This window comes from Sus scrofa, chromosome 15, assembly GCF_054392235.1.
Source record: "Sus scrofa isolate SSC_HxYL_T2T_F1_AM1 chromosome 15, Sscrofa_HxYL_maternal_Yorkshire_Landrace_v2.0, whole genome shotgun sequence".
In the NCBI taxonomy this organism is placed as follows: Eukaryota; Metazoa; Chordata; class Mammalia; order Artiodactyla; family Suidae; genus Sus; species Sus scrofa.
Window position 1 is genome coordinate 146,250,776 of NC_139397.1, and position 276,901 is coordinate 146,527,676.

The 276,901-nt window shown below is 49.1% G+C and overlaps 4 protein-coding genes, 2 long non-coding RNA genes, 3 other non-coding genes and 1 pseudogene across 38 annotated transcripts; 2 read left to right on the top strand and 8 right to left on the bottom strand.

The window, feature by feature from the left end:
- Nucleotides 1-11,119: 11,119 nt before the first annotated feature.
- On the bottom strand, nucleotides 11,120-18,465 carry LOC146396192 (uncharacterized). Its single transcript, XM_085000675.1, has 3 exons — nucleotides 17,051-18,465; nucleotides 13,431-16,779; nucleotides 11,120-11,357 (listed from the first exon to the last, which is right to left on the bottom strand). Exons 2-3 carry the CDS (start codon nucleotides 14,022-14,024, stop codon nucleotides 11,343-11,345), a joined length of 609 nt encoding a protein of 202 aa, XP_084856801.1. The 5' UTR covers nucleotides 14,025-16,779; nucleotides 17,051-18,465; the 3' UTR covers nucleotides 11,120-11,342.
- Nucleotides 13,636-184,194, top strand: ARMC9 (armadillo repeat containing 9). 27 transcript variants are annotated; one of them, XR_014830205.1, is made up of 27 exons: nucleotides 13,636-13,692; nucleotides 22,657-22,760; nucleotides 28,260-28,347; nucleotides 30,096-30,221; nucleotides 33,456-33,626; nucleotides 36,584-36,739; nucleotides 38,566-38,658; nucleotides 42,799-42,823; nucleotides 51,609-51,766; nucleotides 57,603-57,701; nucleotides 69,190-69,224; nucleotides 72,921-73,032; nucleotides 74,572-74,664; nucleotides 78,377-78,467; nucleotides 79,610-79,733; nucleotides 82,988-83,127; nucleotides 83,748-83,824; nucleotides 86,662-86,736; nucleotides 98,775-98,865; nucleotides 104,231-104,286; nucleotides 130,409-130,577; nucleotides 150,896-151,000; nucleotides 163,477-163,592; nucleotides 169,636-169,772; nucleotides 174,414-174,543; nucleotides 181,800-181,969; nucleotides 183,375-184,194. XR_014830205.1 is itself a non-coding variant. In XM_085000635.1 (26 exons), the coding sequence occupies exons 3-26, from the start codon at nucleotides 28,297-28,299 to the stop codon at nucleotides 183,095-183,097; spliced, it is 2,559 nt and encodes an 852-aa protein (XP_084856761.1). In that variant the 5' UTR covers nucleotides 13,636-13,692; nucleotides 22,657-22,760; nucleotides 28,260-28,296; the 3' UTR covers nucleotides 183,098-184,194. The 27 variants fall into 27 exon arrangements, 20 of the variants coding, with proteins under 20 accessions (XP_084856761.1, XP_084856762.1, XP_084856765.1 ...); XR_014830204.1 differs by lacking the exon at nucleotides 22,657-22,760 and having other exon boundaries at nucleotides 182,970-184,194; XR_014830203.1 differs by lacking the exon at nucleotides 22,657-22,760.
- Nucleotides 52,377-58,789, bottom strand: LOC146396193 (uncharacterized). The gene is made up of 4 exons (XR_014830227.1): nucleotides 56,703-58,789; nucleotides 54,309-54,427; nucleotides 54,140-54,215; nucleotides 52,377-53,614 (listed from the first exon to the last, which is right to left on the bottom strand). It is a non-coding gene; the product is annotated as an uncharacterized LOC146396193 (long non-coding RNA).
- Nucleotides 184,195-187,269: 3,075 nt separating the features above from the next.
- On the bottom strand, nucleotides 187,270-203,704 carry LOC106506393 (uncharacterized). Of its 3 annotated transcripts, none has more exons than XR_001301660.3 (3): nucleotides 202,916-203,704; nucleotides 188,229-188,573; nucleotides 187,270-187,588 (listed from the first exon to the last, which is right to left on the bottom strand). It is a non-coding gene; the product is annotated as an uncharacterized LOC106506393 (long non-coding RNA). The 3 variants fall into 3 exon arrangements; XR_014830230.1 differs by having other exon boundaries at nucleotides 188,229-188,537; nucleotides 202,916-203,703; XR_002339187.2 differs by lacking the exon at nucleotides 202,916-203,704 and adding an exon at nucleotides 191,750-195,189 and having other exon boundaries at nucleotides 188,229-188,537.
- A 6,852-nt stretch (nucleotides 203,705-210,556) lies between these two features.
- Nucleotides 210,557-215,074, top strand: B3GNT7 (UDP-GlcNAc:betaGal beta-1,3-N-acetylglucosaminyltransferase 7). The gene is made up of 2 exons (XM_003483754.5): nucleotides 210,557-210,618; nucleotides 212,713-215,074. Exons 1-2 carry the CDS (start codon nucleotides 210,608-210,610, stop codon nucleotides 213,905-213,907), a joined length of 1,206 nt encoding a protein of 401 aa, XP_003483802.2. The 5' UTR covers nucleotides 210,557-210,607; the 3' UTR covers nucleotides 213,908-215,074.
- A 24,725-nt stretch (nucleotides 215,075-239,799) lies between these two features.
- LOC110256923 (DNA-directed RNA polymerase III subunit RPC10 pseudogene) lies at nucleotides 239,800-240,083 on the bottom strand (annotated as a pseudogene).
- Nucleotides 240,084-247,027: 6,944 nt separating this feature from the next.
- On the bottom strand, nucleotides 247,028-257,729 carry NCL (nucleolin). Of its 2 annotated transcripts, XM_021074959.2 has the most exons (14): nucleotides 257,581-257,729; nucleotides 256,211-256,327; nucleotides 254,499-254,985; nucleotides 253,911-254,138; nucleotides 253,715-253,801; nucleotides 253,384-253,525; nucleotides 252,268-252,392; nucleotides 250,806-250,929; nucleotides 249,900-250,057; nucleotides 249,271-249,394; nucleotides 248,955-249,088; nucleotides 248,278-248,404; nucleotides 247,686-247,909; nucleotides 247,028-247,509 (listed from the first exon to the last, which is right to left on the bottom strand). In XM_021074959.2, exons 1-14 carry the CDS (start codon nucleotides 257,596-257,598, stop codon nucleotides 247,430-247,432), a joined length of 2,175 nt encoding a protein of 724 aa, XP_020930618.1. In that variant the 5' UTR covers nucleotides 257,599-257,729; the 3' UTR covers nucleotides 247,028-247,429. The 2 variants fall into 2 exon arrangements, 1 of the variants encoding a protein (XP_020930618.1); XR_014830231.1 differs by lacking the exons at nucleotides 247,028-247,509; nucleotides 247,686-247,909; nucleotides 248,278-248,404; ... (2 more) ...; nucleotides 249,900-250,057; nucleotides 250,806-250,929 and adding an exon at nucleotides 251,035-251,617 and having other exon boundaries at nucleotides 252,049-252,392.
- LOC146396194 (small nucleolar RNA SNORA75) lies at nucleotides 248,098-248,230 on the bottom strand. The gene has a single exon (XR_014830627.1). It is a non-coding gene; the product is annotated as a small nucleolar RNA SNORA75 (small nucleolar RNA).
- On the bottom strand, nucleotides 248,762-248,841 carry LOC146396195 (small nucleolar RNA SNORD20). The gene has a single exon (XR_014830632.1). It is a non-coding gene; the product is annotated as a small nucleolar RNA SNORD20 (small nucleolar RNA).
- LOC146396196 (small nucleolar RNA SNORD82) lies at nucleotides 253,603-253,672 on the bottom strand. The gene has a single exon (XR_014830628.1). It is a non-coding gene; the product is annotated as a small nucleolar RNA SNORD82 (small nucleolar RNA).
- Nucleotides 257,730-276,901: the final 19,172 nt, after the last annotated feature.

Genomic DNA, 276,901 nt, shown 5'->3' on the forward strand with positions numbered 1-276,901 from the left:
CCTCCAAGCATCCTTACCACCCATATTATTTATTGCCTCGTTGGCTTGCCTCTCTCCCCCCACATTTGCCTTGCTCGGCATTGCAGCCCTAATACACGGTGTCTGATTACATATCCTCTGACTTGTGTATTGTGAGAATGGTGAGTGGCACAACTGAGCATTAACAGAACAATTGGGACACTCCAGGAGCACATGGGATTAATTCATCTGTCTTGGAGCTGCCCTGCTCAGGGCCCTAAATGGCTTCTGAATTATCTCCTGCCATTACTAAACGGTCCTGAGAACAATTTTTCAATTAGTTGTACCCTTGGAGAATGAACCTGGGCTTTTCCTTGTGTGCAGGTGCAAGATGGGGTGTCTGAAACCTGTAACTGGACTGTGATGATGGGAAGAAATGAGCTTGGGAGAGAAGCTTTTGTGGCTTTGTCTCTGTCCTCTCCCCAACTTTATCTCCATCCTGAATGACTCAACACTTCGGCTTTCCACAGAAAATCCCTCAGATGGCACTTAGCTTGATTGTTTCCAGAGCTCAAGCTGCTTTTTCCACCCTCTCACTTTTCACAGGAATTGGAAAGGAGGACCCTTCCAAACCCAACTGCATAGTGGGAAGATCGGGGACTCTGCCCTCAGACTTTGTTTCAGATCCTGAGCTTGTGCCTTAGTGGCTTCCTCATTTGTACAAAGGAAATAATGTTTACCTTGAGGTTGTCATGGGAATTAAATGGTAATGGCTAATTATTACATGTTTACTACGTGCCAGACACTAAGAGTCGCATGTACGGGCTTACTCCTCACCCCGTGAGATAGGCACTATTATCTTGAGATAATCTGGCTAGGTTAACCTAGCACTTAAGCAGCCAGTCACCACATTTTGAGTCAGAATGGAATGGCCGAAGCCCTCATTTCACACATGAGGACACGCATAAGAGTGAAGCGACTTGTTCAACATCGAGAACCATTTTTACAGTTGTGTTTCCAGCTCAGCTTTCCATGAAACTAGTCTCTGGCTTGTTAGTTCTCTGGGCTTCTTCGATCCGAAGGGCAACAGGCCTCCAAATAGCCCTTTCTCTGCGTATTATGCATCCTTAATCTGCTCCAAGTTTGTGTCTTCCTCCACACTCCTAAGCCTGAGCGGCTTTTCAGAAAGGGATTGCCAACCAAAGCATTATTTCCAGATAACCATAACCTCTGCAACACAGCCCTCTGCTGATGGGCATTTTCCGTCCGTTTGCTGGGATCCAGGCCGTTCCTTTGGTGCATGCACTCAGTGATTTCCAAGGCAGTGAGCTATTTATTTACAATAAAATTGCATCCGGGAGATAATTACCTTCAAAGATCTTGGGCATTTCACAGAGCTGGGGCTTGGCAATAGCTAGACAGAGAGAATTTCCCATCAAGTCCTATTCCCACGACCTGCTGTGAGCAGCCTCTGACTCGTGCCATGATCTCTCAGAAGCCCTGATTCATGTTGCAAAGATTAAGAGGTTTGCAAGCATCCAAGGCTTTTTCCTTATGCTGGGTATGAACATAGCGTGTTCCTTCCTTGGTTCCTGGCAGGGGTGTTCACTTACAGCTCACCGCCAGCCCCAGTAATCAATCCCTCCTCCCAGCAGCTCCCACCATGTAGAACACAGGGCTGGCAGGCGATTTGTTGTTCTCCGGTGGTTTCCTGTGATTACAGGATTTTTATTTCCCAGCCAGTTTATAAATAAGCTCCTTAACGGCAAGTCCCGAAGTATCCTCCAAAGTCCCTGTCACAGTGTTTGAGACATAATGCCTACTGGATTTCAATTAAATAATTGGGCAGTCTGGTCATACATTTGATCCTGATTTATTTTTCTCCATGGCACTTACGAATACCTTGCATATCATAAGTTTCCTTTTTGTCTGTTTCCCCTGCTTAGCATGTAAACTTTATGAGGACAAGGAGTTTGGTTTTGATGACCGCTGTGTTGCTAGTCCCTAGAGCAGCTCCTGGCTCATCGGAGGCACCCAGTAAGTATTAGATGGACAGATGGATGGGCGGACAGATGGCTGGACTGATGACAGAGCAAGCATTTATTTAGCTCCTGTGTGCCAGGCATTCGTTCAGTATTTTATTCCCATTACTCTTTTTAATCCTCAATTCTATTGTGAGCTAAATATATTATCTCCGTTTTACGGAAAATGAGACTGAGAGGGAACGAGGGTGCATAGTTATGAAACTGGAATTCAAACCCTGGGTGTCTCCAACTACAAAACTATTTATTTTGCTTTTGCTTTTGCTTATTTTAGCCACGGTGACTCCCATCTGGAGTCCAGCTCAGAAATCAGCCAGTTTAGCCGGCACTCGGGTGGTCCCGTTAAAGGTGATCCTGAGACCACACGAAGAAACCCTGTCCTACCCAAAGCTGCCTCCAGACCTGAATCCCCTTGCAGTTTAGACCAGGTTTAGAAACGACGATAGTGAGGAGCCCAGAACCCTTCCGACAGCACAGCCATCAGCAAGAGCTCTCCTTAGAAGACAGAAGTCTCCGGGGTGAGGCAGGACCTCACTGCTGATGCGTGTGAACATACCTGGAGGCAGAGGTTTCCCCACAGGAAAGGTCCTCAGAAACCAAATCAGTGGACAAGTGGCAGAAAGGGGGAGTGCTGTCCTGGGGGGGCCCGTGTCGGGTCTGGCTTTGTGGTACATGGATGCATGGCACCAGGCCTGCTGGCTTCCTTATCTCCAGGCTCCCCTCACTCACCTTGGAGACTGATGTTTACCGTCAAAAAGGACTTTGCTCTTGTCTAGCTCTGGGCAGCAGCCCATTTGCTCTCTTTCCCAGGGCCCTGCAGCGGACATACCAAGGAGCCCAGAGGCCAAGAGAGCCAGCGGGGGCAGCCACGATGCACCACTTAACCCTGAGAGCACCCCACCGTGGCCCCTGTCCTGAGACGCTCTGGGGCTTGCAGTGACCCAGGGGGATCCACACACATGGCTTTGCCTGAACAGACAGTGCCCGTGAGTGGATGTCATCCAGAGTCCCCACCCTGCAAACTCCAGACCTCAAGGCAGCCCCGCGGTGGCCTGGACCCAGGCGCCCCAGCATCAGTGTTCTAAAGAGACCTGTGTTCAGACAGTCCAGCAACCCCTCAGCCAGCGGCGGGGGTGGGGGTGGGGGAGTGGGGGGTAGGGACCACACTCCAGGGTTGGAAGGATGGCAGGCAAGGCCGAATTTCCCATGGGCAGGCAAAAGAGCACTCAGGAGCCAGCAGAACAGGGCCCAGGAAAAAATAATTCTATTTTTCTTAAAATAATTTGATCAACATATATTTGTAATTGAAATAGGCTTTATGGGGAAAATGAACAGGTGGCTAGACTTCCTTACATTTATTCAGTGGCTTAGAAATGTTCTCATTTGTAATGGGAGCAACAGGCGCGGGTAGCAGAGGCACCGTAATCTTTTTAGTGATTCGAGTCTTTAAAGTCCTAATCCATCCCAGACAGGGCCCCCTGATCTGTGCTTAGTCCCTCGACATCCTCAAGCCACTGGCTCAGGACAAAGTCACCCTCTGGCAGTGGAGCTGATTCTAGGAAGGAGAATGGAAAAGCATCGAATCCAGAGGGAAAGTCGGTGTGACCGGCCAGCTTGGTTTAAACTGTGGATATTCAGGGAGTTCCCGTTGTGGCGCAGCAGAAACGTGTCCAACTAGGAACCAAGGGGTTGTAGATTTGATCTCTGGCCTCACTCAGTAGGTTAAGGATCCGGCATTGCCGTGAGCTGTGGTGTAGGTTGCAGATGTGGCTCGGATCTGGCCTTGCTGTGGCGGTGGTGTAGGCCAGCGGCAACAGCTCCAATTAGCCCCCTAGCCTGGGAACTTCCATATGCCACGTGTGTGGCCCTAAAAAGCAAAAAATAAATAAATAAATAAAATAAACTGTGAACATTCAGGAGTTCCCATTGCGCCTCACTAGTAAGAACCCAACTAGTATCCATGAGAATGGGGGTTCAATCCCTGGCCTCGCTCAGTGGGTTAACGATCCACTGTTGTCGTGAGCTGTGTTGTGGTTTGCAGATGCAGCTCCAATTTGACCCCTTTCCCGGGAATTTCCATATGCCATAGATGGGGCCTTAAAAGGAAAAAAAATAAACTATGGACGTTCAATCCTCAGACAACTGGATTTAGCTCATATTTCTCCACCACATCAGAGAAGGTCTGAGGCGCTCATTCACTCACATGGTACTCACCCATTCTCCAGGGAGCTTCTAGAGCGTTTGCAGACTGGCCACCATTCGCATTCCTTCTGGTAACGTCTGTACCTTCATTTTTCCTGTGGGAACTGGTGACCTCCTGGCTCAGCCCAGACGTCGCCAGCCCACCCCATCCACGGGCCATGGTGACTGCTTCAGGGAAGGGCATGCGGCCCATCAGGCCAACCCCAGCCAGCGAGACCAATTCCAGGACATCTGTTCCAATGGGAACCACTCTTCCACTTCTGATGAGGCCTGAGGCTGAGTATGGAGCCTGAATATGATGCCAAACTAGAGGGACCTGAGCTCAGAGGCGGATCCAAACGGCCTTACGCAAGCTCCGAGTCCAGCTGTACCTCCAGACCATAAAGTTCCATCAGTAGCACGTTCTTGTCTCTGCTTAAGCAAAACGAGCCACTCGGAGATGAATTTCTGGCATTCGACACCAAAAGACCACTTCAAGAGGAGCCACTGAAGAGGGGTGCTATGGGCTAAACTGGGTCCCCTCAAAGTTCATATGCTGATGTCCTAACCTCCGGGACCAGAGAATCTGACTGTATGTGGAGATTGGGCCTGTCAAAATGCAGTCCTTTGGGTGGGCCCTAATCCGACATGCCTGGTATCCTTATAAGAGGAGATGAGGACGCAGACAGCACACAGCCAAGGGGCGACCACGTGAAGACAGAGCAAGAGGGCGGCCATCTGCAAGCTGAGAGAGGCTTCAGAAGAAACCAAACCTGCCAACACCTTGACCTTGGACTTTTAGCCTCTAGAACTGTGATAACATAAATGTCTTTATTTTCTTTTTTCTTTTCTTTTTTTTTTTTTTTGTCATTTTAGGGCCGCACCTGCAGCATATGGAGGTTCCCAGGCTAGGGGTCCAACTGGAGCTGTAGCTGCCTGCCTACACCACAATCATAGCAATGCAGGATCTGAGCCTCATCTGTGACCTATACCACAGCTCATGAGAACGCCGGATCCTTAACCCACTGAGCGAGGCCAGGGATCGAACCTGCAACCTCATGGTTCCTAGTCAGGTTTATTTCCGCTGAGCCACAACAGGAACTCCTCTGATAGTTGTTTTATTTTATTTTATTTTATTTTGTCTTTTTTGCTATTTCTTGGGCCGCTCCCTCAGCATATGGAGGTTCCCAGGCTAGGGGTCGAATCGGAGCTGTAGCCACCAGCCTACGCCAGAGCCACAGCAACGTGGGATCTGAGCCGCGTCTGCAACCTATACCACAGCTCACGGCAACGCCGGATCATTAACCCACTGAGCAAGGGCAGGGACCGAACCCGCCACCTCATGGTTCCTAGTCGGATTCGTTAACCACTGCGCCACGACGGGAACTCCTAATAGTTATTTTAAAATCAAGTGGGTGAGTAGGTTATATGAGCTGGGAATTTCATCTTAGGATAGGAAAGTGGATATTATGAAGCACGCATGGAAGGGGGAGTCTGAGAAGGTGGAGACACCACGCAGGCTGGGGTGGGGGTGGGTGGGGTGGCGGCGGCCTCGATGGAGAGCTGCTCTGAGGGCCGCCTGCCAGCTCTTTCCAGCAGGCCAGACCTCCGAGCAGCCTCTCCCCTATAAGGCCACGTGAGGGCTGAGCAGGCAGAGAAAATAAACGGGCTTCCCTTGCTGGCGCCTGCAGCTCTCACAGCTCCCTGGTGGGGAGGAGGTGGGGGCTGTGGCGGGTTCAGGGTGAGCAGCGTCCCAGGAGAGCCCTCTCACCACCCCCAGAGGGCCTGGGCTGGGCTGTGCCCCTGAGAGCCCCTGATTAGAGGATCCGGAGTGAGACAGGCTTTCAAGGGCAAGTACAGAATGTTACCTGCCTACAACACAGGTGTGCACACATTTCCATTGGATGGATGGTTCTAGAAAATGTGAGTCAGAGCAGACTAGAGTCCTGAGGGCTCTGGGGGCCAGGATGCCTGGGAGGAGAAAACTCCCTTGTCTTGGCTGCTTCCCCAGACCCGTGTTCTAGATTTGGCACCACTGGTGGAAGTGGCAAAAGGCCTGCCTGGACGGTTGTGTGCCCACGGTTGGCCTGGCCTGACCCTGGCCTTCCAAAGCTCTGGACAGCTGAGATGCAAGGGGCTTTGGGGTCCAGATCAAGGCCAGGACACTGTGGGGAGCGGGGCTGCCATGGCGACCCCTGGAGGCAGGCGTGGGTCAGCCAGACTCCTGACACTCCCAGGACCCCTCCCCAGGCTCCGCCTCTTGGACCCACCACTGGATAGTTAATCTCCACAGCCAGTCTTCCCAGAGTGCTCCCCACAGCACGTGCTGCTCACCAGAGGCATGTGGCTGATGCAGGCAGGTGTCGGCCGCTCCCCCTCCCCGGGCCCCACAACCAGGCACTCTCAGTTTTCTGCCTCGTACCCAACTACACAGAAATCAGTTCCCCATCAAGTACCCTGGCCCAAGAATCCCCCACAGAACAATGTGGGCTCTAAAGGGCTCTCTTGGTATGGACTGTATTTGGCCACAGGTCTCTGAAAAACCAAAGTGAGAGCAGCTTAAATAAGGCAGACATTGGTCTCCTCTGTTCATCGAGTCTGCAGGGAGTTGGTGCAGGGCTGGCCTGATGCACTCAAGGTCGGGGATCTATGCTCCCTCTACCCAGTTGTACTATGCACTGGGCTGCAAAGTGTCCCTCCCAAGTCCATGTCCACCCAGAACCTCAGAATGTGACCTTATTTGGAAACAGGGTCCTTGCAGATGTAATTAGTTAAGATGAGGTCACACTGGAGCTGAGGAAAGGCCTTAAAACCACTAAAGAGGCGAGAACACACAGGGACACAGACCGGGAGAGAAGGCCACGTGACAACAGAGGCAGCGATGGAGCGAGTGATGCAGCCCCAAGCCGAGGAGTACCGAGGATTGCCGGACACCACCAGAAGTTAGGAGAGAGGCATGATCAGAGTCTCGCGGGGAGCCTCCAGGAGGAACCAACTCTGCCAATACCTTGATGTTGGACTTCTGCCTCCTGCACGGTGATAGAATACAGTTCTGTTGTTTTAAGCCACTTAGTCTGTGATGGTTGGCAAACGAATACAGCTACTGTGCATGGCTTCCTTTCCCAAGGTCACCTGACGGCCCCATGTGCCGCCTAGGTTTGGTGTATCTGCGTTCCAGCTTCAGGAAGAAGGAAGAAAGCAGAGAGGGCACGACCCTCCCCTGATGGACACGTCCCAGACGTGGGACGCATCATTTCTGCTCTCATCCCCAGGACCAGAGTTAAATCACCTAGCAGTATGTGCCCAGCCAGCAATGGTTGGTTTTATTATCGGTCTCCTCTGAAGGAGCCGGCACAGCCTTCCTCTCCCCAGGTAGCACCCCGCCTTGCCCGCTCCCTTCCTCCCCAGCTCCAAATTCCCTCTGATCCAGGGCACGTCACATCGGCCCCAGCTCCCACCTTGAACCTTTCAACCCACACCCCCTCTAGTTCTCAGAAGCAAAAGGCCCTCTGGGCTAGTGCCCAGCCCTGTTCCCCCCGACCTGTCTCCCACCCGCCACAAGCTGTAGTGCTGAGATCTTGGGCTTTTATCTGCTCCTCATTCACCCTTTCCCCAAGGATGTATCCAATTATTTCTTCCAAACGAATCCAGTGCTCAGCCTCTGAGAAAACCTAGAGAAATAAATTTCCTGGAGTTCTCACTGTGGTGCAATGGGTTAAGAACCTGACTGCAGCGACTCAGGTTGCTGTGGAGGCGAGGGATCAATCCCCAGCCCAGCACAGTGGGTTAAAGCTGGCATTGCTGCAGGTGTGGCTCAGATTCAGTCCCTGGCCCGGGAACTTCCATATGCCCTGGGTGCAGCCATAAAATCAAAAGAAAAAGAAAAAAAAAAAAAAAAGGAATTTCCTTCCTCTCCATACAAACGGGGAATGTCTTCCTCCTGGCCTGGCCTTGGCTGTTGGGCCTCACCATTCACAGCCCCGCTGGGAAACCTTCAAACTCAGCATCCCTCCTCTGCCCCCACCAGCCAGGAGGCCCAGAGTCTGACTGGCATTGCTGCATCCAGGCGGCTCTGCTCCCCAGCTCCTGGGCACAGAGGTGGCATGGAGGCTCCCTCCACAGCAGGAGGTCCCCCTCCCACGGCCTCTCCCACTCCTCCGAGTTTTCTCATGTGGTCCTGTTGACTCCGGAGCCTATGGTCACTGCAATCCCAAAGACCCATGACTCTTGAGATGGGACCCTGCTGCCAGGAGCCCCTCCTTGGACCCTGGAGCTGGTGAAACCAGAAGGGGCTGCCCACTGTCCAAGCCTCAGATGGTGGCAGCATTTGATGATACTGCCCCTTCCTGCAGGCCGACCCCTGTCAGGACCATCCCAGGCCCTCGGCTGGGTCACATCCACCTGAACCCGAGGGATGAACAAGCATCATTTTTCCTGGACAGCTTCTCAGCCCCTCCTCAAAGCAGGGGCTGTGAATACTCTGGGGAAGGGGGTGTCTTAACTCCATTTACTGGAAACTTCGGAGCCTGGACAAGATGCTGCAGCACTATAGCCACTCCAGTGTCTCTGCCTACTTCAGCAGCTCCCCTGGATTTTGGCAGCCCCTCCTGGGACTCAGTACAGAGAAGGACAAGGCCACACCCCTGTCGTGGTGGGAGGGAGGAGGTCACAGAGCTGGACGCTGGGGCAGTGTCCTTGTCCCTCCTCCTGGCCCCCTTGCTAGGGAGCTCAGCCTCCAGGGCGGGCAGGGTGGCTGGGAGGGAGCCTGTGAGAGTCCAGACTCTCCCAGGAGGCGAGTAATCACCTTGAACGTGCTGGGCAAAGAAGGCACCTTTGCCCTATACACACACAGGTATTTTAGAGTCAAGGGCAGGGGGTAGCGAGGCCTCAGGAGGGAGGGGACCAGAACATCCACCTCCAGACTCCAGGGAGAGCGCTCCCACAGGGCTTGGCGTCGCCCCTGGCTCTCCGTCCAGGCCACCCATGCCCCTGGGCTCACATCTCAGGTCTGGTCATCCGCAGAACTGGCTTCCAGTCCCAGCCCTGCACAGAGCCCCAGACAGAGCCGGGAGGAGAGAGAGACAGACAGAGGGAGCCGGAAGGCAGGGCTGGAGTCCTACTTCCCGCTCCACCTGACACCCAGTGGGTGAGCCAAGATTGGCTTAAGCAGTTTTGAGACAGGTTTCTGTCCCTGGACCCGAAGAGGGGCTCTGCTTTCCCTGGAGCGACTTTGTGAGGAGCTGAGGCCAGGACGAAGGGGGCCAGCGCAGGAAGGGGGGAAGGCGGCGGTCGGCCTGGGCGGCTCTGTCCCTCCCAGGCAGCGCCAACGTCTTTGCCCCGACTTCCTTCCCAGGGTCAGGGCTCGGCGCGGGGACGGGGTGTTGGCGGGGTGGGGGACAGTGATGCCCAGGCCGGGGTGGGTGGGGGTACTGTCTCTTCTGAGCGCACGTGATTTCTGGGAACCTCTCTGCTCTCTGACCCCCGTGCTGGCACAGCCAGAGTCGGGGTTCCTGGAAGTGACAGCGGCGGGTGGCGGGGCTGCGCCTGGGGCCAGGCAGGGGCCGAGTTTCCGCGGGGGCGGCACCCAGGTCAGGGCCGATGGGCTGTGGTCTTAATTGTCACCCAAGACCCCCGCTGAACCCCATCCTTCCCAGACCCGAGGTCCCTGAAGTGACAGCTCCACCCCCACCCCAAGATTCGGGTCAGCGGGAAGAAAACACCGTGGCCTTGCTCCCCTTGCTCGCTTCTTCTCGGGGTGCGGGCCGCGCGGCTGCGGAGACGACCAGCGGGGCGGAGGGGCCTGGGTGCGGCCACGGCTCCACGGGGTCCCCGCGCCCTCCTGGCGCCGTCTGCGCGGCTTCCTCCGCCAGGAAGGCGGCGGGTGCAGATCCTGCCTCTCAGAGCCCCCTGGCGGCGCCAGGGTCACGGGGATGCTAGGACCCTGGGGGATGCTCGCTCTTGCACCTGCCCAGAGCCTGCTCAATCCAAGACCCTTCAGTCCAGGGCCTCCCACAGTTGGTGCACCCATCCACCCAATCGCTCCACCCCAGAGCTTCTGATTTGCAGGACTGGATGGGGCCTGAAGATGTGCATCACAGCTCACAGCTGCTGCTTTTTTTTTTCTTAAATGAGCGAGGCCAGGGATCCAACCCACATCCTCAGGGATACTAGTCGGGTTCTTAAGCCCACTGAGCCACAATGGAAACCCCTTAGAAGTGCAATTCTAACAAGCTCGCAGATGCCCCTGCTGCTGCTCTGGGGACCCACACCTGCAAAGCCGGTGGCCCATTCTCCCCAATTCCTTTCTCACTGGCCACAGTTTCACTTTTGGTTTCAAATGTCTGTTAGCAGTAAACGGCTTCATCTAGGGGCAGAAAGGAGGTTTATGTCTTACCCTGGACCTCAGGTTCAGTTGAGCTCAGGGGACTTTCATTGTAGGTAGGGAGAAGGGTAAAAAGCCAGATTTAATGGTATACTATGTGCACCTTCCAGCATCATGAATTATTTATTGTTACTATTAATCAACTTTAAACTTTGCTTATCGCCACACCCAGGTCATATGGAAGTTCTGAATCAGATTTTTTTTTTTTTTTTTTAAGGGCCACACCAGCAGCATATGGAAGTTCCCAGGCAAGGGGTTGAATCTGAGGTGCAGCTGCCGGCCTACACCACAGCTATAGCAACACCAGATCTGAGCCACATCTGCAACCTACACCACAGCTCACGGAAACACCAGATCCTTAACCCAGTGAGTAAGGACAGGGATTGAACCCACATCCTCTTAGATAATAGCTGAGTTCTTAAACCACTGAGCCACAACGGGAACTCCTGAATCGGATCCTTTAACCCACTGTACCCCGCCTGGGGATTGAACTCGCACCTCCAAAAACAACGAGCCACCGCAGTCAGATTCTTAATCCACTGCACCACAGCAGGAATACCCTAATCAACTTTATTCAGTAGCCCAGCTGTCACTTCATCTCACATACACCTTCTCATGGCCATAGGTCTCACCTTGGAAGCAGTAATCATAGTGAAAAGTTGGTGTGGGGGCAAGTGGGACAGTGTTTAGGCTGAGACAACAATGAGGCCAGGAAATGCTTAGTAACAGGGTGAGCCGCAGAACTAGAGATGTTCCTGGTGCGCATGTCTTGCGGGTCTTCAAGATCCGTGGACCTGCCAGGAAACCACCTAAATAGCATCACTGTAGCATCTACTCTTCCGGTTCAAACCAACTTACCACCCTTTGTGCTCGCATCAGAGCTTAGAGTGTGGTTTTTTTTGTTTGTTTGTTTTTTTGTCTTTTTGCCATTTCTTGGGCCGATCCCGCGGCATATGGAGGTTCCCAGGCTAGGGGTTGAATCGGAGCTGTAGCCACCGGCCTACGCCAGAGCCACAGCAACGCTGGATCCGAGCCGCGTCTGCAACCTACACCACAGCTCACGGCAACGCCGGATCGTTAACCCACTGAGCAAGGGCAGGGACCGAACCCGCAACCTCATGGTTCCTAGTCGGATTCGTTAACCACTGCGCCACGACGGGAACTCCATCGATAGTTCTGTGTCTTGCACGAGGTTGGTAAAAGACCCAGGCCTTAAAATGGACTTCCCAAAGGGCAGGCCTGGACTCAAGATCTTTTTTTTTTTTTTTCTTTTTAGGGCCGCACCCAGGGCTTATGGAAGTTCCTGGGCTAGGGGTCAAATCAGAGCTGTAGTTGCAGGCCAGTGCTGGTAAGTGCAGCCTACACCAAAGCTTGAGGCAGTGCCTGATCCTGAGTGAGGCCAGGGATCAAACTGCATCCTCATGGACACTAGTCAGGTTTTTAACTTGCTGAGACACAACCGGAGCTCCCCAAGATCATTTCAAAGCAAGTCAGGTCCTGCAAGAAGTCAGCTGGGGCCTCATCAGTAGTGATATTCCTAGGTACACACGTGCTTTTTAGTGAGCAATATCACTAATTTCTAAGCACGTTTAAAAACACACACTCTGGAGTTCCCGTCGTGGCGCAGTGGTTAACGAATCCGACTAGGAACCATGAGGTTGCGGGTTCGGTCCCTGCCCTTGCTCAGTGGGTTAACGATCCGGCGTTGCCGTGAGCTGTGGTGTAGGTTGCAGACGCGGCTCGGATCCCGAGTTGCTGTGGCTCTGGCCTGGGAACCTCCATATGCCGCGGGAGTGGCCCAAGAAATAGCAACAACAACAAAAGAAAAAAAAAAAAATAAGAACTATCGATGGCTGTGATATGACTCAGGTCCCTGGGTCAAGACAAGATAGGACAGGACCCAAGGCCAAGGTGGATACTCTCATCTCCCTCATTTGCAGGCCTCCCCTGCCTTCCTGCTCACTGACACCTCTCTTGTGGGCTGCACATTCCCGACCCCTGTGTTCTTTTTCCAAGAACTCAATCAGCCCTTGAGAGATACAAAGACACAGTTCTTCAAAGTTCTTCAATCTCTACATGGACTCTGAGCCAAGAAGATAGATGGCACTGAAGCCCCCACACATCCTGAGTTTTGGGCAGTGATCAAACTCAGCTTTTCCGGGAGTTCCTGTGGTGGTGCAGCACAAATAAATCCAACTGGGAACCACAATGTTGCGGGTTCTATCCCTGGCCTTGCTCAGTGGGTTAAGGATCAGGCGTTGCTATGAGCTGTGGTGTAGGTGGAAGATGTGCCTCGGGTCTGGCATTGCTGTGGCTGTGGCGTAAGCCAGCACCTGTAGCTCCAATTGGACCCCTAGCCTGGGAATCTCAAAAAGCCGTGGTGTGCCCCTAAAAAGCAAAAACAAAAACAAAACCCCACCAAAAAAACTCAGCTTTTCTGGGAGGAAATCTCTCTTAATCACTCGCTCTCTCTTTTTTGCTTTTTACAGCCACAGCTGCTGGCATATGAAAGTTCCTGGGCTAGGTGGTCCAACCTGGAGCTGCAGCTATAGGCCTACACCACAGCAACACCAGATCCCAGAGGCATCTGCAACCTAAGCCACAGCTTGGGACAAAGCTGGATCCTTAACACACTGAGCGAGGCCAAGGACCAAATCCTTGTCCTCACGCACACTATGTAGGGTTCCTAACCTGCTGAGCCACAACGGGAACTCCCGCCTTATCTTTTAAAGCAGACACTTCACTATAATCTCTTGCCAGTTTTGTTTTTTACCCGAGCTCCTAGAAGTTACAGATTGACAGCGGTCGAGCCAGGCACATCCCCAGAGCCAGGCACAACACCACGCGCAATATTTGTGGAAACGAACCAATAGGAAGTTGTGGCGAGGAGAACGGGTGACGCGGTCCAGCAACTTACACCCACAACCGGAAGCGAAAGCCCACACTTTCTTGCTGAGGCCTGGAACCTGCGGGACGCCTTTTGTCCCAGGATGCTCCGCGCAGGTCGAGTCCTGTGATTGGCTGCCCGGATCCACGTGATGCCAGGCTGGCGGCGGCGGTTGCCGGGGTGACGATTGGAGAGGTGGTGGCCGAGCTGACTCGGCGCGTGTTCCCGCGGCGGCGAAGCAGGTAAGCGCGTCCCCGGACGCTGCCGGGCCGCTCTCGAGCCCGACGTCCCCGGGCGGGAGGAGCGGTGATGGATCCGAGGGCCGAGGCTCTAATGAGCCTTCTCCCCAGAGGAAAACCCCCATGCGCCAACTCAGCAGCCGCTGCCGGGTGCCCTCACTTCTCGCCTGCTGCCCTGGGCTCTTAACTCTGGCGTGGGCCTGAGGCGGCCGCCGGGACATCCCGAGGACAGTCCCGGCTGCTTCCCACAAGTATTCCCTGATCTTTGAAGGGGTCCGGGTCGTCCAGCTGGGTAGTGACAGCTCGAGAATGTGGCCTGGGGCCTTTAGATCCATCCCTTTCGTTATCTATCAGCTAACCCTTCTCCCCAGGCACCCCGATGAAGTCCAGACTTCATCCGTCTCAGCTAAACCGGGATGCTTGCTATGCAAATTCGTCTTTCAGACAAATCCCACAGTTCCCTTTTTCATCCAGCTCGTAGGCCCGAAATCCCTCCGTCAGGAGTGTCTGAAGAAGTTTTCTCTAGTTTTTGCATAAAGTAGAGCCATGCTTCTCAAACTTGAATGTGCGTTAAAAGTCATCAGGAGAGATTGTTTAAAACAATTTCTGGGCATTGTGTAGTAGGAGCAGAGTGAGGCTAGGAATTTTCCTTTCCTTCTGGTATTTTGTTTTGTTTTGTTTTGGCCATACCCGCTGCATATGGAGGTTCCCAGGCTAGGGATTGAATGAGCTGCAGCTGCTGGCCTGCACCACAGCCACAGCAACTGCCAGATGGAGTCTTTGACTTACTTACACCAGATCTCACTGGCAAAGCCTGATCCTTAACCCACTGAGCCACAACAGGAACTCCACTTGCTAGGAATTTTCATTTGCACAGCATCCCAGGTGATTCTGATTCATATGGTCCAGACTTTGGAGTAATACTGTGTAGAGGTTGATATCAGTCTGGATTTAAATTTCCACTGTCACTTGCTTCCTAGTTGAGTTATTGGGAGCATCTCAACCCCCTCTGAACCTCAGTTGCCTAATCTGTCAAAGGAGAATATAAATGATATACATCAGTCAGGTTTATTGTGAAAATTAAATGTGAAGCATTTTGGGAGTTCCCATCGTGGCTCAGCAGTTAAATCCAACTAGCATCCATGAGGACATGGGTTCGATGCCTGGCCTCGCTCAGTGGGTTAAGGATCTGGCATTGCTGTGAGCTGTGGTGAAGGTCGCAGATGCGGCTTGGATCCCGAGTTGCCGTGGCTGTGGCGTAGGCCGGCGGCTACAGCTCTGATTGGACCCCTAGCCTGGGAACCTCCATATGCCACAGGTGCGGCCCTAAAAAGACAAAAAAAAAAAAAGTGAAGCATTTTGCACGTTGCCTGTCATACAATAAGCCCTCAGTAAATGACCTGTTATGATATAAAGGTCTACGGAAAGTCCTGTAATTTCTAAGATTGTCGGAGCAGTAAAATGACAGCTCACATTCACTGACATGATCATAACAGAATCTTATTCAAGTGATGGTCACCAGGAACTTCTCTGAGGGAGTGATGCTTGCTTGTTAAGCACAGGAGTTAGCCAGGTGAAGAAAGAGAGGGGAAAAGTGTTACAGGCAGTGAGAACAGTATGTGCAAAGGCCCTGAGGTGGGAAGGAGTTTGAGTTCTCAGAACAACCGCGTTTTCTCCAGGGCCTTCAAAAATGCTTTTCCTTCTGCTTGGGCTTCATTTATTTGTCAAATGTCTTGGGTGCCTGTCAATCCTCCAGGCCCCCTGCTAGGTTCTGGAGATGGAAAATTTAAGTGTAGCACCCTGCCTTTATAAACAGGGTAATAGGTATAACAGCAGAAGTAAATGTAGTGTATAGAGGTTCCTCAGAGAAGAGAGACTCGCCTTGATGGGGAGGGAAGGGGTGGGCTCCTGGAGGGCTTCCTGAAGGAGGTCGAGCCCTGACTAAGTATGATGAGTTCAATCTGCCTGCAAGGGGAAGGAGAGGACACCAGGGGGCTTAGAATCACCAAAGAGCCTTTTGTAAGGGGGAGTTGGGGGCAGTTCACTTCTGGGGGTGCCTAACATGGGGAAGTGGTAGAAGGGAGCCAGGAGAGGGACAGTGGCTGGTGGCTGGTGGCTGGTCCAGAGAAAGGCTGGAGAGGCGGGTGGTCCTCAGACTGTAGCAGTTCTTCTCCTCGCTCCTTGTGTCTCTGGCGGGCTGAGAGGTGGCAGGCGGGGTGGGTGTCCTGCCTGGGCCTCATCGGGCCACTGTACCCTTTCCTTGGCTTTTTTAAATTTATTTTTTATTTATTTTTTATTTTTTTAAATTACTCAAATGAATTGATCACATCTGTAGTTGTATAATGATCATCACAATCTGATTTCACAGGATTTCCATCCCACAGCCCAAGCACATCCCCCCACTCCCCAAACTGTCTCCTCCGGAGACCATAAGTTTTTCAATGTCTGTGAGTCAGCATCTGTTCTGCAAAGAAGTTTAGTCTGTCCTTTTTTCAGATTCCACATGTCAGTGAAAGCATTTGATGTTGGTGTCTCATTGTATGGCTGAGATCACTTAGCATCATAGTTTCTAGGTCCATCCATGTTGCTAAAAATGCTGGTATTTCATTCTTTTTAATGGCTGAGTAATATTCCATTGTGTATATGGACCACACCTTCTTGATCCACTCCTCTGTCGATGGATATTTAGGTTGTTTCCATGTTTTGGCTATTGTAAATAGTGCTGCAATAAACATTGGAGTACATGTGTCTTTGCGAGTTGTGGTTTTCTCTGGATAGATGCCCAGGAGTGGGATTGCTGGATCAAATGGTAGTTCTATGTTTAGTTTTCTGAGGAATCTCCATACTGCTTTCCACAGTGGTTGCACCAATTTACAATCCCACCAACAGTGTACTAGGGTTCCTTTTTCTCCGCACCATCCCCAGCACTTATTGTTTGTAGACTTTTGGATGATGGCCATTCTGGCTGGTGTAAGGTGATACCTCATAGAGGTTTTGGTTTGCATTTCTCGAATGATGAGTGACGTTGAACATCTTTTCATGTGTTTCTCGGCCATCTGTATGTCTTCTTTGGAAAACTGTTTAGATCTTCTGCCCATTTTTTTTTTTTTTTTGTCTTTTTTTGCTATTTCTTGGGCCACTCCCGCGGCATATGGAGGTTCCCAGGCTAGGGGTCCAATCGGAGCTGTAGCCACTGGCCTGCGCCAGAGCCACAGCAACGCAGGATCCGAGCTGCGTCTGCAACCTACACCACAGCTCACGGCAATGCCGGATCATTAACCCACTGAGCAAGGGCAGGGACCGAACCCGCCACCTCATGGTTCCTGGTCGGATTCGTTAACCACTGCGCCACGATGGGAACTCCCTGCTCATTTTTTGATAGGGTTGATTGTTTTTTGGTATGGAGCTGTAGGAGGTGTTTATAAATTTTGGAGATTAATCCCTTGTCAGTCGATTCACTTGCAAAGATTTTCTCCCATTCTATGAGTTGTCTTTTCATTTTGTTTAGGGTTTCCTTTGCTGTGCAGAAACTTTGAAGTTTGATTAGGTCCCATTTTTTTATTTTTGTTTTTACTGTTATTACACTAAGAGGTGGATCTGAGAAGATGTTGCTGTGTTTATGTCAGAGAGTATTTGGCCTATGTTTTCCTCTAAGAGTTTGATAGTGTCTGGTCTTATATCTAGGTCTTTAATCCATTTGGAGTTTATTTTTGTGTATGGTGTTAGGGAGTGTTCTAGTTTCATTCTTTTCCATGTGGCTGTCCAGTTTTCCCAGCACCATTTTTTGAACAAGCTGTCTTTTCTCCATTGTATCTTCTTGCCTCCTTTGTCATAGATTAGTTGGCTGTAAGTGCGTGAGTTTAATTCCGGGCTTTCTATCCTGTTCCACTCATCTGTATTTCTGTCTTTGTGCCAGTACCATGTAGTTTTGATGATTGTTGCTTTGTAGTATAGTCTGAAGTCCGGGAGCCTGATGCCTCTAGCTCCATTTTTCTTTTTCAGGGTGTCTTTGGCTATTCTGGGTCTTTTGTGCTTCCAAACAAACTTTAAAATATTTTGTTCGAGTTCTGTGAAAAATGTTCTTGGTAATTTGACGGGAGTTGCATTGAATCTGTAGATTGGCTTAGGTAGTATAGTCATTTTGATAATATTGACTCCTGCAATCCAAGAGCATGGTATATCTTTCCATCTATTTGTGTCATCTCTGATTTCTTTTATCAGTGTCTTGTAGTTTTCAGAGTACAGGTCTTTTGTCTCTTTAGGTAGGTTTACTCCAAGGTATTTTATTCTTTTGGATGCGATGGTAAGCGGGATTGATTCCCTAATTTCTCTTTCTGATCTTTCATTGTTAGTATATAAAAATGCCATTGATTTCTGTGTATTAATTTTGTATCTTGCGACTTTGCCAAATTTGTGGATGAGCTCTAACAGTTTTCTGGTAGAGTCTTTAGGATTCTCTAGGTGTAGTATCATGTCATCTGCAAATAGTGATAGTTGGGAGTTCCTGTCGTGGCACAGTGGTTAACGAATCCGACTAGGAACCATGAGGTTGCGGGTTCGGTTCCTGGCCTTGCTCAGTGGGTTAACAATCCGGCGTTGCTGTGAGCTGTGGTGTAGGTTGCAGACGCAACTCGGATCCTGCGTTGCTGTGGCTCTGGCGTAGGCCGGTGGCTACAGCTCCCATTCGACCCCTAGCCTGGGAACCTCCACATGCCGCAGGAGCGGCCCAAGAAATGGCAAAAAGACAAAAAAAAAAAAATTAAAAAAAAAAATAGTGATAGTTTTACTTCTTCCTTTCCAATTTGAATTCTTTTATTTCTTTTACTTCTCTGATTGCTGTGGCTAGGGCTTCCAGAACTATGTTGAAGGATAGTGGTGAGAGTGGACATCCTTGTCTTGTTCCTGATCTCAGTGGGAATTCTTTCAGCTTTTCACCATTGAGAATGATGTTCGCTGTGGGTTTGTCTTATATGGCCTTTATCATGCTGAGGTAGGTTCCCATTATGCCCACTTTCTGAAGGGTTTTTATCAGAAATGGGTATTGGATTTTGTCAAAGGCTTTTTCTGCGTCTATTGAGAGGATGGTATGGTTTTTATTCTTCAGTTTGTTAATGTGGTGTATCACACTGATGGATTTGTGGATATTGAAGAACTCTTGCATCCCTGGGATAAATCTCACTTGATCATGATGTATAATCCTTTTAATGTATTGCTGGATTTGGTTTGCTAGTATTTTGTTGAGGATTTTTGCATTGATGTTCATCAGTGAAATTGGCCTGTAGTTTTCTTTTTTTGTGGTGTCTTTGTCTGGTTTTGGTATCAGGGTGATGGTGGCCTCATAGAATGAGTTTGGGAGTATCTCTTCCTCTGAAATTTTTGAAATAGTTTCAGAAGGAGAGGTGTTAGCTCTTCTCTAAATGTTTGATGGGATTCGCCTGTGAAGCCATCTGGTCCTGGACTTTTGTTTGTTGGAAGTTTTTTAATCACAGTTTCAATATCTGTTCTTGTGATGGGTCCATTCGTCTTTTCTATTTCATCTTGCTTTAGTCTTGGAAGATTGCACTTTTCTAAGAATTTGTCCATTTCTTCTAGGTTTTCCATTTTATTGGCATATAGTTGCATATAGTAGTCTCTTATGATCCTTTGTATTTCTGTGATGTCCGTTTTTACTTCTTTTTCATTTCTAATTCTATTGATTTGAGTCCTCTCTCTTTTTTGCTTGATAAGTCTTTTTTGCTTGATCTTTTCAAAGAACCAGCTTTTTGTTTCATTGATCTTTTCTATAGTTTCCTTTGTTTTTATTTCATTGATTTCGGCTCTGATCTTTATGATTTCTTTCCTTCTACTAACTTTAGGTCTTGTCTGTTCTCTCTCCAGATGCTTTAGATGTAAAGTTAGTTTGTTTATTTGAGCTTTTTCTTGTTTCCTGAGGTGGGCTTGTATTGCTATAAACTTTCCTCTTAGAATGGCTTTTGCTCCATCCCATAGGTTTTGGAGTGTCATGTCTCTGTTGTCATTTGCTGCTAGGTATTTTTTAATTTCCTCTCTGATTTCTTCAGTGATCCATTGGTTGTTTAGTAGCATGTTGTTTAGTCTCCACGTATTTGTGTTTTTTGCAGTTTTTTTCTTGTTGTTGATTTCCAGTCATATAGCGTTGTGGTCGGAAAAGATGCTTGATATGATTTCAATTTTCTTAAAGTTGCTGAGGCTTGATTTGTAGCCCAGGATATGATCAATCTTAGAGAATGTTCCATGTGCACTTGAGAAGAATGTGTATTCTGTTGCTTTTGGATGAAATGTCCTATAAATATCTATTAAATCCATCTGGTTTAATACATCATTCAGGGCTTGTGTTTCCTTATTGATTTTCTGTCTGGTTGATCTGTCCATTGCTGCAAGTGGGACGGTAAAGTCCCCCACTATTATTGTGTTATTGTCAATTTTTCCTTTTAAGGTTGTTAGCAGTTGCCTTATATATTGTGGTGAACCTGTGTTAGGTGCGTAGATATTTAAAATTGTTATATCATCTTCTTGGATTGATCCTTTGATCATTATGTAGTGTCTTTCCTTGTATCTTAAAATATTCTTCATTTTAAAGTCTATTTTGCCTGATATGAGTATTGCTACTCCAGTTTTCTTTTGATTCCCATTTGCATGGAATATTTTCTTCCATCCTCTCACTTTCAATTTGTATGTGTCCCTAGAAGTGAAGTGGGTCTATTGAAGACACCATATATATGGGTCTTGTCTTCTTGTATCCATTCAGCCAGTCTATGTCTTTTGGTTGGCGTGTTTAGTCCATTGACATTTAACGTAATTATTGATATGTATGTGTTCTTATTGACATTTTATTAATTGCTTTGGATTTGTTTTTGTTGCTCTTTTTTCTTCCCTTTTTGTTCTCTTGTGGTTTGATGACTATCTTTATTGTTGTATTTGAGTTGATTTTTCTTATTTGTTTGTGTATCAATTGTAGATTTTTTGTTTGCAGTTAATCTGAAGTTTTGATATAGGAGTCTATATACATACAAGATTGTTTTAAGTTGTTGGTCTCTTAATTGCAAGTGCATCTCCAGTGTCCTGCATTTGTACCCTCCTCTTCTCATGATTTCTGATTTTGGTGGCATAATTGTGCATGGATGATTTCATATCTTTACTGTATATATACCTTTACTGGTGAGCCTTGTCATTTGTGGGATTTTTGTTTCTGGTTGCAGCCTTTTCTTTTCTGCCTAGAGAAGTTCCTTTAGTATTTGTTGTAAAGCTGGTTTAGTGTTGCTGAATTCTCTTAGCTTTTGCTTATCTGTGAAGCTTTTGATTTCTCCTTCAAATCTGAATGAGAGGAGTTCCCGTCGTGGCGCAGTGGTTAACGAATCTGACTAGGAACCATGAAGTTGCGGGTTCGATCCCTGCCCTTGCTCAGTGGGTTAATGATCCGGCGTTGCCGTGAGCTGTGGTGTAGGTTGCAGATGCGGCTCGGATCCAGCATTGCTGTGGCTCTGGCGTAGGCCGGTGGCTACAGCTCCGATTAAACCCCTAGCCTGGTTACCTCCATATGCCGCGGGAGCGGCCCAAAGAAATAGCAAAAAGACAAAAAAAAAAAAAAAAAAAAAAAAATCTGAATGAGAGCCTTGCTGGGTAAAGTCATCTTGGTTGGAGGTTTTTTCCTTTCATCACATTATGTATATCATGCCACTCCCTTCTGGCCTGCAGAGTTTCTGCTGAAAAATCTGCCAATAACCTTGTATGTTATTTGTTTCCCTAGCTGCCTTCAATATTTTCTCTGTCTTTAATTTTCATCAGTTTGATTAATATATGTCTCAGGGTATTCCTCCTTGGGTTTATTTTATATGGTACTCGTTGTGCTTCCTGGATTTGAGTGAGTGGTTCTTTCCCCTGTTAGGGAATTCTTCAGCTATTATCTCTTTGAACATTTTTTCTGTCCCTTTCTCTCTCTCTTCTTCTGGCACCCCTATGATATGGATGTTGGTGCATTTAACATTGTCCCAGAGTTCTCTGAGACTCTCTTCATTTGTTTTCAATCTTTTTTCTCTTTTCTGTTCCACATCAGTGATTTCCACTCATCTGTCCTCCACCTCGCATATTCGCTCTTCTGCCTCCTTTATCCTGCCTCCTTTATTCTGCTGTTGGTTGCTTCTAATGAATTTTTTTATTTCAGTCACTGTATTTTGCATCTCTTCTTGCATAAGCTTTGTATCTTGTATTTCTGTGGTCAGTGTTTCCTGTGAATTATCCATCTTTGCCTCCAGTTTATTTCCAGTGTCTTGCATTATCTTCAGCATCAACAGTCTAAAGTCTTTTTCCTGGAGGCTAAGAATCTCCTGATCACTTAACTATTTTTCTGGGGTTTTTTTCTTTCTCCCTCATCTGAGTTATAGTTCTCTGTCTTTTCTTGTGTATAGGTTTTTGGTGTGGTGACCTTTTTGCAGACAATAGCGTTGTAGCCTCTCTTACTTCTGGTGTCTGCGCCCCTGGTGGTTGAGGTTGGTATGAGATCTTGCTGTAGGCTTCTTGATGGGAGGGACTGCTGCCTGCCCACTGGTAGGTGGGACTGATTCCTATCCTTCTGGTTGGTGGAGTTTTGTCTCTGGGTGAGATTAGAGGTGGCTGTGTGCCTGGGGGTTCTTTCGGCAGCCTGTTTACTGATGGGTGGGGCTGTGATCCCACCTGGATTGTTGTTTGGTCTGGGGCTTCTCAGGGCTGATGGGTGGGGCCGGATTTTCCCAAAATGGCCACCTCCAGAGAAGGGCACACTGCTGAATATTCCCAAGAGCTTTGCCTCCAATGCCCTTCCCCTACAACAAGCCACATTCACCCCCTGTTTTCCCAGGAGTTCCTCCAAGAATTGCAGTCAGGTCCGACCTGGATTCCTATGTAGACTTTGCTTTGCCTTGGATGTGAAAATCTGTGTGTGCCTTTTAAGAATGGCGTTTCTGTTTCCCCCAGACCTGTGGAGCTCCTGCACACAAGCCCCACTGGACTTCAATGCCAGATACTCTGGGGGCACTCATGGGAGTTTGATGTGGGGCTCAGAACTCTCACTCCTGTAGGTGAGTCTCTTTAATGCAGTTACTTTCCGGTCTGTGGGGCTTCCCACCCAGGAGGTATGGGGTTGCTTATATCACGTAGTCTCCCCTCCTATCTCTTGATGTGGATGTGGCCTCCTCTTTGTCTTCTGGAGTAGGATATCTTTTTGAAAGTTTCCAGTCCATTTGGTTGAAGATTGCTCAGCATTTGGTTGTAATTTTATTGTTTTTCGGAGGCAAGTTGAGCTCCAGTCCTTCTATTCCACCATCTTAATCCTGTCTCCTTGTTTTACTTCTTATCACTAAACCTGTCCATTTCTTTGGTCACTACCCAGATCCTCTGCCATCCCTCCGTGTCAGGGGGTGTCCTGTCCCCACCCCTGGCTCTCATGGGACACTGGCTGCATCAAGGGCGTTGCCTCCTTGACATCTCTCTTCTGCCTCATCCATTTTTTTCTTCTCTACCTGGGTCATTCTGTCAACTCACAGACCCGCTGCTCATAATATCTTCCTCCTTAGAAAACCTTCCGTCCCTTGCCAGCCGTCTCTCCTCTCCTTTGTGTCCCTCCTTCCTACATTCCCTGTCTCTCTTTAACCCTTTCCAGTACGGCACATGTCCTCACTGCTCTTATCAGGGTCATCATCCAACTCCGTTTTGTCACATCCAGGGATTAATTCTTCTGCCCTCATCTTCCTTGACCACGCAGGCGTGGTCGACCTGGAACGCATGGCCCCTGGGCTCCCAGATTGTTGCAGTGTCCTGGTCGTGGCTCCCACAGGTCCCTGTTCTTGCTTTGTCTGCTGCCCTCTCGCTGACCCTGCGGCACCAAGCACCCAGGGCTCAGCCTGGGTCTGTCCTCCCCACCGGCTGCGCTTTCCCCCCGCGGTCACATCTGTGTAGGATGCTCATCTTCTGAGTCGCCATCTTTGTGGTGAAGACTTCGAGATGCTTTTCTCCAGCTCCTGCTTCTCCCTTTACCTAACCACCCCTGCTTGAATGTCTAATATGCCTCTCAGATTTGTGGCCCAAACCGAACTCTCTTTTAAAAAATTATTATTTTTATTGAAGCATAGTTGCTGTACAATATTATAGAGATTAGAGGTGTGCAATGTAGTGATTCACAATTTTTAAAAATCATATTCCATTTACAGTTATTATTAAATATTGTTGATATTGCCCACATTGCATAATATATCCTTGTAGCGTATTTAACTTCATTAATTTTTTATTAAAGAGTAGTTGATTTGCAATGCTGTGCTGACTTGTGTTGTATGGGAAGTTTCTACACAGGCACACCTTTTCTCCTATTCCTTCCCATTCTGGTTTCTCCCAGGAGACTGGCTTATAGCCCCCTGTGCTGTACCCTCGGCCCCTGTTGCCCATCCATCCATTCTCAATGGAATAGTCGGCATCTACCTCCCCCAAGCTCCCAGTCCATCCCTTGGCCATCACACGTCTGTTCTTGTCCGTGGGTCTCAAAGCAGAACTTTTTTTTTTTTTTCTTTTTTTTTTTTTTTTGCCATTTTGATTTGGTTTCTTTCTCTTCCTAGAGTTGGGGTAGTACAGTTTACTTAGCCTGCAGAGAGCGTGAGCTGACAGAACATGTTTCTGTTGGTGCTCTTATCTTTTCAGTCAGTGTTTTTTTATACATGGGCTGCTGACAAAGCAGAAATTACTTTTTTTTTTTTTTTTTTTTTGTCTTTTTGCCTTTTCCAGGGCCGCTCCCCAGCATAGGGAGGTTCCCAGGCTAGGGGTCCAATCAGAGCTGTAGCCGCCGGCCTACACCACAGCTCACGACAACGCCAGATCCCCAACCCACTGAGCAAGGCCAGGGATGGAACCCGCAACTTCGTGGTTTTTAGTTGGATCCATTAACCACTGAGAGAACTCTGGATTTATCCCACAGACGGTCCCTCCCCAGTTGCCCCCAGGTCAGCAAGTGGCTTACATCCTGGGACTGCTCAGGCCCCAGGCGTCCTCCTCCACGCCGTCCCCTCAGATTCCCCATGCGGTCCATCCGCGGTGGCCCCTCTGCCTCTCCTTCTGGAATCAGAGCTCTTCACACGTCTCCACTGGTCTCCCCACTGCCACTCAGGGTGCCCGCAGTCTCTTCTCCACACGGCAGACCCGGGGTTCACACCAAGACGTGGGAGGTCAGGCTGGATCAGTCCCCTCCTCGGCACGTTGCCCTCAGACTAAGGTCCAGGCCACTCACCTCCCTGACTTGGTCCTGGCACCTCGGCGCGTCCGCAGCCTGCCCGCCCTCCTCCCGAAGCCAGGGCACCTGCAGATCCCTCTTCCCCAGATCCCAGACATGCTGGCTTCTCACGTGTCTGCTCCAATGCCCTCTTTCCCGGGAGGCCTTCTCTGCCTGCCCGGCCGAAAATGACCCCGCATCCCTTGCCTCCACGCTCAGGCTCCTTCCTTGCCTGATTTTCTTCATCTCTGAAATCATTTCCATTCGTTCAGTAGGTATTTTTGAGCACCTGCAGTGTGCCAGGCGCTGGACGTGGCATTGGAGCTGCCAAGAGAAGGCATCTTCTCCGGGAATCCGTACCCCGGGGTGGGGGTGGCGGGGGGGCAGACACGTTAATGGAGGGAGGTGCTTAGTGCTGTTGAAAAGAATAAAGCAGGACAAAGGGGTCGGAAGTGCTGGACGGGGCTGCTCCTTAGGAAGGGCAGCCAGGGCAAGTCTCTCTGCGGACGTGACTTTGAAGCAGAGACCCCGGTGCCATGCGGTTGTCTGCAGGAAGGGCGATGAGGCCGAGGGAGTGGGGACTGCAGAGTCCCTGCAGGCGTGTGCGGGTGTCCAGTGCGTGTGCCCTGGAAACATGGGGGCCCGTGTGGCTTAAGCCATAGAAGAAAGGAAAGCGGGTAGGAGGCCAAGTTGTGTAGGCTCTGAGGTGAAGATTGAGCCAAAGGAGCCTGGCCCTCATCTGGAGGGTGGTGGAACCACAGGGAGGCCTAAGCGGGCGGGGGTGGGGTGGGGTGCTGGGGGTGAACAAAATCATATTGCTTTTGTTGTTGTTGCTTTTTAGGGCCACACCTGCAACATATGGAAGTTCCCAGGCTAGGGGTTGAATCCGAGCTGCAGCTGCCGGCCTATCCCGTAGCTACAGCAACACAGGATCTGAGCTGCATCTGTGACCTACACTGCAGCTCATGGCAATGCCGGATCCTTAACCCACTGAGCGAGGCCAGGGATCGAACTCCTATCCTCGTGGATACAAGTTGGGTTCTTAACCTGTTGAACCACAGCAGGAACTCCCAAGATCACTTGTTATAGCTTAGAAATTGGATTGAAGCAGGGAGAGAGGTGACAGGTAATGGTGTGGAAGTACTTTGAGGGAGATGAAGCCATGAGACAGTGATGGTGACAGAGCGTGCAAAGGGGGATATTACCTAATTTCCTCCTGACTTAGGTTCTAATGTTTCAAATCAAATGCACTGTTATGGGCAGAAAAATGTAAGGTTACAGAATTATGCATTTTTAGAAGTAGATCTAATAAATTCTCCATTTTATTTTACAGATGAAAAAAGGTGCCAGTAGATGGCAGAGTCAGTTTTAGAGGCCAGACTTTGCAATTCCTCTGGGGTAATGGGCCACCAATCTCGGGGGGAGCCTGAGAGGGGCACAGGGAATGGCTGTTTTGGGTGCACCTTCGGGAGGGGAGGCAGGAGAGAAGAAAGAATTATGTTTAAAAAGTTTGCAATGTTTTACTTATTTAAGTGTTTTGAAAATATAAAAGATATTGGGCAATCTTACATGTCATTAAAAAAACCCACTGTCCTGGAGTTCCCATTGTGGTGCAGTGGAAATGAATCTGACTAGTATCCATGAGGATGTGGGTTCGATTCCTGGCCTTGCTCAGTGGTTGGGGATCCAGTGTTGCCATGAGCTGTGGTGTAGGTCGCAGACGCAGCTCAGATCCTGTACTGCTGTGGCTGTGGTATAGGCCGGCAGCTGTAGCTCCAATTTGACCCCTAGCCTGGGAACTTCCATGTGCCACAGGTCCTAAAAAAAAAAAAACAAACAACAACAACCAAAAAGCTGTCCTGTTAAATTCTCTGGTCTGTGAACCTTGTGTTAACACTTGTGTAAATGCGTATCACCTCCTTTTCCGTTGCCGCAAGGCTGAATGATTAGGGTCTCTTGGTGACACTGAAGATTCTTTTAACTAAGTAGCACCTGCTCTCTTGTTGTGAATGGTTAATATTTTTTACTTGGAAGCAGAGAGAGGGATTAGTGACTCTGTGTTCATCCACATCAGATTAATTCTAGGGCATATCCTCCCTTAAGGTAAATGAATTCACCTTATTCATAAACTCTATTTTGTGGAGTTCCTGTTGTGGTGCAGCAGAAATGAATCCGATTAGTATCCATGAGGTTGCGGGTTTGATCCCTGGCCTCACTTAGTGGGTCCAGGATCCGGTGTTGCCGTGAGCCCTGGTGCAGGTCACAGTCGTGGCTCGGATCCCACATTGCTGTGGCTGTGGTGTAGGCCGGCAGCTGTAGCTCTGATTCAACCCCTAGCCTGGGAACTTCCATATGCTACAGGTGCAGCCCTAAAAAGCAAAAATAAAACCTCTGTTTTGTTCCAAATAGGCTTTGTGGTTTTGACTAGTTGAATTACACATACTGCGTGAGAGCATATTGGAAAACTCCAGGGACTTCCCCCATGGCCTAGTAGATTAGGGACTCGGCATTGGCACTGCTGCATCTTGGGTCACTGCTGTGGCACAGGTTTGATCCCTGGCTGGGGAACTTCCACATGCCACGGGCACAGCCAAAAATAAGTAAATCAATAAGAAGCAAACGAAATCAGAAAAACTGTCTTCCACACTTTCACCAGCAATGCTTGCCTTTCTCATATACTCCTCCCCCAGTCTCTGTCCACATTCATTTTAACTAGTTATCAGAGAGGAGAGAATTGCTTTTGACTTTAGCCACTGTATTTCCTAGGGCTGCTGTAATAAATTACCACGAACTTAAAGACTTAATAAGACAGCGCATTTAGTGTCTTAACAGTTCTGGAGGTTGGAAACCTGAAATGGGTCTCATCGGACTAAACTCAGGGTGTTGGCAGGGCTTGTTCCTCCCTGGATGCTCCAGAGGTGAATCAGTTTACTGCCTTTCCCAAGTTCTAGAAGCTGCCTGCGTGCCTTGGCTCCTGCTTTTCCTCTGTCGTCAAGGCCAGCAACGGCTGGTCAGGTCTTTGTCCCACTGCATCCGTCTGACGCTGACCTTCCTGCCTCCTCCCTCTCTGATAAGGCCTCTGTGATTATGTTGGGCCCACCAGATAATCCAGGCTCTTCTCCTTATTTTAAGGTCAGCTAATGAGTAACCTACATTTCATCTGCAGCCTTAATCCCCCCCTTTCGTGCAACCTAACATATTCACAGGTTCTGGGGACTAGGACGTGGACAGCTTTGGGGACCATAATTCTGCCACCACAGCCACCTTTGTGTGATTTCTCAGATGGTTGAAATGAAAGCTTTTGTCTTGTGTTTTTGCCTTGTAGAGACTTTTGCTGTGAGAATTAGCAGTAACGGTTCAACATGGGAGACATTCTGGCTCATGAATCAGAATTACTTGGACTAGTGAAAGAGGTAGGTTTTACAAAGCACAGGTCCCAGCTAAAGAGATCTTGAAAACTCGTAAAGCCTGTATTTTACAATGCAACAAATCCTGCAGTGCCTTGTCGTGTTTCTGTCATTTCATTACCATAATTTAAAAATTTTCCATGTGTTTATATTTTGTTTTCGTAACTAAACTGAAATCTTAAAAAGCTGCTTTTTAGAATTCCTTTAAAGGAAGTTATAAAAGCAGCTCAAGCTTGTGGTTAAAGAGTCGGTGTGGAGGTATAAACAGTGAATTTCCATGCTCTACTGCAGTGCCCGCTGTTAACGGTCTAGTAGATTACCTCTCCAGACTGTTCTGTGTTTAGTATATTGCTAAATTAGTATATTTATTATGCTACCTCTCCAGAATGTTCTATGAACCTTCAACATATATTCACGCGACTGGAGTTTGTTTTACAAAATGTGATGATACCGCACACATTGTTCTGTAGCTTGCCTTTTGTTTTTTGGGGCCACATGTGTGGCATATGGAAGTTCCTGGGCTAGGGGTCGAATCAGAGCTACAGCTGCCAGCCTACACCACCACCACAGCAACGCCAGATCCAAGTCGTGTTTGCAACCTAAACCACCACTCACCGCAACAATGGATCCTTAACCCATTGAGCGAGGCCAGGACTTGAACCCGCATCCTCATGGTTAATAGCTGGGTTTGTCGCCGCTGAGCCACAATAGGAACTTTTTTTTTTAATGACCACACCCGTGGCGTAGGAATGTTCCTGGGCCAGGGGTTGAATCTGATGTGACTGTGACCTAAACTGCAGCTGCGGCAGTGCTGGAACCTTTAATGCTCTACGTCGGGCTGGGAATCAAAACTGTACCTTGCAGCTCTGGGAACTTCTGAGCTGCTGCGGTTGGCTTCTTAACCCACTGAGCCACGATGAGAACTTTTATCTATCAACAATAACGTAGTATGAGAGTTCCCCAGTGACCTAGTGGTTCAGGATCCAGTGTTGTCACTGCTGTGGTGAGGGTTTGAGCCCTGGCCTGGGAGCTCCCACATGCCGTGGCATGGCTCCCCAAAAACAATGCGGCATGGACATCTCCCATGATCGTTCTGATACTTTTCCAGGCTGTAGCGTATTCCATCGAGTGGCTGGCTCCGTTGTCCTCTATTTAACTCGTTGCCTGTTAGTGGACCTTTATGTGTCCCACACACTGAAAGCTTTTGAAGGTTGGGGCCCACGCCTTAGGATTTTTGTTCTTCTCTACTGCTTTTAGCTGGGGGCTGGCACATAGTTGGTGCTAGGAACTCCCAAACTCTCTTTGATGTAACTGTACAAGCTCAGATCCCACATTGCTGTGGCTGTGGCGTAGGCTGGCAGCATAGCTCCAATTCGACCTCTAGCCTGCAAACCTCCATGTGCTGTGGGTATGGCCCTAAAAAGGTTAAAAAAAAAAAAAAGGAAAAATCACTGGGCTTAACCTGCCAAATTGCTTCTCCCAAAGTTCATTAATGCCATTATAAATCTGTGATAATATTGAGCTTGTACAGTTGCATCAAAGACAGTTTGGGAGTTCTTTGGTTAAGGATCCAGTGTTGTCGCTGCTGTGGCTTGGGTCAGTGCCGTGGCACCGTTTCAATCCCTGCTCCGAGAACTTCTGCATGCTGTAGACGTGGCCAAAAAAAAAAAAAAAAAAAAAGAGTTAGTCTGTTGACGTTAAAACCATGAAATATATATCTATATATACATTTACGCTGTCTTTTTTAAACATAGTATTTAGATTTCGCCGAATTTGAAGACACCTTGAAAACATTTTCAAAAGAATGCAAAATAAAAGGAAAACCATTACCTAAATCAGCATGTGGCTCTTTAAGGGACTCCAAACCATTGATAATCCAGGTAACATTTTTCCTTTATTTCTGCAGATCATCAAGATGCTGTGAGCTTGTAAAAAAATGCTGTAATTAGAGAATGTTGGAGTCATTTCAGGGGACCTGGGCAGGGTGCCTCATTAGACTGCGCAGAGGTCTGTGGGTAACGTAATAAAATGCGATCTTCAGATCTCTGCACCCGGCCTAGGAAATGGGTGGCAGCACAAGAGCTTTCACATCCATCTCTGGGGAAGAAGGGAAAGGAAACCGTGCGATGCTTAGAAACTGAGATAAATGTCCCCACATGGTGACATTTTAGGTTATTAGTTCTAGGTGCCGGGGACACAGTGGTGAACAGAACAAAATGAACCCTCTGCCCTCGTGGAGCTTGCATTCTCGTTGGGGGAGGCTGGAGGGGGCAGGGAGCAAGTCCTATGCAAGGTAGCATCCTTTTACTAGACATGGAAACAGAGTCTGCCCTTAACTTGAAAGACTTTGAAACTGTCTGATTGTCACAAGTGTGTCTTTTCTGCTCACGCAATAACTAGCTGTGCCCCGCCGTTGTAGATGGCCCCCCCAAAAATACCCAGAACTGTGACTTAGGAACTTTCCCCAAGTGTTGGTGCCACAAAGGGGGAGCTTCCCGAAGCACAGCACCATTCTGTAAGAAAGTGTGTGTGTGTGTGTGTGTGTGTGTGTGTGTGTGTGTGTGTTTATCGGTGACTGCTGGTGGTGTGTAAACTTTCTGATCTTGGTAATTCCGATTGTGATCCTGTTTTACGTTCAAGAAGTTAATAATATCTTGTGAGCCCACGAGTTGTAACCTGGGACTGTCTCATGTATAGATATTGTTATTATTATTATTTTTGTTTGTTTTTGTCTTTTTGCCATTTTCTTGGCCCGCTCTTGCGGCATATGGAAGTTCCCAGGTTAAGGGTCCAATCGGAGCTACACCAGAGCCACAGCAATGTGGGATCCGAGCCGCGTCTGCGACCTACACCACAGATCATGGCAATGAAGGATCCTTAACCCACTGAATAAGGACAGGGATCGAACCCGCAACCTCATGGTTCCTAGTCGGATTCGTTAGCCGCTGAGCCACGACGGGAACTCCCATATTATTTTAAATGCAGGGACCGCTTCCAGGTACCGAATGATCCATAAATTGGGATTATAAGGGCACAGAAAAGGCTTGTGGTCCCAGGTCTGCAGACGTAGAATGTAGGGTAAACTGTCGCTGGGCCGTTTGATATTCGAGTTGTGAACTTTGCCAAGCCACGTCGAGAAAAATACCTGGACTCCACGCTTTAAAAGACCCACAGAGCCTGCGCTGGCCTCCTTCGCACGGTCCCTGGACCTCTCTCGAGGGAGACCCCTCCGCAGAGTGGCTGGCAGGGTTTGCTCAGAGGTCCGGGGAGGTGGGCCCGGGGCGGGCCGCGCCCCCACAGCACAGCCCCTGGGAGGCCCCCCTTCACCTGTGGATCAGTCAGTAACAAGAAAGGGGGAATCTACTGGCCAGGTTCCCCCAAATTCTTCCAGAGGTGGCAGTGCTTGGCTGCCCGTGCTTCATGTTGGCGCCCACCCTGCCCCGCAGGTGCGGGCCGGCTCCCTATCACCGTTTCCGTGGCCGAGAAACAGAAAGCAGCCAGTTTTGAAAAAGAGATAGAATTTCACGGTAGGGCTTATTTTGAAAAATTCTGAATTCCTTTCCAATGTATGGCAGTCCCTTCCAGAGTAAGGCAGTCCTCTGTGCCAGTCGTTCCGAGTCACGGGACACGGAGAACACTCTGTCAGACGCACCCTGGGACAGTCCTTATGAATGAAATGCCTTTGACTTTAAGGATCACCGAACACCGGAACATTGCTCTCTGTACCTTTCCACTTTATCATGTTAAAACGTGTGATTATGAAAAACTAGACTGTATAACCTAAAAGACAATTTCACAGAAAAAAAAGTAAAACCATTCAAAAAGAGTAGAAAAAAAAAAAATGGTCCCCAAATAATGGTGGCACATGCTGGTGCTGGGGAGGGGAACTGGTCTGTCTATAGAAAATCCCGTCTAAGAAGTACTTTTGGAGCTGAGCACAAAATGTAGTTCTGAGTACTTTGGGCATCTGGTGCCAAGAGGAAAGCAGTACAAGCCGTGTTGTTTTCAATTATTGGGAAGTTCTTTCGATTCTGCCTTACATCAAAATCTGCAAAATCTGGAGTTCCCGTTGTGGCTTAGTGATTAACGAACCCAACTAGGAACTATGGGGCTGCGGGTTTGATCCCTGGCCTCGCCCAGTGGGTTAAGGATCCTGCGTTACCGTGAGCTGTGGTGTAGGTCGCAGACTTGGCTCGGATCCCACGTTGCTGTGGCTGTGGTGTAGGCCGGCAGGTATAGCTCCGATTAGACCCCATAGCCTGGACACCTCCATATGCCACAGGTGTGGCCCTAAAAAGACAAAAAAAGAAAAAAAAATCTGCAAAATCATGCAGCAAGTGATGTGTCAGTTATCATCCTTCTTGTGAGACAAGTGACATGGTAACTGCCTCCTTCTTTCTCCAGAATTCTCTATTTCCACCCTGCATGGTGAGTGGGGAAGCTGGCCCTGCGCCATGTAGTCAGACCCGCATGGCTCCGAGGCTGGATCGGTGCCGGCCTGGGCCTCCTCCTCCATCTCGAGCTGAGGCCTCCTTGTCTCTGGAACTGGAGGGCCTGGGCTGGGGTCCGAGCTTGGTTCCCACAGTGTCCTCTCTGCCAGACATGCGGGCACATGACAGCACCCACCTGCCAGGCCTGGGACTGGCCGCTGAGGGCGGATGAGCTCCCAGCCACTCAGGGAGTTGGCAGTCATGCTCTCAGCAAGTTTCCGTAGGTATGAGGTTCACTCTGCCGAGGTCTGGCCGGGCTCTGGGTCTGGCCTGTTCTCATCATTTCTGTGCTGTGATTCCAAAGGGCGACTTCAGAGTATTCACGCGCCCTCGAGTCTCTGGCCTCAGTCTTCGGCCTGTGCCTGATTCCTTCCATTTCAGAGACCTTAAATGTTGCATCTATTCTTTAGATGCTCAGATTGGATATTGCAAAGGGGCGGGAAAGCAGAGTTGGTCTGCAGGAATCTCAGCCTGCATGGTTTGAAGCCCGCTGGGTCTCTGCAAAGGAGACTCAGCGATGGCGCGTAGAAGGGCGTCCAGGGTATTGGGAGGGTGCGAGAACCTGGGGGGATGGATGAGGGACATCCCTTCCGCATGGGCTTCAGTCTGATGTCTTCTCCACAGAAGGACCTCCTGGCTGCCTTCGACAGTGGGGACCAGAGGGAGTTCTTCGATTTGTGGGAGGAGCACATTCCCCGTTCCGTCCGAGACGGTGACTCCCTCGCCCAGAAGTTGGAATTCTACCTCCACATCCATTTCGCCATCTACCTTCTGAAACACTCCGTAGGGAGACCTGTAGGTTTACTGTGTCGCGTGGGTTGGTCCACATGGCGTGTGAAAGGAGAACGTTAGCGATGATGTTTTCCAAATGAGCATTCGTTTAGTCTTTTTTTTTTTGCTTTTTAGGGCCGTACCTAAATGGAGGTTCCCAGGCTAGGGGTTGAATCAGAGCTGTAGCTGCTGGACTACACCACAGCCACAGCAATGCCAGATCTGAGCCTCGCCTGTGTCCTACACTGTAGCTCACGGCAACGCTAGATCCCCGACCCACTGAGCGAAGCCAGGGATCAAACCTGCATCCTCATGGGTACTGGATGGATCGTTTCGCTGAGCCGCAACGGGATCGCCTCGGTTTAGGCTTGTGGACATTTTTTATATTGCTTCTAAGGTGTCTTCTGTCCTGATGAATGATTTTTTTTTAAAAAATCTCACTCCCAGCAGTGTATTTGCTAACTTACATGGGAAATTAATTTTCATTTCTGTGACGAAATGAAAATGGTCAACATTTTCCTGAATACCTCAAGTTTTTGAAAACTCAGCAAAACGAAGTTGCTCTGGCCCCTTAAAGTACACACACGTGGGGAGCTCCCCAGGGGTCTAGGGGTTAGGATTCAGTGCTTGCGCCGCTGCGGCCCAGGTTCAGTCCCTGCTCTGGCAACTGACATCCCACATCAAGCTGCTGAACATTGCGACCAAAAAAAAGAAAGAAAAAGTTTAACAAAAGTATATACATGTGTAGCTAAGCGAATACGTACGGAGACCACGTTTTCGGCCACATAGTACAAGATAAATTTAAGCTCAAATAGTGGAAAACTGGCATGTCCGTTTGAGTGACGAGTTGACTTTAGCCGCTGCAGTCTTCCTGCAGGTGTGGGGCTGGCGATGGGACGAGGAGAGGGAGCAGCGGCACCTGCTTTGGCGGGTGAACCGGGGGTTCAGGGGGAAGGACAGAAGGGGAGCAGGCCAGGCTGACATTGGACCACATGCCTTTGTTTCGGGGCTCCTCCACGCTGGCTTACTGTCCTGAGGATCTGTGTTCACTATTTAAAACATCAGGGCCACGGGAGGGGTTGGTGGTGGAGGGGCAGCTTTACAGGGTGGTGGCACATCACTGAGCCACCGAGTTCCTTACGATGGACTCACATAGGGGTCATCATGGGAGATTTCCATTTTCTTTGATTTTACTTTTCTCATTTTTCCATTTTGCTGTAAGATAAAAAAAAAAAAACACATTTTTAAAGTCTAGTGGTCAGAGGGGGCTTCACAGTGGCGGCGAAATGAGCTGCATTAACGAGAAGAACGGGCTTGGCCTGTGTACGGCTGTGTGGGACGGAGCAGGTGAGGCCAGGGTGGACCCTCTTGTTGAGGCCCAGGAGGAAATGGGAAGCCCGAAGGGGACGTGACTTACCCTGGATCACACGCGGACGGCGTGGAGCAAGCGAAGTCAGTTCTTGGCGTAATAAAGAAAAGGAATAATGATAGGAAAACTTCTGTTTCAAAACATGACTCCCCTGTAACTTATGGGAAGTTCCCATTGTGGCTCAATGGGACCCAACGTTGTCTCTGTAAGGATTCGGGTTTGATCCCTTGGTGGGTTACGGATCCAGTGTTGCCTCAAGCTGTGGCCTAAGTCAGAGATGAAGCTCTGATTTGACCCGTGGCCCAGGAACTTGCATATGCCACAGGTGCAGTGGTAAAAAGAAAAAAAAAATTGTAAGGAAATTTGGAATGCAGGCAAATATTAATTTATGCAATCTGAAATACAAAAACCCATATACCTATCTGGGAGTTCCCATCATGGCTCAGTGGTTAACGAACCCAACTAGCATCCATGAGGACGCAGGTTTGATCCCTGTTCTTGCTCAGTGGGTTAAGGATCTGGTGTTGCTGTGAGCTGTGGCAAAGGTGGCCAACTCAGCTCAGATCCCACATTGCTGTGGCTGTGGTGTAGGCCGGCGGCTACAGCTCTGATTCGACCCCTAGCCTGGGAACCTCCATGTGCTGCCAAGGTGGCACTAAAAAACAGAAACAAAACAAAAACCCATGTGCCTATCTGATAGTGGGGAATTGGTTAAATAAATTATGAGAGTCCCACAAGATAAGGTTTGGTCCTGCCATTAAGAATAATGTTTTGGAGTTCCCGTCATGGCGCAGTGGTTAACGAATCTGACTAGGAACCATGAGGTTGCAGGTTCAATCCCTGGCCTTGCTCAGTGGGTCGAGCATCCGGCGTTGCTGTGAGCTGTGGTGTAGCTTGCAGACTTGGCTCGGATCCCGAGTTGTTGTGGCTCTGGCGTAGGCCGGTGGCTACAGCTCTGTTTAGACCCCTAGCCTGGGAACCTCATATGCCTCAGGAGCGGCCCTAGAAAAGGCAAAAAGACCAAAAAAAAAAAAAAAAAAAAAAGAATAATGTTTTGGAGTTCCCATCGTGGCACAGTGGTTAACGAATCCGACTAGGAACCATGAGGTGTGGGTTCCATCCCTGGCCTTGCTCAGTGGGTTAAGGATCCGGCGTTGCTGTGAGCTGTGGTGTAGGTCACAGACGCAGCTTCGATCCCGCATTGCTGTGGCTCTGGTTTATAGGCTGGTGGCTACAGCTCCAATTCGACCCCCAGCCTGGGAACCTCCATATGCTGCAGTGTGGCCCTAAAAAGACCAAAATAATAATAATAATAATAAAGTTTTTGAAGAATTTTAAGGATATGGAAAGTGGTGATAATTAAGTGAAAAGGCAGCATTTGAGCAGCGTATATACCTAGTTCTCTGATATTCCTGACAGTGGCACAAAGGGGTGAAACTGGGGGGAGGTGGGAGGTGACACTAGGATGATCGGGTACAGGACAGAGGCCAGGCCAAATGTGGAGGATGCCAGCACCGGGGCTGGAACTGAAGGGGCCTCGGGGAGAGGCGGGTACACGGGCAGCAAGTAGGAGACTCAGCCAAGATCCCCGCTTCTCCCCGCTGCCTCGTAGGACAAGGAGGAACTGGATGAGAGGATTTCCTATTTCAAAACCTACCTGGAGACCAAAGGGGCAGCGCTGAGCCAGACCACGGAGTTCCTCCCTTTCTATGCGCTGCCGTTTGTTCCCAAGCCTGCGGCGCACCCGTCCTTCAAAGAGCTCTTCCAGGTGAGTGACAGCCTCTGAGTCTCGCAGCAGATCTCGGGCGGCGTTGTGTATGCTGATGGCTGCTGCATGATGCTGCAAAAACACTAAAACTTGGCTTAGGTTATGTTTTTAAAAGGGTGTGCAGATAACTTGCTTTAACAAACTTTCCTAGTGCCATAACATGGGAATTTTTGGTTGCACCCAGACCGGTTAACCCAGACTAACATAAATATTTTATAATATACTAACCTCCAAAATCATTCTGTGTAAACTTTTGCTGTACTGAAACGATCATATCCTAATTTACAGTGCAGATTAGTAGTCCTAAAAAAAAAAAACCCAACACACTAGGCTACTTTACGCAACACCGGCCGTGTATATTTTGATTTGTGCTAAAATTCTCACTTACTTTTATATGATTACTTGCCTGTGTACTATATTATTTCTTCAGACTATTTGCCTCTAGCCCTTTTAATTGTTTTATTTCATTTTAGTTAACAGTGGGGCATAACTATAAATAAGATTTACCTATTAAGGTAATTTTTGTTGATTTACTAAAATTAATGTGTCCCACTGACAGGTTTATGGACCTGTACTTAGAGACAAATATTTTGATGTAAATAGATACTTTTTCTAAAGACCTCACACCCTTTGCAAGACTTTGTATGGCGCTTACTCCCTGCATCAAACAGCAGGTACAGTTCTCCTTCCAAAGCCGGAACGTTTCCGGTTCTGCTCTGATTCACTAAAGGAAATTTCATCACTCCTGAGTAGCGGCTGCTCAACGGAAGGTCAGGTGGTTGACGGATGTCCTCGGAGCCAGCTTGTTGCAGAGCATCGCGGTTGAATGCTGTGCTTGGGGTGTTTTGGGGCCATCCCCAAATTATTTTATTTATTTATTTGTCTTTTTAGGGCCGCACTCTCGGCATATGGAGGTTCCCAGGCTAGGGGTCGAATCAGAGCTGTAGCCACCGGCCTACACCACAGCCACAGTAACGTGGGATCGGAGCTGCGTCTGCCACCTACACCACAGCTCATGGCAACGCCGGATCCTTAACCCACTGAGCGAGGCCAGGGATCGAACCCAAGTCCTCACAGATACTAGTTGGGTTCGTTAACTGCTGAGCCACAATGGGAACTCCGTGTTTGTTTGTTTGTTTGTTTGTTTGTTTATTTGGCTGCACCCATGGCATACGGAAGTTCCCAGGCCACAGACTGAATCTGAGCCACAGCTTCGACCCTATGCCATAGCCGTAGCAACACCAGGTCCTTAACCTACTATGCCGTGGTGGGAACTCCATGAGATAAATAATTTGTTTTTAAGGAACGTATCAAACTAACAGTATGTGATAACGCTAGACATGATGGAGTATTTGAGACAGATAACAGCTTCTTTCTTTTCCCTTATGAGGTTTGTGGAAGTGAGTCTCTTCTGGAGCCTTTTACAAACTTAGTGATAATTGTGTATGCTTCCTAGCACCACCTATGCGTAAACTGTACTGAATTGCTTTTGGTAGTCAACCCGATAAGGTTACCTGTCATGCTCGTGTTTAAATCACGTGAAATATTCAAATCCCATACAGGGTTATTTTTTCCCTGTTTACAAAAGTACTCTGTTCTTTGCTCCTCCTGTGGGCTCTTGAATTTTCTATAAATGAACTGATCAGATGTTCTAACACCTGCTTTTTACAGCATCACACCCCTGGCAAGACATCTTGCTTCTGATTTCGGTGACCGTGGCAGAGTTATTTAACCCTAAAAAGGCCACAGCTTGACAATGTGTATTGGCATTTAATGATTGGTGCTTTTCTGTTTTTCCTTTGTTTTTTTTTTTCCTTTTCTTTCAGGATTCTTGGTCTCCAGAATTAAAGCTGAAGTTGGAAAAGTTCCTGGCTTTAATATTTAAGGCCAGTAACATGCCAAAGCTTTTCACATTATATGTATCCTTTTGAACCAAGTGGAGACCAGCTCTGGCATTAGGACAGTGCCCTGGCCGGGGCAGCCTCAGCGGGGAAGATGGTAGCAGTGGTGCTTTCATACTTCAAAGTGAGCGAAGCATTAATGGGAGCACATGCCAAGACCACGAAAGGTTTGACCTCTGTGGTGTTGGGTGTCTGAGACTTGGCTAGGGTCTTATTTTCATGTCGTGTGCCTAGCTGCTGTCTGAGTAGGAGAAAAAAAGTCTGTCTTCTTGGAGAAGAACTTTTTGGAAGAACTGGCCCTTTGCAGAAGATCTATCACTTTTAAGGCCTGGAGACCAGGGCAAGTGGACAAGTCATGTATACCTTATTCAAACTGGGACTTTGAAAAAAGCAGCTTTCCTGATGTATCATTGACACACCATGAAATTTACCCCAGGGAAGCATATTATTTAATGATTTTTAGCAAATGCATAGAATTGTGCAGCCATCGCCACAATCTACTTTAAATAGGGACGCTTTTTTTTTTTTTTTTTTTTTTTTTTTTTTTTGTCTTTTTGTTGTTGTTGTTGTTGCTATTTCTTGGGCCGCTCCTGCGGCATATGGAGGTTCCCAGGCTAGGGGTTGAATCGGAGCTGTAGCCACCGGCCTACGCCAGAGCCACAGCAACGCGGGATCTGAGCCGCGTCTGCAACCTACACCACAGCTCACGGCAACGCCGGATCCTTAACCCACTGAGCAAGGGCAGGAACCGAACCCCCAACCTCATGGTTCCTAGTCGGATTCGTTAACCACTGCACCACCAAGGGAACTCCGAGCTTGTTAGTCTTTAAAGATGCTCATCTCCTTTTATTCTGAACAAGAATCTCTCAAAAGTTATTTCACAACAAGAATATAGCATTTTGAATTATAAAGCTAGGGTTTGTTTTGTTTAACTTAATTTAAAAAATAACCTACTTTGCTGCATAATACATTCTGCTTCCTTTCTAATTCCAAAGCACTGGTCTCTCTTTTCCTGACTGAACTCCTCTGTCCCTGGGATTTTGTGACACATTTCTTCTGCTTTAGCTTCCTGAGCCTTCAGTGGCTCCTGTTTGCTTGAATTCAACACCTCAGCCTCATGTTGAGACTGTCCACAGTCAGGCTGAATACAGCTCTTCTCTCTGCAATTTTTTCTTTTTTTTCTTTTTTTTTTGGATGCACCCTTGTCATGGAGAAGTTCCCAGGCCAGGAATCGAACTCGCGCCATAGCAACAACTCGAGCCACACCAGTGACAACGCCAGATCCTTAACCCACTGAACCACCAGGGAACTCCTTCTCTCTGCTCTTATATCCTTAAGGTTTTCTTCAAATACTTCCCTCTGCCCATATACCATTATGTTTGCATATCCAGTTCTTCTTTCCTTCTTAGAGGTCCACATAAAACAACAGTTCTCAGTGAAATTAAGACTTTCCCAACCTGGCTGATGATTATTTTAATACTCTTAAAAAGCATTTCTTAAAAGTAGTGGGTACCAGGGAGTTCCCTGGCAGCCTAGCACTTAAGGATCTGGCCTTGTCACTGCTGTGGCTCTAGTTACACCTGTGGCGTGGGTTGGATCCCTGGCTTGGGAACTTCCGCATGCTGTGGGCACAGCCAAAAAAAAAGTAATGGGTACCAATAAAGACTCTTAATAAAAGAAATTATTTACATAGTAAATCATATTAGTGACATTAATAATAGCACCCGCTTCATAGAAATAATATGAGGATTGAGTTCATACATGAAAAACTTGCTTAAAATGGTCTAACACATAGTAAGCAGTTGATAACTGTTAGCTGTTAGTGTTATAGTTTACAAATACTTGTCAACTTTTATCCTCTTCAACGTGCCTTGAAGCAAATACACCAAAATGTAGCAGGTCACTGTAAACGTCATTCCTTTCTCTTCTTCGTCACGTGGAGATATTTGGAGTTCAGTTCAACACATATATTCGGTTGAATATTGTGCTGGGAATTAGGGATCCAAAGAAAAGGCTAAGACATCGTTTAAGGTCTTAACCCAAGTTGGAGTTTTGAACCGTGAAGTGGGCGTCTGTGGGGCAGACAGCCTGAGGGATCGGCGTTCCAGGTGGAGGGAACAGCTCGTACGGTGTGTTTGGGAGACCATGAAGAATTCAGTGTTACTGGCGTAGAAGGATTGAGCTAGAGAAAGGCAGACTAGACAGAGGCCAGCACAGGAAGCTTCCTGTGAGACCCCGTAAGTAACGAGGGGCCTTTGAAGCGTTTTGAGGAGGACAACATGCTCACGTTGACATTTTTAAAAAATCGCTCGGGAGTTCCTGTCGTGGCGCAGTGGTTAACGAATCCTACTAGGAACCATGAGGCTGCGGGTTCAATCCCTGGCCTTGATCAGTGGGTTAAGGATTTGTTGTTGCTGTGAGCTGTGGTGTAGGTCACAGATGCAGCTTGGATCTGGCGTTGTTGTGGCTCTGGCGTAGGCTGGCAGCTGCAGCTCCAATTGGACCCCTGGCCTGGGAACCTCCATATGCTGCAGGTGTGGCCCTAAAAAGCAAAAAAAAAAAAAAAAAAATAATAGTAATAATAAAATAAATCACTCTTCTTTTATTCCTGGTTATAATATTGATCATATTCCTTATAGAATATTTGGAAAGGATAAAAATGCTTTTATATACACACATATACCCCAAAGTATATAACGTTTGTCATAAATAAGGATAGATACTCATTTGTGTTTGTGTACTTTTAAATGTTTTTATCAAATGAAGAGAGCATTTTCTCCTGTCTTTAAATATTCTTCAAAAATAGGTTATTTCCTTGAAAGTTTCAATAGTGAATTATCATGTGATCCAGCATTTCCACTCCTAGCTGTGTACTCCGGAGAAATGAAAACACCTGTCTACACAGCAACTTGTACCTGCGTGATCACAGTAGTATTATTTAAAATAGCCCCAAAGTGCCAAAACCCAGATGTGCCTCAGCTGGTGAATACATGAACAAAACGTGGCACATCCACTCAGGGGACTATTATTTGGCAATAAAAGTGAATGAGTTACTGATCTGTGCTACAACATTGATGAGTCTTGAAAACTTTGTAGAAAATGAAAGACGCCAGACACAAAAGGTACTTACTGTCTGATTCCATTTGTATGAAAGGGCCATGAGAGGCAAGTTCATAGAGCACAGATTAGATTAGCGGCTGCCTAGGGCTGGGAGAGGGGTGAGCGTGGGGGTGGCTGCCAATGGGCTGCTTTTGTTGGGTGATGAGAATGTTCCCCAACTGATTGTAGCAATGGTTGCACAATTCTATGAATAGACTGAAAATCACTGAAATGTTCACTTTACGTGGGTGAGTCATCTCATATGGGAATTACAGCTCAGGAAAGCTGTTACCCCCCAAATGAAGAAAACCCAAATAAGCCAGGGGAACACTTCGCCTTCAGCCACAAGGCCAGATGTGAGGGAGCCGAGGTTCAAACCCGGGAACCAGGCACCAGAGTCTGTGGACATAGCTGCTGTCCTGGGATGTTTTCAATCTCAGTCTCAATCTCCTTAGGCTAAGGTTTTAGCATTGAAATTGCAGAGTTAAAGGGTTTGAATTCAGATTTGCATTTTGAGTCCAACATTTTGGTAGCCGTGGGGAAGGTTTTGAAGGGCTAAGGAGGCCAGATAGGGGGCTGTTGGCTGTGCAGAGCAGTGCCTGAGATGGAGAGAGGAGCGTTTGTTTGAGAATGTGGCATCCAAGTATCAAGAAATGTCTCGGCTATTTAGAGCAGTATTAAGAAGAAGCCCTCTTCTTGGGAGTTCCCTTTGTGGCTCAGTGGTTAATGAATCCACCTAGGAACCATGAGGTTGTGGGTTCGATCCCTGGCCTTGCTCAGTGGGTTAAGGATCCGGCATTGCTGTGGCTCTGGCGTAGGCCGGTGGCTCCAGCTCCGATTGGACCCCTAGCCTGGGAACCTCCATATGCTGCGGGAGCAGCCCTAGAAAAGACAAAAAAAAAAAGTGCCCTTCTCTATCCTGAGATTTCTTTTTCATTTTCTTTTTTTTTTTTTTAACCACACTGAGGTTCTTTCTCAGATTGGCCAACACAGTGCGAGATGTTTTTGAGCACATCTGCTGAAAGCCAGCCTGTTTTCCTCAACTTCTTTTCATCCCAGAAGGAGAATGGACAAAGCAACAAAGGTAAATCCTCTAGATTAACATGTTGTCAGTAAGAACTTTGCCAAGTCGAGTTTTAAGTAATGAAATGGAGAGAATTCCCCAGACTTGGCAGACGAAGGCTTTAAAAATCTAAATATTTAGGACATGCTTTGCAGTCGTCTGCATTCCTTGAGGCCCACTGTTCAGGGTGGCTGGTATCCTTACGCGCTTTGTCTTGTGTGTCAGGTAACTGGGTCATGGAGAAATGAAGCGAAGCCAAGCAGATGCCAGAGCGATGTAACTGCGGTAGCAGCAAGAAGACAGAGGAGCGTGGGCGGGGAGAGACTTATTTATTTTAGCATCTTTCACTTCTACCTTGAATAGTCTAACAAGGTCTTTCTTCTCTCAGGAGCAGTGTGAAGGGACCCATTCTTATAAAGCAGTTCCATCTTTTACATTCAAAGTAGGACTTTCCATCTTAAGTTTTTAGCATCAGATGATGGTTTTCCGTGACTAGTAATCTTTACCAGACCCATTCATTTCCCAGAAAGGTGAGAAAAACTGTAGTTAACGTGAAATCAGCAGCCACGGTTGGGGTCCTTCGAGGGAGTTTTATCTTTGATGCCACATTATGAAAACCGCTTGCATTATTCTGCTGGAAAGGACATGCGAGGTGCCTTTGATCGCCGTTGAGGGCACGATCCTCCATTCCCAGCAGGTGGAGTGTTACTCCATGAAATAGCACATTCGCCCTTTTCACAGTCCTGTTAGACAGGCTTTCAAAACTTTCTGCCATTGTTTTTGTTTCCTTTTAGAGAATTAAAGTTTCTTTCTTTCTTTTTTTTTTTTTTTTTTTTTTTTTTTTTTTTTTTTGTCTTTTTAGGGCTGCACCTGCGGCATATGGAGGTTCCCAGGCTAGGGGTCAACTCGGAGCTGCAGCTGCTGGCCTGCACCACAGCCACAGCAACTCAGGATCTGAGCTGCATCTGCCACCTACACCACAGCTCACAGCAACGCCGGATCCTCAACCCACTGGGCAAGGCCAGGGATCAAACCTGCATCCTCATGGATGCTAGTCAGATTTGTTGACCACTGAGCCACGACGGGAACTCCCGAGAAAGTTTTCTGAAGAAAAGATGCATCCGTACATTATTTAGCTCTTTGCTTTCTAGGGAGTTGACGGATGAGCAGAGCTCCAGGTTTGGGTCATGCGAGGGCCTCAGTAGCTTCAGCTCAGAAGAGTGGGAGTGTCTGTTCCCGCCCCTTGTAGCCTCGTGTGTCTGCAGCCCAGCAGCTCTACACGTGGGCCACCCCTGCTGTAGTGCCGTGGGGGCCCCTCCTGGAGGAGTAGGAGGGCTCAGAATCAGCTCCCTCAGCCTGTGCCAGAACACGGAGGAGCAGGCTCTGGTGTGGCCTGGTGGGGTCCACGGGGAACACTGGGTGACTCTGCCCAGCACAGTTACACCGAGGATGAGTCCCCAGGCCTGCAGCTCCTCAGGCCTGCTCCCTGCTGTGCTAGTACAGTGCTGGGCCTTGGCCAGCTTGGGTCCGGTACCAGTATTCTCACGTTCAGCACGGTGGGAGTTCTTCATTTGAGCTGGGCACGTGGATCTTGCCCAACAAGTCCTGGAAATGCTCCTTTGCCTCCCTATTTTTTTTTTTTTTTCTTCTTTTGGCCATGCCCACAGTGTGCAGACGTTCCCAGGCCAGGGATCAAACCCGCACCAAAGCAGTAACGCTGGATCCTTAACTGCTAGGCTACCAGGGAACTCCTGCCTCACTGTTTCTATCTCTCTTGCTGCCTAGCAAACCGCCTCAGGCTTAGTGTCATAAAAGAGCAATGTCTAGGAGTTCCCGTTGTGGCTCAGCTGAAATGGACCCAACTAGTATCCATGAGGATTCAGGTTCAATCCCTAGCCTCGTTTGGTGGGTTAAGGATCTGGCGTTGCCGTGAGCTGTGGTGTAGGTCGCAGACACGGCTCAGATCTGGCGTGGCTGTGGCTGTGGTGTAGGCTGGCAGCTATAGATCCGATTCGACCCCTAGCCTGGGAACTTCCACATGCCATGGGTGTGGCCCTAAAAAAGCAAAAAAATAAAAAAGCACTGTCCATTTATTATTATTATTATTATCATCTTGCATGGCCTGGGAGTTGTGGGCTCACTTAGTTCTTCCTCGGGTGTCTGCCGGGTACAGACAAAGCCAGGCAGAGCCATCTCCAAGGCTTCCTCCCCCATGTGCACAGGTCTGGTGGCTGGTGCTGGCTGTGGGCCGGGCTCTCAGCAAAGGCCCTAGGCCAGAACACCCATGTGGACTCTCCATGCGGCTGGGGCCGCCTCAGGGCCTGGCGGCTGGGTTCCCACCCAGGGTGGATGTCCCCAGAGGAGGCCGGTGGAAGCTGTGTCACCTTTTTCAAACCCGGTCTCTGAAGTAACTGTCATTTCTGCTGCATTCTTAGCACATTCCTGAGGCCAGCCCGCACTCAAAGGAAGGAGAGTTACGGGCCACCCCTTGATGGGAAGGCGTGGAAAGACGTCGCCGTTGTTGCTTAAAACCACCCCTCTACCTGCGTTCTTTGGGTCCCAGAGAACTGGGACCTTCTTAACTGGATGTGTTTTGTCCTCGTTTGGATTTGGTCTTTGGACTCCTAGGTGTTGGGGGCGGGAAGGCAGTGAGAAACGTCTCCTGGATTCTTGAGTTTCTTCCAGTCTCTGTCACCCCAGCATCCCCTGAAGTTTGGGAGGACGGCTTTTTGCTTGGAGCTATTTATGCCTCTGATAAGCGGCCCAGTTTTGCAGATAAATAGACATGGGGCTGGGTGCAAGCAGAGGAGCTGTACTTTTCCACAGATCTTTCATTTGGTGTTGAGCAAGGAGACTAGGGTTTTCGAGCCTTCTCTGAGTTTGTTTGGAACAGACTCTGCTGTGGACAGCCAAGCTGCATGTGGAACTGCGTCTGGCAGGCATGGTGTGCGTCTGTGCAGGATAAACCCCCGAATGCAGTACTGCCGTGGAGATCAGGGATTAGCGCCATAGGGCGCTTGTACCTGAGGCCCAGGCCCAGTGTCACGATAGCTAGTTGTCCCCACTTTGTCCCTCCTTCTAGTAGCTAAGGCTGTAATGACCACATGGCACAGACAAGCCCCCAGTTTAATTTAATCCTAGACCCAGGTGTTTTTGTTGTTTGGTTGCTTATGGCGGCACCTGCACCATATGGAAGTTCCAAGGCCAGGGATTGAATTCAAGCCGCAGCTGCGACCTCCACCAGAGCCGAAGCAACACTGGATTCTTAACCCAGTGGCCAGGGCCGGGGATTGAACCCGCACCTCAGCAGCTACCTGACCTGCTGCAGAGGTGTTGCCAGATCCTTAACCGCAAACCCCAGGTGTCATTTTTTAAATGGAAGGGTTGAAAAATATCATGTATCCTGAAAGGAAGATTTCATGGGTAAAGTGGGATTTCCAAGGGATGCTTTTGAAGAAGGTAAGAAAAGTATTTGGAGTGGCAAAGTCAAAAGGAATTATATTAAAAATGGTATTTAGGAGTTCCCATCGTGGCTCAGTGGTTAACGAATCTGACTAGGAACCATGAGGTTGCGGGTTCGATCCCTGGCCTTGCTCAGTGGGCTAAGGATCTGGCGTTGCGGTGAGCTGTGGTGTAGGTCGCAGATGCGACTCGGATCCCAAGTTGCTGTGGCTCTGACACAGGCTGGTGGCTACAGCTCCAATTAGACCCCTAGCCTGGGAACTTCCATATGCCGTAGGAGCGGCCCAAGAAAATGGCAAAAAGACAAAAAAATTAAAAAATAAAAATAAATAAAAAATAAAAATAAAAATGGTATTTAGAATAAAAGCTTAGGTTGGCAGTGTAGCATGTTGGCTTGCTTCTTTCTTTCTTTTCTTTTTTTTTGTCTTTTAGGGCCGCACCTGCGGCACATGGAAGTTCCCAGGCTGGGGGTTTAATCGGAACTGCAGCTACCGATCTACACCACAGCCACAGCAGTGCAGGATCTGAGCCGAGTCTGTGACCTACACTACAGCTCATAGCAGCACCAGATCCTTAACCCACTGAGCAGGGCCAGGGATTGAACCCTCGTCCTCGTGGATCCTAGCTGAGTCCTAGTCAAGTTCGTTAACCACTGAACCAGGATGGGAACTCCTTGGATCGGTACTCTCACTCAGCCATCTAAAAGGGATATAGACATAGTATCTTTTAGCATTTTTGGCATTGATCAATTTGGCCCTTTCAGAAAATGGGGAGCTGATCATATTTCTAGAGTTCAGAGCTGTAAGTAGTGTTTTTAAAACTGGTGACCTATATTCCTAGTTATAAGCCTTCACTTTCTTCATCCAGTATTTGTGAATTATAATAGCAAAGAGCCAAATTATATCTGAACACAAAGGTAAAAGAGTGTATGATATTGCAGGGATAGAGTGACTCATTTTAGCTTTTTTTTTTTTTTTTTTTTTTAAACGTTTTGTCTTTCTTTGTCTTTTTAGGGCTGAACCCACGGCACATGGAGGTTCCCAGGCTAGGGGTCTAGTCTGAGCTACAGCTGCCTGCCTACACCACAACCACAGCCACGCCAGTTGCGAGCTGAGTCTGCGACCTACACCACAGCTCATGGCACCGCCGGATCCTTAACCCACTGAGTGAAGCCAGTGATTGAACCCGAAACCTCTTGCTTGGTTCCTAGTCGGATTCGTTTCCACTGTGATACACGGGAACTCCAATTTTAGCTTTTTAACATAACCTAAAATTCTGTATTTTAAAATGTATCTTCTTGAGCAGCCAAGGGGGCTCTAAAATTAAATCTCATCTACTCTTAGAAAAGGAGGCGGTGCATCTAAATGAAGTAGAAGTGTTTACAAGAGGAAAAACTGACTGCCTGACTGTAGGGACAATCTCCAGCACTTTTGTTATTGTTTCATTTCATGCTGGGGTTATAGGAGAACTTTCTGTGACCTTCACTGGCATTCTTTTGGTTGTATATATCTTTTGTTTAAAATTTGGGTTGCAGTTCTTTGGACTTTTGCACAAGTTATGTCGGCAGCTTTAAAATATGAAGAGTCTCAATAAATTTCACTGCCAAGACTATGGCAGTTTCATTAAAATAACATGAAACAAGAAATCTCCATTAAACGTTGAGATCTTGCATGGCAAGGCATCTTGGCTTAGTTGTCCTTGTCTCATAAAACTTTGGATAGGGAAAAAAAGAGTCAAAGTTCTGTTTAATGCTCAGAAATAAAGTTGATATTTTGTGCTGGAAGCCCAATAGCTTAGAGTAACGGCCAGGTCCTGTTTGTAGCCAGTTAAAGTGTCTGCAAGGTGAGAGCTCTGGATAGCAGGCTGTCTTTGCTAAATGACATATTTGAAATGGTCATGAATGTTTCAGCCCAGTTGCCTACTTTTTTTTTGTTTTTTGTTTTTAGGCTGCTCCTTCGGCATGTGGAAGTTCACAGGCTAGGGGTGGAATTGGAGCTGCAGTTAGGGCCTACACCACAGCCACAGCCACACCAGATCCAAGCCGCATGTGCAACCTGTGCTGCCGCTTGTGGCAACACCGGATCCTTAACCCACTGAGCGAGGCCAGGGATCAAAACCACATGGCTGCTGGGTGGGTTCTTAACCCGCTTGAGCCACAATGGGAACTCCCCCAGTTTGCCTATTTCTCTCTTTCCTGTAGGCTTCTGGCAATTAGGTCTCTCCCCTCAGGTATACCATACTTTGATTTTTTTTGTTGTTGTTTTTTTGGTGGGTTTTTTTTGTCTTTTTGCCTTTTCTAGGGCCGCTTCCCACGGCATATGGAGGTTCCCAGGCTAGGGGTCTAATCGGAGCTGTAGCTGCCCGCCTACGCCACAACCACAGCAATGCCAGATCTGAGGTGTCTCTGCGACCTACACCACAGCTCATGGCAACGCTGGATCCTTAACCCACTGAGCGAGGCCAGGGATCGAACCCGCAACCTTATGGTTCCCAGTCGGATTCGTTAACCACTGCGCCACGACAGGAACTCCGTGGTATGCCATACTTTGAAATCGTCACGAATTTCAAGTCTGGGTTCCCAAGGCAAAAGCGCCACGTTGTTCCCTTACATTTCATCACAGGAGTTTTCCAAGGGGAAGAGGTTTTTTAATATGTTCTCCTTTTGAGGGGGGCTGCTTTGGTGACATTAACGTTGGTGGTTTGGGAGGTCGTTTGACCCAGCTAATGGGTTTTGGTGTGTCAGTCATCTGCCACTCGGTACACGCTGAGAACGGTCACACAGATCCTCTCTGATATTTGTTCCCGTAAAGTGGGGCTGTGGATAATGTGTAAGTGTACATCGTTGGACGGTCTTGTGTGTCATTTCGAGCTGTGTGCATATGAAAAAGCTTAAACGATACATAGTGTGGAAAGAAGGTAGTGACTCCTTCCCAGGAAAATAACAGGAGAAGGTTGAGAAGTGGTTTCTAAGGCTGGTCCCCAGAGGTTCAAACGCTGGATGAAATTTATGCCAGATGACTTTTTAAAGTTATCTTTCAAAACTGAGATTTAATGGGTGTTAAATAGCGATAATAACAATAATTTATTATGTGATATTTGGGGGTTTAATAGTTAAAATATTTTACCTCTGCATATCAACAGTTGTGAAACCTGCAAGTTTTCGAAGTACAGTTCAAATGTGGGCCGATCCTTCTAGCTGTTTGGGACACAAATTAGGAGGAATAGATAACTTAGGACCTTGATTCTCAAACTTGTGGTCTGTGTCAGAGCCATTTGGGGAGTTTCTTTACAATACAGATCATCAGCCTCTACAAAATCAGAGCTTCTGAGGGTGAGGCTGGATCATCTTTGTTTTTGGATGAGTCTGATATATTTCAGAGTTTGCATACCACTGCTTCAGGATGTCAGTTTTCTGGTACTTTTCAAGCTACCTACCTGCTTAGAAATATATGTAGGAAATCTTTGACTCCTTCCCGTGAGAGGAAATACTAATCATAGCTGCCACGTATGGGCAGCTGCTGCAGGCCAGCATGTGGCAGACACAGAGTATATTTGGTCATTTAGTCCTCACGGTCACCCTACGAGGTCATTGTCGTTTCCCCCATTTTGTAGGTTAAGGAATGAGAAGCAGAGAAATTAAATATCCTGCCCCTGGTCACCCAGCGAGAAATTGGTAGGGTAGAGATTTGAACCCAGGTCTTTTATAACTTTTTTTTTTTTTTTTTTGTCTTTTTGCCTTTTCTAGGGCCGCACCCGTGGTATATGGAGGTTCCCAGGCTAGGGGTCTAATCGGAGCTACAGCTGCCGGCCTATGCCAGAGCCACAACAACTCAGGGATCCGAGCCATGCCTGCAAACTACACCACAGCTCACGGCAACGCCGGATCCCTAACCTACTGAGCAAGGCCAGGGATCGAACCTGCAACCTCATGGGTCCTAATCGGATCCGTTAACCGCTGAGCCACAATGGGAACTCCCTTTATAACTTTTTAAAATTGAAGCATAGTTGATTTACAATATTATATTAGTTTCAGGTGTACAATGTAACAATCCAATATTTTTATAGATGATACTTCAGTAAAGCTATTATAAAATTATGGCTATATTTGGTCTGTATAATTTTTAAAGTCTCTGTAATATGAAATGTGTTCTAAAATGAAGATTTAAAATATTACCTAGTGCCTGAATCAGCACAGTAGTGAGTGAACTGGGGTTTGGGATCAGTGCCATGTCTTTCCATCGAAAATGTAGTCCTGGAGTTCCCGTCGTGGCGCAGTGGTTAACAAATCCGACTAAGAACCATGAGGTTGCGGGTTCGGTCCCTGCCCTTGCTCAGTGGGTTGAGGATCTGGCGTTGCCGTGAGCTGTGGTGTAGGTTGCAGACGCGGCTCAGATCCCCTGTGGCTGTGGCTCTGGCATAGGCTGGCAGCTACAGCTCCGATTCGACCCCTAGCCTGGGAACCTCCATATGCCACGGGAGCGGCCCAAGAAATAGCAAAAAGACAATAAATAAATAAATAAATAAATAAGTAAATAAAATTGTAAAAAAGTTAATCTTTAAAAAAAAAAGAAAAAAGAAAAAAGAAAACGTAGTCTTTCAGGGAAGGGGAGAATAAGATGGGGCCAAGGCAGCATTGATACCAATGAAGACTCTCATATTCCAGCTGTGCTCAGGTGACTTGGCCATCAAGTGCTGCCCATGGCGCCTGGCAGGGAGGGGAAGGTATTCCAAGAAGAAACCTAGAACTTCTAAGGCCACCTGCTCTAAGGCCCAGAGGGGTGGCTTAGGCTTTATCAAACTGGCAGAATGAGCACCTGGAACCCTACCTAATTCTGAATTCGAGTTTTCTCACCATCAAACAGCCCTGATCTTTACATACAATGAAGAACGGTCTTGTGGTCAAGGATTATCCCCTAGGCAACCTCATGGGGCACAAAGAGGAAGCCTTGGATGTGGTTCACCCATTTTGTGAGCCGATTATAGAAAGAAACGTTGAGTTTATTTCTTATATAGAGAGAGAAGAACTAAAAGGAGTTGCAAGGGGTTCGGTCAAGGAAATAGATTTTATTACAAAAACCAGTGATGATTCAGTTGAACTACCAGGGTTATTCAATTACAACAATCAGCGTTTACAGAGCACTTTGTAATCAAGCGTGGCATGATGTAGAAGCAGAGTGTTAAAACACAAAACATGTAGCATCAAGTTCATCGTTACAGTAAAATATTCTGACAGTAGGCATGGTGCTTTCTTGAGGAGAATGTAATTATTTTTTTATTTTGCAGAGTTTTTTTAAACTTGTGCTTTTTTGCTTTGTTTTAATATGAATATAAATCGCCTTCCTAGACATGTTGCAGCAGCTCCACCGGCAGCTGGTGGAAGCTGAGCGTCGGTCAATGACGTACCTGAAACGGTACAATAAGATCCAGGCGGACTACCACAACCTCATCGGAGTCACCGCGGAGCTGGTGGACTCTCTGGAGGCCACAGTCAGTGGCAAGATGGTAAGGAATCCCCCATGGTTCGCGTGTCTTTTTGAGGTAAAGCTGTGTCATGGGTATGGACTATGTTGATCCCCAATTCCCGGCCACCCCAGCCGGCAAGCAGCCCCCAGCCCTGCTTCCAGAGCTCTCATGCAGCTGTGTATCCTGCAGCTGCATATCCTGCAGCTGTTTGTCTTGTAGCTGTGAATCCTGTAGCTGTCTCTTGCAGCTGTGAATCCTGCAGCTGTTTATCATGCTGCTAGAGGATTTCATCCATTTTTCCTGACACATTATCTACTGTGTATTTCTCTACCTCAGGGTCAGCAAAGAATAAATTGTCAACAGAAGAAAATATTATATGGTGGCGTAAAAACGAGGAGAAATACCCTGCTGGCAGATGGCCAGCTATAGATTCTCATATACTGATTTTGTATCCAGCTAGCTGTCTGAATTCTATTAATCTGATCGATTCTTTTGATGGATTATTTTATATTCTAGATTAGCAGTCATCATTTTCAAATGATATTTTTGTTTTGCTCTTTTCACTATATATCATGGCTTTTGTTTTCCTCAGCCTGTTTGCTAAGACTCAGGGATGCTGTTGAGTAATGTGATCCTGGGCGTCTTTGTCTTATTTCTGGCTTTTTTTTTTTTTTTGCTGCACTCATGGCATGCAGAAGTTCTAGGCCAGGGATTGAACTCTCACCACAGCAGTGACCTGAGCCACAGCAGTGACAATCCAGATCCTTAACCACTAGGCCACCAGGGAACTGCCTGTTCCTGGCTTTAATGGGAATGCCTCTAGTGTTTTACTCAATAAAAACTTAGCAAGTATAATAAAATCTCTTTGTGAAAATATAGCTTTTTAAATCAAACTAATTGTAGGTTCACACATCATTTTAAGAGCGCTTATGCACTTTGCACACTTGTAACATTTTGCAAGACTGTAGTATAGATTTCAGCCAGGATACTGGCATTGATACAATCTGTTGCTCTTATTCTCATTTCCCCATTTTCACTTGTATGCCTGCGTGTGTGTGTGTTCAGCTTCAATACAGTTTGATCACCAATATAAGTAAGTGTATTAAACTTGTTTTAGTCACTTTAAAATGTGATTACAAAATAATATGTATTATAGAAAGTTTCAAAAAGATAGAACTATGCACAAATAAGAATTACCTGTCATGTCACTTAGCACTAGCCCTTGTGAACATTCCAGACCTTTTTTCAAAACTTGCTCACGCAGTCTTCTGATCTGCTTTTTTCCTGAATCCCGGCTCACCTGTACTTGAAGTCATTAAATCTCCTTTCGCGACGCCCCACGGCTCCTGGCGGCAGAGTTTGCCGTCACATGGCAAAGCCTCTCTTTAATTAGTGTCGAGTCCCTATAGCTGGGCTTTGAGGCGGTCTCCAGGCTCTCCCCTTCACCAGCGCGCGTTCGATACCCGCGCGGAAGGCGGCCGTCGCGCGGGGCCCTGCCGTTTCCCTAGGACTCCAGGCGGGGACCACGGCCGTGCGCTTTGCCTTTTTACTCTCCTCGCTGTTTGCCGTCTTCTCACATCCTGCACCGAAGCCTCTGGGCTCGTGTGAAAGCGCAGCACACAGAGGTTCACAAAGCCGCTGAAAGTCGCTTGGTGTGGCCGGTGTGGCCGCAGCTGGAGGCGCTGGTTCGTGTGGCGGGGCCGCGGGGGAGATGGAGCGGGAGGATCACGCGGAGGTTTGTGTGTCCGCGCTCAGGGACGCGTGCTCTGTGCTCCAGTTAGTGAGGAGATTGTGCCACGTGTATCTTGAAAATTGTTTCGAGACTAACACATCCTGATTTTCTTTAGTACAGCAAAGTACCAGAAACAAAAGTGGCTTATATACTCACTGTTGATAAAAAGAAGACACGTACATAGTTAGAAAATCCACGCAGTATGGGAATAAATGAAAAGAAAGGCAAGTGTTTTCCTCTTTTTTTTTTTGGTCTTTTTAGGGCCACACCCGGGGCATATGGAGGTTCCCAGGCTAGGGTCGCATTGGAGCTGTCGCCCCCAGCCCACATTAGAGCCGGAGCAACGCCAGACCCGAGCCACATCTGCGACCTACACCACAGCTCATGGCGATGCTGGATCCTTAACACACTGAGCAAGGGCAGGGGTCGAACCCGTGTCCTCATGGATACTAGTCGAATTCATTTCTGCCGAGCCACATCGGGAACTCCCGTGTGCTTTCCTTCTGCTGTGTCTACTATTAAAAAGTAACTGCCAGCAGGCAACCCGCACCCCTGCCCTGTGCTGACCCCACCCCCTCCCTCCATCCCCACTGAGGGCCCTGGGGATGCAGAGAAGCTGCAGCCCTATCCTCCCCTCCAGTACAGCCCCCGAGGTACCACTAACCCCGATCCCACCATACCCACGCTGCTTGCTTCCTGCCCGGAGCCCCTGTACCAGCTGATGTGGTGAGTCTGAAGCCGTGAGTCTGGAACATCCTGAGGAAGAGAGACCGTAGAGCGTCCTGTGGCTACACGTGACGGGGAGGCTGGGAGGCAGAGCTGCTAGTGGAAAAATTTTGAAAAACCTACCATCATCCTGGTGTGCCTCCTGGGCACAAGGTTGATGTGACACTAGGTGGGGCCTGCTGACCACAGATGGGCACATCAGCTCTTCTTGCTGGAGTGTGTGAGCCGAGGCTGCAGACGACCTGGCAGGGGCAGGAAGGGCCTCCATTATTAAGACAGGGAGAGACGGGGGGCCAGGGACCGAACTCCTAACCAGCTTGTTTTTGTTTTGTTTTGTTTTGTTTTGTTTTTTTGTCTTTTTAGGGCCGCAGCTGTGGCATATGGAGGTTCCCAGGCTAGGGGTTGAATCCAAGCTACAGCTGCTGGCCTACACCACAGCCACAGCAACGCAGGATCCTTGACCCACTGAGTGAGGCCAGGGATCAAACCAGCAGCCTCATTGAAACTAGTCGTTACTGCTGAGCCACAATGGGAACTCCCACATTTCTGGGTTTTTTTTGCTGTAATAAAAAGTGTTGTAATGAACATCCTTGTATATACTACATACCTTAGTAAGATAAGACGCTAAGAGTGGAATCGCTAGGTCAAAGGTTATGGGCATTAAAATTTTGATAGATGTTTCCAAATTATTTCACCAAAGATTCAGCCATGGCTATGCACCCTCACCCCCAGGAGTCTCAGAGTGTCTGTTCCCCCAGCACTTGGCAACGCTGGACACAATTATACTTCGAAATCTTTGCCAGTTTGGTAACTACAACTTGGTGTTCAAATGTTTGAGTTTACATTTCTTTAATTATGTATGAAGCCGCATTTGTTTTCATATGTTTGGTGGCCATTTATATTTTATTTTTACTCAACTGTTTCTTCATGTCCTTTCCTCATTCTCCTGTTTTAAGCAAGAAAGTGACAGAATCAAATTTCCTGGTTAAAGAAATGGTTCTGGTGGCAGTTCTAGAAGTTAAAAAGGAGGAACATTTCAAGAACAAGGGCTTGATCCAAAGTCTCTCAAACCGCACAAAACTCTAGAAATCTACAACCAAAAAGTGTCCAGTGTTTTTGACACTTAGAAGGTCACTGGTGGTGGCCTTTGCCACGTGCGTTTCCTTGGGGTGATGCCGATGGGCACTCGATTGTGGTGTGTTGCAGGGTAAAGGGAAGGTGAGACAGCAGACTCTTGGGAACCTTGGCAGTGAGAGAGTGGCCGATAGATGAGGACCTGGGAGGAGAAAGGAGACGATACTTCTTCATATGAAATATATTTGGACATGTTTTTAGGTTGTAGGGAAAGAATGGGTATAAAAGAAAAGGTTAAGCATGCAGGATGAGAAGGGAATGTTTAGGAGTGGTCCAGTGGGTTGAGAATCTGACTGCAGTGGCTAGGGTTGCTGTGGAGGCCTGGGTTCGATCCCTGGCCTGGTGCAGTGGGTTAAAAGGATCTGGTATTGTCCCATCTATGGCGTAGGTCATAGCTGTGGCTCAGATTCAATCCCTGGCCAGGGAATTTCCATATATTGTGGGTGTGGCCATTAAAAAAAAAAGGAATGTTTAAATTTTGTAACTATAGGGGTTCAGAGGAATTGGACTCAGGATAATGTAGGAAGTGCAGCTTTGAGGTAGGGCCCTTCTTTGAGTTGCTTATAGCTGAGGGAGGACCAGAGACACCTGCCACAGAGGGACAGCGTCTTTCACGTGGCTGAAGCAGAGCAGAAGTTTCCATGGGGCAGACAGGAATACCACAGAGGGAAGAGGTCTAGCCTGGCATTCCTGCTCTTTGCAGCTCACCAATCAGGTGCCTAATCTCAGTTGCGTAGTCTTCCTCTTGTGATGAAGGGGTAGTGAGCCAGGGGTAGGAAGAGAGGCCAGGTACGTTACCCTATGGGAGTGTGCATGGAATCGTGAGGCTGGGGAAAAGGACGTTCGCTCTAACAATTGGGCATAGAAAAAGGTTTGGACGGATAAAATTGTTAAGCATAGTTACCTTCAGGGATTGGCTTGTGGGGGCAGGTGGGGCGGGGAAGAGATTGTAGAATTTGTACATTTAAAATGAGTATGTATTGGGAGTTCTCGTTGTGGCTCAGCAGGTTGCAAACCCAGCTAGTATCCATGAGGCTGTGGGTTCAATCCCTGGCCCTGCTCAGTGGATTAAGGATCCCATGTTGCCCTGAGCTACGGTTTAGGTTGCAGCTCAGATCTGGTGTGGCTGTGGCTGTGGTGTAGGCTGGTGGCTGCAACCCTGATTCGACCCCTAGCCTGGGAACCTCCATATGCTACAGGTGTGGGCCTAAAAAGCAAATAAAATAAAAATAAGATGAGCATGTATCGGAGTTCTCTGGTGGCACAGCAGGTTAAGGATCTGGTGTTGTCACTTGTGTGGCTGTGGTTACTGCTGTGGCACAGGTTGGGCCCCTGGCCCACAGGAACATTCACATGTCTCAGTGTGGCAAAAAAAAGGATTACCTTTATGAAAAGAAAAGACGTAAGGTGAGTAGAGAATGTTTCAGAGATGAGCACCTTAGATGCTGGGTGTCAGTCCTGAATCATGGCAGCTAATGGGAGAGGTGTGGGAGCTGCAGTGGAAGAAGACCAGGATGCAGCAGCATTGATGCAGCAGTAACCCAGCCTCCTGTTTGTCGAAGCACCTGACAGTTTATAAACTGTCTCCGTCACTCCTTCAATAAGCGTTTACTGAGCCATCTGCCCTGTGCTAAGCTCTTCCTCGACCTCCTCGGCCCCCATCTCATGATGCCCTGCGACAGGCATCATTCATTTCACCCGACAGGTCAGGAAAGCAGGAGGCAAAGCTGTTGGTTTTCTCCAGTCCACTGCTTGAGCCCAGATCTGCAGATTTTATTTTTTAATTAAAAAAAATTTTTAGGGCCACACCTGTGGCCCATGGAGGTTCCCAGACTAGGGGTGGAGTCAGAGCTACAGCTTCTGGCCTTGGCCACAGCCACGGCAATGCCAGATCCATAACCACTGAGCAGGGCCAGGGGTTGAACATGCATCCTCATGGATACTAGTCAGGTTCATTACTGCTGAGCCCCAATGGGAGGTCCAGATCTTCAGATTTTAAGGCCGGCATTCCTTCCACCACATTCCCGACACCCATAATCAGTTTATTTGACACAGCAGTGGGAGTAGCTCAGGTGCAGTTACGCACATGTGCATCCGTGATCACACCTGCAGTGTGTGAGCGGCTTCGTCTCCAGGCGCAGAGCTTCAACTCCCGAGCGCTCCGAGGTGAAAGCGAAGTCTCACCTCCTTGGCCCCAGGTCTGGCTGGGGTGCCTCTCACGCCTCCCTCCAGGGCAGCTGCTCACCTCTGATCAGCTGTCCTCGTGCTCGTGTCCTCCTGCAGATCACCCCGGAGTACCTGCAGAGCGTCTGCGTCCGCCTCTTCAGCAACCAGATGCGGCAGAGCCTGGCGCACAGCGTGGACTTCACGAGGCCCGGCACGGTGAGGCCCTGCGCCCGGGTCGGCCCCCATGTGTCAGATCCCTCGCTTTGTAAGACGAGGGAGCAGGAGAAAGTGGCACATTCGGGAGTCTGCGGGTCAGCTGGCTTTCGAGGAATGCAGGAATGCACGTCCAGAAGGAAAAGAAAGCTGAGCAGCTGGAAGGAGGCCTCCTGGGGGTGGTGGGTGGGCGGCACGTCCTTCTCGTCCAGGTAGGGCTGCTTGCTGCGGGCCTGGGGCCCTAACAGCAGCTGGTCAGTAGGAGACAAGGAAACCTCATGGTTCCTAAACAGCAGTTGCTGTGTTGGAGCTGCTCAGTCTCAGGCAGGAGCTTTTTTTTTTTTTCCCAATCTTTTTAAACTTTATACCTAGCATAATTGCAAACTTATGGAAAATTTGCAAAAATAGCCCAAAGGGCATTTGTGTACCCTTAACCCATATTTGCCAGTTGCTGGCATCATACCCCTTTGTTTGTTGACTTTCCACACACACACACACACACACACACACACACACACACACACACACACTATGTTTTCTGAACCATGTAAGGATAAATTACATACGTTATGGCCCTTTTCTCCTAAATACTTGAGTGCAGTGTGCATTTCTTAATAGAAATGTTCTCTTATCTGATTGTCTCCGTCCACAAATGCAATGTCCATATGATATGCTCGTCTAATACTGCGCATCGTCCAGTGTTGTCAGCTGAGCCCTTAATGTCCTTTACCCCCCCGCCCCCGCGCCCGGCCCTGTGATCTGGGGTCAGGTATTGCGTCACCTCGTCAGGTCGCCTTAGCCTCCTTTCATCTTGAACCTTCCCCCGGTCTTTCTTTGATTCTCACAACACAGACCTTTTAGAAGAGTATAGTCCTTCTCCTTTAAATGTTAAAAACGGCACATTTCTCCTTTACAGTCTGTGCGTCCTTGTGGTTAGACTCAGGGTTGCATCACAGGCCAAAATATTGCATAGGTGATGCTGTGTCCTTGCTGGCAGGGGACGTCTGGAGACACGTTGTGTGGCGGTGCGTTCTTAACCAGGGGCACAGGCACACCTGCGTCTCCAGGGGAGGTTTTTAGTTCATGAATCTGCGTCCCAGGAGGGCGCGCCCACCTGCTGCCGGGTCCAGGGGCTCAGTGGGTGGAGCTGGGCGCACGTGACTAGGAAGGTGGGCGGGGTGGGGGTCTGAGCCCCAGCTTTTAATTGTTTTCACATTAATACTTGGATCTTCATAAACAGGGGCCTTTTTAGTGTTAAACTAACCTACCTCATTCTCGAGTCGAGAACATAATATGAGAAAAGATAACTGAGAAATGAAAAAATAGAAAATAAAAATAAAGCAAGCAATTTTGGTTAGAATTCATAGTAGAAACTAAAAGTGGCGCTGGTTGCTCGAGGTGGTCAGAGGGTACGGACGGACGTCTGGTTCGAAGATGAGTACGTTCTGGGAATGTCAGTGAGGGCGCAACGACTGTGCTTAACAAGAGCAGATCTTAAATGTTCTTACCGCTCACACTCACCCAAGGTAACCTCAAGGTGGCCGCTGTGTTAACTAGTCATTTTCGGGGGTGTGGCCATCCCTTCCCAGTACATGCGTCTATCAAATGAGCACATTGTACACCTTACACTTACTGCAGTGTGGTATGTCAGCTATATCTCAGTCATGCTGGAGAGAAAAAAGAAATTGTGGTTGAAGGAAAATGAGGGTAGGAAAAATAAACATAAGCCAGGGCTAAGGCTTGTTTAAAAAATGCATGTCCTGGGGTGCTGTACACCTGGGGAGGGAGGCCCAGCCTTGGCTCTGGGCTCTCTAGGAGCCTGTGCAAAAAGCAGTGATATGATTTATTTATAAAGGGAGGGAGAGTGATAGTCATTCATCTAAAACCAGATTTGTGTTACGCATGTAGGAAGCACAACAGTAAAATGAACGCCCACGAGCCCACTGCACGTGCCTAAAACCATTTCAATGTCACTGACGTCCTCTAAGTGCCTCTTAGACTGAACTTTTTCTGAGTAGCTATCATATCTTATAATTTAAAAAGTCTAGGTCCATTTTTTAAAAGATTGGATGGAAGGGAGTTCCCACCGTGGCTCAGAGGAAACGAAACTGACTAGCATCCATGAGGATTCCGGTTTGCTCCCCGGCCTCCATCGGTGGGTTGCTGAGGCTGTGACATTGGCGGGCAGCTACAGCTCCGATTCAACCCCTAGCCTGGGACCCTCCATACGCCGTGGGTGCAGCTCTAAAAAGACCAAAAAAAAAAAAAAAAGAAGACTGCTTTCCAGGGTTAGTCTGGTGCTAGGACCTGAGGATCTTGGTGGCAAGGATGGGGTGACTGGTAGGAGCCAGCAGCGGGGTCATGTCCTCGAGGTGCACGAGGAAGTCCCGCAGGGCTGTTGCTGGGTCGGCTGTGGCATGTGGACGGTGGAGGACGGGAGCTGTGGCGTCCGTGCTTTAAGATGTGCTGCAGTGGTGTCAGTGTACAGAAATCTTAGACGATGAGCCATTTAAACAATGCCAGTAAAGCACACACAGACATCCACGTTTTGAAAAAGAACTCCCTCGTGGGCCCTCTGGGATGAGGGGCTTCACGCCACATCCTGAGGACTGGCTGAGTTGACCCTCCGTCCGGTATGTGCTTCGTGGTAGCTCATCAGCTTAAGGATGACAGCAAGGATCAGAGTGTTAACAGAAGTGATGGCTTTCGAGCAGTAATTAGCAAAGCAGGGCCTGGGTCTGATAGGACCACTTCGTTCTTCACTCCCTTCCATTTATGTGTTAATTCGGTAAATATTTAGGGTTTGTCAGGTTTGTTTATAAAATCCCATCCTGTTTTGCATATACAAGAATCCTTTCTGTTGGCAGAGTGATGCATCCAGCCAATTTAAAATTGATACCCTGTTTAAAAGGTGCAGTATAGGAGTTCCCGTCGTGGCGCAGCAGAAACAAATCCAACTAGGAACCATGAGGTTGCGGGTTTGATCCCTGGCCTTGCTCAGTGGGTTAAGGACCTGGCATTGCCGTGAGCTGTGGTGTAGGGCGCAGATGTGGCTCGGATCCCGTGTTGCTGTGGCTGTGGTGTAGGCCGGCAGCTATAGCTCCGATTAGACCCCTAACCAGGGAATCTCTATATACCATGGGTGTGTTCCTAAAAAGCAAAAAATAAAAAGTAAAAATAAATAAATAAAAGGAGCGGTATTCCCTTTTTTTTTTTTTAATTAAAAAAATTTGTGTGTGTGTGTGTGTCTTTTGTCTTTTGGGGACCACACCTGCGGCATATGGAAGTTCCCAGGCTAGGGTAGAATCAGAGCTATAGCCGACAGCCACAGCCACAGCCACAGCCACAGCCACAGCCACAGCCACAGCAACACAGGATCCAACCTATACCACAGCTCACGGCAACACCAGATCCTTAACCCACTGAGCAAGGCCAGGGTTGCTAGTCGGGTTCGTTAACTGCTGAGCCACAATGGGAACTCCCTGCCATCCTTCCCTTAAGCCTCAGAAGCTGTGAGAGAATGAGCTCTGTTCACCTTAACTCATAACCATTTTTTTTTCCCCACTGTGTCACTGACTTAGTAGCAGGCAATAAAAGCTGCAAACAATCTTTTATTGTTCCTAGTATATTTTTTTATACAGTGATAAAACATGAATGAGGGGTCATTATACAAGTATAAAAGGCTATTGTAGTTGACTAGGCATGCTTAAACTCAAAGTATAATATCAGATTTATAACGTATGAAGAGGAAATTAGGATATAATTCAGATGGGAAATCCGGTGCCTGACCTGATGGGACCTCGGATTTGGGAGGAGAAGATTGCTTTTTTATTTTTTAAGGGAATGTGTTCTCCTCCAAGTCCAAACAGAATGCCAGCAATTTCAAGAGAAATAGGTGGGCACAGACCCGCCTTCTTTCTCACTGGGTCCTTGATCGGCCCCTCCTGGGGCTTGAGCATTTCGCTTCCCTGTCCTCTGTAGTGGAGTCTGGCTGGGGCCCCCCAGAGAAATGGCTGGTTTCTATAAAGTTTAGTACATTTGTTACTGGTTTTTAAATCTGGCTGTTAAGAATCTGGCCCTCGGAGTTTCCATCGAGGCTCAGTGGTAATGAACCTGACTAGTGTCCATGAGGATGTGGGTTTGATCCCTGGCCTCGCTCAGTGGGTTAAGGATCCAGCGTTGCTGTGAGCTGTGGCGTAGGTCGCAGACGCATGTTGCTGTGGCTGTGGTGTAGGCCGGTGGCTACAGCTCCGATTCGACCCGTAGCCTGGGAACTTTCATATGCCTCAGGTGCGGGCCTTAAAAAAAAGAGAGAGAGAGAGAGAATCTGGCCCCTGCCACTTCACTCACTGTTGAAAGTTCAGGAGGGCTCGGTAAATGGCACCCTTCTCCCCCCTGTGTTCTGAGACAGGTGAAAAAACGCAGCAATAGACTGAAGGGAAAAGAAGCTGGAGACATTGCTGATGATCCTGACAAAGCTTGATTCGGAAAATGTGAATTTGTTGGTAGGCAGGTGGGGTACCTACTTCTGAGCCCTGGAACTAGAGAAATATCCTTAGTCATGGGCAGCTGTGGCCAAGCTGCACCCCTGCCACCAGCACCACCCGGGCAGCAGCGGTGGGGAGCAAACTGGCCTGTGCTCTCTTCGCAGCCTCGCTGCCCAGGGGAAGGGGACGCAGGGCAGTGCAGATCCAGCAAGTCCCAAATCCAGCAAGGCGCCCCTGCTGGAGGTTCTGGGTGAAGGTGACACTGGCGGAGGGCCCCCCAGAGGGGACGCTTCAGTGGAAGCAGTGTGTTTCCACCCTGCCTCGTTCCTGCCCAGGTAACCGTGTCCAAAAGTCGGCCACTTTATCAGAGCTGGGCACCCAATCCGGGCGCTCCCAGGGTTGATAATGATGGATTAAATTTTTGAGAAGACGCCTCTCCCCGGTGGCCTCTTCCAGTTTGACTGCGTGTCGCCACCCTAACCCTAGGTTTGTCATGCCGTGGTCCTAACCAAATCAGGGTCCAAACCGTGGGGCCCATCTTTTGCTGGGGTTTTAGATGATTTTATATTATCAAGAATCTAGTGGTAAGTATTAAGAAACTTCTTCCTCAGAGCACAAGAGGCAGAGTTTTGTATCCTAAAATTACACGAGGAATATATGATTGTGTGTAGCTGGGAGATATATAACAACTTAGCAGTGAATGGAGCAGAACAAAAACCCCTTCCCTCCTCCACGCTCACCCCATCTCCCTTCGTCCATAAGTGGCGTTGCTGACCACATTTCATGGGCATCCTCCAGACCCTTTTTGCTTTGTTTTGTTTTTTAGGGCCGCACTCACGGCATATAGAGGTTCCCAGGCTAGTGATTGAATCGGAGCTGCAGCTGCCAGCCTACACCACAGCCACAGCAACGCTGGATCCTTAACCCACTGAGCAAGGCCAGGGATTGAACCCACACCTTCATGGTTATTAGTTAGATTCATTTCTGATGCGCCACAATGGGAGCTTCCAGACCTTTAAAAATTATACATATTTGAGATTCAGTTATACATCATTCTGCAACTGTCTCTTTTAAATTATTGGTCTATTTTTGAGTCTTTCACATCTATTTAACATACTTATATTCCCCTAACTTTTAGAATTGTAATTTGAGATCAGTGTGGGGCCTTTGACCGTTCCTCTGGCAGACATTGTCAGTTTTCTGCCGTCTCTAATGATGCAGCATCTTGGTGTGTCACAAATTGCACTGGAAAGCACCTTGGAATGGCTCTCTCTTCTCAGCCTCCTCTTTGCACTGGGCGAGCATGAATGCACAGACAATCTCGAGGTGAAAATCCGAGCACAGTGCGCCCACACACACACACATACACACACACCCCGCCCTGGGTGAGTCCCAAGTCCCACCCAGGGGCACCCCTGGGTTTGTGATTCATTGGATGGGAAAGGTTCCATTTAAATGCATCTTTATTGGAAAACCGGCTCAGTTGGGAGTTAACTCTCCCTTTTTTTCAACAATTCCCAGGAGGCCCTATTGGAAATAGACATTGTAACACTTCCAGGTGTGATGGCATTCGGTATATCAGAGACCCAGGACATGTGGCTCTTAGGAGGCATCTGCTTCCAGAATCAACCATCGTTGTGAGCCATAAAAACTTGCAGGCCATAGCGGGTGTAGTGGCCGTGACCCTTTTGGGGGATGGCCTCTTGCAGTTGTTCAGGAAGCCTGGCGGTGGCACTGTCCTGCTAAGGAGGCGTCTTCCTGGAGCGTCCTGTTCCGTGGACCGGTCCACATCTGCAGAGCTTGTGTCCGCACTAGGTGGTTTTCCTTCTTTTCTTTTTTTCTTTCTTTGTCTTTTTGCCTTTTCTAGGGCCGCTTCCTGCCTCATATGGAGGTTCCCAGGCTGGGAGTCTAATCGGAGCTGTAGCCACCGGCCTACACCAGAGCCACAGCAACACGGGATCTGAGCCTTGTCTGCAACCTACACCCCAGCTCACGGCAACACCAGATCTTAACCCACTGAGCAAGCGCAGGGACCGAACCCGCAACCTCATGGTTCCTAGTCGGATTCGTTAACCACTGTGCCACGACAGGAACTCCCAGTGTTTTTCTTAAGGCTTGGCAGACAAAACACCTTCCCACTGCATCCGTGGCAGCCTTTCTGGGCCCGGGGCCCTGTGTGTGGAGGACCCGCACACCCCGCTTCCGGTCCCCGCTACACCTCGCCCGGGTCCCCCGTGCTGTGAGGACTGAGCGCCTTGCTCTCAGCCTGTCGGTAGGCCTGTGATTGGCAGAGGGGGACTCTGCCCTTAGCCCAGACCTTTCCCCTGACCTCCACACCTGGCCTCCTGGCCTTCTTGTCCCCATGGATGTCTGACCCGCATGTCACATTTTCTGTGTCCAAGTCGGGGCTCCTCTTTTCCTCCCCCCGGATGATTTCCCGCCTGTATTTCTGTCTTGGGAATGAGGCCGAGGGAAGCCCGGGGGCACCCAGGGCTCTTCCTGGTCCTCTGCCCTGCACTCAGGCGGCCTGGGGATCCCAGGGGCTTCCTCCCTCCTGCCCTCGGCTCTCTTGCTTTGTCTGCTCAGGTTCTCCTATTTCCCTCCTGGCTTAAAGCCACTTTTCCCAGCTGATCTCAGCCTCAAGGTGCTGGGCTTTCTCATGGCTCCTTCACACGGGAGCTGGAGTCACCTTTCTGGTGTGTTATCTGTTCGTGCCCTCCGGTTTTAGGAGGCATTCAGGCCCTTGCAGGAATCCGGTCATATTACTCCCTTGCTTAATACCCGTCACTGCTTCTGGTCCAAAGTGCTCGGCCTAGAGCCCCCAGCCCTCCGTGATCTGTCTCTCCAGGCCGGGCTGGGCACAGAAACCCAGAGAAGGCCCAGCCCCAGGCGCTCTGACCCCTGCAGGCCACAGTGGTGAAGCAAGGCCCAGTCCCCTGGGGGGCAGAGAGGCGTCTTGGAACTTGCCAGCACAGCCAGGCCCTCGGGCACATCTCCTTCCCCTCTTGCGTCACAACCCTCCCTGTGGCAGACGTGGCCACAGCGCCTCTCTCCTCTTGGCGCGGGGGCCTGCCGTTGGCCCCTGTCCCGTGGCTGGCACACAGTTCCTCGTGTGTCCCGTCTTACTTAACCCCTCCTGGGGATCAGCCGGCCGGGGTCCTGCCCTTGCCGTTCACCTGCTCTCCTGCAGCCCCCGCGCACCTGGGCTCAGTGTTAGTCCCACATGTGCAGCGCTGGGGAGGAAGGGCTGTGGCACATGGGCCTCGTCTGGTTGGTTTTCAGCCCCAAACGGTGCCTTCCTGCCACCCTGGAGCTCGGTTGTTCCTTTCTGACCCTCCCCAGGCTGCACACAGCTGCAGTTTCCAAAGTATTTGCCTAGAAGCTAATTCCATAGGATGTCCTTGTCCCCAAACAAACCCTTGATGTGCGAAGTTTGAGACTCGCTGTTGACCGAGGTGCGCGACACCCAGCAGAAGTCCCAGGACTGCTGACCCCCCGTCTAAACCAGGAAACCCTCCAGTTGCTTGCGACTAAGGGCCAGTTTTCATCATGTCACACCTCATGCCAACTTCTCTAAGCATACTTCCTGATGTCATGCATCATTAGCAAAGCCTCTCCTCCTGCTATTGTCGCCAGGAGCTGTCCTAGGCTCTTGTAGCCTCATTAACTACCTCCCACACACACACACCGTGACCTCTGAGGGCCAGGCTCAGGTTCCTCACCTGTAGCTGAGAAGTGGTGGAGACATATTCTGCCATTTCACGCTTGGCTTAGAAATGTATTTCTCCCGCACCCGTGGGTTCCAGAGAGCCTTGCCCTGAACCTGGCCCAGCGTAGGTGCTCGACGGCCAATTGAAGGGTTAATACATGCGATGCTCTGTTATCTTCTCCTTGTGCCTTGAAAAGGCTGCCGAAGGTTCCTGCTGTGCTTCCGCAGCTGGGAAGCCACCACTTGTCACACACGTCTGCTGTGGCTGGGAGCCCCTGCTTCCTCCTGGTGCCCCAGGCCCTGGCGCCTTTCCTTGAGCGCCCAACATAAAGTCACACGGCGCCCACTTGGGCTGCAGGCAGGGCCTCCTGAGCAAGGGGATCCTCCCTGGGCCTGTCCGTCCTGACCCAGAATCCACTGTGAGCTCGAGGGGGAGATGATTCCAGCTCATGAGGATTTTCAGTCCTCTCCCAGCTTTTTCTTCTAGAGCGTGTCTTTCTTGGCCAGACTTTTGAGCTGTGTCCACACTGCCCATACACAGCAGGACCTGCGGGTGGTGGCAGTGACCTTCTGAAATCTAGTCCAAAGTAAAGATTGTTCAGCAGATCAGAGCAGCCCCCTTCGTGTTCCAAGGTTCTTCTTAACACCTCCACGTCGGGGGAAGGGAGCGGTAGCTGTCGCCTGCCCTGAGTTCTCCATTCCGTGGACCAGTTAATACCTGGATGTCAATGTGAAGGTCAGTTTCATGACGTAAGCTCAGAACTCCTCAGCTCCAGCGTCTCCGTGGAGCGGGGAGCTCCGTGTGGATAGGCGGGAGGGAGCAGAAGCCACGCTGGCTTTGACGCGCTCTCGCTGGCACCTGCCCCCTGGTACTAACACTGCCACCGTCTTGCAGATGAGGCACAGAGAGTTATTTGGTCATTGATTCTCCCCACCGGATTGCAAGCTCTCTGAGAAGGGGGCTTTTGCCTTGCTGGCCAAGTATCAACAGTGCCTAGCAGAGACCTGTTAGAGGGTGGGCAGCCAGTAAGTACTTACCGAATGAAATACTGCAGCCTCCCCCTCTGCTTGGCCACTCTTCCTGCAGTTCATCCTGCCTTTTTTTTTTTTTTTTTCAAAATACAAATATTTTGGTTGAATAATAAATCTCAATAGTGTTTCACATACTGTGCCTTTTCATGAAAGGGTCTGTTATTAGTGCTTTTCAATTCATTTCTTCACTGGGTAAATAGAATGCTTTAGAATTTAGCAGGAGAGAGAATCAGTGTTTTAAAAGGTAGAAAACATTTTCTTCTTATCTGTTTTATAACTAAGTTTATTTGTGTTTTTTTTAGATTCCTCCTATAAGTTATATGATATGGTATTTGTCTTTGTCTGACTTACTTCATGTAGTATAGTAATCTCTAAATCCACCATGTTGCTGCAGAAGGCATTATTTCGTTTGTCATGGCTGAGTAACCTTCCTGTGTGTGTGTGTGTGTGTGTGTGTGTGTGTGTGTGTGTGTGTGTGTGTGTGTCTCACATCTGTCAGTGGACACTAAGGCTGCCTCCATGTCTTGGCTATTGTAAATAGTGCCACTATAAGCATTGGGGTACATGTATGTATCTTTTTTTCTTTTCCTTTTTTTTTTTTTTAATTTTATGGCCACACCCCCAGCATTTCTAAGTTCCCAGGCCAGGGACTGAGTCTGAACCACAGCTGCGACCTATACCCCAGCTGTGGCCATGTGGGATCCTTTAACCCACTGCGTCACCAGCCCTGGATCAAACCTGTGCCTCAGCAGTGACCCGAGCCGCTGCATTCGGGATTCTTTACCCCCTGGCCCACGGCAAGAACTCCCTCTTGTATTTTTCTGAATTAGGGTTTTTGTCTCTTCCAGATATATGCCCAGGAGTGGGATTGCTGGAACATATGGCACCTCTGTTTTTAGTTTTTGTAGGTTTTTTGGCCACACCCATGGCAGGTAGAAGCTCCCCAGCCAGGGGTAAATCCCACATCACAGCAACAACTCCAGCCAATGCAGTGACAACACTGGGTCTTCAATGCTGCACCACAAGGGAATGCCTTATTTTTAGTTTTTTAAGGAACCTCCATTCTGGGAAACATTTTCTTAACTATGAAAAGGGGTGTGTGTGTGCATGTAAATGAATTTTATTTGTGGAAATATGAATTAGCCAATACCACTAATTTTAAAATACTCTTCTGGTGTTCCCTGGCGACCTAGCATGTTAAGGATCTGGCATTGTCCCTACAGTGGCTCGGATTACTGCTGTGCCATGGGTTCAGTCCCTGGCCCAGCACCTCCCGCATGGGCCATTCACAGCCTTTGGTTGTTCCTCTATTTTATTTTATTTTTATTTTTTAAAATTTTTATTTTATTTTTATTTTTTTATTTATTTGTTTAAATTACTTAAGGGATTTATCACACCTGTACTTGTACAATGTTGTCACAATCCAATTTCACAGGATTTCCATCCCACACCCCAAGCACCCCCCCCCCCCAACCTGTCTCCTCCGGAGACCAAAAGTTTTTCAAAGTCTGGGAGTCAGCATCTGTTCTGCAAAGAAGTTCCGTCTGTCCTTTTTTTCAGATTCCACATGTCAGTGAAAGCATTTGATGTTGGTGTCTCATTGCATGGCTGACTTCACTTAGCATGATAATTTCTAGGTCCATCTATGTTGCTAAGTTTGTTCCTCTATTTTAGTTACACGCTTGATACCGCGCTGCCCATAATGGCAAAAACAAAACAAGAGAACAATAAACGGGACGGTGTGAATGCCCATAAAGTAGTCAGGGGTTTGACCCATAGGCAGGCCTGAAGGGAGGGAGTGGGAGGGGGATGGTGAATTTTTTCTATAACCATCTCTGTAGCATTTGACTTGGTACAAAGTGCATGTGTTATTTTTATACTCAGAGATAAAATGTTAATAAAGAAGAAAACCAGGATAATAAACTGGTTTTCATTGCTTTCGTTCTTTACGATGTCTTTGACTCGGCAGCTTTACGTTCCTCTGGGAGTTTGGTTAGGGCGAACCCACCCGCTTTTTTATAGGGTGCTCCTTGGAGGGACAAGGAGCGACAAGCCAGAGCTGCATGCCTTGGGAAGTTCATCGATAGTGTATTACTCACCTTGGGCTCGGGCTGACTTTCAGATGACATGTGATTATGGTCGAGAAGCCCATGGATGAAAAACTTTGCAGATCTGTTGGTTTCGCGCCATTACAGTGGTCTGGGACTAATGCGATGCTCTCCAAGCTTAATAATCTCTTTTCTTCTGTCCTCTTCCCCTTCAGGCTTCAACCATGCTAAGAGCCTCCTTGGCACCTGTGTAAGTAATTGTTCTTAGGATTTGTTTGTTTGTTTGTCCTTTTTTTTTTTTTTTTAGGGCTGCACCCAAGGCATATGGAGGTTCCCAGGCTAGGGGTCCAATCACAGCTGTAGCCACTGGCCTACACCACAGCCACAGCAATGCCAGATCTGAGCCGCATCTGCAGCCTACACCAGAGCTCATGGCAACACCGGATCCTTAACCCATAGGGGATCGAACCTGTGTCCTCATGGATGCTAGTTAGTTTCATCTCTGCTGAGCCACAGGTGGGAACTCCCAGGAATTGTTACTAAGGCGAATAGCTATGGGTTAAACTGAATTCAAAGTAGATTTAATAAATGTTCATCTTGGAGTTCCCTTGTGGCACAGCAGGTTAAGGATCCAGTGTTGTCACTGCAGGGGTTCAGGTTGCTGCCATGGCACAAGTTCAGTCCCTGGCCTGGGAGCTTCCACATGCCGCACGTGTCACCAAAAAAATTTTTTAAATAGAAAAATAAGTGTTCATCTTAACCACGTAGCTTAGATGTATTCCTTTGATTAGCTAGAGCTGCAAGCGGGTCTTCAAGGAAATACTAATAATTATAAGAAAGCCTAGAAGTGTCTTTTAAAGTTAATTCTGTGTATATTGCTGAGGTAATATGAACTAGAAAACATCGTTGAATTGTTCCTATAATCGCCTGTAGAAATCTACTCGATTGCAGTCATGGGGCAGTCAGCAGAGCGTTGCAGTGTCTACATTTTATGTTCCCTGCTGATGCCCTGTGACCGGGGCCATGGGATGGCTTTGTTTACTCTCGCACCTTCCCATCCAAGTCAGCGGGCTTGTCGCCCACGGGGGATGACCGGTGCCCGGGAACTTCATCAGACCGGTGTGTTGCAGGAGCGGGGAAGTTGAGAACCCGCGCTGGGGACCTTGAGGACTGGGGTGGGTGCTGAGCCAGCCTCCCGTGGCGGGGCTGGGTACTGCGAGATTACTGCGGTCCGTACAACCGTCCCTCTCCCTCGGTCCAGCCAGAGTCTGACATTGACCGAGCCCTTGGTTCTCTTCTGATGGAGGCTGTGTGATGAAGCGCTTATGAGCACAGGCTGTCGGGGCTCTGTGACCTTGGACCATGTTTATAACCTCTCTGTGCCTCAGTTCCCTCATGGGCAATGGGAGAGTGGCTGGACCACAGAAACGCGGGGTTGCTGAGCAACCTAGCTGGTAACGTTGCCCTTGCTGGCAAGTAAATCTGGCCCCAATATGACCATTCTGCCTCCTTCCAATAGAAGCTCCCCCACTGTAGAATATTATTGAACTTGGCTTTACAAATGGAACTTTTTTGGTCTAGAAAAAGAGCCTTGTTTGAATTTTAAATCAATTTTCTTTTCATTCGGAGATCATTTCAGAGTTGCAAAAATAGTACAAAGCATTGCCATATACCCTTCACCCGGGTTCCCGAGTTACGCTTTTACACAAGCTCAGTTCAGTGATCGAAATCAGAAAATTAATGCTGAATCGGTAACAATGGTCTAATCTGCCGGCCTTATTCACATTTTTGTTCCATCCCGTCCTTTCTCTGGTCCCAGATTCAATCCAGAATCACGTATTAGTCTTCTCATGTCTCAGTTTCCTTTCATTTGTCGTCATTCTTCTGGCTTCGTCTTTCGTGGCCTTGATACTTTCAAAGACTACTGGCCCGTTATTGATCATTGGAATTAATTAATTTTTAAACTCACAATAGTATCTGCCTCAGGAAAAAAAAAAGTCAAGATAATCAATGTGCCGTGTAGTGGGTTTACCATTAGCTGCATAAAATAGAAGACGCTCCTTTTTGGAAATACTTCCTGAGACCCCCTTCAGTGCCCTCTTTGCTGGCTTTTTCCTCCAAGCCTTATAAGAAGTTCTCATTCTGCCATTTAAAAACTAGCATTAAGAAAACTAACATGGGAGTTCCCATCGTGGCTCAGCAGTTAACGAACCAGACTAATATCCATGAAGACTTGGGTTCCATCCCCAGCCTCACTCAGTGGGTTAAGAATCGGGCCTTGCCGCGAGCTGTGGTGTAGGTTGCAGATGCGGTTCGGATCCCACGTGGCTGTGATGCAGACCGGCAGCTGCAGCTCTAACTTGACCTCTAGGCTGGGAACCTCCATATGCCGTGGGTGTGCCCCCCCCAAAAAAAAAGCAAAAAAACTAACATGTAGTTTTGTCCTATAATAATTTAAGTAATACATGAGCATTATAGAAAACATGAATCTATAGAAACATACAAAGAAGGAAACGTAAGCCAAATCCCACCTCCCGGAGGCATGATCTCAGTTTTTTTTTGTGTGTGTGTTTTTTTTTTTTTTGGTCTTTTTGCTATTTCTTTGGGCTGCTCCCGCGGCATATGGAGGTTCCCAGGCTAGGGGTCCAATCGGAGCTGTAGCCACCGGCCTACACCAGAGCCACAGCAACGCAGGATCTGAGCCACGTCTGCGACCTACACCACAGCTCACGGCAACACCGGATCCTTAACCCACTGAGCAAGGGCAGGGACCGAACCCGCAACCTCATGGTTCTTAGTCGGATTCGTTAACCACTGCGCCACGACGGGAACTCCTGATCTCAGTTTTTATTCCACCCGTGAAAACGGAGGAAACCCTTCATCCAGTGCTTCGTGAATCCACATTTAAGATGGTACCAGGAGAAGTAGTAGTCTCTGCACAGTTTTAGAAGAATCATATTTTATTTTGGTTTTTGTTCCTTAATTTTTTGCATTTTGAAGAAATTACAGGTTCACAAGAAATTGAGTCCCTCGGCGTCTCCCCAGTGGTGGCATCTTATCTGACCGTCTGCAGTGTCCAAACGCGGGCCTTGACACTGACACAGTACAGGCCGCTTTCAGTTTTAGATTCTTCCCCCTCTCCCGCCTCCTTGTGTTTAACAAGAGAACAAAACAAAATGGGAAGATGCTTATTTTAGTGGCAAGGCATCCGAGGGTTCCTTTAGTTTCTGGCCATCCAAAGGCAGGTGTCTGGGCCGCGTAGCTCTCTGAACAGAGCTCTCTCTTCATTGAAACCTGCCTTCCCCTGAGGTCCAACTTGGGGTCCCCGGGAACAGGATTGTCCTATGTGCTGCCCGTCTCCCTGGCCTGTCCCCACGGCCGCTCCCTGACCACACCCTTCCACCTGCCGGAGGATGGACTGGACGCCACCTCTTCACAGCTGCTTTCTGTCCCCGGGTCTGTCCTTCACATCCCCGAGGCTGTTTCCTCAGGCCTGAGGGACAGTGGCTCCAGGTTCTTGGGGACGCCTGGGGTCCTGCTGACGCTAATAGGCTCTGGGCTTTGCTCACGATTCTAAATAGAAGTTTGGTGGAAAGTTATGCCTCCAAGGTGATGTCATGCCCACCTGGGGAACCCTGGCCTAGTGTGAAGGCGCTGGGCTCTAACCCATTAGGCAGAGACTCCTTGTTTGCGGGAAAGCATTCTATCAACCCTGGTACCTAGAGCGGAAGAGGCAGGGCTGAGCCCATGAAGCTGGGGTGGGAGCCTGGAACCCAGCCCTCTCCGTGGAGGCCTGGAGCTCATGGCAGCAGCACAGAGAGACCAATGGCCACGGCCTGTCCAGTCTGTCAGAGCAGCTCTAGATGGGACGTCGTGATACTCAGGAGGCATAATGAACATACCCTTTGGCTCTTTTCTTGCTCTTTGAACCTGTGTTGCTGAGAAGGAAGCTGAAGGATGTCCCATTACTGCCCTCCTTGGATTATGAGAAACTGAAGAAGGATTTGATTTGGGGGAGTGACCGCTTGAAAGCCTTCTTGTTGCAGGCTCTGCGCTGGGTATGTACCCTTTTCTTGAAGTTTTGTTTTGTTTTGTTTTTTAAAGACCATGCTGGTTTTCTTGGCTGGCTACCTTGCTTGTATCTTTTAACCCATCTTCTCAAAATCTTTCCTGCTGCTGCCTGCTGACACCAAGAGCTAAAATGAAAAGCAGCTTCTGAAGATCGCTGTGGTCTCTTTTTAAAAACTCCTGCACTGGAGTTCTCCTGTGGCACAGCGATTAAGGCTCTGGTGTTGTCATTGCAGGGGCTCAGGGTCGCCGCTGTGGCACAGGTTCGACTCCTGGCCCCGGACACTCCCACATGCTGCAGGCACGGCACAGCGCCCGTCCTCAACAAAAAAATCTCCTATGCTGACGTCACATTTGCCATTGCCTTCACTCGATCATTTGATATATGCAGTTTCAGGGCCCCAGAGTCAGCCCTGGCCACCTGGCCCTTGCCTGGTCAGGAGCCACACTCACAGCTGGTGGCATTGGTGTGTTAGCGCACAGGGTCACTCTCACTATGCCTCCGAGAGACCTCTGCTGGGTCTGGGTCTTACCACGCAGGCACACGAGCCGACATCAAGGCTAAAATAAAGCCTAGTCTAAATGGTGGCTTTTCTCCCCAGTCTTAATTTTTTTTTTTTTTTTGTCTTTTCTATGGCTGCACCCCTGGCATATGGAGGTTCCCAGGCTAGGGGTCCAATCGAAGCTGTAGGTGCCAGCCTACGCCACAGCCATAGCAACGTGGGATCTGAGCCGCATCTGCGACCTACACTACAGCTCACGGCAATGTTGGATCCTTAACCCACCGAGCGCGGCCAGGGATCGAACCCGCAACCTCATGGATCTTAGTCAGGTTTGCTAACCACCGAGCCACGACAGGAACTCCCCTAGTCTTCATATTCATCGCAGTTAAGTCAGTTGTTCTCAAGCTTTTTGCTTTCAGACCTATGACACTGTCACAAATTACTCAGGAGCCCAAAGAGCTTTTGTTTATGTGAATTTTATCTACCAAAATTTACAGTGTTAGAACTTAAAACAGAAAATGTAAAATATGGAGTTCCCTTTGTGGCGAAGTGAAAACGAATCCAAGTAGTATCCGTATCCGCTCTGGGGGCCTGGCCCTCGTGCACCGCCCTCGCAGCCTGCCCCGTGCCCTCCCCGTTGAGGGCCGCACAGGTACCCCCTGTAGTGTCGCCCATCCCTCAGCCAGACCCCGTGTCCCGTGCGCCACCCTGCTCACCTTCCCCCGTACTGCCCAGGAGCCTGCTCATCCTTCAGGGGCCAGCTCTTGAGCCACTTCCAGCAGCAAACCCCTCTCCAGGCATTGGTCTGCTCACTCCCAACCCAGCCGTTCTCCACCTCCCTGCTCTGGAGACGGCCAGCCTGTAGGCTGACTCCCACATCGCCCGTTAGGAAGCGCACTGTGGTATTCCGTTCATCGTGTTTGGTGAAGCGCATGCGGGCTGCGAGGGCTGCACAAAGCGGCCGTGGGAGCGTTTTCCTTCGTGCTCACGCTCAGGTCTTGTTGCTCTTGCTTTTCTTCCTTCTAGCGCTTGACAACCTCCCACCCTGGAGAGCAGAGGGAGACGGTCCTGCAGGCCTACATCAGCAATGACCTCTTGGATTGTCACAGCCACGGCCAGGTCGGTGAGCCGGGCCAGCGCCCAGCCGGGGCCTTCATTGCTGGGGAAGCTTCTGAGAAGGGGAGGCTTCCTTTCAATGCGTGTGTTCAGCATAGGGACTGGAAATCAGCCTGGGCCTTCTGTCAGCTTCTGAAATCTGCTCTTCATCTTGGACCTGGGCCTACTTTTCACTTGTAATGAGCGTCCGGAACAAGTCAGTACTGCTTGATTCAACTCTGGACTCTTCTCTGCCAATTTTCCTTTTTTCAAATTCCCCTCTTTCCCTCACCCCACTGCTCACCACAAGTCCCAAAAACTCAGCATGACTTAGGATCGGCAAAGTGGGTAAGCAGATTCAAATTTTTTTTTTTTTCCCATCTGGACCTGACTTTAAAACTGTCTTCAACACTGTTTGTATATAGTTTGGACCAGATAGGGTTTTTTGTTTGTCTTTTGTCTTTTTAGGGCTGTACCCACAGCATATGGAGGTTCCCAGGCTAGGGGTCTCATCAGAGCTGTAGCCGCTGGCCTACGCCAGAGCCACAGCAACACTGGATCCGAGCTGCATCTGCAACCTACACCACAGCTCACGGCAACGCCAGATCCTTAACCCACTGAGCGAGGCCAGGGATCAAACCCGCAACCTCATGGTTGCTAGTCGGATTTGTTTCAGCTGTGCCACGACGGGAACTCCCCAGATAGGTTTAATGATGCAGTGAGAAAAGCATGGGATTTGGAGGTTTCAAATCTCTGCCCCCCATCATTGGCCAGGCAACACCGCTATGCAAGTTTCTTTGTCTCAGGGAGCCTTCCCACTGCCGAGAAGGGACCATCGCCTGCCGGTGAGGTGGTTGGGACCATTGGGAGTGGTTCTGTGTGGGAGAACTTGACCCAGGGACCCGTGCAGAGCAGTCTACACCTTCTCTTGCCTCTTACCTGTTCTTAGCACCTGTTATTAGACCACAGGAGAGTCGAGAGCTTGAATGTGGCTAGAGCAGATACGACGTCTCATTATTTCAGCTGAATCTCTGTCCAAAATGCCCTGGAAACTTCATCTCCCAACTGTTAAGCTCACAGTGGGCACTGAGTGGACTATCACCATGTCTTAGGATCGCTGATGAAACAGCCCCCGAGAAAGCTCGTCACATGTGGTCTATTGTGCCCACGGGCAGGGTTTTGAGTTTAATCTTTGTATGTGGTCTTATTTTTCCGATGAAAGAGTTGTGTTAAGTTTCAAAAATAGCCTCTCCCATTCTCGACCTATTTCCTTTTACTGTTGGTGTTTGTAATGGCCTTGAAACCAGCCTATAAGGCATGAAGCAACCGAAAGATATACTGTCATGACTTACAAAATCGTATTCAAGAAGTGATTTCAATGCTGATTCTTTCTGAACTATCATATTTCCTTGAGTCTTAGATGCAGCCCCGCCCACCCCAGTTTCAGCATCTCCAAAATTGGAGTGTGTCTAATAGTTGATGGCCTGTTACAGTTTACTTGGCAGTGCTTTTTTCTTTCTTGGTGGTACATTAAAAAAATGGGTCCTCTAATGAAAGGTGTTTTAGGTTTCATGATATATATTTGCCAAAATGCTATAATCTTTATAGCCACTGAAGTTGTCCTTTCTTCCTCAAGTCTTTTTTGGGCCACCCCTGCAGCATGCAGCATGCAATCCTGGGCCAGGGATTGAACCTGAGCCACAACAGTGACAACACCGGAGCCTTTAATGCTAGGCCCCCTGGGGACTCCCTCAAGTCATTAGTTTTAATTGCGATGGCTTAAAAAAAAAAAAAAAGGAATGATCTGGAGTTATCTTAAGATGTCAGGGAATCTGCAGGGCAAGAAAACTCCATGGGAATCATGGCTGCTGTGTCACCTCAACACCAAAATTAATTGGCCGATGCATCTGTACCCCGTGTTTTGTTTCTCCATCCATCCAGCAATGGACACTCAGGTTGCCTCTCCCCTTTGGCTGCTATGAATAAGGCTGCACTGAACATGGCTGCACACATCCTGGCTTCTGTCTTCATCAGTTCCTTGCTCCTTTTATAGTGTCCCCACTTGCATATGTGCCCTGAGGAACATAGGCTTTGATGGAAGGGTGCATTGGACGCATCACAGAATTGCTGGACTATAGTCAGACGTAGCTTCCCTGTCCCCTCTGGGGATGTCAGTAGTCAAAGCCAGGAGTGCGTTCTGGGCGACAGGGCATCTGGCAGGTTTGAAAGGTCAGTCAGGGACTGGTTATCTGGCAGGAATATATATGCCAAGGGGAATGGGGAGCTGCTCTGTGCTTTTGTTTTGTCTTGTTTGTTTTGGCCGCCCCGCAGCATGTGGAGTCCCAGTGCCAGGGCCATGGTTGTGACCTACGCCGCTACTATGGCAACTCTGGATCCTTAACCTACTGTGCCGGGCCAGGGATCAAACCTTTGTCCCAGAGCTCCAGAGAAGAGCCACCGATCCTGTTGCACCACAGCAGGAACTACTGTACTTTCGGTTTTTAAGCTCCGCTGGTTTCCTTTTTTTTTTTTTTTTTTTTTTTTTTTTTTTGCTTTTTAGGGCTGAACATGCAGCATATGGAGGTTCCCAGGCCAGGGGTAGAATCGGAGCTGTGGCTGCCGGCCTATACCACAGCCATGGCAACGTGGGATCCTTAACCCACTGAGCGAGGCCAGGGATCAAACCCGCATCTTCATGGATACTAGTCGGGTTCTTAACCCACTGAGCCACAGCAGGAACTCCCCCGGTCTACTTCTAGTTCTCAGGAGTTGGTCCCACAAGAACTTCTGCAGATTGTCCACAGCGGGTTCACACTGCAGAGTTTGGCAGGGGAACTGGAACTCGCTCAGCACCTGGGCAAGAGTGTGCAGGCACACAAGGGTCGGGGCCCACCTCACCTGGATATTTTGTTCTCTGTTTGAAAACATGTTGCCTGGCGCACTGCATGGGAACCAGGGCGGTGTTTGCCGAAACTGCACACTCTGTGTCCTAGCAAAGCCGCTCCTGAGTATAACACAACAGAACTGTGTCCATATGTTCAACTAAAAGATGTAGAAGATCGCTCACAGCAGCCCTATTGATAAGAACCAAAACGCTGGCCAGAACCCAAATGTCCATCAGGAGTAGAATGGACACAGTACCAGTGAGGTATTTGTAAAATGGGAGATACTGAGCAACGAGAAGGAACACGCAGTTTACACCAACACAACATTGAATGAAAACAGTCAGATGTAAAGGAAGACACACTGCATGATTTTATGTATTAAAAACATTTAAAGACAGGAGTTCCCGGGTGGCTCAGTGGATTAAGGGTATGGCGCTGTCGCTTCTGTGGCTTGGGTTCCATCCCTGGCCCAGGAACTTCTGCATGCTGAGGCCGTGGCCAAAAAAATCCATTTACTGTAGTTTTACTGTGGTCTTGGAGGGAGCGAAATTAGATGTGTGTGTGTGGGCGCAGCCCTTCTAACCTGGAAAACATCAGCAACAATACGAGCAGAGTGTTGTTGCCTTTGTGCCAGCCACCGTTTAGGCGCTTTGTTCATTAATTCTTATTCGGAAGTCTGAGCAACTGCTCTTTGCCAACTCTCACAAGAAAGCAGTTGGAAATCAAAACTCGCAGATGCAAAGGTTGTGGCTTTTGTCTGTTTCACCTCCTCGTAAACCCCCCGCAGAGGAGTCGCGCTTCCCTCACGTTCATTGTTTTCCTTCTTTTGATGCTTTTTTTTTCCCCCACAGAGAAGTGTCCTTCAGCTGCTAAACTCAAAGAGTGACGTGGTGCGACAGTACATGGCCAGGCTCATCAATGCGTTTGCATCTCTGGCAGAAGGTAAGAGGTTAGCTTTCCTTCAAAGAGAAGAGCGAGGCCTTAGGGATGTGCTTTTTCCCCAGGAAAACCGACATTCTTCCCCATGTTTCTTAGAGATGACACTGTTTCCTCAATTTATTACTGTTTCATCCATCTCAGTTCTTTTGCGAAAATTAGTTGCCGTCCTATTGTGGTGGTTTCTGTCAGAGCATATTTTAATGGCTTTGGAGTTTATTTTGTAGGCCTCTGGTTTTATGTTGCAAGCCCTCTGGTTTTGCAACATAGTACAGTTTGGATTGCTCTCAGGATAGCAGAAAATGACATTTTCTGTCATTTTCTACTGAAGGCAAAATAAGGTTGATGAAATAATTCAAGCTGATCCCAGGAAGCCCGGTGCCGTTTCCTTCAAAAGACTAAACCCCTTAAATGAAGAGGATTTGAAAACTCCAAAAATAACTTGCCACCATAACTGAATCCCAAATGATTTTCTAAAATGCTGTTATCTTTCATACACTCTAGTTTGTTTGAGTTTTTTTTTTTTAACATGGGTAAAGGGAGCTTTCAACTGTGCCTGTATGATCCTCCAAAAGGTTTTTCATTCGTTTGTTTCTTCTTCCATCCATTTAACAAACATTTTATGCTAAGACATTTAGGTGCCAAGGATCATTCATACAATACTGTTGAAATTTATGACTGAAATTAATATCATCGTATTGAGAGACAAATCCACGGCAGGCTAGTGACAATTCAAGGCTTCTAATAGGGTTTCCGGTACGGTTCCTGACTTCTTCTCCAGGCCATGGGTGTGACCAGAAAGCTCTATTGTTAAGACAAAGGGGCTCATAGCACACAGATTCATCACCCCCCTTTTCCTCGTGATGTGACCTTGGGGTTCAAGATCTCAAGAAAATAAAAGACAGTGCTCCCCACGAGAACACAGGGATGAGTCATATGTTTAGATGACAAGAAAGGTGGTTTTCTCTTCATCAGACAGTTGATTGAATAAAACCAACTTGCAGATGAAATATGCTTTAATCGGATCTTTAGAACATAAAATTACCCAAATTGTGTTATATGCAGAGTTTTTACAGAACGTGCTTTTGGAGCATGAGCTTAACACGAGCTACAGTCTGACACCTGCTCACCTCTGGTTATGTCCTTAGGTCGCCTCTACCTTGCCCAGAGCACAAAGGTGCTGCGGCTGCTGGAGGAAAGGCTGCGGGAGGAAGACAAGGACGTCATGACCCGGGAGAATGTTCTCGGGGCCTTGCAGAAGTTCAGCCTCAGGTGCTGACCGTGCAGTAGGTCATGGTGGCTCCTGTGAAATCAGCTTGGGGGTTTTTTTAGCCACTATTTTGTGCTTATTTGGTCCCAGGGACAATCCAGGAGGCAGGTGACATTTTTCAGGAAATACTGAGAAGAGGTTGGGTGACTTTTCAAAGTGGAGCTGGAAAACTGATGTCTAACCCGCTAAACCGTCCTGCTTCTGGCTGCTGCAGAGGGAGGAAGACGTCGTTTTATTTTTTGGCTGCGGTGTACAGTGCCTTGATGTGGGATCTCAGTTGCCAGGCCAAGGATTGAATCTGGGCCACAGCAGTGAAAGTGCTAAATCCTAACCACTAGACCACCAGGGAACTCCCCAGAGAGGAAGACATTTTTCAAGCACTGTTGTATTCTCCTAATCAACATTACTTTGTGCTGACCAGGTGGGAGAAGCTAGATTGTGTGTCTCAAGCCACCTGCAGGATTTAGAGAGAAACAGGGGAACAAAACCCTATAGAGGGAGTTCCCGTTGTGGAGCAGTGGAGACAAATGCGACTAGTATCCATGAGGATGTGGGTTTGATCCCTGGCCTCCTTCATTGAGTTAGGGATCCGGCATTGCTGTGAGCTGTGGTGTAGGTTGCGGACTCGGCTCAGATCACACGTGGCTGTGGCTGGCAGCTATAGATCCTGCTCAACCCCTAGCCTGGGAACTTCCATATGCCACGGGGGCAGCCCTTAAAAGCAAAAAACAAAAACCAAAAAACCCAAAAAACCAAACCCTTTAGCGCCTCAGCCTGCAAGTGCTCACGGTTCATTGTGGGACACGCACACAAGCGCGTCACAGTCGGTGGGGAGGTAGCTCTGCGGCAGTCGGGGGAGGAGCCCCCGTGTCCCAGTCTGCACATCTCAGCCACCCGCTGCCCTGTAGTCTCATCACAGCTCCGCTCATGACTTGGAACTGCTGCGCCTTAGAAATTTAAAAATCAGATGCCTCTTCTTGAACCAGATCCGGTGTTCGCCCTGACCTTTTTTTTTTTTTTTTTTTTTTTTTAATTGACAGCTTTGTTAAGGTGTATTTTACAGACCACAGAATTTGCCCATCCGAAGTGTACAGGTCCGTGGTTTTTGGTATATTTACAGATGTGTACAGCTATCGCCAGAGTCTACTTTTAGATCATTGCCATCCCCCGAAAAGAAACTTCCTGCCTATTTGCAGTCAGTTTTTGTTCCTGCCTCTCACCCCCGGGAACTCCATCACTCTATTTTCTGTAGACTTACCTGTACTGATGCGTTCTTTTGTGACTGGCTTCTTTCACTTGGCATAGAGTTTTGGGGATGCATACAAGTGGCGAGGGTCGGTGCTTTGTTCGTTTGTATTTGCCAAACAGCATTTGCTTCCCGGGATAGCCCACATTTTACTCGTCCATTCACCAGTTGATGGAGATCTGGGTTTTGTTTTGTTTTTTTTTCCTACCTTTTGGTTATTACGCGTAATGCTGCTATGAACATTTGCGTTCAGGTCTTCAGGAGACGAGTTTCCTTTTCTCTTGGTTGGGTGTCTAGGAATGGAATTGCCGGGTCAGGTGTTAATTCTTCCAGCGTCCGTGTTCCTTCCTGGTCACCTCACTTTCTCTTTGACGATTAAGATTTTTAGCGTCCCGAGTCCTTAACTTTTTCTGTCAATCCACTTGTGAACACAGTTTGCTCCTGTCAGATGGGGTTAACATTTGACTGACTCACCCTCGTCACCTAAAGCTTGAAAAGTGACATATTCTCTAAGTGTGTATATGTTTCAGGTGGGAACGCTGTAGGTAATTCCTGCTAATTGCCAGTTCCCTGCTGATGAAAATTTCTTGTTCTCCCTGCATGGATTGAAAAGAACTATAAATAGGAGTTTCCTGGTGGCTGAGTGGGTTAAGGATTCGACATTATCACTGCTGTGGTTCGGGTTTGATCCCTGGCCCTGGAACGTCCACGTGCTTCGGGCTCAGTCAAAAAAAAGAAAGAAAAAAGAAAAGAACTATATATAATATCCAAAGTTATTACCTCCTTCCTATTTCTCTTTATAAAGATGATTCAGTTTGACGCTGACTGTATTGAGAAAATTTTTAGAAACATAATAGCTATAGTGAAGTAACTGGTGAGATAGGAAAATACTTCTGCCTAATAATGCAGATATTTATCGCCAGTTTTTCTTTTCTTCAAACAGTAGTTTAAGCTGCTCTGTTCCGGAAATGTGCCCAAGGATTCTGCCGTATTCCAGGGTCTCTCTGATGAATGTAGAAAGTAGCTAGTCTCATCTGAAGAGGGCGGCCTTCACTGTGCTCTAATCAATTACACCGAGCAGAGCAGACGGGTGTAGCGAGTGCGGAGAATGCGACTAGATCCTGTCCCAGGTGGTGCTCTCGCTGTAACCTGTCACACAGAGACGCCCAGTGGTGGTCCCACCGTGGCGTTTTGATGTTCCAAGAACTCAGATGGTTTTTCTCGGTGACACCGTGCTTGGTCCTGCCCCTTCTTAAGGCCGCCACGATGACCTTCCCCGTAACACTCTGGGATGAGGATTGGATTGTGTAAGATTTTACACCTGGACTTTGGGTGGAAAATAATCCCAGGAGTTCCTCTGTGGTGCAGCGGGATAAGGATCTGGTGTTGCCACAGCTGTGGCATAGGTCAGCTTCAGTCCCTGGCCCAGGAGCTTCCATGTGCTGTGGGTGCAGCTGAAAAAAGCAGAGGAAAGAATTCCATATAAATTGTATTATTACCCAGGTTATTAAACTGTTCTTACCCTATAGAGATCTGAAGCAGATGGCATTGAGCTGGCTTTATGCTCTTCTTTTTTGTGTTTCTTTTTACATGGCTCAAAGTGCCTAAACTAGATGATAATAGACTAGAGTTTAGGTAAAAATCTATTTGTCGGTGAACTGCTTCTGTGACTGTTTCCTGAATTTTGGTAGACCAAAAGCTATCAAAAAATATTTATGAAATACTTGAAATGATACTTTTCTGATTCTGAATAGTGAAAAGGAAACTTTCAAAATAGGAAGTCTCCTTCATGCCTTATTATTATTATTTTTTTTTAACGCTTAATAATATCCCTGAAACATAAAGAGTGTATTGTTGGTGTTTCAGTTGTACAGGCCTAACAGTGGAACATTCCTCAGCGTCCGCAACTTCTGTACAGTTTCTTTTCTCACACGCGTCCACCTTGCTCTATATTCTTCTGCAAAAGGTTTCTTGCCAGCTCTAACTGTCTGTAGGCTGTTTTCATCCTAGGCGCCCACTGCAGACGGCGATGATTCGAGATGGCCTCATCTTCTGGCTGATTGACATCCTTAAGGAGCCCGACTGCCTGTCCGACTACACGCTGGAGTACTCGGTGGCCTTGCTCATGAACCTCTGCCTCCGGAGTGCAGGTCTCCCAGCCTCTGTCCCCTGCCCCGGCTCTCGATTACCACTGAGCCTGATGGCATTTGCCTTTCGTTTCCCTCATAGGAAGCTCAAAACAGGAGTTCCCTGATGGCCTAGCACCTAAGGTCCAGCACCGTCACTGCTGTGACTCGGGTCGTTGCTGTGGTGCGGGTTCAGTCCCGCTTGAGAACTTCCACATGCCACAGGGGTGGATTAAAAAAAAGAAAACTCAAAACAGAAAGAGTGTGAAGCATATCCAACTGAGTATACAGCTATTGAACCCCTAGAGCCGAAATACCATTCTGGCCTTGAAATAGTATAGATATAGATATTATATAAATATATATGTATATATGTATGTGTGTGTATGTATGTATGTATGTATATATATATATATATATATATATATATATACTCACATTAAGAGGAAAAAGAAGCGTTCCCGTCGTGGCTCAGTGGTTAATGAATCCGACTAGGAACCATGAGGTTGCAGGTTCCATCCCTGGCCTTGCTCAGTGGGTTAAGGATCCGGCGTGGCCGTGAGCTGTGGTGTAGGTCGCAGACGTGGCTCGGATCCCCTGAGTTTAGACGTGCCCTGTGTTCTCCTGCTCTTTTTCTCCCGAAGGGAAGAACGTGTGCGCCCAGGCGGCCAGCCTCGTGCTCAAAGTTCTCTCGGATCTGCTCGGCCATGAAAACCACGAGGTACCCAGTCCGCGCCGCTAGCCCCGGGCTCGGGGGAGGGCAGGCCCCCGGTCCTTAGTAGAGGCCGCTTCAGCACTTTTGCAGTTTTCAGTTCTGGAAGTCAGAGCAGGAGGCTGTCCCGCTCCTGGGCTGTGAGCACACCCGTGTCCCTGGCGTGACATCGTCCTCCTTATCCTCTCGCTCCATCCCTCCCCCCGTGTTGACACGCCTCTCAGGTTTGATCCGTGACAGTGGACATGTATGTAGCCGGAAAAAGTATTTCACTAGTGTGCGTGTATTGAATTTGCATAAAAGGTGTTGCCCCCAAACCTTGTTCTTTTCTTACTATTTTCGCTGTGTTTTTAGGACCTTTCTGTCTTGCTTTATGTGCATCGAGTTCCTTAGTTCTCACCACCGCGCAGCCCCTCTGTTGGCAGCCCTCCTGTTCCACTCATCCAGTCCCCCAGGCGTGTGCCCTCTGCCTCCCGCTCTCTGCTGTCACAGCCTCAGCTGTCCTTGGTGGACATCTCTGTGCTGATCCCATGAGGGCCTCTGCGGAGCTTCTGCTCTCACCAGCGTCCTCCCCAACACTGGGGTGGTTTTCTAGCCTGTGGGCCCCTAGCCTAGCACCACCCTCCCCCTTTTCGCCACAACAGTAGGATCTCAGTTCCCAAACCAGGGATTGAACCCGGGCCACAGCAGTGAAAGCGCCAAATCCTAGCCACTAGACACCAGGGACCTCCTCTCAAGCCCTTTTTAAATAAATAGAGGCCTGGGTAAACTAAGAAACGGTATGATCATTCTCTCACCTGCTTCCTGCAAGTGCCTTTAAGAAACCATGGCATCACTTTGCACCTGAAACCAAAACCTCTGCCCTCTGGCCGGATCGGGTGCAGGGCTGTCTCAGCAGGACGGGGGCTGAGTACCCCTGGGTCAGAATGAAGCCCTCGGGTTCCTCGCGTCTGTTCCTGCCTCAGACCACTCCCATTCTGACCACTTCTCTCACCGCGCCCGTTCCCCCAGCCACCTGCTGCCGGGTGACCCGGGCTGCTTTAGCTAGCGGAGATTGGGTGGTTGTTACAGGGCCTGCCGTGCCTTTTAAATTTTAAAGTCAGCGAGCTCTGAAATCCTTCTTAACCTGAACGGACCCTGTTCTTCTTGTTACTCAACTCAGGCAGTTGAGGCCAGAGGGAAGTGTCTTCTGTCATCTCCTAGGAAAGGTTGGTTTCAAGTGTAGGCACCATGCATCAGCTCTGAAAACTGAAATAGACCAAAGGATTCACATCTTGTCATTGACTCTTGCCAGTCAGTGGCTTTGTTTTGGAAATGAGCTGGAATATCCACTTGTATATGCATCAGAGCCTAGAAAAGTGTTTGCTACACTAATAAATGCAACACGTATGTATCCTTATGAGATAGTCATGGTCTTGGAAGACAAAGCCCAGAAGCCTTAAAGAAAAAGATATGCATAGTTGATTATATGAACACTCATCATGTAATCATAGGGGGAAAGATGCCATAATCAACATCAAAAACATTTTGAGAAAAATTTGCTTCAGGAGTTCCCGTCGTGGCGTAGTGGTTAACGAATCCGACCAGGAACCATGAGGTTGCAGGTTTGATCCCTGGCCTCGCTCAGTGGGTTGAGGATCTGGCATTGCCGTGAGCTGTGGTGTAGGTTGCAGACACAGCTCAGATCCCGCGTTGCTGTGGCTCTGGCATAGGCCGGTGGCTACGGCTCCGATTAGACCCCTAGCCTGGGAATCTCCATATGCCGCGGAAGCGGCCCTAGAAAAGGCAAAAAGACAAAAAGACAAAAAAAAAAAAAAAAAAAAAATTGCCTCACATATGACACAGAAGTTTAATACCCCTTATATATGAAAACCAACTATGCATTGATTAGTAAGAGTCAGAGATAAAAACCAACAGGAAAAAAGGATACATTTTATAAATGGATGGTTTACAGGAGTTCCCGTTGTTGTGCAGCAGAAACAAATCCGACTAGGAACCATGAGGTTGCAGGTTCGATCCCTGGCCTCGCTCAGTGGGCTAACGATGCAGCGCTGCCGTGAGCTGTGGTGTAGGTCGCAGACACGGCTCGGATCTGGTGTGGCTGTGGCCGTGGCGTAGGCTGGCAGCTGTAGCTCCAATTTGACCCCTAGCCTGGGAACCTCCATATGCCACTGGTGCGGCCCTAAAAAGACAATAAATAAATAAATAATAATAATAATAATAATAATAAAATAAATGGTGGTTTATAGAATGGTAAATCTTGATGGCCTATGAACATGAAAAGATGATCAATTTCAGGGATAGTCACGGAAATGAAAAAAAAAAAAAAAAACAGCTACCGGATGCCTTCTTTTACCCAGTAGATTGGCAGGAATGAAAAGTGGCAACAAATCCAGTGCTGGAAAAGGTGGTGGGAGACGCACCTCCCCCACGGCTACGAGAGAATGAAATCCAGTCGGGGTGGGCCGGCGGGGGTTGGGGGCTGGCACCTGCCACTTACCCCGTCCTGTCTGACTTGATGTCGGGGTTCCCTCTGTGAGGAAAGCGTGGGTTCTGTCCCTGAAGAGCCCACAGGGGAGACAGAAGTATAAATTAAAAAATATACTGAGTCCCGCAGAGAAGCGGAGGGGTGCACGGGCAGCAGCGCGGGCACCCTGTCTCCACCGGCGCCAGTGGAGATGTCTGTCTTTCGGAAGCACGTCTCCTGGGGCTCCCGAGAGCTGTGAAATCGTCATACTCGCCCTCCTCGTTGCCAGGCGGTTCTCAAGTGTGGTGTTTGATAATTGAATGGTTGGGATTTGCGACGCTGCCGATGACTGTGCTTTGTTTTGTTTTTCCCTGTAAAGATCCAGCCGTATGTGAATGGAGCTCTGTACAGCATCCTTTCAATCGCATCCATTCGTGAGGAAGCAAGAGCAATGGTAAGAAAATGTGCTTGAGGCGTCCGCCAGCCGCTGTCGCTGTCGCTGTCGCTGTCGCTGCCACAGCCACAGCTCGGGGCTGTGACATCCAAGGGGGTCCCTGCCACAGCTCAGGGGCTGTGACAGTAAGGGATTCCTGACCGGCTCTGGGGAAGGGCTCCAGATAGTTTAAGAACTCCCGGAATTGTAACCCAAGTTCGTATTTGCCGTTTTCTGGGGCGAGCGTTTGTGGTTTTTATCAGATTCTCAAGGGATCCCGGCCTGATTTAAGAACCGCAGTATCAGAAAGTTTGTAGCAGTTTTATATTTTGGAGAGTTGTAGACATTTTTTTTTTTTTTAATTTAAGGTGACTCATTTTATTTTATTTTATTTATTTATTTATTTATTTATTTATTTATTTATTTTTTTATTTTTTTATTTTTTGTCTTTTTGCCTTTTTCTAGGGCCACTCACCCAGCATATGGAGATTCCCAGGCTAGGGGTCGAATCGGAGCTATAGCCGCCGGCCTACACCCGAGCCACAGCAACACAGGATCCGAGTCGCATCTGCAACCTACACCACAGCTCACGGCAACGCCAGATCCTTAACCCACTCATCAAGGCCAGGGAACGAACCTGAACCCGCAACCTCATGGTTCCTAGTTGGATTCGTTAACCACTGCTCCACGATGGGAACTCCAGGTGACTCATTTTAATTGGGGGCTTTGGGAACACTTACGGATTTTGTAGTAGGAGAAGCTTAACAGAAAAATGATGAGATGCAAAAAATCATCACTCAGATTCACCCCCAGGATTCCCAGAGGAATTGCGGCCATGAGACCTGGGACGGTCAAAACTCCCCATCTGCAGACATTCCGAGAGCAACCAAATGGACCAGAAACACTGGCAAAAATGATAAAGCAGTCTGGTTGGAAAATAGTGAATTGAATATTTAGTGTGTTTACATTAGTGCTTATATCGGAAGCCTAAAACGTCTTCTTTTGAGAAGATAAATGTTTCTTGGAGATCTAATCAAAAGCACTGGGGTTTTGTCCTTTTTCCTTACGACATGTGAAACCCGGGTAACAGTGTGCGTATCAGTTGCGTACAATGAAGGGATTAGACATGTTTTCATTGTCAAAGCAGAGGCTAAATTCAGTTTGAGACCAATGAAAAACATTCCTCCTCTTGGTTTTGCTTACTTAGAATTGCTCCATCTTCTAATGGGTCATCTGCAATTACCTCAGCAGTTGTGCCAGAGGCAAAAACCTATCTCAGAGCCCTTCTGTGTGGTCAGAAAACAAACAAGGAAACATAATGGCCCACGGCTTTTAAAGAAACCATTGGCTTTTCCAACACAGAACAGGGGAAAATAAACTTGATTCAATTCTGCATTCTGGTCACTCAGGTGAAAGAGAGCAGTTGTCAGCTGGGTTGACCAGAAAGAAAGAATGGAGGTGACATGGAGTCCGAAAGCCTCAAGGGCCCACCTCCAGGGCACAGAGGTGGGGGGGGGGGAGAAAGGGACCGGACGGCTGGGGAAGAGCGGCTCACCTAGGTGGACACGAGCCTGGATGGCCCTTAGAGAGGTGAGGACAGGGAGCCTCAGAGCCCTGCCCGGCAGTCTCCAGAGGCTTCACACCCGTGTCATTGGAGCCTGAGCAGAGCAGGGACAGTCATGGGGCAGGAAGAGGGTTGAAGAGAGAACGATGAAAAACTTAAACATGAGAGCTCCCTGGTGGCCTAGTGGTTAAAGATCTGGCATTGTCGTTGCTATGGCACCGGTTTGATCCCTGGCTTAGGAATTTCCTCATGCCTCAGGTGTGGCCAGAAAAAAAAAAAAAAAACCCTCAAGGAGTTCCGTTGTGGCTCAGCAGAAACGAATCTGACTAGTATCCATGAGGTTGAAGGTTCAATCCCTGGCTTCACTCAGTGGGTTAAGGATCCGGTATTGCCGTGAGCTGTGGTGTCAGTCGCAGACAAGGCTCAAATCTGAAGTTGCTATGGCTGTGGTGTAGACCAGTGGCTACAGCTCCCATTTGACCCCTAGCCTGAGAACCTCCATATGCTATGGGTGTGGCCCTAAAAAGACACACACACACAAAAAACAAAAAACAAAAAACCCCTTAAACATAATAGTAAGGTGTCTAGGAAATTGCCAGATGTTTGGAAAGTAAACAGCACAATTGCATCAGTTTTCCATTGCTGCATAAAAAATTATCCCAAAGCATAGTGGTTTAAAAAAAAAATCATTACTTTACAGTTTCTATAGAACGAAAGTTGAAGAGCAGATTAGCTGCATGGTCCTGGCTAAGAGTCTCTCTTTAGGTTTTGGTGAAGGCTTCCCCCGGGCAGCCGAGGGCTGGAGGGATCTGCTTCCAAGCATCCCCTTCCAAGTTCACTCTCATGCTGGCTGCTGCCTGGTGACCTCACTTCCTGGCCAGTGGGCATCTCCACAGTGCTTCTCTCGACAAGGCAGCGGGCCTCCCCCACTGATGATCCTGAGAGGCAGCAAGGGAGTGAGACAGCAGCTAGTCTCCTATGACCCAATCTCAGAAGTGGGTACAGGGACCAACTGGAGGGGGCGCCGCTGTGGGAGGGGGTCCTGGGGAGTGTGAATTCCAGGAGGTGGGGTCATCTGGAGGCTGCTGCCACTGGCTGCTAAGTTGCCTCTGGTTCAAAGTCATAAAAGAAATTAGGGTTGTTAATCTTTTGACGTGTATTACAAATAGTTCCCCAATTTTTCATTTTCTTTTAGTTATGGGGGTTTGACATGTGGCAGCTTTAATTATAGTCACTTCTATTAATAGTTTCCTGTTTAGTTTCCAACATAAGTTTCTAGACAGCCTCTGAATTACTGACTTTAAAAAGAAAACTTGGGGAGTTCTCGTTGTGGCACAGTGGAGACGAGTCCGACCAGGAGCCATGAGGTTGCGGGTTTGATCCCTGGCCTCATTCAGTGGGTTAAGGATCCGGCATTGCTGTGAGCTGTGGTGTCAGTCGCAGACATGGCTCGGATCTGGCGTTGCTGTGGCTGTGGCTGTGGCGTGGGCCGGTGGCTACAGCTCCAATTAGACCCCTAGCCTGGGAACCTCCGTATGCAGCAGGTGCAGCTCTAAAAAGTCAAAAAGACAAAAAAAGAAAACTTGGACCACTTAGATAAAGATGTAAGTAACATAAGCTTCCCTCTAGGTTTTTGGTTTTTGTTGGTTTTTTTTTTTTTTGCTTTTCAGGGCCGCAGGTGCAGCATATGGAAATATGGCAGTTCTGGCTGGGGGTCAAATTGGAGCTACAACTGCAGGCCCACACTGAAGCTCACAGCAACGCCGGATCCTTGACCCACTGAACGAAGCCTGGGATGGAACCCACATCCTCATGGATACTAGTCAGATACACTTCTGCTGTGCCGCAGTGGGAACTCCCCCCCCTGGCATTTTAACAGGGATCAAAGTCCCAAGCAAATGGACACAGCACCTAAGCATTTGCCTCTAAGGGAGGTTATGGCTTCAACAGAGGTTTTTCTCAAACTGCAAGATTTCCCCTCATTTCAGTCCTACCCTTGAAGAGTTTTTCAGATTGATAAAGGGTATTGCCTTCATTTTGCGTGTTAGTAGTAATTTCAGAAACAGGGAGGAGAACGTCACCCATGAGCTCCCCATCTGCTCACACGCGGTGCCAGGGAGGAGGCGGCAGAGCTGATGTTCAGACCTGGCTGGTATTTGTCATTTGCGTTGGCATCGTCCTCTAGGAAAGAAGTCGGGCAGTAGATAAGAACAGTTACGGAAACCTCCATATCTTGTGTTTATTCCTCTTCCTTCAGTTATTGACTCTCTGCATGAAGATGCTCATAATGAAAACCCAGAACCTGACTGTCTGGTAATAGAGCAACTGCTAATGAAATTATGGTTCTTTCGCTCACAGTCTTAGTAGCTATTGAAAATGATAATTAGGAAAAGCAGTATGAGCCCGTATGGAAAATTTTTATTGTGAAATGACGGATAAAAGCAGAATATGACATTATAAGAACTCTGGTTTCATAACTGTGTACAACATTTGTGTGCTTGTGGGAAATGGCAAAGAATACATAAAAATTATATTCGTAGCAAATGCTATTATGGTGCTCTTAAGACACTACCCTGCAAAGGGAGGAAAAGATAAATGCATGCCCTGGGGCCTGTTTGAATTTGAAGAGACCATGGAAGTCCGAGGCAGGAGAGCAGATGCCATCCAGAGTCTGCCCTCCTGCCCACACCAGGCCTCCTGTGCCTGGGGGCTGGGGGTAGCTGTGGCCACAGAGCTCTGCCCTGGGACCTAAACCCCAGCCAAACATCCTGCCCTGGGCCAGAGCAGACCAGATGCTCCGTCAGTGGTGAAGGCTCCCACCACTGGGAGAGTCAGGGAGCTGGGCTTTGAAGCCCCGAGCCAAGAGGAGCACCCACGTACTCCACGCAGCTGCTGCGGTGACACCCCCACTGTGCCTTGCACCATGGCCCCGGGTCTGCAGTGCCGGAAATCCGCTCTGCTCTCCCTGAAGGGCTGGAGGCTGCCCTACCCACCTGTCACCAAATGCGTGTTCCCCGTGTGCCCGATTCCTCACTCTGAGCCCGTCTTGCGTGCATGCATCTGACTGGCAAGACCCAGGTCATCTGCCTGCACCCTGGCTCCAGGGAGGCTGCAAATGCTCATATTCCGGCTGCTGCCTTGGGCAATGAACACACGGTGGAGAAGCTGTTTTAACAGTGTTCATCAGTGGCGAAAACCATGATTGTCCAGGAGAGTCCGCAAGCCTGTTCGCTGTACTCCATGGCATCCGTTATGTGGAGGCCTTTCTAAGTTAGTGTGGAAATCCTGAGAGGAAAAATTGCTACAGCCTTTTTCGTTTTTTTGTTTGTTTGTTTTGGCCGTGGCATGCAGGGGCTTGATGTGGGATCTCAGGTCCCAGACCTGGGATTGAACGTGGGCCACAGCGATAAAAGCACTGAATCCTAACCACTGGGCCACCAGGAAACTCCCTGGGTTTTGTTTTGTTTTAGTTTTTTTTTTTTTTTTCTGTTTTGTTTGTTTGTTTTCAATACAGCATTTTGATTTTTTAAAAATATTTTTGCCGGGTTTTTTTTAGTTGATTTTTTTGTTAAAGTAGAGATGAATACAATGACATGCCCATTTGATATGGCATTTTTAGTTTTATTTATTTATTTTTTTGCTTTTTAGGACCGCACCCGAGGCATATGGAAGTTCCCAGGCTAGGGGTCTAATGGGAGCTACAGCTGCCAGTCTGCACCGCAGCCACAGCAACGCGGGATCCGAGCCGCATCTGCGGCCTAGCTCACAGCAATGCTGGATCCTTAACCCACTGAATGAGGCCAGGGATCGAACCTGCATCCTCATGGATCCTAGTCAGGTTCATTAACTGCTGAGCGATGATGGGAACTCCCGATACAGCATTTTTAGAAAGCAATTTTGCAGTATATGTAATAGTTCTCAAAAATACTAATATTCTTTTCCCGGTACTTCTACTTCTGGAGCTCCATGCAAAACATAAAAAATCGTGTGTAACAATCTCCACCGCAGCATTCCTGATCATAGTAGAAAACAGGAAGCAACCGAAATGCCCATTAGGGGAATTAAATTAATTTGGGGAATTGGGTTAAGTCAGAACAGAGGCAGAGTGGGAGCTGCCAAGCCTGAGGCCGTGTTTGAGTCTGGCCTCTGCAACTTCCTAGTGTCTCGTTATGTGTCACTGGGCTTACACCTCACTCTCTCAGTGGCAAAATGGGTATTGCTATAGTACCAAATTCATAAGATTCTTGTGAGACTTAAAACCACTGATACATATGAAATATTTAGAACAGTGCCTGGCACGTAGCAAGCACTGAAACATGTTAGCTGCTATTATTATTATTTTAGCTTATTAAAGTTGTGTTTATGCGGCCTGGCGGGTTAAGGATCCAGCGTTGTCACTGCTGTGTCTTAGGTTTGATCCCTGGCCTGGGAACATCTACATGCCACACGTGAGGTCAAAATAAATAGATAAATTTAAGTATTGTGTTTAGGAGTTCCTATTGTGGCTCGGCGGTAACAAACCCGACTAGCATCCGTGAGGATGCCAGTTCAGTCCCTGGCCTTGCTCGGTGGGTTAAGCACACAGCATTGCCGTGAGTCGTGGTGTAGGTTGCAGACGTGGCTCCGATCCTGCGTTGCTGTGGCTGTGGTGTAGGCCAGCAGCCGCAGCTCTGATTCAACCCCTGGCCTGGGAACCTCCATATGCCACAGGTGCTGCCCTAAAACACACACACACACACACACACACACACACACACACACACACAAATTTAAAGATTTTATTGAAAACGGTCATAAAGTTTAGTTGAAAAATAATAGTATATGTATTATCAGTATGATCTCAGTTGTATAAAACAGTGCCCATAAAAGGAAGGAAATATCTTTAAATGTTCATAGTTCTTATCTTGGAGTGTTGGGGCTTGTGCGTAATTTTTATCCTTTCATCCTTTTTTTTTTAATATAGCTTACAAGTTTTCTACAGAGAACCTGTGTAACTTTCAGAAGTAAAGTGTTTGTATGTACCTGAAATATTTCTAAATATAAATTTAATTTCTAAGTATAAAGGGAACAGTTCTGTTGAAGAGCCTCCAGGATGTAGCTTGGGCTCTGGGCCGGAGGCGAGCAGAAGGTGGTGGAGCTGGCCTGCCGCGCGTGACAGGCGGGCAGAGGTTACGCATACAGGCCAGTGTCCAGTGCATGTTGTAGACCCAGACAGGAGCTTTCTTTTATTTTTTAAAAGATTTTTATTTTTTCCATGATATAGTTGGTTTCCATTATAGTTGGTTTTATTTTTTCCATTATAGCTGTCAATTTTCTACTGTACAGCAAAGTGACCCAGTCACACATACATACATATATATATATATATATTCTTTCTCTCCCGTGATGCTCCATCATGCTCCATCACAAGTGACTTGATGGAGTTCCCAGTGCTATGCAGCAGGATCTCATTGCTTCTCCATTCCAGATGCAGTAGTTTGCATCTATTAACCCCACATTCCCAGTCCATCCCACTCCCTCCCTCTCGGCAACCACAAGTCTGTTCTCCAGGTCCATGAGTTTCTTTTCCGTGGAAAGGTTCATTTGTGCCACATGTTAGATTCCACATAGAGGTGATCTCATATGGTAGTTGTCTTCCTCTTTCTGGCTTCACTGAGTATGAGAGTCTCTCATTCCGTCCATGTTGCTGCAAAGATAGGAGCTTTATCTCATTTCATCCTCTCAGAGGCCCCCCCCTGAGCAGCTGCTGTGGTTGTGCCCATTTTGCTGCTGATGAAATGAGGCTTAGAGGTTAAATCCCTTGCCGCCCTGGTGGCACAGCCAATGAGCAGCCGGCCTGGGGAGCCCGGCTCCAGAGCCTTCCATGCCTGGGCAGCAGGGTCGCCCCAGTCTCGGAACTGGAGACACCCCCAACCTTTACCTCCGGCGGAATCTGGACGCGAGCAATCCTTTTCTTTCCTTAGACACAATTCCAACGCAATGAAACACGATTCCAGCAGAGTCTTCTGCGAGATAATCTTTATCATGATCTCTGGTCCTAGTGAGCTGGCAGGAGCTCGAGCTCTTTGTTCCTCTGCTTTTTGTACACGGTTCCTGCTCTCCCTTTCGCACATCCGCTGGGACACAAGGACCTGCTCTTGCTCTTTTCATCTGCCTCGGCATTTTTATTTGGCCTGGATTATCTAAGGTGACACGTTATTGCCTTTGTGATATTTCGTGATTGTTATTGCACGATTTATCATTTCCTATGATTTACATTTTAGTTTGGTAAAAATTAAATATATAATTATGTATATTCCACTTATTTTATTTTGTTTTTTAATTTTTTTGTCTTTTTGCCATTTCTTGGGCCCCTCCCTCAGCATATGGAAGTTCCCAGGCTAGGGGTCAAATCGGAGCAGTAGCCGCCGGCCCTACACCACAGCCACAGCAACACAGGATCCGAGCCGCGTCTGCGACCTACACCACAGCTCACGGCAACATCAGCTCCTTAACCCACTAGCAAGGCCAGGGTTCGAACCTGCTACCTCGTGGTTCCTAGTCGGATTCGTTAACCACTGATCCACGATGAGAACTCTGACCACTTATTTTAATAAAATAAATTTCACTTATTTTAAATATATATTTAATAATATTTAAAATAAGTGAAATTTCTCACTGGGGAATTTTTTTTTTTTTAATTTTTCTTTTTTTTGTCTTTTAGGGCCGTACCCACGACATATGGAGGTTCCTAGGCTAGGGATCAAATCAGAGCTGTAGCTGCCAGTCTATGCCACAGCCACAGCCTTTTGGGGTCAGAGCCATGTCTGCAACCTATGCCACAGCTCACGGCACCACTGGATCCTAAACCCACTGAGCGAGGCCAAGGATCAAACCTGTATCCTCATGGATTCCAGTCAGATTCGATTTCACTGAGCCATGATGGGAACTCCTGGGAAATTCTTTTATAAAAAATAATGATCATTTTAGTTCCTTTATCAGTCATTTGCCTTTTTTTTTCTTTTTTGCCTAGATATCTAAATTATTTTTTTCTTTTTCCTTGAAATTCAGTAATTTTAGTAGAATATGTCTTGGTATTGAACATTCTGAGGCAATATTCTCAGGTGTGCTCCTTCAAAATGTAGCTTTAAGTCTTTTTTATTTCAGCAAAGTGTTCTTGAATTAAAGTTTTTACTGTTTTTCGGGGTTTTTTTGTTTTTTTTTTTTTGTCTTTTTATCTTTTCTAGGGGCCACACTCGAGGCATATGGAGGTTCCCACACTGGGGGTCCAATCGGAGCTATAGCTGCCGGCCTGCACCACAGCCACAGCAATGTGGGATCCGAGCTGTGTCTGCAACCTACACCACAGCTCACGGCAATGCCAGATCCTTAATCCACTGAGTGAGGCCAGGGATTAAACCTAAAACCTCATGGTTCCTAGTTGGATTCGTTAACAACTGAGCCACAATGGGAACTCCCTAAAGTTTTTACTGTTGTTCTCCTCCTTTGCTTTGGATTTTTCTTCAGGGACTCCTATTATGTGTAATTTATTTTTTTACACTCAGTGAATTTTATTATATGTGTAATTGTAAAACCATCATCACAACCCAATTTTACATATTTCCATCCCAAACCCCTTGGCCTGGGTTATCTGAAGTGACGTGTTATTGCTTTTGTGATAAAAGAGTGTTGTTTTATGATTTACCATGCCTATAATTTCCATTTTAGTTTGGTAAAAAATATGTATTTTTGATAATATATTTATTTTATTATTAACTTATTTATTATTCAATGTATATTTAAAATAAGTGAACTTTCGCACCGGGGAATTTTCTAGTAAGAATTCTTTCCCCAATAATCCTCCCAATTACAGAGGAGGCATTTTTGTTTTTGTTTTTTTCCCCAAGTAAAACTGAACTAGAGAGAGACTGAACTAGAGAGAGGGGAGAGAGAGCAAATGAGAATTAAAAGATCTTTCCGTATATGAAGAGTTAAATTGCTTGCAAAAGTAAAGTGTGGGGGGAAGGTAGCAGGAAAGCCTGAATGAATAATTTGTCTTCTTCCACTGGTGACACAGCTAGACAGTGACATTAGGAAGCTGGCGGGTGCAGATCCTGGCCCTTTAGGGGTTATTGCACTGCTTGCACTTGGTAATGTGCCCCCTCCTCTGGCCCTTAGCTCAGGTCGGGATGGAGAGTGGGAAAAGATCAGCCCAGGAGGTAGACAAGGAACAGGCCTTCCTGACCATGAAGGGCCTGTCCCTTTGGGGAAATAAGCCCCTGCGACCATGCCCTCTGTGACTGTTCTTCCCTTGACTTAAGGGCTATTCACTTCCGCCCTCCCAGACCACTCCTTCGTGGCCTCCTCCCTGGGCTGGACTACCTCGGCTCCCAGTGAAATGTTACTGTTCTCTAAGGTTCTGTCTTCACCCTCTTCTCTTCTCCCTCTGGCCACTGGGAACCTCGTTTGTTCCCCTGCTTCAGCTACCAGCTCTCTCTTCTGAGCCACCACCCCCACCAGACAGAGCAGCCACAGCCTCGGCCATTTATTGAGCATCTGCTATGAGCCAGTCATTGGACTAGATGCTTTTTTTTAATGTGTAATTTAGGCCTGTGAAATGCACAGGGCTTATAGAGTTCAGGGCATTTTGACAAGTGTATACATTTATGTAACTAACACCCAATTATATCTTTTAAAAATCTCATATTGGGAGTTCCCTTCATGGCTCAGCAGTTAACGAACCCAACTAAGATCCATGAGGATGCAGGTTCGATCCCTGGCCTCGCTCAGTGGATTAAGGATCTGGCGTTGCCATGAGCTGTGGTGTAGGTCACAGATGAAGCTCGGATTCTGAGTTGCTGTGGCTGTGGTGCAGACTGGCAGCCATAGCTCTGGTTTGACCCCTAGCCTGGGAACTTCCATATGCCTCGGGTGTGGCCCTAAAAAGAAAAAAAAAAAAAAAATCTCAAGTTAAATTGAGTTGCCACCCTATATTTTATAGTTGAGGAAACAGGCTGGGAGAGGTTAAATAATTTGACCAAAGTCATACAGCTGGTTTATGGGGAAGCTATAGTAACAATCCAGATTTAACCTTTCTAGAAGGCAGTGCTCTGTTTAAATGATGGGAACTCACCATGCTCAAAACTGCACTTGGCACTTCCTCTCTGATTCAGATAGAGCTGTTGATTCCCAACTGGCCTACCTAAAAAGGGAACTACTGACTCATGTAACTGAAAAGTCCAGGCATAAGCTTCAGGTGCAGCTTGATCAGGATTCACATGGCGCTTGATCCTTTTCTCTGCCAGCACCTCTGGATTCTGCTTTCTCTGCTTTGGGTTCAGTATTGGATACTTTCCCCTCATAGGGGCAAGAAGGCCTCATTAGCTCCAGCCATCCATTCAGATCCCACAAGGAAAGAGGAAGGAGAGGAAATAGACACTTATAGTTAAGTCAGTATCTTAACTGAAAAAAAACTTTTGTTTTGGTCTTTTCTAGGGCCGCACCTGCAGCATATGGGGGTTCCCAGGTTAGGAGTCTAATCGGAGCTGTAGCCACCAGCCACAGCCACAGCAACTTGGGATCGGAGCCTCGTCTATGACCTACACCACAGCTCACGGCAACACCAGATCCCTTAACCTGAGCGAGGCCAGGGATCGAACCCGCAACCTCATGGTTCCTAGTCAGATTCGTTAACCACTGAGCCACGATGGGAACTCCATTAAGTGAAAATTCTGATGGCAGTGTTTGTAGTAAAGTAGGTAAAGGACAAAGTAGTGACTTTATAATTATTTTGACGGAAAAGAATGACAGCTATTTAAGAAGAGTTCATTTACTTCTCTGAACATATGGTTTTACTTTTTAAAGACCGTTTTTGACACTAAAGTCCAGAAGGCGATGTATAAATACAAGGAAAACACAGGAACAAAAATACCTCTCAAAAGAACATATTGCCAAAACTAAAAGGAACACCTATGCAGTAAAATTTTATAATCGCTTTTTTACAAAAATGTGTTGTAATTTGGTCAGATAGTCAACCAAGAATAAAATAATTTGGAGTTTTCATTGTGGCTCAGCAGTAGTGAACCTGACTAGTATCCATGAGGACGTGGGCTCCATCCCTGGCCTTGCTCAGTGGGTTCAAAGATCCAGTGTTGCTGTGAACCGTGGTGTAGGTCACAGATGTGGCTCGGATCCCGCATTGCTGTGGCTGTGGCACAGGCTGGTGGCTGTAGCTTTGATTTGACCCCTAGCCTGGGAACCTCCATATGCCGCAGGTGTGGCCCTAAAAAGATAACAAAATTCAAAACAAAAAAAGAATAAAATAATTGCATTGTGAATTGTAAGAACAAGCAAAAGAATGTTTAGAACTGAGCAGGGTATTTTGTTGTCGTCTGTGTGTATCTCTTCCTCCTAGAAAGCGTTGTGTCTTTTTTCCCAATTAGGTGAAACTACCCAATTGAAAAGTAGTACCTCAGGCCCTGAAATGTTACCTCTTAATCTCTCCAATGCTTTCTAGGGCATGGAAGACATCCTTCGCTGCTTCATCCGAGAAGGCAATGCCGAAATGATCCGTCAGATTGAATTTATCATCAAGCAGCTTAATTCAGGTCTGTTTAATCCAAGAGTCTATCTTTCGAATCTTTCACACATGCTAGGAAGACACACGGGCTTTCTTAGAGCAGCTCCAAGAGGCCTTGGAGTTCCCGTTGTGGTGCAGTGGAAACAAATCCGACTAGCGTCCGTGAGGATGCGGGTTCGATCCCTGGCCTCGACCAGTGGGTTAGGCATCTGGCATTGCCGTGAGCTGGGGTGTAGGTCCCAGATGCTGCTCGGATCCGGTGTTGCTGTGGCTGTGGTGTAGGCCGGCAGCTGCAGCTCTAATTCGACCCCTAGCCTGGGAATCTCCATATGCCGCAGGTGTGCCCTAAAAGTCAAAAAAAAAAAAAAAAAAAAAAAGAGAGAAAGAGAGGCCTTGAGGGAGCGGGGAAGAGCCAAGTGAACCCACAAACACAAGTTCAACCACATTGTCCCAGGATCTGCAATGTTGTGTCACACTTTTGGCTTATAGTCAACAAAAAGGATTAAAAAGCAATTACAGAAACCCTTCTCTGACCAGAAGCTCTCTTCATGTGGGCCTCCCCCTTGTAATTATTTCTCTAGCTCATTAAGGTCCTAGGGTCAGATGATGAAAACAGAGGCCAACCTTTCCAGCTCCGCCATAGAAAATACCATCGTCCTCCCACGTTCGTTCCTTCACTCCAGAGAATTCTATGTTGCCAACCAGGACACTGGAGGATGTGATCCCCTTTCTTCTACTGCCATGACCACCCACATCCCATAATAAGCAGGAAAGGAAGGTGAAGGAGGCCTTTAATGGCATCAGGTGGCGGGAAAGCTCTTAGCTCTTTCTGTGGATTCCCAGCACCCTGATCCTGACTGGCACACATGCCAGAGGCCCCTGGCATGGCCAGCATCCAGGGCCAAGTTTGTCCGTGTAATCCTTCTACATGCCCACCCAGACACCTCACCGAAAGTCCAAGTGCACAGGTCCTGGTCTCACATGAGGGAAGGAAAAAAACGAATCTCCTGATCTCCAACCCCCAGGCAGCAGCTTGACCAAGGCCAGGCAAAAGGGGGCCACCCACAGCCCTTCAATGGAAGAAGCCCGAAGATGGCTCTCCCAGCTCCCAGGACACAGCCTGGGCTGCACAGGGCGTCCCCTGGGGAGATCTGCAAACCCCCAAGGCAGTGCCCCCGCCAATTAAATCAGAATCTCTGGGGAGCCCCCGGTGGGAATCGTGTTTAAAGCTGACAGGTGATTCCGTTGTGCAGCGCAGGTGGTGCATCCCTGCTTCCCCGCATCCTGGGCACAGAGACACAGAGGCAGGAGGAGGACACAGAGGGCTCCCGGTCTACGGGAGGCGGCTGGGGCGGCAGCCAGCGAGGTTAAAACCTTGGCTGCCTTCAGGCTGGGGGCCCATTTCTATTTGAACCCCGTCCCCTTTGGTTTTTATGGACCAAGTGTAATTCATCCCAGATGCGACGGGCAAGGAGTAAGATTGTATTTTCTGCAGCGGCTTCATTGCTGACTTGGAGCTCCCATTCTGCTGGGCAGGCATATTAAAATAAAATGAAATAAAACCTTAATCTTAGTCCCGGCTAGAGTTGTTCCCTAACCTCCGATTAGGCCACAGTTTGGGACGGCAGAGGAATGCTGGGGAAAGTTGTCATCTCTCTGCTCTGTGGTCACTGCCGAGGTCTTCCTCCCGGGCCAGGGGGCCTCTGCAGCATCAGGGTCGGGGTTGGCTTGGGAACCTTCTTCAGGGCTAACTCTGTTTCAGGCTATCAAGACACTCTCACCTCTATTTCCTTGTCAGGCTTCCCTCCTCCTGGGTGGCCAAGAAACAAGGCGTCTTGTCTCTCTGGCCAAGAAACTTGTCTTTGTCTTACACAAAGCTGGCCCTTGGACCAACATGCTCCAGAATGCGAGGGGGAGGGGTCAGTCTGCATTTCTGTAAGGGTTGTGCTCTGGTAAGGAGTTAGCGTGGGCAGAGCTAAAGCCTTAGAACCTGTATACTCAGGGAAGAATTGGGATCTCCTTGCTCAGCTCAGTAAGTTCCAGTTTCAATAGAGTGCCTACACTCCTTTTTTATCTCAAGCAACTAAGTTATTCTGTATCCACAAGACCCCAGAGGTATTTACCTAGGCGTCTGCTACTTTGAAGCAAATTAGAAGTCATTGAACACTTGACCGGAGGACCAGACACACACACACACCCCCTTAGGATGTGTCATCAGCATCAAGTCTCAATGAATCAATCTAAGGCATCATGATGAAACCTAGAGGAGGGAAAACTAGAGTTTCTGCCCAGTCTGGTCTTCACCCCAAGGGGAAATTAGTAGCGGAGTCTGAATTAGTCATTTACTAGTTTAGGAGAGGTGAAATGGTATTGCCACAATCTTTTTTTTTTTTTTTTAGAATATTGACTTTCTTTTATTTTAGTAACTATGAAAACATGTGTAGGGGTTTTCATACATTCAAGCCTATCTCAATCCTTTAGTGCTCTTTTTCTAACAAAGCTTTAAGGTCCTCAAAAATTCCAGCATAGGAGTTCCCATTGTGGCATTGTGGGTTAAGAACCTGATTAGTTTCTGGGGATGTGGGTTCAATCCCTGGCCTAGCTCAGTGGGCTAAGGATCCGGTGTTGCCACAGCCTGTGGTGTAGGTCGCAGATGTGGTTTGGATCCCTCGTGGCTGTGGCTGTGGCATAGACTCAGCAGCAGCTCTGATTCAGCCCCTGGCGCAGGAACTTCCATATGCTGCAGGTGCAGCCGTTAAAAAAAAAAAAAAGGAAAAAAATTAAATAAAAAAAAAATTCCAGTGTATTTTAGGACCCTAGCCCTGCAGGTGGGGAAGGACTGCTCTGGCCAAGCCTAAGGGAGAAATCCAGCCTGGTGATGTGGTGAGCGAGCCAGCAGCACCAGGGAGCTTTGCATGTAACTAGCGCTCAGCGAGGGGGACCAGCAGATGCCAGCCAGTCACTGAAGGGAGATCAAGAAGACCTGACAGGTCACTGAGTAGGAGCAAGGCAGATCAGGCTTCACCACTGGGGCCCTCAGGAAAGAAGGGGTACTGGTAGCTCCAGCTCCAAGCCCAGTTACTGGAATGGGGGCTGCCACCCAGGGAACAGCGTGGGGAGCAGATGTCCCTGTCATCCCAGAGAGCAGGAGCTGAGGCTTCTAGAGAACTTGAGTTCTCAGGACTAGATTGTTTCAAAAGTAGGATGAGTCTGAGCCCACAAGCCCAGGGAGGGGAGTGGGGCTGGACTGGCCTGTTGCCTCATAGAACATCTAAGACTCGAAAAAAAGTCCATCTCCATATTTGAAGGAGAAAGGTTTAAAACTGGTATAAATGCAGCAGCGTCCCCATTTTGAAAGCCACCTACTGAAGGTGGGAAGGAGCAGTGCTGGTCAGGGGTCAGCGGGGAATAGAGACTGGGTGATTGAGCGTCGGCACAAATGCAGATGATGCAAAGCAGCTTCCATGGCAACGGCACAGCCCATGCCGGGCGCGTGCGCCCCATGTGTGTCCTGCTGGCCTCGTCCGGCCAAGTCAGTGGGGTCCTTCCCCTCAGAACGAGGGCTGCGTTGAGGATGGAGTGCTGGGGTTTCTCCGGATGCCCTTGTAGGAAGTGGTTTCTGGGTTTGGGTAAATCTCGGTCAATCTGCCGCCTTCCTAGGTGTGCGCGGCTGTTCAAGAATGGCCTTTGAGTCCTCTTTCCTCCTGTTTCCTGTTGGATTTCCTTTCCTCTTTTATCAGGCTTTCTTTACTTTCCTGTTATCTGTTCAAGACACGTGTGATAATAAGGAAGATAGTAAGAGGGCCATAGGGCAGAGGTCAGGTGCTCTGTCCTGGGGACTCACAGTCCAGAACAGTGGGTGAGAAACACACCGAGTATAGCCACTCGAAACATAACAAGAATAGTCACTGGTTCCGTGGTAAACATTAACCAGCAGGTGGTAGGTACTGTCACAGTTCTAGATAAAACGTGTGTGTTTGGGAAGAGGGAGGTGACTGCTCCGTGAGGCATCAGGGGAGCTTTGTGGAGGAGAAAGTACCAGCTTCTCTGTAATGCCTGCTGTGTACCTGGTCAGGTGCTTAGTTCTGGTGTGTTGCAAACCCCCCAACAACCCTAGGAAGGGGGCGGTCTGTACCCATTTTTCAGATGAAGAAACAGGCCTTTTCTTTCTCAGACGCTCTTATGTGGCTCATTTGTTCCTCCTTTGTAAACTCTTTCAAGATCTAGCAAAGAACCACAGGAGCCTTCAGGAACCATCCCCGCCAGGGCCACTTCCCCTAACCTCCGTGGAAAAATCATGGGATTTAGGAATAGACTCAGCTTTTTGTTTTTCGCTTTTTAGGACTCACCCAATGGATGTTCCCAGGCTAGGGGTCGAATCGGAGATGCAGTTGCCAGCCTACACCACAGCCACAGCCACAGCCACTCGGGATCGGAGTGTCTGCAACCTACACCACAGCTCTCAGCAACACTGGCTCCTTAACCCACTGAGCGAGGCCAGGGATGGAACCCGCATCTCATGGATACTAGTCGGGTTCTTAACCCACTGAGCCGCCATGGGAATTCCAATAGACTCGATTTGATCACTTACTGGGAATGTGACCATAAAAAAGTCCTTTCTCCTCTTTGCCTCCATTTGCTGTGTGCTATAAAATGTGGATAAAACTCAACAAAATCTTAGTGAGGATTAAGTGCACTAACCCGTGTGACACTGTCTAGCACAGTGCTTAGCAATAATACTAGTTTACTCTCTTTCCCCTAAATTATCAAATTATATGTTGGCTTTTAATTTTTCTCATGCCACCACTAAAGTGTTCTGATAAAACTAGAGAGATTGTATTTATTTATTTATTTATTTGCCACGCCCACAGCCTGTGGAAGTTCCCCAGCCAGGGATTGAACCCACACCCCAGCAGAGACCATGCCAGATCCTTAACCTGCTAGGCCACCAGGAAACTCCAAGAGAGATATTTTCAGTTGCTTAGGATGGGGAGCTCCCTCGGTGGCTCAGCGGAAATGAATCTGACTAGTATCCATGAGGACGCAGATTCGATCCCTGGCCTCGCTCAGTGGGTTAAGGAGCTACGTTGCTCAGTGGGTTAAGGAGCTGTGGTGTAGGTCGCAGATGCAGCTTGGATCCCGAGTGGCTGTGGCTGTGGCATAGGCTGGCAGCTGTAGCTCCAATTCAACCCCTAGCCTAGGAACTTCCATGTGCTGCAGGTGCAGCCCTCAAAAGACAAAAAAAAAAAAAAAAAAAAAAAAAAACAAAGAATTGCTTAGGATAATATCAGACTACTACTGAAACGATACAGAAACATGTTTATAGGATTTTGTTGGCCAGGCTCCCAACTGGTTATTCCGTCTTGGTTATTCACTGATTTTTTTCTTTGCAGAAGAGCTGCCGGATGGAGCTCTTGAATCTGATGATGATGAAGATGAGGATGATGAGGTGAGTTGGAGGCTCTTGACAGACAACACGTAGAGAACTTGAACCAACCAACTACCCTGAGACTCTTCCTTGCCTGGAAAAGTTGGTCCAGAAATGGAGATTTCCATCCCTGCTCTGTTACTTCTCACAATTACTTCTGCGGGTTGGCTAGAGCTCGGCTGGGTGGTTTTGGTCTCTCCTGGGGTGTCCTGTGGCTGCTGTTCATGCCCAAGTTGGCATGGCATCCTGCACGGCCCCTCTCCACATGGCCTCTAACCACTCAGTGGGCTGGCCCGGACTTCCTTATTGGTTGAGCGTGGGCTCCACGGGGAAGGAAGTGAAAGCGTCCAGTCCTTGTCTGGGCTCAGCTGTCTCAGCACATCACTTCTGCTACGTTCTGCTCAGGGCACATCTCAAGATCAGCCCAGTCTAGGGACGACAGTTAGAGCCCATCACCACCAGGGTCTGGGGTAGGAGGCCTTGTCCAAGTGGCTTTGAGACCACTCGCCACACCTTGGTGGGTTCGCTGCAGCCAGCACGGAGATGCCACACTCTGAAGGATTGGGATTGACAGGAGCTGGAAAGATGACAGATCATCAGCACTTGTTTTTTGCTCCGCGGGGGCGGGAGCCTCCCCTGTCTCCCGCGTGCAGGGGAACCTTGGGCACGGAGGCTCACGGTGAGAGCCTGGGGCTCGGTTCAGAGCCGGCAGAACCAACCTCTTCACCTTGTTATGTGCATTCCTTTGATTTGAGTTTCTTCAGCTGTGGAAAATCTCCTGCCCTGGTTTTTAGAGTGTGAAGGTTCAGAGGGAGTGTGTCTTATGAAACGGTATAGAGAATAGTGACTCATAGGCTGTAGAATGGATTTTTTTTAATTGAAGGAGAGTTGATTTACAATGTTGTGTTAATGCCTACAGCAAAGGGATTCTGTTATACATACATATGTATTCTTTTTTATATTCCTTTCCATTATGGTTTATCTCAGGATATTGACTATAGTCCTGTGTATTCTACAGTAAGACCTTGTTGTTTATAAATGGATTTTCATTAATTTTCCTTCAGACCTAAAAAAACCTTGCATGCTCTCCTCCCTCGTTCTCTGTGGTCATGAGGGATTTGCATTGCTTCTCTTTTGACCTCAAGTGAATCCTGGAAGATGAATTGTTATTTGGAGTTGTGGTCTATCCGTTTTAAAGGCGTGTGAAAGCCAGGTTTTTGCTCACGAAAGCCATCAATGGAGGAGATAGTTTCACTTGCAATCCCTCCACCCAAGGTGAGGGCTGTGCAGGGATCTGAGTGGTTGCCCTTCCGCAGGCAGCCTTCTGCCTGCCGTTTTCTTAGTGGCCTGGAGGTGGCACCAGCGGGCGCGCCTGCTCCCCCTCTGCCAAGCGGGACTGTGCAGCTCTGGACCTCCGTTGGGCATCCTGGCCAGCACCTTCTCCGGGCCCCTTCCTCTACAAAGGTGGATCCAGAGAGGGGAGGAGGCCAGTCTAAGGTCACAAAGAGCTGACGGCAGTAAAATCTGGTTTAGAACAGGGATCAGCAGACTTTTTGTGTAAAGAGGAAGCTAGTAAACATTTCAGGCTGTGCGGGCCACACAGTCTGTTAGGTCCACTCAGATCTGCCATTGTAACACAAAGGACCTATGCACGGTGCATAAACGGGGAACATGAATGTATCCCCATAAAACTTTTTTTATGAACACTAAAGTTTGAATTTTATGTGATTTTTATGTCATTAAATTTTTTTTCAAATATTTTAAAATTTGAACATCATTCTCAGTTTACTGGCCGTACAGCAGGCACGTCAGCTCACCGGTCATCATTTGCCAACCCTGGAGAGAACCCAGCTCCCTGATTCACTTAGTCTTTTCAGGACTGAAAAGACGCCACCTGTGTGCCTGGTGCTTCAATACCGTTTTCTATGTATTTTGAGTTAATATCTTTTTTTTAATGACTTTTATTTTTTTCCGTTATAGCGGGTTTGTAGTATTTGAAAAAAGAAGGTAGTGTTTGAACGTATTTGTTGGGATAACTAGAGTTTTCAGAAGATTCTTGAAAGGGTTTAGTTGAAAATTCTAAAGAAAGGACCTGTCTCTTGGGGCCAAAACATGACTCTGTGATGAGCTCAAGTCAGTTCTGGACTCTCCCTCCCTTGTGGTCCTGACGCGACCCGTGGAGGATTGATTAGCACGGACGACCTGGGGAGGATCGACCATGTCTGGGTTTTACTCAGCGGTCCCCAAGACCAGGTGCCACTTCTAAAACTGGAGTGGGTCGGGGGAGAGGAAATGAAAGATGCTTAAAGGAAGGCTTCCAAAAATCATTTGAGTAAGACACACTGTTGGTGGAATGTGGCTGTCACCTCCCAAGGTGACAACTTTGAAAGAGACAGCAAAATTATTTAAACCCAAAATGCCGGATAATGAAGCCACTGTTTTCAGTGAGCCGCGTAGCGCCTCTGAAGTAGACCGGCTCCAGGAGCAGCTGGAGGCCGGGGTAGCTTATGGCTGCTCCGCTTTACACTGAGCTGAAGTCTGCACACTTGCAACTACGGCCACTGGTCCTGCTCCACCAAGGAGTCTCAAGCACCCCAGAAGGAAAATCTGATTTTTCCAATTTCTAAAAATGGAATGGCTTGTCCTGATGTATGAACACTTATTTAGTTACGTCTTCATATATATATGTATATATATATATACACATATATATATGTATGTGTATATATATATTTACCAAAATTTTAAATGTTTGGAGTTAGATTTTTTCCAGCTTGTCAACTGTCTAGGATATAACGTCAAATGGGAAAAGGAAATTGCAAAGTGAAGTGAGCAGTGCGAGTCAGTTGCAGAAAAACAAACTTATAAACGCACATCCTTAGGAATTATATACGTAGCTCAAGGTGTGGAGAGTTACACCCTCTTTGTTGACACTGGAAACTCCCTGGGTGGGGGCCGGGGTGGGGGGGGAGGAAGTGCGATGAGAGGCGAGCGAGCGAGGCCGGGAGCTGCAGGTCCACCATGTGCAGTGGGCCGTGATCGCTGGATTTAGTTGACTGAGGTCGTGGCTGAGCGGTTTTGAAGACTAACCGAGCAACTGAGGAGCGAGAGGATGGCACTAGCGAGTGTGTACAGCTCGTCCCACCGATCTGGCCACACACCAGGGAAGAGCGTTGGGTAGTGGCTAAATGGCATCGCTGGTTTAATTTGGGAGATGCCGAAGTACTTTAAAATGCTGATGGCAGGGGTCCAGTTGGGAGGGAGAGGTTGGATGTTCAGAGAGCAAGTGAGAACGGCATCAGCAGGACAGCTGTTTTCATTATTTTCTGAATTGCTTCTTATACGCTCTTGGCCCATTTAAGCCTCTAGAGAAATAAAGTATCCTTAGATAAGCTGGGACAGTACACACAAGCGAATGGATAGCTGGCAGCTACAGTTTGAGCAGCTCACCTGGTGCTTTGAAGTAATGTGTTACTATCCAATAAAAACTACAATTTATTTATTTATTTACGTCTTTTTAGGGTCACACCCTTGGCATATGGAGGTTCCCAGGCTAGAGGTTTCATTGGAGCTACAGCTGCCGGCCTCCACCACAGCTCACAGCAATACCAGATCCTTGACCCACTGAGGGAGGCCAGGAGCTGAACCCTCAACCTCTTGGACGTTGGGTTCGTTAATGGCTGACCCATGAGGGGAACTCCTTCTGTAATTTATTTTTATGTTAAATGTATATAATACGTTCCCAAAGGGCCAGGGGTGGATCACAAGGAGCCCTGTATTCTCGCCACAAATGGCTCACATTGTCGTGTTAGAGTTTGAGGCAGGTCCCCCGTGTCTAGCTCACTTGTGGCTTTGTGACTGGAGATGAAAGGCCTTTCTGTGCTATTCCAGAAGATTGATTTTAAGACAGGTGTCCACCCCCACCCACCTTTAACAAAATGTGTTGAAAGGCCACGTTAGATCCGCCAGGGACATTTCCTTGCTGTTGCCACGAAGGCAATAATCGTGTGCTTGGCAGTTTCTTCCTCTGTAGACATCTCAGAGCCAAGAGCCAGTCACTTCCTTATTCAACAAATATTTGAGGGCCTTAAAATAACATTATTCTAGGAGTTCCCATCATGGCTCAGTGGTTAACGAATCCGATTAGGAACCATGAGGGTGTGGGTTCCATCCCTGGCCTTGCTCAGTGGGTGTTGCCGTGAGCTGGGGTATAGGTCACAGATGCAGCTCGGATCCCGAGTTGCTGTGGCTGTGACGTAGGCCAGTCGCTGCAGCTCCGATTAGACCCCTAGCCTGGGAACCTCCTAGAAAAGGCAAAAAGACCAAAAAAAAAAAAAAAAAAAAAAAATCTAGGAGATAATGGGGAAGGGATCCAAGAGACATTTAAGAGTATCTATGGATTAAACTGCCTCTCAGCGTTCAAAGTCCAGCTAGATGAGGTAGTGGTGACCTTGATAATAACTTGTGTAGCGTGTCCACGTGTCAGGCACTGTTCTAGGACTTACAGGTACTCTTCCCTCGTTCACACCTCACAAGGCCTGTGATACGTCTCGTTATTGTTCCCATTTCACAGATGAGGAAACAGGAAATGTCCCTGGCCAAGTGCACACAGCTAATCAGTACGTGATGGAGCCAGGAATCAAACCCAGGTTATCTGGCTTAGCAGTCCACACCGATAACCACTGCACCATTTTGTCTCTTGGGAGACGTATATAAATAGTTAGCAAAAAATAGAAACTAAATGTGAACTTGTAGGTCCATGGATGTGATAGAAACAGGAAGTGCTGCAGAAATTCCAGGTACTCAGATAAAGCTGGAAAGTTGCTGTCTTTGTTTGTTTGTTTGTTTGTTTGTTTAGGGCTGCACCCACAGCCTGTGGAGGCTAGGGGTTGAATTGGAGCTACAGCTGCCGGCCTACACCACAGCCACAGCAATGTGGGATCCGAGCTGGGTCTAGATTGCTGTCTAAGAATCACAACAATGCTAGATTCTTAACCCGCTGAGCGAGGAGAGAGAGGGATTGAACCGGCGTCCTCATGGATACTAGTAGGGTTCGTTAACCACTGAGCCACGACGGGAACCCCGAAAGTGGCTCTCTTGATAAGACTTGGCCTTGCCTAGGTGAGTGGGAAGGGTGACAAGAAGGTGTGCTGGGAGTTCCCGTTGTGGCGCAGTGCAAAGGAATCCGACTAGGAACCATGAGGTTACCGGTTCAATTCCTGGCCTCGCTCAGTGGGTTGAGGATCCGGCGTTGCTGTGAGCTGTGGTGTGGGTCGCAGACACAGCTGGGATCCTGCATGGCTGTGGTGTAGGCTAGTGGTTACAGCTCCGATTTAGACCCCTAGCCGGGGAACCTCCACACGCTGCGGGTGCGGTCCTAAAAAGACAAAAGACAAAAAAGAAAAAAGAAGAAGAAGAAGAGAGAAGGCTGTGATCAGGAGAGTAGGCACAGTGTCTTCCAGGGGGGACAGTGTGGGCTTTAGCCTCTGCCCCTCCCCGGATGCACGTCCACAACCCGGTCTGTGTCTATGCTTTCGTACTTCGCTTAGAAGATACACACGGTGCATGTGTGTACACATACATATTCACGTATGTTTTGGTCAGTATTTGTTTTGCAAAATGAAATAACATACAGAGACGAATACACACATACTCAACACTGTCTTTGTCCCCTTGTTAGTATTTTCTGGAAATCCCAGTCAGCCGGCATAGGAATTGATTCTTTTTAATGCTGTGAATGTGAACTTTTCCAGATTTTTGCGACTTGAAACCACGCTGCAGTGACTATCTTTGGAAATGTATTCTTATTTCGTGGTCCTTTCATTTACGTGGGCTTTCGTTGCTGGGTTGAAGTGTGTGTGTGTTTTAATTGTAGTAGACTTTTCAGGGGCGTTTTTAACAAGGCGTGACACGTGAGACACCACGAGCAGAGCAGGTAACCCTTTCCCTCCATCCCCACCAGTGAAAAGTGCCATGGCTTTAAAGTTCTGCCCGTTTAATGGTGGCAGAGTGCTCTCTCGTTATTTTAACTTTGCATCTCCACTGAGTAGTGAGTAGGGGAATCTTTGTGTTTGTTTGACGGGCTGTTTGGATTTGCTCTTCTGTAATTTCTCATTCCAGTCCTTTCGCCACTATTTATTTATTTATTTAATTGTTTTCATGGTTGATATACAAGGTTCTGTCAGTCTCTGCTGCACAGCAAAGTGACCCGGCCATACGTCCATATACACTCCTTTCCTCTGTCCTGTTCCATCACGGGTGATCAGGTATCTTTCCCTGCGCTGTGCAGCAGAATCTTATTGCTTATGCATTCTTTCTCCATTTTTTAAATTTTGTTTCTCTCTCCGTGTCAGTTCATATGAATTCTCATATATCACAGGTATTGATCTTTTTTGCCCTATTGCACATATTTTAAAGATGTATCTTTTATTTATTGACTTATTTTTATAGTATCTTTTGCCATAAATCTTTAAAAAAATTAAGATAAATATATTGGCTTTTCTTTTATACTCTTTGGGTTTTCTGTCTGGATTAAGGTTTCCCTTAACCTTAGATTTTACATTACAGTCACCTAGGTTTTCTTTCTTTCTTTTTTCGTTTTTTTGTTTTTGTCTTTTCTAGGGCCTCACCTGCGGCATATGGAGGTTCCCAGACTAGGGGTCAAAGCAGAGCTATAGCTGCCGGCCTACACCACAGCCACAGCAACGCCAGATCCTTAACCCACTGAGGGAGGCCAGGGATCGAACCCGCATCTTCATGGATCCTAGTCAAATTTGTTTCCGCTGCACCATGATGGGAACTCCCTGATTTTAGTTTTTTGATCTTGTATCCTCCAGCCTTACTGACTTCGTTTATTAGCTCTTGCAAGTTATTGTTTCTTTGTTTTTTGTGATGGGTTCTTTAGGATTTTCCATCTTCAGCGTGATGTCATCTGTGAATAGAGATAATTTCACTTGTTGCTTTCCAGTCTAGGTGTCTTTTATATCCTTTTCTTGCCTGATTGCCCACTAGAACTTCTAGTACAGTCTTTTTGTTTGTTTGTCTTTGCATATGGAGGTTCCCAGGCTAGGGATCAATCGGAGCTATAGCTACTGGCCTACACCACAGCCACAGCAATGCAGGATCCAAGCCGCATCTGAGACCTACACCACAGCTCACGGCAATGTCAGATCCTTAACCCACTGAGGGAGGCCAGGGATCGAACCCACATCCTCATGGATCCTAGTCGGGAACTCCCTACAGTGTTGATTAGAACTGGTGAGAGTGGACCCTTTGGCCTTTTCCATCTTAGGGGTACATTTTCTGTCTTTCACTGTCCAGTATGATCTTAGCTGTAGGTTCTTCATAGATGCTCATTATGGTGTTGAAAAAGTACCCTTCTTCTCCAACTTTGTTAAGTATTAGGTTTTGTCAAATGTCTTTTCTAAATCAATTAAGATGATTATGTGGGGAGTTCTTCTTTCATTCTTCTGATATGGTGTATTACATTGACTGGTTTTCATGTGTTAAACCATCCTTGAACTTCTGAGATAAATTCTGCTTCTTCATGATTTATAATCTCTTTTATATGTTGCTGGATTTGGTTTGATAGTATTTCATTGAGGATTTGCGTATCTATATTCATAGCAGATATTATTGTGTAATTTGACTTCTTTCATATCTTTGTCTAGTTTTGATATCAGGGTGATACTGGCCTCATAATGTGAGTTGAGAAGTGTTCTCTCCTCTTCTGTTTTTGGAAGAGTTTGTGAAGGGTTGATGTTAATTCTTCTTTAAATGTTTGGTAGAATTTACCAGCACTGCCTTCTGTACCTGGGCTTTTCTTTTGGGGAATTTTTTTATTACTAATTTAGTATCTTTACTTATTATCTATTCATATTTTTTATTGCTTCTTGAGCCAGTTTCTATACTTTGTGTTCTTCTAGGAATTTTTCCGTTTCATCTAGGACATCAATTTGTTTGTGTCCCATTGTTCATAGTATTCCCCTAATGATTCTTCTCATTTCCATAAGGTCAGTCATGTCCCACCTTTTATTCCTAATTTCAATAATCTGTGTCCTCTCTTTTTCTTGGTCAGTGCTATGGACTGAATTGAGTGGACTCTAGTGGGGCTGTATTTGGAGACAGAGCCTATAAGGAGGTAATTCAGGTTACACAAAATCATAAGTGTGGGACCCTGATCTGATAGAATTAGTGTCTCTATAAGAAGAGACACTACAGAGCTTGCTTGCGCTCGCTCTCTCTCTCTCTCTCTCTCTCTCTCACACACACATTCCCCCCCCACACACACACACACCACATGAGGACAGAGAGAGAAAGCAGCTGTCTGCAAGCCTAGGGGAGAGCCCTCATCAGGAAGTGAATCAGCCTGCATCTTGATCCCAGACTTCTCAGCCTCCAGAACTATGAGAAATAAATTTCTGTTGGTTAAGCCACTCAGTCTGTGGTATTTTGTGAAGACAGCCCAGGCTGACTATAGTCAGTCTAGCTAAATGCTTATCAATTTTGTTGATCTCTACAAGAACCAACTTTTGGTTTTATTGATTTTCTCTAACAACACTATTTCATTTATCTCTGCCCTACTCTTCATTGTTTCCTTCCCTCTGCTCTTCTTTTTCTAGTTTCTTAAGATGTAAAGTTAGCTGATTGATTTGAGGTCTTTCTTCTTTTTTAATGTAGGTATTAGATACATACAGCTATGAATTTCCCTCCGAGTACTGCTTTTACTGCATCTTATAAGTTTTGGAAGGTTGTGTTTTCATTTTTGTTCTTCTCAAAATGTTTTTTACTTTTCCTTGTAATTTCTTCACCCATTGATTATTTAAGAGTATGTTTTCAACAGAGCTTATGAGGACAATGCTATTGATCCCATGTAAGCTCTGGAGTTAAATAAAGACAAGCTCTATGAGAGGGGTTTCCAGGGAATTGCCAGACAGATCAAATAATGACAGTTCTCTAAGAATGAGGCTTTTGGGGAGCCCTCAACCTATTTTCCCATGCCAGTGACTGCTTGGATGCTGGTTTTCACTTTGATTGCAGGGCTGGTGGTTTTCAAGGAACGGGGGAGAGGGGGAGAGGAATGGAGCAAGTTTAAATGCCACAATACTAACTGTTCTTACTGAGAGTTAGCCATTTTTTTTTTTCTTAAACAAACCCTCCTCAGATTGTCACAAGGCTTTGGTTAATTTTCAGAATTCTGAAGAAATTGATTTTGACCATTTTTGCCAGTGTTCTCTTGTTTTTATGGAGAGTGAATTTTTAGAAGTTCTGATTTCACAGTTCCTGATGGCTTCCTGCCTATTTGGCACTTTTAATAGTTCTTTTACCCATGCATGATTTTGTATTTTCATGCATTGGTAAGTGTGGATTTAATGGTTTTGTATTTTTGCAGTTCTTCCAAATGTTGCCGTGTTTTATTATAAAACATCCCTCCAAATTGCATTAGTTAATATCACTACTGATCTCATCCATCAGAAAAATCTTTAGATATTGGGAAGCCATCCAGCTTACAGAGGCAGGCACAGGTTTTTAAATATTCTTATTTTCTCTCGAGAGTTCACATTTTATTATTGATAACAAATACTATCAGTTGTTTTCCTTGAAGTGACAAGCTCACCTCATTAATTTTTGAGAAAATGGCTGCCACGTACCCGAGTCTGAATAATCCTAGTTCATCTGTCATTTTTAGAGTAAAAGTGGTATTCCTTGAAAAAAGTGCCTAGTTCAACTTGCAACTGAAATAACCTCACAAATGCTTTTCCTCAAGGAAACCGTCATGCACATCCTTTTGTTACACAGACTGTGAAAGAGGTGGACCACAAGAAGCAAGATTTAATGAAATTAACTCCTGCTGTATCATCAAGGACTTAAATGAAACTCTGTCGTCTTTCTATCATCTATCTGTCTGTCTCTCTATCATTTTTCTGTTATTCATCCATAAGTCAGTCTAGTCTGTCTGTCTACCTACCTGTCTGTCTGTGGTGGTAGTGGCCAATGCAGTGACTACTGCTAGAGCTTGTTAGCTGTGCCTGATTGATGCTACGGCACCAGTGGTTTTACCCTCCATTGCTTTGGTAGCATAAGTTTAGATATCAGTGCAGTTGTTCCAGGATAAACCATGAAAGTCAGTAAAGGTATCCAGTGCTTTATTTCAGCCAGCATCACTTGTGTTTTGTTGCCAAGCATTTACATAAAAGATCTTTAATGATTAGTTAGTATTAATATTGATACTAGAGGACCACAAGCCAATTATAAGTCCAAGCATACCTGTGCAGATGTGATAGTAACTCAGCATTCATGTTTGTAGCTCAGTCTTTAATTCAACAAGCTACTGTTTCATAGGAAAGTAGCACACTGTAATTTCTTTGGCTAACTTTCCATCCAGCAGGCAGTCAGTAGTATCAGCTCTACAAGCCCACTGTGTAGGTTTCTCGGGCTAACGCAATACAATAACTTACCCTTTGAGGTTCTTCCGTGGCTTTATTTTTAAACTAACTTGGGGAAGGGGAAGAATTTTAGACTTACAGAAAAAAATAGACAGTTCCTATATACCCATGACGCAGCTTCAGTGGTTTTTTAATTTCTATTCTGAAAAGTTATAACCAACAAATTTTCAATTTTTAACTTTTGAAGAACTCAATCACATCTGTTTAAAATATTTAAATCCTTTTTCTTTAGTCTCTGGGTGATTGGTCTCAAAATTACACCTCAACTTAACTGGCATTATAATTCTCTTCAGATGTGTTCTGTTATGTCTTATGACACAATAAGGTAAATTATTGACATCTATAAAACTGAGAGGAAGGTAGCTTCCATCGTAATTGTTTTTTTTATTTGCAGTTTCGCCCAGCTTTCTGGAATAGATGCCTCCTTTCCATGAGTCACAGAAAATTTTTTAAAGGGCCATAGGTGAGGCCCATGGAAGTTCCCAGGCTGGGGGTTGAATTGGAGCTACAGCTGCTGGCCTACACCACAGCCACAGCAACGCCAGATCTGAGCCACATCTGCAACCTACACCACAGCTTGTGGCACCACCAGATCCTTAACCCACTGAGCGAGGCCAGGGATTGAACCTGCATCCTCATGGATACTGGTCAGGTTTGTTTCTGCTGAGCCACAACAGGAACTCCTAGTCACAGAAAACTTTCTGATAAGTCAGTTTCATCTTTTTCAGCATTTTTTCGTATAAATGGTGAAGCACTGGATTAAGAAATTGCGTCCTCTGATTAGTCGTAATGATCTGATCATTAAGCCAATGATCCATCCTTAAAAATATAAGAAAAAGATTTTATAAATACATATTCTTTGTTCTTAGAATAAACGATTCCTAAATTTTCAAATAAGTTAGAGAAAAAAAATTTTAAATTAGAAAAGTTTTTCAAAAAGTATAAAAATACTATTGCAAAATGAAACAATAAATGTACTTCTTGTCTGTTTCTGCAGAGAAGCAGGGAAAACTTCATGATTTCAAAATGAAGATTTTTTTTGGGTGATAATGAAGTTATGTCAGTTTTAGCAGATATAACCAAAGATAGCTAGTAAAAAACAAAGCAGAAGTACTGAGAACAAACTTAGTTATGAAAATGCACATATTTATAGCCTGAACCTCAGAACTTTCTAGAATACCCAAGAATACTCAAACATACATTCTACCGTCAGAGGGATCATCATATGTGATGTAGCCTCCAGGAAACTTCACTGTATCATAAGAAAATGAAAGTGAAAAAGGGAAATATTACTGCTATTGAAATAATCAGAATTCCTGTTACGGCTCAGTGGGTTAAGAACCTGACTAGTATCCATGAGGATGCAGGTTCGATGTCTGGCCTCTCTCAGTGGGTTAAGGATCCGGCATTTGCTGCAAGCTTCGGTGTAGGTTGCAGATGCAGCTCAGATCTGTCATTGCTGTGGCTGTGGCACAGGCTGGCAGCTGCAGCTCCAATTCAGCCCCTAGCCTGGGAACCTCCATATGTCATACCATAGGCCTTTCAAAAAAAAATCATCTATTATTTTATATTTTATAAACGATATATGTAGTCATTTTAGGGGCACACCTGCAGCACCATGGAAGGGGTAGAATTGGAGCTGTAGCCACTGGCCTACACCACAGCCACAACAATGCCAGATCCGAGCCGCGTCTGCAACCTGCAGCACGGCTCGTGGCAACACCGGATCCTTAACCCACTGAGCGAGGCCAGGGATCAAACCTGCATCCCCATGGATGCTAGTCAGATTTGTTTCCACTGAGCCACAGTGGGGACTCCCGTCAATATATTTTATGTGATATATAAGAATATATTGTGAACAGAGTTTAGACTTCATAAACCTACTGACAGTGTCTTGAGGCTCCCAACAGTCCCTGTACCACACTTCGAGAACCACTGGTTTACAGTTGGGTATGATCCTTGTGGGTTTGTTTGTTAAAATTTACTCTGGCTTCATAAAATAGATAAGGAGGGTTTTCATCTTTTCCTGGGGGCTGGAAGTAGTTTTATTTTGTTTCCTTTAGCCGTATCATTTCTCTTGCCCCCACCCATTCCGCCCGGCCCACCCATTCCGCCCGGCCGGTACCTGCATGTACTCTCCTGAGGCAATAAGGCCGGTCAGATACAGGACGGAGGCGGCGGGCAGGTGGGGCTGTGCTTAACCCCCCAGGCGGCTGCAGTAAACTCGGACCCAGCGGTCATCTCAGGTGGTTGATGTGACCCAGGAAGGCTTTTTTTTTTTTTTTTTTTTTTCTTTTTCTTTTTCTTTTTTAATCATACTTCCTAAAGCATCGGCATGAAAAGCAGAAAACTGAGTCTTGGTCCTTTAAAAAAATGTTTTTCCATCACCCATTTTGGAGCTCTCTTCTCTTGAGAGACATTTCACCAGTACACGGCCCTGTCTAGAAACATCAGTATCCAGAGAAAGGCCGGGCTCAGCAGCAGTGCCAAATCTGTGGCTTTTTATGAAATCCCAGTGTGTTCTGACGTCACCAAGGAATCACATCAGAGTGCTTGGCCCGGTTCCTGGGACACCGCGAGCCCCTCCTGGTGAGGTCGGCTCGCACGGTGGTCATTGGTGTCAGCACCATCACCAGCTTGGGGCCCACCGCGCCTGGCCGCCCAGAACCCCAGGAAGTGCTGGTGTTTCGGCTCCTCCCACCACCTTGTACTCTGGCTCTGCGGGCGGCGGGGCCGTCTAGGAATCCTGGGTGAGGGTACGGCCTCGGGTGTTTCAGAATACAGCGTGTTAGTAGAAACGGTGAGTGTCAGTGAGGCCAACAGATCAGAAAACAGTCGTCTTTGAAAAGACAGATACACGCAGTTTCCAAGAGGTGGGGACACACCTCGTCCTGGGATGGAGGGAGGCGTGGGGGAGGCGCCAAGGTCAGGCAGGAGGCTGAGGGGCAGAAGGAAATGTGCCAGGGCCCTCATTGTGCTTCCCCCAGGAAGGAGTGGACATGGCAGGGTAAGGAGGCTTGGATGGGCTGGTTTGAATAAGCTCACAAGGTTTTGGGGTGTAGGGGCTGTGCTCAGGTGGCTGGTGCCTGGCCCTAGGGGGATTAGGGCAGGCAGGTGGTGGCCCAGAGTATGAGAGCCCCGTACAATAGGTGGTTGGCTCCGGATTGGTTGGTTTGCATTTGAAAGGTGTGCTTGTTTAGTATCTCCAGAAACTGGCTCTTCTGGAAGAGGCAGTCTTTTTGTTAGGGGACCATTGACAGAAGCTGTCCACGTTGGCAGGCCTTTGCATGAGTTGTCCGACCCTGGTGCTGCCCTGAAGACTCACCAGGAGGTGGGAGGGGCCCCTAGGAAGAGGGAGACCACCAACCTCCCAGGATCCTTGGCGCTGGGATCCATCTTGGCTGAGAGGTGTGTGCCAAGAAAGACCCTGGTCCAGACCAAATATGGGCCAAGCAAGATGATTGGCCAGAGACAAGCCGGAAGCTAACCCCATTCCCATAAAACCAACCAAAGACTCTGAGCCACGAGGCAGAGCAGTTCTGGGTTCCCTTACCCTGCTGCTTCCCCCAGCTCCCCAGGCGCCCCTCCCAAGAAAGTCTCTTGCTTTGTCAGCACGTGTGTCTCCTCGGACAATTCACTTCATTTCCGAGTGTTAGACGAGAGCCCCGGTGGGGTCCCCCTTCCTGCAGCACTTCCGTGGTCAGCAGGGCCCCAGGCGTCAAAGCATCAGAATAGCGGCGATCACAGGCGTGGCTACTGCACGAGGCTTCCACAGCCTGGTCCCACCGAACTTTCTAGCCTCATCTCCCTCCTCCCTGACGTAGACTCTCCAAGTCTGCAGAAGCTCTGGGGACCTTGTGCGGTCTCAAAACTTCCCTGCTTTCTTTATCCCACCCGGGGTTCCAGAGCTGGGACAACTGCTGTCATCGTGATATGGGGTCATCTGGCCATACGATGTGCATTTGGTTGGGGTGAATACTTATTCACCCCAACTGATAAAGGCCATAGTCTTTCAAAAGGGACTTTAGTTTATTTAAAAACTAGAGGAAGAAACTTCGTGAGAAAAGAGGTGTTAGAGCTGTGAGACTCCCGGTCAGTGGCACAGGTGGGCATCCAGGCTGAGAAATGACATGAGCCGAGAGCACAGGCCAGGAGTTCCCATCGTGGCACAGTGGAAACGAATCCGACTGGGAACCACGAGGTTGCGGGTTCAATCCCTGGCCTTGCTCAGTGGGTTAAGGATCCGGCGTTGCCGTGAGCTGTGGTGTAGGTCGCAGACTCGGCTCGAATCTGGCGTTGCTATGGCTCTGGCGTAGGCCGGCGGCTACAGTTCCAATTCGACCCCTAGCCTGGGAACCTCAGCATGCCACGGGTGTGGCCCTAAAAGGACAAAAGACAAAAAAAAAAAAAAAAAAAAAGCAAGAGCTCAGGCAGGACACCAGCCAAGGATGGTTCACTGTGGCCTCCACTTGGGATGTGTGGAGAAGGGGGACGAAGCTGGAGAGGTGATTTTGGAGCCAGAATATGGAAAGTGGACAATCTGGGACACCCTGAATAGCTGTGAATACCACTGACTATTTGTGAGCCCAGGAGGCCTGTGAACAGAGCTGTGCTCTAGGAAGATTGATCTGGCACCAGCGTTCAGATTCATGGGGAATCCAGAAAGCTTGGGGTTTACTTAAGAGCCAGTAGCTTCTGAGTGCTTACTGTGTGCAGGACGGGGCCAAGAGCTTTACGAGCTTCCCTGTGTTTGTTCTTCATACTCACCTCTGTCCTGTAGGTACTATTATTAGCCCTGTTTATTGGATGAGAAAACCAAAGTTCGCAGAGGCTCGTCCACTCACTCAAGGTTACAGGGGCAGTAACCGTGGTTGGAACTGAGATTGAAACCCAGGCTGGTGTGAGAGCCTGCGTTCCCCCCCCCCCCCGCCCCCGCCTCTGCTGTGCACTTCAGTGGGGGGGTGATGCTGACCTTGGCCCATGGCTGGGAGATCTTCTACAGCAGGTGCTCCTGGAAGTGGAACTCACAGCAGTTGGTCAGTAAGAGGCCATGTCATTAGGAACTGAAAGCTGGGGACCCTGACCCTTAGGTCGCTGGGAGGGTGGTGATACCATTAACGGAGTGGGGAACACAGGCTTGGCGGTGGGGGACATCATGGGTAGGGTGAAACTTGATTTTATGTGAGAGGCCCGTGCCATTATCTGGCTGGAACAGAACATGATGGGGTCTAGATCCGGTCAGTTTCTGAGTGGGCCTCCTGCACGTGGCCTCGCAGTCCCATTCCGCAGAGACGTGTGGAGTGCTTGGGCTCTGACCTCTCTTGTCGTTTTCACTTTTTTTTCTTTTTGGCCCCACTGGCGGCATTTGGAAGTTCCCAGGCCAACGAGCAAACCCACGCTTCTGCAGCGACCTGAACCACCGCCGTGGGATTCTTAACCCACTGCCACAGTGGGAAGTCCTGTGACCTCTTTTCGGCCACTTTAATACCCACCCTGTGAGATGGTTGGCCTACCTTGGATGTGTGCTCAGAAGCTGCTTCAGAGCACACATCCAAAGAACCAACTGCTCTCCAGGAGTTTACCTCTGATGGGTCACTCCCTGTGTTCAGCTTGCTTGGCATGGTGTAAATTCACGTTGAACTCCCTGTTACCTGATGAGCAAAGAAACGTCTGTTTTTTGTCTGTGTTCCTTGCAGGGCCTTTCCGTTATTTAACCAAGTCAATAAAGAAACCAGTGTTTCCCAATGAAGACTTTCGCTTTGTGCTGGTTCTAGATGCTTTTCCTTCTGTAACACACCTCCTATGCTCTCATACCGTGGCGGGGACGAACCACCCAACAGGCTGACTCATGGCTTCTGCCCTCGTTTCCGCTCTGGTTTCTATGGAAACAGACATCAGATGGCTCAAAACACAGTGAGGGCTCGGAGACACCTCATGATTCCAAGGCGTTTACAGACCCTATTTGTCCAACATCTGTTTCCATGGAAACAGATGCAAAAACGGTCAGCCGGTGCTCTACAATAAACTTTTTTTCCCCTCTTATCTAATATTTTACAAATACTAAAACAGTGCTTGGCTTTTTCCTGTTATCACAGATTTTTGCAATAATGGGATCTTTTATGTAGTGTGAGGCGTGCATATTTCTAATTTTGACCTGTTTGATAAATCCTTGTACTTAAATGCATTCTGCATTATTTCATTTTACAGTTGTTTATTTAATAAATAAGCTCATTTCTGCTTGCCCAATCAAATCAATATTACTTGGCATTCAAAGATGAAACACTTAGTGTCTTAGGCCTGGGAATATGACTAGAGAAAAAATAGTCCCTGACCTGCCATCTCTTCCAACTTCAGAATTCAAGACGTGGGTGCTCCAGGTGGTAACTGAGGTTCTTGCTTGTGTCCGTGTCACTTGATTGTAAGGGCTCAGGGTCCCTGTTTGACTCAAACTGAGCCATTTTGTATCCAATAGAATACATGTGCCATGTATGTTACCTCAAACATGGAATAGGTCTTTTATATAAAACATAGAAATAGAAGCAATTGTCAGTTCATAGTGAGCAAAATGAGAACTGTACCATATTTAAATTTGTAGAATAACGAGAACTACGAAAGGGGCAGATACTCCTTAAGCTGTTGGCATGCTTGGTGTATTCAACCTAAGCCATAATCTGCTGCTAAGAGTAGACAGATGAAAGTGGCATCTTTAAAGGGGAAAGCAGAGCGAGTTTACCTGAAATAGAAAACACCAGAAGTGAAGTGAAAGTTAACGCTGCTCTGTGGTATGTGGGAGACACATGCCGGGGGTTAGTCATGCAACGCGTGTTGCTGCCAGTTGGCTGGTTGTGTGCTACTTTTTGGCATTTATTTTGATTTTACCTTTCACGATGCCTTCATCTGTTATTTTATTTTTTTATTATTATTATTTTGTCCATGGCTGCAGCATGCGGAAGTTCCCAGGCTAGGATCGGACCCATGCCACAGCAGTGACCTGAGCTACAGCAGTGGCAAGGCTGGCTCCTTAACCTGCTGAGCCACCAGGGAACTCCTCTCAGCTCTTAATTTCAGAAACCTTATTTTTTCTGGCCAGCCAGGTAGTAGTGTTGTAAGGAGTAAGTGGAACCCCCATGCTCAGTCTGAGCAGAGGGCCTGATGTATTGTCTGTGTCCCGTCAGTGGTGGCTTTTTGTGTCGTCCTGCTTCACCCAAGTTGATCAAGCACTGGGAATCTTACAAAAAGCCAACTTAGTGGGAATTCATCAAGTTAACAGTAGTAGGTATTTATCAAGCACCTGGTTTATGCCAAGGCCTAGTCTATGTCCTTACTGATTTTTCTGTCTGCTTGTTCTGCCAGTTACTGAGCGAGGAATATAGAAATTTCTGAGAGTAATTGTAGACTTGCCTATTTTTGCTCTTGGTTCTATCAGTTTTGTTTCATCTCTTTGGGAGTTTTTGGCTTAAGCGTCTGTATTTGTAATTGTCATGCCATTCCCACAGTACTGACCCCTTTGTCATTATGAAATGTCCTCTTAGTCTCCTGGAATCGTCTGATACTGATGTAGCCCCTCCAGCCGTCTCAGGCTTACTGTTCACATGCTGTGTCTTTTTCCATTTCTTTCCTTCAACCTCTCTGTGTCTTAGAATTTAAAGTACTTCTCTTATAGGCAGAATATAGCTGGATTCTGCTTTTTGATCCAGCCTGACAATCTCTGCCTTTGATTGGAGTGTTTATCTAGTGCATTCATAATTTTAAACAGTTTACATACATATCATGAAATTCCTTTAAGTATATAATGATTTTTAGTAAATTTACAGAGTCGCACTACTCTCCCCAAAATTCAGTTTTAGAATATTTCCGTCACCCCTTGAAAGGTCCCTTAGGTCCTTTTGTAGTTAGTCCCTACCCACCGGCCCCCTCCCCTCAAGCCTTAAACAACTGCTAATCTGCTTTGTGCCTTGATAGACTTTTGCCTTTTCCAGAATCTCATATAGTTTGTGGTCTTTGTCATATGATGGGCTTCATTTGGTATGATTTTTTGAGGTTTAACCACATAGAATGTGGCAGCAGTTCATTTCTTTTTATTGCTGAGTAGTATTCCATTGTATGAATAGAGCACTTTTTGTTTGTCCCTTCACTGGCTGATAGACATCAGCATGGTTCCACTCTTTGGGCTACTAGAAATAACGCTGCTGTGGAGTTCCCCTCGTGGCGCAGTGGTTAACGAATCCGACCAGGAACCATGAGGTGGCGGGTTCGGTCCCTGGCCTCGCTCAGTGGGTTAAGGATCTGGTGTTGCCGTGAGCTGTGGTGTAGGTCGCAGACATGGCTCGGATCCCAAGTTGCTGTGGCTCTGGTGTAGGCCGGTGGCTACAGCTCCGATTCAACCCCAAGCCTGGGAACCTCCATGTGCCCCAAGAGTGGCCCAAGAAATGCCGAAAGGAAAAAAAAAGAAAAAAAGAAATAACGCTGCTGTGAACATTTGTGTGTAAGTCTTTGTGTGGTCGTGTGTTTTCATTTCTCTGGGGTAGTTACCCAGGAGTGGAATTCCTGGGTTGTATGGCAAATTGATGTTTAGCTTTTAAAGCAATGAACACAATGTTTTCCAAAGCAGCTGTGCCCATTTTCACGTTCCCACCAGTCAAGGTATAAGGTTTCTGATTTCTCCACCTCCTTGACAATGTTTGTTATCGCCTGTTGTTTTAATTATAGCCATCCTGGTGGGCATGGAGTGATATTGCGTTGCATTTTTGACGTGTATTTCCCTACTAACTGTGATGTTGAGCATCTTTTCATGTGCTTTGTAGCTGCATTAGTTTCCTAGGGCTGCTGTAATGAGTACTACAAACTGGGTGGCTTAAAACAACAAAAATTTATTGTCTCATAGTTCTGGAAACCAGAAGTCTGAAATTAAGGTGTCAGCAGGGCCATGCTCCTTCAAGGCTCTGTAGAGAAACTTTTTTTTTTTTTTTAAGGCTGCACCTGCAGCACATGGAAGTTCCCAGGGTAGGGGTCAAATTGGAGCTATAGCCGCTGGCCTACACCACAGCCACAGCAACGCAGGATCCGAGCCTCGTCTGCCACCTATACCATAGCCCACGGCAATGGCAGATCCTTAATCCACTAAGCGAGGCCAGGGATTGAACCTGCATCCTCGTGGATGCTAGTCAGGTTCATTTCCGCTGAGCCACATGGGAACTCCTCACCTAATGTGTTTTCACATCATCTTCTTATTAGGGCACCAGTCACATCGGATTAAGGGCGCACCCTGCTCCGCTATGACCTCATCTTAACTAATTATATCTGCAACAACCCTATTTCCAATTTAGGTCACTTTCTGAGGTGTTGGGGGTTAGGATTTCAGTATATCTTTGAGGGATACACAATTCAACCTGTAACACTAGCCATTTGCATGTCTTCTTTGGTGAGATACAGTTTCTCCATTTTTAAAATTGTCGTATGTCTTTTTATTTTTGAGCAGCATTTTCCCTGTGTATCTGGGTATGTCCTTTTTCAGATATGTGATTTGCAAATACATTTTCCCAATGTGTGGCTTGTCTTCATTTTCTTCTTTTTTTGGTACACTTTTCTTATTATTTTTTCTACTCAGTGAATTTCATTATATCTGTAGTTGTACAACAATCATCACAACCCCGTTTTGTAGTTGTCTTCATTTCCTTAATAGCATCTTTTGAAGTAAATAAGTTTTTTATTTTGATAAAGTCTGCTTTATCTTTTTTTTTTTTTTTATGGTTTGTGCTTTTACTGTTTAAGTTTAACTTAAACTTAACAACTTAAAAAGTTTAAGACCTCTTTGCCCAACCCAATGTTTATCATCGTTGGGCACAGTTGACATTTGGGGCCAGGTAATTCTTTGTCATGGGGGCTGTTCTGTGTGTTGTAGGATGTTTAATGGCATCCTTGACCTCTACCCATTAGATAGATGCCAGGATCATTTACCCCACTCCAAAGCTGTGACACCTAAAAATGTCTCCAGACATTGCTAAATGTCCCCTGAGAGGCAAATCCTCCCGCAGTTGAAAATCTTTGGCCTACTCCAACATTGCAAAGATTTTCCCCTGTATTTCCCTCAGAGTTGTATAGTTTTAGCGCTCACATTTATTTATTTATTTATTTATTTAATGCTTTTTAGGGCCGCCCCTGCAAAATACGGAGGTTCCCAGGCTAGGGGTCGAATCATGCAGCTGCAGCTGCCGGCCTGCACCACAGCTCAAATCCCCAATCCACTGAGCGAGGCCAGGAATCAAACCTGTATCCTCATGGATGCTAGTCGGGTTCATTACCGCTGAGCCACAGTGGGAACTCCAGCTATTACATTTAGATCTAGGACCATTTGTCTTTTTTTTGTTGTTGTTGTTGCTATTTCTTGGGCCGCTCCCGCGGCATATGGAGGTTCCCAGGCTAGGGGTTGAATCGGAGCTGTAGCCACCGGCCTACGCCAGAGCCACAGCAACGCGGGATCCGAGCCATGTCTGCAACCTACACCACAGCTCACGGCAACGCCGGATCGTCAACCCACTGAGCAAGGGCAGGGACCGAACCCGCAACCTCATGGTTCCTAGTCGAATTCGTTAACCACTGCGCCACGACGGGAACTCCTAGATCTAGGACCATTTGTAGTTATTTTTTGTATTTGGTATGAGGTAAAGATCTAAATTTCTGTCTTTGTATGTGAATGTCCAATTGCCCCAGTAACATTTGTTGAAAATACTCTGCTTTGACCCATTGACTCACTTTATGAAATTAGCCTCTGTTTAAAAGAAAAAAAAAAATGGACTGTAAGTGTAAGCCTTTCTTTCTGGATTTCATTTCTGTCCCCTTGACCTCTATGTCTGTCTTTGTGCTTATGCCACATCATCGTAGTTATTGTAGCTTTATCGTAAGTTTTGAAATGAGTCCTCCTTCATCGTTCTTTGACACTTTTTCAAAATTGCCTTCTTTAATGTTCAGTCACATTTAATGTAAGTGTGGGTATGGTCGGGTTTAATTCTGCTGTTTGCCCTTTTCCGCCTCTGTCATCTCTTTGTTCCTCTGTGTTTCCTGACTCCCTTTATGGTCCACAAATACGCGCACTAATGTATTTTGTATTAAACAAGTATTTGTAATTACTCTATTAGCTTTTTCGCTGTGTGTCTGCCTTGTTCTTTTCAAGTGGGTTCCAGGCTTTATATAGCACATGCGTCTTTACTTCTCCCAGTCTTCTTGGCGTTCGTACGAGTTTGTTTCTGGTAAATAGAAGACCTCTGCAGCCATATGGTTCCATTTCTGTTCCTCTTTTCTGCTCTCGTTGCCGTGTATACTCTGTCTGTGCTTATTATCAACCCCGTGTTCTAAGTCTTTGCTCGAAATAGTCACACGTCTTTTAAAGACATTCGGGAAAGGTGTCTCCGTGTCCACCCCCCACGTAGTCACTACTTTCAGTGCCTTTCATTTCTTCCTGCGAGGTTACCATCTGAGGCCACTTGCAGACTTGGGTCTGCAGCACGGCCTTTAGCATTTCTGGTAACTCAGGTCTCTCAACAACATATTCTGTTTTAAAATCCGGAATTGTCTTTACTTCACGTTGACTTGTGAAGGACAGCAACACTGGATATAGGCCTTTCGGGCAACAGGTTCTTCTCCCTCCTTGGCACATGGCATTCTTTGTCCCCCGGCTTCCGTTGCTCCGAGGAGAAGCCAGCTCTCAGCTGCATCCTTTATGATCGCTTCCCTGCAAGTGGGGATTTGTTTTGCCCTTGCTGCTACTTAGATGTTTTTGTTCTTCAGTGTGGGCACTTCTCAGTGTGCTGATGATGTCTGTGGGTGTAGTTTTCTTTGTATTTATCCTTTTTAGGATTCATTGAGCTTTGGGGTCTGTAAGCTACCGTTTTCCACCACATTTGGGCAAGGGTTCGGCCATTGTGTATTCGAATTTTCTTCTGCTCCTTTCTCTCTCTCCTTCTTCTCCCAGAAATTACACTTGTATTAGAACACTTGATATTATCTAACAGATCACTGAGGCTTTCTTCATTTTCTTCAGTGTTCTTTCTTTTGGTTCTTTAAGCTAGATTTGTGTTGATCCATCTTCCAGTTGACTGATTCTTCTGCCAGTTCATCCCTGCTGTTCAGCCCATCCACTGAATTTTTCGTTTCAGTTATTACACTTTTCAGCTCTAGAATTCCCATTTGGTTCCTTTTTATAGTGCCCATTTCCCTGTCAAGACTGACTGTTTTTCACTCATTTTTAGTATATTTTGAGATCCCGTCATGGCACAGCAGAAACGAATCTGACTAGGAACCATGAGGTTGCAGGTTCAATCTCTGGCCTCGCTCAGCAGGTCAAGGATCCAGCGTTGCTATGGCTGTGGTGTAGGCCAGTGGCTACAGCTCCCATTAGAATAGACCCCTAGCCTGGGAACCTCCATATGCCTCGGGTGTGGCCCTAAAAAGACACACAACAAAAAAAATAGTGTATTTTTCTGTAACTCTTGAGCACATATCTCCTTTAATTCTTTAAACATTCTTTATAATAGCTGTTTTGAAGTCTTTGCTAAGTCCAGCATCTGGGCCCACTCAAAGTTGGTTCTCTTGGCTACTTGATCTTTCCTGAGTACAGGTTGCATTTTTCTGTCTGTTGGCCAGCGTCTAGTAATACTGTCGGTTGAAAAGGAGGCGTGGCAGAAAATATGTCGCAATGATTCTGGATTATATTTTATTCTCCTGAGTGTCATTTTGTTTGTTTTAGTTAACCTGCCTGGTCTCTAACTGTGAGATCTCTCTCCCTTGTGGCCTGTAACCAGCGGTATCTCTGCTTATTATTTCCCTCGCCATACAGGTCTCTCTGCATAGTTTAACTATCAGAGATTGGAGCAAAGATTATGTTGACTTACCTCAAGTGGCCACCTTCTGCCACTTGAGTTATGTGTAGGTTAAGGAATGCATTTAAAAACACAGGAGGAGCTCCCGACGTGGCTCAGTGGAAACGAATCTGACTAGCAACCATGAGGTTGCAGATTCGATCCCTGGCCTTGCTCAGTGGGTTGCTATGAGCTGTGGTGTAGGTTGCAGATGCAGCTCGGATCTGATGTTGCTGTGGCTCTAGTGTAGACTGGTGGCTACAGCTCCAATTCGACCCCTAGCCTGGGGACCTCCATATGCCACGAGTGCAGCCCTAAAAAGAAAAAGAAAAAAAAAAAAAAAAAAAAAAGAAAGAAAAGAAAAAAAGCACAGGAGACCTTCAAGTTTCCCCAAGTTTCTCATTTTCTCTGAGCTCTGGGGGGTTTTCTACGTGCATCTGTAGTTCAGCTGTAAGCCAGGGATGCTTGGAGATTTTATTATCTTGGTCCTCCCATGGCTCTCCTGCTTCCAGGTAGCCCCCTTCAACTTTGAGCTGCTCTGCCACTTGCCCTCTGCCAAGTCCGCACCTTCAGCTGATGGAGCTATGGTTTTTTTGCTACCTGAAATAGACAGGAGCTCCCCCAGGTAACATACCCTTCTTGCCCAAGTGCAAAAGCACTTCCCCCGTGGGCAAACCCTTCTCAGGTTGCTGCCTGCCCCTGGTCATTTTCCACGGTGCCCCAATGATTGCTTTTCATAATTTGTCACATTTTGTCTGTGATGAGTACAGAAGGGAATTGCCTGACCTTCGCCTGTCCCTGTAACTGGAAGCGGTCAGGGACATATCGGTGAGCAAAGCAGATCCCCCATCAGGAGAAAGCAGGCCTTAAGCAAATAAGCAAATAGAAATATAATACACCAAGTGGTGGCAGGTGCCTTAAGAACAACGAAGTAGGGAGGGCGTGAGGGAGGAGCCCGTGGTGGACCCTGGGAACAGCGAATGTCAAGGCGCTGAGGTAAGGCAGGTGGAGGGTGTTCTAGGAACAGCGAGAATGCGGAAGGGAGACGAGGCGGGGTCGGAGGAGAAGGGTAAGGTCAGGTTGCCTAGAGCCTCGAGAAGGACGTTCGTTTTTCTTCCGAGAAAGGAGGGAAGCTGTTGGCAGGCGTTAAGTGAAAAGTGACATGAAGCCGTCGCTCAGAGTGCCCATTTACTGGGGCACAATGAGAACCACAGTTGCCAGGTGAAGTCAGTGAGTTGTTGACAGGCCCGTGTTCCTGTGCTTGAACTGAGCTTTGAGCCACTGGGACCAGGTAGCCTGTGATGGATTTCTAGGCTGAAGGGGCATTCAGGCTTAGCCAGACAATACTCAGCTTAGAATCAGGGACCCTTCCCTGTTGGGGTCCTGACCCTGCTGGGTACAAGGCTCCATTTCTCTAAATGAGCCAGTTATCCAGTGTCCCACACGTATAGATTCATTAAGCGGCTCCAAATCGAATGTGGACATTAACCAAAACTAAGGTTATTAAATTGCCTGCTTGCCCAAGCGCCCACACCCCTTAAATGGCCAAGTGACCTGGGGTTGTTCCTTCTCCCTCGTCCTTGTTGTCATCCTCCAGGCCCTGCGGCTCGTCATGCTCTCTCTCAGCTCTCATTTCCTTTTCTGCTCCACATCCTGGCTTAAGCCTCCATCCCAGTCTCTCCAGCCTGTGCAGCACGTGGCCCCCAGACTCTTCCCGAAGCAGGATGTGGTTCGTGCAGGGACATGGTCACTTCAGTTTTAAAACTGGGGGACATTTAAAACGTTCCAGAAAGTGCGGGAAATACCCTCTGTGGATCTGTCCCTTCACCCTCTCCTCTGTCACCTACCCCAGAACTAAGCATCACCTTGAAGCTGGTGTGGAAAATTCCACGGGGCCTTCCGTGCTTCCGGAATATCTTTCTGTTCCCTTAAACAACGTACTTTGTTGTTTTAGGGTCTTTAAGCTTGCATAAATGGCACAGCACTCCAGGAACCATTTACTGACTTGCTCGTTTCATTCAACATCATGTGTTAGATTTATTCATACTGAAAAGTGCTGTCCTAGTTCATCCTCTTAGCTGCCGTGTGAGGGTCTCATCTTTATCAGAAGCTGCCAGATTGCTCTCCAAAGTGGCTGGACCCGTTTCCACTTTCACTTGATTCCTCCTTTTTTTTTTTTTTTTTTTTTGGCTTTTTACCTTTTCTAGGGCCGCACCCGTGGCATATGGAGGTTCCCAGGCTAGGGGTCTCATCGAAGCTGCAGCTGCCGGCCTATGCCAGAGCCACAGCAACGCAGGATCCGAGCTTCGTCTGCAACCTACACCACAGCTCACGGCAACGCCAGATCCTTAATCCACTGAGCAAGGCCAGGGATCGAACCCGCAACCTCATGGTTCCTAGTCGGATTCGTTAACCACTGCACCACAACGGGAACTCCTCACTTGATTCCTTCTTGACAACACTCCCATGCTCCCCATCACCAAATACAACTAAGTTGCTGATGGTGGTATGTAAAACCCCACCCAGGGAGACCCCAGTCTACTTTTGTGTTTTCTTTTTCGTTTGTTTTGTTTCCTTTCTCATTACTAGCTTCATTTCTTCATCTATAAAAAGAAACAAGTACTACAGAATTGTGAGATCAGTGAGTTCATCTGTGGCACATGATGGACACACAGAAAGAGTAGTTTCCGTCCCTTCCTTTGTGTGTGTGCATATATCTACACATATTATCCCCTCCCTCCTTAGAGGATAAGTCTAATCCAGAACATTTGGGGGTGGGCTGGGGGCCATGGTAAAGCCAAGACCAGCTCCCTCTCTTGATATCCTGATACCTTATGGTTGCAGCTCCCGGGGCTCTTGGATCACATTCTCGTCTCCTCTCACGTGTGCATTCGATCATGTGAGCTGTCCGTGTCCCCATTCCAAGTCCAAGCGGACAAGGGCCAAGCACAGAAGCCTCTCTGCACCCTCAACAGACCCAGGAAATAATAAATACCTACTGAATGTTAAAAGAGTGAGTGTTGGGGAGTTCCCGTCACGGCGCAGTGGTTAACAAATCCGACTAGGAACCATGAGGTTGCGGGTTCGGTCCCTGGCCTTGCTCAGTGGGTTAAAGATCTGGTGTTGCTGTGAGCTGTGGTGTGGGTCGAGGACGCGGCTCGGATCCTACGTTGCTGTGGCTCTGGCGTAGCCTGGCAGCTACAGCTCCGATGAGATCCCTAGCCTGGGAACCTCCATATGCCGTGGGAGCGGCCCAAGAAATGGCAAAAAGACAAAAAAAAAGAGAGAGAGAGAGAGAGAGAGAGAGAGAGAGAGAGTGTGTTGGAATGTAAATACAGAGAAGTGCCAGCAATCGGGCTTGCCTGGGGTTCAATCCTTCGCTACCACTTGGCAAGCCCTGTGGCCTGGGGCAGGTTGGTTAACTCCTCCGGACCTCAGTATTCTCATCTGTAAAGTATAACTGAACGCCCGTCTCATCAGATGGTTTTGCGAATCGAATGCATTAGCCCCTGTAAAGCGCTGGCACGGACGCAGTGCGCGGCGGCCAGTTTTGACCTTATCGTCACAATCTCTAGGTAGACCAGATTGTTGCAGGTGAAAGTCTGCTCGGGTAGGGTTCTCCCTGGGGTGCCCGACCAGGGCTGGAGCCGAGGGCGGTGCATGGCCAGGAAGGAGCTGGGGGTGGAGACAATGGGGGAGAAAGATGGACACCCTCAGTGGGAAAAAGAGGGGAGGGAGGCTGTTCCCAGCTCAGACTTCCTGTAACAGCTGCCGTGGGAGGTTTTTCCTGAAAAAGCAGATTCAGATTCTTAACCCAGCCCCCACCCCACCCATGCCCCCTCCTCAAAGAGCTTGAGAAACACAAGTCCTTACTTTCCAAATCTCCTCCTTATAGATTCTATGAGGATTTTGAGATTCATCTGAACATTATTTCAGAACGTATGTGGTTTATTGAAGAATAGTTTTTCCTTATGACATTCTTACTGATGTGTAAGAAAATGCCTTCATTGTCTCAGGGGCATGTTTCCAGTTCTGGGGCTGTGGTTTCTGGCTTGTTAGCAAGCCACCCTGCTCACCCCGGTTGGAGGGCGATACACCCGATCTAGGGTCTGTGGCTTCCCCCGAGCGCCGTGCCCGCCCCCCATCTGCTGAGCGCACTCGGTACCCCTGTTTGGAAGGAACCACGGCTCAGGCTACCTGAGTCTCCCTTGTCTGCATGAGGCTCAGGGTCTGGACCCTGCTTTGATGTTGGCTTCCTCCCTCTGTCCCATCAAAGCTTTCTACTGTCTTTCACTTCCTCTGAGTCTCCTCTGAGTCTGCATGTTACGTATTTGAATAAGCTCAGCTTCTCTCAGAGCAACGCTGCCATCCTCTCCGTGTATCTTGCAATTTCCACTTAGACCTCAGAAGTTCGGAAGCACGCTGAGCAGCTAAATGGATCGGAAGACACCAGGGACGTAAAGGAGCTTGGGACTTGTCTGGTTTCTATCACGTGGTCAGCTGCTGGACTGGGCTGGTTGTAAAACCGGCTGTCATTCCCCCCGGAATGGCATTTTACGGACGGGGGAGTTGCTGTCTAGAGCAGCTCAGCATTGCACCGGGTCCTCGAGGATTCAGAACCTGCTCCCATCCACGGTTCTGGCGCACACTCAGAGAAAGCTGCAAGAACGGTCCATTCCGCCAGGGGAACCGTGTTGGTCACCCTGCCGGCCTGGTCACCTTGGTCCACCCTTTCTCTCCCATGTGGAGTGTTTTTCCCTTATTTTCACAAAGAGCGAGATTTCCAATTCAGCGTGCTGAGAAGGTGTCTCAAATTTTCCCTGCGGGTAGAAGTCCTATAAGTGTTTCAAGTGGAAACACACTCGATACTTTCACTTGTCATATGTAAAACGACTTGAATGCATTCTGCTCTCTGCATTATATCTGTAAGAATCTGAGTTTTCAAATGCATTTAGGGGGTCAACCTTAGTTTTGTTTTCAGGCCAGTTGCTTAGAATCTGGTTTGTCTGGAGTATTATGTATCTAAAGCCTGCAGTTAAGAATCTTGTCGTGTCATAAGATCACCGGGCCGCTGTGGGGAAGCTTCGTATTAGAACATCTAAATTCATCTCAGCTCAAGTGCCTTTTTTATAAGGCATTCTTAATTTCTTGGAGTAATCAGTCATCCGCCCGGCTCTCCCTTCAGTAATCTGATGCATTCTGCCAAAGTACATAAAGACCAGTAATTTTAGAAAAATTCCTCCCAACAATGGGATTTCAAACCCACCCTAACGAGGCTCTTATTCTTGCAGCAATTCCTTATCCGCCACCTGCTTACTCCACAGAGCAGATTGCAAAATATGCCGTGTTTCGTTGGAATTCACAAGCAGCTCGGAAAAGCCAGCAAAGCGGCTGGTGCCGTGTTTACCCAGTGTGTTCTGCCCCGGGGCGTCGCCACGTCCAGCTGCTGGCCCTTGAGGGAGGCGAGGACAGCTCTCCCCCCTTCAGCCGGGGGCCGCCGGTGGAAAGCAGCCTCCTCTCTCGCAGGGAGAAGGCTGATGCCGTACTTGTCACTGGAGGTCCTCTAGGTCTCTGCCCGTTTCAAAAAGTTCTTATCCCTCCGCAATCGTTTTCATCCACTTGGCACCGACTGAAGACGTGGACCCGGTGCCCTCCTATCAGCAGGCATCGTTTTCCCACCGCATCTAGTGGTTTCCTCTGCCTTCCCCAACCTCCCTCTGCGTATGGTTTCCCAGGTGTTGCTGGAAACAGGTTGAATAGTATTGAATTAAGCTCTGGCTGCTCTTTGTTAAATTGCACTTTCCAGCTCATCGAGTTTGGCTCATTTTACTTCTGCTCTTTACATTTCAGGAGTCCTAATGCTGCCTCCATGTCCTTCTCGCTGATAGCAGCGTTTCTTGGAAAAACTACGATGAGAACTTGTTTCTGTCTGTCTAGCATATGGCTTTTCAAAATCAGAGAACTGTAGAAATTTCCTCAGTTGGAAAGTCATGATTTTAAAGGCGGCAGCCCGATGATCTCATTGGCTGGATGGAGAAACTCCGGTTCTAACAAGAATTGCATCTAATCAGAGCCTCCCTCCACACTTTCATAACCAGGACCTATCAACTTAATATTGATTTTCAGGAGTTCCCGTCGTGGCGCAGTGGTTAACGAATCCGACTAGGAACCATGAGGTTGCGGGTTCGGTCCCTGCCCTTGCTCAGTGGGTTAACGATCCGGCGTTGCCGTGAGCTGTGGTGTAGGTTGCAGACACGGCTCGGATCCCGAGTTGCTGTGGCTCTGGCGTAGGCCGGTGGCTACAGCTCCGATTCAACCCCTAGCCTGGGAACCTCCATATGCCGTGGGAGCGGCCCAAGAAATAGCAACAATAACAACAACAACAACAACAACAAAGACAAAAGACAAAAAAAAAAAAAAAAAATTGATTTTCACATCCCTTTTCTTAATTTGTGCCTCATACATGAACATAATATTTTTGAAAGCGCCGAGAATATTTGCCCGCATGTTGCCAATAGAGAAGCTGTGGCAGAGGAAGCACATTCTCCAGGCGGTGGGCAGGTCGGCTGGGTGCCCCAGGTCTTTCTCTGGCCCCACACTGGCATATGACACTGTGACTTGAGTTAACCTTTAATTTGGGTTGTATTACTAGGGACCAAATGTAGAAACTATTTTGTCTTGGGAGGTTATCCATTTATCAATGAATTTAACTATGAAGTACTTTTGGTAACTGTTTTTTTTTTTTTTTTGGCTGAGCCCAAGGCACATGGAAGTGCCTGGGCCAGGGATCGAACCCACGCCACAGCAGTGGCCACACCAGATCCTTAACCACTAGGCCACCAAGGAACTCTGCTATGAAGTACTTTTAATTAAAAAAAAAAACAAAAAACAGCTTTGGAGTTCCCTGGTGGCTTAGCAGTTAAGGATTTGGCATTGTCACCACTGTGACTTGGGTTCGATCCCTGGCCCAGGAACTTCTGTATGCCTCAGGCACAGCCCCCCTCTTTCCCCCACCCCAAAAGAACAAACCAGCTTCAACTGGCTTGAAATTTCTTAAAAATTGAATAAATATTCAGTGAATCTCTTACTTGCTTTTGAGCAAGTTAATAAATCTAGCTTTAACTTGGGATCGGGAATACGTTTGCTAGTTTGTATGTTTGCAGGTGAATGTCTTACATATGTACTTGTTGTCCAGAGTAAAGAAATACTCGTGCTGGCGTTGACTGCGGGTAGCCATTGACCTTTTATTTTTCATTGAAATGGAATGCGGACTTGTGTTTTGTTTCATAACGTTTCATATTTCACCCTGGCAGGGAAGTGCCGTATCACCCATACCTCTGTGAAACTCAGATTCACATGCCCATTTCCAGCTGGTGCCTCCAAGGCATCATTCCCCAGAAAAAAGATGAAACACTCCTCCGCTGCCCAGAGCTCTGGGCCACTCGTTCTGACCACAGAACCCACCGCTTTTGCTCCCAAAGAGCAGTCGTCTTCCTAAAATCATCATATCATGTACACACCATTTGATCACCAAGATGTTGGTAGTTTGCTAAGCTAAATAAACTCTAAACCAAGGAAGCAGCACAAAATCTTACCTGGCCGTCCCAGACCTGACCTTGGGGAGGGCCTCGGAGACAGCGTTACCTTTAAGGAACCCTGCGTGAAATTTCAGGATGGCAGCGCACTCGCCTTTGGCAGCGCTGCCGGCTCAGGTGAAGCGGCAGGAGAGGGCTGCAGCCCTTGCACAGAGAATGTGTTGGGACCAGGGGCTTGGCTGGCCGTGAACCTGGTGTTCCTTGTAGGACAAGAGTGGATTCTCCCTTGGGGATTAGCCAGGCCAGGAAGAGAGAGGAGGAGGCAGTGGACCCCAGAATGGGACCTCGCCCCTCCTCTCTGCTCTCTCTGCCCCGAGCACAGTCTCAGTCGGGCGCTGAGGAGGCTCAGGCCTCAGAAGACCCAGTCAGTCCAGCCTGTGCCTCCTTAGAAACAGGCCTCCCCGCAGGCTGAGTCAGATCTGGGAAGGAGGTCCCTGGCGGCTCAGGAGGTTAAGGATCTGGCGTAGTTACTGCTGTGGCACTCAGGTCGTTGCCATGGCTTGGGTTGCATCCCAGAATATCCTCATGCCACAGGTGTGGCAAAAAAAAAAAAAAAAGCAACAACAACAACAACAAAAGAGAAGTTCCATTGGGGCTCATTGCAGTGGTTACAAACCTGACATAGTGTCGATGAGAATGTGGGTTTGATCCCACCTTGCTCAATGGGTTAAGGATCTGGTGTTGCCACAAGCTGTGGCGTAAGTCGCAGACATGGCTCAGATCCAGTGTTGCCATGGCTGTGGTGCAGGCTGGCAGCTGCAGCTCTGATTCAATCCCAGTCCGGGAACCTCCATATGCTGCAGGTGTGGCCATTAGAAAGGAAGGAAGGAAGGAAGGAAAATCTGGGCATGAGGGGGCTGCCCCGAGCTGCAAGTCCAGGCTCTGAGCCTCCAAGCCAGGCTGTACTGTGGACTTGCCGCTTCTCTCCCACTCAGTTGCCACATCAGACGAAACAGGTGTAATAGAAGGAACCCACACGGAGTCACCGTGAGAGCCAAGGGAAAGGACTGTGGCAATGCAAGGCAGGCTCCCCAGTGGTTCTGTGGTTAGAGGTCATCAAATAAGGGCTCTCAGACATAAGACATGGCAGGAGTGTCTCCTCAGCAGCCCGTCCCTCAAGTGAGACAGCGTGGGCTTTAGGAAAGGCTCTGGTTGGACCGGAACCTGCCTCTTAGCCCGCTCTGGGGGGCCACCTAGAATAAGTCGAATCCTCTTTTTCCTAAGACATCCCGTCCTGGGTGACCGCGTCTGGTGGTGGCAGATGGCACTGACTGTGTGGTGAAGAGGGCCTTGGGAGACAGGGCTGAGCCCCAGGACAGCCCTACCCAGAGGCAGTGCTCATAGGAATCTGGGCCTTTGGGTCCCTTGGAAACTGACTCAGATAAATCAAGTTCACAAAAAACTAGGGCATCCAAAACGACCGGAAATTAGTTTGAAAATGACGGGGACAGTTTGCAGACTAGACAGAGCCTTCTCTTCCTGTTGGCAGGTTTAGAGGAAGCAGTTCGCCCTGGTTGAGTGGGTGAGGAATGGGGAAGGGCTGGTGAGATGATCTCAGAAACCACTGTCACCCAGCTTGGGGCACCCCTCCGCCCTGAGACCGGACCGGCCCCAGAACTGCCAGCCCCTCCAGGCCCCTCCCCCTTCACATTCCTGCCTTAGTTTCTAACTCCATCAGGTCTGGGCTGCTTTTGTGTGTCTGGAGGAGAGTACGGCGGAGGGGAAGGTTTTGCCCGCACCCAAGGCATGAGGAACTTCCTGGGCCAGGGATTGAACCTGCTGTGCCTTGAACCCACTCCTCTGCAGCCACCCAAGCCACTGCAGTCAGATCCTTAACCCACTGTGCCACAGCGGGAACTCTAGATCTGGTCTGTTTTGTATTGATCTTTATTTTATTTTGTCTTTTTTTTTTTCTAGGGCCGCACCCACGGCATAAGGACGTTCCCTGGCTAGGGGTCCAAGCAGAGCTGTAACCACTGGCCTGCACCACAGCCACAGTAACGCCAGACCCGAGCCACATCTGCAACCTACACCACAGCTCATGGCAACGCCAAGTCCTTCACCCACTGAGCAAGGCCAGGGATTGAACCCGCAACCTCATGGTTCCTAGTCGGATTCGCTTCCCCTGTGACATGACGGGAACTCCTTGATCTTTATAGTTTAAACTGCAAAGGACAGTGTCATCTCAGAAGTCCAGGAGGGAGCGGGAAGGAGCACTGCAGGTCCCCCTTCACCACGCACGCCGCTCAGCTGCATCTGATTAGACACGGGATGGTTCATATATACTATTATTTTGTTTTTGACCTCTCTCTTTTTGTATATTTGAAAACTTTTTATTTTGAGATAAATGTAGATTCACATAATTATAGAAAAGCATCCTGTGTACCCTTTACCCAGTTCCACCCACTGGTAACATTTCACAAAACTACAGTGTAACACCACAACCTGGCTATTAACACCGACGCCTTTGAGACCCAGAAGATTTCAGTACCGCGGGATCCCTTTTATAGCCACGTCCCCCATTCCCCCCCTTAAGCCCTGTTCTCCATTTCCATAATTTTGTCATTTCAAGAATGTTATATAAGGAGTTCCCTGGTGGTTCAGCAGGTTAAGGACCCAGTGTTTTCAGTGCAGTGGCTTGGGTCATACTGTGATGTGGGTTTGATCCCCAGCCTGGGAACTTCTGCATGGTGCAGCCAAAAAGAAAAAAAAAAAAAAAAAAAGAATGTTATATAAGTGGAATCATAAGACTATCACCACTGAGAACTGGCTTTTTTCACAGAACGTAGTTCACTAGCAATTCATCCACGTGCATGTGTATCAATAGTTCATGGTGTGGCTGGACCAGACTTTGTGTAAACGGTCTCCTGTGGAAGGTCGTCTGCTGTCCCCAGTTTGGGGTGATTACAAATAAAGCTGCCGTGAACATTCGTGTACAGATTTTTTTGTATGACCGTAAGTTTCCATTTTTCTGGGATAAATGCCCAAGAGCATAATTGCTAGGTCATACGTAGCTGCATGGTTCGCTTTTTAAGAAACTGCCAAGCTGGTTTCCAGAGGGTCTGTACCAGTTTTGTGTTCCCATAGCAGTGTATGTGTGATCCGGTTTCTCTGCATCCTCACCAGCATTTGATGTCTCTACCATGTTTTAACTTCGCCATTCTGATAGGTATGGAGTGACTCACTGTGGTTTTAAGTGTATTTTCCTAATGGCTAATGACATTGAGCATTTTCTTCTGCTTATTTGCCATCTACTTGTCCTCTTTAGGGAAATGTCTCCGTATCTTTTGCCCATATTCTAATTGGATTGTTTGGGTTTTTTGCTGGTGAGTTTTGAGAGGTCTTTATATATTTTATATGTTTACATACTAGTCCTTTGTCTGATGTGTGATTTCCAAATATTTTCTCCCAGTCCATAGCTTTTCTTTTTGTCCTCTTAACAAAGTCTTTCACAGAACAAAAGTTTCATTTAAAATTTCAATAAAAATACAATTTATCAAAAATTTCCTTTTATGGAATATACTTTTGATATCAAGTATAAGAACTCTTTGGCTAACAATGGCTCCTAAAGATTTCTTCCTACTTTTTCTTTTTTCATTTTTTTAGGGCCAAACCTGTGGCATATGGAGGTTCCCAGGCTAGGGGTCTAACCGGAGTTAGAGCTGCTGGCCTACACCAGAGCCACAGCAACTCGGGATCCGAGCCTGGTCTGTGACCTACACCACAGCTCACAGCAATGCCAGATCCTTAACCCTCTGAGCGAGGTCAGGGATCAAACCTCGTCCTCACAGATACTAGTCAGATTTGTTACCAATGAGCCATGATGGGAACTCCCGCTCCTACTTTTTCTATTAGTTAGTTTTACCTTTAGGTCCATGGTCCATTTTGATTTGATTTTTATGTAAGACATGAGAATTAGAATAAGGTTCATTTTTTTCCTATGCATGTCCACTTGCTCCAGAACCTTTGTTGAAAAGGCTGTCCTTCCGCTATTGAATAGTTTTTGCACCTTTGTCAAAAAATCAGTTGGGCATATTTGTGTAGATCTGCTTCAGAGTTCTCTATTCTTTTCAGTTGATCTGTCTCTCCTTCCATCAATGCTCGTCTTTTTTTTCTTTTTCCCCCTGTCATATGGAAGTTCCCAGGCTAGGAGTCAAATTGGAGCTGCACCTGCCAGCCTACGGCACAGCCACGGCAACGGGGGATTGCCGAAGCTTGCGGGAATGCCAGATCCTTAACCCACTGAGCAAGGCCAGGGATCGAACCTGCATCGAACATTAGGTTGGGTCCTTAACCCAATGAGCTACAATGGGAACTCCCAATACCACATAGTCTTGATTCCTGTAGCTATATAATGTCGACTGGGAAAAAAATGCACAGCTAAAAGTTGAGAGTTATGTTTTATTCGGGGACCTTACTGAGGGCCATAGACCAGGAGACAGCCTCTCTGTTAGCCCTGAGGAACTGCTCCAAAGAGGTAAGGGAGAAACCAGGATATAATAGGAGTCTTTGCTGGGGTGGGAGTGGGGAAATGTAACATCAAAAGATTACCACTAATCACACACAAAAAAGACATCTCAAGTTAATGATTTTAGTGCTTTTCTATGTACGGGAAGGTACAGGAGTCTGGACTGAATGAAATTATTCCTTGGATATGCATCTTAACTATCTAGGGCCAGTATCCTGTTTTTTTTGTTTCGTTTGGTTTTGTTTCTCCATCCTGAATTCCCCTCAGGGTGCGCCTGCAGGGGCGGCTGCAGTGGCTGATGACTTTATGGCCACAGCATCCTTTGTTTGCTGAAATGGTGGACAGCATCTTCGCCCACAATAAGTCTTGAAAGCAGGCAGACCAATCCTCCCACCTCCTTCTTCTTTTTCAGTATTGTCTGAGCTATTCTAGTTCCTTTGCTCTTTCTATATAAATGTTAGAATAGTCTTATATCCTTCTACAGAAAAATCTTGCTGGGCTTTTTATAGAAATTACCTTAAACTTGTATATTGCTTTGGAGAAAATTGACATTTTAACTCTTTTGGATTTTCTAATTCATGAACCAAGTATATCTTTCTATTTATTTAGATTTCCTTTGACTTCTTTGTTAATGGTTTGTAGTTCTCAGCATACAAGTCCTATATATGTTTTGTTAGATTTACACCTAGGCATTTTTTTTTATTTTGTGTGTGTATAACCAGTTATAAATTATATTGTATTTTTATTTTAAGGGTCTTAAAGTTCATTACTAGTATATATAAATTGATTTTTGCGTGTTTGTTTTATATCCTGTGATTTTGCTGAACTCACTTATTAGTTTGGTGAGTTTTAGGAGGTCACTTCCTTGGGATTTTCTACATAGTCATGTCATCTGCAAATAGAGACAATTCTGTTTTTCCTTTCTGATCTGTATGCTTCTTATTTCCTTGTGGGTTTTTTCCCCCCTTATTTCTCTGGCTAGAACTTCTAGCACTAAGAATGGCGAGCATTGAAATCCCTCCTTGTTCCCAGTCTTAGGGGGACGCATCGAGTCTTTCACTAAGTATAAGGTTAGGTATAGGTTTTCTGTAGATGTTCTTTGTTAAGTGTCCCACTATTCCTATTTTCTGAGGGTGTTTGTCATACATGGGTGTTGAATTTTGAAATGCTTTTTCTTCATCCAGTACTATGATCATGCAATTTGTTTCTTTTTTTGAATTTTTTTATTATAGTTGATTTATGATATTCTCTTTTATTTTTATTTTTTTAATACTTAATGAATTTTATTACATGTATAGGTGTACAACAATCATCACAACCAAATTCCACGCATGTCCATCCCAAACCCTCAGTGCATCCCCCCACCCCCCAAACTGTCTCATTTGGAAACCGTAAGTTTTGCAAAGTCTGTGAGTCAATATCTGTTCTGCAAAGAAGTTCACCGTATCCTTTTTTTAAATTCCACATGTCAGTGATAGCATTTGATGTTGGTGTCTCATTGCCTGACTGACTTCTCTTAGCATGATAGTTTCTAGGTCCCGCCATGTTGTTGCAAATGCCGTTATTTCTTTCCTTTTAATGGCTGAGTAATGTTCTATTGTGTACATGTACCACATCGTCTTTATCCACTCCTCTGTCGATGGACATTTAGGTTGTTTCCATGTCGTGGCTATTGCAAATAATGCTGCAGTGAACATTGGAGTACACGTGTCTTTGAGAGTCATGGTTTTCTCTAGATAGATGCCCAGGAGTGGGATGGCTGGGTCAAACAGTAGTTCTATTTTTAGTTTTCTAAGGAATCTCCATAATGTTTTCCACAGGGGTTGCACCAATTTACAATCCCACCGACATTGTACTAGGATTCCTTTTTCTCCACACCCTCTCCAGAACCTATTGTTTGTACACTTTTGGATGATGGCCATTCTGGCTGGTATAAGGTGGTAACTCATAGTGGTTTTGATTTGCATTTCACTGATAATGAGTGGTGTTGAACATTTCATGTGTGTTTTGGCCATCCATATGTCTTTGGAGAATTGTCTGTTTAGATCTTCTGCCCATTTTTTGATAGGGTTGTTTGTTTTTTTTTTTTTTTTTTTTTTTTTGCTTTGAGCTGTAGGAGGTGTTTATAAACTTTGGAGATTAATTCCTTGTCAGTCGATTCATTTGCAAAGATTTTCTCCCATTCTGTGAGTTGTCTTTTCATTTTGTTTAGGATTTCCTTTGCTGTGCAGAAACTTTTAAGTTTAATTAAGTCCCATTTGTTTATTTTTGGTTTTTTTGTTTTGTTTTGTTTTGTGTTTTTTGTTTTTTTTTGTCTTTTTGCCATTTCTTGGGCCACTCTCGCGACATATGGAGATTCCCAGGCTAGGGGTCTAATCGGAGCTGTGTAGTGCCAGCCTACGCCACAGCCACAGCAACATGGGATCCGAGCCGCGTCTGCAACCTACACCACAGCTCACGGCAACGCTGGATCGTTAACCCACTGAGCAAGGGCAGGGATCAAACCCACAACCTCATGGTTCATAGTCGGATTCACTAACCACTGTGCCACGACAGGGAACTCCTGTTTATTTTTGTTTTATTGTCATTAATCTAGGAGATGGATCTGAGAAGATGTTGCTGTTGTTTATGTCGGAGAGTGTTTGGCCTGTGTTTTCATCTAAGTGTTTTATGGTATTATCTGGTCTTATATCTAGGTCTTTAATCCATTTTGAGTTTGTTTTTGTGTATGGTGTTAGGGAGTGTTCTAATTTGATTCTTTTCCATGTGGCTGTCCAGTTTTCCCAGCACCATTTTTTGAACAAGCTGTCTTTTCTCCATTGTATCTTCTTGCCTCCTTTGTCATAGATTAGTTGGCTGTAGGTGCATGGGTTTAATTCTGGGCTTTCTATCTTGTTCCACTGGTCTATATTTCTGTCTTCATGCCAGTACCATACAGTTTTGATGACTGTTGCTTTGTAGTATAGTCTGAAGTCCGGGAGCCTGATTCCTCCAGCTGCATTTTTCTTTTTCAGGATGGCTTTGGCTATTCTGGGTCTTTTTTGCTTCCAAACAAACTTTAAACTATTTTGTTAGAGTTCTGTGAAAAATGTCTTTGGTAATTTGTTAGGGATTGCATGGAATCTATAGATTGCCTTGGGTAGTATAGTCACTTTGATAATATTGACTCTTCCAATCCAAGAGCATGGTGTGTCTTTCCATCTATTTGTGTCATCTCTGATTTCTTTTATCAGTGTCTTGTAGTTTTCAGAGTACAGGTCTTTTGTCTCTTTAGGTAGGTTTATTCCTAAGTATTTTATTCTTTTGGATGCAATGGTAAACGGGATTGCTTCCCAGATTTCTCTTTCTGATCTTTCATTGTTAGTATATAGAAATGCAGTCAATTTCTGTGTATTAATTTTGTATCCTGCGACTTTGCCAAATTCATGGATGAGCTCTGACAGTTTTCTGGCCGAGTCCTTAGGATTCTCTAGGTATAATATTATGTCATCTGTAAATAGTGATAGTTTTACTTCTTCCTTTCCAATTTGGATTCTTTTATTTCTTTAACTTCTCTGATTGCTGTGGCTAGGACTTCCAAAACTATGTTGATTAGTAGTGGCAAGAGTGGGCATTCTTGTCTTGTTCCTGATCTCAGTGGGAATTCTTTCAGCTTTCACCATTGAGAATGGTGTTAGCTGTGGGTTCGTCATCTATGGCCTTTATTATGTTGAGGTAGGTTCCCTCTATGCCCAATTTCTGAAGGGTTTTTATCAGAAATGGGTGTTGGATTTTGTCAAAGTCTTTTTCTATGTCTATTGAGAATCATATGGTTTTTATTCTTCAGTTTGTTAATGTGGTGTATCACACTGATGGATTTGCAGATATTGAAGAATCCTTGCATCCCTGAGATAAACCCCACTTGATCACGATGTACAGTCCTTTTAATGTATTGTTGGATTTGGTTTGCTAGTATTTTGTTGAGGATTTTTGCATCTATGTTCATCCATGAAATTGGCCTGTACTTTCTTTTTCTGTGGTATCTTTGTTTGGTTTTGGTATCAGGTGATGGTGGCCTCATAGAATGAGTTTGGGAGTGTCCCTTCCTCTGCAACTTTTTGGAATGGTTTCAGAAGGAGAGGTGTTAACTCTTCTCTAAATGTTTGGTAGAATTCTCCTGTGAAGCCATCTGGTCCTGGGCTTTTGTTTGTTGGAAGTTTTTTAATCCCAGTTTCAATTTCAGTTCTTGTGATTGGTCCGTTCATGTTTTCTGTTTCATCTTGGTTTAGTCTTGGAAGATTGTACTTTTCTAAGAATTTGTCCGTTTCTTCTAGGTTTTCCGTTTTATTGATGTATGGTTGCATATAGTAGTCTCTTATGGTCCCTTGTATTTCTTTTTTTTTTTTTTCTCATGGTTCTTTGTATTTCTGTGATGTCTGTTGTTACTTCTCCTTTTTCATTTCCAATTTTATTGATTTGAATCCTCTCTCTTTTTTTCTTTGTAAGTCTGACTAAGGGTGTATCAATTTTGTTGATCTTTTCAAAGAACCAGCTTTTTGTTTCATTGATCTTTTCTAAGGTTTTCTTCATTTCTATTTCATTGATTTCTGCTCTGATCTTTATGATTTCTTTCTGTCTGCTAACTTTAGGTCTTGTCTGTTCTCTTTCTATCTGCTAAAGATGTAAAGGTAGGTTGTTTATTTGAGCTTTTTCTTGTTTCCTGAGGTAGGCCTGTATTGATATAAACTTTCCTCTTAGAATGGCTTTTGCTGAATCCCATAGGTTTTAGAGTGTCCTATCTTTGTCGTCATTTGCTTCTAGGTATTTTTTAATTTCCTCTTCAATTTCTTCAGTGATCCATTGGTTGTTTAGTAGCATGTTGTTTAGTCTCCACGTATTTGTGTTTTTTGCAGTTTTTTCCTTGTTGTTGATTTCCAGTCATATAGCGTTGTGGTCAGAAAAGATGCTTGGTATGATTTCAATTTTCTTAAAGTTACTGAGGCTTAATTTGTAGCCCAGGATATGATCAATCTTAGAGAATGTTCCATGTGCACTTGAGAAGAATGTGTATTCTGTTGCTTTTGAATAGAATGTCCTATAAATATCTATTAAGTCCCTCTGGTCTAATGCTTCATTCAGGGCTTGTGTTTCCTTATTGATTTTCTGTCTGGTTGATCTGTCCATTGCTGCAAGTGGGGCGGTAAAGTCCCCCACTATTATTGTGTGATTGCCAATTTCTCCTCTTAAGGTTGTTAGCAGTTGCCTTATATATTGTGGTGATCCTATGTTGGATGCATGGATATTTCAAATTGTTGCATCTTCTTGGATTGATCCTTTGATCATTATGTAGTGACCTTCCTTGTCCTGTAAAATGTTCTTCATTTTAAGGTATATTTTGTCTGATATGAGTATTGCTACTCCAGCTTTCTTTTGATTCCATCCTCTCACGTTCAGTTTGTATGCATCCATAGAAGTGAAGTGGGTCTCTTGAATACAGCATATATATGGGTCTTGTTTTTGTCTGCAATCCGCCAGTCTTTGTCTTTTGGTTGGGGCGTTTAGTCCATTGACATTTAAGGTAATTATTGATATGTATATTCTTATTGCCATTTTATTAATTGTTTTGGATTTGTTTTTGTTGTTCTTTTTTCTTCCCATCTTCTCTTGTTCTCTCCTCTTGTGGTTTGGTGACTATCTTTAGTGTTGTATTTGAGTTGATTTTTCTTATTTGTTTGTGTATCAATTGTAGATTTCGGTTTGCAGTTACTCTGAAGTTTTTTCTAGGTTTTCTGTTTTATTGACATATGGTTGAATATAGCAGTCTCTTAGGGTCCTTTGTATGAGATTGTTTTGAGTTGTTGGTTTCTTAACTCCAAGTGTATCTCCAGTGTCCTGCATTTGTACCCTCCTCTTCTCATGAATTTTGATTTTGGTAGCATAATTGCACATGGATGATTTCGTATCTTTACTGTATATATACCTTCACTGGTGAGCCTTGTCATTTGTGGGATTTTTGTTTCTGGTTGCAGCCTTTTCTTTTCTGCCTAGAGAAGTTCCTTTAGTATTTGTTGTAAAGCTGGTTTAGTGTTGCTGAATTCTCTTAGCTTTTGCTTATCTGTGAAGCTTTTGATTTCTCCTTCAAATCTGAATGAGAACCTTGCTAGGCAAAGTAATCTTGGTTGGAGGTTTTTTCCTTTCATCACTTTAAGTATATCATGCCACTCACTCCCTTCTGGCCTGCAGAGTTTCTGCTGAAAAATCTGCCTGCTGATAACCTTATCAGGGTTCCCTTCTATGTTATTTGTTTCTTTTCCCTAGCTGCCTTCAATATTTTCTCTGTCTTTAATTTTCATCAGTTTGATTAATATATGTCTCAGGGTATTCCTCCTTGGGTTTATTTTATATGGTACTCGTTGTGCTTCCTGCATTTGAATGAGTGCTTTCTTTCCCCTGTTAGGGAAGTTTTCGGCTATTATCTAAATTCAAATATTTTTTCTGTCCCTTTCTCTCTCTCTTCTCCTCTGGCACCCCTGTAATACGGAAGTTGGTGCATTTAACATTGTCCCAGAGTTCTCTGAGACTCTCTTCATTTGTTTTCAATCTTTTTTCTCTTTTCTGTTCCACATCAGTGATTTCCACTCATCTGTCCTCCACCTCACTTATTCGTTCTTCTGCCTCCTGTATTCTGCTGTTGGTTGCTTCTAATGAATTTTTTACTTCAGTCATTGTATTTTGCATCTCTTCTTGCATAAGCTTTGTATCTTGTATTTCTGTGCTCAGTGTTTCCTGTGAATTATCCATCTTTGCCTCCAGTTTATTTCCAGTGTCTTGCATTATCTTCAGCATCAAGTCTGAAGTCTTTTTCCTGGAGGCTAAGAATCTCCTGATCACTTAGCTGTTTTTCTGGGGTTTTTTCTTTCTCCCTCATCTGAGTTATACTTCTCTGTGTTTTCATGTGTATAGGTTTTTGGTGTGGTGACCTTTTTGCAGACAATAGCATTGTAGCCTCTCTTACTTCTGGTGTCTGCGCCCCTTGTGGCTGAAGTTGGTATGGGGGCTTGCTGTAGGCTTCCTGATGGAAGGGACTGCTGCCTGCCCACTGGTAGGTGGGACTGATTCCTATCCTTCTGGTTGGTGGGGCTTTGTCTCTGGGTGAAATTAGAGGTGGCTGTGTGCCTGGGGGTTCTTTAGGCAGCCTGTTTACTGATGGGTGGGGCTGTGATCCCACCTGGATTGTTGTTTGGTCTGGGGCTTCTCAGGGCTGATGGATGGGGCCGGATTTTCCCAAAATGGCCACCTCCAGAGAAAGGCACGCTGCTGAATATTCCCAAGAGCTTTGCTTCCAATGTCCTTCCCCCACAACAAACCACATTCACTCCCTGTTTTCCCAGGAGATCCTCCAAGAACTGCAGTCAGGTTTGACCCAGATTCCTACGGAGACTTTGCTTTGTACTGGGATCCAGTGCACGTGAAAGTCTGTGTGCACTTTTCAAGAATGGGGTCTCCATTTCTCCCAGTCCTGTGGAGCTCCTGCACACAAGCCCCACTGGCCTTCAATGCCAGATGCTTCAGGGGCTCTTTCTTCCAGTGCCAGATCCCCAGGCATGGGGGTTTGACATGGGACTTAGAACCCTCACCCATGTAGGTGCGTCTCTGTGATACAGTTACTTTCCAGTCCGTGGGGCTTCCCACCCAGGAGGTATGGGGTTGCTTATATCACGTAATAGCCCCTTCTGCCTTGATGTGGCCTCCTCTTTGTCTTCTGGAGGAGGGTGTCTTTTTGAAAGTTTCCAGTCCATTTGGTTGAGGATTGCTCAGCATTTGGTTGTAATTTTGTTGTTTTTATGAGAGAAGTTGAGCTCCAGTCCGTCTCTTCCGCCCTCTTAATCCCGTCTAACAATGTTCTCTTTTTAAAAAAAAAGTTTTATTATAGTTGATTGTGATTTTTTTCATATACCTGTTAATCTTGAGGATTACAATGATTACATTTTAAATATTGAACCAGGCTTGTATCACTAGAACAAACTCCACTTGGTCGTTGTTTATAACTTATATAGTATATTAATCTATTTGTCTATTCTATTTGCTAGTATTTTGTTAAGGATTTTTTTTTCCTTTTTCCTTTAACTTGATTGTTAAGGATTTTTGCAGCCTTATCCATGATGGATATTTGCCTTTATTTTTCTTTTTATAAAGGTACTATCTTTGTCTGGTTTTGGTACCAAGGTAATACTAGCTTTATAAAATAAATTGAGAGATATTCCTTCCCTTCTGTTTTCTAGAAAACCTTGTGTAGAATTGGTGTTACTTCTTTTTTAAAAGTTTGGTAGAATTCTCCAGTGAAACTAAATGGGCCTGGAGATTTCTTTGAGGGGAATTTTTAAATTATGAAGTCAATTTTCTTAATAGTTATAGGACTTTTCAGGTTATCTGAGAAGCTTGTAATAATTTGTGTTTTTTACCTAAGTGTCAAATTAGCAACTACATTTGGTCCTAGTAGTCTCTAATATCTTTTTTTTTTTTTTTTTTTTTTTTTTGTCTTTTTAGGGCTGCACCTATGGCACATAGAGGTTCCCAGGCTAGGGGTCAAATCGGAGCTGTAACTGCTGGCTTATGCCACAGCCACAGCAACACCAGATCCAAACCACATCTGGAACCTACACCATAGCTCACAGCAATGCCAGATCCTTAACCCACTGAGCGAGGCCAGGGATCAAACCTGCGTCCTCATGGATACTAGTCAGATTCGTTTCTGCTGAGCCATGACAGGAACTCCCCTATTATCTTTTTGATGTCTGTAGTGGTATCTCCTATTTCATTCCTGATAGTGGTAATTTATGTCTATGTTTTCTTTGTCAGTCTTGCTGGAGATTTGACAATTCCATCAGTAATTTCAAAAAATTTGGTTCCACCTTTCTCTGTTGTTTTCTTGTTTTCCTTTTCCTTGATTCCTGCTCTGCTCTTTATTGTTTCCTTCCTTTTGCTTGTTTTGGGTTTACTTCATTCTTCCTTTTCTATGTTCTTAAGGCTTCCCATTTTTTAATTTGTTTCAACAATGTTTGGGCTTGCTTAGTGAAGCATGGTTATGATGGCTGCTTTAACATTTCCGTCAGATAATTCTAGCATCTCTGTTATGTTGATGTTGGCATCTATTGATTGTCTCTTAATTCAGTTTAAGAAAACCCTGGTTCCTCGTATGATGAGTGATTTTTTATTTAAACCTGGCTATTTTAGATAGATACATGGAACTTGGGTCTTACTTAAACCTTCTATTTTACCTGGCTTCTTCTGACACTGCTCTGGCAGGGAGCAGGAATGACTCCTCATTGCTGTTAGCTGTGGGTAGCCAGTGGGGGAAGGGGAGGGAGAAGACTCCTTTACTGCAGGACAGGGGCAGGCTTTCTAGATCCCTTCCAGGCCTCCACTCACAGCTCCCTGCCTCGTTACGGCTCCGCACATGGCCTCTGAGACACCACACAAACGTGGTGCACCATGGCAGTGGTATAAGTCTGGACTCTCCACCAGGCTTCCTCTGACACCATTCCTGGTGGGGGGCGGACATCTCATTACTGCCAGGTGGGCATGGAGTGTGTGCTCCCCACTTGGTCTCCACTCTCACCTCATGACACCCAGCAGGGACAAAACTCCCCTCCCTCTGTGTCTGTCTCTGATGTCTCCCAGCAGGGACATTGAGTGGAGAAGTCTATGCTCCCTGATGCTCTTGCTGGTGTGGTTGTGGGCGGGTGTTTTCCCTGGTGTTCGGTGAGTGTCTGAAAGTTCCATGGTTCCAGGTTCTCTGGCTGCAGGGAGCAGGCCTCGGGGGAACTTCTGTGTCTTCACCAGTCCTGTTTCTGGGTAGCTGCCTTCTTCAGCTCCTAGCCTGGCATATCTCTAAGGAGAAGAGCAAACCCAGGGGGCTCGCCAGCTTTCATTCCCGTGTCCTGGGAGACCCTCGAGGCCGCCTCCTCCTCTCCGTCTTCCAGGGTCTCTTATGTTTGTTGTGTCTGTGATGTCCAGTGTTTTGGGTTGTACTTAGTGGGAGGAACAGGGAAAAGTATGTCCACTCCTGCCGAGACCAGCTCAGCAGGCGAGGGCTGAAGAACGGGTGCTGGGAAAGGAAAAAAGTTAACATAAAACCAGACACAGAGACATTTATCTTAATTAAAGGTGGGAACTGGGGGACTCAAGGTCTCAGGGACCAAGAGCACCGCTTCAACAAACCACACTGCTTTTATTGCGCTCTTTAGGATTATGTCAAGTGAGAAGGGGGCTATAGGTGCAGGATATAGGGGTTTTTTTTATTATTATTTTAAAAGTTCTTTTATTATTTTAAAAGTCACATAGCTGGTAGATGGTTAAGCTTTTACTCTGACCTCTAGGCATTTAACAATCATTAGCATTTGAGGAAGCCTGGCGTCAGCTATCTATGCATAACATCTAGAGAACCAGCATTGTGCTTCCGCAAAACACAAAAGGGCATGCCTATCTGCAGCAACCCAGTGTGCCTAGGTTTGCACCTTGGTTCTCCTTGCTGATGCATATCCTGCTAACAACCCCTCATAAACCCCTTGGGGCCATGAAGCTCATCTTCCTCTTATTCTTGAGAAGACATGTCATGCTGTGCAAACGGCGTGCCTGTCTGCACAGGTCCAGCGTGTCTAGACCAATGCATTATGTCCTCATGCAGCTGACCACGTGAATAACTTATGCCTTTAGGTCTTTGCTCTTAAGCTTAAGTCATTTGCCAGCACTGCGACTGTTTTTCAAGCAGGAATATGGGGTAAAGTCAGGCAGGACAAGATGGAGTTTTCAGCATAGAAAACAGGAGCCAAGAGGCTCAGAAAATATTGTAGAAACATGCCTCCCGGCATGCTCCATCTTCCCAGAAGCCAAACACCTCTTTTTGCTGAGTCTTCTTATTGACTGTAAGCCGCATGAGAAGAGCAGGCCTATAACATAGTTTTGTATCCCCTGTCAGGCCCGTGCATGTGTAGTTAATAGTTACTTGTAGGCTGGCTGATTTGGCTGTTCACATGGTAGCTGGACCTCGCAGAGAAAAGCATTCTGAGAACTGTGACTAAGAGAGACCGTCGAGTGTCTTGCTGAACTTTTCCCATCTGTGGCCGAGGAAGGGCTCACTGGGCGCCCAGCTGCCTAAAGACAGGGCAGAGATGCAAAGCCGCGAGCTGCTGCGGTTGGGCTAAGGCCTTGCCATTTCATGGGGAGCCGCCCTCTGGGAACTTGCAGCCCGGGGTCCAGAGCGCCCACCCCATGTCTCCTTTGCAACAGGAGGACCACGACACTATGGAAGCCGATCTGGACAAAGACGAGCTGATCCAGCCGCAGCTCGGAGAACTCTCAGGCGAGAAGCTTCTGACCACGGAGTACTTAGGAGTAAGTACCACACGGCGCGGGTGTGGACCCCGAAATAGAAAGGAGAGATGGGTCACTGATGGATGTAGTGTCTGCAATAACACACACACGGGTTTGCTTTGATCTGTTACGCTACCGTGTTGATGAGAAGTTCTGTGGTAGCCAACTTGCTCCCGGGGGCCCTGCAGCTCACAGAGGCCTGAGTTACTGTCCTAAACAGGCCCTCGTGTGACCAGAAGGTGGTTAGAGCGTAACTAAAAGGTGCACCAGAGTCTCCAGAACATCCAAAGGTAGCCCATCCTTAGTAGAAACCATCTACCTGTCCAGATTCTTTTCTTCTTCTTCTTCTTTTTTGTTGCCCCCACCCCCACCATGGCGCATGGAGCTCCCAGTCCAGGCATCAGATCTGAGCCACAGTTGCATCCTGCAGCCCAGCTGTGGCAACACCAGATCTTTTAACCCACTGTGCCGGCCTGGGATCAAACCTCCATCCTGGCGCTGCAGAGATGCTGGTGTTCTCCTCACGCCACAGCGGGAACTCCCACCTGTCCAGCATCTTGATTTTTGGATGCCTTGTCCCTGAGAAGGGAAGATGGCAGCAGGTTTGTCAGCCATCAGCACACAGATGATGGCTGAAGCCATCAGAGCAATGAGGTTGCCCCCCCCCGGGGGGGGGGTGCACCAGCACGTCAGGACGCGGGGGACAGACAGAAAGTGAACAGACAGACAGAGAGGCTGGAGGCCCAGGAGAGTACAGTGCCACGGAAAACAGGAAGCAAGGATGTTTCAGGATGGGTTGAGTGGTCAGTCCAGGAGGCACACACCTGCGAGGGGCTGTCATTTGAGCTCCTCGATGGCCGTAGTGCTCTGGGAGCCACTCGTTACCCCCTCACCAGCTGGACCAGGAAGGGTGTGAGTCGGGGGAGCTGCTGGTTGGCGGGGAGAGGATGGGGCATCGAGGGCCTGCCAGTGTCTCGTGAAACCTTGATGAGAGAGCACACGGGTGAGCAGGTGAGATGCTGGGGTGTGAGGCTTCTGAAGGCAGGAACAGCAGCAAGGGACAAGGACCCATCCAGCCTGAAGCCCTGGGATGGACAGCTGAGCACACAGGAGCGAAGGCCATATTCAAAAGGACTCCTGGAATTTTGAAGCTAATGGTCGACTGGGTCAGATTCATGGGCCCTGAAATCCTCTCAAGGTGGGCAGGTTGGTGTTGGAGCTGGGAGCCAGGCTCTCAACAGTTGGCTACAAAGACGGTGACTCGGGCAGGAAAAAGATGGCGGGTGCCGGTGGCGTGAACCTTTATGGGGGCAGGTAGAAGCAGAAAGCACCTGACTTGAGTTCCCCTTGTGGCTTAGGGGTTAAGAACTTGACATGGTATCTGTGAGGATGTGGGTTCAATCACCGGCCTTGCTCAGTGGATTAAGGATCTGGCGTTGCCACGAGCTGCAGTGTAGGTCAAAGATGCAGCTCAGATCCAGCGGCAGCTCTGATTCAGCCCCTAGCCCAGGCACGTCCATATGCCACAGGTGCAGCCGTAAAAAGAAGAAGAAAAAGAAAGCAAGACCTGACCTTTCCCATTGCTGCCCCCGTCCAGGCCATCTTCCCTCGCCCTGGGCACTGGTCTCCTGGTCACCCCATCCTGGTCTTCCCCCTCATTCGGGAAATGTCCAGGCTGGGGTCAGTCTGTGCCAGGAGGACTTGAGGTTGGAGGGCAGCCAGAGGCCCACTGGTGAGGGCATCACAGGCGAGGGTTTTGGGCTTTATTCTCCATGAGCTGGGAAATCGCGGGCAGGTGCAGGGCAGGGGAGTGGCTCCGTTTGACTTAGGTTTTACTCCCTTAACCTGTCTTCACCCTGGGCGCCTTGTGGAGAAGAGGCTAGGGGGTAAGAGTCAAAGAGGGGAGATGACTTAGGAGGCTGGGTGACCACCGGACCCCCAGTCCTGCACAAGGTCAGCTGCCTGTAGCCTGTCACTGTCCCTAGGAATGACTCAAGGATCAAAGGAACCTGACCGCGGAGGCTCCGTTGCATTAGGTCAGGCGGAGAGGTGTTCGAGAAGGGCCAAAAGTGAGGCCCGCGGGGTTCCAGGCTGTTGATGGGAGTCTTGAGCCCTGACTGGGCCTTTGTTTCCCGTTGGAAGAGCACTGGCTTTGTCAGGAAAGGCCTGTGCTCCGTCCCTTTTCAAGGCCAGGCCCTTGTGCTTCGTGGCAGGCGATGGGGGGGACAAGAAGGCAGGTTGCTGGGGCTTCTTGGGAGGGTGGCGGCGAAGCTGTGGAGAACCCGGCCCCCAGCCGTGGGGCTTTGGCACAGACACCACCGCACGAGAGGGTCGGCAAGGCTCTTCAGACCGAAGCCCCCATGTGGCCCCTCGGCTGAAAGGCACTTAGCGCCTCTGCACGATGAAATGAGATCTTATATCGAAGTGGTGAAGATTATTTTTTTTTGTCTTTTAGGGCCGCACCCATGGCATATGGAGGTTCCCAGGCTAGGGGTCCAATCAGAGCTGTAGCCACTGGCCTACGCCACAGCCCCAGCCACGTCAGATCCAAGCCTCGTCTGCAACCTACACCACAGCTCACGGCAACGCCAGATCCTTAACCCACTGAGCAAGGCCAGGGATCGAAACCGCAACCTCATGGTTCCTAGTCGGATTCATTTCTGCTGCGCCATGACGGGAACTCCAGATATGGGGACGATGTTTAACAGCACCAACGAAAACAAGGTGTGGAACCTGCCAGGACAACCAGTTTAATCGTGCAAGTCGGCCAGGTGCAAAGGGGACAGAGCTTTCAAATCAACCAGCAGCCCTGGCGTGAGGGCATCTGAAAATGGTGTCATTGTACCGGAGCAGGCAGTTCCCATCTCCTCAGAGCAGAGGTCCTGTTCTCCCGGAAGGAAGTACTTGGAAAAGTTGCGCACGTGTTCGTTTCTGTCGTCGGGGTCGCTTTTCAGTGGCAGCGTGAGTGCGGCGAATGAAGCATGGAAAGGGTTTGTCACGTGGACGCCAAGACCAAGTTAGAGCTCCCTCGGCTGCGGTGACAAACGACCGCAAGCCGGACGGCGTAAAACCACCCAAGCGTGTTCTCTCCCGGTCCTGGAGGCCAGACCTCTGCAGTCAGGCAGCAGCACAGCCGCCTCCGAGGCCTCGAGGCGGGAATCTGGCTCTCACAGCGTCTGGGGGCTTCACTGGCTTGTGGCTGCGGAACCTCACACGCTGCCTCCATGTCCACGGGACCGTCTCCTCTGTCACTTACGATGACACTTGTCACTGGATTAGAGCTGCTCTAGGATGATCTCCTCTCAGGAGCCGTCTTTAAATTACAGGCAAAGACTTTTTATCCAGACGAGGCCACATTCACAAGCCCCGGGGCTGGCACATGGACAAAGCGGCTAGGGGCCACCTTTCGACCCACTGTACCAGTCGCCACGGGGTCTCACGTTTTACTAGAAGACTTACTGTTTGAGGAGTTCCCATGGGAGCTCAGCAGTAATGAACCTGACTGGTATCCGTGAGGACGCAGGTTTGAGCCCTGGCCTCGCTCAGGGGGTTAAGGATCTGGCATTGCCATGAGCTGTGGTGTGGGTTGCAGACTCAGCTCAGATTCTGCATTGCTGTGGCTGTGGTGGAGGCCTGCAGCTGCAGCTCCACCTTGACCCCTAGCCTGGGAACCTCCATATGCCACGGGTGCAGCTCTCAAAAGACAGGAAAAGAAAACTTACTGTTTGAGTGGCAACCGCTGAGGTTATACGGACACTCCCCACTTTGCTCTCTTTGTTCCTCAGGCTTCCTCAGCTGCCCTCAGTCACCCAGTCTTGATTTGAAATTGCCAGCCGGCCAGCACCCTGAGCTCCCCTCACCTGCCCACCTTTGGCTCTGGTGGTTGCCTCGGGGGCTGTGCGCTCACACCTGCCAACTGTTTAGGGAAACGAGGGAACCTGGCAGAGAGAGAAGGTGCTGCATTTCATGAGGGCATGGGCGCCCCCAAATCCCAGCTCGCTCCTCCCATCCTGATGTACTAGGTCCATGATACCTTGTTCAAGGTCAGCAGGAAGTTGGGGACCTTTGTGAAAGTCGTATTCAGAAAATGTGCCTTGAACCTGTGCCATTTGCCTATCACACAACAGAATGCCGGGAAAGTTTGACAAGCGCTCATCTTCCAGACATTTCCATGGTTCGACCCAGGGCAGATAAGACTGTACGGGCGAGGAGGGGTCGGTGGGTTGATGGGTATCGTCCTGTGATGGCAGCGCTGGCCCCGGGTTTCTCAAAGCCCCAGACCACTGAAGGTGGCTTAAAAATAGTCCAGGCCCCAGCCCTTCCGTCCTTACCCTAATCCCGGGAGAGTTATCCTACACAGCAGTGAGCTACTAGTGTGGGGGTGGGTGGAGGTGCAGGGAGGGCGGCTGCCAGGGTGTCCAGGGATGGACGGAAGCCTTTCCCAGGATTCCTGGGCCCAGTGGCTCGCCCCCGCCCCTGGGCATTTCTGGCCGGACCCCTGCAGGGCCGCACTGACGGCGGTCTCACCCTCCCAAGTGCAAGCTCTGGTGCCCAGGCCGTGAAGATGCTGATGATCACAGGGCACTCCGGACGCTGGCACAGGCTTGCCTGAGCGTGTGGTGGTCCCAGCAGACGTATCATTTACTCCTAATTCCGGTGAAAAGCAGCAGCGTTTTGTGCTTCTTCTTCAGAAGAGGCCGTGATCAGCAGCAGGTCAGGACTGATGATTTGCCGGCTTCTCCTTGCTTGGTTATTTCTGAATTTTTCAGAATCATCTGTATTCCCCCAGATTATCATTCAATTCTTCCTTAAAAAAAGAAGGCCCCGATTTAAATATCTTTGTCACTGTGGTTAAAGAGGTATAGATATTTATCACAGAACCTCAGGGTTTTGTTTTTCTTTTGCCGTTTAAACTGTTTGGTTTCCTTCAACAGCAGTCGCAGGCGTGTCTTGAATTAATCGGGCAGAGTCCTAGGCCAAGGCCTGCGCTCAGGGCTCCCACATCCGATTCCACCTGTTTAATCCTCCCAACAGACGGTGGGGTCGGTCCAGCTAGTATCGCATTTTAGATGAGGAAGCTAAGGCTGAGCCAGGCTGAGGAGCCTTCTCGAGTGTTCTCTGAGCCTGCTCACTCTTTACCCCTAAGCTAGGCCGCCTCCTGGAAGACCTGCCATCTTCCAGGGGCCTGCATTCTATTGACGGTTCCTGTGTGGTCTAGTTTTTAAGCATAAACTCAGTTTGGGGGAGGGGTGCCTGTTCTCGATGCTAATTACTTCCTTTCCACACTGTCTTTCTCCCCAAGTGTGTTTAGTTTTCCAGAAATCTCCTAAAGCAGGAGTCCTGGCCCCAGGAATCTGTATCTTTTTTTTTTGTGGGGGTTATCTTTTTTTTTTTTAGGGCTGCACCCGCAGCATATGGAGGTTCCCAGGCTAGGGGTCTAATCAGAGCTGTTGCCACAGCAACGCCAGATCCGAGCCAGGTCTGCAACCTACACCACAGCTCATGGCAATGCCAGATCCTCAACCCACTGAGCGAGGCCAGGGATCAAACCCTCAATCTCATGGTTCCTCGTCGCATTCGTTTCCGTCGCACCACGATGGGAACTCCCAGGAATCTGTATCTTCATTACTCCCTTCGGAGGTTCTGGAGCCTGAGTCTGGGCCGTGGAAACCCTGCCACTTGGGCAGACCTCAAGATTAATGGGGCCTCTGCACAGGGAGTGGGTGCAGCTGGCAGGGGCGGGGCCCAGCACCTCGGACCCGGGGCAGAGGCCTGAGGCACCTGCAGCAAAAACCCAAACCAGAAAAGGAAGGGCCTCAGTTTCCAATTTTTTCTTTTCTGTTTCTTTCTTCCTTCCTTCCTTTTTTTTTTTCCAAATTTGATCTCCACATTGGGATTTTTTTTTTCTTTTCACACTTTTCAGTCAGCTATTCCTGTTCTGCCTCACTCTGACAGTTGCGTCGACTGCAAATAAGACAACCTGAAAGTTGAGAGTTAAGTTTTATTTGGGGTGAAATTAGGACCTAAGCGGGGAGACGGCATCTCAGGGAGCCCCAAGAAACCGCTCCGAGGAGGCGAGGGGAGCTAGGATAGGTGAGTTTTTGCAACAATAGGGAGGTGGTAAGAACCAAAGATTTACAGACAATTTACAGAAAACCAGTTCTGTGGGGAGACGGAAAGGTCTGGGCTTCCTGGAATCATTCCTGTGATACGCTTTTCTGAGTTCCCTCGGGGCTCCCTGGCCCACCCTTGGGAGTGGCTGTTCTCACCAGTGACCTCGGTGACGTCTTTTGTTTTGTCCACTAACTACAGCGCAGGAGGCAGTATTTCAGGTAGCTCTGAGATATGCCCGCAAGAGGCAAGGGGGGAACCATCCGGATCTAAGTCCTAAAGGGGAAGGGGGAGGCGCCTGCAGCCAAGCTCACATTTTGCAGAAGTTTGCGGCTGGTCTCGCGAAGGTGCCGCTAGTCCCAGACATTAGTCATCGTGGAAGGATTTTAGTGTTTTTCTAGATATGAGGAGATGCAAGAATCGGGCTCCTAAAATCTTCTCCTGAAGATACCTGACAATCTGAAGGCCTGTTCTTCCAGTTTTCCCAGGGCACAGAGGGCCTCACGCCTGGTCTCCAGCCTGAGCTCCACTCAGTGGGGGCTGCAGGTCAGCAGCTGCCGTGGCTCATGTTTTACTCCATGTAGAGGCCGATGGCAAGCGCCAAACTCCAGTTCACAGTTGAAACATCAGTTGGAACTAAAAATCCATAGTCTTTTTTTTTGTTGTCTTGTTAGGGCCCCACCTGCAGCATGTGGAAGTTCCCAGGCTAGGGGTCTAATCGGAGTTACAGCTGCCGGCCTACACCGCAGCCACAGCAACACCGGATCCAGGCTGCACCTGCGACCTACGCCACAGCTCACGGCAACGCCACCTCCTTAACCGCTGAGTGAGGCCAGGGATCGAACCTGCCTCCTCACGGATACCAGTCGGGTTCGTTACCACTGAGCCAGGATGGGAACTCCTAAAAGTCCACATTCTTACGTATGAAAACACAACCTAACAGGCACGCGGGGTGTGGGGTGGGGGGAATCTTCCCCTGCAACTATTCCAAATCCTTTTCTTTTTCAGTGTGTTTCTGAAATTCTTTTTTCTGACTACAAAAGAAATGTATGCTTATTGCAGAAAAGTCAAGAGTAAACACAGTATAAACAACCCGATGATAATTCTACCCGCCCAGAGATGGTTCCCTGCCTTCCCTCCCCCCCATCTCTGTATCTCATCTCCTTGTCAGTCGGGATTGCGCTCAACCGCAAACAGCAGAGTCCAGCCTTATCAGCCCCCAGCCCATCAGGAAGAAGAGAAGATCCAGGTTGCGTGGAACTTCCAGTCCGCAGGCTTCGGGGGGGGGCCCTTCCCCCCACCCCCACCCCACGTTGCATTTTTTCTTTTTGTGTTCATCCCTGTGGCATGTGGAGATTCCCAGGCCGGGGACCGAATCCAAGCCGCAGCTGCAGCTGCAGCAACCCCTGGATCCTTTCACTCGCTGTGCCCCGCTGGGGATTGAACCTTCTGCAGGGACCCGAGCTGCCGCCGTCAGGTTCTTAACCCACTGCACCACAGTGGGAACTCCTTGGAGGCCTTCTTTCAAACAGAGGAAAACAAAGTTAAGTGTAAGAGGAAGCAGTTAGCATGAGAAGGAGAAAATAAATCCGTCAAATGCAAATGTTTAAGAACTGACAGATACCACACACAAAAAACTAATGTTTTTATTAACCAGCTGCTTGCCGCACACCTCAGAGGCTTCTTTCCCAATGTTTTTGAAACCCTCTGATTACCTCTACACATGGGAACAAGTTAATATTTTCTACAGAGAAAGAAAAGGGCACTAGTTGCTGGGTTTGCCGAGGGAGGAACGCGCAGGGCCTGGTTGGTAAAGCAAGAGAGACGTACGAGGGCATCCGAGGGGCACGGGCCGAGCGGCAGATGGCACCAGCCCCGACTGCGACGAGGTGCTGGGCTTATAACGGCTCTGTGGCGGGAATCTGTGGCTGGATGGAGTTCATGGCGGGAACGTGTGGCAGGAAGGACGGAGGAGGAGGAGAGGGAGGTCGAGGGAGGGGTAGGGGGTCGAGTCTGTGACAGAGGGCAGTTAGTCCTTGTAGGTGGTTAACCGCTGCTCCCCATTGTGGGAGAGGGTGTAGACCATGTGCTGGGCTGTCCCCATGTCCCCATGTCCCCTGTCCGCAGCAGGTCTCCAAGGTCAGCAGCCACATTCGGGGGGTGGGGGTCTGACTCCATCCTCCTGGGAACCTATCACTTGTCAGACCTTCCAGTACTATGTTTAATCCAATTACGTTTCTTATTAGTGATCGGTTAGACATTTTTCTTTCAGCTTCACATTGAGTTTTCGGTAATACTGCTAGTTTTTCGGGTTGTTGTCAACTTTAAGAAAACCATCCTCAGATTTCTTTCAAAAAAAAAACCGGAAGATCTGGGAGCATTTCAAGTTTTCTTGCACCCTAACTCTTCATAAATACTCAGCATAAGGAATTCCCAGAAGCCCCTTCTCCACCAGGACAGCTGGCGATTATGTGGCTGTGCACAGAAGTGACTGGGAATCATAAATGTTTCCCGCTGAACCCCAATTACACGTCACCCAGATTCAGCATCCTCTTAGCCGAACTCCAGCTGCCTCTGGCCATGCCAGCACCCTGACGGGGGTGTGACAGAGGAGGTTGCAGTAGAAAGAAACAGCAGCGTTAAGTGACAGCAATTAAAACATGCTGCTTTTGCAAATTTTACAAAAACATATGACCCTGTGACCACAGTGCTGGGGTCCTGGTGGGGCTGTAGGAGCTCAGAATCGGTGCAGCGGCCCTTCCTTCACAGGCCTGCTGCCTCTTTGTCATAAGATGATGGCTGTAGCTCCTGGCACAAACCCATAATAAAGTCAGGAGGAAGGTCACCCGTGCAGGCCGGCCAGATCCATCCTCTCTCTCTACAGGGTTTTCCTGAAGCTCCGTCTGGAGACCTCCCCTTACTTCTTACTGGTCGGAACTCAGTCACATGACCCCTAGCTGCAAGGGAGTCTGGAAAGTTTTTTTTTTAGGGTCAAACCCACAGTATATGGAGGTTCCCAGGCTAGGGGTCTAATTGGAGCTAAAGCTACCGGCCTTTGCCAGAGCCACAGCAACGCAGGATCTGAGCCGAGTCTGCTACCTACACCACAGCTCATGGCAACACCAGATCCTTAACCCACTGAGCAAGGCCAGGGATTGAACCCACATCCTGATGGATGCTAGTTGGGTTCGCTAATCGCTGAGCCATGACAGGAACTCCTGGAAAGGTATTTTTTAAATAGACACATTCTGTGCCAACAAGGTCAGCGTGCTGTTGGTCAAGAAAGGGAGAGTGAGTATTGCATGGACAGCTAGCGGTGTCTCCAGCTTCCCCTTGTTTTCCGTGTGTCAGACGCATTGTATGCCTGGATTTTCTTACAAAAACTCATACTGCTCTATAGCACATCAGAGTTGCTTTAAGTGATTCACCCATACTCAAAAACTAGTAAATGGGAATTTTTTTTACCGAAATTGACATGTGTTGACCATCTTTTACTACTGAATAAATTTCATTCCGCTAAATCATATGCTGCATTTTTTTTTTTTGATTGTGGTTAAATATGGTTTTTTTGTTTTCTGTTTTTTGGTTTTTTTAGTAGCAGAACCTTTTTTTCCAACAGTCTCCATCTGTCACACAGATGGAAGCTGCGTCCCTTTGCTGAGCAGGGAGCTGTCAGGAACCCTTGCTCTTCTCTCCCAAGAAGCCCTGAAGGCCCTCGCCACACACAGCACGTTATGGGTAGATACCCTGTGAGATCTTTCCACCTCCTTTGCAGCAGAGGCTCCCCGAGGACCTGGAGCCTTGGTGGGCTGCTCTGTGCTCCCCGCAGGCTCGGGGGATTGTGAGGTGCACGGGAGACAAGCCCTCTGGGAAGCACTGGTCTGAGGCACTGAGCGCCTAACACAGTCATGCTGGGCCCTCACCAACCTGTTCCCCAGGGGCCTGCCCAGTTTCCGCACCCCCTGGAGAGGACAGAGGCCACCCTCCTTAGGTTGGCTGACAGCGTTTCCCAAAGGCTAGAACCCTCTCAAACATCAGTGTTGTATTCTTTCTCCTCTAGAAGAGAGGATTTGGGAGGAACTGGGAGGGGGGAGCCCGGAAGGACAGAGGAGCGGGCAGGAGGAGGCAGGGGGCTAGCAGCCTGCACCCTCGCTGTCTCCCTCTTCCAGCCGCTTAAGACTGCGCCTTCTTATCTCCGCCTCCCGTGGAAGGACCTGGGTGTCCCGCCTGGCAAAACGAGGGAAAAAGAGAAGGCTCACGTGGTCCTCGGGTACCATTGGATATTGGACTTAAGGGGCCTGCTCTGGTGAGGGGGGAGGGCATGTAAATTTGACTCTAGATTCTAGATGGGGACAGCGGACAGAAAGGAAGTCAGTGAGGAAGCAGTTAAAATGACCGCCTTCTGCAAATTTCACAAGAGATATTAAGGCAGGTGAAACTGCATTTTGGTGTTTTTTTTTTTAGGGCCGCACCCATGGCATATGGAGGTTCCCAGGCTAGGGGTCTAATCAGAGCTACAGCTGCCGGCCTACACCACAGCCACAGCAACGCCAGATCTGAGCCATGTCTGTAAGCTCACACAGCTCAACAGCAATGCCAGATCCTTAACCCACTGGTCGAGGCCAGGGGTCGAACCTGTGTCCTCATTGATGCTTGTTAGATTCGTTAACCACTGAGCCATGACAGGAACTTCTGAAACTGCATTTTAGTTCTTATTTGGAAAGCTTCATTATGTTTCATTACCTCCAAGGGGCAGCGCCCCCTCCCCCTCCTGTCCGCCTTCCCCTTCACAGCCCCCTCCCCCACCCACCCCCACCAGCCTGGCCACTGCGCTGGGAGGCCTAGTGAGTCTCTCCCAGAGGAAGCTGGCCCTTTTTTTCTTCTTCCTACCTCAAGTACTAGATAAACCCAAATAACTTTTCAGCAAAAATCCAGAGATTAAAGATGTAACTCCAATTAATTTTTGTTTTACTTTTATTTTGAAATAATTATAGACTCGCAGGACTTTGAAAAAGTTAGAGGCCTCGTGCACGGGCCACCCAGCTGGGACTGGCCCAGTGGGGCCTGTAGCAGGTATCAAACTGGGAGACTGATGCTGGTACAATCCACAGACTTTATTCGGATTTCACCTGTTTTACTGTGATTTCTTTTTTAAACAATTTTTCTTAATTATCAACATAATATAACCACAGTGTAGAAAACTCGAAAAATAGTGAGTTTCTCCCAGAGGAAGCTGGCCCTTTTTCTCTTCTTCCTACCTCAAATACTAGAAAAACCCAAATAACTGCTAGTCAGATTCGTTTCCGCTGAGCCACGACGGGCACTCCTCAGCTTCAGTTATGCAGCATCTTCCATATTTTGGATTCTTTCTCTGGGGTTTAACACGCGAGGATGTGAACATTTTTGATTCTTGATATACATGTCAAAATACTCTCCAAAAGAAAGTCTCAAACTTCCATGACACTGACAAACTATTGTCAGAAATGGATGGAATCATTTCTTTACTTGTCACTCATTTAATAATTAAAGAATGATACCTTTTTTGTAAAGTTGTAGTTTCTAGTTACTTGTAAAGCCGATTATTTTTTCTTCCTCTCTTTACTGGTGATATTTTCTATTTTGTGACTTGTCTGTTTGAATTCTTTACCCAATGATCTATTTAGTGTTTTACTTATTGGTTTGTAAGCACGCCTTCTTTAATGAAAATTTTACCCTTTAATCTGTTAAATATGCTGCAAATATTTCTTCCTAGTTTTTTTGTTTTACAGTTAATCTGGCTTGTCTTTAAAATACTGCATATGTGGAAATGTTATTTTTTTTTATGAAACCAAATTTATTTGTCTTTTTTCCTTCTCACTTTCGAAGTTAGCCCTCTCCAGAGATACAAGTTACTATTTTCTTTCTTTCTTTCTTTTGTCTTTTGTCTTTTTAGGGCTGCACCCGCAGCCTATGGAGGTTCCCAGGCTAGGGGTTGAATCAGAGCTGTAGCTGCCCGCCTGCACCACAGCCACAGCAACGCCAGATCCGAGCCACGTCTGTGACCTACACCACACCTCATGGCAACACCGGATCCTTAACCCACTGAGCGAGGCCAGGGATCGAACCCGCAACCTCATGGTTACTAGTTGGATTGTTTCCGCTGCGCCACAAGGGGAACTCCACAAGTTACTATTTTCAACTATTTTCTTCCCTTTTTTCCATGGTTTGATTTTTTTTTTTTTTAATGTATACTGCTAAATGGTGTAATATGCAAACCTAGAGGGTTTTTTCCCCAAATATTCTGTTTAATCTGAATAATCTGGGGTGATCCTTCCTTGCTTATTTGCAAAACCTCTTATTACTGTAAATTAATTTCTCCAGCCCTCTTTCCTCTTTGCCTCCACCAGATCATGACCAACACGGGGAAGGCGCGGCGGAAAGGGACGGCGGGCATGCAGTGGGGTGGCCCTGAGCCCCTGCACCGGCCCGTCACCCCCGGGGGCCACAGGACCGGGTACCCAGCGTAAGTCCGGGCTAAAGGAAGCGGGGATTTACCTTCTTAAGCTTTGTTGTGATTAACCGCAGTGTAAGATGTATGTATTTTAAAATTCAAAATAAAATGGTCATATTGAAAAGCACTTATCTCTTTATTATGTATCTTTTGCGGATTTTTGGAAAGGAAAGAGGTTGGATTTCAGGGTCTCCAAGGACCGCTTTACAGCCTCGATTCAGGAGGAGCCTGGTGTTGGGCCAATGTGATTCCAAAGGAAAAGACCAGAAAGAATAGCAGGTCTCCCCAGACTCGTGCTCTTTTCTGCAGCACCAGGCCCTCTGTTGGGACGGACTGGCTCCATAAAATGGCATCAGCTTTTTTCTAGATGACTTTTTAAAGCAGCTGTATGCATTTTTGGCTGCCAAGCCTTATTCATTCTTTATAGACTCGCTCCTATTTATGTAAACAAATCTAGTCTGGTGACCCAGAGCCTCTAGTCTCCCTGGGGACCTGGGAACCTGACCCCCAAGGGCTCCAGGGGAGCCCCAGGCTGGGCAGCCCAGCTTGGGTAGGGAGAAACTTCTTCCGTGGTCTGGGTGCCTCTTCTCCTGTCTGGACAGAAACAGGTGCAAATGAGGGAGTTACAGAGAGCAGGGGAAAACCCTACATTTAGTCATTTAGTAAACGTGGGCCATGAAACATTTCAAATGAGTGTGACGTATTTTACTTAGTTATCCTCCGTAGCCAGGCAGTTTGGTTGTTTCCAGGTTTGCAGTGAGCAGCCAGGGATTCGGCAACAAACAAAACACAGAAATGCCGGCCCTTGTAGGTCTCTGTGTGCAGAGGGAGGACCCGGAGCCCCAGCACGCAGAGCGGGTGGGGTTTGGTTGCCCATCTGGGACCTGAGCTGTAAATACCGTGTTCTGAGATCTGTTTGATTTCAGAACTAGTCGTCGTGTGCTTCATATTTCAAGGTTTTTGTTTTTAATTATTGATGTATAAACTACTATCATGCCTTTTTCTCTGAAACCTACAACCCGTATTTTTTAACCTATGGAAAAGTGGAAAGAATATTACAACGAAGAGCTGCCAGCTGTTAGCATTTTGCCCCGTTTGCACTCTTTCTCTTGCTTGCACGCTCTCTCACGCTCTCTCTCTGCATAATATAACATTTACACACTGAACCGCTTGAAATAAGGTGGTATCTTTTCAGCGCACATCTCCTAAGAATATCCTTTTACTTAACCACATGTATCACGCCTAAGAAAGTTAACATTTAATATTGTAGAGTATATGTATACACTATATTATATTTAATAATAGTATATTTTATATAGTATACAAATACCGCCTAATTGTCCCCCAAATATCATTTGCATCTGAGGGAGTTTGTATTTTTTTTTTTGATCCAGAACATAGCAAGTGCCAATAACTAGTAAATCCAGTCTATAAATATAATATCTTTTTGAGTGGAAGTAGTAACAGGACTTAATACAATTTATCTGGCTTGAGATGGGAAGAGGACACTGAATCACCATTTTAAAAATTACTTTTATATTATTATTATTATATTGTCTTTTTTAGGGCTGCAACTGTGCCATATGGAAGTTCCCAGGCTAGGGGGCAAATCAGAGCTGTAGATGCCAGCCTACACCACAGCCACAGCAATTCCAGATCTGAGCCTCGTCTGCAGCCTATACCATAGCTCACGGCAGCACTGGATTCTTAACCCACTGAGCGAGGCCAGGGATCAAACCCACATCTTCATGGATGCTAGTCAGATTTGTTACTGCTGAGCCACAGTGGGAACTTCTAAAATTATTTAGAAAACCTCAGCTTCACAGAGAGGCCAACAATAACATAAGTGTATTTCATCAGAGATAAGGGGAAAGAGAATAATAAATATAAGATCTAACCAATGGGCAAAGTTCATTCTTGGGTCAAATATTCTACCGTGTAAAGAGGAAAAAGAGGACATTTTTCCATTCCAAGTGGTCCCCTGACTTGCGGAAGTGGTCCCTGCCAGGAACGAGCGCGCCTCATTTGCCTGAAGTGATGGGCTTTCCCACTCTAATGAAGCAATTGTCCCACCACCAGCTCCCTGCATCGGGCCAATTCAGCAAACTTTATAACGCTTCTGTGTGCCAATTGCTAGGGGTGCAAAAATAAACAATGTGGTTCGTGCCCTCAGAAGCACACAGAGTGAGCCCCTAGTAACGGGGAGAGACAGAGGCTGTAAGGCAGTAAGCAGGTGACTGCTGAGTGTTGGGGTACCCCACGCCAGCCTAAAGTGACCATTCGGGATCTTCAGGTCAGCCGCTTAAAATAAAAAAGTTTCTACATCTCCACGTGCAACCAGCCCCCTCTGATAATCCAGCATTGCCAGGAGTGTAGGTAAATCAAGAATCTCCGTAATCTTGGGGACACTGACCACAGGCATGACACGCGTTCCAGACGCTGGCACTTTTGCAGTCACTGCTCCCTCTCCTAGGCTGTAATGCTGAGAAGTAATCAGATACTGGCAGATAGATAGATAGATAGATAGATAGATGACGGTATTTTTTTGAAGCATTACTTATAAAATGAGAAATAGGGAGTTCCCATTGTGGCTCAGCGGTAACAAACCCAACTAGATCCATGAGGACTTGGTTCAATCCCAGGCCTCGCCCAGTGGGTTAAGGATCCGGCCTTGCTGTGGCTGTGGTGGAGGCCAGCAGCTGCAGCTCCAATTCAACCCCTAGCCTGGGAACTTCCATATGTTGCAGGTGTGGCCCTAGAAAGCAAAATAAATAAATACATTTATTTATTTTTAAAAAATAAAATGAGAAATAATCTAAATGTCCAAAGTAGGAGGCTGGCTAAATTATATAGCCGCACAAAATAGTGTTGAAAATAATGTTTCAGAAGAATATTTAACCCATAAGAAGAGCCTCTCGAAACATAGCTAAGTGAAAGAGCAAATTATAAAATAGTGTGGATCTAGCCTGCAGGCCACATATGGTGATCCCAAGTTGTTGTTGTTGTTTGTTTGTTTTAAAGTATGAATTTTTTTTCTTTTTACTGCTGCACCTGTGGCACATGAGACTTCCTGGTCTAGTGGGTCGAAGGAGAGCTGCAGCTACCACCTACACCACGGCCATGGCAACACCACATCCCAGCTGCAGCTTGCGGCAATGCCCGATCCTTAACCCACTGAGCAAGGCCAGGGATCGAACCCGAATTCTTGTGGACACCGTGTTCTTAACCTGCTGAGCCACAAGGGGAACTCCCCAAGTTGTTTTGTTATGTTTATATTTGAATTTTAAAAAGAGTGAAAAGTAGCCAATGTTAATAGGGGTTCAGGAGGGCAGGACATTCTGTATTGTTCTATGATAACCACTGGTCTTAAAATCAAAAAATCCCGGAGTTCCCGTCGTGGCGCAGTGGTTAACGCATCTGACTAGGAACCATGAGGGTGCGGGTTCGGTCCCTGGCCTTGCTAAGTGGGTTAACGATCCGGCGTTGCCGTGAACTGTGGTGTAGGTTGCAGACGTGGCTCGGATCCCGCGTTGCTGTGGCTCTGGCGTAGGCTGGAGCTCCGATTCAACCCCTAGCCTGGGAACCTCCATATGCCGCGGGAGTGGCCCAAAGAAATAGCAAAAAGACAAAAAAAAAAAAAAAAAAAATCAAAAAATCCCTGGCCTCGCTCAGTGGGTTAAGGATCCAGCACTGCTGTGAGCTGTAATGTAGGTCACAGACCATGGGTCAGATCCCCTATTGGTGTGGCTGTGGCCGTGGCATAGGCTGGCAGCTGCAGCTCCAATTCAGCCCCTAGCCTGGGAACGTCTATATGCTGCAGGTGCAGCCCTGAAAAGAAAAAAAAAAAAAAAAAAGGAAAGAAAAAGAAAAAAGAAAGCTTGAAAATAAGGACCACAGTCGCCCCTGTGCAGTGTAGGTGCCCCCACCCCAGCATCTCCTCTCTGCCCGGCCACTCACCCATCACCGCCCAAACTCCACTCCTTCATTCAGCACCTTTTTCGCTCCATCTTCACCAGGCTCCTGTCTCCTGGGCTCCCTCGCCCTCTGGCCCTCTGGCTGCTTCCCTGCCCCATCCTCCTGTCCCCTTGCAGCCCACGTGACCTGGAGGTGTCTTCAGTGAGTGATGCTGTCACATGGGTGACCTCCTAGTTTCTGACCCTGTAGGACCCTCGGCATCTGTCGCAGTTGCTCTTGCTGACCCCACGCCTGGTCACTCTCCCACCTCCGTCCCTCAGCCACTGTGGGCCAGTCCCCGACTCGCAGCCTCTCCCTCCTGCCCTGCTGAGTTCTGCAGGCCTTGGAAGCTCCCCCTCCCATCTTGCTGGTTCTCTGGTTCCCAGTATGCTCAGCTGACACCTAGATATTTCACTTCGGCCCGGACTCGCCCCCACGCCCCTGGTGCCAGCCGTGTCCCTCCAGCACCCCCAAGGCAGCATTTCCTGTATGAACACCCTCTGCTGAGCCCCCTGCTTCAGCGAATGGCATTTATACCCCAAGAGACACGCGCCAGGATCCCATCCCGAGGGCCACCCAGCCCCCCCCTCCCACCTGCTTTCCTGGCTCTGGTCCTTCCTCTCTGCCCTCCTGAGCCACCTCTTTCTCCCGAGCTGAGCAAAGCCTCCTGACCGTTCTTGCCCCGGTCCGCCCTCCACAACCCAGTGATCTTTCTAGCACGTCGTCATGGAGTCTCATTTCTGCGACTCCTGTTTCTCTTAGGGACTGAATCTAATCAAACCCTGGCTGCCCCCCAAGCCTTGGTCCTCAAAGCCCCAAACTCCCCAGAACACCCTGTACCCTTCAGCCTGCTTTTTTTTTTTTAATGGTGCCTTAAACCTTTCTATGACAATACAGCATAAGTATATGCTTTTTTTTTTTTGGTCTCTTCACCTTGCTGGTGGAGCTACCTCTGCCAGGAAACCTTCCTTCTTTTGCAAATTCGAGGGTTTAGGATTGGCTGGGTCACACACACACAGGCTTTCTTTCCTGCCTCACAGGGCATTTAAGTGTCTGGCTGTCTTTGCTACTGGAATTGACATTCGAGAACAGCCTTTTCATGGGGCCCAACCGTAGGCAGGCCTGGTGCATGCTGCCATGGTGTGTCCCCACCAAGCCCTTGCTGGAGTTGGTGGCTCATGTCCCCTTGTTGAAGGGGAGTGAGTGCCCTACTTCTGTGGGCTCGCTGAAGAACTTTCCTTGGGGTGCAGGCTGACCCAAGGTGCCACCCCACATCCTGTCTGCTGTCTGTGATGCTCTCACCCAGACCCCCTGTCTCCCGCAGGCTCCTGATGCGTGTCTGCTGGATGGAGGGGTCTCCACCGACCCAGGGGCCAGCATCAGGCCCTGTGCACACCATTAGGTAGCACACCAGAGAGTACGCACGTCTTGTTCTGCCTGTTGTCACAGCTGACGTGACATGTCTTTTCGGATTGAATTCATCCCTTGGCTAATCTGCTTCATCCTTGGAGGAAAACCCAGAAGACTGGTCCTTGAAACTCTGTGGTTGAAGTGTTATGCTCCCATGTCACCCAAAGCCAAAAGATGCAGTTGTGTGTTTTGGAAACATAATAAACCGTATTTCACCGTAAATGCACAAGAGCTAACACGAGTGACGTAAGGACACGTCCTTGTTTCTCACAGATTTTTTTTTTTTTTTTTTTTTTTTTTTTGTCTTTTTAGGGCCGCACCCACAGCATAGGGAGGTTCCCAGGCTAGGGATCGAAGTGGAGCTGTAGCCGCAGGCCTACGCCAGAGCCACAGCAACACGGGATCCGAGCCGCATCTGCAACCTACACAACAGCTCACGGCAACACCAGATCCTCAACCCACTGAGAGAGACCAGGGATCAAACCCTCAACCTCATGGTTCCTAGTCGCATTCGTCTCCTCTGTGCCATGACGGAGACTCCTCTTACAGAGATTTAATGTCTGTCAATATTTGTTAAACAAAAGACTTTAAGGTGCTTCTGTTTCCTGTATTTGCAATGCTACGCAGTAGCCAGCAATCAAATATCTCCTAACTACCCGTATTTATTGCTGCTTTCTGTTTTCTCCTCCAGGCTGGAAGACCGTCCCATCCCTTCTCAGACGGTGCAACACGCCAGAAATGGCTGCCTCCCATCCCTGCCAAACGCCCACCTTCCTGTCTGCAAGGGGGGCAAGCCTGGTGCTTCTGAGCCTTGCATTTCCTCTTCATGTAAGAACACTGGCAGCATGTGGGGGGCAGCCCTGGGACTGTGGGCAAATCCGAGACTGTGGGCAGCTCTGGGACTGGGGAGCAGCCCTGAACCTGGGGGCAGTGCTGGGACTAGGGAGCAGCTCTGCGACTGGAGGGCAGCTCCAAGACTTGGGAGCAGCTCTGAAACTGGGAGGGCAGCGCTGAGACTGGGGAGCAGCTCTGGGACTGGGGAGCAGCCCTGAACCTGGGGGCTGCTCTGGGACAGGTGATGCCTAGAATCTTATGAAGCAGCAGCAATTACAGACCCAGAACAGCCTCATACCTGCTCCAGAGAAGCCCTCCGATCTCAGCCACTGCCCTGTGTCATGGAGGCCCAGGGCCTGTGATCGCACAGCTAGACCTGACCCTGGGCTTGTCCTCCAGACCTCTGTGAGAGCCCTATGTCCAGTGTTCACGTCTACAAGCTATTATTTGGCCAAGATTTCTGATTGGGAAAAACTGTATTTAGTTTAATGTGATATTTTGAAGCAGGAATCTCAGAAGGACACAGATCTATGACTCTGTGACCAAGCTTTAAGTTCCCCCAAACTCTGGTGCTGCGATGGTCAGCCACATGTTAGAAGGCTGGATTGAGTCAGAAATGTGCGACTAGGTGGAGTTCCTGAATCCGACCAGGAACCATGAGGTTGCGGGTTCGATCCCTGGCCTTGCTCAGTGGGTTAAGGATCCAGAGTTGCCATGAGCTGTGGTGTAAGTCACAGACGCAGCTCAGATCCTGTGTTGCTGTGGCTCTGGCGTAGACTGGTGGCTATAGCTCTGATTTGACCCCTAGCCTGGGAACCTCCATATGCCATGAGAGAAAATGGCAAAAAGAAAGAAAATGGCAAAAAGAAATTTAAAAAAGAATAAAAAAAAGAAAAGAAATGTGCGACTAGGGATTTTGAAGCATCTAGTCGAGTTCACCGGAGATTGATGAGGGGAGAAAATCTACTTTTTAGATGCCAGAAAAAGAAAATATGCTTTGAGTTAGAAATGGGCAAAGGTTGTTTTGTTTTGTTTTGTTTTTTTAATTTTCAAGAGGAAATTAAAAGGATATGAACAGGTCCAATAAGACTCTAATCTCCATTCAAATAGGAAAAACAACAGAGGAGCAGGTCAGATTCCAGTTCCAGAAACATCTGTGAGCTTTTGTATCAGACGCTTCTGATCCCTGATTCCAAGCAGTAGGCCTGGCACAGAGCCAGAAGAAAGTCTGGCTGTTTGGTGACCCGGGGAGAAGGTCTCTTGATCATAAGCAGTTTTTCAGGTTTTGCCAACTTTGATCATCTGTTATTTTACAGGTGTTTTTGTTAGAGCTACAAATATTAATATGCCTTCTCTAAGAAATGATCAGCTCAATAATTTATCCAGAGTTTCTGCTACCTGGTGGGGGGTTTAGGTGGTCTAACAATTTTTGCCAACTTGACCTAATGCTCTTGAGTTTAAAATGATTTCAGGAGTTCCTGTCGTGGTGCAGTGGTTAACGAATCCAACTAGCAACCATGAGGTTGCGGGTTCGATCCCTGCCCTTGCTCAGTGGGTTAACGATCCGGTATTGCCGTGAGCTGTGGTGTAGGTTGCAGACGCGGCTCGGATCCTGCGTTGCTGTGGCTCTGGCCTAGGCCAGCGGCTATAGCTCCAATTAGACCCCTAGCCTGGGAACATCCATATGCCGAGGTAGTGGCCCAAGAAATAGCAAAAAGACCAAAAAAATAAATAAATAAATAAATAAATAAAATAAAATGATTTCAAATTCTGGAGAATTCCCATCGTGGCTCAGCAGTAGCAAACCCAATTAGTATCCATGAGGACAGGAGTTTGATCCCTGACCTCGCTCAGTGGGTTAAGGATCTGGCGTTGCCATGAGCTGTGCTGTGGCTGTGACATAGGCCAGCAGTTGCAGCTCCAATTTGGCCCCTAGCCTGGGAACTTCCATATGCCCTGAGCGCAGCCCTGAAAAAAAAAAAAAATTATTTTAGACAAAATTTCTCCCTTGGAGAAGCCAAGTGGGTAGGTTAAAGGTTTTCCCGAAGTCATTTAATGAGTGTGGTTTCCATTTCTGCTGGAGATTCTGTTCTTTCTTCCTTGCACCGACCCCTTGCCCCATGCATGGACCCCATCTGGCCTCGCCGCCGCCGCCGCCGCCACCCTCTCTTCCTCTTCTCACCCCGCCTCCACGCGAGGATGCGGGCGCACAGGCTTCCACTGATGTGCTTGGAATGCTGTGTTGAGCCTGCTTGTGAGGCTGCGTCTGGCTGCCACCGTCGAGGGAAGAAGGGGACAGCAGCGGGCTGCGTGGCCGTCCTCATCCTCGCTGTCTTCACTCCTTCCCTGGCCACAGCGCATCTGACTCCCTCTTGGTCCTTCTGTCCATCCGGTCCTGCGTCTCCCGCCTTTCCCGTCCCTTCTGTGCTCCTGCCCACCCTCGTCCCCCACTCCCATCCTGGCCTCGCCCCAGGTCCCCTCACTTGTCCCTTGCTACTGAGGCTGGCCTCCTGGCCTTCACTCCACTCATGCCAGGAATGAATGCCCACACCTCGATGCCACCCCCTCTCTCCCCCCCCCCCCGGCTCCATGGCCCACATGTCGGGTTTGTTCAAGGTGCCCCTTCACACCTGTGCATTGCCCACACTGAGGCGTGGCTCACGATGAGGATACTGGCATCCTCAAACTGCTTGAGCAGTTGAATGAGGGGCCAGAAGGTACATTGCTTCTAAGCCAAGGACCCAAAAGGATATAGTTCCCAGAAGGAAAAGCCAAGAATGCGATTTCTGATTTCGCAAGGTACTGGCCTGAGGAAAGCTGATTCTCATTTCCCCGTCAGCCAAGACCAAGATATCAAAATCACATGCCTCGTCCATGGGCCCTGGAGGGAAAATGCCAGCCCTGTTGGAAATGAATTACCAGGCAGGGAAACAGTAGTTGGTCCCCGGAAGCCTCAGGTGCGGGCTCACGGCTGCCCTTCTCCCGCCCCCAGCTCTTCCAGCAGCGCTGTTTCTGAGGGGGTGGGGATGGGGGGGCCTCTGAAAGTCAGCAAGAGACACTCGGGGGCTGGCTGCTGCTTGGTGACTGAATCAAGAGGACCTCAGAGGGTCTCCAGAGAGCCCAGCTTGGTTCCTCCTTCCTCTTGCCAGGGGGCTTTGCCGCTGCCACCCTCCATCACCTGCCCAGGAAAGCGATCCTGACCCTGGAGGCCTGCCCTGCCCGCCCGCTGGGCTCCGTCTTATCACATCATTAACTCATGGGATTTTCCGTGTATGGCCCAGCACTCGGGTGCGGGTCTGCTCAGCTGTTTTATACGCTGAAGTCTGGTCTCCTGGGCCTTATTATCAGCCCATTGAGCAGAGAACACAGACAGGCTGGCCAGTTGCCCACTGCTAGCAGAGCAGAGAAGCCTGAAGTTCTTGTTCCGGTCCCAGTTCTGGATGGCGTCTGTCGCCTGTGGATTGTAAATAAAGCCACAGCCATTGGGTTCCGTACCAGAAGCTGAGTCCTGGTTTGGGTCGAAAGGCAGTTATCTGGAGGTCAAAGCTGTGCCCTTTACTGCAGGTTTGAGGAAACCTGTACGGAAGATTCTTTAAGCTAAAGCAGAGGCCACATTGCAAAGATGCTAGAAAGATCTTTTTTATTCTTTTTAGGATGAAACCCATGGCATATGGCAGTTCCTGATTTGCAGGTCAAAACAGAGCTGCAGCTGCCCCCCATCCCACAGCCACAGCAACACAGCTATGCGGGATCCTTAACCCACTGAGCAAGGCCAGGGATTGCACCTGTATCCTCAGGGATACTAGATCAGGTTCTTAACCCACTGAGACACATGGGAGCTCCAGCTTTATTTTATTCTTTTTTTAATGAAGGAGCTGCAAGGAGCTTGGATTGAGGAAGCAGTGTGTCCAGACTCTGTCACAGTGTCGCTGTGACAGGGACCTGGACCCCCTTTTGCGGTAGCACGAGGAGAGGAGAGGCGGGGCTGGAGGAGGAGGGGTCCATGTCATCTGAAATACGGAACAGGCCTGTCCCCTGACCCTTGGGAGGGATTCTCGGCAGTGTCACCTGGGACCACCCCCGTCGCCCCCGAGATCTTCGGGATGACCCAGCTGACCTGTCCCTGCTCGTTGACATCAGAGATGTTTCTGCCCCTGTGGAAGACTGAGGGATTCAGGCCTGAAGGATCCTGTGGCAGCTCAGGGTGAAGAGAGCCTCACCTTGAACTTGAGTTTCAGATGAACTTGAAGAGTTTCTCAGTGTGCCTCTATGGCGCCGTGTGGTGGTGCTGAGCCGGGGCCCAGATCACGAGTCTGGGTTGTGTTGGTTTTTCCCTGGGGGGTGGCGTGGGGGCACGGAGGGCAGCAGGGACCGTGGTCTCCGCTTCCTGCGCTGCGCGTGCTCCTGCCAGCGCATGCCCATTGCCCCCTCAGGTGATGAGTGCATTCAGTGCCCGTCTGGCAAGGTCCCAAAAGCTGCACAAGTAAACAAGTCCCCGTCCATAGGCGCCGGGGAGCCGTCAGGGCCTGGCCTGGGTTGTGTGCTTTTCTTGGCTTCACGGCCCAGCCCCGTCCAGAGCATCCTCAAAGGGCTTCCAGAGCAGAAGTCAACGGAGCTCTCTCTCCTCCTCCCCAGCCGCCGTCGATGCCAAGCCTGGAGAGTGGTTGCCAGCAGGACGTCAGGGAGAGGCTCGCCTGCCCCCAGCAGGGTCCCCGAGCCAGCCGAGGGAGCTGCCCCGGGCCCTGGACAGTGGCGAGACCACCAGGTAGGGAGGGGGAGTGGGGCCGGGATGGTTCCTGTGAGGCCCGGCCTCCAACCACGGAAGCAAAGGAGCATTTCGTGGGTGCTCCAAGTGCGGTTCTGAGATGCCCCGGGGGAGTGTGGCCCCCACACCTGAGAACCTCAGAGCCCAGGAGGAGGGCCCTGCCTCCTGAGAATCATTGGTTGTCAGACCAGGAGGAGAGAAAACTTAGAAACTTGCCCGAGGGGCTAGTTTTAAGAACTGCCCAGTGAGCGTGTATGCGACTCAGGGTGACTCCAGGGCCATGTCCTACCTTAGCCATCTGCTTTTGGAGAAGGTGGCGTGGCGGGAAGAACAATGAAGAACGAGGTTAGTGAAATGGTTTGGCTCCCGTATCATTTTCTGAAAACAGAAATTGGACCCCCCCCCCCAAAAAAGATGTTTTCTCTTCCTCTACCTAATGAGCACAAACTGGCGCTTGAGGGGTTACCAGTGATTCTTTAGAGTCTAGAAAGGTCATTTTTTTTTTTTAAGGCCACACCCGTGGCATATGGAGGTTCCCAGGCTAGGAGTCTAATCAGAGCTACAGCCGCTGGCCTACACCACAGCCACAGCAACGCCAGATCCGAGCCACACCTGCAACCCACACCACAGCTCATGGCAACGCCAGATCCTTAACCCACGGAGCGAGGCCAGGAATCGAACCCCAAACCTCATGGTTCCTAGTTGGATCTGTTTCCACTACACCACGACGAGAACTCCGTCAACTCTCATTTGAAGTTGGGGGGGGGGTGTCTTTTGAGGAGGAGGAGGATGGAAAGAAGGGAAAGGCAAGAGCCCCGTTGTCCACCTCCACCCCCACCCCCTGGCCCCGGGCCTCCTACCTGCCAGCCCTTCCCCACCGCCACCTGCTCCTCACCCAGCCGCTCCAGGCCTTCCTCCTGCCTGACCCCAAGGTCCAGTCACACAGCACGTCCCCTCGCAGGGGCACAGAGCCCACGGCGTGGTCACATGCTCCATGACTGTCTCCCACGGTCCTCAAAGACAGGGGCCCCGTGTGGGGTGTTTGTCCCTCTGTTCCCACGCCTGCCCAGAGCCAGCGCTGAGAATGGGCGTTGGAGAAAAATCAGGAGGAGGAAGGAGAGCGTGGCTCTCGGCCTGCTTGATCGGGGCTGTTTGTCCCTCGCCTTCCCCCAGCCTCTCTGTCCGTCTCTGGGGGGGGGGACCCCTGGTCCCGGAAGATGAGTTGGCTGGATGGGCCCTGGCTTGCAGAGGGAGGCTGCGGAAGTGGGTACACAGTAGACAGGGATGGTAGCCTTTAGTGCTTAGACTTGGAGGTGGTTTGAAGATAATTGCAGCTCCAGCGGTTTCCAGCAACTGGTCTGGCTGTGAAATTGCCTTCCTGGAATCCGGGGAGTATAAAACTTCAGCGCCCCGCCACCCCCCGCCCCCATCCCACAGCCTCCCGACAGCCAAGTTGTCCGTTGCTTTTTTCTTTCTGCTTTTTAGAATCCTTAGCTCCGAGTAGCTGTAAACCAGGCTATGAAAATCACTTTTAAAAAAACAACCAAAAAAAGCATTTATCCCAAGAAGAGCCACAGTGCTCTCCTAGAAAATCCCAGGCCAGGATCAGAAGCAAACAGTGTCTAAGGTTCTGTCTAGACACAAGTATTGTGGCTTTTTTTAAAAAAATAAGAAGTCTTAAAAAGAAAAATTTTTTAAAAAAAGGAGGAAAGAGGTGTTTTTTCATTTTGTTTTGTTTTTTTCTGCTTTTTAGGGCTGCACTTACAGCACATGGAGGTTCCCAGGCTAGGGGTCGAATCGGAGCTCCAGCTGCCGGCCTACACCACAGCCACAGCAGCGCCAGATCCCTGGCCTCGCTAAGCGGGTCAAACCTGCATCCTCGTGGATACCAGTCAGATTCGTTTCCACTGCACCACAACGGGAACCCCAGAAAGAGATTTTACATATGTCTACATGTGTGTCTTTCCCAGCTCACATAAGACAGCTCATGACAATACATACGGTGCGTTTAGATAAAGGAAACTCCAGGCTCAGAACCAGGAGGCCAGGACTGTGAGGGTAGCTCACACACGGGAACTGTTGCTGAGTTTTTCAAATTTGCCTTCACCTGGCCTGCTCTCTCCCCAGCCCACCACCCCGCTCTGGCCTTGACCGAGAGCGGGTTATGAACCCTGATGAGCAGAGTCCACCCGGGGAAACCCCCCGGGCCTTCCTTTGTACCGTCTTCGGACCGTGTGTCTCTCTCCGGACACCTGAAGAGACACGGGCCCCTCTGCCGTGGGGATGCTCAGCTGCGGGATGATGACTCAGCAGCATTCCAAACCCAAGGAAAGATTATCTCCAAAAGCCTTTGATGGCTACTGCCTTCCGACACAATGTTCCTGTTGATGAGCAGAGACAATATAAGCAGCCCAACCTCTCTAATAAATAATCGCCTAGCCTGCAGGGCACCTCCCAATGTACCAATATATTGAAGTTGATCTTTTTCGAGGACCCAGCACCAGGCGCTCCTGTAGCAAATTGCATTTTTCTGAGGCCTGCCATCCCTGTGCTCTTTCTCCTCTGCCCTCCTCTGGCCCCCTCTCCTGCCAAACCATCACCATTTGCTGGCTCTGGCTCCTGGCTGGGTCCAGACTGCTGGCTCCCCATTGGGGGTGGGGCTCAGGGGCCTCTCGGGGGCCAAGCTGACCCCCGCCAACTGCCATCCATCCCTGCCTCCCACAGTGTCCTTTCCCGGGGGCTCTGGTGTCATCACGCCTGTAGAGTTGAGTGGCAGCAGCCAGCACCCTCAGTCAACACCGCCACCTCCTGCAGCCCCTAAGGTGGTTTGGAGAACTTCTTGGGGCAGAGGAGGGGAAGGGAGGCGCTGCCAAGCCAAAGGGTGGCTCCCTGGTGTCTGCCAAGGGCCACTTTCTCCAGTGCTGGAGGGAGGAGCCAGCCAGAGGGAGCCTCTGTCTGAAAGTGCTCTTTTCCCAGCGGCCGCACTACCCTGGCCAAACAGGGCCATGTCCTAGGAGGCTGGCTCGCAAAGGTGTATGAGGCAGGGCCTTCCAGAGAAACAGAACTAACGGGGAGTGTGCACACAGAAAGATTTATCTTAAGGAGTTGGCTCGTGTGATTGTAGAGACATGGAAAGTCCAAAATCCCCAAGGGATCAGATAAGGCCCACCCAGATTCTGGAGGGCTGTCTGCTTTACTCAAACCCCATCGATTTAGTTCTTTATTTGTCTTTTTAGGGCCACACCCATGGCATGTGGAGATTCTCAGGCTAGGGGTTAAATCGGAGCTGTAGCAGCCGGCCTACACCACAGCCACAGCAACGCAGGATCTGAGCCGCATCTGCGACCTATACCCTATATTGCGGCAAGGCCGGATCCTTAACCCACTGCGCAAGGCCAGGGATCGAACCTGCATCCTCATGGATGCGCGTCAGATTCGTTTCTGCTGAGCCACGACGGGAACGCCAAAGCCCTCCTATTTAAGTGTTAGTCTCATCCAAAAATACTCGTACAGAAATACCCAGAAAAATATTTGATCAAATACCTGGGTGCCATGGCCCCACAATGTTGACACATAAAATTAACCTGCACAACAAATTTTTTTTTTTTTTTTTTTTTGGTCTTTTTGCCTTTTCTAGGGCTGCTTTCCGAGGCATATGGAGGTTCCCAGGCTAGAGGTCCAATCGGAGCTGTAGCCACTGGCCCACACCACAGCCACAGCAAGGTGGGATCCGAGCCGCGTCTGTGACTACACCACAGCTCAGGGCAACGCCGGATCGTTAACCCACTGAGCAAGGGCAGGGATTGAACCTGCAACCTCATGGTTCCTAGTCGGATTCGTTAACCACTGCGCCACGACGGGAACTCCACGTAACAATTTTTATACACATTGCTAAGTGCTCTCCAAAAGGGTGTGGCCCATTCTGGTTTCCCTGTCTTGGGAGGTTATAGCTTCCCGCCCCGCTGCCCAGACCTCTCCCTCCACTTCCTGCCAGCTCCCCTCGGCTGCCCCTGACCCTGCAATTTGACCTTGCTGCCCGTGGGCTCTAAAGCCCCATGGGGTGAATTGGGCCAGCCTTCCTGGGCCTGTACAGCTAGCTGCTTCAAATCCGGGTGCCCTGTCCCATGGCCCCGTGATGGGACATCCCCAGGTAACCCAAGTCTGACCCTCTGCCACTGCCACTGCCACTGCCAGAAATAACTCCAATGTTCACCTAAGTGGTTTTACCAGCATCTCTCAGTTGTTCCTTCTTAAAGTGTCGTGGGGCTACATTTACAAACAGTCAAGGAAGTTCCTGTTGTGGAGCAGTGGTTAACGGATCCAACTAGGAACCATGAGGTTACGGGTTCAATCCCTGGCCTTGCTCAGTGGGTTAAGGATTTGGCATTGCCATGAGCTGTGGTGTAGTTTACAGATGAGGCTCAGATCCTACATTGCTGTGGCTCTGGCATTGGCCGGCGGCTACAGCTCCGATTAGACCCCTAACCTGGGAACCTCCATATGCCATGGGTGTGGCCCTAGAAAAGGCAAAAAGACAAAAAAACAAAAAACAAAAAACAGTCAAGGAGTCCCCGTCATGGCTCACTCGTAACGAACCCAACTAGTATCCACAAGGTCTCAGGTTCAATCCCTGGCCTCACTCCATGGGTGAAGGCTCCAGCATTGCTGTGAGCTGTGGTGTAGGTCACAGACACGGCTTGGATTTGGTGTTGCTGTAGCTGTGGTGTAGGCCGGAGGCTACAGCTCCAATTTGACCCCTAGTGTGGGAATTTCCATATGCCGCATGTGCGGCCCCTAAAAGCAAAAAGAAAACCATCAAGATGGGAGTTCCTGCTGTGGCACAGTAGGTTAAGAACCTGCCTGCAGCAGCTCGGGTCACTGCAGAGGTGTAGGTTCAATCCCTAGCCCAGCACAGTAGGTTAGAGCAGCATTGCCACAGCTACAGCATGGGTTGCAGCTGTGGCTCGGGTTCAGTCCCTAATTCCATATGCCATGAGTGTGGGCATTGAAAAAAAAAAATAAAGATGGTAATTTTTATGTTATATGTATTTACCAAAGTTTAAAAATAACTAATATCACTGATAAAAATATCAAAATTAGGAGTTCCCGTTGTGGCGCAGCAGAGACGAATCCGACTAGTCATCCTGAGGTTTCAGGTTCGATCCCAACCTTGCCCAGTGAGCTGTGGTGTAGGTTGCAGACGGGGCTCAGATCTGGCATTGCTGTGGCCGTGGGGTAGGCTCCAATTCGACCCCTAGCCTGGGAATCTTCATATGCTGCAGGTGAGGCCCTACAAAAGGAAAAAAAATAAGAAATAGACCAAGTAACAGATTCTCGTTGTTATAAAGGGGGAAGGCATATGTAGAAATATAGAAATGAATCCTAAAACCTATGCCGCTTCCTCCCAAGTCCCCGTAACCCATTTACAGGGACTTTCCACAGCCGGGCCCAGGCACAAGCTCACTGAATCTTCAGAGCTGTCCTAGAGAAAACACTTTACAGGTGGGGAAACGAGGCTTCCAGAATGTCAGCAAACTTGCTCACTCTCAGTCACCAGCTAGAGAGCAGCAGCGCAGGACTGAGCGTCTGGGCCCCCCCCCCCCCCGCCACCAGATCCCACACTTCCCGCAGTCCCAGCTTCATCCCCTAGCAACTCCCCCCCACCCACACACACACTCCCACTGCCCACCGGGGAGCCCTGCAGTGGGTGAGCATCTCCCTGTCCTGGAGGTGTGGCAGGGGGACCTCACTTGCCGAGTTCACAGTGTCTGCTGGGCACCTCCTGCCTGCCTGGGGCTGAGCTGGCACTTACAGCAGCTCGTTCAAGGGTCACCACAACCCTGGGTGACAGCCCAGGCTTCAGAGTGATTGTCAGGAAAATGGGCACATGGATAGCAAAGGCCCCAGAATCAGGGTTGAGCAAGTCTGTGGCTCTGTGACAGTCGGGCTGGACGCGGAATCACATCCCCACCCCCAGCTGCTGTGGCTGTGGCGGCTGTGGTGGCTGCAGCGCTGGAGGAGCTGGCTCCAGGGCCTGGCCTCCTGTGTCTGTGAGGCTGGTGCTTTAGGCTGGGGTCCTGCGGGCGGCTGCAGAACAGCTGGCTCTAAGATGCCACGGGGTTCAAAGCTTGGCCTCCCTGCCTGCTTGTTATGGATGTGACCTTGGAAAAGTGTACAAACCTGGAGCCTCAGTTTTGCCATCTGAAGAATGGGGTCATAATGGCTGCCTCACAGGATTGTTTGGGGGCTAGATGTCACCTTCTCAGTGATGCCTTCCCGGACTACCCCAGCTAAAATCAGTTTCCAATTGCCACTGTGATAATCAGCACCAACTTAGTGGCATGAACAAACAAGATTTGTTATCTTAGAGTCCTGTAGGTTAGCAGTCCTATGCGGGTCTCACTGCACTGGAATCAAGATGCCTGCAGCACAGCTTACTTTTTGGAAGTCTAGGGAAGAATTGCTTTTCCTTCCTTTCTGGCTGCTCATGGCCTCCCTGGCTGCTGGCGCCTTCCTCCACCTGCAAAGCCAGCAGCCATGTGTCTCTGCCTTTCTTCCACAGCCATTTCTCTGACTCCTGCCTCTCTCCCCCACTTTTTTTTTTTTTTTTTTTTTTTTGTCTTTTCTAGGGCCAAACCCTGAGCATATGGAAGTTCCCAGGCTGGGGTCTATTCGGAGCTCTAGCTGCTGGCCTACGCCAGAGCCACAGCAACACCAGATCTGAGCCACATCTGCAACCTACACCACAGCTCACAGCAACGCCAGATCCTTAACCCACTGAGCAAGGCCAGGGATCGAACCCTCAACCTCATGGTTCCTCGTCGGATTCGTTAACCACTGAGCCATGACAGGAATTCCTCTCCCCCACTTTTAAGGGCCTTGGGCCCACCCCAGTGATCCAGGATAACCTTGGATCTGCAGCCTTAATCCCCCTTTGTCATGTGAGGTTCCGGGGGTAAGAGGTGGACCCAACTGGGAACCGTTACTTTGCCAGCCCCAGCTTTCCTGACTATTCAATCCAACACTTTAATGCTCCCCCTCGTTCCTTGCTTCATCTCCCCCTGAGCATTTATTCCTCTTTCATCATCTCCCTCCTCCCCTAGACTGCGCTCCATGGGGCAGGGATTTATGCCCCTGGGTGCCCTGCCCCCGCCCCACCCCAGGCCCAGGACAGCGCCTGCCTGGCATCTGTTAGTGCTCTGAAGCAGGCACCTTTCTTCCTCCAGTGACTCTTGATTTTGCACATTTCATTCCAGGGAATTTACATCAGGCTTCCCCTACAAGCCCCGGGCCCCCCGCACCCCGGAGATCCTGGACCTGAACCCACCCAAGGCCCGGGCATCGGCGCTGTCCCCGCAGTTCTCGTGTGGCTCCCAGCAGGTCAGCCGCCCGGGCTCCACAGCCTCCTCCACAAGGAGCCTGCAGAGTAAGTCAGCCTGGAGGGAAGGGCCCCGCTTCTCTAGCCTGTTCCCACTCCTCCCATCCCACCAGACAGAGCGGAAAGGCCTGGCTTCCCTCCCGCGGGACCAGGGCCCTGGCCAGCAGCTCTCTTTGCCCCAGGAACTGGTTCTTCCTGAAACTTTCTGTTAATGAAATTGCCCTTGGCCTCAGGGGTCATAGAGACACCCTCGGCAGGGCCGCTCAGAGATGAGACCCCCCCCTGCGTGGGGCTCGCATGGTCAGCCCTGAAACCCAGACCTGCCTGCTCTTGGCAGCCTTGAAATCACACGGGAGCACAGACTTGGCAGAGGGATCGGGGGTGGGTGGGACCCAAAGGGCCCCACTGTGTCCTTGGGGCCGCCCTCTGCCCCTTCTGCTTGCTGTAAAGACCGCTTCTCTGTCCCCTCCCAGTTGGCCATTTGACCAACCTCCTCCACTCCCCAGCTGAGCCAGGATCTTTCTAAAGGGCTTTCCTAAAACTAAGGGGAAAAAAAAGAGAAACCAGACAAAAGAATGCCAAGTGTCGTTGGAGTTCCCGTGGTGGTGCAGCAGAAATGAATCCGACTAGGAACCATGAGTGTTGCGGGTTCGATCCCTGGCCTCGCTCAGTGGGTTAAGGATCTGGCGTTGCCGTGAGCTATGATGTAGGCCACAGACACAGCTCAGATCTGGCGTGGCTGTGGCTATGGTGTAGGCCGGCAGTTGTAGTTCTGATTAGACCCCTAGCCTGGGAACTTCCATATGCCATGGTGCAGCCCTAAAAGGACAAAAGACCAAAAAAAAAAAGAAAATGTCAAGTGTCACAAAGTCAGTCACACTCAGGATACACGCAGGCCAATGGCCTGCCACCCCCTCCCTTCCTGGCAGGGCCCCTGAGCTGGAAGTGTGGGTAATGGGCCAAGGCTGGGAAGCCAGGGGGCCCTCCCTCTGCTCTCAGCGCCTCTGCTGGGAATCATACAGCGGAGCCTCCATCTCCCCGCCCGCAGCGCAGGTCGAGGGTCCAGAGGAAACACCCGCAGACTCGGGGAGAGCTTGGCCAGGAGAGAGCCCGCAGGCCTCCCCATCCCACCCGGCGTCCGGCTCAAATACCCACAGGAACAGCACCCGGGGGTGATGAGCCGGCCACGCCCCGGGCTGGGTGGCAGCAGATCCCATCCCTGGGTCCCCACAGACACAGGGGGCCGCTGCCAGCAAAGCTTCTGTGTGCCCACACCAAGCAGGAAGAAGCTTGGGCACCGCAGTCAGGCCCTGGCCGCAGAGCAGGTGACCCAAGGAGCTTCTCTGTGCTCTGTTTGCACAGAGCCTGTTGAAAGGAGGGCTTGTGTGGGACAGAGGGGCTCTGTGCCGAGACCGCCCTGGTGCTGGCAGCTTGCTCGGTTCTTCTCCTCCAGGCAGCCAGTGTCCCAAGAAGTGAGGATGCATTCCCTCCCCAGTGTCACCGTCCCCTCGCCCCACGACCAGCCAGCTTCCTGCCCCCGGCCAGCCAGCAGCAGCTGCAGGTGACCACTGTGAAGGGCCAGCTGTCTACAAGCCGCAAGGTGGCTTGAAGAGGACAGCCCTCCAGGGGTCCAGGAGCAGCCCCACCGCAGCCCGTGACCCTGAGTCCGGCCACGATCCTTCCTGTCCCCCCCGGCCCCGCTGTGGGGGGCAGCCGAGCCAGACCCCCGGGGCCAACCATCTCCATCCTTCTCCTTCCATCTCGGCAGCTGGTGAGGCAGAGCCCAGGTGAGACAGGACGTTGGCCTCAGGGGAAAGCAACCCTCCTCACCCGGACCAACCACATGGAAACGGAAGGAATTTAGAATAAGGGACACTCATTCCCAGGCCGGCGGCCTGAGCAGTGGACTTGATATTTTTCTCCTCTTTTAAAATCTGCTAAAAATATTGTAGGCTCCCCTCGATGGCTGGGAAGCCGGCTGTTTCAAAACAGCCCTGTGCTTCTGCACCCGTTTGAAGGGCTCGGAGGGTTGACCAGCTTAGAGTCATTGCCCTCCCTCCCTCAAGACTATAAGCGAAGAAAACAGTGCCACTGGCAGCGTGACCGGTTCCCGCTGGGGGAGGCCTGTGTTCCTTGACGAGGGTGACATCAGGCCCTGAGTCTCAGGGCAGAGGGAGAAACTGCACCTGTGGCGCCAGCAGTGTTCCCCCTGCAGGGAGCAGAGTCTGACCTCTCCTGAAATGGAAACTTTGAAATAAAATTCTCAGTATTTAGATGGTTTTGTGTGTGTGTGTGAATAAAATCACATGCTGTCCCCCGGGCAGTCCCTCTGTCCTGGCCATGCCTATCAGTGGAGACACCTTTGTGGTCCCACTGGACATAAACAACAACTAAGCATTGCGTTGTGGGTGGGTTTTTTTTTGGGGGGGGGGGATGTTATTTTGCTTTTTAGGGCCAAACCTGCAGCATATGGAAGTTCCCAGGCTAGGGGTTGAATTGGAGCTGCAGTTGCCAGCCTGCGCCACAGCCACAGCAACTCGGGATCCAAGTCGCATCTTGCCACAGCTCACGGCGACACCAGATCCTTAGCACACTGAGCGAGGCCAGAGATCGAACCTTCGTCCTCATGGATAGTAGTTGGCTTCCTTACCACTGAGCCACGACGGGACCCGCAGTACTGCGTTCTTCAGCGGCCTTCTGGCTCCTAGGGGAGCAGGCAGAGGAGGGAAACAGAAGAACATGGAAGCAGACGAGAGGCCAGGCTACCCCTGAGATGGCCAGCAGCCCAACCTGGGCCGGGACCCTGGGTTCATCTCGAAGAGTTCTTGGCGCTGGTGCAAGGCTGGGCACGTCAGGACTCTGTGGTCGTGTGACTGGCCCATCTTGAGTCTCTGGAAATGTGTGAGCCTCTCTCTGTCCCTGGGGAGGAAGGCCGTGCAGGACACTGCCTCGCCTTCTTGGGGATGTCAGCCTCCCGGCCTCTGCACTCCTGACTTGATCGCTGCAGGAATAAAGAGAGCACAGACGCTTCTCTCAGAGCTGCTGCTGTGGACAAACAGGAAGGGAGACAGCAGGTCCCTGCAATGCAAGCGCTCAGTGGAGAAACCTTGAAAAGGCAGAGTGTTTGCAGGTGGACCACGGAGGAGCATCATGGGAAAACCTCTCCCATTCTCCCCCGCAAACCCACTCCCTTCGGATTCCTCAGATGCCGCCGCCTGGCACAGCCTTTCCCTGCCTTGGCGAGGGCGCCGCCCCAGCTCCAGAATCCAGAAGGAGTGGGCAGCTCAAGGTTGACACGCACTGTCCCCCAATGCAAGGCTGACCTCTCTTTCTGCCTCAAGCCTATGTGTGAGCGCAAGTCTGATTTGTAAATGTCTGGCCATTTGGGATAAAAACAAACAGGCAAACAAAAAAAACAAAAGAAAACAAAAAAACAGAGGCAGACTACACTGAGGTCATCAGGTGTGGCCTGGGTGATTCTCTGGGGAGAGTAAACATGGCCTTGACCTCTGTACTGTACCCTGGGGGAGCCCTCCTGCAGGAGCACATTTCCACATCCCAAGGCTGGTGGCACAAAAAAGACTTGGTAACATATTAACAACTTATTTGTAAACATTCCAGCTCTCTGTTGGCCCAAGGGAAGTGGGGTAGGAATGCCGTGGCGGGGGCGGGGGGGGTGGAGGTCAAATACACAAATTAACCAACACGTTTTCATAGGTCATACAGCTCCTCGAATTTGCGCCCATGAACCCTCCCCACCAAGAGGAGCCTGTGGAGCTTCTGAGAATGGGGGGGCCTTCAGGAGGGTCCTTCTGCTCCTGAAAGCTGACCCCAGCTTTCCGGATACTTGGTCCCCTACTTTGTCCTGGTGAGAACTTGCTCTCATGTGCTTCATTCATGCACAACAAGGTGGAAACGTCCTGGAGTTCCCATCGTGGCGCAGTGGTTAACGAATCCGACTAGGAACTGTGAGGGTTCGGTCCCTGCCCTTGCTCAGTGGGTTAACGATCCGGCGTTGCCGTGAGCTGTGGTGTAGGTCGCAGACGTGGCTTGGATCCCGCGTTGCTGTGGCTCTGGGCGTAGGCCGGTGGCTACGCTCCGATTCGACCCCTAGCGTGGGAACCTCCATATGCCGCGGGAGCGGCCCAAGAAATAGCAAAAAGACAAAAAAAAAAAGAAAAAAAACATGGAAACGTCCAGCAACATGCAATGATGCCCCTCGGTGGGCCTGCAACAGGCAGTAGAGGTCTGCCAGCCAGTCAGATGCCAGGGGCCGCTCAGTAGGTTGGGAAGGATTTGGCCCAAATCGAAGGAGCTAAAACATAAATTAAAAAAAAAAAAACAAAAAAAAAACAGGCATTCCCATCGTGACACAACGGAAATGAATCTGACTAGGAACCACAAGGTTGCGGGTTCAATCCCTGGCCTTGCTCAGTGGGTTAAGGATCCAGCATTGCTGTGAGCTGTGGTATAGGTTGCAAACTCGTATCTGAAGTTCCCGCTGTGGCTCAGCAGAAATGAATCCGACTGGTATCCATGAGGATGCGGGTTCCATCCCTGGCCTCACTCAGGGGGTTAAAGGATCCCACATTGCTGAGGCTGTGGTATAGGCTGGCAGCTGTAGCTCTGATTCGACCCCTAGCCTGGGAACCTCCATATACCACGGGTGCGGCCCTAAAAAGACAAAAAAAAAGCGCAAGTAAATTAAGATTAATGCAAAAAATCCATGACAAAGTATCAAACTTTTTAATAAAAACAAGATCTGACCCTGTGCTTGTATGACCCTATCTTGCCTGCAGAACCCTAATCTCAGTCCTGATTCCAATAAAGCTTTATTTACTTTTTTTTTTTTTTAGGGCCACACCCGTGAAATATGGAAGTTCCCAGGCTAGGGGTCCAATCGGAGCTACAGCTGCCAGCCTACACCACAGCCTCAGCAATGCGGGATCCTTTAACCCCCTGAGAGAGGCCAGGGATGGAACCCGCATCCTCATGGATACCAGTCGGATGCATTTCTGCTGAGCCACAGCGGGAACTCCAGAGCTTTATTGACAAAAATAGGCAGCCAGCCATAAGCTGTAGTTTTCTGAATTGCATTACATTTTATCTTGAGTTTCAGGGCACCCCTTACACTTTACGTGCCAAGTGAAGGCCTCCCTGGCCTCGCCCGGGATCTGGGGGGGTCCTCCTGGGACCTCCCAGTGTGTTCATAGGACAGCTTCGTCGTGGCCAAGCTGCCTGCCTGCCTCTCTTCCGTTCTCCAGACACTGTTTATGGGGAGTCGTGCTAGAGAGTAATGCAGTTCACTTTTGCACATAACAAACTACCCCCCAAACTTTATGGCTTAAAACAACAATTTATTAGCTTCACAATTATGTGGACTGGTGATGGGGGCTGGGCTCAGAGGGGCTGTTCTCTTGGGCTTGGCTGGACGCAGGTATGTCTGTGGTCAGAGAGAGGTCAAGGCCAAGGCCGGACACTCATGTCCAGCTCTTGGCTGTGGGCTGGGTCCCAGGTTCACCGTCCGTCAAGCCAGCTCGAGCTCCTTTACGCGGTGGTCGAGGGGCAGTGAGAGAGATCCAGCCCAAGTGCTGTTCAGGTTTCTACGTGCACCACGTGTGCTGCTCTCCTACTGTCCCAAGCAGGTCACACCACCAAGGCCAGAGTCTGTGTGGAGGACAAACAAGGACATAGAGATAAACCCAGCAGAACTGCCGCAACCAGGAGTTCCCATCATGGCTCAGCGGTTAACGAACTCAACTAGGATCCAAGAGGACTTGGGTTCGATCCCTGGCCTCGCTCAGTGGGTTAAGGATTCGGCTTTGCCTTGAGCTGTGGTGTAGGTCGAAGATGCGGCTTGGATCCCATGTTGCTGTGGTTGTGGTGTAGGCCAGTGGCTACAGCTCCAATTGGACCCCTAGCCTGGGCACCTCCCTATGCTGTGGGTGCGGCCCTAAAAAAGGCAAAAAAACCCACAAAACCTGCCACAGCCTACCACAGAGAGGGTGTCCAGAACTTACCTCACGTCTCAGAACCGAATCTTTCAGGATGGTTTTTTCACCTTGGCATAACCTCCCCATTTTAATTCCTTTCGATAAATGAATAAATGTGTCGTGACTGCTCGGTATTGGGATGTGACGTGTTGGGACTTTGTTAAATTAATGTTGGGTAGACGGGCCCCAGGGGAGGGAGTTGTTTGGCTCTCACAGTCCCAGGAGAGCTACAGACTCTACCCTGGGGTCCTGCGAGGTGGGGGAGACAGTAGATCACAAAGTCCTTGGGGAAGCCTGTCGGGACCTCAACTTACCTCGGAGCCTGCACTCTTCTCGAGGCCGTGCGCTCGCCCAAGGGCTGCAGTCAGTTCAAGGCCCCCGCGGCCACACAGAGCAGGTGCCGAGGCAGGAGATAGAGTGGCCCTGGCCTGCAAGTTGCTGTCCATCTTTCGGGAAGGATTCCTGGCCTTTGCAGAGAGTCAGGGCAGGGCGCCAGCGCCCGAGTGAAGCAATGGGCGGTGTTCCAGAAGGAGGTTGCGGAATTTGGAGAAAGTCAGGCCTCGAGAGACCTACACAGAGTCCTCTCTTGAAGGTGTCCATTGAAGCCTGGGAATGGACGGGATCTCAGAGGAGGGATGGAGAAATAAGAAATAAGAAACCTAGAGCAGAACCAGGGAGACAAGGGCTAGTGTGGGAGACGGTCTCCAGCAGTCGGGGGGCAGGGATGCTCCTGAACCCAGGGAGGAAAGCAGGGCCCAGAGGAAGGTCACCATGGTCAGAGCTGGAGGAGCTCTCGGCCACCTGAGGCCACCTTCCAGTGCCCCCAGAGCGCTGGGCCAGAGGTCAGCCTGGCCCCGGGAAAAGCAGAGGTGACGAGATGGATGCTTGAGGTGTTGCGGTCAGTGGGGTCTCCCAGAGAAGGACAGGGGGTCAAGGTGATGATGGCTTGAGCTCTAAGAGGGGCAGCAAAGGCCACGGAGCCGTGAGCTCGAGGAGCGCTGGGAGCAAGGAGGCCCCCAAGCCTTGGGGCAGGTCCTCCTGGGCAGGAGGCAGAGGTCCCGGACCCAGCTTGTGCCTGATGGTTAAATTTTCAGGAGTTCTACGGGCTGGTAGGAAATACAGCCATTTCCAAAGCCTTAATTATATGAATTTAAAATTACATTTTTTTTTTTTTGGTCTTTTTTTTTTCTACGGCCGCACCTGCAGCATGTGGAGGTTCCCAGGCTAGGGGTCTAATTGGAGCTGTAGCCGCCAGCCTACGCCACAGCCACAGCAATATGGGATCCAAGCCGTGACTGCGACTTACACCACAGCTCATGGCAATGCCGGATCCTTAACCCACTGAGCGAGGCCAGGGATCGAACCCACAACCTCTGAGCCACGATGGGAATGCCAAAATTAAATTTTATTTAAAAAAAATGTGGAATTCCCATTGTGGCTCAGTGGGATGCAAGTTCAATCCCTGGCCTCACTCAGTGGGTTGGGTATCCGGTGTTGCCATGAGCTGTGCTGTAGGTCAGACGTGGCTCGGATCTGGCATTGCTGTGGCTGTGGTGTAGGCCAGCAGCTACAGCTCCTATTGGACCCCTAGCCTGGGGACTTTCATATGCGGCAGGTGCATATGGAAAAAACAAACAAAAACAAAAACAAAAACCATCTATCGTATTCATATGGGTAGATAGGCTATAATGCTGCCTGCTATGCTGCCTTCAGTGACATTGTTTTGGTGGCTTGAATTTGGCCGTGGTGGGATATTTACACCACAGAAAGTGACAAACACTACAAACCAGGACTCCCCGGGCCCTCCAGCAGCAGAGCCGGTTGTTGAGATGTGTGCAAGGTGCAGCCTGGGGCAAGAAGTTGGGCAGATCAGGGGCCTCTGGGGGTGAGTTGGAAGGAGCAGGGCAGCATGGGCCCCCTGGAATGGCAAGTCCAAATTGTGGCACATGCACGGGACAGGGAGCAGCTGCATCAATTCATTTCCCAGGCTTTGCGCAGCAGGAGCTGGCCTGGAGCCTTTCTCCTGGGTCATGAGATAACCGAGTTATGTCTGGTGACCCTGGGTACACCTTTCCCCTTGGCACACTGCTCACACGTCCACAATGTCTGTGCCGCCTAGAAACACACCCACACCTGTGCTTAGGGCATGACGTGGCTCCTGTCTGCCGGTCACGGTGACATGTCACCACCCTCCAAGGGAGTCAGGAGGGCTCGCTAGATACACCCCTGGGACTTTGTGTCCTGGTTCTTGAACACCCAGGTGGGGGCACTGACAGGGAGGTGGTGGTGGGTGCCCTTCTCACACCAGCAGGTCCCCAGACAGCACCCAGGCCAAGCGTGAACTCAGACGACAGCATCATCAAGGAAGAAGCCAGGCGAGGGTCCCAGTGCCTTTCGAGTCCAGAGGGGCAGGGCCACTGAACAGGGAACCTGGTTTTACTGGTAGAAGGTGGGCATAGAGCCCGGATAATTGCCTGAGCCAAAGGCAAGAAGCATGGGGGCAAAAGAAGCATGGGTGTGAGGCGGGGGACCCTAGTGCCATTCCCAGGCTAAAGGCCAGTCTTCAGGACCCCCATCTGGGAAGCAGCAAGACTAAAAGTGTTAGGGTCTCCCAGGAGCCCCCGGCCCTAGGGCTTGAGGATCAATTGATGGTCTGGTGTGGGGCTTCCAGCTGGGCCAGCTGCTGGGGGACCCAGTCTCTGAGCCCAAAGCCCCATAGATGAAGCCCCATTGTCCAGGGCAGAGGGGCCAGAGGGGTGCCTGAGTCAGTGGCCAGGACTCTCCCTCTGCAAAGGGCGTGGAGTGGCGCGCAAGTGGCAAAATGAAAAATCAGGCAAAAGGGAAGGATTTCTGAGCTTTTGGGGAACCCCCTCCAAGGGGGACTCATAGAAACAGCAAGAGAGGAGGGAACCCAGCTATTACTGGACCACCTTGGAAGCCCAAGGAGACCAACCCCCCCATCCCCAGAAAGGGGGCGGAACCAGGCCTGCCCAGACCCTCCTCTGAGTTGCCAGGAAGACCCAGGGCCCTTGTTGTTCCAGTGTCTTCAAAAAATGGGGGGAGGAGTTCCCGTCGTGGCTCAGGGGTTAACGAATCCGACTAGGAACCATGAGGTTGCGGGTTTGATCCCTGGCCTTGCTCAGTGGTTTAAGGATCCGGCATTGCTGTGAGCTATGGTGTAGGTCGCAGACAAAGCCTGGATCCTGCGTTGCTGTGGCTGTGGTGTAGCCAGCAGCTGATTCAACCCCTAGACCCCTAGCCTGGGAAACTCCATATGCCACAGGTACAACCCTAAAAAGCAAAAAAAAAAAAAAAAAAAAAAAAAAAAAAGCTAAGGCGCAGGACTGCATCACCCAACACCAGGACAGGGTTCTGCCACACCCTCTGGGATTCCTTGTGTGATCGGAAATTGGGGGGCTACCCTGGGATGCCTGGGCAGACCTCCCTCCTAGCGAGGAGCTTTGACTCCCCCTCCCCTCCCCCCTCTCGCCACATGGTCCAAACAGAAGTCCCATCTCTGCCTTGACCCTGCCCCCCTGAAGTCATGCAGGGTGGGAGGTGGATCTGAGCCACGCCAGTCACACCTGGGGCCCCTTCCCCTCTGGATGGCGAAGTTGAGATGCTGGCAGCTGAGATTCTGGTTGCCATGGCTGCAGAAGGAGAGAATGAAGCAGCACTGAGGAGGAGACGGAGGCATCATCCCAGCTGCAGTTGCCTCCAGCAATACCCTGACCTTTTCGGCTCATCTGGGCCAAGAAATCACCAATAAATCCCTGCCCTTTTTATTTTTATTTTTAATGACTCTTCAGATTGGGTGTCACTTACTGGCACTCACCTGCTTAGACCCGGGCTACTGTCCGGCTTTGCCAGCTCCATCGCTCCCAGTCTGCCTTCAAAACCCATCTTCTCTTAGCAGCTGGGGAAAAGCACCTCTAACTCTGGTTCTGAACTTTTTCTTTGAGCAACTGCCCTTCCACCCACAGCCATGCTCCCCGCCCTGGCCAGCAGGAAGTGTGGTTTGACACTGCGCTCTGCCCCTCACCCCTGGTCCTTTTGGGGAAATGTCATTTAGCTGGGTCCCTTGTGACTCTTTAGCAGCAAACACCCCTGTTAGGAAGTTCCAGGCCATTCGCCCCTCATTCTTGAGAGAACAGCTTTCCACCTGCACTATAGTTTCAAAATGGTGAGCATCCCCTGTGCCAGCCTAGGAGGAGCCAAGAGATGCGACGAAGAATCAGCCAAGGGAGGAAAGGCAGAGCCAAAGGTGACACTGCAGTGCCAAGTTCTCAGTCTGCCAGGGACTAGACTCCCTTCATGCCTCATTTGTGAGGGTCAGGCTTCCTACAAGGATTCCAAGGTCACAATAAGGCAGGAGGAGCAGCAGGCCAGACAGACGGGACGCAAAAGTCCAAGGTCATGGTTGCAGTTAAATACGTCCTCTCAGAAACTCAGTCTGGCTCAGGGGTAAAATACACCACCATCTTTTTCCTGCATGGTGGCGTGGCTCCCCAGATTTTTCTACCAAAAGGTAAGGCACCGTGACTGCTGCCTAGAGCGGGTCACGTCCTTTGGTCAGCTTCTGCTGTTACAGCATGAGATCCAGGATGAGGGGCGTTCTCACTGTGGCTCAGTGGGTGAAGAACTTGACTAGCGTCCATGAGGATGTGGGTTCCATCTCTGGCTTCACGCAGTGGGTTAAGGATCCAGCATGGCTGCAAGCGGCGGCGTAGGTCACAGATGCAGCTCAGATCCCGTGTGGCTGTGGCTGTGGCTGTGGTGTAGGCCGGCAGGGGCAGCTCCTATTCGACCCCTAGCCTGGGAAGTTCCATAAGCCACAGTTTTACCCCTAAAAAGAAGAAGACTGGGTTTTCTTTCCTCCTTTGCTGCATCTCCAGCATCTATAGCAGTGGCTTCCCCATAGCTGCAGTGCCCTCTCATGATAGGGAAAGACCTGGATCCCGCTCTCCAGAACATGGGTCCCCTGGCTGTGAAAATGCCTGTATCCTCTCCCAAAACCTCACCCCATCCCTTCCCTCACCGGCTTCCTCCCAGCCGCTCCTCTCTCATCTGCCCAGGGCTCCCACCAATCTTCCAGCTCCTGTTCCAGCCACATGACGGGGCGGGCGGTGGGGGGGCACCAGGGACTCCACGCGGGATCTAAGCAGAGAGGGGCAGAGGGAACCCCCCCACACCCCATCCCAGTGCCTCTGGCTCCGTGAACTCTGGGAATCAAGATGGCATCCTGGGTCTAAGGTCAGCCTGAAACCAAGACAAAATCATAAATGAATCTGATTAGCTTCCATGAGGATGCAGGTTCAATCCCTGACCTTGCTCAGTGGGTTAAGGATCCAGCGTTGCCGTGAGCTGTGGTGTAGGTCACAGACACGACTCAGATCTGGCATCGCTATGGCTGTGGCATAGGCCAGCGGCAACAGCTCGAATTCGACTCCTAGCCTGGGAACCTCCACATGCCTCGGGTACCACCCTAAAACAACAAAAAAAGAAACAAAAAACCAAGACCAAACCGATTCAAAACTGTGGTCCAGACTGGGCTAAAATGGTTTGAGCCACAAATCCCAGAGAGAGGAACTGCCTCTGTCAGGCTCTCCGCCTCTGTTTTGATGGGGAAAGTAAGACGGGTGGGAAATGGGAGCTGCCACTCAGGAGTGGGGCGGGGGGCACCCCTGAAGATGAAGGCTCCCTTGACCCTCTGGCTTCCCTGAAGTGAACCAGCTCGGCCGCCCGTGGCTGAAGAACACCCACTCCCACAGGGAGCATGAGGCTCTTTGGAGGGCATCTGTCCATGGGGAAGAGGGTAGGAGGGGGCACTGTGTCCAGCTCTCCCAGTCCTGCTGGAAGCTTCCTTGGTCAAGAGGGACTGGGTGTGGGGTTTCACCTTCCCCAAGCAGCCTGAGCTCGAGGGGGTGGGAAAAGTCAGCCCCAAAGGCAAAGCCTCACAGCTTCAGTCCTTCCATTGTCCAAAGCCCAAGGGGGAGGACCCACGCGAGCAGCAGCCTGTGGCCCAAACACCTTGGGCGCAGGGCGTCCCTGTGTCTGTGACCAGCCTCTCTTGGCAACACTGGAGCGGCTGGTGAGCCATCCCCAGCCTCCGCCTCGGCTGGCTTCTTTCAACTCCTTGCACCTCTCATGTCTCACGGCCAGACAGGATCATTCAGGCCTGTTATCTCTGGTTGAAGGATGCTCTCCCGTAGCGCCTAGAGCAGGCTGGGGTCTCCCCCTGGGGGGGCGGGTCTCAGCCCCCTGAAATGTGTATCACGCCACGTCTGTGTTCTCACTTTCCAGGCAAAGCCTGGCTTCCTGATACCCTGCCCGGTGCTGCTGGGAGGGAAGCAGACCAGCAGCCAAGGGATGGACAGGGCCGGGATGGGGGCTGAGCAGGCCCCCCCGCTAGGAAGGAGTCCAGGGGCCCCCAGCTGTGAGGGAGCCCAGCCCTGTGGGCTCCTGGGGTGGGGGTAGCGCCCCTGGAGACACAGGGTTGGGCTGCTCCTGCCTCCCTCTCCCTGGCCAGCAACATCCCACTATCCCAGGAGTGCCTTGGCCTCTGTCTGCCCGTCCCCACGCACACCCAGTCCTCCTTGGGCCTCTGCTGGGACCCTTGCTCTCAGAAACCTTTCCTGTCCCCTCCCTGTCACAGCACAGACACCCTGGAGGGTCCTGCCAGGAGCTCATGGAGAGCAGGGGTCACCTGGGCAGGGTGCTCAGTCCAGGCCTCTACCCTGAGTTCAGGGGGCCACGCCTGCGGCCCCCACTCTCCTCCCAGCTTGAGCCACAGCAGTGACAATGCTGAGTCCTTAACCACGAGGCCACTGCGAACACCACTGCTTCTTCTCTGAACAGTTTATTGTGGTATCATCAACATACAGTCAGCTGCACTGGGTCAAGTGCACGGTGTATAAGTTCTGATATATGTCAACCAGGAAACCATCTCCAAGTGATAAACACAGGGGCCCGTCACCCCAACAATTTCTTCCAGCCTCTGGCAGCCTCTCCCTTCGCCTCTCCCTGTCTCCAGGCAATTGATTTGTTTGCCATTAAAGACCTGTTTGTTTTTAGGGCTGCACCCATGGCATATGGAGGTTTCCAGGCTAGGGATCAAATTGGAGCTGTAGCCACCGGCCTACACCACAGCCACAGAAACACAGGATCCTTAAACCACTGAGTGAGGCCAGGGATCGAAACAGCATCCTCTTGGATACTAGCTGGGTTCTTAATCCGATGAACCACAACCGGAATTCAGATTTTTTTCTCTCTTATTTATTTATTTATTTGGCTACAGCGTGCGGTAATATGATGCGGGATCCCAGTTCCTAGACCAGGGATTGAACCCAGGCCACAGCAGTGAAAGCACAAAGTCCTGACCACACCAAAGAACTCCATCCTTGTGATTTTAATCCACATTTCCCTAATAATGAATCAAACTCAGCATTTTTCACATGATCCTTTGCCATCTAGATCTTCTTTGGTGAGCTGTCCATTCAAATCTTTTGCTCATTTTTCCCCCCATTGGGTTGTTTTTGTTTGTTTGTTTTGTTTGTTTTGTCTTTTTGCCTTTTTCTAGGACCGCACCCTTAGCATATGGAGGTTCCCAGGCTAGGGATCCAATTGGAGCTGTAGCCACCAGCCGACGCCAGAGCCACAGCAACTCGGGATCCGAGCCTCATCTGCGACCTACACCACATCTCACGACAGCATCGGATCCTGAACCCACTGAGCAAGGCCAGGGATCAAACCTGCAACCTCATGGTTCCTAGTTGGATTCGTTAACCACTGCGCCATGACAGGAACTCCAAGGGTTGGTTGTTTTCGGATGACCACAATTGAGAGGTTTTTTGTTTTTGCTTTATAGGGCTGAACCTACCGCATATGGAAGTTCTCAAGCTAGGGATTGAATTGGAGTGACAGCAGCCAGCCTACACCACAGCCACAGCCACACAGGATCCCAGCCTGCGACCTACGCCATAGCTCATGGCAACGCCGGATCCTTAACCCACTGAGCAAGGTCAGGAATCAAACCCGCGTCCTCATGGATACTAGTCAGGCTTGTTACTGCTGAGCCACAATGGGAACTTCCGAGAGTTCTTTATATATTGTGCATACACGTCCCAGCTCATGCATGTGCTTTGCAAATAGCTTCTCCCAGGTCATAGCTTGACCTTTCATTCTCTTGCACGTGGCTTTCAAAGAGCAGTAGTTCTTAAGTTTGATGAAATCCAAATTCGACATTTTTTCTTTCATGAGTCACGCTTTTAGTGATGTAGCTGAGAGGTGTTCCTTTCCATTCCAGCATTTTAGCGCCTTCCCTTTGCAGTCCCTGCCCCTCAACGGAGGAGCCGGGGGGGCGGGGGTGTGGGGGGAGGCAGGCAAGGAGGGCCTTTGGCCCGAGATGTGGAAAGACCGGAGAGACTGGGAAACCCGGCCTCCCTAGAGCTGCTTAAGGACCCACAGGACATGGACGGGCGCTGAGGATGCCTTGAGATTTCCCGGAAGGAAGGTGGGAGGTGGGTGGGGCGGGTTGCAAACGCAGGAGGGTGGCCTGGGGTGCAGAGGGGGCCATAGTGGGGTGTCCCTGTTGCCAGCCATCCTCTGAAAAGGAGCCTTTATCTTCTTCCTTCCTCTTTCCTTTCCTCCTTCCCTTCCTCCTCCTCCTGCCTCCCTCCTTCCTCTCTCCGTCCACCTCCTTTCTCCGCTGTTTGTGCTAGCTTTTTGTCTCCTTTGAGAACTGTCTGCCCCCCCCCTTTTTGTCTTTTTGCCATTTTCTTGGGCCACTTCCGCGGCATATGGAGGTTCCCAGGCTAGGAGTCCAATCAGAGCCCTAGCCACCGGCCTACACCACAGCCACAGCAACGTGAGATCCGAGCCATGTCTGTGACGTACACCACAGCTCACGGCAACACCAGATCCTTAACCCACTGAGCAAGGGCAGGGATCGAACCCGCAACCTCATGGTTCCTAGTCAGATTTGTTAACCACTGCGCCACGACGGGAACTCCTGAGCACTGTCTGCTCCTTTCCTTACCCTCATTTCTTTCCTGGGGCCTTCCTGTTTTTTTCCATCTGGGTGATCTCCTATATATCGTGAAATACCAACCTTTTCATTCCTTGGCTGCAAATCTTCCTCTGAATCATACTTCTCTTTTTGCAGCTTTATTGAGGTATCATTGACCATGCAAAGTTATAAGATGCTTAAAGTGTGCGTCATGCTGATTTGACATCATCCACACTGTGACAGTGTCCCATCTGGTGAATGACCACATCCATCGCCTTACGCATTTGTTTGGTGAGAACGTTGAAGCACCACTCTTTTAGTAAATTAGAACTATACAACACAGGAGTTCCCGTCGTGGCGCAGTGGTTAACGAAGCCGACTAGGAACCATGAGGTTGCAGTTCGATCCCTAGCCTTGCTCAGTGGGTTAAGGATCCGGCGTTGCCGTGAGCTGTGGTGCAGGTCGAAGATTCGGCTCGGATCCCACATTGCTGTGGCTCTGGCGTAGGCCGGCGGCTATAGCTCCGATTTGCCCCCTAGCCTGGGAACCTCCGTATGTCATGGGTGCGGCCCTGGAAAAGAAAAAAAAAAAAAAGAACTATACAATACAGACATCTCAGGTGTAGTCACCATGTTTAACATCGGAGCCTCAGACCTTAGCTCATCTTAGAGCTGAAAGTTTGTACCCTTTCACCAATCTCGCCTTATTCCACCCCAGCCACCCCAGCCCCCGGCAACCATTCTGTTTTCATGAGTTTAACTTTTTTGTTTTTTTTTTTAAGATTCAACATAGAGGAGTTCCCGCTGTCCAGCAGCGGGTTAAGGGGCTGGCATGGCCACAGCTGCCATCCCTGGCCCAGGAACTTCTATACGCCTCAGGTGTGGTCAAAAAAAAAAAAAAAACAGATTTCACACAGAAGTGATACCATAAGGTATTTCTCTTTCTCTGTCTGGCTTTTTCACTCGAGGTCCATCCATGTGGTCAAGAATGGTCAAGATGGGAGTTCCCGTCGTGGTGCAGTGGTTAACGAATCCGACTAGGAACCATGAGGTTGCAGGTTCGGTCCCTGTTCTTGCTCAGTGGGTTAACGATCTGGCGTTGCCGTGAGCTGTGGTGTAGGTTGCAGACGCAGCTCGGATCCCGCGTTGCTGTGGCTCTGGCGTAGGCCTGTGGCTACAGCTCCGATTCGACCCCTAGCCTGGGAACCTCCATACGCCGCGGGAGCGGCCCAAGAAATAGCAAAAAGACAAAAAAAACCCAAAAAAACAAAACAACAACAACAAAAAAAGAATGGTTAAGATGTCTTGTAAGTCAACTACATTTCAATAAATAAAAAATTTTTAAATGGCAAGATTTCCTTCTTTCTCATGGTTGAATAAAATTCATATATGTGAGAGATATGATATTGATAATATATAATATATATATATATATATCTCACATCTTCTTTAGGCATTCATCCATTGACAGGTGCTCAGGCTGTTTCCATGTCTTGGCTATTGTAAATAATGTTGCAATAAACATGGGCATGCAAATATCACTTCAAAAACCCCTTTATTTTTTGTCTTTTTGTGGTGGTTGTTTGGGCCGCCCCTGTGGCATATGGAAGTTCCCAGGCTAGAGGTCCAATCGGAGCTGCAGCCGCCAGTCTATGCCACAGCCACAGCCACAGCAATATGGGGTCCAAGCTGTGTCTGCGACCTACACCACAGCTCAGGGCAATGCTGGATCCCCGATCCACTGAGCAAGGCCAGGGATCAAACCGCATCCTCATGGATACTAGTTGGGTTCGTCACCACTGAGCCATGACAGGAACTCCCAAAACCCTTTTTTAATTCCCTTTGGAGTGTCCCTAGGAGTGGGATTGCTGGACCCTATGGTAGTTCTATTTGTAATTTTTCTGAGGAATCTCCATATTATTTTCCATAGTAGTGACACCAAATCACCTTCCTCCCAAAAGTGCACAAAATTTCCGTTTTCTCCACCTTCTCTCCAACCCTCGATCTCTTTCCTCTCTCCGGTAACAGCCATCATAGCAGGTGTGAGGTTGTTTTCATTTGCATTTTCCTGATAATCAGGGATGCTGAGTGTTTTTAACATCTCTGTGGACCGTCTGGATGTCTTTGAGAAAATGTCTGTTTAGTCCCTCTTCCCATTATTTAAATCAGATTGTTTGGGGGTTTGCTATTGAGTTGAGTTCTTTATATGTTTTGGATATTAACCTCTTGTCAGATGTATGATTTGCAAATATGTCGCCTGAACCATAGGTTGCCATTTTGTTTTGTTGATGTTTCCTTTGCTGTAGAGAAGATTTTCATTTGATGTAGTCCCACTTGGTTTTTTTGGGTTTTTTGTTTTTGTTTTTGTGTGTGTGTGTGTTTTAGGGCCGCACCTGGGGCATATGGAGTTCCCAGGCTAGGGGTCCAATTGGAGCTGTAGCCTCTGGCCTGCACCACAGCCACAGGACACAGGATCCGAGACTCATCTGTGACCTACACCACAGCTCACAGCAACGCCGGATCCTTAACCCACGGAGCAAGGCCAGGGATCGAACCCGCAACCTCATGGTTCCCAGTCGGATTCGCTTCCACTGCACCAAGATGGCAGTGCTGTAGTCCCACTTGTTTATTGTTGATTTTGACGCCTTTCCTTTGGTGCCAAATCGAGGAATCCAAAAAATTGCTAAGACTAATAATGTCAAGGAGATTACCCCTGTGGGTTTTTTCTATAAATTTTATGGTTTCGGGTCATAATCCCTTCAGGTCTTTAATCTGCTTCGAGTTGTTTTGGGGTACAATGTAAGATAAGGGTTTGGTTTTCCCAACACCATTTATTGAAGAAACTATCCTTTCCCCATTGTATATTCCTGTCCTTGGCTCTTTTGCTGTAAACTGATTGATTCCATATACATATTTCTGGGCTCATTAATCTGTTCCATTGATCTCAGTGTCTTTTTTTTTTTTTAATGGCCACACCCACAACATATGGAAGTTCCCAGGCCAGGGATTGAATCCAAGCAGCAGCTGTGCCCAGAGCCAGATCCTTTAACCCACTGCACCAGACCAGGGACTCAACCCCCACCTCCACAGCAACCCAAGCCACTGCAGTCAGATTTTTAACTCACTTCGCCACAGTGGGAACTCCAAATTGAAGAAATGAAATTCTTTTTTTGTTTGTTCATATCCACGGCATATGGAAATTCCCAGGCCAGGGATCAAATATGTCTATTTTTGTGCTGATGCCACACTGTGTTCATTACTATAGCTTTGTAATATAATTTGAAATCACAAGTGTAATTCCTCCAGCTTTGTTCCTCTCTCTCAAGATTGCTTTGGCTATTTGGAGCCTATTATGGTTCCATATAAATTTTAAGGTTGTTTTTTCTATTTGTGTGAAAAATACCATTGGAATTTTGAGAGTAGAACCCTGGGGAATTGGCTAAGAACTGTTTATGGAGCTCCCGTTGTGGCTCAGCAGGTTAAGAACCCGACTAGCATCCATGAGGATGCGTGTTCGATCCCTGGCCTCGCTCAGCGGGTTAAAGGATCCAGCGTTGCTGAGAGGCGTGGTGTAGGTCGCAGACGTGGCTCGGGCCTGGTGTGGCTGTGGTGTAGCCCAGAAGCTGCAGCTCCTATTCAATCCCTAGCCTGAGACTTTCCATAGGCTGCAGGTGCGGTCCTAAAAAGAAAAAGAAGAACTGTGTTTTGTTTGTTTGTTTTCTATAGTCTGGTGTGTCTTGGGGACAAAGGCTTGAAGGGCTGGGAGTTTGGGTAGCTCTTCTCTTGGGTGGAAGTCTTAGAAGTTGGGGCACTGGGCGTTGGGTCTAAACCCTTCAATTCTCAGGGAGAAGCTGGGAGTTGTAGGTGAACCAGGGGTAGAGGACATGGCCAGAATGTGTCTCGCCTTTCCTACCCTTTCTGTGTAGGAATCCTCTCATTTTCTCATTGTAGCTCTCGCTTAGCTACTTTCTGCATTTCCTTCAGAGAGACCTGCTCTGTGCGTAGCTGTAGATTTGGTGTGTTCCTGACACAGGAGGTGAGTTCAGACGCCTCTTGTGTCACCACCTTGGACCACAACACACTCTGTCTTGTGACCCTGCCAACCTTTACAAGTTTTGACTAAGCCACCATAGAAAATTCTCAGACACGTCCCTCATGCCTGACTCCCAGGAGCTGGCTCTCTCCCCGGTGACCTCAGCCCTGCTTGGTGAGGAAGGGGCAGAGCTGGGCCACCTGACATTCTGGAAGAACTGCCTCAGACCTTGGACACCTCTGAGGTCCAAGGGGGCCTGTCCCTCCCATACACATTGCTGTCCCCAAGCCTGGGCAGCAGGGGCTTGGGTGCCCCATCTCCAAGCCACCCGTGAGAACAGGCTGTTCGAAAAACAGTGAACAAGTCAGACAATAATAACAGCATCAGTCCAGAGTCTCTGGTCGTGGGTGGGTGACAAAAACCACCAGCAAAAAATTACCGGCACCTGTAAATAAATCAGGGGTGGCAAAGGGGCCCTCGCTCTTAGACCCTGTGTTATCTTCCTCATAGCGCTGGGAAAAATGACCATGCACTTAGTAGCTCAAAGTTCCTTCTCTCACACCTCTGTAGGTCAGAAGCCCAGGTTGGCTCAGCTAGTTTTTCTGCTCCGAATTTTACAAGCCCAGGAGTTCCTGTCATGGCGCAGCGGGAACAAATCCCACTAGGAACCATGAGGTTGCAGGTTCGATCCCTGGCCTCGCTCCGTGGGTTAAGGATCCAGTGCTGCCGTGGCTGTGGTGTAGGTTGCAAAAGCAGCTCAGATCTGGCCTTGCGGTGGCTGTGGCGTAGGCCGGCAGCAACAGCTCCGATTGGACCCCTAGCCTGGGAACCTCCATGTACCACGGGTGCAGCCCTAAAAAGACCAAAAAAAAAAAAGAATTTTACAAGCTCAAAATCAAGGTTTAGTCCAGGTGTGCTCTTATTGGGAGGCCCTAGAAAGAATCTGCTTCTAAGCTCACTCAGACTGTGGTCAGAATCTGGTTCCTTGTGGTTGCAGGACTGAGGTCCTCAGACTCTTGCTGGCTGCTAGCTGAGGGCCTCTCTGGTCTCTAAGTGGGTGCTTATATTTCACAACCAGTAAAGGTCAGAGCTCTCTCACCAGAGCTCCTGTATGGCTCAGTGCATTAAGGCTCTGACGTTGTCACTGCAGTGGCTCTGGTCACTGCTGTGGTGTGGGTTCCATCCCTGGTCCAGGACCTTCCGCAGGCCACCAGCGCAGCCAAAAACCAACAAAAAAAAACCCCTCTTGCACCCGGAGTCTCTCTGACTCTCCCTTCTGCTTCCAGCCAGGGAAGGTTCTCTGCTTTCAAGCCCTCTTACCTGGATAATCCAGGCTAAGCATCCTATCCCCAAGTCTGTAACCCTAAGTCCATAGTAACAAGTTCGGGTCAGGGCAAGGACAGCTTTGAGGGAGGGACGCTGCTTTGCCAACCACAGGGCCCCTAGATCCAGGATTTCGGCTCTATTCACACTCCCTGCTTCTCTGTGTGCCGTGTGTGTGTGTGTGTGTGTGTGTGTGTGTGTGTGTGTGTTGTAGTTTGTCATTGTTTGGAGGAGGGGGAGGGGTGCACACCGTTTCCCCAGTATTTCAAAGTCACACACCCTCAAAAGCCTGGTGACCAGAGAGGAAAGGGGTGTCCCTCTCTCAGTTCCCCGCCCCAAGGCAGAGCCCGACTGGCCCAGGGTAGGTCACAGGCCCATCCCTTGGACCAAGCACGCTGTCTGGGCAGAAGGGGGAGTAAAGGGACGGACAGGCCCAGCCGGGTTGAGAGCCCACCCTGAGACCAGAGGGAGGAGGTCTGTTGCTGGATGCGAAGCCCAGAACCGATTGTCACCACTGTCACCATTGTCATGTGGAGCCCACTCTAGAAGCCCTTCTCCAGGGCACCTGGCTCAGCGCCACAAGGTCCACTGTGTCATCAACCCCCCTTTACTGAGACTGCGTCCCAGCTCTGCACTCACCAGCAGCTGACTCTTCTTGGGGCCTCAGTTGTTCCTTCAGTAAAATGGGACTGATAAACATCTGGGCCCGGCCAGGCTACTTAGGGCTGCTGAGGAAGCCGATGGGGAGCATGCATGTGACAAAGGGCCTTTGCTGACATGAGGAGGCCTTTACCCAAGAGCCTGGAGGGACTCCGGGGACTCAGGGGCTCAGGGGCTCGGCCAGAATCTCGACGGTCCTTCTGGCTCCTCCGTGGTGGCAGCAGTGGGGCCGATCCCCACGCAGCGGTGGGAGCAGGGCTGCTCAGGATGCATCTGGCCAGGCTGGGGGCCGTGAAAAGGCAGCCATTCAGGGCTTGGCCAGGAGCCGGGTGACGAGAGACAGGGAGCCGTGTGCTGCGGGGAGGATGGAGGCCTTGGCCTGGCCTCTCCGTGGCACTGAGCTGCCCGTCTGGGCGGGCAGGCTGCTCACTGGGGAGGGGGAGGCGCCGGGCAGGGAAGACTAAGCTAGTGTGTTGGAGGCCGAGGGGCTGAAAGGAGGCTGTGTGTGCCCAAGCCGGCCGCCTGGCGGGCAGGGATGTGAGTCATTGTGGCCTGGGGGGAGGGAGCACCCAGCTGTCCCGGACGAGGGGGCACAATGCCACCCCTCGTGTGAATGCCATCAGTGTGAATTTGAACGTGTGTGCCGGGGGTGGGGCTGTGACTGCAGATCTGTCTGGGCCGCCCAAGGCTCCCAGGGGTGGCCACACCCCACCAGGGTCTGAATACGAGGCTGGCCTCATCCCTTGCCAGGGTCTCCTCTGGGCAGCCAGTGCTGGCAGTTCGTGCCCTCTGTTATTCAACCGATGACAGGCCTCGGTGCCTCCCCTCCCCCACGCTGCCAGGAAAACAGACAGGCCTGCCCCTGCTCTTAGTTGTGGTGGGGCAGGTGGAGGGGGACAGACAGACAGATGTGATGCCGGCCAAGGGAGGGAGCACTGCATCCCAGGGAGGGGATACTTGAGGCGGGGTTTCAAAGAAGAGCAGGAGTTCGCCCGATGCAGATGCGGGGGAAGCACACTGGAGCAGAAGGAAGCTGGGGTCTTGGTGAAGGGAGAGGAAGGGGGGCGCTGGAGCAGGGGTGCGGAGTGGATTCCTGGGGTGCAAAGGGCCTGCAGGCGGTACCTGGAAGCCCCTGGAGGTAGAGGCGGGCGTAGGCTTGAGGACCTGGGGAGACATCAAAAGACGCCACTCGTGGGAGCAGTGGGAACCCGCCTGGGGCTGTGCCCATGTTCAAGGGCCTGCCAGGCAGGGTTTCACTGGTAGCATATGAGCTGGTTGGGGGGAAGCCCCTCCCACCTGGGAAAAGCCCTGTGTTGTGTGTGTGTGTGTGTGATGAGTATCTAGTGTGAGACTGTGGGTGAGTCTAGGTGTGTGTATGTGCAGTGCTCTCTGGAAATGTGTGTCTCTGTAGGGTATGTGCGCGCACGCCCGCGTGCGTGTGTGTGTGTGTGTGTGTGTGTGTGTGTGTGTGTGTGTGTCTTACTGGGTGTACTGAGTATTACTGCATGTGCGTGTGAGCGTGTGTGCCTGCGCCTGTCCGTGCTGCTCTCTCCGAATGAGTGCTTCCATGTGAGGCTGTCTCTCACCAGGTCTGTGTGCGTCTGTCCCGAGGTGGGTGTGTGTGTGTCTGGGGCTGTCGCCTGCCTGCTGTGAGCGTGCCCACAGGAGCCTGGGGTGCAGCCCAGCTGGCCTGCGGGCCGGGCAGCCCAAAGCGCTCCTTCGGTGCCTGCCAGCGGTCTCCACCCAGCTTCTCAGGAGGCCTCCCTGACCCTGTTTCTGGGCCTCTTTGAACTCTGGCTTCTTTCAGGCTGCCCAGCTCTACCCGCACTTGACTGGTGCCCACCCCTACAAAGGCCTGGGTGGCCCGGGTCACCCCCAGACCAGCCAGTGGGGGCACAGGCACAAGAAAGGGACCAGAAAGCCACCAGCCCCTAAGGGAGCGGTGTCCACCCCCCACACACGCCGGGAGATAGGTCTCTCCGGGAAAGCATGTGCAGCCCCACCCCAACTTCTTCTTTTTGGGGCTCTGGGGCCTAGGGATATATTTCAGAAGACAGTGGGAGAGCCCGAGGGGTTATGAGCAGGTGGACGGTCCCGGGCATCTCATCCTCAACTTCCTTGAGAACAGCTGCTTCCTTTCAGGGATCTGCCCCCTCAGGGTGGTTCCCACCACAGCAGGGGACACATGACCCAAGGCTGGCCCAGCATGGGTCCCCCCAATCCTCACAGACACCATCATTGGCCCTTCACACGAGCTTGAGCTACCCCGAGGTGGGTTTCTGTCACTTGCAGCCAGAAGGACCCTGGACCATCCTTGTCTCGGTCGCGGGCCTGGGTCTCCACCTCTGCCTGGCACTTAACACGCCTCTGTCCCTCCCCGGCTCTCTCAGTCCCCACACACACAGGTTCCCACTCTTCTCAAGCTCCCAGCTCCACCTCTGCCTCCCCAGCTGCCACCTGCCTGGATGGGAAAGGGAATTCCTCAGCCTTTCCAGCTCTGGCCCAGCTTTCTCCTCAGCCGGCCCCTGCAGTCTTTCCTCTCGCGGCAGGAAGTGTGTCGCCACTGGCCGTTGCCCGTGACTGACCCAACGAGCTGGAATTGGAGGGCCCAGCATCAGGGCTGCCCTTCCTGTACGTTGGAACCATCTAGAAAAGCGGAAAAATACAACTTCCCAGGTTGCATCCGATGCGCCGCAGGCAGGCCGTGGACTCGTGACTCTGAAGCATCCTCGCTGGTTATGGGCAGCGTCGCCTTCTTGGGGGCAGGCCTGTCTTGGCTCGGTGGAAAGAGACATATGCCTCTTCTATCAAGGAAGATCTCGGAGAATTCCTTTTGCTCGGGTTTCGGCTGAAACGTCCTCCTGAAACGTCCTCCCGCCACCCCCGCCTCTTTCCCTCTCCTCCCAGTAACAATGTGTTTCAAATGAGCCAACTGAGAAGAAGGTGTGCCCTGGCCTGACCCAAGGGAAGGGGTCAGGTCCATCCCCTGCGTTAGGGATCAATTCAGCAGGTCTTTTCTTTGTGTGTGCTTTTTTTTTTTTTTTTTTTTTTTGAGTACCCACGCCCTTCTGCAGAAACCAAGAGCCTTGTCGAGATGTCTCCTTGTCCACGTGTCTCGCTTTCTGACACTGACAATCCCAGCCATGTCCCCAGCAGCTCTATCAGGATGTGGCCGAAAAAGCACATCCTGTGGTTCCCCTGGCAACAGTGGCGTTGCCCGTCGTGTTGCTCCCATGGGGACCCTGCAAGGGGTCCACAGGACCCCTCCTGTGATCTGGGCTTCTCTTTGGCTCTTCTTCCCTTGGGCGAGGTGACCTCGACTCCAAACCAGACCACCTATGCTTGAAAACTCGGCCTTCCTCCCAGCACGCCGCTCCCTCCCCAGCCCTCCCCACCCCGTTCCCCTCTCCCTTGTCTCCACTGGCTCCTTCTCCACTTCCTCCTCTTTCTCTCATTCTTTAAAGGGAGGGCTCACCCACAGGAAACTTGTTCCCCTGGAAGCCTGCAGGGGGGAGAGAGTTTGCCTGTTCCCCGGACGAAGGCTGGCGGGGGGGGTCCTCCAGTTCCAGTTCATGCACTGCCCCCTTGACTGGGCCACCCCTCCCAGGGCGCCCTGCAGGGTGGGTCTGGTTTCTGCTGCGGATCGGATCTGGCTGGTCTCGGATCTGGCTGGTCTCGAGGACCAGAGGCAGGTGAGTGTGCCTCACCCCAGAGCTCCTGGACACGGCGTGTGTGACCGTGAAATCCGTGCTGCTCCACTTAAAGCGTCTGCTACCTACCGAGAAGCACAGAGGCGGAGCTCCCACCACTGCCCAGGGCGGATTCAAGGCCCCCTGGACCCAGGACTGACGGACCCTCTCGTCCGATCATTGTGTGACGGGACCCAGGACTAATCAGAGAAAGTTCTGGGCCTAGGCCACTGCTCGGCTGGGTTCGGGCTCAGGCAGAGGGGCCTGTGCAGGTTCTTTCTTGCCAGGCACACAGCTTCACTAAAGCGCGCTGGCTTCCGGCTCTCCAGGGCTACATAAGAGACCCTGCAGTAAAGTGTAGGTGGCCATCCTTGAAACCCGGGCTGTGGCTGCCCCTGGGAAGCAGACTCCTGCTTCAGCATCTTTAAACACTCAAGTGTGTCTAAATTCACACAGTCATGCCACACTGCGGCCCTGAGGTGACCAAGGCCAGGGCCCCTCTCCACCCTGCAGCCTCCGCCCAGCTCTGAGCTCCAGCCCCTGTCCTCGCGCCACGCCTCTTGTCTGGCCAGGGCCTGACCCAGGGCACAGCCCTGTCCTGCAGAGGCCCCCTCCCCCATATCTGAGGGCTCAGCAGACCCCTGGCCCTGTGCTCTCCTCCTCAAGGGAAGCCAGCCGGATTCCAGAGGGGAGCTGGGGGCTGATATGAAAGAAAATGGGAAGGGGGGGGGGGAAGGGAACAGGACCGAGGAAGCCAGGATGGGGGGAGGGGGAGAGAAGAGCGATTAAGGGAACGGTGTTGGGGAGGGCGAGGGGTGGTCTCAGGGTTCTCCCAGGTGGGGCTCCCTGAGCTCCCTCTTAAAGGCAGAACGAGGGGAGCTGAGGATGCCTGTGTGACGGGGACACCTAACCCCCTTCCACCAGGCTTGGGACTGCAGGCCCCAGCAAACAGCTCCTCCCACTTGCCAGCCTCCGGCCAGGGCCGCCCACAAACACCCCACCCCCCCACCCCCGCCCCGCCACCCCCCCACGGCCAGCTTCCCTGTGACTTCAGCCAGGGCTGTGGGGCAGGTGACAGATTCCATCTGCAGACTGACCTCCGCCTCCTCAGGGGCCTTGCTCCACCACCTCAGTGCGGCTCGAGACCAGAGACCAGCGGCAGGAATCTGCTGGGGCTCTGCCCAGAGGGACAGGTGAAGTGGGCCAGGCTGGGTCAGCTCCAGCGCATCCCCCCCTACCCCTTCCCCCCACAGGGACAGGCCCGATGGCCTCGGGGGCAGCCTGTCAGCCTGACAGTGAAAGCTGACCAGGGCCTGGCTGGGCTCCCAGCCCCCCACCCCCACCCCAGAGTCAGGGACTGAGTATTTAATTGTCAGCCTTTTCCCAGTCTGCGTTCCACCTAGCACAGATCAAATGAATCCCTGATGACACGCTGTTGCTCTCAATGGACCAGATTCCACTGGCAAACCATCAGTTGGCTTTAGTGGTGGCTCCCCCCACCCCCCCACTCCCACAGGGCCCCCCCCCCGCCCGACACCACCTAGTTGAGCCCTGGTGGGTCCTGGGGCCTTATGGGTTGGGTCAAATATTAACAACAGTAATGTTCACAGCTGCCAGTCGGTCATGATGCCACCACGTGGGAGCTACCGTGTGTGTGCTTCACATGCGTCGCCTCACGAAGGTAACACGATGCTGCAGGAAACTGAGGTCTCAAGGGGATAAGTCACCGGCTCCGAATGACAACCAGGAAGGGCAGACCCAACTGTGCCCCTCCAGTCCCCCAAACTGGGCTCAAAACCCTCTCCCGGGGATCCCCATGACTGCCCCTCACCAGGCTCCTAAAGAGAGCCTACAGCTTCCGGGTGAGAGGTCAGGGCTGGCGGAAGGGGGGGGGCACGTTCTCAGCCAGGCCGGCACCAGCCCTTCCTCAAGGCCACAATTGCAGGGCAGAGCAGAACTCAGGAGCCTAGGCAGTGGCGTGAAGTATCTGGTGCCCTGTGGGGCAATGTGGGGGGCGTTGGCCCTCAGCAGCACGTAGCCAGGCCAAGGGGGGCTTTGGGCTGCAGGTCAGCCCTTCCTCCTGCAGGGATACTTGGGAGGGGTTATGACTAAGGGTGCTGGCCCCAGGGTTCTCCTCTGGAATTCTGCCTGGAAGGCCCCTTCACGTTCCCAAGCTTGCAACATCGTGGAAAATTCGAACACACGTTGGGTTTCTCCTCTCCCTGCAACAGCCCCTTGAGGCTTAAGGAAAGGGCTCCTCACCCCAGCCTCAGGGGTCTGGGAACCAGCTAGGCAAGAGGACCCCAGGCTTCCTACCACCTGCCTCTGACTGCACCTGGGGGCCTCCCGGAACTCCCTGTCGCTGCTCTCCCTGGGTGAAGGGCAAAGGGTCCGTCTCCAGAGCCAGGCAGCCCTCCTGGGTTTGCTTACTATGCGATCTGGCTCATTGGGCAGACATCTCCACTTCCTCCTCTTTAGAGTGGTAATAATAACAGCCTCTAGAATTAAGTGAGTCATTCACGCATGGGCCTGGAACTATGCTTTGCATATTGCGCTGCTTGATGAATGTTAGCTGTTATTTATGGGACTGGAAAATGCTTCTGTTTCACTACTATGGCATTTTTGAGGTCCTGTGTAAGCTTAGTGACGGAACACGGCTAGAACAGCCATCAGTGCAGCCACAGGCCTCTCAGAGGTCTTTCCCTGTTAGAGGATTCTGGAAGTCACCCGGATGGAACACCCAGCACCCCACCTGGGCCGAAAACAGTTCTAGGTCTTTGTGCACCTCACTGCCTAGAAGTAGCTGGGCATGGCACACACAGAGAAATTCATAAAGGCGTAGGGATGGAAGCTGCCATTGTGGCTCAGCGAGACCAGCCTAGTACCCACCAGGGTGCAGGTTCCATCCCTGGCACCACTGGGTGGGTTAAGGATCGAATTGCCAAAAGCTGTCGTGTAGGCCTCGGATGTGACTTGGATCCCTCGTGGTGGTGGCGTAGGTAGGCAGCTGCAGATTCAATTTGACCCCTAGCCTAGGAACTTCCATATGTTGCAGGTGCCCTAAAAACAAAATAAAGTCTTGGAGACAAAAGAGTGAAATACTTGTTAAGGGATGACCAGGAAGCTTGGGCCGGCAGATCTGTGGTCCCCTTGGAGAGGAAGAGGGACTCTTCAGAGGCAGAAAGAGCCCAGAAATGGAGAGGGCCGCTGCCCGGCGGGTTCAGAGAGGGCTTCAGAGCTGCAGCCGGGGCCTGGGTGCCCCCTCGGGCAGCCCAGCCTCGTCCTGAGCTCTCCTGGAGCTCCTCTCCCAGCCCCAGTCCCTGTCGTCCGCAGACCCAGCCCTGGGTAGCTGGCCGAGGGCGGCCGGCCTGGGAGGGGGAAAAGGGAGCGGGCAGAGGGAAACGGGCTGGGGGCAGGAAGCCCCGTCCGCCTCTGCCTCCCTCACCCAGAAAAAGTCCGCCCGGGGCCAGAGGCAAACGGCGGGGCCCCGAGCGCTCGGCGAGCGTGGAGGTGGGTGGGGTCCAGGTTCCCACGCATCCCGAGGGGCCGAAACCCCAGGGGAACTCGGCGGGGGAAGCCGCGGCCCCGGGGGCGGGGAGATTCTCGTGGGCGCCCAAGTTCCGACTCCTCCGATCGCGCTCCGGCTGGGGGACCCTGGGCGGCTCCGCGCGCTCCCCGGGCCCGGCTGGCACCTCCGGGACATGGGCAATCGCCGCCCCGCGCGGTGCCGACGGCTGGGCGCGCGGCCGCGGGGAGGGAGGGCCGGGGGCGCCGAAGGGGTTAAGGCACCTGGGCCGCCGCCTACCCTCCCGGCCCCTCCTCCGGCCGCGGGGAAGAGGAAAGCTGCGGCGGGGGCGCGGCCGGGCCTCCGCCCCCGCCCGCCCCCGTCCCGGTCCGGGTCCCCGCCCGCCGTCCCCGAGCCGCGGCGCCCAGAGCTGCGACCCGCGCGCCCCGCTCCGCCGCCGCCCCGGCCTGGGCCGCCATGTCTCTGTGGTGAGTGGGGTCGTCGGGCCGGGGAGCCTGGGCTGGGGGCGCGGGGACCCCGGGCTTCGCCTCCCGAGGCCGGGGGGCCCACGGGGGGGATGCTGCCCTGGGTGTCCCCGGGGCTGGCCTCAGTTTCCCGGGCACAGATGTGCCGGCGCGGCGGTGGCCGAAGATGCCTGGCCGTGCGCGGCGCCTGGACCGGCCGGTCGGCGACCGGGGACCGCGGGACCGGTGCTCTCAGCCCTCCCCGGCGGCCCCCCTGCCCCGCGGCATCCACATCCCCCTCGAACCCGGGGAATAAGGGACGCACGATCTCGCCGGCAGCTGGGTCTCATCCATTCCGAGGGCCTCCTGTGTCCTGGGCGGCCCCCGGCCTCTACCCATCGAGTGGCTCTCCTTCCTCTTGGGGAGCTCGGGCCTCCGCCTGCCTCTCCCCCTCTCCTCCCCTCCCCTTGGGGGCTTTTTTCCTACTCAGGGAGTGGGGAGGTGCAAGTGGAAGGGCCTGGGGGTGGAGGGGACGCCTCGTCCCCCCCCGTGCTCCCCCCCGCCCCACGCTGGGGTGACCCCTGCTGGACTTGCACCAGTCCCGCTTCACCGGAGCCAGGGTGTGGGGGACTTCAGCAGAAACCTCCAGGGCAGGAGACCTCTCTCCCGGAGGGGGTGGGGTCACGCCCCCACCTCAGCACCTAAGGTGATGTCTCCCCTCCAACTCTGTACACAGGAAACCTTGGGACCCCGGGGGAAAATGTCATTTCCAGGGGGCTCAGCCTTCACTGGCCCTGGGTGCCTGCATCTTCGACCAGCCCCCAGGCCGCTTCACAGGGTCCCTGTCTTAGCACCTTGCAGCCCTTCCCATGGCCCCGAGTCTGCCCTGCTCAGGGCCACCTCCTTGCTGGCCTGGCCCTGCGAAGCCGCACTTTTCTGGCTTTTGCCCTTTCCCTGGCGCCCCCAGCTGCCGTGTCTCCACAAGAGTGACCAGGGCAAGTGGCCTGGCCACCCCCAGAGTGTGAGCTGAGGACAGAGGGTCCTGGGGTCCAGGAGTTCAGTGTCTAGGACTCAGGGACCCAGTCTCGGCAGCACTCCTGACAAAAAAAAATTCTGATTTCTGCTTCCGAGAGGAGGGCGGTGGGGTTACCTCGGCATGAGGGTCCCTGGAGAATGGGTTCCAACTGTGCCCCTCCCAAGGCAGCAGAGCTGGGGGACTTCGCCTCTCCTAGTGGGGTCCAGACTGGGGGTAAGGGGACAAGGGACATGAGAGGAGAGGCCCAGCCCATTTTCAGGCCTCTGTCAGCCCTGAGGGCTGTGGGGTTTTTTTGTTTTTGTTTTTGTTTTTGTTTTTATTTCCCCCACGCTCTCGGCATGTGGAAGTTCCCCAGCCAGGGATCGAACTCCCACTGCAGCTGCGACCTGTGCCACAGCTGTGGCAATGCTGAATCCTTTACTCTCTGTGCAACAGGGGAACTTCTGAGGGCTGTTCTTTTTTGTCGGGTCAAATGGATGTAGGCGAAGGACATGGGACAGGCTTCTTCAGGTCCCAAGTCAGAGCCTGCTCCCCAGTGTCCCCCACATTTTTTTGAGCAGGCGTTGTCTCTGCCCCTCCCAGTGGCTCACCTCCATGGCTCACCAGGTTTGCACAAAACAAACGCGGTGCTTTGCGGAGGGTGGGGAGCTGAGCAGAGGTCATCCTTGTGGATTCGCATCATTCCCCTGACTCCACACCCACCGCGTGCCAGGCACCGCAGACAGCCCTCTAATTGTTATCCTCATCTCGGGAAAGCAGAGGTCACGGCGTGGAGAGGTTATGGGAGAGCCTCTCAATTTAGCTTGTAAGTAGCCGGACCAAGGTCTGGATCCCAGCAGCCTGACTCCACAGCGCTTGTCCTTCAGCTCTGCGCTGCGTGACTCCCCTGGTCCTGCAGGAGGAGGTCAGGGTGGGAGAGGAAGCGGGACCTTCCTCTGACCTCCCAGGGGCCCCGGGACTTGAGTCTGGGTCCAGGGTCCGCTTGCCCATCTGAGACTGCAGCTCTGTACCAGGGGACTCATCTTTTCCCCTCTCCTCTGTGCCCTCCTCTCCTCTCCCCCCACCCTCACCCCCACCCCCAGGAAGAGAACCGTCTACAAGAGTGTGTGCCTGGCCCTGGCCCTGCTCGTGGCCGTGACAGTATTCCAGCGCAGCCTGACTCCCAGCCAGTTTCTGCAGGAGCCCCCGCCACCCACCCTCGGGCTCCAGAAGACCCAGAAACTGAGCGGACACCTGGTGAACCCTGACAGCTTCTGGAAGAACCCAAAGGATGTGGTCACCCCAACACCCATGGTTTCCCGGGGGCCCCAGGCCTGGGACGTGACCACCACAAACTGCTCAGCCAACATCAACTTGACCCAGCAGCCCTGGTTCCAGGGCCTGGAGCCACACTTCCAGCAGTTTCTGTTCTACCGTCACTGCCGGTACTTCCCCATGCTGCTGAACCATCCGGAGAAGTGCGAGCGCGGCGTCTACCTGCTGGTGGTGGTCAAATCTGTCATCACGCAGCACGACCGCCGCGAGGCCATCCGCCAGACCTGGGGCCGCGAGCGGGCGTCGGCGGGCCGGGGCCTCGGCGCCGTGCGCACCCTCTTCCTGCTGGGCACAGCCTCCAAGCAGGAGGAGCGGGCCCACTACCAGCAGCTGCTGGCCTACGAGGACCGCATCTATGGCGACATCCTGCAGTGGGACTTTCTCGACAGCTTCTTCAACCTGACCCTCAAAGAGATCCACTTCCTCAAGTGGCTTGACATCTACTGCCCCAGTGTCCCCTTCATCTTCAAGGGCGACGACGACGTCTTTGTCAACCCCACGAACCTGCTGGAATTCCTGGCCGACCGGCGGCCCCAGGAAGACCTGTTTGTGGGCGACGTCCTACAGCACGCACGGCCCATCCGCAAGAAGGATAACAAATATTACATCCCCGGGATCCTGTACAGCCAGGCCAGCTACCCGCCCTACGCAGGCGGAGGGGGCTTCCTGATGGCCGGGGGCCTGGCCCGGCGCCTGCGCCACGCCTGCGACACCCTGGAGCTTTATCCCATCGACGACGTCTTCCTGGGCATGTGCCTGGAGGTGCTGGGCGTGCGGCCCACGGCCCACGAGGGCTTCAAGACATTCGGCATCTCGAGGAACCGCAACAGCCGCATGAACAAGGAGCCCTGCTTTTTCCGCTCCATGCTCGTCGTGCACAAGCTGCTGCCCACTGAGCTGCTGGCCATGTGGCGGCTGGTGCACGGCAATCTCACCTGCTCCCGCAAGCTCCAGGTGCTCTGACCCCAGGAGGCGGGATGCCAGGATAGGCCAGGCCGCGTGCCCTTGGGCCCTGGAAGCCCTGGGGCTGCAGCTGCAACGCCAGGGCGCAGCCTTTGGTCCCCCCGCGGGGAGGTGGAGGGTTGGGCCTTCTGTGCCCATGGGTGTGGTGGCGGGGTCGGGAGCCGGAAGGAGGGTCCCCCCCACCCCCCGCCGGTGGACACGCTCCAGAGAGTGAAGCTGAGGCCCAGGAACCTTTGGGGCTGCCAGACTGAAGAAGGTCCCCTGGGGAGCGAGGCCCCTGGCCACTGGCAGCCCTCACCTGAGTCCGCGGCCTGGCTCCCTCTGACCCGGTGGGAGGCCCTGGAGGCCCCTGAAGGAACCCCGTGCTCAGGTACCTGGGCTGGGCCTGGCCCTGGATGGGTCTGCGGCTGCCCTCCTGTCTTCACAGAGATTCTCCTCCTGTGAAAATGCCTCGGTCCCCCCACGGGCCCAAGCCACCCTTTCAGGAGCTCGACCCTGTGCAGGCTCACAGGCCTCCCCCCCGACCAGCCGTGTCCTCTGATGCTCCATCGGCTCCGTCTGGAAGCACGACCGGCCGCTCTGACTACCTCAGCAATCCTCAGAAGCTCTGGATGGACTGTAGCCCCCACCCTCCGCCCTGATGCGGGGGCCCAAGAGCAGCGCTCTGGCCCCGGCAGTCACGGTGCTGCCCGACCAGCCCCAGCCGAGGGCTCTCCTGCACCCCATGAGGCCTGGCTCCCCAGCCAGAAAGCAGCCGGTTTGACCCTGGAAGTGGACATTCCTCTATTACTGTGAAGTTTTATTTATGAAGAATTTGGAGGGAGAAGGTACCAGGCCTCGGGAGATGGTGGCCCTTCTCCCCCTACCCCCACCCTTCCCTCATTTCAGCCAGATGCCACCCGCCACAGCCACTCTTGCCCCCCCCTCCCGCCCCGGTCCCACCTCCACCCAGGTGCCCCCATGCCCTTCACAGCCCCCCCTCTAGAACCCTGCCCGACCTGCACGCCCACTTCTCCAGGCCCTGAGCCGACCAGCATCTGCCCCGCTCAGGTTCAGGGGTCCTTGGGGGTGGCTGCAGAAGGATGCCACCTGGTATCACAGTCGAGTCACCTGGGAAAAGATTGAGGGATCGAGTCTATTTTCTCAATAAAAGGGGACTGGTTTTTTTCCTGGTGTGAAAGCCCCTAATGCTATTTCCATCAGAGGGCCTGTCTGGGGCCAAGGTTGCTAGAGATTTCTGAGGATACAGCTTGTTCCTTGTTCTTGCCTAGTGGGTAACACAAGGACCCTTTGAAGGGCTTTAGAGGGAGGTGAGTGCCAGGATGGAAGGCAAGGCCACGAGGGCCAGGCCAGAGCTGCCCCTGAGGCTGGTGTTCCAGTGACTAGGGTGGGGGGGCAGGGGGTGTGCAGGGGTTGGTGGGCTTCCCGATGCTCTTTCAGTCAGCCTGGAGCATGGATAAGGCGGACACTGCAACGGCAGCTCTCTGGGGGCCGGTGTTGGGAACCTCGACCCGAACTGCGTGGGGAGGACAGCCACGCCCAAGAGAAGGCGCACTGGGGCTGAAGTGGGCAAGCCGACCCCTCCCAGTGGGTCAGATGTCCTGAGAGAGTCACTTACTTATTAATGTCCATGCTAGGTCTCTCCAGGTGAGTGAGAGAATGGCTGGATCCTCATATGACGCATCTTTAGAATGTTAAGATGGGAGTTCCCATTGTGGCTCCGCGGCTTACAAACCCAACTAGTATCCATGAGGATGTGGGTTTGATCCCTGGCCTCGCTCAGTGCATTACGGATCCAGTGTTGCTGTCAGCTGCAGTGCAGTTCACCGATGGAGCTTGGATCCTGCGTCGCTGTGGCTGTGGCACAGGCTGGCAGCTGCAGCTCTGATTCGACCCCGGGCCTGGAAACTTCCATATGCTGCAGGTGCCGCCCTAAAAAGCAAAATAAAAAGATTGTCAAGATGATCACAGCAGAGAGTTCAACTAGGCACAGGGCCCTTCTGAGAGGGGGCCTGTGACTGCACAGGTCGCCAGCCCTATTTTTCATCCCTCACCCTCTGAAGCCAGGGGCTGAAGCGGGGGGCGGGGGGGGTAGTGGGACCTCTGCCTGCCCAAAGCTCAGTCCAGCAGGGCAAGAACAAAGGATGGACACCCAGAAGACAGAGGTGGAGGGGCCACTGGACCCAGGGCCCAGGGAAGGGCCAGAGATAGAACCTGTGCTCAGCTGCCCTGAAGGATGCTGGGTAGGGGCGGAAGGTGGATGCAGACAGAAACAGACAGGAGTTCCTCCATGGGCAAGGGACAGGTCTGTGGTAGAGCAGGGGTGTGAGAGGGGAAGGCTGCTGGGGATCTCAGGTTTTCTGTGTTGCAGAGGGGTGTTCAGACTTGATCCTGAGAGCAGCGGGACAAGGAGCAGGTGCCCTGGATACAGGCCCCTTCTTCTGAGCTCGCTCTGTGTGCAGCCAGGGCCCCATGGGCAGGCAGCTCTCAGTGGAAGCAGCATGAGAGCTCCCTCAGCCTCTGCCCCATGGGGGCCTTTGCTCGTGACCCCGTTTCAGATCTCGGGGGCCCTGGCTGGGCTGGCAGAGAGGGCTGGGAAAGGGGCGGGGCGCCAGCCTTAGTACAGCAGAGGGGAGGGAGGAAAAGCAGCGAGACTATCTGAGCACCCATGTTACAGAACCCCCAGCACAGAGTGGGGAGCAGGCTCCAGCCCTGGGCCGGACAGTGCACCTGCGTCTTAAAGGAGGCGTGAGTAGTGCCTGTGGTGGAAGGGACAGAGGGACAGTCCAGGCCGGAGACACACACACAGCAGCACAGAAGTGCAAAAAAGTGGAGGCATCAGAGCAGCCGGCTGCCTGACGTGGACAGTGCTAGAGATGGGAGGGCCGGGTAGGGTGTCAGATGTTCCCACAACAACATCTTTCTTTATTTTGTTTTTTGTTTTTGTCTTTTTTTTCTTTTTTTTTAAGGGCCGCACCTGCAGCATATGGAGGTTCCCAGGCTAGGGGTCTTATGGGAGCTAGAGCCGCCAGCCTACACCACTGTCACAGCAACACCAGATCCGAGCCTCGTCTACGACCTCCACCACAGCTCACAGCAATGCCAGATCCTTAACCCACTGAGCGAGGCCAAGGATTGAACCCGCAACCTCATGGTTCCTAGTCGGATTCATTTTCGCTGCGCCACGACAGGAAATCCACATCTTTCTTTAGACTTTAGCCGAAGATGGTATTTAAAGTGGTAGCTTGGGCCATCTTGGCATTTTCCTGGGTATCTTCCATACACACGGGAGGTATGTGCGTGATGAAACTTCTGTGTGTTTTTCTCTTATTAATCTGTATTTTATTATCGGGGGCCGGGGGAGGGGGTGGTCTCAGCCAAGAACTTCCAAGGGTAGAGGGAAAATTATCTTTCCTCCCTACAAAATCCTACCTCTTCCTTTCGGAGCCCACTCACTCCTAAACTGTCTGGAACCTCAGGGGCTTCCCTGGTCCAAAGTGTGTTCCCTGGAAAGCCTGAGCCACCTGCTCAGCTATTGCCTCTCCCCCTCACTCCAATCCCCGATCCCCTACACTCCAGAGGATTCTTAGGTGCCATCTTCCTGGCACAGGCTGCAGACACAGTGATTCTCTTAATCACCCTCACAAGCCCGGCCCTCCTTCCCCAGAGAGCCGGAGATGCAAGCTAGGGGTGCTGGGTCCTGAGAGTGCCAGTCCATGATCCTGGCTTCGGGGGGACCCCACAAACTCACTCAGGTTGTCCCCAGGAACTACTTTAGTCCAGCGCCAGTCAGATCCCGGGAACAGGTGGATTGGGTAAGATGGGTCTCAAGGCCTTTCCTCCCCAAAGGCCCTGAGCCGGAACCGCAGAGGGTTCCCATCCTCGCCTGCCACCAGCTCTGCATTCCGAGGGGCCGCGCCACAGGTAGCTTTGTCGGGCCACAGAAGGTCCTGTCTAGCAATGGGTGCCCACTCGGCCACATTTACATAACTAAAGACCACTCAACGAACCCTGTCCTCAACAAAGAAAGCCTGTTCTGAGGTGAATTACTCCATCCACCTAAGCTGAGAAGGAGCGGGGAAGGAAGCTTCTGGAACAGTGTTACACGCCACAGCCAAGTGAAGCAGTGGAGGCTCCCAGATCAAGGGTCCCACAGCTCTTGTGTGACAGGGCACGACTTGAACTCAGGTCTCTGCTCCTACCCCCTCACCCTGCAGTCTCCCAAAAGCTTCAACGCCTCCCTTTTTCCAGTAACTTCGTGGGGTTTGGCCCAAAAGCCCAAAGAGCAGAAAAATGTGCTTGTTCCCTGAGTGACTGGAAATGGAGGAGTATTTGGGGGTATGGGGGAGCCCAGCAGGGTTACGAGCACTGTAAGAAAAACCAATTTCCAGAGAGTTTCTTAAAACATTGAAAAAAACATTTCTGTTTCAGCAAACACTATGCATTGGTTAAGGCACGACCCCCCAGCCGGCTGCTTCTAGCCCAGTTCATGGTCTTTGAGCTACTGCGCTTTTTTTAAAATCACAGGAAGGAGAGGTGAGATAAACTGGGAGTTTGGGGTTAATATCTACACACCATAATACATCAAATAACAAGGACCTGCTGTATAGCACTAGGGACTGTAATCACTTGTAATAACATAATGGAAAGGAATCTGAAAACGAATAGATACAGATGTATCGCTGAATCCCGTGGCTGTAATTTCCTGAAATTAACCCCCCTTTGTAAATCAGCTGTACTTCCATATTAAAAAAAGGTAAAAGAAAGACATTATAATTGTTTTTAATCGCAGGAAGCCCTTGTCCGGTGCCAAAGAGCGTCCATCCGCTTACCTCCCCCCTGTGGAAAAACCAGTTTTGCCTTCACCCCATGCAAATGTGTGCTTTTCGTCAAGTTGCCTGTGATTATCGCATCTTGACCCTGTGTTCATTTTTATATCTGTAGGAGTTAGGAGTTTCTTTTTCTGAATACTGTCTTTTACTATTGCTTTTATAGTAAAACGAACACAGACACATTAGGGAGTAAAATGCAATTTTGCATATTATTTCTGATACAAAACTTGCACCTTGGAATACATTTGACACTTCCCAGGCCCTAATCCTTTTCGGAGAGTTTCAGCCCCGCTGCTCATCGGAAAAGCCCTGGGGTAGGGGGAGCTTTGGGGGAAAAAAAAACCCACTTGCGTCCAGGCCTCCAACCCAGGCCGGTAATATCCGACCCCTCGGGGGTGGGCGCTAATCTAGGTGTTTTAAACAGCTGCCCAGGGGACCCAGCAGGGCAGCAGGTGACCGGTCAGGAATCTCCTCGCACTTTGTTTTTCTCTGATGTCGAATCTAACAGGAATGCCCGGAATTCCTGCCTCCGCCCCAGGCTGGACAGGACCCCCAGGGGTTTGTAATCTCCCAGGAAGGAGTTGCTGGAGGGTGCGTGCGTGGGGGGGGGGGGGAAGCGGTCGGCCCAGCCCGGGATCCGGACAAGAAGCCACCGCCGAACCACCCAGGCTTTAGTGGGGACGATCGCGCTTTGCCGTCGCAAGTGGGGGAGGCAGGGGGTGGGTGGTGGTGGAATCCACCTGATCCCGGGGCCTGGGAGGGAGGTGGGGAGCACGGCACCTCCCAGCGAGACCTACCTGCTGACCAGCGCCGGGGCCGTAGGCGGGGTCGGGGGGCGCAGGGTGGCCCGCAGACCCCCTGCGCCGGCTCCGCAGCGGCGGGTGGGGGGCGAGGCGGGGCCCCGGCGGCGGAGATCCAGGACGCGGGGCGGGGCCCGAGGCGTCCGTGGAGCCCGGGCAATCCCAGGAGAGGGCGGGGAGCGCCCCCCGCCGGCCACGCTGGACATCGTGACAATGAGGGGAGGGCCGATTAGAGCGCTTATGTGAATCTGTAACTGGGAGTACTTGGCCCCCGAGGTCTCCGCGGTACCCCAGGGCACGCGTGCCTCAGAAAGGCTGGAGATCTCCGCACCAAACTGTTTGATGGGCACTGTTTCCTCGTAGTGGGATTCCAGGGGGTTTATCCTTGTCTTCGGGCTTATCTGGATAAAGAGGCTTTGGACCAGGAGCGTCCATCACTTAGTTGAGGGGGTAAAGTTTAGGAGATAGGCGTGGGCCGGTATTCGGACACGTGTGGTGGCCTTGGAGGGAGTGAGGTGGCTGTGAGCCCCTGGGGGCCGCCTCAGGGGCATCTGCGAGGAGAAGGAGGAATGATTCTTTTTCTCCCCACCAAGGAGCAGAGTGCAGCGTCTTGACAGTATCACCTTGGCCAGCACCTCGGAGGTCTTCTGAGGACAGAAGGCAGGCCTTAGATGGCTGCAAACATTTGCTATCCTTGCAATTGTTTACTATCTAAGCTCTGGAAACAAATACTACAGTAACCCATTCTCTATAAAAGCTAATGTATAGCCAACATTGCTTAGGATAAGTTTGATTGCAAATAAAATTCAGTTCAAGCTGGTGGAAACTTTACAAGTGATTTGGTGGCTCACATGAGTGAAAGGCCAAGGGCAGCCACCTTCAACGTTGGTCTCGTGCAGCTGCTCATCCAGGATGGAGACAGAGCAGCCAGAGCCACCTGGCTGTGAGAGATGGCTTGAGGTCTGCACTGAGGCAGCCAGGTTGCAAAAGCTGCATGTCGACCGCCACACTGAACCTGTGCGAATGGCCTGGAAAATTTTGAGGCAGGTCTACAAACAGCTGACCATCCATCATTGCTGCCTGCAGTTAGCTAAAGCCAGCTGCTAGTTGAAAGGCCAGATTCCAATCAGGTAGCCTAGCACTTCCAGCCAGAACTAGTCAAATATTTCTTGCTAGATTTGCTTTATGTAATTCGAACCTATGTGCTTTTTTGCGGGGGCGGGGGTGTCTTTTTAGGGCCACACCCAAGGCATGTGAAATTTCCCACGCTAGGGAGCTGCAGCTGCCAGTCTACACCGCAGCTCACAGCAATGCCCAATCCTTAACCCACTGAGCGAGGTGAGGGATCAAACCCATGTCCTCATGGATGCTAGTCGGGTTTTTTATTGCTGAGCTGCAATGGGAGCTCCAAACCGATGTTCTTTAGCCCTTAAAAAAGAGAGTTACTGATGAAATGTATTTTGTATAATAAAGACATATCCATTCTGCAGCCCCCAAAGATGTCCCAGCTGCTCCCTGAAACCTTTGCACCTGATGAGGCATTGTTCCTATAATTATGATGCATGATATGCCACAGTTGACCTTAAAATAGGAGATTATCTGGATCTAATCCCATGATTAGATCCCCTGGAAGCAGAGAGCTTTCTCCTACCAGCAAGAGACTCAAAGCAGGATAAGGATTCCACATACAATAGCTGACTTGAAGATGGAGGGGGGCCAGGTGCCAAAGAGTGAAGGCAGCTTCTAGAGGCAGAGAGCCGGCCCTGGTTGGCAGCCAGCCGGAAGTGGGACCTCCAGGCCTATGCCTGCCAGGAACTGAATTCTGCCAATAACTGGAATGTAGCCAGCCAATCCCTCGATCGATTGCAGTTTGAGCAGAGGACCCAGCCACGCTGTGCTCACCCTCTGGCCTATAGAACTGTGCTGTAGTAAGTAGAGACGACCATTTGCCTTTTTACAGCTGCACCTGCAGCATATGGAAGTTCTCGGGCTGGGGGCCCAATCGGAGCTGCAGCTGTAGTCCTGTGCCACAGCCACAGCCACACCAGGTATGAGCCGCCTCTGTGACCTATGCTGCAGCTTGCAGCAATGCTGGATCCTTAACCTACTGAGCAAGGCCAGGGATTGAGCCCACATCCTCACAGAGACATCAGGTCCTTAACCTGCTAAGCCAATGGAAACTCCAGAGATGATTTTTAAAAACAAAGAAGCAAAAAATGATAGGAGGGAGTTCCCGTTGTGACTCAGGGGTAACAAACCCGACGAGGATCCATGACGACGCGGGTTCCATCCCTGGACTCGCTCGGGGGTTAAGGATGCGGCATTGCCTGAGCTGTGGTGTATGTCATAGATTCGGCTCGGATCTGGCGTTGCTGTGGCTGTGGCGTAGGCTGGCAGCTGCAGCTCTGATTAGACCCCTAGCCTGGGAACCTCCACATGCCACAGGTGTTGCCCTAAACAAACAACAACAACAAAAAGATAAGAATATTAGATGTTGCCAAAACGCAAAAGTAGGAAGTCTTTTTTTTTTTTTTTTTTTTTTTGAGAGGGGAGGGAGGCACACCCGCAGCATGTGGAAGTTCCTGGGCCAGGGATGGAACCCATGCCACAGCAGCTACCTGAGCCACTGCAGTGACAATGCCAGATTCTTAACCCTCTGTGCCACAAGGGAACTCCCAGAAAGTCTTTGACATACTACTTAATTGAACTAGAATAGTTTTGTTTTTTGTTTTTGTCTTTTTGTCTTTTTGCCTTATTTCTAGGGCCACTCTTGCAGCATATAGAGGTTCCCAGGCCAGGGGTCTAACCAGAGCTGTAGCCACTGGCCTACACCAGAGCCACAGCGATGCCAGATCCGAGCCACGTCTGCGACCTACACCACAGCTCATGGCAATGCTGGATCCTTAACCCACTGAGCCAGGCCAGGGATCGAACTGCAACCTCATGGTTCCTAGTCGGATATGTTAACCACGGCGCCACGATGGGAACTCCATACCATTACACAGTATCTTGATTTCTATAGTTTTATAACATCAGGTAATGCAAGTCCTTGAACTTCGTTTTTTTTTTTTTTTCAAAGTTGCCTTGGTGTTTCCAAGTCTTTTGCATTTCCATATATGCATCAAATCAGTTTGCCAGTGTCTACAGCAAAGCCTGCTGGTTTTGATTGCGACTACACTGCATGTGTGGATCAATACTGAGGAGAACTGAGGTCAGGTTGAGTCATGTGATCCATCTATGAAGGCTGTATGAATACGTACGTATGTGCCTGTGTGTTTGTGGGTATATCCATTTACGTTCTCTCAGCAATTTTTTTTTTCAGTGTACATGTCTTGCAAATCTTTTGTCAAATTAATATGTAAGCCTTTTAAAATATTTGATGCTATTGTAAATGGTATGGGATGGCTAGTTTGACTTGGCTCTTAAAATTTCCATCATTTATGGAGTTCCAGTCGTGAAAAAAGAAGAAGGAGGAGGAGCAGGCAAAGAGCGTGAGCTCATAAAGGGACACCCAGATGGAGGTCCTGGGAGGAGGGCAGGACCTGGGCCGCAGGTACTCCTGCCACTGGCCAGGCGCTCCTGTCCCAGAGACCAGCCGCCACACGTTCAGATCACCGCGAGTCTCGGCCAGCAGAGGGCGCGCCGCAGCCCCGGGGCTGTAGGAAACCTGCAGCCTGCAGCGCCCCCCAGCGCTGGCCTGGAGCCACTACTCTCTTCAAAGCGCCTGGAGTTGCTGCAAGTGCTGGTTTCTTGGCCCTGTGCCCCATTTGGGGACCATGCTGACGATCGCTGGCATCCAGGTGGCCAGGGCCTGCTCTGTCCCTGATCTGGGCTTGTCCCTGAGCCCTCTCCTGGCTTCCTCACATTCCCTGGGCCTCCGCTCTGGCCACTGGTGCGGGGACAGTCCTTGGGCAGGAAAAGCCATGTAACTACGCAGAGGGGCCACCAGAAAAATCCGTTCAGGGCTGGCTGGGGGCTTTCAGGTTCCCCTCTATCCTGTTAGGAAGTTTTGTTTCTCTTTTTGGTCATTTGCTTTTTAACTATTTTACTTCCTTTTGAACACGTACATGCACCTCGCACAAAATCACAAAAGAGAAGGCAGTTCCTCTCCCTGCCCTGCCTCCTCTGCCCACATTCCCGCCCGCTGAGGCCGCCGCTGCCACCCGGCTTAGGGAGGCTTTTCGAGATAATTTATGCAACCACATATGGCGCCATCACCTTCTTTACGTCTTTTACACAAATTGAAGCACATTCGGGTCACCACGTTTTGCTTTTTCACCTAAAAGTGCATCTGAGAAACTATTCCACTTCTGCCTGAATACACTTGCCACTTTCCACGTAAAACTGCCTGGTGTTTCTGGAGTTCCCGTTGTGGCTCCGTGGGTTAAGAACCCGACTAGTGGAGTTCCCGTCGTGGTGCAGTGGTTAACGAATCCGACTAGGAACCATGAGGTTGCGGGTTCGATCCCTGCCCTTGCTCAGTGGGTTAACGATCCGGCGTTGCCGTGAGCTGTGGTGTAGGTTGCAGATGCAGCTCGGATCCTGCGTTGCTGTGGCTCTGGCATAGGCTGGTGGCTACAGCTCCGATTCGACCCCTAGCCTGGGAACCTCCATATGCCGAGGGAGCGGCCCAAAGAAATAGAAAAAAAAGACAAAAAAAAAAAAAACCCAAAAAACCATGAATAAAACTGCTTGGTGTTCCACTCTACAGTGACATCAGCCCCTAGATCAATCATTTAATGTCACATCATCTCCATCCCCTCGTACAGCTCCCCTGAATTAATCCCTTTCTGGTCTGATCTAGGCTAATTCCCGCCCAGGAGAGGCGCCCTCACCAGGTTTGGGAGGCTGAAATAGAAGCCACTGTTCTCCAGGAGCAGCTATGGGTGAGCAGTGAAAACCACTGCCAGGGTCTCTCCTTGGCTTCGGGGGTCCCCCTTGCAAAACCCCCTTTTCAGTTCTAGAGGCAGCCGAGATCTTTGGTGACACCTCCCAGCAGCTCCAGGGGTCCTCTTGGGGATCCCCCACTTTGGTCCTGTTGGTACCTGGGATTCACGGGTGGCACCTTCTCCATGTTTTCCTGTCCTTTCCTCTCCCAGCCCCTCCAACGCTTCTACAGTGTCCAAATCCCAGTATGAATCGCCCTCTATTTGAAATACCTAGAGTGGCTTCTGCTTTCCTAATTAAACCTTGACTGATTAAACCAGTATTGATCAAACAGCACTGCTTTCATACACTTGTGCGTGCTCATGAACCCATGGGCCACTCTATCTATAGCATAAATTCCTGTAGGTGAACTTTCTAGGTCAATTTATCTTTTTTTTTTTTTTAAGGGCCATACCCACGGCATATGGAGATTCCCAGGTTAGGAGTCAAATCGGAGCTGCAACTGCCGGCCTACACCACAGCCACAGCAACTCGGGATCCGAGCCGCGTCTGCAACCTCCACCACAGCTCACGGCAACACTGGATCCCTAACCCACGGAGCGAGGCCAGGGATTGAACCCGCATTCCCATGGATGCTAGTCAGGTTCCTTAGCACTGAGCCACCATGGTCAATTTAAACATAAGCAAGTGCTGCCCTAACAAAGGGCCACAGAAAGCTTTTTCCTCACTGTCTGGAGGCCAGAGGTCTGAGAGCAAGAAATCAGCAGGACTTCTTCTGAGGCTTCTCTCCTTGGTTCATAGGGGGCCGTCTTCTCCCTGTGTCCTCGTGGTCCTCCCGCGTATGTGTCTGTGTCCAAATTTCCTCTTTTTATAAGGACCACTAGTCATCTTGTAGTGGAGCCCACCCCAAGGACCTCATTTAAACCTAATTACATCTTTGCAGACCCTGTCTCCACACACAGCCACATTCTCAGGTACTAGCAGTTAGGACTTTTTTTTTTTTTTTTCTTTTTTTAAGAGCTGCACCCGCGGCATATGGAGGTTCCCAGGCTAAGGGTCAAATCAGAGCTGCAGCTGCTGGCCTACACCACAGCCACAGCAACAGGGGGTTCCAAACCGTATCTTTGACCTACGCCACACCTTTCGGCAACAGCAGATCCTTAACCCACTGATCGAGGCCAGGGATGGAACCTGCATCCTCATGGATACTCGTCAGGTTCTTAGTCTGCTGAGCCACCATGGGAACTCCAGGATTTTAGTATATGAATTTGGTGCGGGGGGCGGAACGCAGCCCATAAGAGCTACGACCAATTTGCTCTCTTCGCAGAGATTTGTCAAATGCCACGGTCAACAGCATCGCGCAGGGAGGCTTGGCCCCACATACCTGCAACAGTTCACAAACTTGGGGATCTTTGCCCATCTAATGGTAGGAAAATGAGCATAGCATTGTTTTTTTGTTTGTTTGTTTGCCTTTTCTAGGGCCGCACCCGTGGCATATGGAGGTTCCCAGGCTAGGGGTTGAGTCAGAGCTATAGCCACTGGCCTACGCCAGAGCCACAGCAACGCAGGACCCGAGTTGCATCTGCAACCTACACCACAGCTCACAGCAATGCCGGATCCTTAACCCACTGAGCGAGGCCAGGGATCGAACCCGAAACCTCATGGTTCCTAGTCGGATTTGCTAACCACTGAGCCACTACGGGAACTCCATAGCATTGTTTTAATTTGCTTTTCTGTTACTCTGAGGGAGGTTGACAGCTGGTCATGAATTTATGAGCCATTCCCATTTCCTCATCTGAGGAAATTGTGTTTGAAAACTTTGTCCATTTTTCTATTAGCTTATGTTTCTTGTTCTTTTTTTTTTTTTTTTTTTTGTCTTTTGTCTTTTGTTGTTGTTGCTATTTCTTGGGCCGCTTCCGCGGCATATGGAGGTTCCCAGGCTAGGGGTTGAATCGGAGCTGTAGCCACCGGCCTACGCCAGAGCCACAGCAACGCGGGATCCAAGCCGCGTCTGCAACCTACACCACAGCTCACGGCAACGCCATATCGTTAACCCACTTAGCAAGGCCAGGGACCGAACCCGCAACCTCATGGTTCCTAGTCGGATTCGTTAACCACTGCGCCACGACGGGAACTCCTGTTTCTTGTTCTTATTGATTTGTAGGTCTTCACCAAAGATATTTATCTACTATGTCATGCAAATATGTGTCATTTATCTTGCAACTTTGTTCATAATTTTTCTATAATGCAGTCATATTTTCATTTTATTAAGTTATTTTAAAATGGCCCATCTTTTCTTTTGTGGCTTTCAGGTTCTATGACATTCTTAGAAAGTCCTTTTTGGGGTTCCTGTCATGGCGCAGCAGGAGCAAATCCGACTGGGAACCATGAATTTGCGGGTTCCATCCCTGGCCTCGCTCAGTGAGTAGAGGATCTGGCGTTGCCATATGCTGTGGTGTAGGTCGCAGACGTGGCTCGGATCTGGCATTGCTGTGGCTCTGGCGTAGGCCTGCAGTGACAGATCTGATTGGACCCCTAGCCTGGGAACCTCCATATGCCACGGGTGCGGCCGTAAAAAAAGACAAAAGACCAAAAAAAGTCCTTTTCAACTTTGAGGTTATAAAACAAATTTCCCATATTTTCTTCTAGTACTTTAATATTTTACTTTTCACATCAATACTTTTGAGCTACCTGAAACTCTTTTTATTTTATTTTTGGGGCCTGCACCTGTGGCACATGGAAGTCCCCAGGCTAAGGGTCAGATAGGAGCTGTAGCTGCCGGCCTCCACCACGGCCACAGCACGTGGGATCGAGCCGCATCTGAGACCTACAGCACAGCTTACGGCAACGCCAGATCCTTAACCCACTGAGCAAGACCAAGTATCAAACCCACATCCTCATGGATGGTAGTTGGGTTCGTTACCACTGAACCACAGTGGGAACTCCCTGAAACTCATTTTAATATAAGGCATGAGGTACAATATTTTCTCTCATCAGGTTGCCCCAACCCATTCCCCTTTCCTCCAGCAGTCTTACGTGCTGTGTTCATCACGTACTGAGTTCTCCTGTGCATTTGCGTTTATTTCCTTCTCTCCTACACGCTGGCCTATTTGAGACCTTCTCCACTCTTTGCAAACCTCTGACTCAGAGTTCCCTTTGTGGCTCAGGAACAAACCCAACTACTATCCATGAGGACGCGGGTTTGATCCCTGGCCTCGCTCAGTGGGTTAAGGATCCGGCATTGCCGTGAGCTGTGGGGTAGGTCACAGATGCAGCTTGGATCCCATATTGCTGTGGCTGTGGTGTAGGCCAGCAGCTGCAGGTCCAATTCGACCCCTAGCCTGGGAACTCCCATATGCTGCAGGTGCGGCCCTAAAAAGGCAAAAGAAATAGGGAAGGAAAGAAAGAGAAACAGGGAGTTCCCTGGTGGTCTAGTGGTCAGGATTGGGCACTTTCACTGCTGCAGCTCTGATCTGAGAAGAGAGATGCCACATCAAGCCACTGCAGTGCAGCCAAAACAAACAAACCAACAAATACAAACCTTCCTTCGATCCCATGATCCTCTTCAACTACGGCCATCTGTCCTCTGACCCTCAGAGCCCCCATCTCTGAGAGCATCATCTACTTCATGTCTCTTGTTCCCCTTCCCCATTCACTCTCAATCCACCGAATCGGTGTCCACCCCCATCAGTCTACAACCAGGAGGGTTGGGAAACCGTGAACCATGCCCCTTCCTCTGGGCTGTCCTCCTCATTCTGAGGCAGCACAGGCTCGGTCAACAGGGAGCAGGATTCAGGCTGGGCAGGAGGTGGCTCAGGACAGCCACTTCCTCTAAGTGCCCAGTAGGGGGAGGCAAAGGGCAGGAGAGTGCGGAAGTGACCACCTGTGCTGGAGCTTGAACCGGTGGGGTCGGCTGGGAAAGTGCTTGGTGGTTGATGGGAGGCCAGATACGTCACTTCCCGTCTGTGGATGGGCCCCTGAGTCCAGTCACCTGCTTCAGCGTTTCCCCCCATGGCCAGTTCACACCCTGGAGGAGACATGTCAGATCACTTTTAAAGGGGAATGTGCAGTTAGAATTCGGGTGTGCGCCCAGCCTGCGGGGCACAGGCTGAGGTCAGGAGCTGTGTACTAAGGAATCTGGCCTCCCCCTGAGAAAGATCTGGCCTTGGTCCCCTTGTCCTGGCTCCTGGGAGGTAACTTCCAAGCCCCTGGAGTCTCCCAAGTAGCAGGAGATTATTTGTGATTCATGGTGGGCCCCTGGACCACACCGAACAATTTATCCTAATAGAGTGACTTCCGGTGTGATGTCAGCCCCCGCCCCCCGCCCCTGCCGGTGGGCTGGAGACTGCATTCAACCACGTGGGCCTGGATTCAGGCCTCCAGAATGAAATCCCAGTACAAAAGCTGGACACGTGTGCTCAGGGAGATTTCTAGGTTGACAGTGCATCTTGTTACATACGACGCCCAGGAGGGGTGTTACCACTCACGGCTCTACAAGGAGAAGGATGGGCAGAGCTCCCCATCTGGACGCTCCTGCCCCCCAACTCTATGGAGTAGAATCGGAGCTCTAGCCACCGGTCTACACCACAGCCACAGCCACGCCAGATCTGAGCCGCGTCGGTGACCTACACCACAGCTCATGGCAACATTGGATCCTTGACCCACTGAGCAAGGCCAGGGTTCGAACCCACGTCCTCACAGATACTAGTCAGGTTCCTTAATGCTAAGCCACAACGGGAACTCCTGACTGGTTCTAATTTGTATCCTTCCCTGTAATAAATGCGGCTGTGAGCAAAATAGTTTTCAGAGAGTTCTCTGAGTCATTCTAGCAAATTATCAAACTCAAGTGTGTTTTGTCCCTTTTCTTTTCCTATCTCTCCTATCTAATTTGTTGGAACTGGGGAAGTATCTGGAACTTTCCCTCTGCCATGTGGGAATGTAACTGTTCATTGGCATGAAAACCCTCCTAATATAATAAGTGCATTACAATAGTTTTAAAAAAAAATTAGTTCCCGTTGTGGCGCAGTGGTTAACGAATCCGACTAGGAACCATGAGGTTGCAGGTTCGATCCCTGGCCTCCCTCAGTGGGTTAAGAATCCAGCGTTGCCGTGAGCTGGGGTGTAGGTTGCAGACGCAGCTTGGATCCAGCATTGCTGTGGCTGTGGCGCAGGCCAGCAGCTGTAGCTCCGATTGGACCCCCAGCCTGGGAACCTCCATATGTCGTGGGTGCGGCCCCCAAAAGCAAAAATAAATAAATAAATGTTCCTTCTGATAATTTTTGAGCCACATGTTATGGGACATGCATAGTTGCAATGTTGGAAAAGAGTATGAAAATGCAGCCTTCTGCATAGAAAGCCCAGAATTAAACCCATGCACCTACAGCCAACTCATCTATGACAAAGGAGGCAAGAATATACAATGGAGAAAAGACAGCTTGTTCGATAAGCGGTGTGGGAAAACAGGACAGCCACATGGAAAAGAATGAAATTAGAACACTCCCTAACACCATACACAAAAATAAACTCCAAATGGATTAAAGACCTAGATATAAGACCAGACACTATCAAACTCCTAGAGGAAAACATAGGCCAAACACTCTCTGACATAAACCACAGAAACATCTTCTCAGATCCACCTCTTAGAGTAATAAGAGTAAAAACAAAAATAAACAAATGGGACTTAATTAAACTTAAAAGCTTCTCCACAGCAAAGGAAACCCTAAACAAAACGCAAAAGACAACCCACAGAATGGGAGAAAATCTTTCCAAATGAAGTGACTGACAAGGGATTAATCTCCAAAATTTATAAACACCTCCTACTGCTCAATACCAAAAAAAACGAACAACCTCATCAAAAAATGGGCAGAAGATCTAAACAGGCAATTCTCCAAAGAAGACATACAGATGGCCAAAAAACGCATGAAAAGATGTTCAACATCACTCATTATTAGAGAAATGCCAATCAAAACCTCCCTGAGGTACCACCTTACACCAGCCAGAATGGCCGTCATAAAAAAGTCTACAAACAATAACTGCTAGAGAGGGTGTGGAGAAAAAGGAACCCGCGTACACTGTTGGTGGGATTGTAAATTGGTGCAACCACTGTGGAAATAAGTATGGAGATTCCTCAGAAAACTAAAAATAGAACTACCATTTGATCCAGCAATCCCACTCCTGGGCATCTACCCAGAGAAAACCATGACTCGCAAAGGCACATGTACTCCGATGTTCACTGCAGCATTATTTGCAATAGCCAAGACATGGAAACAACCTAAATGTCCATCGACAGAGGAGTGGATCAAGAAGATGTGGTACATATACACAATGGAATATTACTCAGCCATTAAAAGGAACGAAATACCAGCATTTTTAGCAACATGGATGGACCTAGAAATTATCATGCTAAGTGAAGTCAGCCACACAATGAGACGCCAACATCAAATGCTTTCACTGACATGAGGAATCTTAAAAAAGGACAGACCGAACTTCTTTGCAGAACAGATACCGACTCCCAGACTTTGAAAAACTTATGGTCTCCAAATGAGACAGTTTAGGGGGTGGGGTGATGCACTGGGGTTGTGGGATGGAAATCCTGTGAAATTGGATTGTGATGATCATTGCACAACTATAAATGTAATAAATTCATTGAGCAATAGAAAAAAATAAAGATTTAAGTCTTTAAAAAAAAATGCAGCCTCCTGCAGGAGGAGAGCGGAGTTTGTCCCCGTCAGGTAATGGCATTTCCCCAGCCTGAGCCTGAGGTGGGTACCAGGGTTCTAGAGGAAACATCGAGAGCCTCCCCCCTCATTCCAGGGGTTTGGGGTAGATTACTCGGGGTGGGAACGCCGAAAGCAGGGCCACATCCTTACTCAACAGTGATGTTGAGGCAACGGTTCTGGCAAAGCTGAAATCTAATAAGAATCGAGGGTGTCAGGGGCTGTCCGCTCAGCCTGGAAAAAACATTGTGTCAGGCAGTCCAGTGCCCCTGTGATGCTCCATTCTTGATCACAAAATTGGCACAATAAGACTCATGAGGAGTTCCTGTTGTGGCTCAGCGGGTTAAGAACCCCCACTAGGATCCATGAGGATGCGGGTTCGATCCCTGACCTTGTTCAGTGGGTTAAGGATCTGGTGTTGCCACAAGCTGCAGCTTAGGTCACAGATGCGGCTCGGATCTGGTGTTGCTATGGCTGTGGTATAGACCTCTAGCTGAAGCTCCAATTCAAGCCCTAGCCTGGGAACTTCCCTGTGCTGCAGGTGTGGCCCTAAATAGAAAAAAAAAGACCTATGATAGAGGGCATATGGTGGTGTCAACAGAGCTGTACTTCAGGGAGCCCCAACCATTGAAGGGAAGACTGAGTCCAGCCAAGAAGGCCCAGTCCCAGGGCCATGGCCCAAGGGTGACTAGAAGCAAGTCTTCGTGTCCCCAGGACCCTAAGGTGAAGGGCATGGTGGCCTGGCCAGGAGGGATTACCAGCCCCCCTTTGTAATGAGCCTGGCCCAAGCAAACCAATCTCCCCTTCCGGGAGGGTGGAGTGGGCCTGAGTGCACAGCCAGCCACGGGATCATCCCAGATCCAATAAAGCAGAGATTATTTGTTAATTTAACCGAAAGACAAGGAGTTCCCATTGTGGCTCGGTGGTAACGAACCCAATGAGTATCCATGAAGATGCAGGTTTGATCCCTGGCCTCACCTAGTGGGTTAAGGATCCAGCATTGCCCTGAGCTGTGGTGTACGTCGCAGACGTGGCTCAGACCACGAGTTGCTGTGACTGTGGCGTTGGCCGACAGCTGTACCTCTGATTTGACCCCTAGCCTGGGAACCTCCATATGCTGCAGGTGAGGCCCTAAAAAGCAAACAACCCCCCCCCAAAAAAAAAACCTGGGACACCTCCAGCACTTGGATTTGCTTTTATGGGAGAATCCTCCAAGATTGCTCACTGGAGACCCGGAGGAAAACCTTCCACACTGTCTGGGGGACACGTCACCGTGCGATGGCCCCTGCACAGAAATGATTGAGCTGCTTTTTTTTTTTTTGCTTTTTAAGGCCCCACTTGCGGCATATGGAGGTTCCCAGGCTAGGGGTCAAATTGGAGCTGTAGCTGTCGGCCTACACCACAGCCACAGCCACAGCAGATTCTGAACCCACTGAGCCAGGCCTGGGATCAAACCCACATCACAATAAATACTAATCAGGTTCTTAACCCGCTAAGCTACAACGGGAACTCCTTGAGCTGCTGTTGGGATTGGATCCGAAGAAAATACCGGAAGTAGTTTCGTTGTCACGTGGTGTGACACGTTCTAGAAAGGATGACATTTCTTTTAACATTTTGAAGCGGGTCGGGTCATGGAGGGAACTGCCGCCTCGCCCATCCCAACGTAGGCGCCTTCTTGCTCTCCTCACTGTGGGCGTGCTGGCGCTTCCAAAGAACTCTGCCTTTCTGAGTTGCCTTTGCAAAGGATAAAGGCTGTGGACATTTTGGAAGCCGTAGAAAAGGTCTTTGCCAAATAAAACTTCGCCTGGGAAGAAAAGCTGCCTTCTCTGCCCAGATGGACCTCCTGCAAAGCAGATCTTGCCGACGTAGCGATAAACCTGTCCGTGTCATCATCCCTCAACACACAGGCAATAAAGACCTTTCCGACCCAAAAAAAGATGTTTTGTCAACGTGCATAAAAGTCAGCGTCCTCAGAAGCAGGTATCTCCATCACTGCATTTGAAGAAGCTCGTCAGGACGTGGGAACACGGCCTATGAATTGCTTCTCCCTGGCTTTCAAAGGCCCAGGGCTTTGTTCAAACTAACAGCAGACGGCTTGCTTTTTTTTTTTTTTTGAAAGAAAATGAAGGCCACTTCTGGAAAGACTTTGAAGGAAAAGATTTCTCCTTGGATTGGTTTATTTGGCAGATATTTTTAATTGTTTGAATTCAGCGTGTTCCCATTCCAGGGCCTGAAGTCGCCGTTTATGAGGCTACTAAACATTGACAAACTGACGATGTGGAAGGAGACTATAGCGCCAATGACATCTTTGCAAGTGACCCGGGGCTGGGGAGGTGCCCTCCCAGGACACAGAGCAGACACGAAATGCTCCATCGATTTCTTTGCAAAGGGAAATTTACCAACTCCTGGCAACATGTCATAACTCTTTCAACTTTTTTCAAACTTTAGGGGGTCAAACTTGAACCACGAATCTGTAATTCGTTTCTTTCTGAGATAATGTGTTTCTGAATTGCGACCTTGGTAAAGATGAACTCATTTTTCTTGGGACAAAAATACTTAAACAGGAAGTTCCCTTGTGGTACAGGGGGTTAGGGATCCAGCGTTGCTACAGCTGTGGTGCAGGTACCCACTGCGGTGAGGGTTTGATCCCTGGCCCTGAAACTTCCAAATACCTTGAGCAGCCAAACAAATAAAACAAAATTTTTTTTAAATAAAAGAATTCTGGGAGTTCCCGTCGTGGCTCAGTGGTTAATGAATCCGACTAGGAACCATGAGGTGGTGGGTTTGATCCCTGGCCTTGCTCAGTGGGTTAAGGATCTGGCGTTGCCATGAGCAGTGGTGTAGGTCACAGACGTGGCTCAGATCTGGCATTGCTGTGGCTCTGGCTTAGGTCAGTGGCTACAGCTCTGATTGGACCCCTAGCCTGGGAAACTCCACATGCTGCGGGAGCGGCCCTAGAAAAGACAAAAAGGAAAGAAAGAAAGAAAGAAAGAAAGAAAGAAAGAAAGAAAGAAAGAAAGAAAGAAAGAAAGAAAGAAAGAAAGAAAGAAAGGAAGGAAGGAAGGAAGGAAGGAAGGAAGGAAGGAAGGAAGGAAGGAAGGAAGGAAAAGAAAGAAAGAAAGGAAAGAATTCTGGTATTCTTTGAGAAAAGCCTGTCTTCTCCTATGAAAGCAAGCCCTGGAAACGTAGATATATACCTTTGCAAATCAAAATTTTCAGCATTTATACCATTGAAAAGGAAAACTGACATTAATTTGATATTCAAAATTGTGTATTGTCTTGTCAAAGACCACCCTGTAATATAACTTTTTAAAAATGTTATGAATTTATTTTTAAATTAAATTGTCGTTGGTTACAGTGTATGTAAATTACGGGTATAATACAGTGATTCACAATTTTTAAATCAATACACTCCTTTTATAGTTATTATAAAATATTGGTTATATTGCTTGTGTTGTACAATATATCCTTGTAGTCATAGAGTGTATTTTTTTGGGTTTTTTTTTTTTTGTGGTCTTTCTTTTTTTTTTTTTTTATTATTTTCCCACTGTACAGCAAGGGGGTCAGGTCATCCTTAGATGTATACATTGCAGTTACAGTTTTTTCCCCCACCCTTTCTTCTGTTGCGACATGAGTATCTAGACATAGTTCTCAATGCTATTCAGCAGGATCTCCTTGTAAATCTATTCTAAGTTGTGTCTGATAAGCCCAAGCTCCCGATCCCTCCCACTCCCTCCCCCTCCCATCAGGCAGCCACAAGTCTCTTCTCCAAGTCCATGATTTTCTTTTCTGAGGAGATGTTCATTTGTGCTGGATATTAGATTCCAGTTATAAGTGATATCATATGGTATTTGCCTTTGTCTTTCTGGCTCATTTCACTCAGTATGAGATTCTCTAGTTCCATCCATGTTGCTGCAAATGGCATGATGTCATCCTTTTTTATGGCTGAGTAGTATTCCATTGTGTATATATACCACATCTTCCGAATCCAATCATCTGTCGATGGACATTTGGATTGTTTCCATGTCCTGGCTATTGTGAATAGGGCTGCAATGAACATGCGGGTGCATGTGTCTCTTTTAAGTAGAGCTTTGTCCGGATAGATGCCCAAGAGTGGGATTGCGGGGTCATATGGAAGTTCTATGTATAGATTTCTAAGGTATCTCCAAACTGTTCTCCATAGTGGCTGTACCAGTTTACATTCCCACCAGCAGTGCAGGAGGGTTCCCTTTTCTCCACAGCCCCTCCAGCACTTGTTATTTGTGGATTTATTAATGATGGCCATTCTGACTGGTGTGAAGTGGTATCTCATGGTAGTTTTGATTTGCATTTCTCTTATAATCAGCGATGTTGAGCATTTTTTCATGTGTTTGTTGGCCATCTGTATATCTTCCTTGGAGAAATGTCTATTCAGGTCTTTTGTCCATTTTTCCATTGATTGATTGGCTTTTTTGCTGTTGAGTTGTATAAGTTGCTTGTATATTCTAGAGATTAAGCCCTTGTCAGTTGCATCATTTGAAACTGTTTTCTCCCATTCTGTAAGTTGTCTTTTTGTTTTCTTTTTGGTTTCCTTTGCTGTGCAAAAGCTTTTCAGTTTGATGAGGTCCCATGGGTTTATTTTTGCTCTAATTTCTATTGCTTTGGGAGACTGCCCTGAGAAAAGATTCATGATGTTGATGTCAGAGAGTGTTTTGCCTGTGTTTTCTTCTAGGAGTTTGATGGTGTCCTGTCGTATATTGAAGTCTTTCACCCATTTGGAGTTTCTTTTTGCGCATGGTGTGAGGGTGTGTTCTAGTTTCATTGCTTTGCATACAGCTGTCCAGGTTTCCCAGCAATGCTTGCTGAATAGACTTTCCTTTTCCCATTTGATGTTCCTGCCTCCCTTGTCAAAGATTAATTGACCATAGGTGTCAGGGTTTATTTCCGGATTCTCTATTCTGTTCCATTGGTCTGTCTGTCTGTTTTGGTACCAGTACCACACTGTTTTGATGACTGTGGCTTTGTAGTATTTCTTGAAGTCTGGGAGAGTTATGCCTCCTGCTTGGTTTTTGTTTCTCAGGATTGCTTTGGCGATTCTGGGTCTTTTGTGGTTCCATATAAATGTTTGGATTGTTTGTTCTAGTTCTGTGAACAATGTCATGGGTAATTTGATAGGGATTGCATTGAATCTGTAGATTGCTTTGGGTAGGATGGCCATTTTCACAATATTGATTTTTCCAATCAAGGAACATGGAATATCTTTCCATTTCTTTACATCTTCTTTGATTTCTTTGATTAAAGTTTTATAGTTCTCGGCATATAGGTCCTTTACCTCTTTGGTCAGGTGTATTCCGAGGTATTTGATTTTGTGAGGTACAATTTTAAAAGGTATCATTTTTTTGTATTCCTTTTCTAATGTTTCATTGCTGGTATACAGAAATGCAACTGACTTCTGAATGTTAATCTTATATCCTGCCACTTTGCTGAATTTATTAATCAGTTCAAGGAGTTTTGGGGTTGAGTCCTTAGGGTTTTCTAGGTATAGTATCATATCATCTGCATACAGTGACAGTTTGATCTCTTCTCTTCCTATATGGATGCCTTTTATTTCTTTTGTTTGTCTAATTGCTGTGGCTAAGACTTCCAAAACGATGTTGAAGAGCAGTGGTGAGAGTGGGCATCCCTGTCTTGTTCCAGATTTGAGTGAGAAGGCTTTCAGTTTTTCCCCATTGAGGATTATATTTGCTGTGGGTTTATCATAAATGGCTTTGATTATATTCAGGAATGTTCCCTCTATACCCACTTTTTGGTTTTTTTAAATTTTATTTGTCTTTTTAGGTCCACACCTGCGGCATACGGAGTTTCCCAGGCTAGGGGTGGAATCAGAGCTGTAGCTGCTGGTCTATGCCACAGCCACAGCAACTTGGGATCCAAGCCACTTCTGCAACCTACACCGAAGCTCACAGCAACGCCACATCCTTAACCCACTGAGCGAGGCCAGGGATCGAACCTGAGTCCTCATGGATGCTAGTCAGTTTCGTTTCCACTGAGCCACAATGGGAACGCCTAAATTTTTTATTATAGTTGATTTACAATGTTCTGTCAATTTCTGCTGTACAGCAAAGTGACCCAGGCTTACATATATATACATTCTTTTTCTCATATTATCTTCTACCATGTTAATGTTTTATTTCAAACTAAATAACAGCTTTCACACTAATAAGTCCTTAAAATTTAACTTTAATTTGCTTACACATTTTTTTCCCTCATTTTTGGTTTCCCCAAAGCACATGGAGCTCCCAGGCCAGGGATCAGATCCAAGCTGCAGTCTTGACCTAAGCCAAAGCTGCAGCAACACCAGATCCTTAAGCCACTGTGCCAGGCCGGGGATTGAACCTGAATCCCAGGGCTCCCGAGATACCACCAATCCCGTTGAGCCACAGTGGGAGCTCCTGCTTATACATTTTTGAAGTTAATGTATAATTTACATTCGATAAAATGTGCAAATCAATGTGCAGTTTTATGAGTTTTAACAATTGCCTACATCTGTAACCACTGCCCCAGTCGAGATATAGACGGGATTTCCATCAACGCAGAAATTCTCTTGAGCTTCTTTCCACTCAATCTCCCCCCATCCCCAGAGGTAAGCGCTGTTCTAATTTCTAAAAGGAGTGGTTTTCCTTGTTAATTCTGCCTTCTATCACTTTCTCTCTGTGTATATATCTTTGGAGGGGGTCTTTTTAGGGCCACACCTGCGGCATATGAAGGTTCCCAGGCTAGGGGTCCAATCAGAGCTGTAGCTGCCGGCCTACACTACAGCCACAGCCACGCCAGATCCGAGCTGAGTCTTGTGACCTACACCACAGCTCATGGCAACGCTGGATCCTTCCCACGATGGGAACTCCCCTTTTTCCTTTTAGAGTGGAAAGACGGACACAGAAAGTATAAAGTATTTTTAAAAAATACTATCTGATGTTCCTTGGTGGCCTAGTGGCTAAGGATTCAGTGTTGTCACTGCAGTGGCCCAGGTAGCTGCTGTGGCTCAGGTTCTACCCCTGGCCTAGGAATTTCTGCATGCCAAAGGTGCAACCAAATAAATTATTTTATTTTATTTTATTTTATTTTTATCTTTTTGCCTTTTCTAGGGCCTCACCCATGGCATATGGAGGTTCCCAGGCTAGGAGTCTAATCGGAGCTGTAGCTGCCGGCCTACACCACAGCCACAGCAACGCCGGATCCTTAACCCACTGAGCGAGGCCAGGGATTGAACCCGCAACTGCATGGTTCCTAGTCGGATTCGTTAACCACTGAGCCACGATGGGAACTCCATAAATAATTTTAAAGTAAAATAAAATATAAAATGCTTTTTAAAAATACTGTCTAAAACGAAACAAACAAACAAAAATTACTGTCTAATAGGAGTATTGCAATCCTAGGAATCAAGAATACAAATAATAAAGAAATTGAATTCCAGAGTTCTCCTGTGGCCCAGTGGGTTAAGGATCCAGTGTTGTCACTGCAGTGGCTCAGGTTGCTGCTGTGGCACAGGTTTGATCCCTGGCCTGGGGATCTTTCACATACTGTGTGTACCACTAGAAAGAAAAAAGAAAAAGAAAAAAAGATATTGAATTCCATGTTATTAGCAGTTTTGCAACCAGTTTGGCCCTAAGGATAGTAGTCAGCTTGGGAATCTTATTTGGGGGTCTGATGTCTACTGCTTAAGGTATTTAAAACACTGAGAAGGTGATATTAGACTTTTTAATTTTAATTACATATTCAGAATAAATGTTGATGAAATAAGTTTGCAATTAACAGTTAAATACTTAGGGACATCTAGGAACTCCTGTTGTGGCACAGCGAGTCTGACTAGTATCCGTGAGGATGCAGGTTCGATCCCTGGCCTCGCTCAGTGGGTTAAGGATCCAGCATTGCTGTGAGCTGTGGTGTAGGTCACAGATGAGGCTCCAGATCCCGAATTTCTGTGGCTGTGATGTAGGCCAGCAGCTGCAGCTCCAAGTCAACCCCTAGCCTGGGAATTTCCATATGCCACACCTGGGGCCCTAAAGAGCAAAATAAAAATTTTAAATAAAAAAAACTTAGGAGTTTCAGTTGCGGCTCCGTGGTAATGAAACCCCTGAGGATCCATGAGGACGTGAGTTCAATCCCTGACTTTGCTCAGTGCGTTAAGGATCCAGAGTTGCCATGACCTGCGGTGTAGGTGGAAAACTCAGTTTGGATCCTGTGTTGCTGCTGGTGTAGACCGGCAGCAATAGCTCTGATTCAACCTCTAGCCTGGGAACTTCCAGATGCTGTGGGTGCAGCCCTTAAAAAAAAAAAAAAAAAAACCTTACAGATTCTAATATACTAAATTAATAAGTTTTATTAGTTGTACAAACAATGTAAATATTTGAGTGTCGGCTGAAGGCAAGGGAATGCCAGTTGCCCAATAAACATAAAAAATAGATGACAGGACCCCAAACAGGGTGGATTTAATGCTGGATACTCCTCCCTACACAGGAAGTCTCCCTGTACCTTAATGAGTTAATCCACTGATTGGGAGGTCAGGGTTAGTTTCACACCACACCCGCAAAGACCCTCAGGACACACCATTCACACTCGCAGCTGGGAATCTGGGGACCAAGGTGAGCAGATGCTGACGCAGCTGCGCCTGCCTGGCTCTAGTGCCTCCAGCGATGTCCACCCTGAGCAGCTTACAGAAGGGGGTCGTGGGCTCGTCCGAAGAGCGGGTCTGAAGCTGCTGGAAGCAGGCTCACAGAGTCAACATTTCCCAGGCAGCTGCTCCACCAAGCACATCAACCACTTCCTGCAGCTTTGGGATCTTCCGTTTTGTAAGAGTCTGGGGACATCATGCTTGTAGGGCAGGTGTTGCAATTGCATTGGTGGCAGTGGTACCCTCCCCCACCATCAGCCTGTTCCCGCAGCCCGGGCAGAAGAGAAACATTGCAAGTGGGCGCTCTCGGGCCATATTATTTTATTTAATGTTGCTCTAGGGATTACAATGTGCTTTTTGTTTGTTTGTTTGTTTTTTGGCCCCACATGTAGCAGCTTGATGGGGGATCTCAGGACCAGGGATTGAACCCAGACTGCAATGGCAAAAGCACTGAGTCCTAACCATTAGACCACGAGGGGACTCCCTACAATACGTGTCTTTAACGTATCACTATTTACCCTGAATTAACATTATGTTAGTTTAAGGAGTTCCCTGATGGCCTAGCAGGTTAAGGAACCCCAGAATACACGAATTTTGAAATCAGGAGTTCCCACTGTGGCTCAGCAGATTAAGAACCCAGCTAGTATCCATGAGGATGTGGGTTCAATCCCTGGCCTCGCTCAGCGGGTTAAGGATCTGGCATTGCCATAAGCTGTGGAGTCGTTCACAGGCTTGGCTCAGATCCAATGTTGCTATGGCTGTAGCGTAGGCCAGTAGCTACAGCCCCGATTTGACCTATAGCCTGGGAACTTCCGTATGCTAAAGATGAGGTCCTAAAAAGACCAAAAAAAAAAAAAAAAAAAAGGAGAGAGAATCTTAAAATCATGTAATTTCATTTACTCACTTCCCTTAATTTGTGCTACTTTTGTCATGTATTTTCCTTTTACATATATTATAAACCCCAGAATATAGTCATGGCTTTCGGTTTGGCAGTAGTCTTTGAAAGGGAGTATCACTTCTTATTTCCAGGGCTCTTATTTCTTCCTGAAGATCCAATTTCCCTGATATAGCTCCTTTTCAGCCTGAAAAAATTCCTTTAGCATTTCTTGAAATTCAAGTGTCCTGGTGATGAGTTCATTCAGCCTCATTTGTTTGAAAATGACTTTTTTTTTTTTTGCTTTTTATGGCCACACATGTGGCACATGAAAGTTCCCAGACTACAGATCAAATTGGAGTTGCAAACAGCCACAGCAATGTGGGATCCAAGCCATGCTTGGGACCTACACCACCGCTCACGGCAACGCTGAAACCTCAACCACTAAGCAAAGCCGGGGATCGAACTCACATCCTCATGGACACTAGTCAGATTCGTTACCGCTGAGCCACAGTGGGAACAGAATTCTCGACTGATGTTTCTCCTTTAGCACTTTAAAGATATCATCCATGGCCTTATAACTTTCCTGATGAGATTTGGCCATCATTCTTATAGATGGAACATGTAATGGGTCTTTTTCGTTTTGGCTATTTAAATTTTTTTGTTTTCAAAAATTCAGCTGTGATGTGATGGGGGGTGTGTAACTTTATTTTGGGGTCTGTGGCTTGTTTTTCATCAAATTTAGATATTTTTCAGCCATTATTTTTCTAAGAGATTTCTGCCTATTCATTTTTCCCTCCATCTTGGACTCAGTTACACATGTTGGACAACTTGATATTGTCATTGAGCCTCTGCTTTTTTCCCAACTTTTTCTTTGAGCTTCAATTTGGATAATGTAGGAGAGGAAATACATCTTTTCCCTCTACCCTTCTAAGCTCTTAGCTGGAGCCCTGTCACAAAAGACAGATTAAAAGAGAAAAGAATGATAAAGTTCCCATCGTGGCTCAGTGGTTAATGAATCCGACTAGGAATTCGGATTTGAGGTTGCAAATTCGGTCCCTGGCCTCGCTCAGTGGGTTAAGGATCCCACGTTGCTATGGCTGTGGCGTAGGCCAGTGGCTACAGCTCTGATGAGACCCCTAGCCTGGGAACCTCCATATGCCTCAGGTGCAGCCCTAGAAAAGACCAAAAAAAAAAAAAAAAAAAAAAAAGAGAGAGAGAGAAGAATGTGAATTTAACATGTTTTATGTGGCATGGGGGACTTCATAAGGAAACTAAGACCTAAGAAGTGGTTAAAGCCGAATATTTCGTTAGGTTTGATGAAGGGTGGAGAGTTGTGGGTAAACTCAGCAATAAAGGGGGCGGGGCTGAGCTTAGCAAACTGGGGGGGTTGGCGGGGGACAGCAAGGCCTGTCCCTACACATTTCCTCTTGGTGTCCCTGTCTTCAGAGAAATGGGTGATCCCTCCTTCTGAGTATATACGAGGGCACCTCTCACAGGAGGGCCTTACAACCTGCGTCAGGGGGTCAGAAAGTTCTCCCTGCACCTGAGATATTTAATGATTCCTTAGCTTGAGATATTTAATATGCCAAGATGTTATATTTGGGGGTGGCAGGTTTTGAACTCTGTAATTACAATTTGTCTTCTAGTTTACTGATCCTTCCTCCTGCTAAGCCTTTCTGGTGAAATTTTCTATTTATACATAAAATACATATAATACTTATCCTTTTTCAATTTCAGGAATTCCACTTGTTCTTAAGAGTTTCCATCTCTCTTTCACTCAATATATTTGACTTTTCTTGTAAATTTTTTTATGGCCACACCCATGACTATGCAAGTTCCCAGGCCAGGGGTCAAATCTGGGCCACAGTTGTGACCCGCCTTAGCTGCAGCAACACATCTTTTAACCCACTGCGGATCAAATTGGAGTTGCAGCTGCTGATTGAACCCACACCTCTAAGTTGGTTTCTTAACCCACTGTGCCACAGCAGAAACTCCCTTTCCTTGTAAACTCAATGTATTTACAATGATTAAAGTTCTTGCCTATAACTTCCAGCATGAATTGTGTATTTACTTCTCTTGATAGTATTTTCCTGTCATTGCATGTGTAGTGTTTTTGCTTACTAGACATTCTTTCTTTTTTTTGTCTTTTTTTTTGCTATTTCTCGGGCCGCTCACGCGGCATATGGAGGTTCCCAGGCTAGGGGTCAAATTGGAGCTGTAGGAGGTTCCCAGGCTAGGGGTCGAATTGGAGCTGTAGCTGCCAGCCTACGCCAAAGCCACAGCAACGCTGGCGAGCCGCATCTGCAACCTACACCACAGCCCACGGCAACGCCGGATCGTTAACCCACTGAGCAAGGGCAGGGACCGAACCCGCAACCTCATGGTTCCTAGTCGGATTCGTTAACCACTGCGCCACGACAGGAACTCCTTACTAGACATTCTGTATGACACATTAGGGTCCCGACTCTTAGCTCCCTCTGAGCCCTGTTGCAATTTGTTCTACTAGGCAATTAAACTCCCAAGATTCCCCCATTGATTATGTAGGAGCTTAGTTTTAGACTTTGCTAGGCTGAGTCTATTTTGGTTTTGTATTTTGCCCTTAGTTTGAGGTTCAGTCCTTAGGCCTGGAATATGCTATTACTTCTAAAGTTATGGCCTGAGTTTGAAAGAAAAGCTTTAAGCATTGTTTATCAAACCCTCATAACTGGGCATAACTTGAGCTCCAAACTTCTCTCCATCTGCTGGTTTTTTTTTTTTTTTTTTTTTGCTTTTTAAGGCTGCACCCTCAGTATATGGAGGTTCCTAGGGTAGGGGTCCAATCAGAGCTGTAGCTGCTGGTCTATGCCGCAGCCATGGCAACGCCAGATCTGAGCCGAATCTGTGACCTACACCATAGGTCAGGGCCATGCTGGATCCTTATCCCACTGGGCGAGGCCTTCTATCGAACCTGCAACCTCATTCATGGTTCCTAGTAGGATTTGTTTCCGTTTCGCCACAACGGGAACTCCCCAAACTTCTCTCCAGTATCAGGTAGCTCTTGGACCTTGCTGCTGTATTTCTCCCCTGGGCTCAAAAGAACCTTGCCCTGCTCATCAACTTAAGACTCAGGTCAAGAAATCGAAGGCAATTAGTAAGCATATTTCAGTTTTCTCCTGTCTCCCTCAACTTCAAGACAATTCCCAACCCGACATCTCAGACTTCCAACTCTATGCCCAAAGAATCATGCGACCTGGGAGGTGGGGGAGGGTGCCCTTGAGGGAAAAGCTGGTTAAAGGTACCTCTCCCCCAGGGTCCCTGCCTTTCAAGGATGCTCTCTGCTCCAGTTTCTATCTCATATTGTTTGTACCTTCAACGCCTTCAGATTTGATTTTTATATTTTGTCCAGAGTTCATAATTGAAATCAAAAGGAGGGTTAGTCTGTTAAAAGCCACTCCATTACCAGAACCCAACTCCCTAAATCTATCTTAATTGTAAATACACCTTATCTAATGCACTAGTGAATAACATATTTTAGTATTTTTAAAATCTTGAGAGCCTACTGTGTCAGGGACTGTCTGAGGCTCATGGAAAACAATGAACAAAACCAAGTCCCTCTACTCAGGTTCCTTTCATGTTTCCATGTAGGACCAGCAACAGAGGCACCTCCGAGCCTTTCTCCTCCGTCACAAGGTTACCTCATCTGGCAAACAGCCACTGGATCCACGTATTACACTGGATAAAATTCTGAAAAGCTTTAATCCCAGGGTTATTTTCCTCTTTACCCAGCCCACTGTCAGAGCCACCACTCATTTCCTGATGGTGGGAGAGAAGGAAGTTTTCAGCAGCAAAGTGGAATCTGTCAGCTGCTGCGGGGAAGCCATAAGCTAAGGTAAGACCACCCTCTGGACTGGCAGCCTTAGAGAACCCCATGCTGGTGTGGGGACAGAAGCCGCACTGCTGGGGGCAAAGAATTGAGAGGCAGGAGTGCCGTCCTTCTCAAAGCTTGGCAATGAAGGCTAGAGGTTATCCAGGAAGGGTGGCAGGGTCAGGGGACGAGCTCTTTTTGGATGAGAAAAAAGCCTTGGCACTTTTTAAGGCTGAAGGGAGACAAAGACTGAGTTACAAGGACATAATGAGCAGACTAAGGGTGCATAAATGGGACAAGCCTCAGAGATGAGAGCACAGGATAAGCATTTAATAAATTTTAGTTCTTGAACCCAACTGGAATCCAGTTCTCAGGGGATTCCACAGCATGTGTGCCGAGTGGAGTTGCTGCAGATTCCCAGGCCGGATTACCCTTAATCTGGCCTGAAAATGATCTTCAGGCTTCCCGCCGCACTTGTCAGGGGTCCACATCCCTGTGGATGTGCTGCCACCTGCTGGAAGGATGACAAAAGTGACGACGACCATTTGCTACAAGGAGCTGCTTTTCTAAAATGGCTGCAACACCCTCACCCAAAGCAAACCAGGAACCAGGAAGGCCTCCCCTCAACACTCCCACGGCTCCTTTCCCACCACACGCAGAGTACCACCCTCCAGCCTCACCTCGCCCCCACGCGCACCCACATAATATCCAGGACTAACACTGCTGGACTCTTTCCTTTTCCTCGGAAGGAAACCTTAGTTTGTGGCTGTCTTGCCCCCACAGCACCTTAGAGGGGCTGAGGTTAACTGCCTGGCATGGTGGTTGCAGTATCACAGCACGAGCAAGCAGATTCAGACTTGCTTGTGTTTCAGTGCAGGCCCCAACCTAAGAGCAAGAACTCCTGCAACTAGGCTGCTAGCAGGGTCTGGTTCAAGTCTCACCAAGAGAACCCACCAAAACCCCACTACCACGGGCTCTCAACAGCACTACAGTTCTGAATAAGCACTGGCTGTGCTGGGCCTGAGCAATACTAACTCATGTTGCTGGCTGGACAAATAGTGCATGCATTACACATTCAGTCTGACTTACACCCACATGCCTGTCAGTCGGGGATGGTACCTGCCTGGGAGAAGGCTGCAGGGTAACGGAGAGGGCCCTGGAGACGATCTCATAGGCTCCCTCTTGCAAGGCCAGTTTGGGACAGGCTCACTTGCCATTAACCTGATAAAATATTCAGGTGTTGGAGGGCCTGTCGTGGTGCAGGGGAAACAAATCCAACTAGGAACCATGAGGTTGCAGGTTTGATCCCTGGCCTCACCCAGTGTGATAAAGATCTGGCGTTGCCGTGAGCTGTGGTAGGTCACAGACGCCAACTCCGATCTGGCATGGCTGTGGCTGTGGCGTAGGCCAGTGGCTGTAGCTCCAGTTCAACCCTAGCCTGGGAACCTCCACATGCTGTGGGTGCGGCCCTAAAAGACAAAAAAAAAGCAAAATCAAACAAAATGTTCAGTTACAACTATGCAGCCTTGTTATTATTTCGAAGGTAACAGGCCTAATTCATGATTAGCTCTGATGGGCTCTGATTTATTAAAATTTTTAAAATCTACAAAAGAAGGCTGCCAAAGGTTCATTTTAGCTTTTCTAACTGTACCAAACCTTTAATCGTCCTCCGCTGCAAAGCAGGCTCTGTCCTGGTCTACGCCCTCAGTACCTGGAACACACCTGCTAAACCTTACATGACATGCACAGGCTTAGATTCTCTCATCCACCAGCAACTCATAAAATAGGACAAAATTAGGCTGTTTACCACCTTCAGTTTGCATTGCATTCTACCGGTACCATATTTTGATTTGGTACTTTTAATAGTCTAATTAGGCTAGTGTACCATCTGGAGTGCTCTTCCGTTTTACTAAATATGTGTGTTAATCCCTTGACCTAGGCCTAATCATGTGACCTTTAATCAGAAAGGGGGAGGAGGGCACAGCAGAGAGCGCCTAATAAGCGAGAGTGTTTGAGAATCTGTCATGGGGCAAAACCAAAGTCTTTCTTGCCGGCCTAACAGGAGCTTGTCGGGAGACGTCCCAACGATCCGACTGGGCTAGAAGGGCCCCCCCCAGCCTCCCCGCACCCACGCCTCCATTTGGTCCATTCATCCGGCACGACTTCTCTTCAGTCACCGTCAATTCCACACTGCATACGCTTTGCAGGGCATATTTAAAGAGGCAGGACCCAAGCGCCCCTGCCCTTCTTCAAAGAGCACTTTTTCAGGACACCTGACTCTGAGCTCTGCTTCTAAGTGGAACAAAGCTGCTGTTCTAACAAGCCTTTCATCACGACACACAGGGCTGCGGAAGTTGGTCACCTCACCAGCCATGTCACCAAAACTGGCTGGTGACATTTCCAGCATTTCCATCAGGGGTGGGCTAGACCTGGAGCGGCAGACCTGGCTTTGCCCTGCTCCACCCTGAGCAAGATACTCCAGGAGAAACACTCTAGGAAGTACAAGTCTGGCACCAGAGTTTAGGACTTTTAATCTGTCCCAAAGTTGAAGCAAAAGTCATGATAAAACATTCTGCTTTCTTTTACAACCCCCCAAGGCAAGAAGAAAAAAAAAAAAAAAAAAAACTTCGTAGGAAAAAAATGGTTTTGTACATGGGAAGAAACAATATAAATTCAAAACTTACAGATAAGGGTTAGCTCTATCACTCATCTCTTTAAAAAGTTTATATCAATATCCAGTCAAAACCAACAGGGTTATCGCCTTTGAAATGTTATCTATACGATTTCCAAGGAGACCACAGGGCTGCACGCTGTCTTGGAATGTCCTCAGAAGGCTCTGCCAGTGATCAGGTAACAGAGTAAAAACCCCAGAGTCCTTTCTTTCAAATGGAAGAGGAACGACAGGGATAGAAGAAACTATTCAAACTTGGTCTTCTTTCCTTGTGGCTTGTGGTCTCCTCCTCCTCCTCCTCTGCCTCCTCGGAAGCCGCCTCGCCCTGCAGGAAGGCAAGACACGTCCCTGAAAGGCTGGCTGCAGAGCTGCCAGTGCTCCCTCCCCAGAGGCTTGAGTGAGGACTTGGGGACTGAGTGACGCAGGAACCTGGGCCCGCAGGTTGGGAAGTGCATGTATGTGCCACAGGCACACAGTGAGGGGGCCTTCCACGCTCCTTACCTCCAAAGCCTCCCCGGCCTCTGCCACCAAATCCACCGCGGCCACCTCTGCCACCACCTCGACCTCCAAAGCCGCCCCTGCCTCCTCCTCGGCCACCGAAGCCACCTTCGCCCTTAGGCTTGGCCCAGTCCAAAGTAACTTTGTTTCCATCAATTTCACCATCTTCCATGGCCTCCTTGGCGGCTTTGGCATCTTCCTCACTGTTGAAGTCCACAAAACCAAACCTAGAAACACCAAACGCAACTGCCCATTACAAAACACACATGGAACGGGTGCCCAGTTAACCTTGCGTGTGGACTAGTGATCCTGTGGCAATAAAGTAGCCCTGCTCATCAGGGAAGCCAAGACCCAGGGCAGAGCAGTGCCCGCGGAAAGCCAAAACTGGTTGTACTGACGGCGCGAGCTCCGGAATGTCTGTCTCACAAAACAGCTGAATGTACCTCTGTGAAGACAGAAGGCAACAACGCAGCTCTGTGAATTCTCTCTTCTTCTCGTGCGAATCCTAAACTGTCACCCATCGACAGAAAGGAGCTCAATGAGAAGGCACCAGATGGGAGCTCTCCCTCCTGGCGGACGCGGCACATGCCCTTACCCCTTGGAGGACCCAGTCTCCCGGTCAGTGACGATCCTTGCACGAATAGAGCCGTCAAACGACTCCTTTAATGTCTCTTCTGTGGTTTCCTCGGACAGACCTTTCACAAACAGAGTTTTGGATGGCTCTGGGGAAGAAAAATAAAAACCGCACCTTCACTTAAAGGCACAATTCCTGACACCATGCTGGATTTGCACGTTGCTGTCTAGCCTGACTACTGAGAATGCGCGCCTTCGTGCAAGCTTTCACTTTGAGCATCTGTAAGCAAAAGCAGGTAAAGCGACTTGGTGCACAGATGCTCCAATAAAAGACCAACCGCCCTCTCAAGTTTCCAATCCCCCGAGCCATTGAGAACCTGTCTCAGATCTTTATGGAAAACGGGAGAAGCAGCCAAGCATGTGAGACGGCAGTCCTAAAGCAGGCAGCTGAACCACCACACAGGACAGTGAACCACAGGCAACACTGCTGCTCAAAGCCAACTTAGCTGGATCAGAACTTGACTATCTAGAGGAATTTTCTTGAGATTTCATCAGTTATTTCTCAGATAATCAGTCATCATATCCAGCATCGTTTACTCAGCAGCAGGCAACAGAAAAAAAGAGGTTCTTCTGACCATAAACAGCTAAAGCACAGCACCAAGGACCCACCCACCACATCCTGCTGATGAAGTAACTTACGGCTTCTTGCGTTAGGTGATCCCCTGGGTCCTTGCAACTCCAGTCTGATGGCTCTGCCCTCAATTTCCCTTTTATTACATGAATTTAAAGCTTCTTTAGCATCTTCAAACGAAGCAAATTCTATAAATGCATACCTGAGGATAAACAGTCAACACTTAGAACAGTCACCAAGCACAGAGCTCCTCTGCTCTGCAGCCCCTGAGGCCACCAAGGCTTCTTCCTCAAGCACACACACAAAGGACGCAGCTGCCGCTAACAGCCAGGGACCGTGACGTCCCCTCCGTGATTGACCACAGAAAGGCACCAATTCTTTTACCCTTTAGATTTGCCGTTTTGGTTCTGGGGCACTTTGATAAACGTTGCCTTCTCAAATACTTCCTGAAGGGTTTCTTCTGTGGCACTATAGGCGAGGTTGCTTAGAACCAGAGTTTTTGATTCACCTACAAATAAAAAGACGTCAAATGAAGACTCTGAAGTAGCAGTTCTCAACTGCGGTCACAGCTACAGCTTGCTTCGTTCTTAAGAATGTTTATGCGTGAGGGAGTTACACACCAACGCTGACACAGCTGGAATCCTGCTTGTCAGTCAATAAAATCAAGTACCTAGTATGTACTGTTACACACTTCCTCTTCCCGTCACTCAGATGTATAAGCTGCCTACGGCTCAGTGTCTTCCTACAACACTCTTCTGATTTTAAGACACAATCTACGTCATTTACACTATAAAACATACATATAAAGGAAACTGGACTTATCTATGTTCTGGGGTAAAGACCTCATACAGCTCTCATTCAAGACCCTCAATACAAACAGAGATATAATCAGCTTGATCTACATAAACCTGCACCCAATTAATTAGTCAACTTTTTATAAAAGACAAAGACGCAAAGGATTTCCCTCCATCAATTCCAAAACCCTGTATGGAGAACGGCCTATAAATTCTTACCACTCCAAGTGCTATTCTTTCCACCTCTAAAGTCTTGATTTTGACCTTTCTCTCCAGTGTAGTACAGGGAAATGGATCGCCCATCTATTTCTGTTCCCTGCTTTTCTTCCAAGGTTTTCTCTGCATCAGCTTCTGTCTTAAATTCTATATAAGCAATCCTACAATAGGAAAAAAAAAATTTAAATCCACCTGACTTTTTAAAAAATTCAAGTCCGTATTAACTCTCTAACAATATATATATGTTTTTCTTTTTGGGGCCACACCTCTGTCATAGAGTTCCCAGACTAGGGGTTGAATTGCAACTGCAGCTAGTGGCAGGCCCACACCACAGCTCATGCCAACGCTGGATCCTTAACCCACTGAGCAAGGCCAGGGATTGAACTCATATCCTCATGGATACTAGTCAGGTTCTTAACCCACTGGGCCACCACAGGAACACCTAACACAAATGTTTTAATCTCAGCAACATGCCCTTATTTCAGATGAGTACCATAAAAATGCCCTTCGGGGTTTTCTGGCCATGCCATAGTACAGGGAAGTTCCTGGGCCAGGGATCGAACCCACAGCATAGAAGCAACTCAAGCCTCTGCAGTATTAACACCGTATCCTTAACCCACTGCACAAGAGAACTCCAAAATGTCCTTTGTCTTATACACTGTTCAGGTTTTGCCATCTTCCGCTTTTCAATTAAAACTTTTCTCCCACTACACAAAGTGTGCTAAATACTTCTTACAATAAATTCACTCAAAATTAAATCTATTATCTCCACTGTACAAATGGGGAATTGAGGCATGGGTTAGTTTAGTTTGCCCATAATCACATACGTAGGAAAGTTAGAACATTTCTTTTGTAAATTAGTTAAATGCATTCATTTTAATGTAACATTTCAGTAGACTTAAAACATACCCTTTACTCTTTCCATCCTTGCTGACTAATCTGATCTCCACGGCATCTTCAAAGACTTCTTTTAATTCATCCTGAGTAACTTTATAAGGCAGATTTTTAGCCAAAAGCGTCCTCGCATCTCGATCTAGACAAAAAAACACAACAATGAACTGGATAACTTAAAAAGACCTTTCCCCACAGATCACCAAAGACCTACTGACACATAATAAAAGTTTTCTTCAAGAAATAATTTTTAATTTTATTCTTTTTTGTTTTAGGGCCACACCCACGGCATATGGAGGTTATGTGCCAGGCTAGAGGTCGAACTGGAGCTGTAGCCACTGGTCTATATCATGGCACGGCCCAATGGGAGTCACATCTACAACCCACACAACAGTTCACAGCAGTGCTAGACCCCTAACCCACTAAGTGAGGCCAGGGCTCGAACCCACAACCTCATGGATAACTAGTCAGGTTCTTAACCCACTGAGCCACAACAGGAACGCCAAGAAATACTTTTTGAGATCCTACAATGTACAGGTGCTCTGTCATAACTGAGAATAAACTATGTGCTGAATACTTAGAACAAAGCTCTAAGATGGTATGTAGAGAGTAGTTATGGCTCAGTATTTTTGAATTAAAAATATCATAAACACACTTGAAATGTAACCAGTGTGTATAGAGAATACAAATGGAGTAGTTAGGGATCTGCTCTACTTCCAGTGAGGACTATTAGGTTAACAATTTAGGTACATCTAGGAGTTCCCGTCGTGGCACAGTGGTTAATGAATCTGACTAGGAACCACTAAAAGCTTGCAGGTTCGATCCCTGGCCTTGCTCAGTGGGTGAAGGATCTGGCATAGCTGTGAGCTGTGGTGTAGGTTGCAGATATGGCTCAGGTCTGGTGTGGCTCTGGCGTAGGCCGGCAGCTGTAGCTCTGATTCGACCCCTAGCCTGGGAACCTCCATATGCCTCTGGAGCGGCCCTAGAAAAGGCAAAAAAGACAAAAACAAAACAAAAACAATTTAGGTATATCTAATCCATTTACTTACTTATTGATTTTTGCTGCGGCATATAGAGGTTCCCAGCTAGAGGCTGAATGTGAGCTACAGCTGTCGGCCTACACTACAGCCACAGCAATGCAGGATCCAAGCCGTGTCTTAGCCAAAGCTCCTGACACCACTGGATCCTTAACCCACTAAGCAGGGCCAGGGATCCAACCCATATCCTCATGGATACCAGTAGGGTTCATTTCTCCAGGAACTGCCCACTTTTAAAAAGTCTAACAAGTAGTGCCAGGCACTGCTGTAAACATTTAACATTCCAATTCATTTAATCCTCGTAACATCACAAAGCAAAAAAGAAAAAGGTTAAACAATTGACCCTGGCCGACTTGCCTATATTTAATCTAATATAGATAAACATCATAAATAAACATTAACAAGTTACCTATCATATCATAATTAGCTAGAGTTTTACATACCTTTCTTACTGTCTTTTCCCTTTGGTTTTTCTAGTTTAATTTCATTGCCAAAGACTTTTAAACCAGTGAGTTCCAAGGCTTTTTCCAGGTCTTCAGCAGATTCAAAATCCACATAGCCAAACTTCCTTTAAGGTGAAGAGGACAAAAAAAAAAGTTACAGGTGGAGGAAGAAAAAACAAACCAAGCCGCACTGAACAAGAGCCACCTTACGTGGGTTCTGGGCAACAGAACACTAACGTGATGATGTGAACAGGGACTGAGGAAGTCGAAAAGCACCTAAACCACTGGGGCTGCAGGGAGCATCTAAGTACCGATGCAAGCTTACCTCCAAGATGCTCATTAGCTACACTGCACACAACAGCTGACGCGATGACAAAAGAACCCTGCTTTAGCACTAAGACAACCCAATCCTGGAGTTCCTGCTGTGCCACAATGGGACCAGTGGCGTCTCTGCAGTGCCAGGATGCATGTTTGATCCTTGGCCCGGCACAGTGTTGCCAGAGCTGCGGCATAGGTCCCAACTGTGGCTTGGTCCTGACCCCTGGCCTGGGAACTCTGTATGCCGCAGGACAGCCAAAAAAGGAAGGAAAAAAAAATATCCTATCTAATTAAAAGCATTAACTAACATAACATAGCTGTTCAGGTCTAATAAATATTTCTAAGAACATCAAATCTTATAACGAAACATGTGCTGTATCAAGAGTTATGGGTGACTGGAGTTCCCATTGTGGTGCAGTGGAAACAAATCCGACTAGGAACCATGAGGTTGTGGGTTTGATCCCTGGCCTCGCTCAGTGGGCCAAGGATCGGGTGTTACCACTGTAGCATAGGTTGCAAATGTGGCTCAGATCTGGTATTGCTGTGGCACTGGTGTAGGCCAGTAGCTAATTAGACCTCTAACCTGGCAACCTCCATGTCGCAGGTATGGCCCTAAAAAGACCAAAAACGAAAAAATCCATTTGGGGGTTCTTACAATTTGACAATTCAATGACAATTAATACCTAATCTCTGAACGTTCTTACATAAACACATTTAAGCTAAGGTTCTACAAAAGGAAGGAAAACATGAGCAGATCCATGCGCAGAAGTACTGTGGCATTAACTGCTCCATACCTACCTAGACACACCAATTCTGACGTCGACAACAGCAAGATCATTTTTAGCAAAAACGTCACTGATACCCGTTTTTAATTCAGAAGCAGATTTGCTGAAGTTCAGGTTTCCAACAAAGAGATTGAAAGACGTAGTTGGTTCTGTGGCTGCACAAAAAAATTAACACAAGTTTAGTCTTTTCTAAAGTATGGCATAAACTTCACTTCCAGTGTAAAATTTCATGGCACATCAGCACATTGCAGTGTCACATCAGGTTTCAGTATTAAGTCCCTGTGTTGTTCATCACGTGTGCTATTGATCAGGTGTCATTCACCAGCCCCAATTCTCCAAGTTACCTTCCACCTTCTGTTTCTTGGCTTCAGGAGCTGCTTTCTGTTTGGCCATCTCCTTCTTTCGTTTTCCAGGTGCTTCTTTGACAGGCTCTAGACAAGATTTCAAACAATCTGTATGTCAGCCACAGTCAGCCACACATGCTCAAGTACCTTCTTTAAACAAAAAAGTCAATGTACTTCAGAATCTTAACTTGATTACCTTCCTCCTCCTCCTCCTCGTCCTCGTCTTCATCTTCCTCATCCTCCTCCTCCTCCTCGTCCTCCTCTTCATCCTCGTCCTCATCATCATCCTCTTCATCCTCCTCGTCCTCCTCGTCCTCCTCTTCATCTTCATCCTCAGCAGTGCTCTTGGCCTTCACAGGAACAGCTTTTGCCGGGGCTTTTTTCCCTTTGGCTGGTACCGTCTCCATAGCTTCTTCTTCAGAGTCTGAAAGAGAAACCAACGGGTCTCAAGGGAACTCAGAATTACCCCAGTTCCAGGAAAATGTAAGGGGGAAAAAAATGTACTCCTGCCCATGTCACTGTGCTTAGCAGCCACAAGAAGAATTAACAGCACTTGGAGATAAACTCCTTCATCATGGAAAATACAAGGTAAGCTGAAGTGTTTTACTCAGGAGCAGGCAACCACGCATGGGTACCCCGCCAGTGCACCCCAACCAGCCAAAAGAAACCTTGCCATGCGTCCCGTCAAAGGCCCACGTTGTCGGGAGTCGAGCATCACTGCCTGAACCTCAACCCTAATATATCTTGCAAACAAGAACCCAACAACTACTACACAATGCCTTACCATCTTCCTCCTCCTCGTCATCCTCGTCCTCGTCCTCATCCTCATCTTCATCCTCCTCCTCCTCCTCATCATCGGAGGCTGGAGCAGCAGCAGCAGCAGCTCCTTTCACCACTGCTGGCTCAAAGTCGTCCTCGTCCTCCTCTTCGTCCTCCTCATCCTCTTCGCTGTCGTCTTCGTCTTCCTCATCACTGTCTTCTTTCTTGGCATTCTTGCCATTCTTTGCCCCCTTAGCTGGAGCGGCTGCTCCCTTCTTACCAGAGGTTGCCACCAATGCTTTGGCTGGTGTGGCTCCCTTCTTGCCAGGTGTGGCTACTGCTTTGGCAGGTGTAACTGTCTTCTTGGCTGGTGTAGCCGCTGCCTTTTTGCCAGGAGTGACAACTGCTTTCTTGGCCGGTGTGGCAGCCGCAACCTTTTTTGTGGGGGAAACCATCACCTTCTTTGCGGGAGTTGGGGTAGCCTTTTTGCCTTTCTTCTGAGGAATAATAACCTTGATAATAAATAAAAACAAGCATAAGCCTGTTTCCAAACTCAGAGAGCCTTGGTCCATAACTGAATGCTTGATTGTAACCCTGCCTCTAGTTCAAGACATGCATTAGATGACAGCACATTAAACTGTAAGGGCACAGAACACATCCTCTGTACAGCTGAAGTCACAGTCCTCAGCTTAGAGCAGTCCCTGACAGGGACTCTGAAAACAGACTGTCTGGATGCCACATGCCAGAGTGGTTTTAGCAAAGGTTTTACATCTTCATTTTATGCCTCAAGAGTCTTTGTATTTGAAAATAACTCAACTTTACACACTCCTTTAAGGATTTCAAGCTGACACATGTAACCAAATACCTCACACAGACAATGGACTACCTGTTAGGCGTTATTAAATCATTTGGGGCTCTCATTGTGGATGGAGATAAAAGTTCACTCAACCCATATTCTTAGGACCAAAAGAGAAAACGAACACCAAATAATCAAGCTGCAGTCATGCCTCAAAAATTTAATACAAACCAAAGAAAGCATATTAGCTTGGTAAAAAAAAATCATCATTTATCTATATGTAAGTCACACTCCAAACCACTTTTTGTGGACTATATAGGTTTTATCAGGTTATGTGTGTCTAGATAAAATCTTTACTAAGTTCTAAATTAGAAATATGAGCAATATAGCAATTAGTTTAGTTGCCTTTACAGTAGCTAGGAGTGATAAACAGTCAATGTTAACCAAATACAAGGTGGTGACCCTAAATCCACACGCTAATTTAACGGTGATTAGTACTACCAAGCCCATATAGGATAACAGAGACCAATTAATCCTACTTGGCGGGGGGCTAAGAGAGAAATCTGGTAACGCTAACCTCAGACCTGTATATAATGCTCAGAGCTGGCATTTGAGGGACAGTTAACTGTCTGGGCTGTTTCTCCATCTGGTATATATGGCTAACATGTTGAAACTGGAAACCTGCAATGACTTAATCCAATATAATCACACCAAATCCTACAGGAGGCACATGAAAACTCCAGGCCTTTTCTCTCTCAAGTTCTTTCCAATACTTTGCCTTATGGTATCCTGACAGGTCAATAAAAAGTTTGGGAAACACTCAACCTTTACAACAGTACACGTTATGAATATAACCCGAGACTTGCCAGTATTTTCAGATATTCAACACCAACTCCTCCCATCCTCCATTTTATAGTTTAAGACAACTCGGCACTGAGTACCTCTTCTCCGCTGCTATCATCCTCCTCATCGTCTGACATTTCTTCATCTTCACTGTCTTCTTCTACCTCCTTTGGGGGAGGAGCCATTTTCTTGGGGTCGCCTTGATTTTTACCGGCCTAAAACAGACACAAACATAAGTGCGTTACACCTTCCACATTTCTGACCATTCTTCATAGTAAAATGGCAGTCATCTTGCTTAAAACCCCCTTTTCATACTTAAATACAATTAACACAAAAACTATTCTTGATATCAATGTTAATATTAGTAGACAAATTCTAAACTCCCCGCATATTTCCTGTCAGGTTCTACAAATACCAACCTTAGGTAAAAAGTCAAGGAAACACTCTCCCTCTCCCTGCTGCCTTCCCTAAGCGCACCCGTTTTATAACTATACCCCCAGATCCTTGAATAACGGCCAAAAAATTTTTCATATAGCCTACAATCAGACCTCTGTAACCGCAAGTATGAATAGCCCTTCAGCCAGGAGAAAATACCTTAAAAAAAAAAAAATCCTTGGGGTTAAAGTGTGGCACTTAATTCCACCCCCCTCATCTGGATTTAAATTAAGGCAGCCTTTAAAAAAGAATTTGCACAGAGTTTCCGGGTGGCTCAGCGGGTCAAGGATCTGGCATTGTCACTGCTGTGGCTCAAGTCACTGCTGTGGTGCGGGTTCAATCCCTGGCCCAGGAAAGTTCTGTATGCTACCGATGCGGCAAAAAAGTAAAAAAAAAAAAAAAAATTTAAACAATTCACATCTTAACCTTTAATCTTCCACTAAGTCTTTCCCCGAGGTATCAACCCCGCCCCTTTCAGCCCCCGCAGGACCACGTGGAGTAACTTGCAGGCCACCATGGGCGCACAGGTTGGCGCAAAAAGCACGCGGCAGGGCCTCCTTCCTGGAGACCACCTAGAGTCCGCCCGCCCGGTCTGAGCCAAGACCCCATGGGCCGCCGCTCCCCGCCCGAGGGTCCAGTCCCCTCCGCAGGCACCGGGACCCAAGCGGCGAGGCCCACGTGGCGGGCCGCGCATGGGGACACGTGCGTCCGGAGGCGGGGCGCTGCTCCGGCCCGTCGCAGGAGTTTGCCCTCATCCGTTCACTCCGAGGCCCAGAGCCCCCTCCCCGTTCTCAACCCCTAAGTCCCACCCCGCCATATCCACCATTCGCGACACCTGCTGAAGCTCTTCACCTCGCCATCAAGCAGCCAAGAGCCGCGAGACCTCCCAGCTAATCGCGCGAGACTTCCCGCAGCATGGCGCCCTCGAACGCGCCCGGGACGGCGCGCAGGCCCTCCTGGCGGCGCCGCGCGCGCGCGCTCTCCTCGGAAAACAGGCCTCAATGTCCGTGCTCGCACCGACAAAACCTCTTACCTTTGCGAGCTTTACCATGATGGCGGCGGAGTGTGTAGCGGGCGAGTGGCGCAGGTGAGCCCAGAGGAACCCAAGCAACCTCGATGGCGGCCACTAGAACTGAAGATCCCAGAGCGCGTACGCTTAGCTGCCAGCTAGAGCTCGAGACTGAGACGAAAGACTGAGCCTGCCCAGTAATCGCCTCTGGAAAGGCGACGACGGCACCTCGTGACTCCGCTTCGACCAACCAGAGTTCGCGCTCCTCCCACAAGCCAATCGCGATCCTCTACCCGAGAACGGCGCGGGGCGGGGCGCGGGCGGGAGTGGGCGGGCCAAGGAGGCCAGAGAAGGGGGAGGGGATTCGTGGCGGCGCCCTGGGGGCGGGACCCGCTTTGTGCAAGGGCAGCGCTGATTGGACCGTGGGCGCGCGGTTCCCGGAGTGCCCATCCACTGCCCGCGCTCTCGGCGCTTGCGCCGTGGGACGGACATTTTTGGCGCCGCTTGTTCCCCGAACTCGGGGCGTTGAATATGGATGGCCTCGGGTTTCCGAACTTGTCTGGGACCCTCTCTACTAGAGAGGTCTTGCGCTTCCTGGGAGGCCTCATGCGCGGCCCCGGTCCGCACTCTTCGATAAGAATTTGCTCCTTTTATCCGCTGATGAGCCCCCCGGAAATTTAGGGTCCACCCACGTTAAGGGCCCACCTTCGTCCCGCACGCTAACGAACCAGGAGCTAGAAAGCCCCTGTGTGCTTGAGACTGCCTCCAAAGGGACTCCCAGCCAGACCACGTGCCTGAAGCTGCCGCTGGAGTTTGCTGTAAGCAGCGAGAAAACAGTATTCAATTTCAAGAAACCTTGCACTAGATAGTTTTCTCTACAGGGAGCACCTCAGTGGTCACCGGGATAGGGTGGGGAGAAGTTGTTGGTCAAGCCAACCGCAGAGCAGGGCCTTTAGCCACTCAAAAGTTTCTTCTTTGTTATTTGGACTAAAGCACCTATTAAAAAATGGTGGCTGCTACGATAGTGTCAGCAGATGGTCCAGGAGTCTGACAAAACAGTCAAAGGAAGGTACCCTGGCGAAGGCACGGAAGATTGCCTTTGCGTTGTGCTTTTGCCATTTATTCAGATGGGTCATTGTGGCAAAACTTAGTGTCAAACTTAAAACCAGAGCACTCTCGTTGGTTTAGAGCCCGTGCAGGTAGGATGATTCCGTCCTGGGCGTCTGGTACCTAACTGTTAACAAAACTGGGATACTTTCAGCTATGATGATATTTCCCCAACTGAGCTAGTGTTCAGAACCACCTCTGGAGTTTCTAATTAAAGAGGTCTGGGATTGGGCCCAGGATTTTGTATTTTAACAAGGGCCTGTGGGGATTCTTGTGAGCAATCAAGTTATTTTGCAATTCTTACTAGAACTCTCCTGAGACTAAATGAAAAGGAAGCCCACAGATACCCACTGGGGCTCTCTGATCAGCAAAGAGGCTGGGGCCAGTTCTATGGTCTGCACCCTTCTTTCTCGTGATCTGTGAGAAAGGTTTTCTGATTTTGAACTCGGATGGGGGCACAGAAAGAACTGCATAAGCCAAAGCATGGCGAAATGCAGTAAGAGCCCAGTGGTTGTTTTTCTTTTGTTGTCTTTTTAGGGCCACAACCTTTGCATGTGGAAGTTCGAGGTCTAGGGATCAAATTGGAGCAACTCAGGGTCAGAGCCGCATCAGTGCCCTACACCACAGCTCACAGCAATGCTGGATCCTTGAACCCACTGAGCAGAGCCAGGGATCGAACCCGAGTTCTCATGGATACTAGTTGGGTTCAGTACCACTGAGACACAACTGGAACCCCATGACTGTAGTGTTTACAAGCCATGTGGCACAGGGCAAGCTTAGCACACGCTTGGAAAGAGGCTGGAGAGATAAGCAGTGGGCATGGTCAAGTGACAGGGATGAGTTACAGAAATAGTGGCATGGCTGGCTTGGCATTCAGATCTCAGTTTATACCACCTCTGAAGAGGCCTTTCCCAACTCTACAGTGAGAAGTGCCCCCCACCTAGCATTTAAGGATCTGGTGTTGCCCCTGCTCTGGTGAGGGTCACTGCCGAGGCCAGGGTTCAGTCCCTGGCCTGGGAATTTCCTCATGCCAAAAAAAAAAAGAAAAAGTGCCACCCAGAAGCTCCCTATTATATCACTGAATCCTCTGGAGATACCTACCACTACCTGGCATTTTTCTTGGCTGTTTATTGTCTGTTTGCTCCTTCTCCAGCCAGGAGAACACAGACTTTGTTCTCTGCTGTATTCCTGGCGCCTTAAACATTGCCTGACATAGTGGTGAAAATTATTTGTGGAAGGAAGGAACTATTTAGGTAAAAGGAACAGTGGAGAAAGCCATTATGGCTTAGTGTTCCAGTGCCTTGCACTGGAGTCAGTCTGGGATAGAAAAATAGTAACAGCTATTACTTATATAATGCTTACGAAGTTCCAAGCACTATTCTAGTTTTATGGGCATGTATCTGTGTATCTTATATACATATGCAAATTAATTTACTCTTAGAAAAAAAGTACCACTGTTTTACAGAAATTGGGGCATAGAGAGGTAAATGAACTTGTTCAGGGTCACATAGCTAAGAACTAGGATTTTTATTTACTTACTTATTTTGTCTTTTTAGGGCTGCACCTGTGGCATATGGAGGTTCCCAGGCCAGGGGTAGAATAGGAGCTGTAGCTGCTGGCCTATACCACAGCCACAGCAACACCAGATGCAAGCCGCATCTGTGACCTACACTTCAGCTTACAGCAACACCAGATCCTTACCTCACTGAGCCAAGCCAGGGATCGAACCTGCGTCCTCATGGATGCGAGTTAGGTTTGTTTCTGTTGAGCCACAAGGGGAACGCCTGGAACTAGGTTTTAAATTGAGACCCTGCTCTGTCATCCCAGTTTCTTCATAAATGGGGATAACAATACCTAACTTGGGGGTTGTTATGAGTATTTAGATGTGTAATAAGTTCTCAGTTAACATTAGCTATTGTTACTATTGACAGACTTGGTGAGTAGAGAAGGAGAAAGGTTCGTTTATTTTCCGTATCTGAGTGTGTATATGCAAGTGGAGTGACACCAGCAGGGCTGCAGGTTTGGGGGAGTTCAGTTTCGGACATACTGAGTGCACAAGGAATACCTATCACTTATGCAGTTGATTCTGCGGAGGTGGTCACATGACTGCAGACACAGGTGGTGTGAGGGACCAGCCTAGAAGAGAAGCCAGAGTGAGGAGAGGAGAAGGGCTGGGCAGGCCCAGGCCCAGTGATGGGAAACATCTAGGGTGAGAGAAGGCCCAGAGGCAGAAGGAGAGCTAGAAAAAGGGAGTTTGGTAAGCCCAGGGAAGAAAGAACGGTGGGTGTCCAATGCTACAAAAAAGTCAAATAAGATGAGGCCTGAGAAGGCCTCCTGGATTCTGTATTAAGAGATACTGGAGGAGTTCCCGTCGTGGCGCAGTGGTTAACGAATCCGACTAGGAACCATGAGGTTGCGGGTTCGGTCCCTGCCCTTGCTCAGTGGGTTAACGATCCGGCGTTGCCGTGAGCTGTGGTGTAGGTTGCAGACGCGGCTCGGATCCTGCGTTGCTGTGGCTCTGGCGTAGGCCGGTGGCTACAGCTCCGATTCAACCCCTAGCCTGGGAACCTCCATATGCCGCGGGAGCGGCCCAAGAAATAGCAACAACAACAACAACAACGACAACAACAACAAAAGACAAAAAAAAAAAAGAGAGAGAGATACTGGAGATGTTGACCAGTGTCATGGGGGCAAAAGCCACTCTGCTGTGGATGGGGAAGTGGCAGTGCTAAGTGCAGGGCCCTTGTGGGATGCTCTGCTGGGAGAGGGAGTGGTCACACCTCAGGGAGAAAGATGAGCTTCCTTATAACCTATGGGGAAGGAGCCAGTAGAGGGAGGGATGGAAGCTTGAAGAGAGGACAAGATTGAGTAAGGCTTGGTCTTGGTCCAGACCAATGTGAGACTAAAGGTAAGTGTACCTGTGTAACTAACACAGAAGAGTAAGCCAGGATGTAGGCTCTGGGCGGACAGGGCTTACTGCCAAGCTGGCTCAGTGCCTCTTAGATGCCCAGGTGGTTTCTGGTGCATGAAAGTTGCTTAGTAAATGTCTATTCAATGGATGGAGTTTGGCTGTGAGAATTATAGTAATTCCTGGAGTTCCCGTTGTGGTGCAGTGGAAACAAATCCGACCAGGAACCATGAGGTTGCAGGTTCAATCCCTGGCCTAGCTCAGTGGGTTAAGGATCCAGCATTACCGTGAGCTGTGGTATAAGTCGCAGATGCAGCTTGGATCTGGCGTTGCTGTGGCTGTGGTGTAGGGCAGCGGCTGTAGCTCCGATTAGACCCCTATCCTGGGAACCTCTATATGCCGCGGGTATGGCTCTAAAAAGCAAAAAAATAAAAATAAAAATAAATAAATTTTTAAAAATTATAGTAATTCCTGCTGCAGATGTCTTCTTTTGAAAGACTAGGAAGCTGACTTTTAAAAGGGAAAAGGCTGGAGTTCCCTTGAGACACAGTGGATTAAGTATCTGGTGGTGTCTCTGCTATGGCATGGGTTTGATCCCTGGCCCAGGAACTTCCACATGCCCCAGGCATGGCCAAATACATGAATAAAAGGAAAATGGTTGGATGAGAGTTTACTGGGCACCAACTGGCAGGAGAAAAGGAGGGGACACTTTCTAAAACTTCAAAGTATTAAGGAGTTCCCATTGTGGTGCAGTGGTTAATGAATCCAACCAGGAACCATGAGGTTGCAGGTTTGATCCCTGGCCTCACTCAGTCAGTTAAGGATCCGGCGTTGCCATGAGCTGTGGTGTAGGTTGCAGACACAGCTCGGATCCCTCATTGCTGTGGCTCTGGCATAGGCTGGCGGCTACAGCTCCGATTAGACCCCTAGCCTAGGAACCTCCATATGCCTCGGGAAGCAGCCCTAGAAAAGGCAAAAAGACAAAAATAAATAAATAAAACTCCAAAGAGTTAAATTGAAAGGTAAATAAGGGCATGTAAATTGGTGCAGCAAGGATGGAAAACAGAATGGAGGTTCCTCAAAAAACTAAAAATAGAACTACCAGCAACTACTTCTGGGCATATATCAAAGAAAATGAACTACCAGCAACTACTTCTGGGCATATATCAAAGAAAATGAAATCAGGATCTCCAAGAGAGACCTGCACTTCATTAAAATATTATTCACATTAGCCAGGATATGGAAACAACCTAAGTGTCAACAGATGAATATATAAAAAAGATGTGATATATTTAAAAGTTTTTGATTCATTATGTTGTACACCTGAAAATTATATAAGTCAACTATATCTTAATTAAAAATATATATATATAGGAGTTCCCATGGTGGTATAGCAGGTTAAGGATCCAGTGTCTCTGCAGTGGCTAGGGTCATTGCTGAGGCAAGATTCGATTCCCAGTCCAGCACAGTGGGTTAAAGATCCAGCATTGCTGCAGCTGTGGCTCATATTCAATCCCTGGCCCAGGAACTTCCATATGCTGTGAGTGCGGCCCCCCAAAAATACACACAAAAAAGATTTGGTATATATACATGATGGAATATTACCCAGCCATAAAAAAGAAATCCTCCCATTTGCCACAATGCTGATGGACCGTAAGGTCATCAGGCTAAGTGAAGTTAGCCAGACACAAAACAAATACTGCATGGTGTCACTCATATGTGGAATATTGAAAAAATAAAAACCTCATAGAAACAGGGAATAGAAAAGTGGTTGCCAGGAGCTTGGAGGTGGAGGAAATGGGGAGAAGTTGGTAGAAGGTACAAACTTTCAGTTATAAGATGAGTGAGTAAAATCTGAGGACCTAACATAAAACATGGTGACTATGTTGACAACACCATATAACTGAAATTTATAAAGAGAGTAGAACTTAAATCTTCTCATCAAAGAATATGATAGGGAGGGAGTTCCCACTGTGGCTCAGTAGGTTAAGGATCTGGCCTGTCGTCACTGCTGTGGCCCAGGGCAATGCTGTGGCTTAGAACAATGCTGTGGAGCACATTCGCTTCCTGGCCGGGGAACTTTCAAGTGCCGTGGGCGGGGCCAAAACATATGTGAGATGATGGATGTGTTAATTAACTACCTGAGAAATCCTTTGGCAATGTACAGGTATATCACATCGCCACAGTGTACACTTTAAATATCTTAAAACATAATGTATCATACATCACAGCTGAAATTGTAAAAGCAGAGCATCTAAAAATAAAGTTCAAAAACAAATAAAAAGTTAAGTAAACACCAAATGAAGTAAATTGCCTGCAGCCAGGACAGAGAAGAAGAGATTATTGTTTTGAAGAGGCGATGCCTCCCAGGAATGGACTGCACTGGGTTTTTGGAGGAGCGGGAATTGTGAAATCTTAACCTCCCCTGACTCGTGATGGGCGAACGTGAAATCGTGCCTCTTCACTGTGTGGCCTTCTGCCTCCGTGTTTTTCATTAAATGAAAGCAGGAAGGAGTGTTCTCTTTTCCAAGGTACATGCTTAGGTACTAAGAATAAGGCAAAGAGGGATCCATCCACATCCTCAAGGCACCTGAATCTACAAGTCTGGAAGGGAAACTTGCAGGGCTACCCAGATGCCCAGAAATGAAAGTAAGGCTTCCTCCAGCTTTATTCTATTGCCACCAGGGTCCGAATACTCCCCATCCCCACCCCATAACCAGGGCCACAGCACCTGTGCATTGTAGATTGGCAGAGTGCAGGAGGTTTTTTTCCAAATGTGCCTTTTTTTTTTTTTTTTTTGGTTTTCTAAAAGTGAATTTTTGTTGAATTGTAACGCACACAAATGGCACAAAGTTCAAAAAGTTCAAGGAAAAAAAAAAAACCACAGTAAAAGAGTTCCCACTGTGGCTCAGTGGGTTAAGAACCCAATGTTGTCTCCATGAGGATGCAGGTTTGATCCCTGGCCTCCTTGCTCACTGGGTTAAGGATCCAGCCTGGCCCCAACCTGCGGCATAGGGTCTCAGATGCAGCTCAGGTCTGGGGTTGCTGTGGCTGTGGCCTAGGCCAGCAGCTGCAGCTCCAATTTGACCCCTAGCCAGGGAACTTCTGTGTGCCACAGCTGCGACTGTTAAAAGAAAAAATATATATAAACCATACCCCCAACCCCACGAAGCCCCCCCCCCCCCCAGTCCTCTAGCCACCCTGACCTAGGGCAGGGCCAGCAGCAGTCTTTTCATCCTTGTGGATTCAGCCAGTGTGTTTACAAAGAGACAGGAGTACTTATTATATCTCATGCAAATGCACTGTTCCGAACTCTTCCCTTCTTTTTTATTAACTAGGTTTATCTGATAACTCCTGCTTACAGTGCCGCCTCCGCCTCCTTCTTCTAAGTAGCTACAGAGTGTTCCTTATGCAGAAGGATCATTTATTGAGCCAGCTTCCGCAGCTGGACATTTTGGGTTGTTTCCTGTGTTTTGTTACTACAAGTTCCACAGTAAATAACCTTTTTATCTACTTCATTTTGCACATGTACAAACTGCACCTGAAGAATACTTAAGTATTGAACTGCTGGGTCAAAGGCTATGGGCTTTCACATTTTGATAGGTGACCTCCCAAATGCTGCCTTTGCGTGGGGTTTTTGGTGGCAGTTCCAGCCAAGAATCAGCCAGCTAGCCAGGATTATCTGCTGCCCCAGAGCACCATACACTCAGCAGGGAGGGACTGGGTGGGGTAGAGGTCTGAGGCTACCGTATCCCCTAGAGGCATCGCTCTGATTCTTTTCCCCGAATTTTCACACGGGGGAGTTTGACCAGCTTCTGACACTAGCCTGGAGTCTCAGAGGCGTGAAGCAGCTGCTGGCTGGCACTTAGGCTGGTGTTTCCACCCAGGAGGCACCCTGAGAACCTGAGAAGCTTCATCTGCCAACTCGAGAGACTTGGTAGTCAGCCCTCAGCTCCTCACCCGCACCCAGTCCAGGCCCACAGTCAGCTCTCCCGTCTACGCCAGGAGGCTGGGCCATTCTGGACAGAAAGCTTGTTTGGACACAGATCCTGGATCTCCAACAGTCCTGCTCTCAGTCTTCCAGGAGCTCCCGAGTGGATCACTTGGTCCCATTCCCATCCCCCCAGCAGGGATTCCAGCCTCCTCTCCCAGGAGGGCCCCCCCCCCCCAGCTACCCCATCTTTCCCCCAGGGCATTCCACCTTCTGAGTTACACACAGCCCTAGCCTTCCACCCTCCAGGCCCAAGGGAAGCTGGAATCTTTCCCTAAAACAACACCTTCCCTCCGGCCAGGAGCCCCTCCACCCGCGCCTGGGGCCCAGGCCCCAGGAGCTGCTCAGCCGCCCCTTCCCTCCTTCTGTCCTTTACGGGAATGAACTTCTGAGCAGAGTGACTGCCAAGCCCCTCAGGCCTTGCAGGTCTCCGGGTCCCTGTTCCAGGGGGGACAGGAGGACCCGGGCACCCTCAGGTGGCCAGCCCAAAGGACACTTTCAGGTCTCACCTTCTGGACCTTTCTTCTGCATCTTCCTCAGCACTTCTCTGCCTCCTTCCTCTCTGCCCACCTGTCTCCTCCCTCCGCGTTCTCTCCCTGGATGGCCCCTGTGGCCCCAAGGCCTCAATCACTTCTGGGTGAACCCCCACCTCCTGCCCCTCTGCTTGGGCCTTCTCTAGTTTTCGGTCCACCTTCCCATGACCACTGCCCCCTAGTGGAGCCCAGATCAGGGTGTCTCCAGGAGCCACTTTCCTCCTGAGCCCCAGGCAGCTCCCCTTGGTGTCCTGTAGTCATCCAATTCCCAGTGTCACGAACAACTCAGTTTCGGAGTTCCCATCGTGGCTCAGCAGAAACGAACCCAACTAGTATCCATGAGGATGCAGGTTCGATCCCTGGCCTCCATCAGTGGGTTGGGGATCCATCATTGCTGTGAGCTGTGGTGTAGGTCACAGATGCGGGTTGGATCTGGTGTTGCTGTGGCTCTGGTGTAGGCCGGCAGCTAGAGTTCTGATTAGGCCTCTAGCCTGGGAACCTCCATATGCCACGGGTGTGGCCCTAAACAAACAAACAAACAAAAAACCCACAAACAACTCAGCTTCTTCCTCCATCCACTCTCCCATACCTCTATAAACAAGACACAGCAACCAGCCCTCCCAGGCCAGAGCCGGGTGCTGTCTGAGAGCCAGGCCGCCTCCTCGGCCCCCACATGAGGTGCTGCCCACCGCCTGGCCCCCAGGTGCATGGGGTGGGGGTTGTTTGCTTGTTTGTTTGTTTTTATCTACGCTGCAGCTGCAGCTTGCAATAACGCTGGGTCCTTAAGCCAGTTTCGGGGCCAGGGATCAAACCTGCCTCCTCACAGAGACATCGGGTCCTTAACCTGCTAAGCCACAGCACCCCTCAGGTGTCTTCACACTCGTCCCCTCCACTCTTGCTACTGCTTCTCTCTGACTTCGAGCCTTCATCATCCTGCCTGGATTCAGGCAGCAATTCTGACTGCCTCCCTGACACCAATCTTGCCCCTCTATCTTAATCTCTCCATGGCCACATGAGTGTTTTTTCAATCAACAAACCCATTCTCAAAAGATTTCAGTGACATCTCCTAGCCAGCAGGACGAGCTCAGCCCACCATGGAAAGCCCACTTCCTGCTGCAGAGACGCGGACTAAGGTGAGATGAATGAGGCCTTTGTCTCAGGCACAAGATCTCAGGGATGCCAGGAACCCAGTGATCAAGATAAATCATATCTCAGTGCAGAATTTTTTCGTTACTGTGAAAAATACACAATGAACACAATCAAATCTTTAAAACCCACAGGAGGAGTTCCCTTGTGGTGAAGTGGGTTAAGGATCCAGCGTTGTCACTGCAGTGGCTAAGTCACTGCTACAGCTTGGGGTTGATCCCTGACCCAGGAACTTCCACATGCTGCAGGCTTGGCCAAAAATAAATGAATAAATAAATATATACATTAAAACAACAACAACAACAACCCACAGGGAGTGTTCCCCTTGTGGTACAGCAGAAACAAATCCAACCAGTATCCATGAGGACGTGGGTTTGATCTCTGGCCTCACTCAGTAGGTCAGGGATCTGATGTTGCTTTAAGCTGTGGTGTAGGTTGCGGATGCGGCTCGGATCTGGCGTGGCTGTGGCTGTGGCTGTGCCAGTGGCTGACAGCTGCAGCTCTAATTCGACCACTAGCCTGGGAACCTCTAAATGCTGCAAGTGGGGCACAAAACAAAACAAAACACACCTCAGGATCAGAACTGCTGATGTTTCATTGGCCTCAGGCTCCACTACGGCTTACATAGTGTTATTGACCTGTCTTTATTTAAAACTTGATATTTTGCTCATCATGGATTTTCTTGCACTACTTTTTTTTCTTTCTTTACAATTTTTTTTTTTTTTTTGGTCTTTTTAGGGCCACACTGTGGCATATGGAGGTTCCCAGGCTAGGGGTCTGGTCAGAGCTACAGCTGCCAGCCTATGCCACAGACACAGCCGTGGCAGATCCGAGCCGTGACTGCGACCTGCACCACAGCTCACAGCAATGCTGGATCCTTAACCCAGTAAGTGAGGCCAGGAATTGAACCTATGGTCTCATGGATACTAGTCAGATTCATTTCTGCCGAGCCATGACAGGAACTCCTTGTACTACTTTTGGAAAGAGAGCCATTCTTACAATATTCAGTTTTCTGTCCTAGAACATGTGTTTCATATCTTCTATTAAAATATTGTACTGGGAGTTCCCGTCATGGCTCAGCAGTTAACGAAGCTGACCAGGATCCATGAGGATGCGGGTTCAATTCCTGGCCTCGCTCAGTGGGTTAAGGATCCGGCATTGCCGTGAGTAGTAGTGTAGGTCACAAACCAGCTCAGATCTGGCGTTGCTGTGGCTGTGGTGTAGGCCGGCAGCTGTAGCTCCTGGGAATCTCCATATGCTGTGGGTGCAGGCCTATAGAAAAAGCAAAAAAAAAAAAAAAAAAAAAAATTGTACTGATTACTGAGTTTTTAGCCTTCAACTCTGCCCCCAAGGCAACTGTCCCACCCTAATCCTGGTCCCGTACCTTGCTGTGACCTCCAGGCTTTAGCCAACTGGACCCCTGGCCTTCCCCCAGGGCCCGCTGGACTCTTCCTCACATGCACCTGTGCCTGTGCTCCCCCCCCAGTCTGCGACTACCTCCCCCAACCCCTGGCCTCCTGATGGACCTTCCGGCTTCAGCCACCTCTTCCTGGAGGCCTCCTGTTACCCTCAGACGGGGTTGAAAACTCTGCTTATAAAGCACCAGCTGCCACAGTGCCTATGGCTGAACATGCTTCCGGGTCTGCTCCCAGCTCAGCAGTGAGCTCCTTCAGGTCACGTAGAGTTCATTCTTTTTTTTTTTAATCTTAATTTTAATTAATTAATTTATTTATTTTTGCTTTTTAGGGCAATACTTGCGGCATTTTGAAGTTCCTAGTTTAGGGGTCGGATTGGAGCTGCAGCTGCCTGCCTACACCACAGCCATAGCAACATGGGATCCAAGCCGCGTCTTTGACCTACACCACAGCTCACAGCAATGCCGGATCCTTTAACCCACTGAGCAAGGCCAGGGATGGAACCCCAGTCCTCATGGATACTAGTTGGGCTCCCTGCTGCTGAGGCACAGCAGGAACTCCAGGAATTCATTCTTTCAACCTTACCAGCCTCTACAGTCTCAGCACACAGCTGGTGCTCAATAAATGCTGATTCTGTGAATGACGCCCACATACTTAGAGCTGTTGGAGGATCTTCAGGATTAGCCACAAAGGACTCAGGAATTCGAATGGCTGTTCCAGACATTGGAGGGCCCAGATAACTTCAGGGAATAAGGCAGCTGCTCTAACCCCAGCCCATGGCCACCTTGCCTGAGCTGGGACACCTTGCCTCTCCTGAATCCCGCTGTCCCCCACTGGGTCTCCGCCTCCGCTCCTGTTCAATCCCGTTGTCCTCCTGGGTCTGTGCGGAGGATTGAAAGAAGGTAAAATTGGAGTTCCCGTCGTGGCGCAGTGGTTAACGAATCCGACTAGGAACCATGAGGTTGCGGGTTCGGACCCTGCCCTTGCTCAGTGGGTTAACGATCCGGCGTTGCTGTGAGCTGTGGTGTAGGTTGCAGACGAAGCTCGGATCCCGCGTTGCTGTGGCTCTGGCGTAGGCCAGTGGCTACAGCTCCGACTCGACCCCTAGCCTGGGAACCTCCATATGCCGCGGGAGCTGCCCAAAGAAATAGCAAAAAGACAAAAAAAAAAGAAAGAAAGAAGGTAAAGCTGAAAGCAGTTGAGGGTCTGGACCTTAGCTTAGTAGATTCGAAAACTTGAACACCCCCACCCCCACCCCCCGCCCCGCACCCACGGCATGTGGAAGTTCCCCAGCCAGGGATCAAACCCTCATCACAGTTGTGGCCTGTGCCTTGGCTGGTGGTAACACTAGAGCCTTAACCCAAGGCACCACAAGAGAAGGGCCCAGAAACCTAAACTTGTAAGATTATTTAAACTTCTGGAGTTCCCTTCATGGCGCAGTGGTTAACGAATCCAACTAGGAACCACAAGGTTGCGGGTTCGATCCCTGGCCTCGCTCAGTGGGTTAAAAATCTGGTGTTGCCGTGAGCTGTGGGTGTAGGTCACAGAAACGGCTCAGATCCCGCGTTGCTGTGGCTGTGGTGTAGGCCGGCAGCTACAGCTCCGATTTGGCCCCTAGCCTGGGAACCTCCATATGCTGCGGAAGCAGCCCTAGAAAAGACAAAAAAAAAAAGATTATTTAAACCTCACACCTGTTAGGATGACTGCTATCAAAACAAACAAACAAAGTTGTTCTTTTTTTTTTTTTTTTTTTTTAAAAAAAAGGTTAAAAAAAAAAGAAAGAAATTTTTAAGGCACTGTACCACATGGCTGAACCCTGAAGACATTATGCTCAGTGAAATAAATAAATCACAAAAAAACAAATACTGCATGCCTTCACTTATTTGAGGTGTTTAGAGTAGTCAAATTCATAGATACAGGAAGCAGAATGGTGGTTGCCAGGGGCTGGGAGGAGGGCAACTCGAAGATGTGTAATAGGTGTAGAGTTTCAGTTTTGCAAGATGAAAAACTTCCGGAGATTGCACAACGAGACTATACCTAACACGACCGAACTGTATGCTTTAAAATGTCTAAGACGGATTTCTTTTTTTTTTTTTTTTTTGGTCTTTCTTAGGCTGCACCCCAGCATATGGAAGTTCCCACCCAGGCTAGGACCATGGACCAGCAGCTGATTTGACCAGGTTAGGGGTCAAAACGCAGGATCAGAGCCACATCTGCAACCTACACCACAGTTTGTGGCAACGCCAGATCCTTAACCCACTGAGTAAGGCCAGGGATCAAACCTGCGTCCTCATGGATATCAGTCAGATTTGCTTCCGCTACACCTCGATGGGAACTCCTCTAAAATAATTTCATTTTATGGAGCTCCTGTCGTGGTGCAGCAGAAACGAATCTGACCAAAAATATAAAAGGATGTACAATACAAAGTTTCTCTTACACTCCTGTCTCCCATTTTCCTGGCTCCTATCCTCTATCTGCAGAGGTAACTGCTTTAAAAATGTGTTATGGAGTTCCCGTTTTGGCTTAGTGGTTAACAAATCCAACTAGGAACCATGAGGTTGTGGGTTCAATCCCTGGCCTTGCTCAGTGGGTTAAGGATCTGGCATTGCCGTGAGCTGGGGTGTAGGTCGCAGACGTAGCTCGGATCTGGCGTTGCTGCGGCTCTGGTGTAGGCTGGTAGCTGCAGCTCCGATTCAGCCCCTAGCCTGGGAACCTCCATATGCTGTGGGAGCGGCCCTAGAAAAAGGCAAAACACAAAAATAAAAATAAAAATGTGCTAACCGGAAAAGACAGAAACCATGTACTCATCTCAGCAGAAGCAGAAAAGACTTTTCACAAAACCCAACGCCCTTCAACAAAGAAATAGAAGGGCACTTCCTCAATCTGATAATGGACAGCACACAAAACCCCACAGCTGACATCACACTCAATGGTGAAAGACTGAGAGCTTTTCCTCTCAAGCTCTGGAACAAAACCAAGATGCCAGCTCTCACCCCTTCTACTCCACACCGTACTGGAGGTTCTATCCAGAGCGACTTGGGGGAGGAAAAAAAGACACGAATTTGGGAAGGAAGAAGTAAAGTATCTCTATTTGCAGATGACATGATCTCATACACAGAAAAATCCAACAGGATCCACAAAAAAGTTATTAGAGCCAGAGTTCCCACGGTGGCTCAGTGGGAGAAGAACCTGACTTAAATGAGGGTGAGAGTTTGATCCCTGGCCTCGATCAGTGGGTTAAAGGACCTGGCAAGCTAAGGCTTAGGTCTCAGATGCTGCTCGGATCTGGTGTTGCTGTGGCTGTGGCATGGACCAGCAGCTGAAGCCCTGATTCAACCCCTAGCCTGGGAACTTCCATACGCTGAGGGTGTGGGCCTTAAAAAAAAAAAAAAAAAAGAATGAAACTGGATGCCTATCTCCTACGATTTACCAAAATTATCTCAAAATGGATCCATGACCCAAATGTAAAACTATAAAACTCTTAGAAGAAAACAGGTGGAACTCTTCCTGATCTTAGGAGAAGCAATCGTTTCTTAGCTATAATACCAAAGGCACAAGCAGCAAAAGAAAAAAGAGATACATTAAGCCTCAGCAAAATAAAACAACTTGTGTTGTATAGGCCACTATCACAAAAGTGTAGAGATAACCCACGTGGGAGCAAATAATTGCTAATCAGACATCTGATAAGGGGTGAATACCCAGAATACACAAAGCTCAACAATAAAAACAAAACACCCAATTAAAAAACGGACACGGGATTTGAGTAAACATTCTCCAAAGAAAATAGAGCAAATATTGAATAAGCACATGAAAAGATGCTCAATGTCATTAGCCATCAAGGAATGCAGATCAAAACCACAAGATACAGCTGCACACCCACTAGGATGGCAATAAGCAAAAGTCAGGTGATAACAGGTGCTGGTGAGGATGCGGAGAAATTGGGAGCCTCGTACGTCTGGTTGGAGTGTAAAATGGTGCAGCTGCTTTGGAAGATTGTTTGGCAGTTCCTCAAATGGTTAAACATAGAGTGACCATGTAATCCAGCAAAGCCCCTCCTAGGTGTATAGCCAAGAGAAATGAGACCATATAACCATCCAAAAACTCGCACAGGCATGTCCATAGTAGCATTATTCACAGCAGACAAAAAAGTGAAACCCAAATGTCTAAAAACTAAGGAGTGGATAAACAAAAGGTGGTCTATCCATACAATGGGATATTATTCAGCAAAAAAAAGTACTTATCTATGCTACGATGTGGATGAACTTTGAAAGTATAAGTGGGAGTTCCCATTGTGGTGGAGCGGAAACAAATCTGACTAGGAACCATGAAGTTGCGGGTTTGATCCCTGGCCCCACTCAGTGGGTTAAGGATCCGGCATTGCTGTGAGCAGTGGTGAAAGTCAAAGATGCAGCTCGGATTCTGTGTTGCTGTGGCTGTGGTGTAGGCTGGCAGCTATAGCTCCGATTAGACCCCTAGCCTGGGACCCTCCATATGCCGTGGGTGCGGCCCTAAAAAAGACAAAATATATAGATATAGATATATAGATATAGATATGTGAAAGAAGACATGCAGGAATTCCCGCTGTGGTACAACGGAACTGGCAGCATCTTGGGAGTGCTGGGACACAGGTTCAATACCCAGCCAAGCACAGTGGGTTAAGGATCCAGCGTTGCCACAGCTGCAGTTTGGGTCACAACTGTGGCTCAGATCTGATCTGATCCCTGGCGCTGGAACTCCATATGCCGCAGAGCAGCCAAAAAAGAAAAAAAAAAAAAGCAGAAAGATGCAAAATTCCACATATTTTATAATTCCATTTATATGAAATATTCAACACTGACAAATCTTAAGGACAGAAAGGAAGCCAGTAGTTGCCAAGAATTAGGTAGGGGAGGAGGGAAATGGGCAGAGGGTCTCTTTCTGAGGTCATGAAAATGTTCTACAACTAGACAGTTGTGATTGCTGCCCAACTTTGTGATCAGCAGCTCAGAGATGGCATCCTGTGCTCACTCTTTTTGTCTTTCTTTCCCCACTTCTCCATGGCAGCTTCATGCGTAAACCAGCTTTCGTCCTGGTGACAAAACCTCTTGTGTACATATCTTAGGGTCCACTCATCAGGGTCCAGAGGGAGCTGGAAAATATCTTTCCCAGGAGCCTCAGCCAAAATGAAGTCCCCTCCACGTAGGGATCGAACCTGCATCCTCCTGGATACTCGTCGGATTTGTTTCCGCTGCATCACAACGGGAACTCCGAGGCAGGTTTTTTTCCCCTCTGTGGGGACCCATCCTCCCCAAGCAAGACCTTTCCCCTCTCCAGCTTCCCAGCAGAGGTTACCACCGCGGGCAGAGCAGGGAAGGCGGCTCAGGCCCCCACCGTCAGCATGAGGTCACGACCCGGCCGCTGAGCGGGCCTGAGACAGGGGAGGGCACTTCTTTTGGGCTGAGGCAGCCAGGTAATGGGACCGTGTTGACTCTGAGGGACTGAGCCTCCGGTCCCAGCCTTGGGCCCAGGCGGGTCAGCACCTGGGCAAGTGGGTACCCAAAGAGTGATGGGGTGGATGCCTCTAGACAAGAGAAACGCCATGGGGCACAAGCACAGTTTCTGGCTAAAAGCACAAGTTCTTTTCTTTTCTTTTTCTTTTTTTTTCTTTTTTGTCTTTTTGCCGTTTCTAGGGCTGTATCGGTGGCATATGGAGGTTCCCAAGCTAGGGTCTAATCGGAGCTGTAGCCGCTGGCCTACACCACAGCCACAGCAACACCAGATCCGAGCCGCGTCTGTGACCTACACCACAGCTCATGACAACGCTGGATCCTTAACCCACTGATTGAGGCCAGGGATCGAACCTGCAACCTCATGGTTCCTAGTCAGATTTGTTAACCACTGCCCCACGACGGGAACGCCAAAAAAAAAAAAAGCACAAGTTCTTAATTTCCCTTCCTCATCTGTATGGGGGACTCGCCTCTACTTTGTGAGGTTGTAAGGAACAGAGAGGTTCAAGTACAATAGTTAAGTGCTGCCTTGTCATCGGGGTGCTGTGGCTGGTGTGACTTTGAGCAGAATGCCCTTGAGGGCTGTCTTCTCTTTAGGGAAAGGAAGGGCTGGGTCCCCGGGGCAGTCACCAAGTGGCTTTTCCTGCTCTGCCCAAGGTAATAATGTCTCTCTGAGGGGAAGGGCAGTGGCCACACACGGCCAGCAGGTGGCAGGCCTGAGGCACATCCCTGTTGGAGCGAGGCCTGGGAGCCTGTGCGCTGCGAAGGTGGCTGGGCCTCTCCAGCCAGATTCTATGGCCCCTGCTGTGTTTACCTGGGAACATGACTCTCAGGTGGCAGCGAGGCTAGCTTCTTGGGCATGCCACCCACATTTAGACGGGCCTAGGGATTGGTTTAATACTCTGCTGTCACTGTCTTGAAATGTCAATAACTGCTGAACAGGGGCCCTGCATGTTCCTTCTGCAGTGGGCCCTAAATTACAGTGTTGGGTGGCAGGACTCAGACTGCCTCGGGGATCCCCATCGCTGCCACTTTCCAGAAAAGTGCTCGGCCTTTCACTTTGCTGTGCCTTTGCTCAGCCTTCCTGGGGCTCCTGATCCTGCCCGTCTCCACAGCTGTCTGCTGGGAAGCTGGAAAGGGTGAGAGTCCTGCATGGGGAAGATGGGTCCCCACACGGGAAAAAAATCTGCTCTGGAGTTCCCGTTGTGGCGCAGCAAAAACAAATCCGACTAGTATCCATGAGGACACAGGTTCGATCCCTGGCCTCGCTCAGTGGGTGAAGGGGGATCCGGCGTTGCAGTGAGATGTGGCTTGGACCTGGCCTTGCTGTGGCTGTGGCGTATGCGGGCAGCTGCAGCTCCAACTTGACCCCTAGCCTGAGAACGTCCATACACCGAAAGGGTGGCCCTAAAAAGATATACAAACAAACAAACAAGTAAATGAATAAAATAATGCATAGAAAGTTGTCAGAAAGAAAACATACCTAAATATTTGTAAGAGTTGCCTCTGGTTGTTGAAATTCGTTTTTTCCCTTTATAGTTTCCAAATGTTCCACAGTAAGTACATATCATCTCTATAATTTGACTCAATTTCAGGATAACAGTTTCTGCAACAGTGAGCCGTCCTGTCCCAATTTCAGGAAGAACTCCTTTTGGGTTGCAGACTTCTTTAAAACTCTGATGGCAGTTAGGGGCCTCCTCCCTGGAAAAATGGTCCTAAGCTCTTCGCTGCACTGACAACCCCCTCTGCATCCCCTTGGGGTGGCCCAGATGCCAAAGGAGTGGCCATCCTGTCTATCGGAGGCAGAATGACTCCTGGGTCAGCCACCACTGACTGTGAGCTGACCAACAACACTGAAACGTCGAAAGAATTGTGTTTCAGTGCAAAATGGAAGCACCACTGTAAAAGTCCAGGGGCCAGTGTTAGCTATGCTGCCCCAGTTCTGTTTGAGGAAGGGGGGTTACTATGGCCTGAGCCCCACGATCGATGAGGTACGTCCAGGGGATAGAGGTGCACGAGGCATCCATTCCCCCAGCTGACTGCTGGGATCACATCCCTGGCTCACAAGTGCCTTTAGGGAAAATGTGGCTGCTTTTAGGGCAGAGATTTATAAACCTGAATGATCTAAGGGCGGGAAAGGCAAAGAAAGTATGAGAATATGCAGTCAAACTTTATGGTATAAGGTACACACATTTGATGCCAGAAATCATACTTTCAAATTGACATTGGGGAGTTCCCTGGTGGCCCAGCAGTTAAGGACCCAGCATTGTCACTGCTGTGCCTTTGGCTGGATCCCTGGCCTGGGAACTTTTTTTTTGTCTTTCCTAGGGCTGCACCCGTGGCATATGGAAGTACTCAGGCTAGGGGTCTAATCGGAGCTGTAGTTGCCAGCCTACACCAGAGCCACGATGGGAACAGGGCTGGGAACTTTTATATGCTGCAGATGTGCCCCCCCCAAAATAAATAATAGGAGTTCCGTCATGACGCAGTCATTAACTAATCCGACTAGGAACCATGAGGTTGCAGGTTTGATTCCTGGCCTCGCTCAGTGGGTTAAGGATCCGGCATTGCCCTGAGCTGTGGTGTAGGTTGCAGACGTGGCTTGGTCCCGTGTTGCTGTGGCTCTGGTGTAGGCCGGTGGCTACAGCTCCAATTAGACCCCTAGCCTGGGAACCTCCAACGCCACGGGAGCGGCTCAAGAAATAGCAAAAAGACCAAAAAAAAAAAAAAATTGACATTGAAAAAATATAATTTGAGGG

Coding starts and splice junctions, on each gene's coding strand:
- LOC146396192 (XM_085000675.1), bottom strand. CDS start 14,024: ATGGATCTAAAGGCCCCAGGCCACATTCTCGAGCTGTCACTACCCAGC.
- ARMC9 (XM_085000635.1), top strand. CDS start 28,297: ATGGGAGACATTCTGGCTCATGAATCAGAATTACTTGGACTAGTGAAA. Junction 73,033..74,571: donor TGTTGCAGGCTCTGCGCTGG/GTATGTACCCTT, acceptor TCTTCCTTCTAG/CGCTTGACAACCTCCCACCC. Junction 181,970..182,969: donor CTCCACAAGGAGCCTGCAGA/GTAAGTCAGCCT, acceptor CCCCGCCCGCAG/CGCAGGTCGAGGGTCCAGAG.
- NCL (XM_021074959.2), bottom strand. Junction 250,930..252,267: donor GGGAAAAGACAGTAAGAAAG/GTATGTAAAACT, acceptor TTTTTTGTCTAG/ATCGAGATGCGAGGACGCTT. Junction 248,405..248,954: donor ATCACCTAACGCAAGAAGCC/GTAAGTTACTTC, acceptor TTTCTTCCCCAG/AGCCATCCAAAACTCTGTTT.